At 36.2% G+C, this 288,358-nt stretch overlaps 2 protein-coding genes, 1 long non-coding RNA gene and 2 pseudogenes across 3 annotated transcripts in view; 1 reads left to right on the top strand and 4 right to left on the bottom strand.

Annotated features, from left to right (window-relative positions):
* Positions 1–2,451: 2,451 nt before the first annotated feature.
* Arp3 (Actin-related protein 3) lies at positions 2,452–84,263 on the bottom strand. The gene is made up of 9 exons (XM_089095483.1): positions 84,205–84,263; positions 66,522–66,699; positions 52,583–52,739; positions 47,115–47,272; positions 43,338–43,482; positions 36,504–36,676; positions 18,226–18,438; positions 10,939–11,022; positions 2,452–3,253 (listed from the first exon to the last, which is right to left on the bottom strand). Exons 1-9 carry the CDS (start codon positions 84,249–84,251, stop codon positions 3,158–3,160), a joined length of 1,251 nt encoding a protein of 416 aa, XP_088951609.1. The 5' UTR covers positions 84,252–84,263; the 3' UTR covers positions 2,452–3,157.
* On the bottom strand, positions 56,052–57,421 carry LOC148947841 (uncharacterized; annotated as a pseudogene).
* Positions 84,264–84,437: 174 nt separating the features above from the next.
* On the top strand, positions 84,438–188,548 carry Set1 (SET domain containing 1). The gene is made up of 18 exons (XM_089095482.1): positions 84,438–84,447; positions 103,215–103,360; positions 107,749–107,852; positions 121,615–121,707; positions 137,705–137,882; positions 140,524–141,015; positions 143,537–143,768; positions 153,941–154,128; positions 156,542–156,746; positions 159,175–159,481; positions 167,130–167,463; positions 170,161–170,399; positions 173,064–173,295; positions 175,447–175,677; positions 177,777–177,901; positions 183,702–183,911; positions 186,423–186,680; positions 188,288–188,548. The coding sequence occupies exons 2-18, from the start codon at positions 103,219–103,221 to the stop codon at positions 188,459–188,461; spliced, it is 3,744 nt and encodes a 1,247-aa protein (XP_088951608.1). The 5' UTR covers positions 84,438–84,447; positions 103,215–103,218; the 3' UTR covers positions 188,462–188,548.
* Positions 188,549–249,832: 61,284 nt separating this feature from the next.
* On the bottom strand, positions 249,833–251,227 carry LOC148947843 (uncharacterized; annotated as a pseudogene).
* Positions 251,228–271,718: 20,491 nt separating this feature from the next.
* LOC148947844 (uncharacterized) overlaps positions 271,719–288,358 on the bottom strand; it is an 83,375-nt gene continuing 66,735 nt past the window's right edge. The window contains exon 4 of the long non-coding RNA XR_016142314.1: positions 271,719–272,004. This is a non-coding gene — a long non-coding RNA (uncharacterized LOC148947844). The remainder of the gene's footprint in view (positions 272,005–288,358) is intronic.

The raw sequence follows: 288,358 nt of genomic DNA on the forward strand, positions 1-288,358 counted from the left end.
CGTAGTTTTATAAATATACATCCCATTAAGCAAAATAGCTGCACGTTTTCTTCCTCTTGCGATTCCATCTCCGCCCCTCTGTTAGGTACTTCACTATTTGCCTGCTCCAAGAAATTGTTAATTCCTCATGTTTATCAGTAGCATTACAACAGCAAAACAATCCTAAATACGCCACCCTAAAATTCTTCAAAACCAAGAGCGGATCCAGGATTTTTGTTCGGGGGGGGGGGTACCTGATTTTTTCCCGTTTTTCTGGAAAGGTTTTGTCTTTACAGGTATTTTTTAGACTAATTTTCGACTCGGTCAAAAATTTGGGGGGGGGGGGTCAAACCGGGTACCCCCCCCCCCTGGATACGGCCTTGCTCAAAACTAATATATTATGGATACTACTAACAACCCATCTAAACCCCAAGTCTTCAGAGGCCAACACCACTTTACGCGCCCCCTCTTCCACGATTCAGCCCCTCTCTATTTGATACTTTGCTATTTACCTGCTCCAGTAGATTCTTACTTCCTTATGTTTGCCGTCGATGACAATAAATCAACAAAAAAAATAATACATACTTCACCCCGAATTGATTAAAAACTAATATATTACAACTAATCCTGACGTCTCATCGAAGGACAAAGTCGCAGGAGGTCAACACTCATGATTCTATCCCACACTATTTTAATGTTTTAGTGTACTATTTACCTCCTCCAGCCTAGTTCTTAATTCCTTATATTTACTGTCAGTAGTATTAAAACAGCGAAAAATGAATCACACATACCTCGTCCTACATTGTTTCAAAACTAAAGTAACAAGACTGCTTTGTGACAACTCATTAAGGGGACCGAGCCACCCGAGGCCAACACTACTCATCCCATGATTCCTCCCCACTCTAGTTGATACTCCGCTGTTTACCTCCTCTCACCTAGTTCTTAATTCCTTATATTTATTGTCAGTAGTATTAAAACAACGAAAAATAAATCACACATAACTCGTCCTACATTGTTTCAAAACTAAAGTAACAAGACTGCTTTGTGACAACTCATTTAGGGGACCGAGCCTCCCGAGGCCAACACTACTCATCCCATGATTCCTCCCCACTCTAGTTGATACTCCACTGTTTACCTCCTCTCACCTAGTTCTTAATTCCTTATATTTATTGTCAGTAGTATTTAAACAACAAAAACAAATCACACATACCTCGTCCTACATTGTTTCAAAACTAAAGTATCAAGACTGCTTCTGACAACTCATTAAGAGAACCAAGCCACCAGAGGTCAACACTTTGCGTCCTATGATTCTATCACACTATTTAATACTTCCCTGTTTACCCCACCCCTCCCTCTACTAAGTTTTTAATTCCTTCCAATTCTTTCTTATGACCTGTTCTGATCCTATTTGTGAATTTCCAGCTTTTAGTGTGCTAAAAAAGCAAGATATAAGAAAATCAAGAAAAAACCTCTTTTTTCTACTATATCATTTCTTTATATTTTTGTTTGTTAATATTAGTTAATGCAATTTTTCCTTTTGTTGAACTGTCAAATATTAAAGTTGATTCTATATTTACATGTCTTATTGCATTATGAATTATTTCATCAATTTGAATTCTTGATATTCATTTGCATTTTGTCTATTTTTTATTCATTTGGCTTTTAACCGGGATTTTTATCTTTCGTCTCTCCTAAAGTTTTGCTGAAGAGAACTTACTATCATTTGACTTTATTACTCGATAAATGTTTCTCTTAAGATACATCCCATCATGGTTAGCAACAGTCACAGCCTAGTAAAGAATGAGCCACAGCCCATAGTAACCGAAAATTGAAAAACATTTTTATATGACACTGGTTAAAATTAAAGATAATGACGGAAATAGAAATAGAGATCGAAATAACAAATATCCCCATCTTAAAATTTTTCTTTCCAGATGCTTGCGTGGTACTGTAACATCGTAGAGGGTTGTTTACGGGCTTGTTTAAAAGCTAGTGCTCACATCTTTATTTTTTATTTATTTATGATAGTTAAGAAATTAAAATTCAATTTTAGCATAAAACTGTATTATTTTGTTTTATTTCCATATTAGCCCTCGAAAACAGTGGCAGATTGAAACATAAAATGCACGGTTGAAACTACTGTTTAATCGGGGAATCAGAGGCAATTTTAGGGGAGGGACAGATGGAGCACTTTTCCCGGAAGTATAAATTTTAGGGACGCAAAACTTCAAATAAATAATCTAACGATAATAATCATTTTGTAATTTTTGAAATTTTATTTCCATTAAAATAAAGTAGAGTTAGTAAATGAAAATAATTAATAAACTATTAATCGATCAATAAAATAAAAAGAAATTACTAATTAGTTAATAAACTGAAAATAGTTTTGTTGAAAATGGATTTTTTTTAAATTTTAGCATAAACATTTTGTGGGAGACAGGGGAAGGGCCTTAATCAAGATTTTGCACCGGGCGCAAGAGAGGGCAGAACCAAAACTGCGGGGTATATACCGTTTAATTACCCTTAATCGGTTGTTTTCAGCTTTCCATCTTGAAAAATGAAAGATAATCACATTTTAGCTCGAATAGCACTAATCCACTTATTTTCTGACCTAACGCAACTAACACTATTAAAATAAAAATTCTCAAAATTATATTTTTGAGCACCATTTTGACAAAAATACATTTGCAACGACACAAGCACAAATAAAACTAAACTTTACAACTAAGTCAATCCAACAATTAATTTTTATTAGAAGGGTCAAATTGTAAAAGCGGCTTTGATATACATAACATCATTACTGTAATGCATAACATTACTATTGTAATCCTATTGTCACCCCTTCATGCATATTAGATGAATTGAGGAGAGGGGGTGACTGGAGACTAACCCCCCACTCACATACATAACCCACCCACCATCTGTGGAAATCCCAATATTCGGGACAAAATCCGCGCGGGTATTATTTTCGATTTTTTTTTTATTTTGTATCCAATCTATTTTGGTTTCAAAAATTTCATGATTGACTTAGAAACAGTAATTTAGAAAAAAGAGAAAGGTTTTGGAAGGCTTCATCAGTATCATCACAAATGAAAGTTTCAACACTCTTATCGAACATCTCCTGAAATCAACAGTAGGAATGAAAAAGAGATAAACTATTGCTGAAATAGATTTAAAACTAGGACATCGCTCCAAAAACAGGATTGTGACGGCAAATACTGGGACCTCTTTCTTCATATTCGGCCTTTGTATGACACACCTTGTAGAAATCCGGCTAAGAAAATAAAAACATAAAAAATTATCGTCAAGGCTTCTTCAAATGGAGGGTTGATGAGAAAAAACATGTGAAGAAAGAAGATTATTGCAGTTCTAGAGTTAAAATTTTTTTTTTTCAAATTTTAGAGCCGAAAAAGCACTTAAAAAATGGAAACTACAAAAAGTCTAACAAAGAGGCGGATTTTATGTTCTCTAGACATTGAAAGTAAAAATTAAAAAAAAACAAAATATTATAAAATAAGAGGTGGTAACAGCTTTTTGAAGGGTTCATATATTGTAAGTGAAAATGGTATTTGAATTCATAGTATGAATAAGGATAACTTGTAAAATTTGGTTTTATACAATATTAAAAAAAAAACAACAGTTTTTCATTCAATTTTTCATGTAAATCTTTTCGTTTTTTATTTGTATTAAATGCCGGATGCTGGATGGTTTCAGTTTGAAATCATCCAGTCAGAAGTCTTCAACTTTATTTTTCTTGTCTAATGTCATAGAGGCCAGGCCCAGGAGATGAACTTGGATGTTTCCAGAATAATTACAGATCCTGAAGGAAAAAATATTGGATATATATATGCATATATATATATATATATATATATATATATATATATATTTATATATAGATAGAGATATAGAGAGAGAGAGAGAGGGAGAGAGAGAGAGAGAGAGAGAGAGATAGAAAGCGAGAAAGATAGAGAAAGAGAGAGAGAGAGAGTGAGAGAGAGAGAGAGAGAGAGAGAGAGAGAGAGAGAGAGAGAGAGAGAGAGAGAGAGAGAGAGAGGATAGAAAGAAAAAAAGAATATGAAAACAGCAAGATACGTTACACTAACGTATTACTTAACTATTACTTAACTGTAACTTACCCTAGTTACACTAATTCATACAATAAATCTGATGTTCTTATTAGCTTTCCATTTGATGATTGCAAGAATATGAAAACAGCAAGATACGTTACACTAACGTATTACTTAACTATTACTTAACTGTAACTTACCCTAGTTACACTAATTCATACAATAAATCTGATGTTCTTATTAGCTTTCCATTTGATGATTGCATCACAGTAATAAGCTTAAAGACAGGCTGTATGAAAAATCATTGTTTTTACAGCGAAATGAAGTGCTTGAAACTGTGATACAACATAGTGGTACAAGAGGCCCCAACAAATAAAACGAATCTTACCGTAGAAATACGTCTTATGATGGCACAGATGCCAACTATCCTTAGTTATAAATAAGCTAACAGGTAAAAGGAACCAAATGGTAGACAGAAGAAAAATAAATTAGGAGGAGGAAGTGATCCTATTACCCTACACTATCAATGTTCAAGCCGAGAAAGTAGTAAAGAGTCAAGGCATAGCTAAAAAAAAATCATCCATATAACATTTCCCCCCAGATGGTTATTGGTGTAAATCAAGAGGAATAGAGAGGATATATGCCATAGTTACCGACACTAAAATCCACTTAAATATGGGACAAAATACGAGGTAAAAGGTTCGATTCAACTTAAACGGACAAAAAAATAAATAAAATAAAAATGGTTGGAATAATCTAGTATTACCTAGCAAAATCATAGTTAATCATAAAAACATAAACAAAAATATTAGTTGTATTTATTTTTTGTCTTTTTTTTACATTTCCTTTATATTGTGCAAAAGATAGAAAACATAATTTTTCAAAAGGGCCAAACAGGCATATTTTTCTAAATATTCTTTATTACCTTCTACTGGGCTCTATTCTGCACACTATCCCAGTCCGTACTAATCACCAATAAAAATAGTTTAAAAAACAACAACATAACAATCCTCTCACTTTGCAAAATTCCAGGTTGGATCTAAACAAACTTAGAATCTTACTTGAAACCCAACGACCAGCTAAAATTAAGCTTTTATTAAAAAACTAAGCTAAAATAAAAATTAAGCTTATTTTAAATTTTCTAGCTCTGCCAAGTAACGCCACACTGGTGTAAGCATTTGCTAGTTTGTACTAAATCCGTTTTAAAGCACCAAAGATTCCCTACTTACTACTTTTTCGTATTCCCTTAGCTTAAGGTGAATAAAAGTATTTTACGATCAATGAAGTAAGGTATAAGTAGGCAAGTTTTATTCCAAACTTCCGGGCGAATTGCTTATTGCTTGGGCCAAGGAGAAAATATTGGTAAACTACGGCATATGACAGAAATGAGACAGAAAAAAAAAACCCAAAAAACAATTCGATTTCCCATTTAATTTTCTTTCCAAATATAATGATCGCTGTCTTGCAGTTGTGTCACAGCCTTCCCCCCTCATAATGGGACCAGATATAACTCTAGACTATAAACAGAAGCTCACTATTTTTTTTAAATAGGCTTTATTTGGTTATTTAGCCTTATGAGCTAAACGTTGATGAGAAACAAGCGGAAAGAAAATAGTAAAAACCTATAATATCCGTCAACTTTTCATACAACTTAGGGCTATATCTGGCCCCACTAAGAAGGGAGCATGGAAACTATGGCAAGGGTTATGATTAAGATATTTGTTCAAAGGATTTAATAGATAATCGTATGGCATATCTCTTTCTCTTTATTTTTCCAATTTCTATCCTATACTGTAAATTTACCAGAATATTTCATAGAACAAAGAATAATTTTAAAAAAAAAGCAAGCAAATATTCCTTTTGGGCACTTTTGGCCTAAGTAGTTTTTTAATATTTGGCCAAATGCAAAGTAAAACTAAAAAGAAGAGATAAAATTAAATAAAAAAAAATGAAATACAATATTATTTCGATATTTATTTTAAATAAGTTGTAATTAATTCTTTTCGTTGACCTGATATGTAGCTGCTGTCTCGGCAACTGGTATGACTCATTGAATCTTTCAGACAGGTCAGTTCTTTTTTTTTGCCAGTGTTGATCCTTACCTCAGAGACACTAGATGTCTTATTATAGTAACCTGTTTAAGTGAAATTACCAGTTATCATTCATCAGTATTTGCATTTAATATATTTAAGTGTTTATTTCTCACCGTTACTTAATAGTATAGTCGATTTTTATCAAATCGTTATATAGTTAACAATGAAACCGAGGTTAGTTATTCAAATACTAGTGGTTAACAGGGGCACCGATTGGAGGGGGTAACCGACCCTCTAGGTTTTGAAAAAAAAACTTTTTTTTTCATTGTAAAAAGGAAAAAAATTGACCCCCTCTATATTAAAAAAATATATATTTTGTTGTATCTTCATAAAAAAAAATTAAAAGAAAATCCTTGCCGCTCCCCTGTATATTTTATAGGGAGTCTATATTGTTAAATCGCTATACAACTAACTATAAAATTGTGAAGTTATATGGAATATACAAGGGAGACTGAAGGTTAATAGCTCTTTAAATAATCTCCCGCATTCCCCTCTAAAAATGGGGCAACTGTCCCCCATGAGTAAGAGCTAAAAAGACACCCTTGGGAAAGTCGCAGCCTACAAAAACACTTTTAGTCATTGCCGACGTTACCATCTCCCACTTATGGTACACCTCTCATGTCACTTCACAATGCCGAAATACTGTCAAGCTCAACATGGTCTTCTTTCCCCGCAGACGTAACTAGGCCCGTTCCCCTGGCAGTGGGTTCTCTATACAGTAGATAGGGACAGTGGGAATCACTTTATTTATCTGCAGCAAACTATCCCATAAAGAGCAATTCCATTTCAGTTACACATAACACTGAAGATTAAAGGGCATAGGACACAAAACAGCCATATACAACAGAATAGTCGCAAGGTTACCCAAAACACTGGTGAGTCAGTAGTAGTTTCAGGATTATCCTGCCATTATCAGAGGCAACGCTGTAGCGTTGCCTATAGTAAAGGCCATACGGCTCCAATGTTTTATTATTTATTTTTTTATTTTTTTTCCCAGAGGCAATTCATATGGAAGGGGTCGTCGTATAAACTTCAAAGGGGGATCATTCTATAGGAAATAGAGAGCTCTAGTTCCAATTTTAATAGTCAAAAATGATTGGAGGGCAACTAGCCCCCCCCCACGCCCATCATTCCCCTTAACACATCCAATCAAAATTTTGAGATAGCCATTTTGTTCAGAGTAGTTGATTTTCAGATTGAAAACATTTTTTTGAGGAGGACAATCCCCCACAACCCTCAGGGCAAGGGTTTTAAGTTATGCCCTGGGGGCATATAAGTGTTTTTTTTAGAAAGTGTTGTCATAGAAACTTCAAAAAAGACTCATTCGATTGGAAATTCAAAGGGATAGTGCACTTTTTCATTGTCAAAATTGATTGGTGGTTAACTAGCCCCCCCCCCTACACCCATCATTCCCCCAAACACATCCAGTCAGAATTTTGAGACAGCCATTTTTGTTCAGCGTAGTTGATTTCCAGATTAAAAAAATATTTTTGAGGAGGACACTCCCCCACAACCCTCAGGGCAAGGGTTTTAAGTTATGCCCTTGGGGCATATAAGGTTTTTATAGAAGGCGTTGTGGTAGAAACTTCAAAACAGGCACATTCAATTGGAAATTCAAAGGCCTAGTGCCCTTTTTAATAGTCGAAAGTGATTGAAGGGCAACTAGCCCCCCCCCACGCCCTTCATTCCCCCAAACACATCCAATCAAAATTTTGAGATAGCCATTTTGTTCAGCGTAGTTAATTTCCACATTGAAAATATTTTTTTGAGGAGGACACACCCCTACATCCCTCTTGACAAGGGTTTTAAGTTATGTCCTGGGGGCGCACAAGGTTTTTATAGAAGTCGCTGTCGTAAAAACTGCAAAAAAGGTTCATTTAAATGTAAATTCTGAGGCCTCGGGCTCTTTGTAATATTAGAAATCTATATGAAGGCAACTAACCCCCTCTCACGCCCACCTTTTCCCCAAACACATCCAATCAAAATTTTAAGACAGCCATTTTATTAAACGTAGTTTTAAGTTCTGGAAATTAGGTCTTTGAGGATTACAACTCCCCCAAAGCCCTCAGGGCAAGGGTTGTAATTTAAGGATTCGGAGAATCCTTCACACTATTTCTTATGGAAGGGATGCTCGTATAAACTTTAGAGAGGGCTCAGTTGATTGAAAATTGAAAGTTCTTTTTCACTTTTTAAGAGTCAAAAGAGATTGAAGGGCAACTAGCCCCTCTCCCTCCTCCACGCCCTAAATGCATCAGATAACATTTTTTAGATAGACATTTTGGTAAAATAGTTCAAAGTTCTGATAACAAAAAAATCCGGTGTCGACACAGCCCACCAGGGCCCAGGGGTAGGCGTTGTAAGTTTTGCCCTGGGGCATAACTTATTGAGGGGGGTTTATAACTTATGGGAAGGGGTTTTGTATGGGAAGAACACATAGGAAATCTATTATAATTATTCAATTATAAGGTTAAAATACGTACTCTGTGATAGATGCAAAATTGCTTTGGCAAACAAATTCTTATTAATGTCAATTCCAAACAGTCGTGATCGCTTTGTGTCAGCAAGTGAAATGGTCTAAACCCCCTTATTGGAGCTATTTTTTTCAATCCATTCATTGTTGTCAATCGCTGTCTACAAGTTATGCAAGCTGTCTATTGTTCATATATAAGGTTTTTATCATAGAGGTAGTCGTATAGACTTTGAAAAAAGCCTCATTCGATTTAAGTTCAAAGTTATAGATCCGTTTTTTAAAATCAATAATAACTGGACAGTAAGCCACCCATCCCCCCATTCCATGAAAACTTGAAACTTTTTGCAATCAAAAACGAACAAAAATTAATTACAAAAAACTTTCCAAACAATAATTATTTCAAGGAAAAGTAAAGTTCATTTTAAACTTAAGCTCAGCAGATACAAATACGTGTTTAAATTAAAACCCAAAACCATCAGAAAATTACTATTAAAGAATAAATGAAACCCAAAACGAACAGAAATTAAATAAACAATCATAGCAAAAGACATCCAACAAGTAATAACATAAATGAATAAATACATCTTAAAGCGAGTAATACTTAGATTGAAAATGAAAATCAATCTTAAAACGAAAACAAATATTTTGCTATTAAAGTATAAATGAAACTTAAAACGAACAGTAATTAAATAAACAATCAATGCGAACAAACATACAATATATATTAATGTAAATGAATAAATAAATCTTAAAACGAGTGAAACTTAAATTGAATATGCAAATCAAGTTTGAATCGAATAAAAATAACTACAAACAAGATTTTGGGTATTGTCTCACTGCAGAAGCCTAAAACCTACTATATCAAGCCTAAAACCTATCAATAAGTTTCACTCGTTTTAAGATTTATTTATTCATTTACATTAATATATATTGTACGTTTGTTCGCATTGATTGTTTATTTAATTTCTGTTCGTTTAAAGTTTCATTTATACTTTAATAGCAAAATATTTGTTTTCGTTTTAAGCTTGAGTTTCATATTTAATCTTAGCATTACTCGCTTTAAGATCTATTTATTCGTTTATATTATTACTTGTTGTGCTTTTTGCTATGAAGCTTTATTTAACCTCTTTTCGTTTTGGGTTTCATTTATTCATTAATATTAATTTCTGGTCGTGTTGTGTTTAATTTTTAAATGTATTTTTATCTACGGAGCATAAATTTAAAATGCCTTTAAATTTCTTTGAAAAACTTATTTTTCGGAAAGTTTTTTTTTAATTAACTGTTATAAAAATCTTTCACCAATTGCAATGATTTCGATGTAAAAGATGGAAAATATACAGCTTCGATACTGCCCAAATTAATTCCCTAAAAATGCCTAATTCATGCATAAGCATACTCAAACATAAGCATACTCAAACATAAGCATACTCAAACATAAGCATACTCAAGTTTGCGAGCTGATATCTAGCAACAGCGATATTAAACACGTCCTTGGATTGTAAAACTTAATAACAAATATTTGCGAAAGCTAAAGTTCAACGAAAAAAAAGTGAACATAACTAAAACACCATCATTCAAAGGTTTTTATTTCCCTTTACTACATTCCCCCTTTCTCTGCAATTCTACCTCTGCTAACCTGATACTGAAGAGCAACGATAGGTGAGACAATATTTTTGCTTCGAGTTCCATTTCACCTTACCATCTTATGGCTTATAATCAATTCCTGAAAATAGGTCAATCATTTTAGCTTTCAAGTTTTCCGAAATTTCCTCATTTCAGTTTTCTAGTTAAGGAATTTTTATTTCTACAGACGAAAAAAATTACGGAGACTTAGAAGTGGTTATTTTAGATATTGTTAACATCTAATGTATTTACTCGGCTGTTTCAAAAATATAAATATTGTATCTCGTTACGGTGTTATTGATGCTTGCGCGAGTCTGGACAGTGTGGCATCCAATATGATTGCGAAAACTAATTATGTCGTTTCTGGCGCTGACCCCCTGGTCTGCTTATACCACCCATTACAGTTTAAATTATTTTTGTTTTGTTAAAGAAAAAGTTCGCGATATTGAAGGAGTTGCTGCCCATGTAACACCTCGTTCTTTGCACAATAGCTCTAATTCATTCCTCGAAATAAAGAGAGGTTAAGGGGTAAACCACCCTTCTCCCTTTAATCTCGACGCCCACTAATGGAAGACAGGAAATTAATGGCACAATAGAGCATCTTTGACACTTCGCGCACTCCCCAAACACGATTTTGTGCCATTATGATCATCAAACTGTAGAACTTCTAAATAATCTATAAAAAAAACGAAAACAAACATACCGTAGAAGCTAAAAGACTTCCTCCAAACCAAACTGCATACCTTTGCATATGATGACTCACAACCTGAACTTCTATGGGCTTTGGCTACAAAACATAACAATGATCATATTTACATACTCTAGTCCGAGCACCAAGGTCACCTAATAATCTATTTATGTTTAAACGGATAAGAATTGTCAGAGAGCTAAAATTTAAAGACAGAAAGAAAGAGAGAAAAAAAAGACTTAAAGCTATACTCTGTATCTCTATTCGCGAACATTATACGTATTCTTATCTTATTAATTAAACTGGATAGACTACAAATCCTTTACATTCCCCTACAAAATGCAAAAGATTTTACCCAGTACCCCCCCCCACACTGGGAAAAGTGGGGACCATTTTGCTGCATAGTCTGACCCACACACTACTTTCTTTCCCAAGTGGTGACTCTTCCTCTCTAAGAATTATCATAAAACCCTTCATAGCCCACCACCTCTACCTTAATATAACCCTTTAACCTGAGCAAACAACTCTAGTGACCGGTTTTGCCACTTCCTTAACCCACTTCCCACTTCCTTTGCCACCCAAAATTTCCGATTCTCTTTATTTTACCATATCCATTGGGTAAAACCGAAGATTGTTCGGACTTTAGAAGAATGGAACAAAGCCTATCTGCCAATATGAACAGGAATTAATTAACTGGTTCCGTGAAAGGACCAGCTTTTACAACGTGCATGAACATGACAAAAGCTGTATAAGCCTTCTGATTCAAACTAGCCTATTTTTTGAAATTTGCTTATTCTTACTTATCTATTTTTTTTCCTTTTGTGTTATTTTTTAAGTCTTTTGGTTGGAATTGATTTTTTGAATTGAATTAAATTAAAGATTTTGAATTTGGCGGACAATCTCACCCTTATACTATCTACTGTCTATATGGATCTTTTGAAGTGTATTATCTCAAATAATTACTCTTGTATAAAAATAAAACTTAAGATAAATGTTTTTGGGGTCTACATAGAAATGTCTTACGTAGGTTTTTAAAATATTTACCTGATTTTGTGATATTTCATTTCACTTTCATTATTCTGTAGAGGCATTGCCCTTTACATTGTTTTTACTAATACTTTACTAACGTTATTACACTTTATAATAATACTTCATTAATATTATTATTACAAGTATTTTTTTCTGGAACTAAATACTTAACTGATAGCATATCTAAGGCTTTTTGGCCATCCAGTTGGGGAGAAGCGAAACACAAAAGGTCGAATGGAATAGAAAGAGATCCTAAGGAAGGATTAAAAAAAAAAATCAGGAACTCTATGTAAGTAGGACAATAGGTGAGGTAGGTTGTAGGCGTGGTAACTAAGGTGTCAGTCATGGCAGTAAGGCGTGAAGCAAGACAGAGAGTGAGCATTTGTTTTGGTCTTTCATATTTCAGTCTTCCAAGTTTTCTAAAATTTTCTCATTTCAGTTTTCTAGTTCATAAATTTTTATTTCTATAGAGGAAAAAAGATTTACGAAGACTTAGTCTTCGTAAGTGGTTATTTGAGCTCAAATAAGTGGTTATTTGAGCTTTAGTGTACGGGATTTTACAGATTCAAAATACGATGAAAATAGGCTGAAATTGCAATTTAATGGTAGTAAAACATGAAGAAAGACAGAAAGATAAACAAGACACGAGCATACGGTTAACTTCAAGGTACGAAGATAGCTGTGGAAAACTAGCTTTGTATTCAGCCACGTCCATGAGCAAACAATGTATTAATCTATTGTGTTTCCAGCCTAGAAAGCACAATTTAGAAAGCACAGGGAATAGAAGATTGAAAATACGCCAACATATCTAAATATCCAACGAGCACCGACTACTACTAATGAGTAGAGATTTTTGAGCTTTAGTGTACGGGATTTTACAGATTAAAAAGACGATGAAAATAGGTTGAAATTGACATTTGATGGTAGTAAAACATGAAGAAAGACAGAGAGTGAGCATCTGTGTCGGCCTTGGGGGGCTTGGTGCTGCAACCAGTTGTCAGTTATCGTTGAAAAAGGTCACATTTCCTATCTTTTTTAAGCAAGTTTAGTTCCTTCTCTAAGAAGAAGTAGAAGTAATATTAAAATTCTGGATCGGTGAATGGATAGACATGAGACCAATAAATCCAATGATATGAATATCTTGTCCTTTTGCTGTAAGTTACTGCTGCAGGCTTGTCGCAAAATTACTTCTTACAGAAGGAAGACATACTTTAATTCGTTAGCTAACAATTAAATTTATTTAATCAGCTAATTAATCTTGAATCCTCCCTCTATTCAAGTCCTGCATACAACCTGTTGACAAACATATCTGCATACTATTTTCTGGGGCTTCTAAAGCTCAAATACAGCTCCAAAGGACCCAGAACGTGGCTAGTAGGGTAGGCTGAGACCAACTGCTGCTTCTCAACACAAATTTTGATGTTGCATCTATGACAGTCTTTAAGAAGTACACCCACACCTTCCTCTCTTTGTGCCATCGTTTATCAAAGTGATAAGACCGAAACGTAAACACGACTTTTTTTCTCGTTTCCAGAGGGAGGAGTGCCTTGGCAACAAAGCTACAAACAACTTTGTTTGGCGCTGCTTATCCACCAGGAACCAACTACCAGACGGAGTTATCCCATCAACGTCACTTTTGCTTCAAACAGGCTACTTTCAAAGGTTAGTTTTTCCATATATTTTTATATTTTATATAAGATAGAAATGTTGAATTATATTTTATAGAAATGAAAGAATTATATCTTTATTATAGAACTAAAAATTATATCTTATATAATATATTTTACATAGTTTATATATTTTTTTGAGTACTGAAAATGGCTTTGCAGAGGCCTTCGCCAAAATATTTGCTTTGTTTTCATTATTCAATGGCTGATAATTACCCTCGGTTGTTCTTTTTCTTTTCTTCATTTTTTTTTCATTATTTTTTTTTTGTCCAAGGTTATGGCTGTTCTTTTGATCATCATTGTGCTCTGATCTTATATCTTTCCACAGAAAACGATTTTAAGGGAAACCTTAGGAGTAAGATCTTACTTTTTATGACGTTTGTATGCAAATGTTTTTCATTATTCTGCTCTGATCAGCGGTCCAAGAACAATGATGAGTATACCATATAAGTTCTCTCATCATTGTTCTATTTGGCAGAAAAATGACGTTCTTTGCACTTTTTGCTATCATCAGTGAGCTGTAAGATCTTAGAACAATAATGAACAAAAGAACGGTAATCTGTGCAGAAGGATGTAAGATCTTAGTGCTAAAGAACAGGGTTATTGTTTCAATTGAACACTCAACAGATGTACACAAACTAGTGATTGAAATGTACAAACGGCTAGTGAAATATCGATAACCGATATACCTAGAAATCGATATGTAGCATCGCTAAGCATGAACAAAACAAAACTTGATTTACTAAAGCTACATCATCTTAAAACATAGGCTATTATTTGAAATATATTGTCATTTCTTTAAAGTTAGTTCACATACATTTTTAGAGATATTGTGTAATTGTTAAGGCGTTTGTTGGGTGTAGACCCTTTGTTTGGATAAATCCAGGGGCATCCCGAAGGAGGGGGGGGGAGGGGCATCCCCCACTCCAGCTTTTTTGGAATTCGGTAAAATTTTCGCCAAATTTTGGCAAAATCAGCCAAATTTTAGCAAAATTCTTGATTTCTGCAGAAAATTTGGCATAAATCAGGTAGCAATTCGGTAAAATTTTGCAAAACTGGCCAAAATTTAGCAAATTCTTGATTTCTGTAGAAAATTCGGCATAAATCAGGTAGCAATTTGGTAAAATTTACGAAGATCGCCCCCCAATAAATAAGCCTCAGGACGCCCCTGGATAAATCAACGTCTCTTGTTCTTTATTCGGATAGTCAGGGACAACTTGACACTACAACACAAGGCAACGTATCATTGTAAAAAAAGGGGGTCAGGGTGGGAGATTCATAGAACCCCCCCCCCCCTTCTGTACACTCATGTGTAAACCCTTATCATGGTTTAGCGTTTAAAATAATGACAGTAAATGTGACTTCAAGTGACAAAAGTAATTAATTTTCATTGATTAATATTTCATAAAAGGATTAGAAATTTTGACAAATGTTAGTTTACCGCCATGCCTAATATGAAAATTAAACTAAAAAAATTACAAGTATCATTCCTACACATTGGTCTGAGTCATCTGAATATGCCTATTACCACTCTCGCTTCAAATAAAGTAAATAATCTCTGCTAATGTCGGGGCATCATAGAATATTCTAGAGGGGAGTGATTGTTAAAAATTTGCTGTATTCAGCCGTTACTTGCCTATATGTCAGTGGGGGGCGGGGGGTTTATCTGGTCCAGTATCAGCTGGGAAGAATTTATTCCCCTTCAAATTTACACTAGATATGGCTGAAAAGCAGATGCTTGAAAAAGCAAAAGGTTGAAAAAGCAATTGAAAAAAGGTAGATGGCTAAAAAAGCAGTTGATAAAAGGTAGATTAGATGATTGAAAAAGTTGGAAATAAACAGCCAAAATGACAGAACAAAAGTCAAACAAGAAGCAATTATCCATAATGCCTTGGAAGTATTTAGGTCTAATCTAAGAAGATTAATGCTGAAGCTTATTGATGATTTTTGGTGATATTGGTGCTGCCAAGTAGACAATTAAGGAATAGTAAAAATAAATTATTTGCAAATATTCTGAATAGTTCTTTGGGTATATTTCGCTCACAAGCAAATTTTGGGTTTAAATACAGCCCAAGGCAAGTTCTTCCTGTAATGTGGTCCAGAAAAATCCAAAAAGATCAAAAGACCCTCCTCCAGACGATTAAGCAATATCAATGCCGAAGGAGGATAAATAATTTATCTCAGACACGGCCGCCACCTGGAAACGCTTACAACCACTTCGGACGGCGACAAAAATTTATTTCACGGCAGCATTGGTAAAAATGATGCGCCACAATTTCAGACAATGGCACGCTTTATGGCGATTTAGTCCGAAATGGATGCCACATTATTTGTCAAGTTTAAACTGTTAAAAACATAAGAGGACAAAATCTTTTTAATTCTAGGGAGTATTGAAGGCTATAGCACTGAGAGACAGGGGGCGTAATTTGCTATGGGGAGAGGGGATAACTGCCCCTCACAGAAATCGGTTTGCCCCCCCTCCCTCCACTGAAATTTGGTTTCTCAAAAAATCTTGTCAAAACTAAGGTAAACCTGCCTAACTCAAGCATCTACAGAAACGGGTCAGTTTTCTTTAGTATATCTTTACCTTTATGGTACTATATGGCTCATTTCTCAGTTTTCACTGTCATGTTCACTTGATTTGAGGAAGTTGGCTCCAACTCCCCCCCCCCTGAATTTTGACAAAATTACGCCACTGCTGAGAGGTATATATATATATTTTAGTTTTATTTTCTTTTGGCTTAATATATGACTTTAATTAAACATAATTTGAACAATTTAACGCCAACACCATAGGAAAGAAACCGTAGACTATGCGCTAACTATTCTGATATTGCACGCAGTAGAAAACAAAGAACAAAAATGAAAAAACGACCTGACTTAATAAGAAATGAGGCATCCCCTTACAGAGGGAGAGATGTTCCCCCCAAGCCCCACCCTGAAAGCTCCAAATGATTGCTTTCCCTCAACCCCCCTCCGTCTGTGCATGGTTACCTTTCAGGACATTCTACGGTTTTTGTTAGCCTAAAAAGGAAAGCAAATACATTATATTTGTTTGACGAATTAGGACACGAGGATGGCCTGAATTACTTCGGTACATGCCTTTTATTCACTCTTTTTTTTCTTTCCAAGAAGCTTTTAGTATTATTCTCTAAATCGTTATATACCTCATATCTTTCATATTTGATTTTGTGTTCACCATTATTCTAAACAAGAGATTAATAATCAAAATAAAACTAAAGAATACTAAACGAATTATACATAATTATTATACCAGAAATTTTTTTTTATATAAATAAGGAAAACTGTTAAAGCTCAGAAAACAATTATATAAATAGGAGAAAACTGTTAAAGCTCAAAAAACTTTATATAAATAAGGGAAGACTGTTAAAGCTCAGAAATATTTTTATATAAATCAGAGAGAACTGTTAAAGCTCAGAAAATATTTATTTAAATAAGATAAAACTGTTAAAGCTCAGAAAAAATTATATAAATAAGGGAAAACTGTTAAAGCTCAGAAAAAATTTATATGAATAAGAGAAAACTGTTAAAGCTCAGAAAAAATTTATATAAATAGGAGAAATCTGTTAAAGCTCAGAAAAATTTATATAAATAACAGAAAACTGTTAAAGCTCAGAAAAAATTTATATAAATAAAAGAAAACTGTTAAACCCCTAAGGAGGCAAAAAGCGCCAAACCATAGCGATAATTCTGCATAACCCCTCAGCCACCTCTGAAGTGCTTTGACTATAAAGCTGAGCTGGCATCTTTCAAGTACGTCCTTGACGCCTTTTTTCTTTGAAACTTCGTCCGTGCACAAATTACCTCACCCGCACTTATTACCTTTGACAGACTGACATACTTAAGACAATACAAAAACAGGGCCATAAAAATGATATTTAAAAACCTATTGTAAGACAGAAAAAACATTTTTATGAAGAGAAAAAAATTATATTCAGTGAGAACAGCCCGAGATATGTAAGTAAAGTAAAAGTAAGTATGACAGCACTAGACCCTTAAAGTCCAAGCCGCTGGTGCGGATATCTGATTCAAGGCCCTTCAGCTAGGTAGTGCAATGAAGGGTTGGCGGCCAGCCATGCTGTGGTTTCGCACACCCTTCCTGCTTATATTCCCCACATTTTCTCCAGGTACCCATTTAGAGCTTGGTCAACTCTGGCTGAGCTTACAGAGTCAAGTCACTAACCCCCGTCCCAAATCAAATAACTGGCTACGACAGGGAATGAACTCGTGCCCCTTGGACAAAGAATTCTCAACCCAGAGCGCCAACCACTTAGCTCAAGATATGTTAACCCGCGAGCCCCAAATATTCCTTTCTACTAGCAACAAGAAAAGCTAGCTTGAAACGATACAAACAAGGGGCCATGAAAGTTCTGCTTGAGAACAAATGATTATTTTAGAACAAAAAATTATTAAAACGAGAAAATATTACACTCCACAACGGCCCGAGATTTGTTTATTTACGAGCCCCAAAATTCTATTCCACAACCAACAAGGGAAACTGGTTTGAGACGATACAAAAAAGTCGTAACAAATATAAAATAGATACAATTAAATCTTGGCAGTAATTCGGTCGGAAAACAATTACCGTTAAATGAGAAAATTGCTCGCTAAGACGAAGACGCCCATCCACAGTTCGCTTGATATCTCGTTGCAACCTCTTCCCAAAATCTTTAAACATTGTTGAGCCTCCAGAGAGAACAATATTCTTGTATAAAGGTCGCCTTACGTCAATTGGACAATTTTGAATAACTGTGTCAACAATCTCTGATATTGGAGTAGTGAATTCTGGATTTGCAAACTGCAAGAAATAATATATTATGCTTATTACAAAAGATGTCAGGCACATTATACATCACACATCGTAATGTTTGACGTACCGCCCGAATTGTCTTTTTTTAATAATAAGCCCAGGATCATAAATTATGGAAAACAGTTAGCCTATTACAAATAGCTAATGCACAAAAAAAAGAAAAAAAAATACAAAAAATGATAACACAAAACATGAAAAACTATATGGAAAAATCTCGTTAGGGTTTCCATAATGGTATAAAGGGATCCCGCAAAATAAATCATTTTCCGACGTAAAGGTCTTTTGTTTCTGCTGTTCCACGAAAGAAGAAAGTTGTAAACTTAAAAATAGCTAGAAGAAATACTTGCAAGGCCATATCCAGGGGGGGGGGGGTAGGGGTGTGATCCCCCCCCCCGAAATGTTTGTCTGGCTCGTAAAAACGTAACAAAAATGGACAAAACAAATTTTGTATGCGTTTTTTGAGTTTTTTTTGTATAACCCCCCCTTCCAATTTTTTTTAAAGTAAAACCCCATAAAAAAAATCCTGGGTACGGCCTTGAATACTTGCATTTGTTAAGGCAGATTATACCCTATATTCATACCGGCGAAAAAGGCAAAATTCTAAGGGAAACATTATGTAAAAAATGTCAAACTCTCAAGATTTCCATGGAGCACGGGTCTATATCACCCCCATACGTACAGTGGTGGACTCGAGGCCAATCACACCATTCTTGGCCTGGGACAGTTTACTCTTGCGATATTCTCACTAGTACGCAAGTTTGTCGACAGAAAATGCAATCAAAGTTAAAAAAACCACACTAGTATACATTTTCAGGCTGACAATTTCAAGTCCAAATTCTATCCGAGCCCATAAGCCTGCAGCAAAAAAAAACAACCAAAAAAACATAGAATCCGAAATCATCGGTCAACCAGTCCAAACACAAAAGCCTAGACCCCCTCTCCAAATTAAAGTCTTGGACATAGCCATGACTAAGCCCCTTCTAGGACTGATCATTATGAGAATGCTAGCAACCTAAAAAACTTGTTATTTCAAAACTTCATCCGTGTATTACTCTCACTCTCCAGCCAGAAAAAAAAGAAGAAAAAATACATTCAAGATGATTCAATTTCTAACCGCATTATCGAATTAGACTATTAGCCGACCTTATGAGGTTTATCACATTCCTTTCGATTGGACAACTTTTTTTTATAATTCGATCAAATTCAGCACGGATAAATTCCTTTAAACTTACTTAACCGGTGATCGAACTTATATTCTTGTAAAGAAGCTCTTGACTTCTGTTCTTCATTGTCCCTTAAATGAATTATACAACTCGAAAATGAGTTATTAAAGGTATTACACATTCGCATTGAGGTATTGGCAACATCTGCTAGGGTTTTTTCTTGAAGAATGAGAACAGTACTATGATAAATTCGAATTAAAAAAAAGGATTTTGATTAAACCAAGATCAATAAACAATTTCAACCTTGAAAAATCAAACTAAAAGAATTAATTTTCTGGTTAAATCTTGAGCATAAAAATTACTATATATTGAAATGAGGCAGAAGAGCTTTAAATTTCTTTAATTTTTTTCAGTGTATACATTCAGCGTAACATTTAATTTTCCCTTCAGAAGTTCTCTTTGAGATTTTCTATGTTTTCCTATTTGTTCATCACAAATCCTGTAAATCGTAAATAAATTTCTAACTAAATTAACCATATAATCCTCATAATTATCAAAATAATAAATTGAAGGCAATAACAGTTGAATATCCAAAAATGAAAGAGGCTGCCTACCAAAAATTATGTGATGTGGTGAATATTTAGTTGTGGAAGAAATAGTAGAATTTAATACATTCTGAAAGAGGGGCAAATAAGCATCCCAAGAATTGAGATGATCCAGACAATAAGCTTTCAATACGGATTTCCCAAGAAAGTGGAACCAAACTACATTTTTAGTAGCACCTAGTGTCTGATATACTGTCAGTCAAACGAGTGCCAAAACCTTTAGTATCGGAGGGTACCTACTTCATTCAAACATACATAAAAAGTAGTTATCAAAATCTAGGAAGGGAGGGGGGATTGTCTCTCGGTTCCCATCAATTGGCGCCCCTGGGTTTGACTCTCAGAAATATTATAAAGCCAGTCCCCCCCCCCCCAAAAAAAAATCTGCTAACATTGCAGTATACTAGCGTTTTGCGAACTCGAAAAATATTTAGTTTATGTACCCTCATCCTCTACACTGACTGTTCGTCAGCATTTCGACATTGAACGAATTGAGCATTACAGAATGGAACTTAATCTCAGTCTTTAACAGTTAGAAAGAAAAATCAATTTAAAAAAAAATTGATTTGAAACATTAAAAAAAGACTGAATATCCCCCTAAACTTTCGTGGATGAGCAGCCCCGGCCAAACTTATCCTTCAAACTCTTTCTTAAAGGTTGGATACCGTACTTGCTGATCACCCTTTGTCGTCAATTCACGTAAATTAGGGGGGAGGGAGAGAGGAGGCACAATTGTATTCTTCCAGATCTAAGGGAGAGATTTTTTCAATTTTACCAATGAAAGAACCAAAAAAGCCAGTTTCCAATGAAAGTACAAAAAAGAAATTATGTCCGAGTCTTAAAAACGTACCAAAAACTAATATAAATACATTTTGTATGCGTTTTTGGCCCCCCCCCCCCCGAAAAAATCCTGGATATGACTCGGGGGGGGGGGAGGAGCACACCTTACACCACTGTGAGCACCCAAGTTATCAATAAATAGAATATCATGGAACCTGAACAATCTCCTAGCTCATAGTTTCTTTAATTATGCGAATTAGATACTTTTACCTAACCAAGTCCTTATTAAAACGAAAATAATAGTGGAATCGTGGAACAGGATAATTTTCAAAACCTAAGGGAACAAATAGCTCAAGCGGATGTTTATATTATCTTTTCAGACATATTTCCCTGTTTTTGTGTACAAAGTCCAAGAGGAAATGGATATAAACGCTTGTACATTAATTCGAATTTAAACAAACGGAAAAACGTGAACAGAGCAAGATTAATATTATCTTGAAAAATCTTTGCGACAATAAGATATCAATATTTACTTCCCAAAGGTTGTCCTACTATAGGCTGAAAATTAAAGTTATTTCATGCCCAGTAAATCATTTATTTATAAACTGTCTGTATCACATGCAATACGTGCAAAAATCGGACACGAAGCTGAATATCCCAAAAATAACTTAAACGAAACAGAAAAATAAATGAAATGTACGAAAGTACAACAAATAAGGTATATCACAAAACCTAAAGATTTCGGAGGAGGGAGGGAGACACAGAACCAAATTCTCACAAATATAGCCTAACGCCACCCCAACCCGCTCGTATTGCTCCTCGTACAGGACAGAGAGAATATCCCCAAACAATGAAATTTGAGGCCTGCTAGGGTTATGGTAGTAAAAATCAGCATAAAAAGGCTTCCTGTATCAGAATCTCCCTGACTGTAAATGCCTACCTTTAAAATATCAAATGAATTCAGACATTTTAGTGTGGGAAGTAGATGGGACTCACTTTCGTGCGAAGGTCGGAGAAAAGGAATAAGCCGTGAAAATAATCTTTCTCGCACCACAATGGCCTAAGGTACTTGCCCCGTAAATTTTCAAGCCGATTAGTCAAAACTAGCTAAAATAGGGTGCCACCTACCTAACTTTCTAATAAGATTCGACAATAGGAGTTATTTACAAATTTTGGCACTTGAATCACCCTGATTCATCATCCTTCCACCATTCCAGCCCAATCAAGACACAAAAGCCCCTACCATTTGGGTAAAAAAAAAAAAAAAAAAATCGAGAGTGGATGCAGGGAAAGATTTTAGTGAAATAAGGGGAGTGCAGGCAAGGCCATTTCCAGGACTTTTTCGGGGGGGGGAGATTGTACAAAAAAATTTAAAAAACACATCAAAAATTCGTTTATATGCATTGTCGTTACTTTTTACGTATCGAACAATTTTTTTGGTTGGGTGGGGGGAGGGAGGGGTTTATACCCGGTACTCTCTTCCCCTGGGGGCGGCCTTGGGTACATGGAAAGGGGAAAGGTTTTGAAGGGAACAGAGATCCATTTTGTGCCTCCATTAATTAAGATTAAAAATCCTTTCGAGATTCCGCTTCAAGCAAGGAGCAACAGACCTGTCTTTCTGTAGGAAGGAGAGGAGTGCTGGATGGAATAGGCTATAGGCCACTTTATGCTTGCAATCAGCCTGATTTAAAATCAATGCATGGTTCTGGTTCCTTCCACTAAAAGTGGAGGGAGGGGTAGCCGAGGAAGTCATGAGCCTATTGTGATCCTCCAATCACACACGCAGAACAAACACCGCAATTTTGGTTCAAATAAGGTTTGTCATGCCCATCTTTCTACTGAAAAGTTGATGACCAGGTGGAGTGGAGGTTGTGTAGGCTTGGAACAGGGGTGTAGTTTCGTCAAGATGCTGAGGGGAGGGGGGGATCGAAAGAATTTTTTTCTAGGGGGCAGGTGATATATGGGATTTTTACCTGCCTTTTTAACACCAATTTACAATCCAAAGAAATATTTTTAGTTTTTAAGGACAAATTGTCTTTTCACCTATATTTTACGACTAACTTACGAACCAAGAAATATTTCGGAGGGGGAGGGAGGGTTCAAACCAGGTAAAACCCCAGATGCGCCCCTGGAAATTCAGTAATAGTACTTCTTGTATTGACTGACTCGCTGACGCAAACTACACAAGCACCTTGGTTGCCAAAAAAGAAAGTAAACTAAATAGTTATCTGTTCAGCACAAACAGAGCTAGCCGTGTTCTTGACTGAAAAGAAATCTTAAACTGAAAATTCATTGGTTTATTCATTCACAAGCAGCGATGTCATGTGAAATAAATTATTCGGTTAAACGTATTTAAATCTGAACACAAAAAATACCAAATCAATATGCCTATTACATTTAGAAAAGCTTTCTGTCAAACACTAGTCAAACTTTAGCGTAAAGAGCGGGGGGGGGGGGCTAGAGGCAATGACGATTTTTTTTGTTACAAAAAAAACTTCACAAAAAGGATAAGAAAATTGTTTATATGTATATTTTTTAATTCTTGGGGTATCACCGGGTATAAAATTTCGAGGGGGTATCACCCTGGATACGGCCTTGGCTAGGCGCGTGGCGATTCCCCTCAAATACAAGATAATTTCTGCTCATTTTATGGTCTAATTACACTCTTTATTTTCTTTTGGATAACCAGTTCAATTTCAAGGTCCGCAATTTTGGATAAATGAGCCTGATCAATTTTCATCCAAATCAAGAATAAAAATAACAAGGTTTTTGCACTTCATTAACCAAAACTTGCTTCGAACCGTCAATAAACGAAGTACCAATATTTATTGGTAAATGATACTATCTGATTTTTATCGTGAATAGTGAAATCTCACAATATATCAACTGGAAACACTACCGATATAGCCGACTTTAGCTAATATATATTGCATATTTACCGTCGCTTTTAGACTTATGGATCGCATTTGACACTTTTACACTTCTGGGATAATTGTTAAAATAGTTTACTAAGCTGTTATCAAAGGGAAGTGTGAAAATATCAGTTACGCGCTCTAGGCTTGAGCTGTGCAATGATTTTGTTTTGTGTTTATATTGTTGAAGCATGATGATTTTCTTTTCATCTACCTTTTGTTTATTTGGATAATCCACACAAAGAGTCTCTCAAGTAGTCCCCAAAGCCGCGCCACGCCGAAATGACGGCGGCGAATGTGTGATTCAGTATCGGCGGCGGCGCGCCGCCCGGCCCGCCCAAAATTTTTTGGCGGCGCGCCGATTTTTCTAATTAAAAATAATAATAAAAATTCCACTTCACCAAGCACGTTCAACCTCGATTTTAGTAAGGATGTTTAAATGACCAAGTAGAATTCTCATTTTTAGCCACTAGACCCAGGGAAACCTATGTTGTGTTTATATATAACATCGCATTGTTCCTATAAAATCTCGTGTTTAGTCATTTCCTTCTTGTTAATGATTTGGCCTAATGTGTGCATTACTTTCAAAGTTTGAAGTTCAAACATCTCTTGTTCGTCAAATACATACGAAAAGGAAGTGAAAAAAAAAAACAAATAACAACATCGAAAAAACACTGTATACAAATCAGATACCATGGCTTAACAACACCAACAATTTTAAATCAGCGGTTACAGCACTTCAGTTACAATTGATGTAACAAAAGTCAGTTTGTTCACTCTGCCTGGAGCCATTGATCTTCTTGCAGTCACTATCAGTCCTGTCATGCTAAAAAGTCATTTAGCTGGGGCACATGTGGCCGGTATAGCCAGAACTTGACGAGTGTAAACTGCCACTCGTGGGATCTAATACTAGTATTGGATCTTGGGGTCCGACAGAATGCCGCAAATGGGCTTCTTCTTTGTATCTGCTGAAATAAGTTGTTTTATAAGGGAGAACAAACCTGCACCTTCACCATAGGGCTCCTGCACACTACACTACAGGAGGAACCAAACTGCACCTTTACCGTCTTTTCTTATCAACACGGAATTACCCTCCGAAATTCTTTTCTGAAGGAAGTGGTCAATATATAACATTTCAAGTCAAAGTTTAAGGCTACTTCAACTTCAGTGTGCTCTGCTAACTGCGCAAGAAAATGTAATTCTTTCCTATAGATATATTTCTATACTAGCTCTAGATAATCTACCAAGCGGGAAACTACCGCAAATCAGCATCGATAAATAAATGAAACCCAAAACGAACAAAAATAACAATAAATAACTGAGTCAAACTCAAAACGAGCAGAAATTAACATAAGTTGGGCTCAAAACCCCTATGCCTTCCCAAGGCCAGAACATAATTTGCACTTTACTGGAAAAAATTTAAATGTTTTTACTTTGATAACTTTAATAAATCTATTAATATTAACATTTTGATTATTAAATATCAGTATATGTATATTAAACTGACAACGCATATTCATTTGTATTTTTTTCAGTAAAGTACAAATTATTTTCTGGCCTTGGGCAGGCATAGGGGTTTTGAGCCCAACTTATGTTAATTTCTGCTCGTTTTGAGTTTGACTCGGTTATTTATTGTAATTTCTGATCGTTTTGGGTTTGATTTATTTATCGATGCTGATTTGTGGTAGTTTCACGCTTTGTAGATTATTTGACTTTAATTTTGCTCATTTTTGGTTTAATGGAGTTCTTTACTTTTCTTTGAAAAAACTTATTTTTTGGAAACAGTTTTTTTTAATTAATATCTGTTCGTTTTATATTGACATAGTCTTTTCAGGGAAAAAGAATATCATACTTTAAATCTTTTTGTTTTTTTAAGAATTTATAGTTTGGCCTGCTGTTTGTATGCTGGAATACAATTTTCAGCAAAATTTAACAACATAGACCCTTATAAAAATCTTGACATAAATAATAGTCTTTAATTTAGTTTCATACCTCCTCTAGTTGACCTTAAATGGAAAACTGGATAACATTCACAAAAAAATTTGTTTACTTTCTTTGATAGCTTGGATAAACTTACGCTATTTTGATTTGGTCAAACTTTAAGAGCGGCAGAAGCCCCGAAAGTTTGAACATAATACCCTCAGTCGTTCTTGGGATACTGCTGAGATGCCTTATTGGGAATTAGCATAAATACAGTGCATTTTGATTTAATCTTAAGGCAACATCTAGTTCTTAAACATAAAGGCAAATGGGTGTGTGGCCTTGGGATTACTTGCCCTTCAATCCCTTCTGATTATTAAAAAGAAAATCGGCCCTTTTTATTTTCAATTGAATGAGCCCTCTTAGAGGTTCCTACTACAACTCCTTCGATGCGAAGTGTCCTAGTCTAAACAACAACAACAAAAAAATGATACTTTGTACCCACATCGATCTCTACTATAAAAATGTCAAGCCTTCCAATCACTTTCGATTATTAAAAAGGGCACTAGGATTTTCGATGTCCAAACTAATGATCCCTTTTTGAGTTTCTACGACAACGCTCTCTATAAACACCGTATTTGCCCCCAGGGCATAAATTACAGCCCTTACCCTAAGGGCTGTGAGGGTGGTTGTCATCCTCTAAGACCTAATTCCCAGAACTTTCAACTACTTTAAACAAAATGGCTATCTCAAAATTTTGATTGTATGTGTTTCGGGAAATGGTGGGCGTGGAAGGGGTGTTAGTTGACTTCCAATCATTTTCGACTATTAAAAAGGGCACAAGCCCCTCCAATCTCTAATTGAATGAGCCCTTTTCGAAGTTTCTACGACAACTTCTTCGATATGAAGTTCCCTGGTCTAAAGGAAAAAATAATAAATAATGCAATGTGCCAACATCGTTTTTATTTACCTCCAGGGCATAACTACAAAACCCTTGCCCTAGGGGTTGTTGGGGAGTAACCTCCTCAGAAAAAATATTTTCTCTCTGGAAATCAGTTACTCTGAACAAAATGGCTACCTTAAAATTTTGATTGGATGTGTTTGGGGAAAGGGTGGGCGTGGAAGGGGAGTTAGCTGCCTTCCAATCACTTTCGACTATTAAAAAGGACACTAGTTATTCCGATTTCCAATCGAATGAGCCCTTTTTTAAGTTTCAACGAAAACTCCTTCTATACTAATTGCCCTGGTATGAAAAAAAAAAAAAAAAAAAAAATAATACATTGTGCCAACATTGTTCTTTACTTAGACATCTCGATTGCGCTGCCTATGACAACATCCTGAATTACCTAATGCTCTTTTACCTACCTGTTTTCATGCGAAAAATTAGAAAGAAAAATGAACAGAATTTTAAAGTGGAAGGTAGAATTTTTGTTTCAAGAAAAATTTCTTCTTCTCCTTCCTATGAACCGATATACATGGCGAGCCCAAGATGACAGTATTTGTTTTTAAGAAACAGCTTAGCCGGGATGACAGTTGAAGCCCGGAGGTCGATATCTATAACCAAAGAATAGAAAAAAAAACGGCGGCAGATTAGTGACGCCGCCGCCGATAGAATCAGCGGCGGCGTCAGCGCGCTGATGCAAGTTCGGCGGCGCGCCGCCAATTTTCGGCGCGGCTTCGGGTCTACTCTCAAGAATGGATGACAACCCGAGCATATAATGAAGTTGACAAAAAAGAGCATAAAAGAGAAAAATTCCTATTCCCCTGAAGTGAACGCGTAGGATATGTTGTATTCTTTAGACCTATTCGCATTAAGGAGCGTTCATTCCAATTTATTGTTCGTCATTAATCATTAAAACATTTCTTGAATAAAGATAACTTTTTAAACCACAAAAAGAGAGGCGGACCTTAGTGGTTGTCCTCCAGAAATAGTCGCTTTGTTTTTCATTATTTTCGTTTGACCTTAAAAAAAAAACATTTTTGATAGTGTTTTCTTTATATTATTTTTTGAAGGAATAGTGTCAAGAGAGGCGGAAATATCATAAAAAATGAAGTTAATAAAAATATGACAAGCACAGAAAAAATTGCGAATCATAAGAATGTTTAAAAAGTTACAAGGACAAAGTTACGTGTTGTACAAGGACAGATAAAGATGTAAATAAGGCTTTTGAAGAGCAGACCCTATTCCCTGATATTTTTAAGACTAAGAGTAAAACTTACTTGTCTCTACCCACTAAAACTAAAATAAAATCCAGCCTAGCGCCGTTAACTCCGACTTCCGCAGCAGCATTAACTTTAAAGGAAATAATAAATGAAACTCAAGAGGAAATAAGGAACACTACGTCCAACTTAATGAATGACATTTCTCGTGTCGTATCAGACACAATGAAAGATCGCCGAGGTTCGGAAATTATCAGTGAAGATATTGTGAACGAAGTTTATAATTCTATTTCCCTTGAATATAATGCTAAATTTAAAAAAAGTTGAAACAACCCTTCAAAGACTTTATAATGCTGTGAACTTGCTTGAAAATAAAATTTCTAAAATAGAGGACAGGGTTGACCAGCTTGAGCAGAATAGCTTACTTGACACCCTAATTTTCTACGGTGTGAAACCAAAACCCAATGTGGAATTGATGGATAATCTTAATGAAGTGATAACACAAATAATGGGCTTGCTAGATTTAAAAAAAATGGACCTCTTAAAGGCTAATCGATTCCTTATTCCTGCTGCTCAAACCGAAAATTTGAAAATTTCCACCATCTTGGTAAAATTTTCAAACTTGGATATTGCTCGAAAAGTGTTTGCAGCAAAAAGTAAGTTGGTTAAGTCAGGTGTATTTGTGTCTGAAAGCCTAACTAAAAAGCGTCGCGATCTATTAAACGCGGCTCGCAGCACCTTTGGCCCAAGAAGTGTTTGGTCTGATCATGGACAAGTTCTAGCCAAAGTTCCGGGTGAAACTTGTATACGTAAAATAAACTATTTGTATGAATGCATTAGTATGTGCCTTGTTAGTATTTTTCTTAATTTGTAAATGCTTTCCACAGGTCACTGATTTTCATTTTTTACTTTATTTTTATTCATTTATTTTTTAATTTTTGTTTCTCTTTCCGTGCTAATGGTTCATTCCAATAATACATGCTGTGCAATTAGTTATTTGTGTGTTTGTAATCCTTTGACAGGTTTTTCTTTTGCAATTGATTTAAGTAAAGATTTCTTTTTGGTTCATCTGGTGACTTAAATGAACTCCAAGTAAAACCTGCTTTTGTGAATATTTTAAGCCATGAGAGTCGCCTTTGCGAGCTTGAAAATAATCCTTGCGATGTAATTATTATCGTAAATAATTCTTTGGGTCAGGCTAATCAGAATCCGATTAATATAAACCCTATTTGTAATAGTAAATATGTTTCCGATTTGGGGAGGGGGGAGGAGGTTACCAAAGGAATTAATTCTCTGACAGTACTTCAGCTTAACATTCAGGGTCTCTCCTCGTCAATAGATAATTTAAGACAAATTGTTTCGGATGGACAGCCTGATGTTGAGGGTTTATGTGAGACGTTTTTGAATTCTGGCAATGAAATGCTATTGGATATCCATGGTTACAAAATGGAACGTATAAACCGCTGCAAGATGGCCAAAGGAGGTCTTGCCATGTATATATCTTGCAATTTGCATTATTGCTTGCGTGATGAATTATCAAGGAATTTTGAAGGTATTTTCGAGTCACAATTTATCGAAATATAGATCTAATGGTATTGATCTAATCATAGGTAATATTTACGTTATCCTGGTGGGGCTGTTCCCTTGTTTCTTCGGAATCGTGAGGAAATGCTTGACATAATACTGAAACGTCCATGTCAGTTAATCATAATGGGTGACTTTAATATAAATTTGATGGATTCAAAGTCTTCGGCTTCAGTTGATTTTCTTTCAACCATGCTTGCCGCAGAAACTCTACGTTCTACATCCATCCTCACGCATGTAACTAATGTTACAACTTCTTTGATTGACATTATCTTCTCTATGCTTAGTTTGAAGGAAAATTCAATTTTAGTTAGTGATATCACTGATCAATTTCTAATATATTCTTCATTCAGCTTTAAACAGGGAAGAGTGACCGGGCTCAGGTATTTGATTCCTATACTATTAGGTTTGGCGAGAAAGAGTTATCTCTTCTTGGGTCTAAATTAGCGGAAAATTCGTGGAACTTGCTTGATAATGATAAGGATTTTTCTTGTTTATTTGAGTCCTTCTATGGAACCATAAAAGAGGCTATTATTAGCATTTTTAAAGTACCACCTTCTAATAATAGGTCTAAAAGGATTGTTCCTCTAAACCCATGGATGACATCCTGACTTCTCAAAAGCTGGAGAAGGAAAAATAGTCTCTGGGGAGCTTATAAATGTGCTACACTTTCAGCAAGTGCTATTCGTCTTTGTCAATTCCAGATCTACCGGAATATATATAATTCCTTGTGTAGGAAAGCCAAATCTTTCTATTATCTAAATAATTCTGGGTACCCGGTTCTGGGTACCCGGCTGACTGACCCTATTTCAAACAATAGGCTGTACGAAATATGTGGTTCGATACCGCTCTCTAGGGCTATAATGAAAGAAAGGTTGAGGTGGCTAGGGCACGTTGTGCGGATGAAGGATGACAGATTGCCGAAGATTGTCCTTTTCGGACAACCGTCTAAGGCTAAACGAAAAGCAGGTCGTCCCCATCTGGGGTGGGAGGACGTCATAAAGAAAGATTTCAAGGAAATGGGAACTTCGTGGGCGGGTATAAAAAGGGAGGCTTTGAATATATTGGGGTGGAGGAGGAGCGTGCGTAGCTGTGTTGGCCTCAGGCGGCTTGGGACTGCGGTGAGTTGTTAGTAGTAGTAGTAGTGTGGCAATGATATTCGTCAAAAACTTGGAAGATAATCAATTCTGTACTTAAACCTGATTCTCAATCTAGCTCTTTACCTATGAGTCTGGTCATTGGTGATAAAGCTGTGGAGGGTGAGCTTAATGTCCAAGAGGCATTCACTTCATTCTTCGCTAATATTGGTAAGAATATTACTTCTACAGTTACTTTGTCTCGGCCTAAGCCAGACTTTAGATCTTACCTCGGCCCGTCTTGTGTTAAGACTATGTTTCTAGAGCCAGTAACAGTAAGTCAAATTGCTAAAATTGTTAATGACTTGAAAAACTCGTCCTCATCTGGGCCAGACTCTATCCCTACTAGGGTAGTTAAATCTATTCTTCCTTCAATAATTTTGCCTCTAACAAAACTTGCTAATCTTTCATTTGAACATGGAGTTTTTCTGGATGCTCTAAAGCGTGCTCGGATTATTGTTCTGTATAAGGGTGGACCAAGAAATGATCCGGCAAATTATCGACCTATTTCAATTTTATCAGTATTCAGTAAAATATTTGAAAAGGCTATGCTTTCTGGTCTCCTTACTTTCCTAAAATCCAAAAAATTTTCTTCATGATTTTCAATTTGGTTTCCGAATGAAGCACTCCACTGAACATGCCTCTATGGCCCTTTTGAATTTTATTCATTCTGCGTTAGATTCGGGATTGATTACGGCAGCTATATTCCTGGATATTCGTAAGGATTTCGATTCCTTAACCCATGAAATTCTTCTATCGAAGATATCTCATTTTGGCATAAGGGGAAATTTATTTTCTTGGTTTCAGTCTTGTTTGAAATATAAGTTAATGTCTGTTGAAATACTAGTGTGGTAACCCTCGCAAGTGCATTTTGATGTTCCCCTGGGATCAGTTTTCGGGAATGTGCTAATTTTTATTTTTTTAAAGGATCTTCATTATGTTTTAAAAAAGCAGAAAATTATGAATTTTTGAATACTTTGTCATCCTAGGCCTTCCCTTGCCCATAGTGGCAACTATAGTTCACCTTCTTCTGATGTCCTTGTTTGTTTTGCTGATGACAGCACACTTGGCGCTTCAGGAAACTGAAAATCCGAGCTTAGAAAATTTGTTTGGGAGGGTAATTTTGTGGCTTAATGCTAATTATCTTACCCTAAATTTTTCTAAGTCCAGTTTTTTGATTTTTTAGCGTGTTTCTCAGGTTTATCCCCAGTTATCAGAAATTCACCAGCCAAATGGAATAATTCATAGATCTAAAGATCGATATGTTCATTTTTTGGGCATTCTTGTTGATGGAAACCTATCTTTCAAACGTCACATTGATTTTATTAAAATAAAGATATGCAGGAGTCTCGGTATTTTAAGGAAACTTAGACATACTTTTCCTGGATCAATTTTGAAAATCCTTTTTCACTGCTTGATCCAATCTTACGTTTCTTACTGTCCAATAGTATGAATGTCAACCTTTCCTTCACTGTTAGAACCACTTTCTAAGGTTTACAATAAAGCTAGACACCTCATTCAGGAAACTAATCGTTCATTAGTTATCCCATTGCATGATCTTGAGTCACTATACATTCTTTCATGCGCATGCTTTACTTTTTCTCAGCTTCATGGTCACCTCCCCCGGCCCCTAAGCGTTCCGCTATCTTTTAACTCTGATCATAATAATTATAATCTTCGCAATATGACAAATTATGTTCAAGTTCCATTTACTCCTTGCATAAGGTCAGATTTTAATCTTTTAATGGCGTGTCATATTGTTTGGAATAAGTTGCCTGAATCGGCTCGAAGGTGCCACTCATTTGGTTCGTTTAGAAAAATTGTTAAAAGTTCTTTGGCTTCGTAGAAGGTAATTTATCTTTTTTTTTTATTATTATTATAGTTTTTTTATTATTATTATTATCTTTAGTCTATTTAATCTACTTAATTAATTTAGTTTATTTATTCTATTTTTCCTATAGTTTTATTTTATCTATATTTTCTTTTCTTCTCCTTTTGCTCTTATGTCTGTGATCATTTTAAATTTTGTTTTGTTTTTCATCTCTGAGTAAGTAACTTATTTGTCTTCCCCCTTCTTTGCATGCCAATGAGTCTTTGGGGGAATAATATCATGTATCATTGTATGTGTATTTAATGAAGAATAAATCTTATCTTATCTTAAAGTTATGAATAATCAATAATTAAAGTTTACCATACCATTCCGTACATTTCGAAAAACTGCATATACAAGGTGTGTTTTTTAAGTAAGGTCCGTTTAAACATAAGTACACAACAAAAGATTATTTCAAAAAAGTAAATTTATTTTCAGAAATTAAATACGTTACTGAAAAGTCATAAAGTCTTTTCAGAAAAGTCATACCTCTCAACCTATTTTAGAGTAAACTCTTCATAAAAACTTGCCGCCGACTCCAATAACCAAGACTTCACTGCTGTTTTTACATCGTCGTCATCTTTTTGACGGTTGCCACTGAGGTGGCAACTGGTTGAACTAGAGACGAAACATGGGTTTCGCTTATCACGCCCAAATCAAGGCAACAGACCATGGAATGGAAACACACACTCTCCCTGAAAATTTGAAGGCCGAACATCCTCTCTCCGAGCGCAAAATCATGGTGTCGGTGTTTGGGAATAGGCATGGTCTTTTTTTGGTTGACTTCATACAACGAGGAACCACTATAAATGGAGAAGCCTATTGCCTAACCCTCAGAAAGCTCCGCAGAACTATAAAAAAAAAAAAAAAAAAAAAAAAAAAAAAAAAAAAAAAAAAAAATCGACATGCTGACAAAGGGAATTGTCCTTCTTCATGACAATACAAGACCTCACACTGCTTGATCGACCCGCAATTTGACAGTTTTGACTGGGAAGTTTTAGACCAGCCACCATGCAGTCCTGATCTTGCGCCGAGAGATTGCAATCCGTTTCTCCACCTCACACAGTACCTCAGTGGCAACCGTTACAATAATGATGACGACGTAAAAACGGAAGTGAATTCTTGGTTATCAGAACAGGTCGCAAGTTTTGAAAAAACAAGTTTTGAGAGGCATGATAAGTGTTTGAACAAACTTGGCAACTATGCTGTTAAATAGAGTAAAGTGTGTAGTTTCTGAAAATAAATTTACTTTTTTGAAATAATCTTTCGTTGTGTACTAATGTTCAAACGGACCTTACTTAAAAAACACGCCTCATAGAAGAAACCAGATAGCATGGTAGTGGCGGTTCTGGCCTCTGTTGCGCCCGGGGCTAAATCTTGATTAGCCCCTGTCTCCAACAAAATTTTCAGGCCAGATTTTTATAAAATGTTCATTCATTAACAAAATTATTTTCAAGTACTTGAACAATAATTTATTCCTTAATTGTATTAATTTAACTATTTTAATTATTATAATTATATAATTAATTTTTACTTATTTTTATTTTATTAATTAATTAGTATTTTAGCAATTATTTTCATTTATTAACTACGTCCTCTACTTTATTTTAATAAAAATAAAATTTCAAGAACTACAAAATGATTATAACCATTATATTATTAATATGAAATTTTGCCCCCCTAAAATAAATGCCCGGGGCAAGTGCCCCTTCTATCCCTCCCCTAAAACCACCTCTGTAGTATGGGGAACTGCTAAGAGTAAAAACTAATGCTAATGTTGAAAAAATAACTATTACACACCAATGAACAGCCTCAATAATTTACTGTGGATTCCAAAAATTAGGCAATTTGCAAGAATTGTTAGATTTTCTTTATCTTCTCTGATCAGCAGCAGCTTTTGAGCACAGAAACGAAATAGTGGATATTTGCGGAAGTGACAAATAAGAATAAAATATAACTCAAGAAGCGTACGATATTTATTGAAATTGATTATTCAAAACCCAAATTGCAATAGCGAGATTTCAAACTTCAATCATTCGCATATTAGTGTGAAAACTTTACTTTACATTCAAATGATATGGTCTCTTACTAACGAATCCATGATAGGTACGCTGGATAAAGGGGTGCAGCTAGAGCTTTAAGTTTGGATGAGGGATTTAAAATGTGGTGACAAAACAGTCCAGTATGCCAACAAATGCGGACACACAAGCTAAATTTTCAAGGTAAATTTTCAAAGGCGTTGACACACGGCGGAGACATTTTGAACCCCCCCTCCTTGGATCTTTCACCCATGCAAGTCAACATTCGTTAAACAGAAATGTAGGATTTATTGTATTCGTTTTATTTGTTTTGGTAGAGGATGAAGTCACCATATATTTTCAGAGGATGAAGTAGTTCTATTTACTGGAGTAGTTCTTCATTCAGAGGATGAAGTCACCACCATCACGTTCTTGAAGTCACCATATATTTGCTGCACCAGGTGTGTATTGACAACAAATATACTTTGACTTCATTTGACTCACCTCTGCTGCTCTCTCCACCATGGTCGACTTAGCTGGTGGCTCCACCTCCAAGAACTGGACAAGCAAAAAATACCTAAGGAAATGTGGTGCTCTCTTCTGGAGAAGTTGCGCATAAAAAAAAAAGATATCGGCTGATAGCCGATATTTTGTTTCCCATAACAGATAATGACACTGACATTCATATTGGCTCGATAATGTAAGTCGGACCCTACTCGAAAGTTTCATTTCCAAGCTCAACTACTTTCCAAGGTAGTCAAAAATCCTGCAATTTTAGCATCAAACGATTCTAGAGCATATCCAAAATAAAATTTTCTAGAGAGACAACACCTTTTAAATAAATAATTTCTCTAAATTACAGCAGACTTGTTTTTCCAGTCAGTTCCAAATCTGTTGAAAAAGGCAAAGAACCCCAAATTCTGACACCATTATCAGGTTCATATCAAATAGTATTCTTAGCAGGGCCGTATCCAAAATTTTTGCTTGGGGAGAGTGTATCCTTTTTGTTACTTTTTACGATTTGGACATTCATTTCAGGGGGGGGGGGGGGTCAAAACCCCTGAACCCCATATACGACCTTGCTTCTGAGTCTTCCAAGATCTCCTCAAGCTGGCATAGGCATACTTTACAGAGAGGAGATTTTGAGTAAAAGCAATTCTGATTAAATATTACTTTCAGGTAAATTTCAGCCTTAATCCAATAAAAAATGCAGATTAACAGTCTCAATTATCCAACTTTCTTTGAGATTTTCGCGGTATATGCTTTTATTACAAAAAAAAGAAAAAAAGAAAGGCCAGATGTTGCACACAGGGATGTATGGGCTGTTCATACACTCGTGTGTAAAACTACAAGTGCGCGTCAATCTATCAAAATCTGAAAATCCGTTTTTCTAATCCACCAGTATTTTGTATTTCAGGCTTGGTTGAAAATGATGCGTTACCCTAGTAACTCAAGCCCAATAATTTCATTCATACCAATAAAAGTTCAAATAGGGATAAGTAGTTTTAGTAGACAGTGAAACAGATACAAAAAGTTCGATATTTCGATCACATACAGGGTTCATTCTAAGTCTTAAGTTGTAAACTTTTCTCCCTGAAACTCAAGACTTGGAATGAACACTTTTGTCGAACCCTCTCAGCCAATGTACCGGAAACTATTTGTGGCCCGGAAATAATTCTTTTTTTTTTTCAGTATAGGTATCTTTCGTTTTAATTGTAACACTTTAGTTTATCTGCTGATCACGGTCACTGCATATGTGATCAAAACATCCAGAACTTTTTGTATTTGCTTATCTGCTTCAATGCCTAATATCCTATTTGAATTTTCCTAATATCCTATATCCTATTTGACCTATCCCTATTTGAATTTTATTTGTTTGTCATGGGAAGGCAGAAAATTCAGACATACCTCTGGATGGAAGAATATTTCAGGTCCCAGGAATCTCTCATATCCTACATCAAATGAAAACGGTTTTTTGGTAATTTGATTGATAGATTTGTGTAACTTAATCCACTTGGCCGGATCTGAATCATATTTTGCAAATTCTTTGGCTATGTCTGGACATATATAGCAATATTTCTCTGAAATAATAAAAACTAGAGAATTAAAAAAAAAAAAAAATTTTATAACAACTATCACAACCAAAATGCATCTTAAAAAACCTATAAAATCGCATCAAATTTTTTTTATAGACATTTTGTTACGTTTTTATGAGTCAAACAAAGATTCCATGGGAGGGTTAAATCCCCCCCCCCCAGATACGGCCTTGACCCTTACCCGTTCCTAAGATATTGCAGATGCACCTTTTTGATAACTTGAATGCATATGGTTTCTTTTGATTTAGCTCAACATACCACTCAACAACAATCACAACCAAAATGCGCCTTTTTTCTAGTGACAAACGTAAGAAGTAAACATACAACACTTTTTACGGGACTTGTGCTGTGTTTGAATCCTCAGGTCGGATTTAATTTAAAAACAACACATGAATTTTAATGAGGTCTGAGTCTGTTTGTATGGCGTTTTTTTTCCTCTTACAGTTTTATTTCTTAGCATGCGTGAACTGTTTAATCTAGTCTTTTTTTTCGTTTCCTCTTTATTGCGACTTTCCCCTTTTTTTACCGTTGACAAAGGGTTCGGAATATGAAGCCGAAATATTCAGCCTTAATTAGGAAGTTAGAAATATTCAGACTTTTTAGACTTTATTTTCTTCTTGTTCTTTGACAAGAAAAGATCGTCCTATTATTTTGCGTGGCGTTCGAATTACTTTGGATTAGCTGATTAAGGATGCCAGAGTATGGTGGTGAATAACAAAGCAGGTTCCGCGGACCACCGGGCCAGCCATCAATTGCTGATTGCCACTGCTGCCGTGGGCCTGCCCACTGACAGTTAAATTGATTTTTCTTCTCTTTTTTTTTTTGGTTTTTCTCGTAGTAGCGAAGTAATGTCAAAATTCCAACAGTTCCAGCTTGCGGTAGCGAATTTCAAAAGATTCCCGCTGTGGTCCGTAAGAATTATCCAAGTTTCAAAGGATAAAAAAGGAATCTTCAACTACTTAGTTTTTGCTTATGGAGATCACACAGAGTCACGCCTAACGGAGAATAGTCTCATCTCGTTTGAGGACAATTACTCCGAAGCATCTACAAAAACTGATAAAAATGTTGGAAGTGCGTTTAAAGAGGTTAACCAAAACCCGGACATTTATAAGACGGCTTCCAAAACTTTCGTGTCGCTGAAAGCAGTTTCTTCTGAACCATCTACCGCGGATTTGCTAGCTAAAATAGTCGCAACTGAGGAAGAAATCACTAAGACAAAAGAATCAATGATGAGCGCGATTACTAAGCAAGTTCAAGATAAATGCGGAAACGACCAAACTCTGAAAACTTCTGTTGAGACTTATACTCGTCAGTGTCGCTTGAGTTTAATCCGAAGCTAGAGCAATTGTTGGTATCAGTAAAGAATATCAAAGGACTGATTGAAAATTTAGAGAACCGAATTGCAAAATTAGAAGTGAAAATTGATGATTATGAGCAGGAAAAACAGCTTGGAACTCTAGTTTTTCACGGTATTAAGCAGCAGCCGGGTGTTGACTTGAAGTCGACCATTCTGAATATAGCCTCGCAAAAGCTGGGGCTTTCCGGTATCTCTTATTGTGATTTTGCTATGGTTTACAGGTCGAAATTGAATAATCCAGGGTCGGCAAACGATAAAGTTGCACCAGTGTTCGTGAGATTTTCTACCTGTGAGACGGCCCGTAAAGTGTTTGCGAGTAAATCAAAATTGGCTGGTTCGAAAATCTTTTTGTCTGAGTCTCTAACCAAGCACCGACGTGATATCCTGAGTGCCGCGAGAGACAAGTTTGGCGTGAAAAATGTATGGTCAGATCGTGGCCAGGTTCTCGCAATGTTTCCGGGTGAGCGAGCTGCTCGTCGAATAAACTCGCTTTCAGATTGCGTTTAGTTTGTTGTTTGTGAGTAGTTTGGTAGTGTTTATCTCGTTAAGATGTTCTATATTGCTCTTTATTTATATTTTTATTTTGTTGGTTATTTTTTGATTTCTTATGAGTATAAATATCGTCCCGTTTGAGCGCGGAAAAGGGATGAATTATAGGATTCTTTTTTGCGTAAGTTGATATGAGTAGTAGATTACGTGGAAGATTGAGTGATTTGCAAAATAATCCATTTAATGTTGATGATTATTTGTTGACGGATATTGGAAATGATGGGTCGCAAATTAGTTTTCGTCCATCTCTTGATAGTAAATATCGTCAGTTATCAGCTTTGGAGGAGTTAGACCGGTCTGGATTTTATGCATGTACATGGAATTGTCATTTAACGTCTTCTTACCATGAGATTTTTGATTTTATTTTCCGATCTAATAATTTACATATAATGGCATTATGTGAAACATTTTTGGGTCATGATACCCTTCTCTCGTCCTTTAACTTTCCAGGTTATGAACTGATTGCTCGAAGTCGATCATCAATGGGACGTGAAGGACTGGCTTTCATTGTCCGACAGGATTTGAATTGGAAAATTAGAAAGGATTTGGACATTTGGAAGGAGGGTAAGATAGAAACCTTTAGTACAGAAATTCAGTTTGAAAATCGAGCTTGTATTTTTACTGTTGTATATAAGCCACCAAGTGCATCATTTGAAGAGTTTGGTGAAGGATTTCAATGTCTTGCTGCAAAGGTAAATAGATCTAGTCAAGAGTTTATATGTATGGGTGACTTTAACTTTGATTTGTTAAATATGCGTGGACCAAATTTGGATTTTTTAAGCCTGATGATGTCAAATGATTTATACCCGACCATGAGCATTCCAACGAGAATCAAGGATCATTGGGAAACGCTCATCGAAAATGTGTTTGTGTCTAAGTAAAGCGTGCTGCTCTGTTATTATAAGCCCAGCCCCCGACTAATTTCCGGTTGTATTGCATTTGAAATCTGAAGTGAAGAAAAATAACAGAAAGAATAAAATACCAATGCGTGAACTGAAGCCAGTTACTCTGAAAAAATTTGAAGAACAAATTAGTGTTATTAACTGGGAAACAGTACTGAATGAAGATCATCCGTCGGAAGCATTTGAAAAGTTTAACCAAATAGTGTCGAATATTTATGATAGCACTTGTCTGCTTAAAGAAACAAACCCCAGAAAGAATAAACCGAGAAAACCGTGGTGTTATGATGAGCTGCTTAATCTGTTTAATATGAGAAATCAGGCGTGTGAGGAGCATCTGAATCATCCGCAGAATAATGAGCTCCATGTGATGTATAAAGAGCTAAGGAATAGGGCAAATGCCCTAAGAAGGAAAAAAAAGAAGGCATATTTTACAAATGTATTTGAAGAAAGTAAAGGTAACCCCAAAGCAACATGGCAAGTTGTGAATGATCTTCTAAAAGGCCCTATGAAGCCATCGGAGCCAAAAATCGTGCTAAACAATAGGACATTGTAATAAACTTAGGAAATCTGAAACGTATTTGGACAATATTGCTCTGAACTTGGATGCAAGATTCAAGAAGAAAAGAGGAACTCCCATGTTTCCGAATCAAGCAGTTTTGTGGATGAGTGGGGAAGAAATTCTGAAATGAGGCATAAAGGGTAGTGTTTTAAATTGGTTTGAATCGTATTTAAGTAAAAGGAAGCTACGAGTGACTTTGAGTAACAAATCTTCTCAGCCGTTTCCCATAAAGTGTGGTGTTCCAAAGGACTCAGTTCTTGGTTCTCTCCTGGACCTGATATTCGTAGATGGAATGAGATTCTACATTTCCAAGGCTTCAGTTACTTCGTTTGCTGACGACACGGCTTTAGTGATAACAGCAAAGTCGCTGCAAGAGCTCTTGTTCAAGGCGAATAAGGCGCTTGATGGCCTACACGAATCTGTTTGTGCTAGCCTACTTAGCGTCAATGCATCAAAAACTAATTTTATGATGTTTACGAGGACCGGTTCTGCTCCCACTCTCCTGGTGTCATTATTTACAATGGCCTACCGCTCTCACAAGTCGAAGAGATCCGATATCTAGGATTCATCCTGGATCAAAACTTCAGTTGAAGAAAACACTGCGACATCATAGTATGTACGCTGATTTGAGGCTTTATAGTTCTGAACTGTTTTCAAATTTTTTTACCTTGGAAAATTCTGCTTTTATTGTATTTTTGGTTAATAACACCTTATATAAATTATGGTGGTTTAATTTGGGCAACTAATTTTAGCTGCAATTGTAGAAGAGTTCGAGTTCTGCAGAATAAGGCTATAAGGTTGATTAGAAGGTATGATCGTGGTATTGATAGCACTGAATCACTTTTTAGAAAGTTTAAAATTTTAAAGGTTGGTTTAAAGGAAATTTTAAAGGAAAGTTTAAAATTTTAAAGGGATTATCAAATTGGAGTATTTGTATTTCAGTGTCTGAATGGTTTTTATGAATAGTTTTAAGCCTAATTCTTTTTATCACGATTATTCGACTAGGAGTGCGGATAGTCTTGCATCTGAGCCATGGAACACAACGAGAGCGAGTCAAGTGACCAGACACATGGGCCCGTCACTTTGGAATTCGTTCCCAGATTCTGTTCGTCAAGCTGAAAGTGTGCCGCAACTTAAAACCCGTATTAAAAATCATTGCTTTTCAGGAATTTGGTAGTGTTAAAGGTTCGAGAGAAGGCTTTTGTTTTGTTTTTATGTTTTTTGTTTTTTTTTGTAGATATTTTATTTTTATTTTTATATATTTTGTGCCATTATATATTTATCATTAATTTCAGTTATTATTATTGTTATCCCCTTTTTTCATTTTATTTGTTGTGTTGAATTAGCCTGCATGATATCCTCCCAGTCGCTTTTTAAATCATATTATTGCTTTATTGCGACATTTTTTAAAAATGAGTTGTTTTTTTGTTAATAAAAATGTATGAACCTGAAACCTGAAAAAAACGTTCCCACTTGGGATTTAAGGATCCCGTTTCAACAAAATAATATCAACACTCACTAACTTAATCAAAAATCTTACCCATTATTTTGTTTTCATTTCATTCTGATACTAGGGGGAAAGGCAGTATAGTCTGAGAAATTATTTGGGAGCTACTTTAGCATTGTGTGTAATTCATTATTCAGTTCTAAAACGTACCGCGTTAGTAACAGTAACAGATAAGTATTGCTAACAACATTTCTTGAAATCTCCAGTAATTTGAAACATTGTAGAAAAAAATTGTTGATGGATTTTGAGTAAAAATTTTAAGCTTAAATTACATTTTTAACTTTCATTTCTTCCTATGCTTCGAAAACCGATCCCATTGAGATTCAAGGATTCCGTTTGGGAATTCGTTTTGGATATTTGAGGATCTTGTTTTGAGTTTTCTTGCGCAATTATTACTTTTCTGTAAATCGTCAATAAACAATTTTTGATGGCTACCACTCTTCCATTCGCGAACTAAGAGAAAATTGTAGCAAAAATTAAACGCGGAAACATTCATTAAATTTCTCAAATTAGGGGCAACCATTTTCGATATTAATTTTAATTTTTTGTTTGGATTGGAGATGCTGCAACCTTGATTTTCCATGAGCAATTTTGGCACTAAATTTCATGAAGCTTCAATTTTTGTGTGCTAGACTCCCGCAATAAAGGTTTAGCTTTCTCTTATATTTTTTTGAAGTTTAAGTTTAGTCCCCTTCAAACCACTCCTAGGGTAGTAAATATGCTTGTCCAGGCTGCAAAAAAATAAAACCCCTTTTTGGGGTTAAACCTCAGAGAACCTGAAAGTATATTCTTTGATTTGCAATTCTGAGCGCCAACGATAAATTATTAGTTGTTATTATTCGTTATTCTTAAATGAGTGAAGGTAAATTCACATGGTTTCATAAGCATATCTATGATTACCAGCAAAAGAACGGGCTTCACCAACGCTCGCTTGAACCTTGGGCACCCCCTCCCTCCAATACTGGCTCAATAGCAGACTTGGGGCTTTGGTCCTCGTCCGAAATAGCGTCGTGTCACCTCCTCCACTTTTGATCTATTCTTTTTTCTCTCTTGTGTCAAAAATGCCAAATACACAAAAAAAGGTTAGCATTTTTAACTGTCAAAGGCCAATAAAAATACAAAAGCACACAACACCATCCCGATGAAAGCCACCAGAAGAACCAAGGGCAAAAAGCACATACCAGAAATGCTTCAAAGATTAAAAAAAGTGTGGACATGAATGGATTATGTCCAAGATGGAATACTTTGAAGGAGACAAAATAGATGCTGATTAATAAATAAATGAATAAATATTGTTCCAGAAAAAAAAAATCTTCTATTTGATCCTGATACCTTGCAATCAGTAGAATTAAGCCTTAGACCTCATGTTCTATAAGCCTAGATTCCCTTATTAAACTGTCACTAGGCTGTCTGTCATTATGAACTTGTCTCACTTCAATGTTTGGTTCACAATTCAAAATCAATGGGTAAAGCTGATAGAGATGCATGATAATAAGAAAAATCGATAGCAACCAACAACTGTTGAACCACTACAATAAATGGGAAAAATATCCTATTACAAGTGAAAATTTATGCAGAGTAATATTGGAATCATCAGAATAAACATTGCTTACACAAACCTCAAAACAACAACTAAAGAGTTAGAAAAAGAAGCCAAGAAAGTCGCATGTCAAACCAGGACCAAAATCCCAGGTGCAGTTTGAGAGGAAACTAGTTAAATATTCAACAGTTGCTCTTCTACAATAGTATGTTTGGTAAAAAAGTCACACTACCTTTGACAGCTTTGGCAGTTTCTAGTGATTGTTCTGGAGGTATGCCTGTCTCTCTTTCTCGCAACAAGCTTTGAATAAAAGAAGTAATATTTCTACCAGCAATTGGAATATGTTTTATACAGCTTCCTATGACATATCCATCAGCCTAAGGAAAAGAAGAAGAAAAAAAGAATTTTTACTAAATCAATTCAAATAAATCAAAGCGTACATTAGCAAAAATAGGACAAAAAATAGTAAAAAAAAAAACTAACTCTAGGTTCACATAGAAAGGAGTTGCTGAAAAATATTGCCCTGATATTTACCAGGGGAGTCAATTCACGAAAAGGTAAAGAAGGAAGAGGGTACAAAATGTATTTTTTAAAATTTAGGAGGGGGAGGTAACTTTGTTGTTTTCTCGTTTTTTTTTTAACGAAAATACGAAGAAAGGTATTTTTCAAAAAAAAATACTGAAAAATGGTGTTTTTTTTTAATCTAGGGGGGGGGGGGGGTAAGAAACCTAGGAAGTGATTACCCCTCTACAATTAACGCTCCTGATCCTTATAGCGATTAAATAAAAAAAACAAGTTTTTTCAACTGAAAGTAAGGAGCGACACTAAAACTTTAAACGAACAAAAATTATTACGTATATGAGGGGGTTCGCCCTCTAGTCAATACCTCGCTCTTTACGCTAAAGTTCGAATTTTGTTTGAATCACAAATTCCTGAATCACAATGGCCGTTTAATTAGAATAGGTAGGTCTTTTGAAAGTACTAAAAAACTTTAGCTTAAAGAGTGAGTTATTGACTAGGGGGCGAACCCCCTCATATACGTAATCATTTCTGTTCGTTTTAAGTTTTATTGTTGCTCCTTACTTTCAGTAGAAAAATCTTGTTTTTTTTATTTAATTTCTGATCGTTTTTTAAATAATGCTGGGAAATCTGGCACCCCCATCTTAGAAATGTCCCTTCCCCCAAGGAAACATCCTCCATGTAGATCCTCCCACGTAACCCCCTCCGCCGACCCCCCACCAGAAAAATCCCTCCTGAAAACGTAGGCATACTTCCCGATAACCAATACTATATGTAAACAATGGGCAAAGTTCAGAAGTTGCAGCCCTTCCCCCGGGAACTGTTGGGGACTAAGTTATCCTCAAAAACATATTTATTTGACGTTCGAGTATGCTGAACAAAATGGCTATCTCAAAATTTTGATTGGGTGAGTTTTGGAAAAAAATGAGCGTGGGAGGGAGCCAAGTTGCCGTCCAATTTTTTTGTCACTTAAAAATGGCACTAGAACTTTTAATTTCCGTTTGAATGAGCCCTCTCACGATATTCTAGGATTACTGGATCGATACGATCACCCCTCAAAAAAAAAAAAAAAAAAAAAAAAAAAAAAACAAAAAAAAAAAAAACGCATCCATGATCTTTCTAATGGCAAAAAATACAAATTCCACATTTTTGCAGATAGGAGCTTGATACATATACGGTAGGATTTTCTGCTACGCTGAATCTGATGGTTTGATTTTCATTAAGATTCTATCATTTTTAGGGGGGCGTTTCTCCCTTTTTCCGAAAATACGGTAAAATTTTCCCTTAACTTTTGATGGGTTAGACTAAATTTGATAAAACTTGTATGTTTGAAATAAGCATAAAAATCCGATTCTTTTAATGTATCTACTGGTATCAAAATTCAGTTTTTAGAGTTTTGGTTACTATTGAGCCGGGTCGCTCCTTACTTACAGTTCGTTACCACGAACTGTTTGATGACAACTTGTTAACTACATATTCACGCTTTTTTTCCATGGTTGGCGGTATTGATTAGCAAAATTGCCTTGTGTCCCCAAAAAATTGAACTTTTTTTTTACTCTAATGGTAATGGCTGAACAAAGCGAAAAAAGGGGGCTGAAGTTGCAATTAGATATTTATGGCAAGGAAATGTTACTCCCATGCGAACATGTTCTGGACTTGGGCAACAGGAGTCAAATTAGTATAAAGAAACAGGCAGACGTATGAATTGTTTTTTTTCTTTTGGAAGAAGGGAGTAAAAGGGGGGGGGGAGATGATAAATAAATAGAAAAAAAACCAGTGAAGTCCTTTTTAATGAAAATGCAGATACGGTAGTTTCTTCCCCCCCCCCTACAATTTGTGTTTGGCGATGATTTGTTGGATGTATGCACTATGATTTGGATGATTGAAACAAAGTTACTCATACTAGATTCGGCAAGGGCGTAACCAGGGGGGGGGGGTAGGGTGTTTAAATTCCCCCGAAATGTTTGTCTGACTCGTAAAAACGTAACAAAAATGGACATAAACAAATTTTGTATGCGTTTTTTCAAGTTTTTTGTGTACCTTCCCCCCCCCCCCCAATTTTTTTTTAGTAAAACCATCTCCGAAAAAAAAAATCCTGGGTACGGCCTTGTCATTCGGTAATAGACATGACAGTCCACGCAGCTTGTACAGCGTGGACTTAACTTAAATACTAACGTATCTTTATATTCATTATTCATGGAAAATTTCGGAGAGAGTAGAAAGAGTCCATAAGCAAAGAAACTCAAAGACTAACAAATATTTGTTCTTCAATATTACATTAGTCTATTAATTGAAAACTCGCGCCAACCAAAATTTAAGTCAGTATAATTTTACTGGCTTAAAATTTTACACAGGTACCAATCAGGTTATAAAAAGGCGGGGTTGTTGGCTTCCTTTTCTGTTATACACCTAAGAAATAATATACAAAAATACGTCAGACGTAAACCAATGAAATTAAAGCACACTTTTCAACAAGGATTTAGAGGAGAGTAATTTTCATTCAGTATAATTTCATTTAGTAATTTTCAGTCTAAGGCAATGCAATGAAAAAGAAAATATTTTAGCTTCATTTCAATAAACTGGAATTTCCTCCATTTAGTAACTTTAGGCCGGATTAAAGTTAAAACCGCTGATGATAATCCACCCCCCGCCCCCTAAAAAGAAATCTTATAAGGGTGCTATGGTGAACATTCAGAGCTCTCTAACCACTTTCATTTTGTATTCCATTAGAACTATTGGTTTTTAAGGAAAAATAGCCCGTATTAACACAACCTAGTTCAACAGTTGCATGAAATGTTAGCTGCATGTCTAATTGTCTCAACTGCATGAAATGCGGCACACTATTTTAAAGACTCAGTTTGAGGAAGTTGACGAGAGAAAACCCTAATTATGGAGGTTAGAGATGCATCTCTTATTTTATATATCAATTTGTTTTGCGTTAGTTCGGCCCCTTCGAAAGAAAGCATAAAAAATCTAAAAACAATACTGTATACTGTAACCTTATAGTTACACGCCACATGGGGGGGGGGGGGGGTAATAAGAGTTTATAATTTGCATTGCCTTTTTCTTACGTATAAAGTTTTTTATATTATTTATTTTGAGCATGTCGAAGGAAACTTATGGCATGCCGTGTTTCATTTTTTCTTATTTTATATATCACGTTTTATTACCAAAATAATAAGGGGTACCCACAAATCCTGATTCTATTCTCAACCAGAAGGTTCCCACCTTTTAGGACCCTTTTGATCATAAACTCTCTGGAATCAATGAAGCTAATCCAATGTAATACGAAAGTGTTGAACACGGGTACTGAGCCTGGTGTACAGAATGACAAAGCCAAGATCATTTTAAAATAGTGTTAATATATCTTTATAATACAGGAAACTGATGCCTATTCAGGTTCTTTTGAGCTTTGCACTTGCATAAGTTCGCCTCCCTTGTCTCCTTAATTTTTCTGGGTACCTTGACGACATTAAAAATAAGAACTTACCACAGGAATAACATGCGTGACACCATCTCCACTATCTATAACAACACCAGTTAAAGTTCGCTCACCCACTGGCCGAGAAGTCCAGGAGGCAGCTAAAGCTAAGACCGCTTGTACTGCTATATATAACCCAGGAACGTTGAAAGACTCAAACATAATCTCTATAAAATAACAGGAAGAACTGTAAGATTGATATAGTTCTTCATTGCGACGAATTATATCGACGAATCTTCATTCCGAATTTTGAGAGAGAAAAAAGAGAGAGAGGAAGAATACGCATCCAAAAAACTTTCAGTTTAAATTTGAATTCAAAGATTGTAAAAAAAAACAAAAAAAAGGAAAATTATTTTAGAGATTGTTTTGGAAATGGAATGATTTTGTTCAATTACATTCTTAATGAACGATTTTCATATCAAAACGTTTACAAACTATAAAACTGTAGAGAGAGGGAAAAGAGAGAGAGAGAGAGAGAGAGAGAGAGAGAGAGAGAGAGAGAGAGAGATAGAGAGAGAGAGAGAGAGAGAGAGTGAGAGAGAGAGAGAGAAAGAGATATATAAATTCCTATCCTAGTTTTCATGTTGGAGCTGTTCAAAATTATAATTCCACTTTTTAGTTATGCGCATTATAAACAAGAAATATGAGAATGCCAAAGGTGAAAAACTTAGAGGAGATCTGAGACTTGACGATGAAAATTCACAAGGAAAATTGGTAATAGTTTCAAGAGTCAATTTCCCTACAAAGAAAGCTGATGAACTGTATCGTCAAAGATTTTTTTATGTCCTGGCACCCCCCCCCCCCTATCGTTGTTTATAAGAATCATACATATCTTTTAGGCACTGGTGTGGTTAGCTCTAATCAGATAAACATCTGTTGGCTACCCTGCCTGCAGAGACTGAGCGTGGCAAGTTCTGTAAGCTACAGATCCTTCTCCTTTTTGGGTGAAAGAACATTGATTTTTTTATTAAAATCCAGTTGCCATCAAGCTATAGCTAATTGGAAATAAAGCCAAGACAGTTAGTCTGAGTGAGAAGCAAATCTGGCATAAGCCCTTTTTAGGATTGTATAAAAATGATGTCATTTTACTTGTTGATACCTAAGCCTAAAAGGCTTGGCCGCTTGTAGTCCCAGGTGGAATACCGTGTTATAGGATCTGACACATGACCGATAAGTCCCCTGGAAGTTGCCATCAATCCATGGCTAATTGGGGAAAAAGTCAAGACAGATAGTCTGAGTGAGAGGCACAGATGGTACAAGCCTTTTTCAGGAATTTTGAACCCAAATATTTTTGAGGAGACCTTGCTAAGCATAAGATTCATGTCCCAAAGTATGGCACTACGAACTTTGTCATGATATAAATCTAAGTGTCATTTGTACTATGTCTTGCCTGCAAAAAAAAGAATTTACAGTCCAAGAACGTTTAAAATTTTCTACTGAAAATAAATTACCTGCATCAGGCCAACTCTACGCTTGCCCTGCATGAAGTCCTTAAGCCAGTACCATAGATTACTTAAGTAACCAAATTGCAGCATTGCAAAAAAGAGCAATCAAACAATTCTGTGCAATGCTTATGCAGGCTATGGATCAGCATTTTACAACTATCACCCATTCGCTTTCGGTTCAGGCGTCGCTTTGGTTCAATCTGTAAATTTGGCCAATTTCTTCTCAGCAGTGATAACCATAGAAACATATCACCGCTACTTTCAAAAAAAGAAAGGGAATACAAGGTCTTAATATGTACTGAGAACGCATACCGTTCAAATCTCTCATTAATTTATGCTTTATTGTGATACTCAGCACCTCTCCATGATTGATACTGACCTCCAAGAAGCAGTTACGCATGACCGTTCTGACTGGAGACGAAGAGCCGCATCCCTCTCTAAGCTGAACCATCAGCAGGAGCAATAAGTCAAGTAAGTTATTGGGATTTAGGATTCAATAAGAGCTAATCCAGTTTTTTTTTTTTTTTTTTTTTTTTTTGTGTGCGAGCTATTTAGTTGGACTCCACTCTTGACTACAACAGCTTGTATGAACAAAAAAGTTCTGATTTCTATAGAGTTAATACATCGTATATAAAAGCATATATTAAACTATATGAAAATAAGCATAAAAATGGGTGCTTTCCAAAAGTTAATTAAATTGTCTTTAAGTCCAGAAAGAACTAAAATGTTAACTCATTTTGCCTATTATGAGCACATAAGGGATAGAATTTATAATTAACAGCCAATTTAGGATGAAGGTATAACAAATGTTCAATCATAATTAATGATAATTGACTTCTGAAATATGCACCTGTGTTCTGATTTTGGATGATCGACAAGCATTCAAATTTAACCCTAACACTAACAATCAAAGAAAAAAAAAGAAAAAAAAAGTGTTTTTACAGCAGACACATACAGAGGAAACTATATGTCTGTTCTAATATCATTATGTCTAGATAATGCATTATCAAGCCCAGTTAAGATCGGGTATGAGGTGAACTGGGTTGAACTTTTCCATTTCATTCCTAAAAGATGCTACAACTGTCATCAATCCGATGGACATTTGACGAAAGACTTTAGTAACGCTGAGGCTTGTTCCCATCGTGCTCAAGGAGGTCGTAGATCCTAACGTAAATAACCCTACCGTAATGAATTTTGTTCCGTCTCCTGTAAGTCGAAGAAGCACAATTGCTACTCGTATCGATGTCCCGAAAATCGTAAACTGATGCTAGAAAAGCCGTCCGGAAATAACTTCACTAACCATGGCTAGTTGTACCGATTTATACGTCATATCTTGGAACATTAATGGTGGAGTGAGCCCAAAGCTCCCACTTATTGAGACCCTCGTCCAGAATGACGGACCGATGTGTGCAATAACATTTCCTTTGGATCGAGCGACTTTCTTTATTAAAAATACAGAATGCGGCGTCAGCTGCCATCTCCAGTGCAATCTAATGCAAATCTCGTGGTCGTCTAAGCAGTGGCCTTGCTATACTTTGTCGGTTTCAAGTTCAAATCATTGAACTCAGTGTTCTCTTTATTGCAGCTGTCATCAGTGATTTAGCCATAATAAACGTATATCTACCGACTAAATACGGTGATCAAGAATATAACGCTTTTTTTCCTCTGCTTGTTGTAAATTGTCCAAGTGCGCTAAGAAGATACCTAGGTCATACCCGAGATGCCTGATCATCGGACACTTCATCTTACACGTATGAATTGCCCTTGTAGTAAATTAATTAGAGCTATGCTACCCTCTTCGTTCTCGGTACTAAGGAAAGATAAAGACTTTACGTTTATTTCTAATGCTAGTTCGATGTCTAACCTGGATCACGTGCTGTTTTCGGGAAGTTTTTTTTCCACCATGTAACTGTGCTTGATGACCATGGTACCTGTGATGACCATCTTCCTATACGTGTTTCTGTCCCATTGACCCGCAAATAGGACAATCCAGCCAAAAATAAATGGTATCAGCGGAAAATGTGGAGGGAAATGAATGTGCCGTTGTTTCAAGCCACGTGTTACCATTTCTTAAGTAAGTTTAAATTTCCATTTCATCTTCTTCAAACTAATACGGGTTTGAGTAATAGTGAGCTACGAGTACAAATTAGCATCTACTGTAAAGAAATTATTCATGCTCTTAAGCGTGCTGATAAAGTGGCAATCCCCGTGAAAAAAGTTAGAAGCAATACTGAAAAGTCTGGCAGGTCGAATAACACTTCTCTCGTAAATGCCTGATCAAGTGCTAAGTGGTGGTTGCATCTATCGATTAAATGCGGAAGGCCTAGGTCGGGTATACTGAACTTTGTACGACTATTTTCAAAGAAAGGTACCGTAAGGTCCTTGAAGAGTATCTAGCTGCTATCAAGACCGCTAACGCTGAAAAAGTCTTAAAGGACTTCCAGTCTCTTTGGAAATTCCGGTCTCGTACAACTGTGCATTCTGGTGACGGTTCCCAATGTATACCAGTTTCAGAATGGTATTCCCATTTTGAAAAACAGTTTAAAAAGCCGAATAGTAGAGTTGAAAGTGTTTTTGATGCACAGTTGTCCGAGCTTCTGGTTTCCAAAGCGAGACCTAATGGGGTAGTGGTTACACCGCCTGGTATTACGACGATAGTGCATCAACTTATGAAAAAAAAGTTTTCTGAAGGAGCGGACAGTATATGTGCACAGTACCTTACGGCCGGGAGTGATATATTATATAGTCATTTATCATTACTTTTTCAGATCATTTTTAATATTGGTATTGTTTCTGATTGTATGTGCCTTGGTATTGTAGTAAAACCCTGGTATGTAGAAAACCACATTCTTCTTGCCCGTCGTATAGACCCATTACGGTTTATAATGTTTTTGCGAAGATTTTACAGTTTCTGATCGTAGATTGCGTACATGACCTTTACACTATGCCCCCATTTAATCTGAGCTTAAGTTGGTTTTATATTGTTTCCATGCCTTACAAACTGTTTGTTACATTCTTCAACATACGGAGACATCAGGGAAGACGTTCATATTAGGTGCATAGGGTAAGACCAATACTTTTGGATCACTTCTCCATTCTCAAGCAATGTTTGAATTATATAACCGCGGTTTTAGCCTGGACGTTATAGTGACTCTTTACTACATGTGTCACCATCCGAAAGTCCGGTTGAAACTCGGTGACTCGTTCGCTGAAGAAGACATTTTAGTTCACGTTGGTATAAAATAAGGAGCAATAATCTCCCCGACCATTTATAATAATACCGCTCTCCCTGCCCCGGGTTGATCTTCCTACTAACTGCGTATCTAAAGGTGTTGATACATCTGTACTCTGTTATGCCGACGACCTGTTGAACCTGTGCCGTTCATTACCAACTTTCAATGTAATTTTGATGAGCTTGCAACTCGCTCTGATAACATAGTTCTATCTATTAATGCTGCTAAGTCGCAAGTGCTATTTTTTAATTGTCCTGATTCTTTAGTTCCAGAAAGCGTACGATTAGGTTCTTCAGATATTGTGCCTAATTCAGAGCTAGTTTACCTTGGCTTACCTTTAGGAATACAAGAAAGCTCCTTATGAAGCATGCTGAGAGAAAAATACGTGCAGCATATGCTAGTGTTGTTCATTGGCAAGTTAGCCTTAAACGTAAGCTACTGGCCAAGTTGTACAAATCTTACTTTAAGTTTGCGAAGTAACTTCTACAAATCCCTAGATCGTTTCGAAACGGTTATGTGGTTTGACATTTCGGTGTTACGGCGCCCCTCCTTGCAGAGGACTCTCAGTTCGAATATTTATCAAACCGGCCATCTTCACACCCCTAAAAATGACTCTAATGTAATTTTGTTTTGATGTTTATGTTATGTGTTCATAGTTCGTTCTTTTTCTTTTTTTTTTATTTTCATAATACTCCATCGCGTTTTGTTGTTTAACTGTATGATGGGAAATAAATATTCATTCATTCAATAACTCTTACCTGATTAAAAGGACAAAAAGGGAAGAAAAAGAAGAACTTACCGGCAGTGTACTCCCTATTTTCAGGGGTATTCAAAGGCGGCTCCGTTAATAGAAAATAGTGGTCCTCTGGCTCAGCCCGGAGGTATTTGAAAATACATTGGCTTAAAAATCTTTCCATCAAATCCCAGTCTTCAACAAGGCCATGACGGACGGGATACTAAAAATTTTAAACGATTACAAATTACACAGTTCAGAGATTTGAATCCACACAACCTTTTTGTTTATAATCAAAATAAAATGAAGATGTAATAACAGGTAAAACTTTTAATCAAGTCAATGAAATTCGGGAACAAAGAAATTGTTTAACAACGTGTAAACCCAAAATTGTCTGTAAAATCGGTAAGATTATAGTAAAATTGGTAGGACCGCAGGAAAAATACGGTGTTTTGCCCTGTAGTTTTAGCGTTTTAATTGCCTTAATGTTGACGAGCAAAACCCGTTGCAGAGGAGGAGAGAGAGCTTATATTTATATAATTATTTTATTTCTGGGAAACATGATCCCAGTCACTTCTTCATGTCTATTCTAATTTACTGTTATTCCTATTTAAGAATATGTACTTGCCAAGTGGTTGTAACCTAGGACGTACTTCTTTGATTTTCGATGTCTTCAATACATAGTATGTACTGCTTAAAAGACTAGAAGTGGCATTGATTAAAAAAAAGAAGCAAAAAACAAATGAACATAATACTCTCCAGAACACTATTTGGGCACAATCGGCACTGATAAGAAAATACTAATAAAAAATAGGGAAGAAAGAGCAGAAAAGATAAGGAAAATACAAAATTGCTTCCTGATTACAAGTACCTTAAAAAAGACAAAGAAAAAAAACGACAACTAGCCCTATGCTAAAAACAGAAAAATCCTCCAGCCCCAATAGTTATAAAAAAAAGGCCCCCCCCTCCGTGGAAAATAAGACTTTCCAAATTTGAGAATTCTATTTGAGTTTTTTTTCCGTAGGGGGAACGAATTTTGGTACTTGTGTATTATACGCCACTCACCCAAGTTTACGCTGTGTAAAATCGAGAACAAACCGATTTCTTCGTTCGTTTCTTTCAGCTTAGCGTGAGACAAGACAAGATAAAGACAAGTGACATAATAGATGGTAAATATATAATTTGTTTTATATATTTGCAAATAAGGGGGGGGGGGAGTAAAGTATTTGGACAGTTTGAAGTCAGAAAACAATTCTTAATTCATAATATGCAGAATAATTGTACCTAACACATTTTGCATGCAGACCCGCTATACTTTACCCTCCCCCTCCCAAAATGCAAATATATAACCCAAATTTGTTTGCAACATCTTAGTTCTCACTGTGACATATCTTTTAACCGTATATTTTTTCTTCCCTTTCATTTTTAATTCATTCTGCTCCTTGTTGTCGAATCTTGTAACCGCGTATTTCTTTGTTCTTCCCTTTTGTTTTTGGCTTGTTTTGATTCTCGCTGTTACTTATCGTCTAACCGGATATTTCTTTGCTTTTCACTTTCAATTTTGACTCGTTGTAATTGTAAATGTCGTAAGTATTCTAACCGTATATTTCTTTGTTTTTCATTTTCGTTTACATTACTTCAGATATTTTTGAATACCCTTTACTTTAGCTGCTCGGATTGGTTTTGTCAAATTTGATGGTCAAAGCTTTTCATTTCTCCTCTAAACATTACTCAACTGTTCAAAATACGTTTTGTAAATATACTCATAACACTAATTTTTATTCAGCTATGTTCCTTTTGTAATGTTGCATGCGGCATAGGTACTACAAACGATACGATCACTCCTGAGGGGAATGATGTAATTTATTCTCTTGAAATGTGCTCACAAATATATCGTCACTCACGAGATTTTTAAAATAAAATTATGTACTGCGATGTATAATCATGCATCAGCTAATATGAAGGAGGGCCGGTGGGTCATTATTTAGGCAGGGAAAGGGGAGGGGGGAGTTCCAGACACCTCAAATTGCACAATTTAATGCAAAAATTGTCTAACTCTCCAAGGGCCTCAGATAAACATAGGTCACGGGTCAAGGGGGGAGGGGTAAGGAATCAATCTCTCATCACCCTGCATTTAGACAAAGTCTACATGAGGTTGATGTAAATGATAGCTTCCTTCTTATTGCAAGAAATATTCCATTTTTTTAACATAAAAGATTTCATTCATATGCTTACGGACACAAAAGGTGCAAAACTCTAAAAAAGGAAGTTTTGACAACATTATATATACTAAAAGAATTTGCTTTTTATGGTGATTTCAAGACTAAATTCATCAAGTTTAAATTTACCCATCAGAACCTGAGGAAATGCCCCCAATTTTCGAAAGAGGAAAGCAACCCAAAAAGAGAAAGGGATTTTGATGAAAATTCCGCCTTCAAATCCAGCAGATAAGAGAAAATTACGGTAGGTCTTTCAAGCCCTTTACTAGAAAATGTGAATATTTGTATTTTCATGGATACGTGTTTGTTTGTTTTTCCCCTAAGTACTAACTTTGCTCTACGCCTTCAATATTGAAAATATTCGAGGGTATAATTTTTTCCAGGGATGAATATAATTCTCGAAGCATTTTTTTTACGCACATTAAACTTAAGCGCAAAAAACGAGTTACAGTAGAGACTATAAGCCCTCCTCCAGATTTAGGAGAACCTTAAGTCAAACAGCTCGTAGTAACGAACTGTCAGTAAACAGCAACCCTTGTCAATATAGTCAGGGCGCCAGATTCTGTATCGTGCACCTACCCATGCCGGAAGGTACAAAAATGCTGAGGACGGATCCTAAGGTAGTCGACCATGCTGAAAACGAATATCGTAGGGCGCATGTTCGCCGTTGGGGCGTTTCTGAGATATAGGCCAAAAACGCCAAATTTAGCCTATAACTAAGTGTGACGATTCAGAATTTTTTTGCGAGTTATTGGGTTGAGGAATCCGGCGTAATATTATATCAATCGAAAGAGGAGATCTAGATCTACAAGAATATGATTTTTAAATTGAAAAAAAAAACACAATTTTTTCTCTATTTACTACAGTTTCAAAATAAGTGCTGTAAAATTCGACTAATATTTCAAAGAAAGGCTAAAAACTCTAAATTTCTTCAAGGTAATAAACTTTTTTTTTCATATTAGAATAAAAAGTTCATTCAATTCCGTACAATTTGAGCTAAAAAAAATATAAATTATTATTATTTTTAAAAGGGCTGCGAATTTTTTTTTGTAGTGTCACTGAAATGATCACTAGCCGTATCGTGAATATCGTGAGAATGGACATAGTTTATTTTTTCTTCAAAGGGTAGGAATACTTTAAACTTTCTAACTGTTTAAAATTTTTAACTTTTAATTAACAATAAAAAAAGGCTTAAAAAAATGCTGACTAAAAAAAGTATTTTTTTTAGAACGGACGAATATGTTTTCTGGTGTACTAAGGGGTCTGCAATTACCTTTTTGGGACCTGATTTGCCACTGATACGACTAAGGTATTTACTACATGAAAGAATTCTGCTTCACAGATGGATTCAGTCGGAGCACAGGAGTTGTCTTACTAGGCCTGCCCGTAAAATTGGGTAATAGTAACTGATCAGGGAATTTTCGAAAATATTCCTCGTTTTCTTCTTCCGAGAATTCAGATGGGGCAAGGTCAGAATCCCTGCATGCCCTCCTCGTTCCACAGCAGGAGCATAAGGCGTAGCATCCTTTCATTTTTGAGCAGCTACAGTCTTTCCTACATCTTCCACTTTTGCATCTGCAGTAAGCTTCCAGGCTTGATGCTTCTTCGCAGCTCGAGATGACCGCATCTACTCCCTCTTCAGCTATCTTCCATTCACGGAGGAGTAGATCTGGTATGCTCGGCCGAGCCTGTACTGACGACAAGATTATCCATGTAGCGAACATGGCTCTTCGTATGCATGGCTCGAAGGTGTCGTCAGAAGGTGGCAGTCTTCTCACATCTTGTTTCTGGCACCAAATGTAAGCCCTTACACTAACCAGTGAATTGAATCCGGCCTGTTTACCGTACATTTCAATGACCAGGGATTTTGATAGGTCGGAAACTTCTCTAAACGCGTCGACTGAAAACTTCCCTTCTGCTTCCTTAATCCGCTCCGTCACACACACCATTTTTGAGGCAAAAGTTGGAGACGCCGCAGTGTTTAAGAAAGAAGCTTTCCCGACGCCAAAGAAAAAGTTCGTTGTGTCACACCCTGACAGACAGTGCACGAACGGTAACATAATCTGCTCCTCTTTGGACAAGTAGACTCTATCCGCCAGCTCGTGTACTGGGATAATGTAAGCCGGGAACTTCAAGGAAATTTCGTTCGGTCCCTGAGCTTGAAACTCTTCAAAAAAATAAACACAAGCTACTGCCACGTCTGCGCCTTTGGTATGCACAACGATGCTACAAGCGTAACGGCTAGCATACTTGGCATGTGTAATAAGGTGTTGGTCAGCCTTTTCGTGGGTGGAGGACAAGAATTCCTCATAGTCACAGTGTTCAGAAAAAGGTTGAGTGCGTTTGGAAGCTGATCACCCATCTGCTCCCAGGTTTCATACAAAATTTCGAGGAGCCGGCTTCTAGACCCTGAGCTTGCAAGTACGGCGTCCAATTCTTCAATTGTGCTAAGAGCGGAAATTTGGAGGTTTTTCCCTTTCCCTCGTCGGAGTCTGCATGCTGATTTCAAGGAGATCGACTCTCCGGTGTCCGTTAGCTTCCCAAACAGCCCGTCACACCGATCTGCGACAATGTGGACTTCAGGAATACCAACTGGAAGATCATTCAGCAACGATAGAAGCAATCTTTCCGCGAAGGATTCGACTGTTTCGAACCTGGCAGGCCAATATGACCTTATCTTGGACATTAGGTCAATGATGTGTACTGTAGCTGATGTTGTTTCTTTGGATTTCTAAGTCGCCGGCCAAGCTGCAAGTCCTCCTTTTTTCTTAGCCAGTTCAACAGCACAGCTTTGCTCCCCGTCCTCATTTTCCAACCAGAGGATGTCTTGGTTGATTGTTGCGGAAGATGTTCAAAATAGATGGAGGGAAAAGAAAAATCTCTTTTGTGAGGATCTTTGCAACTGCTTTCTCCTTTTCTTCGCCGAAGCTCAACTGAGCAGTAATGATTCTCTTCAAGGCTGTTACTTCAGAGCTCAGGAGATCGGTTCTAGGGACACGCTTCATTTGTAGATGACAGAATACAAAAATAGGTTCAAAAATACTGAATTTTACCACACTGTACCATAATTTAGTAAAATGTACCATATTTTGTGGGATTGTACTAAATTGTACCAGTAGAGGTGAAATGTACCAAAATGGTACAATTCTACCACGTTCGGCATCACTGCCAAGAGCCCGAAAACTATACCCTAGTCTGTGTTTTGAGCCATAGTTCTAACAAACCGATCATGTCCCATAAAATAACTGTTTATCTGCCTATAAAACATTAATTAGCTGGTGTTTACCTTTAATATGACAGTATTACATCATCACTTCAGGGTCAATGACTTTCTATCTGTCCAGGAATGATTAATTCTACCTACTGTCACGCGATGAAAAAAAAAAACACCCCCCTAGGTAGCAGGTTACTAAACAAAATTCCTATTATCGGGTAAACTCCAGGTTGATTTTCATTGAATGACTCGCATGTTTGGTGTCGCATGTCTTGTGTGCTTTTTCATTTTTGACTTGCTCACATGCTCAGCATCCCATGTCTTCTAACCGCGTGTCTTTGCTCTTCATTTTAATTTTTGACATACCGTCACTGTTCTTTTAACCGCGTGTGTATTTACTCTTCATTTTCAACTCGCTCACGTGCTCAGTGTCGCATGTCTTCTAACCGCGTGTGTCTTTGCTCTTCATTTTCATTTTTGATTCGCTCACTTATTCGGTGTCGCATGTCTTCTAACCGCATGTGTCTTTGCTCTTCATTCCGTTTTTGACACGCTCTAATTGTCGTTTCGTATACCTTCTAACCGCCCTTATCTTTGCTCTTCATTTTCATTTTTGACACTTCTTTGGATTTTGGATGCTTCAGACAAATTAGCAATGGCTTTTGCTTTAGCTGCCCGTATTGGTGTTCTCGCAATTGATGGTCCAGGTTGTCGATTTTCACATCTTATCACGTTTGATAGTTCAGGTGTTGGTTCGAAAGAATCATCATATAATAGCAAGTGATCCCAGGCTCACTATCGTTCAAAAAAAGGGAAGGGGTGGCTCACATCAGCTGCAGTTGGTTTGAAGATGTATTCTAGGGTAATCTGGGGCGCTTACAACGAATATAGGGGTGCACAAGTTCGCACGCATGTAGAACATGGTCTTTTTAGCCTATAAGTTCACATTTGGCCTATAGCGACGTCATACCGCTCTTGATTTTTTTTACATGGTAAAATAAACTTAAAACTTTATAAACGTGACATATTCTGAATCCCAAGAATAATTACTTTCATCTGGTATTTTTAGTTTTCCCCCACAACTTTTATTTTTTTAGTTATCCCCTATTTGATTTTGAAAACAAGGTTTTTAATATACTTTTTCTTAGTTTTTTTTTGGTTTTTCTGAAATGTTTGTTTACATAAGTATATTTTTTTTATGCTTTATTTGAATTCTGCTTGCCATTACGAGTCAACTTAGTGCCTCTTTTCCAAAAAATCTTAATTCTCGAGCAACTATTTATTTTTTCTAAATAACGTCATAGCTTTCAGAAATTAGCCTACGATGACCAGGTTTTTTTTAGCTATCAAAAAAAAAAAAAAAAAATGAAAACGAATCAAACTGCACATTATTGGAACTTTCAGAATGTCCTTTACACGTTGTTAATAAAAACAAATTCGAGACTTGAATCTGTAAGAATATATAAGCGTTTGAACAAGAAAATCCCCCCCCCAAAAGAAGATTTTCTGAATAGTGGCCTTTTAATATAAATATTTTCGACAAGACCTATAATTTTTATCTCACCAGACGATATATCGCTCTTTTCTGAATCAAATCATGTATTTACATTCTATACAACTGATATTTGTAACCAGGAAAAAAAAAAAAAAAAAAAAAAAAAAACAAGAGGCCTCGTTCTGCGATCGCATGTGCGAATTTGGTTTTCACAGCAATAAAAAAAGCCAAGCATCTTACATATCGGGTTTTAGTTGCATAAAGTACTTAGCCATAAAAGGCTAATTTCTCCTTTATAGGCTAAAATCATGATGTTTTACATTAGTACGAGCATGTGAACCCCGATATTTGTTTTAAGCACCTTAGATTACCCCGGAATACATACTCAAACCAACTGCAGCTGATATGAGCCACCCTCTCTATTTTTTTGAACGATAGCGAGCCTTGGATCACTGACTATCGCATAAAGTACCGAAAATTACGACATATAAGGAAAGGATTTAAGATATTTATCTGATCTAGCTAAAGGTAAGGATTCCGGCAACAACGATTTTAGCGGGTGTCAGTTGTCTTGCGTAAGATACACCATGCTGGTATGTGGCAATTTTGTTGTTAGAAAAATAACCATGCCGTTTTACAGCATTGCATGCGATCTGGCTTTAAAGTCGACCGTGAATCTGGACATCAAAGGTCATCTAGGAGTTTCTGGTATCGTTGGTGCGACAACGAATGAAAATGCCAGTGATCGATATCTGGCTACTCTCCCCTTTCGCACAGCAGTCACCAGAACGCTGAAAGCAAAACTGAATATAGATGACGAGGCAATGAAGCATCATAAAGATACCACTGCTTTTACGAATCTGACAATCATAGGCAGCGCGCTAGCGCTGCCTAAGTAAAGAACGATATGGGCACAATGTGTTTTTGGTTTTTTCTCCATACCCGGGCACTTCGTATCGAAGGAGTTGTCGTAGAAACTTCAAAAAGGGCTCATTCGATTGGAAATTGGAGTGGCTAGTGCCCTTTTTAGTAGTCGAAAGTGATTGGAGGGCATCTAGCCCCCCACGCCCATCATTTCTTCAAACACATCCAATCAAAATTTTGAGATAGCCATTTTGTTCAGCGTAGTTGATTTCCAGATAGAAAATATCTTTTTGAGGAGGACACTCCCCCACAGCCCTCGGGGCAAGGGGTTTAGGTTATGCCCTGAAGGCATACAAGATCAATGTTGACACAATGTACAGTTTATTATTATTTTTTCTTTAAAGCAGGTCACTTCATATAGAAGGGGTCGTCGTAGAGACTTCAAAAGGGGCTCATTCGATTAGAAATCGAGAGTTCTAGTGCCCTTTTCGATAGTCGAAAGTGATTGGAGGGCAGCTAGCCCCCCCCTCCCCCCCCCCTCACGCCAATCATTCCCCCAAACACATCCAATTAAAATTTTGAGATAGCCGTTTCCTTCATCGTAGCTGATTTCCAGATAGAAAATTTAATCTTGATGTGGAAACTCCCCCGCAACCCTCAGGGCAAGGGTTTTAAGTTATGCCTTGGGGGCATATAAGGTTTTTTATAGAAGGCATTGTCGTACAAATTTTAAAACAGGTTCATTCGATAGTAAATTCAAAGGGCTACGGCCCTTTTTAATAGTCGAAAGTTATTGGAGGGAAATTAGCCCCCCCCCCTACGCCTATCATTCCCCCAAACACATCCAATCAACATTGTGAGACAGCCGTTTTGTTCAGCGTTGTTGATTTCCAGATAGAAAATATGTTTTTGAGCAGGACACTCTCCCCACAACCCTCAGGGCAAGGGTTTTAAGTAATGCCCTGGGGGCATATAAGGTTTTTATTGAAGGCGTTCTCGTAGTAACTTCAAAACAGGCTCATTCGATTGGAAATTCAAAGGGCTAGTGCCCTTATTAATAGTCAAAAGTGATTGGAGGGCAACTAGCCCCCCCCCCCACACCCATCATTACCCAAAACATCCAATCGAAACTTGGAGATAGCCATTTTGTTCAGTGTAGTTGATTTCCAGATAGAAAATATGTTTTGAGGATGGTATTCCCCCACAGCCCTCAGGGAAATGGTTTAAGTTATGCCCTGTGGGCATCTATTGTTTTTAGAGAAGCCGTTGTCGTGGAAACTTTTAAAAAAGCTCATTCGATTGGAAATTCAAAGGGATAGTACCCTTTTTAATAGTCGAAAGTGATTTGAGGGCAACTAACCCCCCTCTCACGCCCACCTTTTCCCCAAACACATCCAATCCAAATTTGTAGATAGCCATTTTACTCAACGTAGTTGAAAGTTTTGGAAATTAGGTCTTTAAGGATGACAACCCCTCCCCCCACAGCCCTCAGGGCAAGGGTTGTAAAATATGCCCTGGGTCATATAAAGTTTTTATTGAAAGCGTTGTCGTAGAAACTTCAAAACGGATCATTCAATTGGAAATTGAAAGGGCTAGTGCCTTTTTTAATAGTTGAAAGCGATTGGATAGTGACAAAAGCCCCTCTAATGCCCATTCTTTACCAAAACACATCCAATCAAAATTTTGCAGACCAAACTATAAAGTCTTAAAAAAAGAAAAGATTTAAACTTTTATTTTCTTTTGCTTTGAAAAGATTTTCCAATATAAAACCGACAGAAATTAATTTAAAAAACTTCAAAGAAAAGTAAAGAACTCCATTAAACAAAAAAATAGCAAAAATAAAATCAAATAATCTACCAAGCGTGAAACTACCACAAATCAGCATCGATAAATAAATGAAACCCAAAACGAACAGAAATTACAATAATTAACCGAGTCAAACTCAAAACGAGCAGAAATTAACATAAGTTGGGTGCAAAACCCCTATGCCTTCCCAAGACCAGAACAAAATTTGCACTTTACTGAAAAAATACAAATGAATGTGCATTCTCAGTTTAATATACATATACTGATATTTAGTAATCAAAATTTTTATATTATTTGATTTATTAAAGTTATAAAAGTAAAGACATTTATATTTTTTCAGTAAAGTCCAAATTATGTTCTGGCCTTGGGAAGGCATAGGGATTTTGAGTTCTACTCATGTTAATTTCTGCTCGTTTTGGGTTTGATTCGGTTATTTATTGTAATTCCTGTTCGTTTTGGGTTTCATTTATTTATCGATGCTGATTTGTGGTAGTTTCGCGCTTGGTAGATTATTTGATTTAATTTTTGCTCATATTTTGTTTAATGGAGTTCTTTACTTTTCTTTGATAAACTTATTTTGTGGAAAGTTTTTTAAATTGATAAAACGTAGAAATCGGGTTATGGACTTGGTAGAGTTTCTCGGAAACCCGTTCAAGACGACGAGAACAGAGCTATACAACTTTATGACACCGTGTAGAACACCAAAAGCAGTAGCAAATAGTCTGCTAAACTTCCGAGATACTGGCTTCAAAGCCACGAGCTCATATGTCGACGGTACATCCACGAAAGTAAAAGTTGGCATAGTACAAACTTTCGCATCTGTTGCCGAAAAAGGAAAACAGAAAGAGCCACAAAAAATATTTTGGGGAAACTGAGCTGCTTAAACGAGCTCTGCGCTAACACAAACTTCGTCCCTCTCTGAGCTGCTGAACTACGAGCTACAGCCATATCCGGCCTCGCAGTATTATCATCAAGTCGTAGGGAGCCTCATCTACGTACTGGTACAAAGTCAACAGCCTTGAACTACATTCTGTTACAGTCTGGCTTGCAGTCATGACCAAAAATAATTCCACGTAAGGTTTTTGAAGACTCTCCTCGATCTGACTATATAGTTGATGTCATGAGTGTCATAAGGCGTTATCGACCAGAACAAAATGCGACGCTAGCAGACTTTGGAATAAGAGTTTACGATAAAATAAAAGTTCAAAATAGGGGTAAAATCCTTTTTAATAGACAGTGTATAGAAATTCACAAAAATACCAGATATTTCGGTCACATATACAGTGACCGTCATCAGTAGTAAAACTGGTTATCATCAGTAGTCTTACTACTGATGGCGATCACTGTATATGTGACCGAAATATCTGGTATTTTTTTGAATTTCTATACACTGTCTATTAAAAAGGATTTTATCCCTATTTTGAACTTTTATTTTATTGTCATGGAAAGGCAGTGTGGTCTCCAAAATTATCTAAGAGTTTACAATGAGATTCTTAGGAACATACCCGAAGCTTGTCAGTCTATCCATTTGGTTGGTGAAAGGTATAACGGTCTTAGTGACGATAGAACCCAAGATGAGTACTCGTTCAACCTCAAAGAAGCATCTGGCTGTCGAGAAAGAAGAGGAGATCCTAGAGGAAATATTTCCAGCCCATTCACTTCCTCCAAAAAAGTTGCAAAACTCTGGGACAGGATTCTCAGTAGTCGCACAGCCAAAGGTCGACTCTTGAAAGTTGTTTTCGAGGTCTGGGAGTACAAAATTTCGATCCGTCTTATGGTTCATCTCGCTGGAGGTTTCGAGAGTCGACATAGAGCTGTTTCTGTTACGCCCCATGGAAGCTCTGTTGATGACGATCTCTCGTCTTGCCATGAGGAAGCAGATACTCGGGTGTTCTACCCCACAGCAGTTGCCGCAAGACAAAAGAGCACACTTGTGATAATACAAACCAACGATACTGATATCGTCTTACTATCTGCATACTACTTCCAGTATCTTGCTAGTCTCGGCCTCAAGCAGCTCTGGGCTAAGTTTCCGTCCTACTGCATACCTATTCATACGGCAGCACAAAAACTAGGAGTAACATTTTGCAACGCCTTGCCGCTTGTCCATAGCTTGGATGGATGTAACACTGCAAGCTTTATGTATGGAACTGGAAAGGTCTGCTTTTTTTGAGCTGCCAAGGCTTCGGAAAATTTGTCGAAATTTGTAGGTGATGAATTTTGAGCCCTTGCAGAAAAGCCATCTTCAAGTGGTGGTTTAGTCAACGTCTGTAAGCAGCTTGTGGTTACAGTGTATGGCAGAAGTGCGACTAGCTTCAATAGTCTGAATGATCTTCAAGCACATTTGTACCCAAAATTAGAGGACTTACGGCGTTTACCACCAACTGATATCTCATTTCTGCTTCATCTGAAAAGGTGCATGTTCCAGTCACTGATTTTGAACCCAAGGCCACAAGCCCCGTATTGATTTACCTCAGGTTACCGATATGGGCTGGAGAATTGAAGATCATGAATTTAAGCCAGACCTAGTTTATGCAATGGCACATGGGCTAGCATCATTTTCTTTCTGTAACTTTGACAACACGAGGTGTGACTTACGCTGCAAATGCTCAAAATAGTTTTCTGTGACAGCGCATGCAAGTTTGGAGCTATCCCCCAAAAATGCCTACTTTCCGATGGGAATCAGAACGAGTCCGAAGACGAAGAGGAGGAAGAAAAATAGACCTGAGCCACCGTTTCATGTTCAGTTCTAAATATTCGATTTTTTATTTGTTTTGATATTCTTCTTTTGATAGTCGTCTAAACACTTTGTTGAAAATATTTCGAGTAAAACACCACTATTCAGAAAATTTTCTTTTTTTTTGGGGGGGGGGGATTTTCTTGTTCAAACGCTTATATATTCTTGCAGATTCAAGTCTCGACTTTGTTTTTATTAACAACGTATAAGGACATTCTGACGGTTTGAATGATGTGCACTTTGATTCGTTTTCATTTTTTTTTTAACAGCTAAATTTTTTTTTTTAAACTTGGTCATTACAGGCTAATTTCTGAAAGCTATGACGTTATTTAGAAAAAATAAATAGTTGCTCAAGAAGATTTATTTAAAAGTGGTACATGGTTTGACTCGTAATAACAAGCAGAATTCGAATAAAGCATAAAAAAATAAGAAAAAGTGTACTTAAAAACCTTGTTTTCAAAATTAAATAAGGTTTAACAAAAAATAAAGGTTGTGGGGAAAAACTAAAAATACCAGGAGAAAGTACTCGTTCTTAGGATTCAGAATATTCAGAATATGTCAAGTTTATAAAGTTTTCAGTTTATTTTACGGTGTAAAGAATCCAAAGCGGTATGACGTCGTTATAGGCCGAATTTGACTTTATAGTCTATAATGACCATGTTCTACACGCGTGTGATCTTGTGCATCCCGATATTCGTTATCAGCACCCCCGATTACCCTAGAATCCACCCTCAAACCAACTACGGCAAATATGAGCCACCCCTTGAAAGATAAAGGTCCCTGGATCACTGACTATAACAGCAACTGCAAATTTTAATTTCTGGGGCCTTCCAACAGACATTATATTATATAAATAATTGATGCGTTGGACACTCAACAATCTTATTTGTGCTATGCATAACATCATATAAGAAAACGCTTATATGATGTCATAACAAATGCTTATATGATGTACTATCATAGCACATGACATCATTGGCAAAAACGAATATCAAGGCTCCTAACGATTTTTTTCAGACTTCAGACCCATCTAGATTTTTTTTTTATGCGAGAATATCCCAAGATACCAGTTTTCCCGAAAAAACATGGAGCCGTTTTCGAGAACATACATACATAAATACACAATTATTGCTCACTTATAAAGATATTATATATATATATATCTTGCATTTCGGGTAACTAAACACGAGTTTTCGCAAATAAAATTTAACAGCAACATTAAAACTTAAAATGAACAGAAAATATTCCGTATATGAAGGAAAGCTGCCCCCGCTTCAACCCCCTCTTTATGCAGGAGTTTGACCTTTTGTCCCAGTTCTTTAAGAGCAACTGCTCAAACACAAGGGCCAATGAATATTGAATTGGAATACGAAGTATATTTAAAGCACTATCAAAAATTAGCATTAAGAGTGGGTGGTATAGGAGCGGGTGGCCCCCTCACATACGGAATAATTTATGTTTGTTTAAAGTTTTAATGCAGCTCTTTGCTTTCATGTGAGAAAAATAGTCTTTTCTTATTTAATGACTATAGGAGTGAATAAAATTCCCAAGGTTAAATAATGTAAAACTAAGTACTGTAAGCATTGAATATATACTGTAATACAGAGTACTGCAAATGTTGAATACCATAATACTGAATACTATAAATGTTCAATGCTAAAAAACTGTACCTTGACTGAATAGCCAGTTGCATCAATTGCTTCATCACCAATATAGAAATCCAAGTCTTCAACGCCTTTTGCAAGGCGTCTGGAGGCCTGATCCCCAACTTTGGCAGACTCTTTTATAGCTATGGCAGAAGGGATTATAAATTGTGGTTCTTTATTATCAGCAAAACCTATTTTCGTATAAATAAAAAAAAAAAAAAAAAAAAAAAATTAAGGTAAATTCAACGAAAAATTGACAAGAAATCAAAGCATAAGCATAACCAGAAAAGGTGGATGACCTCGCTCCTCACTCCACCAGGACTGATCTATTATGTTACCAAATATACAAAATAATAGTGCTACTGAAAATCAAACAAAGATAATGACCAATATACAAAAAAAAAAACAGACACAATGAATGACTAACACTGGATTCTTCATCTCCTTGCCTTATAACTTTAATGGTAAAATAAAAAAAATGTGCTAGATAAATATAATGTTAGCATTCCTTGCCAAAGCTTTTGCATGGTTTGATTGACTCAGATCACTTTACTGCATATCAAGAACTGGAAATATCTCAATAACTGTACTCCATTGTTACTATTCAGTATTGTACAAAGAGTATATGGAACTAAGAAGAGTGGGAACTGGCGCTAGTGTCGACGAAAACCCTCAACGCCATCTAGCGTTTGGCGATACTTGACATTTTTTTCTGTATGACAATAAGAATAATCAATTTAATTTGTAAAGTTGGTAAAATTAATATAGTAATAAGTGTCTGACCTTAGCCCCTGACATAAAAACGATTACAAAGCTTAAAAAACGCTAAGTGATGCCAAATGCTAGATGGCATTAATATTTTCTTTGCCAATACTAGTGCCATGCCATGCTATTTTCCATGCTACATTTACTGCACTTCTGATTTTTGAATCACTTTGTAAGACATTTAAAATTAAAGACAAGTTGTTATCCATGCAATTGATACTACAGTTTGCATACTTGTACTCAGACTAGAACCTCTTTCCTTCAACCTCTGTCTCCTTTTCTCAAGACAGAAAGATATTTGACTCCAAAAGTAACTTGCTATACATTCCAAAGTAGAGACAAGTAGATAGCTGTAGGCCTACCATGGATACTGTACAGTCTAGTTCTCAGAGGATTGGTTTTCCTGCTGTATTTGCGACTCTAAAAGTTGATTGTTTGGTTTTTACTTTTTTTAACATGTAGTTTACTGCTTCTTTGAATGCATTTATTTGTTAAAAATGAATTAAACAAAAGAAGGTTTTCATTCGGATTGATTTTTTTTTGTTATTTAATTCCTAAGAGCTATGCATGACAAAATGAAGCAAATTGCAAAGAAGAAAAACGAGGATATTTGTTTTTTAAAGCTACAAATGTTTGTCAAAATTATTCATAAAACAAGCTCTGTTTAATTGTCAATGCTCATAGACACCAAGATACGAATACGAGAGAAACTTTCCAGGAATAGTTAAACACTAAATTGGGGAGTTTAAAATTCGACAGTGTAGAAGATTGATGGAATAATTTCATAAAAATAGTTTGTGAAGTCGCTGATGGTGTCTTAGGTCTTAGGGAAGAAAGTTATACACGCAGCTAGGAGTATTAGTGAAAATACAACAGCAACACATTTTGAGCACATTTCTACAACAGCAACATTTTAAGAAATTTAAAAATAAGTTTCTTGTGAATTATTGTCTCGATTTATAGGTAGTTGTACCGAACCAATCGTGCTCAAAATCCTCCTCAGGGCCAAACTGTGGTGTTTTCTTTTGTGGATGGTTAAGTTTTCCCCACAGTAGAGTGCAGACGGTCTTGTATCATGTCACTATCATTTCCTGTTTATCTTAAAGCTCATTCCAATAGGCAATGCAAAGAACTCCTCCTAAAAAAAAGTCCCTCCGGATCCCACCCTAAATACTAATGAAATTGATCCATTTTTGCCCCATCCTGGCTGGTCAAGCTCTCTATCACAAAGCTCACATGAAAGCTAAAATTCTGAGAATAGGACAATGATCAATGTTGGAGCTAATGTCATCGTAGATGATAATGGATTTCAAGAGGTCCTTTCTATGAGCTCTAAAAAAAGGGACAAAACGTCCCCAATCAAAAGTATTTCCCCTCCCCCTGTTCAAATTTCTCCTTCCCAAAACTTAGGCATTTACCTCAAAATTACTCCTAATACCCCCTTTGAAATAACAAAGATTACTACAATGAGGGTTTCAATTTTCAAAATGTCAAAATTAATGTTTTCTCTTAACATTCACCGCGATAGGTCTTTGATAATAGCCGTCCAAGACAGAAGTCAGTAGATATAATACTTAATCTCAAATCTCTTCTGAATACACCATTTAACTCATCTAAATGGAACCCAAAACAATCCCCAACAAAAATAGTAGTATATAATGTTCCCCTAGAAATACCAATTCAGGAGTTAAAAGAAGGGCTCTCAGATAGGGCTGGCAACACAATCCCTGTAGAAGATGTCACTCAACTGGGTAAACCCAACTCTAATGGATTAAAAACATGTAGATCCTTACTATTTACACTTAAGAAAAAAATTAATATCCCAGAAAAGTTATTCTCACTTGGGCAAATCGAAACACACAAGGAATAGAAGCCGAAGCCTATCTAGTGTCAAAACTATCTCAAACTAGGACAAAAAACAATTAAATGTAATGGAATTCTCCTAGCCTGCAGTAGTTGTAAAGGGTCCCATCCTAAAGAGTTGACAACTTGCAACAACACTCAGCATACATGCATCAATTGTAAAGGCCCACATGAATCCACCAATAAATCACAATGCCCTGCATATAAGGAAAAGAGTACTAACACTTCAAACAGCAACAGAGAAGGCCATTCCCTACCCTTTTGCAGCTATGAATGCATATACTACCAAACCACACCAATTAAAACCCATACTGAAATTAAATAAAACCCCCAAGTCAAACACCCCTAATGCACCAAGAACCCCTTGCGAAACACCATCCATTAATCTCCCTAGCTCGGATATCTATCAGAAAGAGTCACCAAGCCAACAAGCCTCCTTGCCTAGTGAGATGAGGTCGGCCTGGCATCCCCTCCCAACAAGAAACAAACCAGAAACACTACCAGGAATTAATCCCTTAACTGACGAACTGGATGCACAGCCAAATATGCAAACCCCAAATATATGCTAATTCAATCTAAACTGCAATGCAGTTCAGGCCATAAATATACAACAACGACAGAAAACAAATATCATTGCTGAATTGGCAAAAATCTACATCCCTAATCATATGCCCATTCAAGCAAAAAAAGATCTTACTCTACTATCAACAAAGCTCAACATTGATACACAGTCATATGAAAAATAAATCAACAAAACAACGCATCAATACTCCAGTGGAACATCAGATCACTTACAGAAAATAGGTTAAATGAACTAATATCTTTTACGAATAATACTTCCATCAATATTGCTTGCCTCCAGGAAACTCATTTGACCCAATATGAACAAATTAAGTATCTGGGATACACTATCCTGAAAAAGGATAGATCATCAGAAAGAAAAGGAGGTGGAGTAGCTTTAATAGTTAAAAATAATATAAAATTCTGTGGCATCAACTCTCCAGATTTTGTAAATGATGTTGATGCAATTGGTATCAGTGTTTGGCTGAATAATACAAAAACTTACATATTAAGCTTTTATAACCCTAATGGCCAAACTACAGATGCCATGGATTTCTTCAGCTATATAAATAATTCTAATATGTTGAAAAATATCATTATTTGTGGAGACTTTAATGCCCACAGCCCTTTGTGGGGGAATAAACCAGCAAATAAAGCTGGTAAGTTCATTGGGCATATGACTTCAAACAACAATGAATTAGCTGTTGCTACCCCCTCTTCACTCAGGTCCTAGTTGCAACTTTCCTAGATTTTAAAGGGGCATATGACAATGTGAACCTTTATATCCTTTTTGCCAAACTTGCAAACCTTGGACTACTCCCCAAGCTAGCATCTTTTATAAAATCTTTCATAGAAGTGCAAAGTTTCATTGTTTGTGTTGGTTCAGCCTCTTCACCCCAAAAAACAACAACCAAAGGCCTACCTCAGGGAGCAGTCCTCAGTTGCCTCTTCTTTGCCCTATATCTCTGGGACATGAATGTCCCCCACACGAATCTACAATATGCTGACGATCTGGTGCTATGGTCATCTGGCAACACCTTTGAGATAGCACAGTCAAATCTGCAAAAGTCACTTTTCCAATTTGAAAAATTCTCTCAACATTCAGATTACCCATTGCACCTACCAAGTCAAAAATAATCCAATTTCAACGAAAGCGAAACCATGTTAATACAAAACTAACTCTTAATGGAACAAATATTCTAGAAGATAATCATATTAATTACCTAGGTCTCATGCTTGACCAAAAACTTAATTTCCACCTCCAGATTTCAAACACAAAAAAAAAATGCTATAGAAAAACAAATATACTAAAAAGACTTCTTTCCACATCCTGGGGATGAAGGAGAAAACCTTACTCCAGTTTTATAAATCACATATAAGACCCCATATTGAATATGTGCTCATCGTCTATGGTCCATGTGCAAAGACCCAGATGCAAAAAATTGAAACAACACAAAATGATATAATACGTTTCATATTTGGTCTTAGGAAACCCACAAGCACCAAGTTTCTACTTATGGAGAGTGGATTAACAACAATAAGGGAGAGACGTAGCTTTCTCTTGACAAAACATCTTACAAAAATTTAATCAAATAGCTCACACACCCTACATAATTGGTTAAGAAATCCAGCCATGTATAGAGGTATTGCAGATGAGTATGCCAATATTCAGAAGAAGTTCCCCGTACCAGCAAAGTCTATTGCACCTACTTTCCCCCAACCCCTCCATGGAATTGGTCATTTCCCATAATAAATACTGATTTCTCAAAGTCAAATTAAGATTTTACCCCCCATTACTTTTGTCTAGAAAAAATTAGCTGAATTTAAAACAGTTACTTATAAAAACCAATTCCAAATATTTGTTGATGTTTCAAAAATAAATGAGGAGGTAAAAAGTGCTGCTTTTCTTCCCCACTCGAAAATTGCAATGGGCGAGAGATTATATAATAATTTATCTATAATGTCTGCTGAGTTAAATGTCATAATCATGGCATTAGAACACCTTAAGGAAAACCAACCTTTGATTGCAAATTCAAATAATATTATTGTATTCCAACTATTTATCAAGCTTTGATCTGATGGCCTCAGCTCCTCAGTATAATCTGAATATTGACACTCATCAATGTCTCAGTGTTATAGATAATCTTGCTTCAAGTGGCATAAGAATTGATTTTCAGTATACTCAAAGCCACTCCAGTATAAGTGCTAATCATCAGGTTGATGAAATACCAAAATATGCTATAAGTATTGACCAGCCAAGTGGGAGACCAATCCCGATTAGAGATATTTATCAATGGAGACTATCAGATATTAATTTAATAAGATTAATCCTATCCTTTCCCCCTTTCCCAATAAGTATTTTTCTAAAATTTATCATAGAATTCGTTCTGGAACAAATGGACTAAATTTTCTTGCATTTTCATATAAGTTTTCTAATTCAAGTGGTTCAGTTCCCCTGTCCCCTCTTTGCAGGCATTGAAATGTGAATAATGAAACAATTGACCATTGCCTATTTCAATGTAATATGCTGACGTCTGCACAACATACCTTGCTTTGTAAACTGCTAAAATGCTTCAAACACCACAAAATCTCACTATCAGCCAAGAGCCTAGCCAACTATACCTGCACACAGAGCATAGAAATCGACATATATCATCTTATATTTGAACTCCTAGAGTCAAAAGATCTACTGAAAGATATCTGAAAATATCTAATAAATATGAAGCAATCAAACCAGTAGCTCTGTAGCCCACAGAGTGAATCAAAAGGAAAATGGCTAAATAGCATTACTGAAAAGCCCGCCAGCTGTTAAATAGAAGAAGAAGAGTAGGAGGGGCCTGTACAAGAAGGGGCCTGTACGACAACACAACAGCAACCTTATAAGAAAATCGAAACATATTTTCTTGTGATTATTATCGCTTCTAATCAGCAGTTGTACCAAACCTATCCTGCTCAAGTCATCCTCAGGGCTATACTGTGGTGTTTATCCTCCCCATAGTATAGTCCAGACGGTTTGATATCATCTATTTTACCTTCTTGTTTTAGTGTTATATTTGTGTTTAAAGCTTTTTCCAATAGGCAACGCTTAGAAGCCCTCCAAAAACAACGTCCCTCCAGATCCCAAATCAAATTCCATAGTGGAAGATCCCCATCCTGGCTGGTCAAGCACATTATCTGAAAGTTCTAATGATAGCTCAAATTCGGAGAATAGGACAATGATAACTGTAGATCCTAATGCAAACATAAATGATGATAATGGGTTTCAAGAGGTCCCTTCTAGAAGCTCTAAAAAAAATGAAAAAAATCTCCCCAATTAAAAGCATTTTCCCTCTCCCTGCCCAGGATCCTCCCTCCAAAAACTTAGGACTTTACCTTAAAAGTACTCCCACTACCCACTTTGAAATAAAAATGATCACTGCAATAAGAGTTGCAATTTTTAAATTGCTAAAATCAATGTTCTCTCTTAACATTAACCGTGATGGATCTCTGCTAATAGCTGTAGAAGATCAGAAATCAGCGGATACAGTAATTAACCTTAAATCCCTTCTGAATATCCCCATTATTGCATCTAATTGGAACCCAAAACAATCACCAACAAAATTTGTAGTTTATAATGTTCCCCCAGAGATATCTACTCAGGAGTTAAAAGAAGGCCTTTCAGATAGGGCTGGTAACACAATCCCAGTTGAGGATGTTACCCAACTTGGAAAACCTAACTCTACTGGCCTAAAAACTAGTAGATCCTTCTTATTCACACTAAAGGATAAAATTGATATCCCAGAAAAATTATTCCTATTTGGGCAAATCAAACCACACAAGGAATACAAACCTAAGCATATTCAGTATCAGAAGTGTTTCAAACTGGGACACACGACAAACAAATGCAATGAAATTCTCCAAGAGTGTAGTACTTGTAAATCGTTCCATCCTAAAGAGCTGACAGCTTGCAACAACACCCATCCTACATGCATCAATTGCAGCGGCCCAAATGAATCTACAAATAAATCATTATGCCATGCATACAAGAAAAGAGCTCTAACACTCCAACTATCAACAGAAAATGACATCCCATACCCCTTCGCAGCGATGGAAGCAAATGCTGCCCAACAATACCAAATAAAGCCTGTAATGAAACCAACCAAAACCCCCAATTCAAATGCCCCAAATGCAACAAACACCCCATATGAAACAATATCTTCTAAGCCGCCTAGCTCAAATCCCTATCAGAAAGAATCACCAAGCCAGCAAGCCTCGTTTTCCGGTGAGATGAGGCCAGCCTGGCCCTCCCTCCCAAGAAGAAACAAACCAGAAACACTACCAGGAATCAATCCCTTAACCAACAAACAGGATGCACTACCAAAAATGCAATCCCCAAATATATGCTTATTCATTCTAAACTCTAATGCAGTTCAGGCAATGAACATACATCAACTACAGAAAACAAAAATTATTGCAGAATTGGCAAAAATCTACATCCCAGATGATATGCTCATTCAAGCAAAAAAAGATCTTGCTTTACTTTTAACAAAGCTGAACATTGATACACAGTCATATGAAGAATAAATCAACAACACAACATTTATCAATACTCCAATGGAATGTAAGATCACTCACAGAAAATAAGCTAAATGAACTAATATCATTTATGAATAATAATTCCATTAATATTGCTTGCCTCCAGGAAACTCATTTAACCCAAAATCAACAAATTAAGTCTCTGGGATATACTATCATGAGAAAGGATAGATCTTCAGAGAGAAAAGGAGGTGGTGTAGCTTTATTAGTTAATAATAATATAAAATTTTGTGGCATCAATTTTCCAGATTTTGAAAATGATGTTGATGTAATTGGTATAAGTGTTTGGCTGAATAATTTAAAAACCTACATAATAAGCTTTTATAACCCTAATGGCCAAACTACAGATGCCAAGGATTTCTTTAATTACATAAATAATTCTAATATGTTAAAAAATATCATTATTTGTGGTGATTTCAATGCCCACAGCTTTTTGTGGGGGAATAAACCAGCAAATAAAGCTGGTAAATTTATTGAGGATATGACTTCAAATAATAATGAATTAGCTGTTGCTACCCCTCCAAACCTGAATACATATTTTAACCCCAAAAGTGGCAAATTCTCCACAATTGACCTACAAATTGTGTCTTTAAATTTTTGAACAAAAACTACATAAGTTGACCTGAGAGTCTATGTACAGACCAAATTGCTTAAGTGTGCTACCTAATTGAGCCTGCTGACACTTCAGCTCATACCACCAAATATATTAACACCATATCAAGTTGTGCTATGTCCCACAATAAAATTAATGGTGAAATTACAAGTTTCACCCAAAGTTCATGCATTTCTAACACAACAGTTGAAACACATGCTGAAGCCTTGACATCTTTACTAATAAATACTGCTAATCATGCTATCCCCAGGACAACACCTAAGAAAACATTCAATAAACAAATTACTAAAGCATTGTTTACAAATGAGTGCCTAAATAAATTGAGGATAAAAAAGTAAGCTAGGACAGAATTCACAAAAAAAACATCACATACTACATATTTAAAAAAAATTACAAGCAGAATCTAATCTAATAAGGACTATAATAGATGCTAAATATAAATACTGGAATAATTTTGCATATAATCTCTCCAGAGAAACGCATGAGCCAATTATACATAAAGTCATAAGCCACATCTGTGGGAAAAAGATTTCTCCCAACCCACTCCTGTATGAGCTTATACATAATAATACCCATTATGATAACGATATTGAAAAGGCTAACCTATTTGCAACTCTTTTTGTTAATAAGCTAACATCAAATAATCACAGCAAACTGTCCACAATTTCTATGAACCCTAGTTACTAACCACGCCCAGGATCCGAGTACATAACTAATCCATTTTCAATCCAGGAATTGAATAATGCAATGCATCATATTAGGTCCAAAACTAGCAGCAGCTGTGACAATATAAACCCTACATGGATAATGAATCTCACACCTTCATACAAACTCGAGCTGTTAAATTGTTATAATCACGCTTGGGCATCTTCTAGGTTCCCCAATATATGGAAATGTTCGTCCCTCCTACCACTCCTAAAGAAAAATAAACCAAAAGATAACCCTGAGTCTTATAGGCCCATAATGATTACACCTGTGATGGGGAAAATAATGGAGAAAATGATTTATCACAGACTCCTCTGGTTTGTTGAGAAAAATAACATGATCCCACACACTCAAACTGGATTCAGGAAATACCACTCCTCAACAGATGCTTTCATTTTGCTAACAAATGCAATAAATGAATCTTTCTCAAAAAATAATATCCTAGTGGCAGCATTCCTAGATTTTGAAGGAGCATATGACAATGTGAACCACCAAATCCTTTTAAATAAACTTGCAAACCTTGGAGTACCTCCTAAGCTAGTATCCTTTATTAAATCCTTCATAGAAGTGCGAAGTTTCATTGTCTGTGTTGGTTCAGCCTCTTCACCCCAAAAGACAATATCCAAAGGCCTACCTCAGGGAGCAGTCCTCAGTTGCCTCCTATTTGCCCTATATCTCTGGGACATGAACCTACCCCATACGAATCTACAATATGCTGATGATCTGGTGCTATGTTCATCTGGCAACACCTTTCAGATAACACAGTCAAATCTACAAAATTCCCTTTTCCAATTCGAAAAATTCTCTCAAAATTCAGATTTACCCATTGCACTCACCAAGTAAAAAATAATCCAATTTCACCGGTAGTGAAACAATCTTAATGTAAAACTAACTCTAAATAAAACAACTATTCCAGAAGATAATCATATTAATTACCTAGGTCTTATGCTTGACCAAAAACTTAATTTCTACCTCCACATTTCAAACACAATAAAAAAATGCTATAGAAAAGCAAATATGCTAAAAAGACTTCCTTCCACACCTTGGGGTTGTAAGGAGAAAACCTTACTCCAGTTTTATAAATCACATATAAGACCCCATATTGACTATGGGCTCATTGTCTATGGTGCATGTGCAAAGACCCAGATGCAAAAATTGAAACAACACAAAATGATATAATACGTCTCATATTTGGTCTTAGGAAACCCACAAGCACCAAGTTTCTGCTTATGGAGAGTGGATTAAACAACAATAAGGGAGAGACGTAGCTTTCTCTTGATAAAACATCTTACAAAAATTGAATCAAATAGCTCACACACATTACATAATTGGTTAAGAAATCCAGCCATGTATAGAGGTATTGCAGATGAGTATGCCAATATTCAAAAGAAGTTCCCTGTACCAGCAAAGTCTATTGCACCTACTTTCCCCCAATCCCCTCCATGGAATTGGTCATTTCCCATAATAAATACTGAATTTTCAAAATGGAATAAAGATTTAACCCCCATTGCTTTTGTTCAGAAAAAAATTGCAGAACTTAATACAATTACCTATAAAAATCACTTCCAAATATTTGTTGATGGGTCAAAAATGAATGAGAAGGGTGCAAGTGGTGTTTTCCGTCCTCACCTGAAAATTGCAATGGGCGAGAGATTATTTAATAATTTATCTATAATGTCTGCTGAGTTAAATGCCATAATCATGGCATTAGAACACCTTAAGCAACACCAATCTTTGATTGAAAATTCGAATAATATTATCATTTATTCCGACTCTTTATCAAGCCTTGAGTTGCTGGCCTCAGCTCCTCAATATAAGTTGGACATTGACACTTATCATTGTCTCAGTATTATTGATAATCTTGCTTCAAGTGGCATAAAAACTTACTTTCAGTACATTCCTAGCCACTCTGGTATAAGTGGTAATCATCAGGTTGATGAAATAGCAAAAAATGCTATAAATATTGACCAGCCAAGTGGGAGACCAATCCCAATTAGAGATATTTACCGATGGAGGCTATCAGATATTAATTTTAATAAGATTAATCCTATCCTTTCCCCCTTTCCCAATAAGTATCTTTCTAAAATTTATCATAGAATTCGTTCTGGAACAAATGGACTAAATTTCCTTGCATTCTCATATAAGCTTTCTAATTCAAGTGGTTCAATTCCCCTGTCCCCTCTTTGCAGGCATTGTAATATGAATAATGAAACAATTGACCATTGCCTATTTGAATGTAATATGCTGACGTCTGCACAACATACCTTGCTTTCTAAACTGTTAAAATACTTCAAACACCACAAAATCCCACTATCAGCCAAGAGCCTAGCCAACTATACCTGCACACAGAGTATAGAAATCGACATCTATCATCTTATATTTGAACTCCTAGAGTCGAAAGATCTGCTGAAAGATATCTGAATATATCTAATAAATATGAGGCAATCAAGCCAGTAGCTCTGTAGCCCACAGAGTGAAGCAAAAGGAAAAGGGCTAAATAGTGTTACTGAAAAGCCCGCCTGCTGTTAAATAGAAGAAGAAGAAGAAGACCAATCCCAATTAGAGATATTTACCGATGGAGAATATCAGATATTAATTTTAATAAGATTAATCCTATCCTTTCCCCCTTTCCCAATAAGTATCTTTCTAAAATTTATCATAGAATTCGTTCTGGAACAAATGGACTAAATTTCCTTGCATTCTCATATAAGCTTTCTAATTCAAGTGGTTCAATTCCCCTGTCCCCTCTTTGCAGGCATTGTAATATGAATAATGAAACAATTGACCATTGCCTATTTGAATGTAATATGCTGACGTCTGCACAACATACCTTGCTTTCTAAACTGTTAAAATACTTCAAACACCACAAAATCCCACTATCAGCCAAGAGCCTAGCCAACTATACCTGCACACAGAGTATAGAAATCGACATCTATCATCTTATATTTGAACTCCTAGAGTCGAAAGATCTGCTGAAAGATATCTGAATATATCTAATAAATATGAGGCAATCAAGCCAGTAGCTCTGTAGCCCACAGAGTGAAGCAAAAGGAAAAGGGCTAAATAGTGTTACTGAAAAGCCCGCCTGCTGTTAAATAGAAGAAGAAGAAGAAGACCAATCCCAATTAGAGATATTTACCGATGGAGATTATCAGATATTAATTTTAATAAGATTAATCCTATCCTTTCCCCCTTTCCCAATAAGCATCTTTCTAAAATTTATCATAGAATTCGTTCGGGAACAAATGGACTAAATTTCCTTGTATTCTCATATAAGCTTTCTAATTCAAGTGGCTCAATTCCCTTGTCCCCTCTTTGCAGGCATTGTAATATGAATAATGAAACAATTGACCATTGCCTATTTGAATGTAATATGCTGACGTCTGCACAACATACCTTGCTTTCTAAACTGTTAAAATACTTCAAACACCACAAAATCCCACTATCAGCCAAGAGCCTAGCCAACTATACCTGCACACAGAGTATAGAAATCGACATCTATCATCTTATATTTGAACTCCCAGAGTCGAAAGATCTGCTGAAAGATATCTGAATATATCTAATAAATATGAGGCAATCAAGCCAGTAGCTCTGTAGCCCACAGAGTGAAGCAAAAGGGCTAAATAGTGTTACTGAAAAGCCCGCCTGCTGTTAAATAGAAGAAGAGAAGAAGATGTGAGTGATAGAACATAAGAAAATAAGAGGAATGTAAAGAAAGTGAAAAAAACATTAAAATGTGAATTAAGGAGGTGTGAAGGGAGGCAAGGTATGGAAAAAGTTCCGAAGCTGCCAGTAGCGGAATTCAAAAAGCTGCTGCCACTTTAGCAGCACAACTTGTGTTTTGACAGCTTTGCTTTGAGCAAAAAGTATTTTTAAACATAAAATTTGCAAAAAGTCAGTTTAGAGATAGAAATACCAATAGTTTTCTGAACCACAATTAACAATGTAATCTAATTCAGTGGTAAGAAATATACTAGCCATAAATATCATGCCACATAATTTTATATGTACCATTTTATTGAAAGTACTGTATCATATTTACTCTAATCTGCTAGTGGAGCATAGTATTCAAAGTCTGAAGTATACTGTATATAGCTTACTGCTGTTACTTTATGGATCAAGTTGTACACTCCAATGCTATTGGGATCATAAAAATAATGCATACCCAACTGCATGCTTGATACTCATTGATTACTATAGTACAACTATAAAAAGCACCATTTGATTTTCTGGGAGAACAATATTGATTGGCAGCCTGGAAATCACATGCACTATGAAGCTGTGATATTAGTGTTGCCCTAATCTAATCCCCAAAATAAACAGAGAATTGCTGCTATATTGTAGTGTGACTGTTTTAGGCTACCCATCTTCCACATTCCAGCCTCCCTATTACTTACTTTAGCTATGTGTACGCCTTGATAGCTATCAGCCCTTTTTACATTCTTTCTACCTGACCATTAAACAGTTTTGATAGAATTTGGCTATTTGTGCAAGATTTGGACAAATATTCACTTCCAGTCAAAGAGAAGTGGAGTAAGTAAAAACTTATCCATAAGGATGCAGGATAACAACAACTTAAAAGTATATTTTCACATAGCAACATTGAAACTCAATGAGCTTTTAGTTTGAACAAGTTTTAAAAAGCAGCAGCTTGAGAAGAGATATTTCAGAAGAGATACATCACCTGGTAAAAAAAGAATATCAAAAACGAAAAGAGCTCTTTTTTGTTTTGTAGTTGCTCTTTTTAAGAGGTTTGGTTTCTGTTGAAGTCACGTTACTTACAGTTCATTGCCACAAACTGTTTGATAAACCTTCAAACACAGATATCATGTAGCAGAGCAAGAAATAAAGACCAATCATTTGTAAAAAAAAAAAAAAAAGTAAGTCTGAAAATAATATAAAACTTTACAAGAAAACAATCTGTAAATAATAACCAAATTTTTGCTTTTGGCTATAATATACAACTTTCTTATAAATCATGTTTTGAGGTTGCTTCCGTTCTAATCAACTATTCCCCAAATTTGAATATAATCTATAGCTTAGTTTTGTCTCACTAAGAGGGTCAGAGGGGAGGGGCTACAATTTTTACAGTAAGAAGATTATTTTTAGGAAACATTTTAACCTAAACTAACCTAACCCCACCCCCTAATATGCAAATAAATAGCCCAAATTGTATAATTCCCATGTATTCTGTCACCTGCCACTTGTTTTCCACCAAGTGCAAGCTAATTGTTCCTTCATACAGACAAACTAAAACTGGTTTGTTCTCGAGTTTTACGCAGCATAAACTTGAGTGTTGATGATATAATACATAAGTACCCTTTAATCTATCATGCATTCAATTATTATGTTTTTAAGTTTAGTATATTATGCCCAAAACCTAGAGTAAAACAAAATGAGACTCAAAATAAATAGCAGAAAAACAGAGAAAAAGGCATCATCTTAAAGGGTCCATTTAATTTCTGAGTAAAATAACAGTTATATTTTGAAAGAGCAAATAGAAAGTCTCAGGTGGTATGCTCATCTAATTTATAGCTCAATAATGAAAATATCTAAAAATTTATCACGAAATGCCAATTTTCCTGCGTTTTCTTCTTTTTGTGCCTTTTCCAGGCTCTGGCTTTCCTGTTGATTGTTGTCATTGCATCTTTTGTGAGGAATGGAAGAGTTTTTGGCTATTTTTTGTAAATTATGCAGGAATGCTTCTTCTCTTTTGAATGTTAAGGAGGGCTTCCTTAACATTTATCCATGATGTGTTGATATCAGAAATGATATCAGTTCTGACCAATTTATTGATGTACTGCTTGATAGTCAATAAAAGTTTGAGGACAAAGATTAGGTTGCAGACAACTATTCAAGGATGACTGAGTGGTTGCTGTTACCAACTGGAGGAAGAAACTTATTTCTGATTAGGGAATCAGGATTGTTCAAAATTACAAGATCCAACAAGGAAGGATTTGGGTTGCCATGATGCCTTGCTGATTCATCAACTGTTTAATGAAGGAAGTTATCAGATAGACAAGACACAAATGGTAAATCTCCATTGCTAGATGCTGATTGATCAAGACCATCAAACCACTTGATAGAGGGGAAGCTTTAATTACCAATAGTTATCAAATCAGATACAATCATTGGTGACACTAAAGATGTCATTTCATCAATGATTGTTTTGAGAGATATTTCACATTCATCAATACTGGGTGCACTGGGAGAGTCCTTAGTGACACCTTCCATAAAGAAACACTAGAAAATTCTGGTAGAATAGTCTGGTTGTCTGCAACCTAATCTTTGTCCTCAAACTTTTATTGACTATGTGTTAACAATGACAACAATCAACAGGAAAGCCAGAGCCTGGAAAAGGCACAAAAAGAAGAAAATACAGGAAAATTGGCAAAGGCTCAGAAACTTGCTTCTGATGCAGTTAGGAAACTGAAGTCTGAACAATAGGAGAAGATTGCCACAGATATCAAGGCTAAATATCCTAACCATCAAACCATTCCTGATTTCAAACATAACAGCATAACCCACTCATCACCAGTGGACAAGGCTAATGTTTTGAATGCCCAGTTTGCCTCTGCTTTCACCATCCAATCTTGTCCAACTATCCCTGCAGTAACCTCAAATTTAATATCTGACCCAAAGCCTGAATTGTCAGTTACTGAAGAAATGGTCTTAACTAATCTTGATAAACTTGATGTTAACACATCCAAAGGACCAGATGGGATATATCCATGGCTTCTCATGGAGTGCTGAAAATGTTCTCAGTTCTCCCCTGTACAGACTCTTCCAGCTGTCCCTACAAAATGCAGAACTACCATCAGATTAGAAAATATCCTATATCACACCAATCCAGAAAAAGCACCCCAAAGATCATGCAGAAAAATACCATCCCATCAGCATCACTTCTGCAGTTGTAAAGGTGCTCAAGAGATTTGTCAACAGAGCTCTAATTCAGCACTTTGAAACTAACAACATTCTCACTTCCACTCAACATGGCTTCAGATCTTTAAGATCCATTGATACTAATCTAATATAGACATTTGAGTAGGTCACATCATTGTTGGATAAAGTTTTCCCTGTCAACATGGTGCTGCTGGACTTCTCAAAAGCATTTAACAGGGTTTATCATGAATTCCTCATCACCAAACTAAAAGCAGCAAATGTTGATGACGTTATTGTCCAGTGGATACAGAGTTTCCTTTCAGAACAAACACAAGTCATAAGTGTTCATGACTCTCAATCCCTCATTTCTTCTCATTCATAATATTACTAGCAAGTGTAATTTAAGGTAATGAAAAACAGTAGAAAAAATACATTATTTAGAGTCCATCAAGGGTCACATCTTGGTCCATCAAGGGGGGAGGGGTACATAGTCAGAAACACAATGATATTTAGAAAGAGCATAAAATAAGGAATTCTATGGTAAGCCTATTATTTTTATTTTATTGACAGGTTTTTGTTAGAACTGGTCATGAACTAAAACTTGACCAGAGTCTCAAATAGGGTTGCCACCCCTAGTGATTTATCACTATTTCTAGTGATTTTTTATGTTGCCTAGTATTTTTTTTCTAGCTGGTGATTTATAGTAATTTTTGTTCTAAAACTAGTGATTTTTTTCTAAATCTAGTGATTTTTCACAATATAGGGCAAAGATTCTTGATTCACTTGAATAAATCATACAAGAAACTAACTAATACAAAAAAAAAAAAAAAAAAAAAAAAAAAAAACCAGCAAAATAGTGATTCACTACAGTTCTTGATAAGTTCCAGATTAGCATTTATGCAAATATACCACCTTTGAAACTTCCAATTTCCCACCATATGTTTATATCAGATATGACTTCAGAGTGTTATCATCAAGATAATAGGCATAATAGCCTAGTTAATTGCAAAAATGTTCTATACTTCCTATTTTACAACATCTGCTCAGGTCAAATTCTTGTCTTCTAATTTATGTTGTTTTTTTCCTCTGTAATCTATCAGTTCTAAATTTGATTTTCTTGAGTTAAAACTTTGAAAATGGAGTGAATGGTGGATATGAATACACCCTCTACATCTGCAAATAGAACAGAAAGGGAGTAATTGAAAAATAAGAAGGTAGGTATAAATTAAATGTAATTTTCTAAATAAAAAAACAACAAATCATTGACAAAGAAAATAGGACTTTTTATAACAGGATTTGTAATATAGGCTAACTAGATACATTAAATCAATTGTAGTTTGATGATTGGAGTCAGTTGGGAGTAATGGGGGTTATCTACTCTGGGAATGGTCTAATGATTTTAATTTCTACTTCTAATATCTAGGCCTAATCAAAACTACAATAATTCAACAAATTCTCTTATTTGTAACTGAAACAACTAATAAATGCAATTTTTTTTTAAAAATTAGCCTAAAGCATAGTCAGCCAAGGATGAACATCCTGCCTGCAACCCACCAAAATATTGCCACGCCCCACTAGTGGAGCCTGCATATCATACTTAAAATGACAGGTCTAGCCTACCACTAGGCCTATAATAAAGGCTCATTTACACCAAACCAAGAAGTAGAAGATAATTAATCTAATCAAACAAACATAAATGTGTGAAATAGCGGTGATTTAATACATAAAAATACGTTATTAGCTTACCCAGTTCCAACATCTATAACACAGGCTGGCAACCTCCCAGTCATTTTGAACACCAACGCCTGGATAATCTATTCTTCAAAATCTATAAAGCAATGTTGCCACAAGGAACTTTGCTTTTGGAACTATTTGCTCAATCAGGTGTTTTTTTATCAATAGTATTTTTCGGATTTCATTTAAAGCAATTCGTAGGCTAGCCGTAAATCATTTCAGAAAGAAAGGAAGAAATCGAATCTTAATTTGGTAAATTTATAAAAAATTTTATCTGGATTTTAAGTAGCTTATGTTAATGGTAATGAGAATATTATATTTATAATCGTTAGTAGGCTGTACCAGATTTGTTTGCTTGCTGAAAGGTTACCATTCAATATGCTTTTCATAGGCCATATATAACAATCTTTTTAAATATGCTTTATACATATTCATATTATTTGACTAGGGAGATGTTGAATACATAATTTGATGCCTATTTTATGTTCATTCCAAATTCAATAACCATTTGAAGCAAATTCTATTTTGAGTCCTTAAAAGGGCTCAAAACAGCCCATAGTAACCAAATGTTTTAAAAAGACCATTACCTTAATTACCTTAAATCACAGCTTGGAGTGAAATAAGGACTTTCGATCCTGTTGAATCACTCCTTATGATGACTATTGTAGTTGGTTAAGTTCTGGTGGAAGATTCTGGTGCTTCCCAGTCAAACTTCCATGGTGTATCTTTCCACTCAGCATCCAGATGGCGTTTGAAAGCATCTGTTGATTCAGCAGCCACCGTGTCCTCCTTGAGGTTATTCCAGAGGTTCTCAATCCGATTCGATAAGAAATTGCATCTTGCTCCAGTTGTAGCGTGATGTTTGCGGATTCGTCTAAGGTGTCCTCGTGTTTTGTGGGAGGTGTCGATCTCCAGGATCTCATTTTCTCGATTGGTTGAGAGGAGTTTGTGCGCCTGGATCATGTCTCCCCGTTTCCGTCTATATACTAAGGAGGGGAGGTTGAGTTCCTTCAGCCGTTCACTGTATGTCTTGTTTTCCATGCCGACAATCATCTTAGTGGCCCTTCGTTGGATTTGCTCAAGAACTGCCTTGTCCTTTTTGAATCGAGGGGTGGCCAGTATCATCCCCACCTCCAGTCTAGGTCTTACTAATCCTTTATAGAGTTTGGTGATTACGTGTTTACTCCTACTGGTGATGCTGTGTTTGATGATGCCTAGGGCTCTACTAGTATTGGCTGAGATTTTCTGTGAGTGGGAGCTGAATTTCAACTGGGAGTCAACGATGACGACAAGGTCACTCTCCTCCTGGACAGGCTCAATTGTGTGGTGACTTCCAGAATTTTGGGTCATGAGGTACTGATGTTTGGGGTTTTTGTGTCCGAAGTGTATGACCTTGCATTTTTCTGCGTTGAATTCCAGCAGCCATCTTTTGACCCAGGAGCACATGTGGTTGAGATCAGTTTGGAGGGATTGGATGGAAGAAGAGGTGTTGGCAGGACCTATGAGTTTCGAATCATCCGCATATAGGGTGGTTTTGTTGCTGGTGATGAGGGGAGCTCATTTATGTAGATGTTAAACAGGGTAGGGCCCAGGACGCTGCCCTGGGGAACCCCACTAGTGACTTTGATTTCGTCAGAAAGGACATGGCTGTTTGGTCCAGTTATCACTTTCACTTGCTGTGTTCTGTCCCTCAGAAAGTCCTCTGTCCAACTGACCACTTGTGGACTAACAGATAGAGTAAGTAGCCTGTGAATGAGGTATCGGTGACAAACCTTGTCAAATGCTTTGGCTAAGTCTAACAATATAATATCCACAGGTAATCCTCTCTCTAGTAGGTCAGTTACAAGACTATATGACTCAAGAAGGTTTGTGTCCACCGATCTCTTTGAGCGAAAACCATGCTGACTACTGCTGATAAGTGAGTTGGCCTCAAGATGATTAATGATACGCTTGTTTATGATTCTCTCCATGACCTTGCATGCCACACATGTAAGGCTGATAGGTCTGTAATTTGCTGCAGAAGTTTTGCTACCCTTCTTGTGAATTGGGATGACTATTCCCTTCTTCCAGTCCCCAGGAAGCTTTCCTTGTGCAAGCGACAGATTAAATAGTTTTACCAGTGGGGCTGATATTACAGGGCTTAATTCCTTCATCAGTCGTGGGCTGAGACCATCAGGTCCCGTCAATTTATTGGGATCGAGGTCCTTAAGCTGTTTGGTTACTTCTTTGATTGTGACTGGTGAGTGTACCATCGGGAAGGGAGTGTGAGCCTGTTCTGCTGGTGGGGGGGTTGATTGGGGGTCATCCATGGAGAACACTGAGGCAAACTGCTGATTAAGCAGGTTTGCTTTTTCAGAGGGGCAAGAGGATATAGAGTTGTTGTTTACCAGGTCTGGTACGGTGTGTCTGCCTGGCTTCTTATGAGAGATGTATTTCCAGAATAATTTTGGGTTTTCCTTGACGTTTTTGGCCAGTCGTTCTTCCTAGTTTGAGGTCAGTTTTCTAGTTCTGGTTTTCTAGTTCAGTTTTCTAACCCTCTTCTGGTTTCTAAGTCTTAGACAGGTCTACTTGACAGGTCTAGGCTATGACCTGTTAAAGTTTCCACAAAACAAGATTTTATCTTCATTTTCAATTATCAGTTTCTTTTACCTTACCTTACCTTACCTTCTACCATCTTACCATCTACCTTCTTACCATCTAGCAAGAAAAAAAAATTCATAGCACATTCAGGAATTGTAATTATTATTTTGGTGGAATTCTACTTTAGCTACTTCTTCCTATCTAGAAAGGGGTTAGGTTATGAAAAATAAAAGTTTCAGTAGGTTAGTGAATCCAGGGCCAAAAACATAGCCTAGCCCTAGGCTACTCTAAGAGAGTCCAAGCTTCTATAAAATAAAATTTCAAAATAAGGATAAAATCCTTTTTAATAGCCTAGACAGTGTATAATAAATTTCACAAAAAATACCAGATATTTTGGTCACATATACAGTGACCATCATCAGTAGTAAAACTAAAACAATTTAAAACAAAAGTTTATATACTAAATCAAATAAAACTACATATTGTTTAAATCTCTAATTCTTTTCAAAGCAAAGGCAGAAGCTAGCCTCTTTGACCTTCTTGGATTTGCTTCATTAGAATTCAATGATATAACATCTGGACAAAGGTCAACTACCTTGGCCTTTGTCCTACATTTTATTGTCATAGAAAGGCAGTGTGGTCTCTGAAATTATCTATGTCCAAGCTTCTATGCTAACCCTCTTCTGGTTTCTAAGTCTTAGACAGGTCTACTTGACAGGTCTAGGCTATGACCTGTTAAAGTTTCCACAAAACAAGATTTTATCTTCATTTTCAATTATCAGTTTCTTTTCTCTGGTTTTAGTTCTGAAAATACTATTCCTGTTATTTGAATAGAATTTTAGGCCATATACCTTAGGTTTTTTTTCTAAATTTAGGAAATTTATTTACAGATCTTTGAAACCTCAAAAATTGGGATTGAGCAAATCTGTGAAGCTGACAACACCTTTGTTGTGCCTCATTTAAGCAGACAATCTATTTTGCTAGGTTTCACTTTTATAAAAAAAAGATTTTTAAAGGTTTTCCCTCTAGAGAGAGAAGGAGTAGAGATATGTACTTCAGAATAACTTCCCAGGATATACTTCAGTCTATAGACCAATCTCTGAAAATTCTATTTTCCTAACCCAACTCCTTTCCAAGATAGCAAAAATTAGATAAACTAGAATTTTTCCATTATTTTAATTAGTCTTATCATTAGAATGCTATTTTGAAAATAATTTTGCAATATTTGAAAACAGCCTGAAACTGCTCAAAAATGATGTCATAGCAAAACTGACATTATTTTTGAAGGGTCTCTGGCTTTTTTAAAAAAATTCTGCATATTTGTTTTCATACTAACATTTTACTAGGTTGGTAAAAATAGTGAAATAATAATTACTATCTCTGAGTCAGCTACAAATGGCAGTTTTTTCTCACTAGCCAGTTTCCAGAAATATATTTTTAAACTTTTGGGTACTATAGGCTGTTTTGAGCCCTCCAAGGGTTCAAAACATAATTTCTCCATGAAGCAGTTATTGAATTATGAAAGAGCATAAAAAAAGCATCAAATGATATATTTACTTTCATCCTAGCTAAATTGTGTTGTCAACTACAAATTTACCCCTCAATCAGCTACAAATGACAATTTTTTCTCACTAGACAGTTTTTAAGAAATAATTTTTAAACTAGTGATTACTATGGGCTGTTTTGAGCCCTTTAGTTTCTCTAAGGGCTCAAAATAGAATTTACCCCAGGAGCAATTATTCCATTTGAAAAGAGCATAAAAAGCATCTAGTGATGCATTCACTTTCTTCTTAGCTGAATTTATGAATATGTGTATATTTACCACAGTCTCTAGGACTACTGGCATAATTGTATTCCAGCCCTCTCCCCTAATTCATGAATATAAGCTCTAGAATAATCTGCCATTGCAACAGCCAACATATAAGCAAAATATCAAGAACCAAACATTAGTTGTTATGAATTTTTTCCCATATTAGCCAAAAGTTTCAAAAAAAGACTGTCTAATAAGAAAAAAAGGTACAATCCCTATATGGGCCTCTAAAGAAGTCCAACAAGAGATGCTAAAGTCAAACAGGAGACATATGTTGAAAAACCAGTTTTTTTCAAGATGATTCAAGACACTGCTGTAGAGAAATACATTGTATAGTATGGTTTTAAGATATTTAAAGTGTTGTTTTTTGGAGTTTAAATGGGGAAAAAGGTACCTAGGTTAGGTTGTGTATTTAATATATGCAATGCTTTGCCCCCCCTAATGTGCAAATGTATAGCCCAAATTTGTTCCTAAACTATTATATAGTCATCCTATTTTATTTTATTTCATTAACATCAACCAAACAGCCCATATAAAGGGATTGTACCAAAAAAAGAAAAAATTGTGGCTGACTCAGGAATTGTAGTTATATCCTTTAGTGTTAACAGCAAAATGTTAATTTTTGTAACAAACTTGAAGGAATTTTTAAAAAGTGCCTAGAACTCCTCAATAAAACAACAGCAAATAAATAATATACCACTGGAATAATTATTGTTGAAAACCCTAGACAGGAATCTTACCACCCCCTCCCAAGAACAAAAAGGAAAAACACATTTTGCATAGCATTGATGCATTGATGTGTCATCTGTTTCTTTTTTTCTTTTCTTTTTTTTTAGTAATGCAGAATGGGGGTCTTGAGAAGGAAACATGTAAAGAAACAATCCTTACTTCATAATATCCAGAACAAATGTAGGTAACACATTATAAAGCTGCTTCCACTATATCCTCCTCCCCCTCCCCCCTAATGTGCAAATATATAACCCAAATTGTACATTTCTTATGTGTTTTTCTGTTTCTTGATTTAATCAGTGTTGAATCAATTTATATGGGTACTAAGTTGAAATAAGAATCATGTATGGCTCTATGCTTGGGAAATACATACATTGAGCCGTGTATTTACACATTAAGAGGGGTCATTGGCTCTAGTTTTAATAAGTAGAATTGTTATTGTTTCAACAGGATTATTGGCCACATCATGGCTTTTTTCACCTATGTATAAGAAATAGATTGTCAAATGTCCAGTACCTTGTAAGTTACAATTGAGCAAAGGGAGGCCTGTGGTACTTAAAACACTTTCCGTTACATCTATTTCTCAAGGTTTCACTTTTATAACACAAAGGTTATCAAAGGCCAGTGCCTTTTATAGGAGGAGAGGATGGAGGGTGGTACTTACTACTTAAGGCTCCTACCACATTGGGGGCAGCATAGAGAGTGTTGCAACTCTGCTCCTCCAGGCTGACCAGTCTGCTGCTATTAGTTGGGCCTCATTGACAGCAATGTTAGCTATCTCAAGGAATTCATTGAGGCTATCCTTCCACCTTGTCTGAGGTCTGCCCCTTGGGCAAGACCAGCCACGAGCTTTAGCGTCAAAATCATAGACTATTCAGGCTGGGGTTGTTGTTGGCATACGCAGGAGGTGTCCAAACTATCTGAGAGTACGGTGTGCTATTTGGATGGAGAATGGCACTTGGGAGGTGAGTGCAAGCAACCTTGTGTTGCTTACAAATTTGTCCCATTGAAGTCCCTCAATCCAATGGAGCTGTTTTGTCTGGCAGACGTCTATCATGCTGAGGATTGTTGATTTGAGAGGCCAGGTTTCTGCTGCATAGAGGAGGATTGAGCTTATGAATGCATTATAAATTTGCATCTTTGTGCGCCTAGATATATGCAACATTCTCCAGAGATTGTTGAGCCTTCTGATGATAGACAAGGCTTTTGATACTCGGCTGCACACCTCTTCCTCTATAGAGCCATCATTAGACAGCACAGAGCCAAGATAAGTGAAGTTCTTTACAACTTCAACAGGAGCTCTGCAAACAGTTATGTTCTCAGAGGTCAAGAGTGGGCTTGGGGGTGGTACTTGAAAATATATTTTCAGGTGATCTTTGAGGCTGAATTCATTCCTGAGAGTTTTATTCAGCTTCCTCAACTACTTTCCAAGATAGACCAAACCCCCCATCTAGAATATTTACTGAAAGATTCTGCTCTAGGCTGTATACAAAACTTTGTTGATTTTATAATGTTTTCTCTTAAAATGGCTTTATTTGGAATTATGAACCAACTGCTTATAAGAAATAAGAAGCATAAAAAACAATTCAAATTAAAAAAAAGCAGCACATTTTTATATGCAGCCCAAACCTGAATCTGACCAATTATAGGGGACCAGAATGCCTTTGCAAGTCTTATTATTTATATATTTGCAAAGAGCAAAAAAGATGTGCATAAAAAAAGATTAGCTAGCAAATTAATATACAAAGCCAACAATTTGCCCTTTACTATACAAAACTATATACATCCTTTGTTTTATTTTTTTTTCAAATTAGTTCTACCTTGGATTATGATCCAGCTGTTGGTGAGAAATAAGTACAATAAATAACATAAACTAAGAAAATTAGCAAAGTATTTTATACAGTCTAGTGCTATATCTTGCCTTGGTAAGGTTTTTAAGGTTTGGAACTATACAGTGATTTTAAAGAGGCTGTTTTAGAGTTAATCAGCATAGACATTGTTGGCACTTTTGCTTCATGTAATAGGGGTCCTCCAACTTCTTGGAGTGTCTTCTTGAGACACTTGAGAGAGACAGTGACAGAACTTGACTTGAGAGGTCATTTTCAAGCAGCTTAAATTTGTCCCTTTTTATGATATATTAATGTGGGGAGATTACTTGATTTTTATAACAATGAAGGATAAGCTTTGTTGCTCTTTTTTGGAAATCCTCAAGCATGTTCACATCTATCTTGTACTATTGTTTCCTTGGGCCATGTCAGATTCCAGCTGTGGATAGACTATGAGTCTTTGTTGTTTTAACTACACACAGCTGCCTGGTGGTGAATGTTTCATGGGCCCAATGGCTTGGATTGTTGTGCCCAAGATGCATAAATTTGTGTTTTGAAGCATTGAACTAGAGACACTAATCAATTAACCATCTTGATTGTGTGTTCAATTCTCCTTGCATGGTCAAGGAATTTTGACCTGTCCCAGGACCTTGCAGTCATCAGCATATACTTTCAGAGGTTCTATTTCATGCTGAATGATGTGAGCCCTAGGATGGAGGCCTTGTGAAATAAGGGTTCAGACTTGACAGTATGGCCATTGCAGTTGCAGCAGGACCCTCTGAGTCCTGCCAGTAGGAAAGGCTGCTGTGGAAGCTTCTATGCAATATCTTCATGGACACAACACATGTTTAATTTCAAGATTAGTAGTTTATGTTGTTTTCAAGTGCTTTAGCTTAATTGGAACTCTGCCTTCAAAGTAGAGCATGATCCCACATGGCTTTATTTTTGCTGTGCAGTCAGCAAGTCTTCCAATCTCCAAATTTTCCATCATTATTCTCTATGAATTTCAAGTCACTCCAGATATCTGCAAAACCTTGAGTGCTCTGTCATCAATCTTCCAAGAAGATTTCACATTTTTTTTTAACATTGTCATCTGTTTGGGCTGTTGAAGGATGTCTTAAGGGAGTTTGATTATCAATTGACATTTTGCAACTTTTGAAACAGGAAACCACTCAAGCACTTGAGTTTTCCCCATAAAATCATCATTGTAGGCTGTTTTTAGCATCTCAAAGGTTTCTGTGGCTGTTTTTCCAAGCAGGAAGTAAAACTCAGCCATGTGCAGTTCACAAAGTCAGGCATCACAAAATAATGATGAGCAAGCAAAAAATAATTGTATTAATTTTTACACAGACAGAACACATCCTTCTACAGTGATGGCATCTTTCTACAGTAAGTATGACTGATGAAAAGTAGTTCTACCTTCTCCTGCCAGCAAAAGCTTTACACTGCAGAAAATCCACCCTCTAAAACATCAGTCTGGTTTCTTTTGGGTGTTTTTGGTGCTTTTAAAATGAGACTCCTGTCAGGTTCTGTCCCATTGAAGGAATGAGCTAGATAATATAGCCTGTCCACAATTATGGTTGTACTGGTCTCTTGATTGTGCTGTTGCAGTTTAGAAAGAAGAAACAAAACAGTGGAAACTTTGTCTGTTGCCAAAGGTTCTATTAACTGTTTTAAGCATTGGCAGCTAATAACAGCACAAAAATTGCCTAAATGGTGGGTAGGATAGATGGGTCACTTTGTTGTATTGGTTAAGGAGAGAGAGTAACATTGGCCTATAGGGTGGTTGGGATGAATTGGTCATATCATGGTAATGTTCAAGGATAGATAATTTCCTGTAGCTTCTTGGAATAAAGCATACCAGTATGAATTTGTTTGAACTGACTTGCATTCCAATGGTACCATGACTTGAATATTCAGTTAGCAAAAACTTGTACTCAGTGTTTTTCCTTCTGTGTTTAAACCCACTTGTCTTTCAAGTCTCCCAAGTTTATTTAGGAAAGACCATGGTCAATTGCTAAGTTTCTTACTCCTGGTTTAACTAAAGGAGACACAACTGGCTGAAAGATAAAAGAATGGTGTAGGATTGGTGATAATGAGTTTTCTTTTTACTTCAAAATATACAGGGAAAACCTTAGCTGTTACAAAGGCTTTTACACCTGGAATCAGCATGCTTTGTTGGATGAGCACAAGAAACAGGTTGCAATCCATATCAATCTGTTACAGTTACAATTGTGTGGATTTGCTAGGCAACAGTCCCAATCAAAAGAGCCATCAGCTAGAAATGGAGGTAAAGCTCTTGAGATTTTTTACAAAAAAAGAGGCTGCATACAAAGCAGAAATCATATGAGTACTCATGTTCTTGCAAGCTTTTATGTCTGCAGCTTTGTGTGATGGAATCATTGAGGTCTTTGAAGCCTTGTTTCCTGGTAAGCTACCACCCAGGATGTTGATGAGTGTGAATAAAGCTATGTACTTAATAACTGATGCACTTCACCCAGACTGTAAACAGAATCTTATGAGGTACATGGGTGAAGCTCACTTAGTTCTTGAATATGACAAAATTACTAACATTGAATAAATGTATTGAAGAAGAAAAAGTCTGCAAAAGAGCTTGTGAATGTTGGAACATGTAACATTCACATTGTGCACAACACATTCATGAAAGGGCTCCTGGAATTTGGAGAGGAGTCATCCAATTTTGTTTTCATCTTGAGGCATTTTTCCCTTGGCTTGCCTGCAAGAGGCAAGGCTTTTTGAGAATGCCAGAAAAAGAAAGGTGTCCCATACAGTAGTTTCATTCAGCATGTCTCAACAAAGTGGCTGATGTTGGGTCCTGCTGTTTGCCAAGCAATTTATCAGTGGCTAGCACTCTTGAAGTATTTTTTGCATTACATGCCATCAAAGAAACATTTGAAGAATGTTGCATCATCAGCAAATTACCTCAAGATTGTAAGTAATTTAAAAAAAAAATATATGCTTGCAAAACTTGAATTCTTGTATTGACTGTCAGTTTTTTTTGTTTTTTTTTACAAAATTTACAGCAATATTTCAGAAGAACAAACCCCTTGTGCATGCTCTTTAGGCTGATCTGAAAAACTTGCTTCTCACTGTCTTTGGCAAGACTTCTGAAATCTGACATTCTCATGCCTGCTTATGAAATTTTCACCAGTTTGCTTCAGGACTTGGACAACTATTTACAGGACACTATTGTAGGTGAGCAGGTTGAGCTAGCATTAGATACTCAGAAACTCACCTTGTCAGAAAGACAAGTATTTGGTCAAAAGGTGCAAAGGCATTTCAAGGCAGCTGCCAAACACTTGATCAAGAGGTGCTCTGTTTCTTCTAATAGCCTTCTCAAAGTGTCTAGGTGCATGGATCCCAAGGAAAGGAAAGGAGCTAGAAGTCTATCAGATACAGTTGTGCTTACTTGAAAGATCCCATTAGGAGTAAGTGTTGATGGTGTTAGAAGGGAGTAGATATTTCTGCAAGCTAAGAACTCAGTAGAACTAATGCCATCACATGTCAACCATTACTGGCATCAAATCTATATGCTATGATGGATGCTTTTGGTGGGCATAAATATATGCTTTTGTCAAAGCTTGTAAAAACAGTATTGACATTGTTAATTGTTAATGCCTTTTTGAAAGAAGCCACTGATTGCTTGCATAGAGCACTGGCTTCAAAGGATATTGGGGACATTGCCTTGGCCAGTTACCTACAAGAGAGTGCCATGAAAACACAAGTAGGGGAGAACAGGGCAAACTTAGACACTTTAGTTTTCCAAGCATAACTAGGTACTGGATTGACATAAAACAACTTATTGTGGGTTGTTAGAAAGGGGAAAGTCTGGCAAATAATAGTAAATTTTTTCAGATTTTTTTTTTAGATAACACTGAAGCATGAGTACCTTGAAAGTAGGACCTTGTGTCCAGCTTCACCCCATACATGGGGTGAAATTGGACAGGCATGGGGCAACCTTGGACAAGACAGTTATAAGCAATTAAACTTTATTCAAATACAGAATATTCCTGTAGAATGATACATAATCACTCAAAATCATATGAAATCTCAAAATTGCATACAAAATCAGCCAGGAACATTGCATGGGCATCTGGGTTTCAACTAGAATTGTCATTTTAAAGTGTACATCAAAAGATCACAACCAAAGACAAGTCCCTGAACTGCACAACCGGTTCTGCCAGCTGAAGAGGGTCAGGAAGCCCAGTTCTATGTCATCAACATTGGGTATATTAGGAAACATGAATTTGTTCCCTTGTTTCTAAAAAAGTTAACCCTTGCAAACTGCTTTTCTACAACACCAACATAATACACATGGGCTTTTTTCTTTCCATACTCAAACTTGACAAGAACAAAGTCTCCAGCTTGAATGTCCTTGTCTATGTCATCCTTATCTGCCTTGTGGAGGTGTATAGAATTGCCAGATAAATTGTCATCAAGTTCAATGTCACCACCACTACTTTCCCCTGTAGATTCAACTTGTTTCTTGGCAGTGGGCTTCTTGGGCATAAGCCTTTTACTCTGCTTTTCCTTTCTCGCTCATGCTTCAGCTTCTAAAGCATCTTTTTTGGATGTATTGGTAAGGATACGAGTTTGACCTTGCTTTCTTGCATCCCTTCTGGGTATTGTCATATCTGCTCTCAGATATGGTCTTACCACTTCAGTAGTTTGATTTACTTACTTGGTTTCAAGACGAGAAGGTGGAGGAGAAGAGGGAGAGGGTATGGTTCCATATTGAGTAACAAATTGTCCAGGGGTGAATGATTTGGCACCTCAGCAGGTAGAAAGTCGAACTCAGAAAATACACTTCTGTTGAAGGGCCAAATTTCAGCTTTTGTGAAACCAACTGTTTTATTTTCCAGGTTGAACTTGCAAAGGAATGGTTCTTTGCAGAGCTGGGCAGTCTTGTGAATCGTAATTTGTTTACCTGGATGGATCTGCAGCCAGGTGTTCAGTGATTCTCTCATTGCAAACTTGAATGGTCTGTAGACAGAGACGTCCAATGGCTGTAAGCAATGGGAACAATGGGGAGGAAAGGTCAGGAGGTGGACCGAATTGTCTTTGCACAGCTGCACTAATTCCACCAAAACATGGCTATCATGGTTGTCAATTAGCAGTAGCACAGGGTCTTCTTTTGATGGTATCACCAGCTTGATGAAGGGCTCAGCAGAAGCTAGAAAATTGATGGAAGTCATCAAACCACTACGGTGAGAAAGCCTGAGGCATCCTGGGGGGCCTTCTCAAAAATGCTGGTTGTTTACCTTCACCCATGGGAATATAAAAACGGGGGGAAGAGCTTGACCAGTGGTTGAAATAAACCCAAGTATTGTAACATTTTCCCCTCTCTCTGCTGACATTGTCTGGGAAACTTGCTTCAATCCCTTCCTTGCAATTACTTTTGGAGCTGGCAATACAGTAGGAACCCCAGTCTCATCACAGTTCCAGATATGATTTGGTGGGAACTTGAATTTTTTGTAGAGTTTCTGCAGGTTGTCAAAGAACAGATTCACAACCACTGAATTAAAACCAGTGGCCCTTGCCTGGCTGGTATTTTCAGGCTTATAAATAGATAGCTCTGGGTTTCATTTCATAAAGCCTGAGATCCAGTCAACCCCAGCTATGTTGTCTTGCACCCAACTCTCTGGCATTTTGACGCCAAACAATTTGCCCCATTCAAAGGCAAGTTTCCTTGCTTCTTTCAGAGTGCAGCCATGACTCATCAGCTGACATTTTAGGAGATACTCTACAAGCTCTTTTTCTTGTTTGTCAGAGAAAACAGTTTTTCTCTTGGCAATGGGCTTGGGCGACCTGGGGGTGTAACTGGGTTTGCTCAAGGTTATTCAGCAATTCCTTGTTGATTTTTCAGAGCATAGCTGACACTTGGTTTCTTCAGTCCATAGGTTTTTGTGGCATTTCTAATAGCCTAGATAGTCTACACTCTAAGACTGCATTCACTGCCTTCTCCATGGGTTCAGCATCTGGTAGATCATGTTTCCTGATATAGTTGCAAACCATTGTCCAACTAGACAGAACAAACAGTAAATGCACAGGAAATAACCTGAAAATAGCTTTAAGAGGCTATGACATGTTCTGTGTCAAGGGTGACTCCTTTTATTTTATAGTAGGCAAAAAAGAATATGTTTTGTTGAAGTATAACTAAAAGTTAACTAAGAAATTTAGCAAAAAAAAAAGTAATTAATTAATATAAAAAACAGAAAGGTAAAGGTATGTAAGGTATTTGTTTGTGGCTGGTAAATATTAATTTTGAATTTTATAATTTATTGAAATCCATCATTTTGCACAAAAACTATTCCATCCAAGAAACATAGCCCATTCCCTATAAGGTAAAACAAATGGTAAAGAATGGGGCATTGAACTTTACAGTCCCTACTGGCAGTGCTGATCTCCATTTCTTGGCCCTTCAGCCAGAAAGTGCAATGGGGGGTTGGGGGCCAACCATCCTGTGCTTTTGCACACCCTTTCCTGTTTACCTTCCCCAGATTTCTCTATGTACCCATTTAAAGCTGTGTGGACTCTGGCTGAGCTTACAGAGTCACGCCACTGACCCCTGTCCCAAACCAAGTAATTGGATGCACCAGGATTCGAACCCTCGCCCTCTTGGACAAAGAATCCTATATCCAGCACACCAATCCACTCGGCTATAAGTTCATATTCCACTCCCAAAAAGAAAAATCAAGGAAAGAAATAGTCCCTTTTGCAGTTCAGACCAAAAATGTAAACATAAATTCACCACCTAACAAACCATGATCCTTATAGAAACCCAAAAGAAAAAAAGAAGAGAATATAAAAACCTAGTTTTGAATATATTTCTTTTTTTATTTTTTTCTTAAACTCAATCAAACCACAGGAATCTAAAAACTTTCTCACTATGGTTTTGTCAGAGAAATCCTATGATTCCTTATACACATAATACCATAGTTATTTATTGTACTTAATGCCATATAACATCAATTTAGAAATTATTTTAAAAATCAAAGAAGAATCATCTGATTTTCTATGTTGTAATGAAAACAGAACAGAAAATGACAAACAAAAATGGCTTGGGGTGAAGTTGGACACTTGGGGCAACCTTGGACAGTGTCCGAAGTCGCCTCCAAATTGCTGTCCAATCTCGCCCCTATCAAACCCAAGTTTAAAAAATGGCGTCCTGAAAAAAAGTACTTGGAATAGACAAATCAAACTCAGGGCATAGATAGAGGATATATCTAGCAACTGTACAGTATCAACAACAAAGAAAAATTACCACCTTTTGTTTTGTACCGCAAATCAAGCTGATCTTGTGACTCCCAGATTTTTTTAAGCATCAAAAAACTTTCTTACCTCTGATTTTGGAGCTAACAGTTCTGTTAGATTTCAAACTTACCGCCAACGTAGACATACATAAGCATCATCTCCTTTATTTTTTTTGTGGGTTGATAGAAGCAATAGGCTAGATATCAGGTTTGATGTCCAAGTTCACCCCTGTCCAATTTTGTCCCGTTCTCCCCTAGATGAAAAGAAAAACGAAACAGATGAAAAAGAGCAGGCAGATAAGGACATACAAAAGAGGAAGTTGGACCTGATAAACAAGTTCACCAATCTCTCAAAGAAGTGAATGAGTTAGCTTGCAAGCTGAAGTCTTATGGGTTGTTTTTATGTATTTACAGTCTTGAAGTTGCTTCTTTTGTTTTAAATAAACATAACTGAAAGTTTGAACAGAAAGAAAATGGAAAAACAAAGACAACTGAAACTCCATGGAAAATCAATTCTTCCAAGGCTCAGGAATATGATGATTCTTAGGATGATTTGGCAACCACTTCTGGATCATGAGCAAAGGAATTTTTTGACTATGAATTGCAATCAATATCCCTTCTCACTTTGGTCCCTTTTTTCATCCCCCAAAAGTCCCTTGACAGGTCGTCAAGTCCCTTTTCTAATGAGCAGGAATCACTCCCAGTCCTGGTCTACTAGAATAACTCTGATAAGCCCAACCCCTGTGAATTCTGTATCTTCCTCGGGAATACTCTAAAGGAGTTTCCAGATTGGTATTTTCAATTAATGGGTACATCTCCATTTGTTTAGTCCCTGCCATGAGAAATGTCACAGATTCCAAGAGAGCAAAGTATGCTATTCAACCCAATAAGTCAAGACAATCTTTGAAAATCAAATTAATAATTATTTTCAGAATTATACACATGTTTATGCTGACAGCTGTGTTAAAGACTGACAAGCTGGTGCAACTGCCTGTATCCTTGACATAAGTTTGAATGCCCCTTCCAAGTACTTCATCAATACTTGTCTGCAGAATTATTTGTTGTCAAATTATAATAGATGTTCCAATAGATTTTGAGACCTAAACATGGAATATCCTATTTTGATCAGATTTCCTCTCTTCTATTCATCTATTAAGCAATATAATATTCCATGCTGATGATTATGACCGGAAAGCTATATCACAAAAGATTCTTGCTTTAACTTCAACCAGAAATTCCAATAAATCTCTTCACATCCCAACCCTGAAGGAAATCAAATATAATTAAGCAGCAGATTCTCTAGCTATTAAGGTGTTATAAATCCGTCCTCCAAGAAATATCAGGACCTCAAATTTTAGAGATGTTATTAGGGCTAAAGCAAAAATGATGTATCATGATTTTGTTAATCCTCCATCAAATCTAATTATGTTAACATGCTCTATAATAAGCTGGACCTTTTATGCTTAATTCAGGTGTTTTAGATGGGACATCCACCATTCTCCCCTTTTCAGAATTTTAATCTGAATTGTATTCTGACTTCAAATTTTAGAGATGTTATTAGGGCTAAAGCAAAAATGATATATCAGAATTTTGTTAATGCTCCATCCAAATCTAATGATTTTAATATGCTCTATAATAAGCTGGAACATTTATACTTAATTCAGATATTTTTAAATGGGGTATCCACCATTCTCCCCTTTGCAGTATTGTTATCTGACTTCTGAAAACACTCAGCATATTTTCTTTGACTGTAATATGCCAATGCTGGTTGTCATACCCAACCAACTGGCATACTATATCAAAAGTTGACATTCTGTGGTGGTGTCTACTCTAAACCAAAGGAGAATGGTCCCCTTGATCATACCTATCTGTAGGCACTGTTAGCAAGTGGGCTTACATTGCATCTGTCATAGCACTCTCCTAGTCAGAAGGCATTTTGCTGGGCCATAAAAACTGTCACAACCCTATTTTTTTATATTTTGTGTGAAATGTTTTAACCGCCATCTTAACAACAGAGCTGAACAAATCCAACATTGAACCATATTTTGCTCTGAAGTGTGAATTAAGGTAATCTGGTGGATGAAAATTCTAAAAGACTGAAAAAATTTACTGTTGACTAAAAAATACTGTATCATTTGATACCCTAAGTAACCTTTCCCTATCCCTTGATTTGGGAGGAATGCTATATAGTTTAATGACAAAGATCCAAAGAAGCTTTGTTATCATTAGCATTATAGTCATAATGTTTGCAGATATCATCTAAACTCAAACTGGGACACCAAATAATCAGTGTAAGAATTTTAGAGAAAATAGAGGTGAATGATTCCGTGGCATGTACAGACCTCGAATATATGAAGAAGAAGAAAAAAAAATCCTTCCAATCTTTGTTGTTCCTGTTAAGGTCCCCTTGGTCCAGTCAACTTACTCTGAAAGTTCTGTGTTGATTGGAGAAAAGCAGTGTCATTTTAAGGTTTCACAAATTGATATAGTCCATTTTTTTCAAATTCTATTTTCTCTTAGGTTTTCATGGTTGAATATGCATGCCCAAGAAGTTGGGAAAGCTGAGAAGCTGATTAGGGACAACAAGTGTCAGCTTATTTTGGGCATCGTGAATTGATAGAATAAATCTTTTTAAGTAGCTTTTGTCTTCATTGTCTTGAGGCAGTTTTAAGTGTTATGTGTATAGAGTGTATATGTTATGTGTATAGTTATTTTGCAGAACTTAATACAATTACCTATAAAAATCACTTCCAAATATTTGTTGATGGGTCAAAAATGAATGAGAAGGTTGCAAGTGGTGTTTTCTTTCCTCACCTGAAAATTGCAATGGGCGAGAGATTATTTAATAATTTATCTATAATGTCTGCTGAGTTAAATGCCATAATCATGGCATTAGAACACCTTAAGCAAAACCAACCTTTGATTGAAAATTCGAATAATATTATCATCTATTCCGACTCTTTATCAAGCCTTGAGTTGCTAGCCTCAGCTCCTCAATATAAGTTGGACATTGACACTTATCATTGTCTCAGTATTATTGATAATCTTGCTTCAAGTGGCATAAAAACTTACTTTCAGTACATTCCTAGCCACTCTGGCATAAGTTGTAATCATCAGGTTGATGAAATATCAAAAAATGCTATAAATATTGACCAGCCAAGTGGGAGACCAATCCCAATTAGAGATATTTACCGATGGGGGCTATCAGATATTAATTTCAATAAGATTAATCCTATCCTTTCCTCCTTTCCCAATAAGTATCTTTCAAAAATTTATCATAGAATTCGTTCTGGAACAAATGGACTAAATTTTCTTGCATTCTCATATAAGCTTTGTAATTCAAGTGGTTCAATTCCCCTGTCCCCTCTTTGCAGGCATTGTAATATGAATAATGAAACAATTGACCATTGCCTATTTGAATGTAATATGCTGACGTCTGCACAACATACCTTGCTTTGTAAACTGTTAAAATACTTCAAACACCACAAAATCCCACTATCAGCCAAGAGCCTAGCCAACTATACCTGCACACAGAACATAGAAATTGACATCTATCATCTTATATTTGAACTCCTAGAGTCGAAAGATCTGCTGAAAGATATATGAATATATCTAACAAATATGAGGTAATCAAGCCAGTAGCTCTGTAGCCCACAGAGTGAAGCAAAAGGAAAAGGGCTAAATAGTTTTACTGAAAAGCCCGCCTGCTGTTAAATAGAAGAAGAAGAAGTGTTTTCTGGACATAAGGGCTCCATTGACCCAATAGATTAAAGAGACAAGTTTTCAAGCTGTCAAGAAAATTGTCAGACCTGTTTCAGGCAAACTAATATTTTCAGGAATGTTTACATAGAAGGCAATTCTGCTTTTTTTTGTGAGAAAGCTTTGGAATTTATGCGTCCTGCTTGCTATAACGAATGGAAACATTATGGGATTTGGCCTTGCACATGCATAGGTTCCAGGAATTGTGAACCTAAATGTCAAGTGTTCATAATAATACACACCTCGACTATGAACTTGTTCTTAAAGAATTTGATAATAATATATAATATACAGGTCAATATTGCATTTCTGTCAAGTATCCTTGTAAAGTCATCCTGGTGTCTGAGTTATTTGTGGTCTTTACTAATTGCATCTGGACATGGATTTGGAAAAGCTGGAAAGTATATTTTAAAACAAGCATAAAGAAATTACAAATAAGAGAATTGAAAAGAGTAAATATTTTAGGGAATTGAACTCTAATATCATGTCAAGTTCTAGCACAATCTTGCTTTCAAACCAGAGAAAACATTTTTCTTTTACTGTTGAGGACTGGCTCTATACTGCTGATTAGCAATCTTTCACCTGGAGATTCCAAGACTTCCCCCTTTGTTGCAGATGAATACTTTGCAAAGCTGTTGAAAATGCTCTATTTGATTGTAACGAAAATATAGCAAAAACAAAGGACCTGAAACATATATACCACATATCAAAAGACCCAGAAAGATTCACTGTCATCATTGAGATTTATACTTGTATTAATGATCAAGATGATGTTGCAAATGTCTACTGGTGTGTTTATGCCACCAGTTCAACTATAGCTCCAACCTGTGAAATGAATTCAGCATTATTTACCTGACAGACATTTCAGCTTAAGCAGTGAAAAGACAGTATCCAAAGGTTCAAATACCTGGTGTTTTCTAAGCAGAAGACAAAATAAAGAAAATATGTGGCCACATCTTGTCAAAGAGATACTTATATTATGTTAGAAGTATCTAGTGACTTTGTGTTTTCTGATCTAATAACAATATGTTTCATTTATAGTTTGATGGACTCAAGAAATGGTTCACACCATGGAAGGCCACGGTCACCCTCACATAGACCTTTCTCACATTCCTGGAAACTTCTAGTGGACCCACTCTTAATAAAAGGACAATCTAAGCTTGTGAGATATGATGGCATTGTTCCAGGTTAGTGTTGGTATTATTCAGCTCTTTAAATTTTAATGCCAAAATCAATGATTAAGTTTCCTTTATCTGCTGAGACTGTTGTCATTTATTTTCATGTCCAAATGGCAACAGTAAGCATTAGCTTGTTGTTGCACAAAAAAAAAGAAAAAAAAAGCAATACACATAATATAATAAAACACCCACATCTAAAATAACAATACTAATAATTAAAACAATAACAACAATAATAGAAATAAAAACCACAGGAATAAAAATAGTTAATGAAAACAGCAAGAAATTCAGCATAACACATATTGTACTGAGTTAATTATATTATCCCTGTTCTTTAGTTTAATACTGATGTTCAGGAAGTTTTTATTTTCCTAGTCAGCTCTGGAATGATGATTTGTTGCTCCAGGAAGTCCTGATTTTCTTTCTGGCACTTTCATATTGTGAATTGATTTATGTGACTTAGTTTGTAAATATATCCTTTCATGTCCCACTTTTTATCTGTTCCTTGATATCTTTTGTTCTCCACCTTCTCTGTTTCTTTAACTTCTTTCTCTTGTACTCATCCTCTCTTTGTGTATGTTTTCGTACTGTTTTTCTCCGCTCCTCACAAGTTAGATTCCAGGCAACTAATAGTTTTTGTATTAGTTAATTTGTAACTAGTACACTGTAATATTAAAGCAATTGGTTTATACCAGGGGTACAGTGTTGCATTTTCACACAAAAATTCATGTTTTTCGAGAATGCTTCAAAAATACTGTGATAAGTAGCATATCTTTCTTAGGCATTGACATACCTTAGATGCATCAACATAATGATATACTGCTGGTAAGACAATTTACAAATTTACCAAGCAAAATGACAACCAAATATGTTAAAAAAGAAAAGAGGAAATGGTAAACACTAGTGATATTCCTCATTACCAAAAGTTGCATCAATGTCCAAATATATATTTGTTCTGTAAAAACAAATTTAGCCTTTAATGCTTAATTTTTGTATATTTTTAGTGGGTAGTTAATAATTAGTTGGCTAGATGTGTAAGGGTAACAATTCTTTCTTATTAGGAATAATGCCAAATTTCGAGAAAATTTAGACTTAGCAGACTTAGACAATTATGCAATTTAGACTTTGTAATTAGATAATTTAGCATTTTTTCATTTCATGAAGAAATAGTACTAATATTAATATAAATTTTGCTTCAGTATCTTCTTCTTCTTCTACTGAAGAATTCAGTATGGCCATACAAAAACTATCCAAATAATATAGTTATCAATTGATTGCTGCCCGTATGTGTCCTCTTTCTGTCAAAATATAGTTGCAGTTCGAATGTAAACTTTAGACTTGAAAGTGAAAGCTATGTAATAGCTTTCAAACTAGTTACAACTTTTAGTCATAGGAGGGAGTATTTTTTAACTCATGTGTAACCAAAATATTTTACATATGTATCGAAGCTTTTTGTTTGATATTTCATAAAATCCTTGCAGACTATGTCCAATCATAATAACTATAGTAGCACCTAACAAAAGCTTTTACTTGCGTTTTTTTTGCACAAGCTGAATATCTTCCGAAAAACATCTTCATACGAAAAGAGTATAAAGAGGGACAAGAATACACTGCTAAATTTTGCACTTGTATTGACACTTGATAAAAAAAGATCATTAATAAATAACAGGTCCTTTTATACATAAGCGTTTAATTTTTTCAGAGTGACTGCGGCCCGTTGTCTCTTTGTCTATGGGGTCACAACCCCCATTGGGGGCTGTAACCCCCCAAGTTGAGAAACGATGCTTTAGAGTGATTATCAATCCAAGAGTAGGAAAAGTTCAAACATAAGGTTAGTGAAAATAAAAATGTTCAATCGCAATGTCTATAGATATTGAGAGTTTACAATCTGATTGTAAATTTACAATTTTTTGGCTCATTAAAATTTTATGTCTTAAAATCCACTACACTTTCTGAATTCCTACATTTTCCTGAATGCCTCCAAACCAGAAAGCCTCCCTTTTTCTGTATGGCCTTGCTGATAAGTTATTCTTGATCTTTGATTAAGACACCTAACAAAAAAAACATTTCAGATTTTATGTTGTTTAATTTAAAATTGCAGAAGAAACACGCTGTTCTGCCCATGATATTTTATGTAAACTTTTTTTTGTGTATGGTATTATCGACAAATTTTTTATTATGGGGTTACTATAAATCTTCTATCATATACTTTGCCTGTTTTTAGTGTGTTTTTTTCTAAATCGGTAATTGTTATGATCTTTTTACTCATGAAGGATCTTTTCTGTTGCGAGCAAATTTTCTGATCTATGCTGGGGTAACTTGAAAGGCGTTATGTTAACAAAACAATAAATTGACAGTAGATTGGAACAACCTGTCTACTGGTATTATAAAAAAAAATAATAAAAACAACTAAGCTTCTCAATAATGACTGACTCGAAAAAAAGAACCAAAAGAGTTTGTAAGGCCGCAATTGCGCTATGTTTTACAGCATCAATAAATTACAAGGTGAGTAAAATATGAAAGAATAGATCCATTGACAAATAAGGGATCAACAGAGTTCGTAAAAAGTTCTGCTTTATTTGACTCTCATTAAGGATAAACGCAAGGACATTGCATTACTTGACTCCAGATCTGCTGGGGTAACTCAAAAAGCCTTATGTTGCGCAACAAGGGTTTTACAGGAAAGTGGAACAATGTGTTTTGGGCTATTTGACTGTTGTTAAGGGCGGATCATCCCATGTTTTTGTATGACTTGTTTCAATATCTGCTGGGGTAAATCAAAAGGCGTTATGTTGTGCAACATGGGTTTTACAGGAGAACGGAACTAAGCGTTTTGAGCTATTTGACATTTTATTAAGGACGCCTAAGGGGCCGCTACAAAAGACCTTATATGACTTGATTCCAAACCTACTGGGGTAAATCAAATGATGTTGTCGCGTAACAAGGGTTTTATAGGAGAGCGGAACAATGTGTTCTGGGTTATTTGACTGTTAAGCTTGATTAAGGATCATCACAAAGACCTTATATGACTCGATTCCAAATCTGTTGGGGGATATCAAAACGCGTTATCTTGTGCGACAATGGTTTTACAGGAGAGCGGAACTATGAGTTTTGAGCTATTTGACATTTTATTAAGGACGACTAAGGGCCACTGCAAATAGCTTGTATTAAGACGACAAAATAGATAAAGATCCTCCTGACCCATTAACGTCGAATCGACGTTTCAGTTGCTGGGTCCTTTTTTTATAGGGACAAGTAGCAACTTTGTCACCAAACCTTGCTGCAGCGGGGATTGATCCCTGGTTCCCATAAAGCGGAACATTTCGTTCTGGGTTATTTGACTCTTATGAAGGGCCAACACAAAGACCTTATATTACCACTCCAAATCTGCTGGGATAACTCAAAAGTCGTTGTTATACAGAATGCATTTTAGAGGAGAGCGAAACAACGTGTTTTTGGGTTTTTTGTCCTTTTATTAATAACAATTAAGAACTACTACAAAGACCTTGTATTAAGATGATAAAAAACACATCCTTCAGAACCATTGCTGGCACATAGAGTGCCGAATCGACGTTTGAGTTGGTGGTCTTGCCCGGTGTTGCTAAGTAGAGCAGCAACCTACTATGCTATCCCAGGGTTAAAGACCTTAAATTACTTAAATTAAAGACCTTAAATAGCTATTTGACTGTTATTAAGGGTCACCCCAAATACCTTATATTGCTTAAGTCCAACTACGCTGGCCTCACTCACAAGGTGTTACGTTAACAAAACAGTGATTTTATACGAGAGTGGAACAATGCGTTTTAGGATATTTCACTGGTATTTAGGCCCAGATATTTGTGCAGAGAAGGCTTTTTGACCTCCGAGATATGATATAAACAGTCTCAATATCAAAAAGCGAAACAAAGGACTTATTGCAGTTGTGAGAAAAAAGGATATTGTTATTTGTATTCAAAATCAAATAAGAGAAAAATCGGTTGAACAAATTTCAAGAACTTATCACGGATTTTTTTCGAGGGGGGGGGGGTACAAAAAAACTTTAAAAACGTATCAAAAATATGTTTATGTTCATTTTTGTTGCGTACGAGTCGGACAAAGATTTTTGGAGGGAGGGGGAACATGACAGCTCAGGGACAAATAATGGGACTCAAGTTTCTGCAAAGGTCGTTTAAAATAAACAAGGGTAAATAATAGCTAACCAATTTCCAAATACTTTCCTTAAAATCCCTGATAATCTTAAAAAGTAAGTTTGTCTAGAAAACAGTAGTTTATCCTAAACTATTCTAATGTCTTTGGCTGTATTATTTCTAGGGTTTCTGATTCTTTATGCATAAATGGTTTTCAGGGATCAGTGAATATTGAATTTTAGCAATGTTTAATTTTTTGTCAAACTGCAGGTGATCCCACTTATTCGTCTGTTTATGTCAAAGATCCTAGATCTTCAATTGGTCGAAAATGGGGACGTCTGGAGCCAATGGATTTTCCTGTTCCAAAGTTTAAGGTAAACATTATACGAGGTATTTACAAAGATTATATAAAATAAGAAGACTTTGAAGGACAAAAAAATCCGAGAAAAAATGATGGCCTGCTAGTCTTTCAAAAACAAAAAGAACAATTGTTGCTCAGATCAATCTATGGGTTAAGCTTAGCAAGATCGGCCCTGATTAGCGGAAACGACATCATGTCATTTTCCTCGTTATCAAAATTATGTTCGTATTATTGACACATTTTACCCATGAAAAATAGATAAATGAATTAGAAAATCTTGAGGCCATTATCAGCCAGACAAATCGTCTGCTGAAAGTTGTTTCGCCGAGTCTGGTTTTCCAAAATTCTGAGAAAACGTGTTTGAAAATTTTGACATTTGTATCTCAGAATCGGATGTAGCTAGAGCGCAGACGTCTTACAGCAATGTCAATTAGACCATTCGAAATTTTTAACACAAGATAGCGTTTCTGAATCTGTTTTTCCAAAATTACGAGCAAAACGAGTTTGAAAATTTTGACATTTGTATCTCAGAATCAGCTGTATCTGGAGCGCTGACGCCTTACAGCAATGTCAATCAGACCATTCGAAAGAGATTTTTTTTTAAAAACAACATAGCGTTTGTAACTCAGTTTTGACAAAACTGTTATTTTTGGCAAAACTGCTCTCAGCAGAGGAAATGTCGTATGTCGAGAAAAAACTATCCCAACTTTTCTAGTTATTAGGTCAAGTATCAGCCATTGCAGGTCATTTTTATAAGCCTCAGACTTGGTCACTGCATATTCCAAGGGGATGCGTACAAATGGTTTAAGACTAGTGGAGTAGATGATCAAGAAAAGATGTGTTCAAAAGAAAAAAGGTGTTGTTAAAGTATAGACAAGTCGACCTTGGTCAACGGAAATAACATCTTGTCGACAATTGTCATTTTAATCATTTCCTATGTTCTTGGCTGACAGAGTAGGTCAATGTCATCTTTTAATTATTTTGAAGATCCTCTGTCTTGCCTATTTGTATAAAATGTTTTGCAGTAAATATGACCTTTATATAAGGTAAATATAAAATAGAAAACTTCCCATCTCGAAATTCTAAGTAAAAATTACTGACCTGAGCATCTCTTGGGATGGATATGATTTATATTTGTTTAAAAAAATGTATAGTTCTATGAATTGTAACGCGCTTACAATGCTTTTTTTGTTGAGCCAACGTGAATATTTCGGTGCTAGGTGCTAAATACATTCATATGAATATGAATATTTGCGGTGCTAACTTATGCTGCAATTTGGTTTGCCTCTCCGAATTCCCATGTAAATGTAGATATATGAATTTATTGAAATAGAATTTGTTTGGGGTCTAGGCCTTGCATAAAAACTGACCTGGCTAACTGATATCTTGACAAACCTTAAATTCTGTTTGCTTTATCAACTCGCTGAATGACCTAGGTTCAGATTTGGTGGTGAATCTTGGGTGCAGTATCGAAAAATTAACGTGTAAATTTTTTGGAAATTTCTTTTCTGAATATTTCTGTTTTTTATGCAAATTTGTTTATATATGTATAAAAGGCGTTACGTATTTGTATTTTGTATTCTATTATACCTTTCTGTACGGTTTAGAGTCTTTGGCTATATGTTATGGTTTCATTAAAATATTTGTTGCCAATTAATATGCTTTTTTCGCATTTTGACCAACAAAGTTTAGTCTATCTACCATTTTAGTTTTGATTATTCAACAAAAAAAGCTTACCAACACCTGTTAGCAGATCATAGAATCATTTAAAGAAGCCTATTTATTTGCTATCCTACTGTTATCTGCTTTGTTATTTAATTCTTCAATTTGTTTTTAACTCTTGATTTAAAAAAAAATATAAAATTAGATATGCAATTTTTATTGCTACTACTACTACTAACTATGGCCGTACCCAGGATTTTTTTTCGGGTGAGGGGAGGGGGGGGGGGGTGGTACTCAAAGGTTTTTTTTTCCAGGGGTGTTTTACACACACACAAAAACCTCAAAAAACGCAAAAAGATTAGTTTATATCCATTTTTGTTACGTTTTTACGAGTCAGACAAACATTTCAGGGGGGGGGGGGCCAAACCCCCCTACTTTGTGATTCAGGATTCACAAAGGTTTACTACTTTGTGGCCTTTGTGATTCAGGATTCTGATGTGATTCAGGATTGTGATTCTTAATGAATTGGAACAAAATTCAAACTTTACCGTAAAGAGCGAGGTATTAACGAGGGGGTGAACCCCCTCATATACGTAATAGCTTCTGTTCGTTTTAAGTTTTAATGTTGCTCTTTACTTTCAGTTAAAAAACTAGTTTTTTTTATTTATTAATAATAATAATATATTGCGAAAACAGGCTTGCGCCTCTACAAAAATTTAAATAATCAAATGCTTTATCACTGTAATGATTGTCAATCTTGTTCTTAAATGCATTGACTGAATCTGAGTTAACAGTGTCTGATGGTAGTGCGTTCCACTCGGAGAAAATGCAGTTGCTGAATGCCCATCTACCAACATCTCTTCTGAAACGTTTTTCAGTTAGCTGAAACTCGTGACCTCTCAGGTTATTATTCTTGAATGTTATTATCTCTTCTGGAGGGATGTTGTTGTAGTATCTGTTGCATATTTTGTATACTTCAATAAGATCTCCTCTCAAAAATCGATATGAGAGGCTTGGGAGCGACAGTTTTTTCAAACGGTCTTGGTATGATAAGTCTCTAAGTGATGGAACAAGTTTAGTAGCCTTCCTTTGGATTTTTTCTATTGCATTGCTGTCTTTTTGAAAAAAAATGGTCTGGTTGTTGTATGACCGTATTCGATCATTGGCCTCACTAACGATTTGAAGAGTATAGAAAACGGTGTTGAGTCAGTAAGAGAGAAATTTCTTCGAATAATTCCCAAGACTTGTGATGACTTAGAGATGATTGACTCGTAGTGCTTGGTGAAAGTCATGTCACTGTCTTCTTCTTCACTGTCTATTGTCACTCTCAAGCCTCGCGCTTCTTCTTGTATAGGTATCTGTTGTCCTTCAAAGCAGTAGTGCCGAGAAATATTATTTGGGCCTAGCCGAATGTGACAACTTTTTTCTGTATTCACTTCAATGCTCCATTTTTTCATCCATTCTGCTATTTTGTTTAAGTCTTGCTGTAGTATTTCTGTATCTTCAAGGCTTGTTATTGCGCGAAAGATTTTCGTGTTATCTGCATAAAGCAGTATCTCTGAATCTATGTTATTTGGGAGATCATTTATTATGTAAATATTGAATAGTAAAGGCCCCAGAACACTACCTTGAACCACTCCACTTGGGACTTTTGTCTCATTGCTGCTAAGATATCCCTCCAGTTTCACTCGCTGAGATCTTCCTTTCAGAAAGTTGAGTACCCACTTTAGAATAGTATCGCCAACACCGATAGACAGTAGTTTTCAAAAAAGTTGACTTTGTGAGACTTTATCAAAGGCTTTTCTGAGATCTAAGTATAAAATATCTACCTGCATCCCACTATCCATATATTTTTTCCAGGCGTTTCTAGCGGCAAGTAGCGGGCTTTCTGCTGATCTTTTCTTGAAAAATCCAAACTGTGCGGGTGAAATGAGGCTTCTTCGAGTAGGTACTGTAATATATTATCGTGGAGTAAAGATTCTAGTATTTTGCATGTGATACAGGTTAAACTGATAGGTCTGTAATTACTTGGATCTGATTTTCTTCCTTTTTTGAAGAGGGGAATCACTGCTGCTTGCTTCCATTTATCAGGCAGGTTCCCTGTTTGTAGCTACTTGACAAAAATGTAGTGCAATGGCGCTGCAATTTCTTGTATCAGCTCTTTGAGTATGGTACTCTAGGATGTAGGCCATCTGGACCTTCTGATTTGTAAGGGTTTAGATTTTTTAGTTTTTTGTAGACCATTTGTATTGTCAGTTCTATTTCTTCAAATTTGCCTGCGTCTAGTGGCTGACATTCCTCTTGACTTTCATCTTTGTCCCTCTCTGTTGTGAAAACTGTTGAAAACTGCTGATTTAGTAGGTTGGCTTTAGCTATTGGGTCACTGATTGTTAAATTTGTTGCTGAGTTTCTAAGATCGGGAATAACCGGCTGTTCTTTTCTTTTTTAGTTCACGAAGTTCCAAAACGTCTTGGGGTTGATCTTTGAGTTTTCGGCTACTTTCCTCTCCTTTTCGCTTGCTTCTTGTCTAGTGGCTTTCCTGACTTTGTTGGCGATTCTGCGATAATTTCTACAATTACTTTCGTTATCAGTCTGCTTGAGTGTCTGCCAGGCTTGTCGCTTGATTTTTATAGGGTCAATGACCTCCCATCTTAGTGGCGGTCGTTTAAGAATATTCAATAATTGCGCAAAATTCTTAGTGTGTTCTGTGTTTATCGATGCAGAAGTGATGTTAATGTCATCTAATAGATACCTGTTATTTAGTATTCCAGTCCAGTTGAACACTTCTAGCTCCGTTCGCATGGTATTGTAATCACCTTTTGAATACACCTACCTCTCTTTTTTTCTCATAATTTCGCGACTTATAATAACCTCTTAGTAAATTGTAGCGTGGTCCGATTTTCCAACGGGAGGACCTATAGTAAGTTCTTTTATTAGTTCCGTATCACTGCATAGGACTAGGTCCAGTAGTGTTGGATTGTCGCTTCCTCGGATTCTTGTTGGTTTTTTAATAAGCTGTTCTAGGTAATTATCGTTCACTATCTTCAGAAATCCCTCTGTGAGGGTGACCCGCTATGCTCTAGGAGGTGTGGAAGGTACCAATCTATGTTAGGGTAATTGAAATCTCCAATGATGAGAATTGGTTCTGTTAATCTTTGACATATAGCGTGAATATCTTTAAAGAGTACTTGTTCATTCACGGCTGTGCTATTTCGACTTCTATATACTACAGCCAAATTTAGAGTTGCTTGGTTTGTGTTTGATATCTGAAGCCAAATAATTTCCTGTCCAGTTGTTGTTGATGATACTTTCTGGACTGATAAATTGTCTAAGACGTAGCAAATAATTCCCCGACCTTCTTCTTGATCTTTGTTCAAGGTGTGGCTTTTGTAGCCATTGATGGCCAACTCTGGTAAAGTTGGGAGATATCGACAGGGTTTAGGCTTAGCTTCGACCACTGCTGCTATGTCTGGGTTCTTTGCTGCAATTTCTACTTTTAATTCTGATAATTTGTTTGGTAGTGAATCAGCATTTAAATATAGTATCTTTAGTGTTTTTACTTTAGTAGCATTTTTGCTAGGCTTGAAGGATGGTGGCATTTGTTTGGCTTTGGTTATTCTACTTCATATTTGCCGTTGCTCTTCGTTGGAGTCTTTACCTCGCCTCCAATGGCTCTGCCGATCTCCATTTGACGATCGCACTGAGTGCGGGCATTCCTCTTCTGTTGTCTCTTCACGGCAAGCATTTGTCTCTACATGGGCGTGAGATCTGGGTTTATATATACTTTGGTATGAGTTTCTTCATTTGATGATTTTCTTAGATTTGAAGCTGTCCTCAGGATTGTTTGCCTTTTCATCTCAAGCTCTTGTGATTTTTTTAGCTTAACTAACAAAGTGCGTTGACTACCAGCTTCTTTTGGTCTTCCAATCCGGGCAGTTTCTAGTATCTCCCCTTCAGTGATATTTGCCCCGAGCTCGTTTTCTTGAGTCAATTTGACAACCTTTGTAGTGTCATTGACAGCAGTAGATTCAGGTAGCCTCATGACTACAAAATTCATCTTTTTCTGTTCTCTGAATTCCTTTTCTACTTCTACCTGAATAATTGCATTTATTGTCGGCTGGATGCCGTGAGGTGAGGGTTTTTCACTATGATTAGAAGGTGTTGCCTCATGAGGTCTATGAGGTTGAGCTTATGTTAGCTGTCGCACTTGAAGCTGTAGAAGTGCTACTTTTCGCTTGGAGCAGGAGATGCATTCGTATTTAAACAGGAGACACTCGTTGTCTTCTCTCTTGATGACCAGCACGAGATCTGCATTTATACCTCGGCAAGAGGCATGTTCCCACTCGTTGCAGAAAAAGCAGAGGAAAGAGGTGGCAATGTCGACATCTTTGTGACAATAGCTGCATTCTGTGTTATCTGGGAAACTAGTGCTCAAAGGAATCTCTTTGGGCTTCGTAGGCTGGCTTACCGAGGGACCTTGGCTTTTGGTGGATTCTTCTCTCGGAGTCCCTCTAGTATTTTGTGCTTTTGGTGGATGAGTTGCTTTATATTGGTCGTTGCTAGAAGATTTGCAACTATAGCATTGCCATTGTCCTCGGAGTTTGTCAGCAGCTTCCTTATTATGCGCAAGACCTGCGCAACTAAAGTGGAGCCAATTTAGGCAGTCTCGGCACTGAATTCCTCCTTGAGCTCTTGTTACATTTTTCTTGCAACGTGGGCAGAGTTCTACCATATTTATGTTATTTATTTTGGCAAATATTTTGTCAGCTAACCTTCAGTTCAATTTGGCAACACTGGCGTTACAAGCTTTAAAGATTTAGCGGTAGATAGACCCGTGGGAAGTGCAACACACGAATCACCTTATCCCAGCAGTTTAAGGATAAAAAATCCCGCTAGTACTGTGCGGCCTTTTGAATGTTCGTTGTTGCTCACTTCTGCACAGGCTATCTCCGAAAAATGTAGCCCGAATTATATCGCCGAAAATACCAAAATATACTTTCTATATTTGGCAGCTATGCTGTATTTGGCATCTATGTGACTTCACTTATTCAGAAGAAACAGATACACAGTTGGCAACAAAGATGATGCTATATGAAAATAGCACAATAGATGGCGTGCCAGTCCATATGAAAAAAGAAGATGGTGCTGGTGAGAATACCCAGAGAGAAATACCTATACTAAGAATTATAGACGGTCCCTCAAATACTACTCAAGTAAAAATCTGTAATTAGAGTGTAGAAATCAATATGGAAATAACCTTAAAGTAATGCAGAAGCTTTATCCCATTAAGGGCAAAGATGCAAACTCAGCTACAATAACTCTGTATATAACATAGATGGCGGGGTATCTTTGAGAATATCTTAAAGAACGTAATAACTTAAGTAATATCTTAAAACGCGAGGGTCCTTAGGGTTTATATTCCCTGTGAAATTTTGGGTGTGTTATTTTTCCGCTCTCCTACGGTTTTGAGCTCAGAATGAAAGAAGAAATTTTGGCTATTACTCCATAGCTGAGATTCAGTTTCACTAAATTTTTGAAGTTAAGTGTACAATTTCTGGATTAAAAATACGTTGGAAATATGTTGAAAATCCATGAAAAAGGGAAATTTTTCCCATTTTGTAAGGAAGTTTAGATCCTTCTCTAAGAAAATGTTAAAGTAATATAATAATTCTGACTCGGGGAATGGGTTAATCTGAAACTAGTGAATCCAATGACATACATATCTTGTCCTTTTGGTGCAATATACAGCTGCAGCCTGGTCATAAAATCCCTTGTTTCAGAGGGAACATATACCTTGAGGGTTTCGAAACAGGCTGTCCAGACACAAAGAAGCTTTTATACACTATAAGATGGGTAGAACTAACAATTGGCTTACAGTATTGTTAAAACGAGGCTAAAGGCTTAAAGGACACAGTAATCTTGTTGCAAGATTCTTTTTCGAATTAAACACCGTAAAAACAAAGGGGTAGGCCTAGTACCATTCGGTTCCCTATTTAAAACTGTTTCCAAATTTAATGAGGCCTGATATATTCTAAGATAAAAACAACTTCTCTGATTTATGTATCATCTACTGTTAATGGTGACATTTACATGCATGTCTGGCTGAACTTCCGTACTAAGGCAAGTACGTGGCTAGACATGACCAGTCTTGCTGGACTTCTATGTGAACGCCCCTTTAGTCCAGCACTGCAACATAACTGGGACAATTGGCCCGTCATATAATAGTGGTAGCTCTTCATTCCGTTGGGCATTAAAACGTCTTTTGCCATCAACAATAAAAAATACACACACAGCGATACCCCGCTCCTTCCCCCCCCCCCTCCGTCCCACCTCCATTGGTCAATCTTGTATTTGGCATTTCTATACAGTAGATCGTCAATGTCATACAAGCAAGGATGATTTTGTACCAAAATAATCAAATAGATGTAGGGCAACTGCCTAATATTAGCCATAGGGCTCATTTTTTATTTTAAGCTGTTCATATGACACAGATGATTTCAAATTGTTTTTTTTTCTTGGCGGTTAATTTTGTTTAGAAATAGTTTTAAGGCTTTTGCCTATTAGTTGTAAGGATTCAGCTTTCAACTTAAAAAAAAGTTAAACGTAAAATTCTTTTAGCCTATAAGGAAAGCCTTTAAAATTTGTCTTAGCCAAAGAGAAAATTCTAAAGGATTTTGTGAAAATCCTATGGGTTTGAACTTGCCATAATTTAAAAATAAAAACGCATGCTTTAATCTGTATATAGTTAATAGTCTGGTTTGTTGGATTGCTGTTAATGTTAAAAACGAAAATTTAGGAACGCGGCATAGAAAAATCTTATTAATTTTAGAATAAAATTTTGAGGAAGGCTGTCATCGAGTATGGAGTCCGATTTTTTTTTTATTATGTCGTAAATGATTTACCAACGATTAAAAAGAATAAAATGAACATATTAATTCCACTAAGGTAATTTTGTTTACAAACAGTACTTATATAAACACGTTTATGTTAAATAAATTTGTTTATTTCTACTGAGATAACACCATGCGTCGAATTGACACACGAAAGTTGCAATCCACGCTAAACATGGACATTTCTTTGAAGTAATATCTTTTGGAGTACCACGTTGTCATAGTTCAGTCATATATCTACTTTGTAAGAGAATAGACGAAAGTGAGTAAAGCCATCTCTGCATCTAAATCTTCTTTTTTATTTTGTTTTTCTTGTCAAGTGTCTAGTCAAAAATTTGAAGTTAAAATGAATAACTTTGAACAGTTTAAAAAAAAAATGAGTTGCTTTCTTGAAATCTTAAGGGCCGGTTGACTGGAAAAATTAAAATTGACAGATCGGCTTCGCAATTTCTCCTGGTTGGAATTTATTGGTTCTGAGCCGATCAAATTCTGAGATTTTACATTCTGCCTAATTATTGACTATTTTTAGTGTTTAGCTGTAATTTTATGTTCTTTGGGAATTGTTGTTGTTTTTATTTTTGTAGGCATTTTTACCTATTCCAGTATATTTGTAAATACGTATTATATTCCGTTAGTATCTGTTAAATACAATTAAAATTGGCCAAATCGGATCCAAAAATATTGTTTGCATCAATGTTTCAGAAGTATTTCAGCGTAATTCTGAAGTATTGGGTGTACTTTATGTAATATAATTGTAATTTCGTATAATTTGTGCAAGTTGTAGTATGTTTTTTTTTTATCTGTAATCTTATCGTCAAATTTAGTATGCATTTTTAATTACTAAACTTGTCTATTCCAATTTCTTCGCGAACAGATTCATATTATTTGAGTGTTATTTGTTTATTCGTTAATAGTCGCCAATTTTACAAGTTATAATAAATTTACACGACCCGTAAACCCAAATACGTATTTTATAAAAATAAATTTATTCTATTCTATGAATTGTTCTAGTTTATTTTAGGTAAGCAATCCTTTATGCATTATTTACATCTGAATTTTTATTTAATGCAATTAAGGAAAAGAACAAATTTAGGGATTTTAGTTTGACCATGAAATTCAGGGTCAAAACCAGCCGTGTTCAGGGCCTGAATGCGGCTGGTTTTACTGACCGTAGTAACGGCTATTACGCTCTTCGTCGGGAACTGCATTGAGTTGAATTATGGTTACAACTATTCCTTGAGAAATTAATAAATGGTAAGAAAGGCCCCAGACTGTACATACCAAGAAAAAACATACTCATATGGCATGCTCTGTCTATCCTGGACACTACTCACATAACGTTCCTGGCTTGGTTGTTACTGTGGACAGGCATTCTTTATAGCTTCGAAAATAATGCGAAAGATGGGTGAATTTGGTGGGAAATATTCTTAAATTAGTTAAGACCTTGGGGTTTGTCGAATGTGCCTCTTCTGGACACTAAGACTAACGTTTAGGGGGAAAAGTAGTGAATTCTGCTATCGTAATTCGTAAGGCGTTATGTGACACATTCATTCTAAGCTATATTTATAACGCCCAAATATCATAATGCATCTAACCGATTGGTTTAAGCCGTTTTCCTGTATCATATGTAGATCCTGAGATAGTTACAGAAGTCAAATTCTGGTTTCTTGTCTTCGATTTAGCTTAACTATCAGTTTTGTTTTTTGTTTATTTTTTTTTGTCAGCCGAGCCTGACTTTCTTCTAATGAGTTTCCAGTACACTTTGGTCCATAAGATGCAGACCATCACCAACGCCATCTAAATTATTAAATATTTTTTTTTATGTAGATGGTGTTCCTATTACAATATTTTTTGAAGACAGAAAAGAAGGGAAGCTGTGTTTTAACATGGAAACAAAAAGAATGTAGAAGATGTTGTATGTTTTGCGTAGTTTTCTTCTTTTGTGGCAGAACTATTGAGAACTAGTTTAAAATTCACCTTTTTCTTCCATAGGGCGCCAGAATGGGACTTGTTGATGCTTTGTCAGACACTGACCTGAAAATAAAAGTCTTCTATTTCAGTCTTTCTTCGAAATTAGATTAAACAACACCATTTTTTTTAGCTTAGACTTTTTCATTTGTCACTGAGGTCTAAGTAGTGCATCTTGATTGGTAATAGTGAGGGCAACTGCGGTGTATATATGAAAGTGGGCTCAAGGGGGAAGGGCTTACAATGTATTTTTGAGACAGCAGGAATTTAGAAACTTGAATAAACCTAGATAGAAATTTTCTGGGTTTAGTAACCTGATTTTCTATGCAGTATGTGTATTTTTGCTCGTTTGAGAATCTCTTCTTTAAACTACGAGCAACAGCTGCTGCTTGACTGTTGTTGTGTTGTATGATCAAGGGTATCATCATCATTCGGTAAAATTTGCTGATCATTTTGAAGGGGAAGGGTAGGGGTCAATATGGCGGGAATCGCGGGTGCCAATTGAGGAGGGGGAAATACCTCACCCCTAGATTTTTAATTTATATTTTTTGTATCTTCATTAAATGGAATAGAAAAAAGATCCCCCCTCCCGCATTTAAATGAATGGGTACAACTGATGGGTGTTTGAGATCGATTACCCCCTTCTCACTCGGAGATTAAGGACGATTTCTGACCGTGTTTTCAAAGAGGCTAATGAATAGTTTGCTAAGATGCTGAGTATGCTTCCTAGTCTGAGTCGAAGAGTTGTTCCAATGGGGACGTGCTTGTAGCAGATATGAGGGAGGAAAAAGCACTTTTAATTGATTGTTGGTTTTTATTAATTGCTCATATATTGACCGATATTATTCGTTAAGTTTATTTTGATGTTCATCTGGACGTTTGGATTTATGTTATTGTATTTGAAGAGCCCGTCGTTTAGCGATGACTAGAGAAAAAATAATTTATTCCTTTTTCTCAAAATTTAAATATTTGCTTTTTTCTCCTAAATTCAAAGTTCCTTAGGACCCCCCCCCCTCCCTCCCTGTCTCTGAGAACAAATCCAGAAGTTCCAACTCTCCCCGAGCCCTGAGGTAAAACTGACTATACTAATTAAACTACGAATAAAATTCGTCATCTAATAATGAGACCTGCGTACTACATAGAATATGCAGTGAAATATGGCCGCTTGTTTAAAAAAAAATTAGGCAAAAAAAGAGAGAGAGAAAAAAAAAAAACTGATGCTGTCCTGTTGTATTTGAAAACTGATTGAATTTGATTGCCAAAGTCTCTGGATGCGGCACTAGATTTGAAGTCCGAATTGGCAGTGCTAAGAGTTGTTACTAGGTTTGGTGGTGCCTTGGGCAAAATTAACTACAGCGCCCCCTCCCGACTCAAATATAAGCTAAAAAAGCCGAATAAAAGTGTAAAATTGAATCAACGTTGGCAATTCCCCAGCCGTGCCCCCTCCCCCTCCCCAATCCACGGTGCCCGGAACAACTATCTTGGTTTAACTATCGATGGGTAGTAGGTTGCTTCGCTGGCCATAAAGAAAAAGTCGCCCTGGTACCGCTGAATCTAGGAGAGTTCTTTGGGATAAGGCAATTCCCTAGACCACGCTGATCATAGATGCTTGAAAATAAGGGTGAAACGCCAAAGAAAAAATTTGGAGAGAATACTTAATACTTCATTTCATCTCTGAGGACCCTCCTATGTAGGGACAAAGAAAACAAAATAATGAGTCAAATGAGATGAAAAAAACTATACAAATAGATAAATAATTCTTCAACAGGTCGATTGCAAGATAAAATGAAAGGGACAGGAAACTTTATAAATTGTTTTGAAATCGCTTTTGTGAGAAACAATGTAAATGTATTGAGTTTAAATTAGTAAACAATAAAATGTGTTTTGAAGTAAAAACAGAAATGAAAACAACTATTAACAACTATTAGTGATGTACAATTACTCTTCTCCTTTTTAAATTGTCAATCTCAACGTAAGCAGGTTAATTTGGAAGATGAAAAACCAACAAAAGCCCATTCGTTTCCTAGTTGTCTATGTATAATTTAGTATAAAAATGTTTAGTTTAAATTAATATGAAATACAAGTCCAAGGGATTTCAAAATAAAAAACGCAACGAAATAAACTAATTACAATAACGATGTAGTTGCTTTTGTCGTTTCTTCTTCTTTTTACAGTTATTGATGTTGCAATTGCAAACTGATCAGTTGAATAGTTTTTATCGCCTATTTCCTTAGTTTGATTAGGGAATTCTCTAATTCCCTAGTTTTCATCGCCTATTCCCTAGTTTAACTCTAGATTCTTCCCCTAGTTGTACTCTACTATGTATTTATAATACAAATTATTTTCTAATATGAATTATTATAAAATTCACATTTCTAATACGAATTATTATAAAGTTCCTATTTCGGTGTAAGTCTAGAATTGATCCACTACATAAGGAAACATGTTAAGACAATAAATCTTACTTCATAATATGCAGAATAACTCTAGTTAACATATTTTGCAGGGGGAGAACCTTTATCTTCATTTCTTTCCTCGTATTTCCCGTTTTTCTATCACATTTTCAATATTTATGTCTATTCTCTAAGTCCTGAAAATCGTTTATAAACAAACACCCAAGTCCCATCTAACTAACCTAACCGAACTTAACCTAATTTATCAGTATTTACCTATTAATGTTCTTGATAGATGGCGCTGATGGTGTTTAACTTTCACATATAGATTATTTGAAAACGGTTTAATGCAGTCGAATCCATGTTTATTGTTCAGAGCTTTGTTAGAAAAAATTGTACAACAGTGAAAGAAGTGAAGATAAAGGTTCTCCCCCAGCAAGATATGTTCATTAGGATTATTCTGCATATTATGAAGTAAGAATTGTTTTCTTAACATGTTTCTTTATGTAGTGGATCAACCCTAGTACACCACTATTTCTAATAGGAATTATTATAATAGACAATAAGAGCAATAGGAATTATCTAATAAGAATTCAATTAGAATTATTCTTTTCATTGCAGATACACGCTAATCGTGCGGGGAAACTGCCTCTATTTGAAGTAGCAATCACATCGTAGATATATATATATATATATATATATATATATATATATATATATATATATATATATATATATATATATATATATATATATATATATATATATATATATATATATATAATATTTAATATGAGATAGATATAGACAACATCGGTGTTCAGTAGCGAAATACATTATAGACCGAGTCTTTTCATTACAGATAGATGCTAATTACGTGGGGAAACCACCTCCGGTTGAAGTAGCAATTGAAAATCTCAACGACAACATTGATAAGGCATTCTTAACTGATATGGTGAGTTTATTTTTTATCATGATATTTAAAAAATTTGATTGAAAAGGAACACATATTTCTGAGAGATTAAACTTGAATTAAACATGAAAATAAAAATGTATATTAAAAACCCGGTTCCATTGTAACTGAACCTCAAGCAACTGAACCACTGTAACTGAACCTCCGTGCAACTGAACCACCGTGCAACTGAACCACCTTGCAATTGAACCACCATGCAACTGATCCCTCATGCAACTGAAAACCCCTGTAACTGAACCTTCGTGCAATTCAACCCCATTTAACTAAACCCCCGTGTAACTGAACCACCGTGCAACTGAATCACCGTGCAGCTGAACCCTCGTGCAACTCAACCACCGTACTTACATTGGGTACAACACAAGTTAGAATCTTTACATGTTCAACCTTGTTGGAATATTTTGCTTTTTTAAGTCTTTATATAAATTACTGTCAAGATTATTTATAAAAATGTTCTGTTTTGTTGTCACAGAAACAAAGAAAATTGGACGTCATAAACTCTTCAGTCCAGATTTATTTCTCTTTTTTATGTCTGTTAATGGGGGTTTCCTTCACCCTGTCACTTTCTACGGGTCTAAGCGTTTACCCCTCTCCCCCGTGGAAAACTTCTCCTCCTCCACCGACGGAAACCCCTCACCTGCAAAACACCCCTCTCGCAGAAATTATGGTTATCAAAATTTAAAAATCTTCTTTGAGTCGTGTTATTTTTAGTTAATTGAGATGTAATTGAGTTTAATAGTTTAATTGAGAAGTTCTAAGGGAAGTGGAAAAGAGGAATTTTATGTGTAAATCTTGCCCCCCCCCCTCCGTGCACATACTTTCTTCTCATGAAAAATCCTCCAGAAAAACCCCACGCAAAAAAAAAATCCGTATGTTTCCCAATGACAAATTCTATCTGTAAGCAATAGACAAATCAAAAACTTATAAAGGAATTGAAACTTCTGCAATGGGGTTATCTGATCGTTTTGTAGCTAGGAAGAGAGGGAGATACCTAAAAGGGTGCATTTTGATGACGAAACATCTCAGCTCTTATTGAGCCTTCAAATAAATACAGGATTAGCTCTAAGGGAGAGACGACAAGAGGATGGAGGAAGAAATTTGTTTGATAATCCCCAAGCATTTCTAGTCTTTTTTTATAAGCTGAAAGTGATTGGAGACTAACCAACCGCAAGAGGTATTTTTTTTTTGGGAGGGGGGGGGGGAGATTTCCACGGGTAAATATTTTCTGGGGAGGGGGCATTTTTCGTGAGGTGCTATTTTCCGCGGGGTATTTTCCTCAAGGGATGTTTTTCGCAGGGTGGGGGGGGGGGTTGGGTAAACGGCGGCTCTCACTGTACGTACTGTAATGTTTTTTTAACACTTTGCTTATTTTTTTTGTTTTCATTTGGTAGTATTTTCTACGCTCGTAGTTGGTTATCGTTTGGTTTGAAAAAGGTTAATTACCTGCTTCGGTGGAGCCGACACAAAAGCTTCTTTCTCTTTGTGTTTGGAAACTTTTGGTTTGATTTTTTTTTCTTAGATGAATCAGGTCTTTCCTGAACGTTGAGTAATAAAAATCTTTACTCAAAAATCGGAACTTTGAGAATTTAGATAAAAAAAAGTCGGGTTTTGTTGCGCTTTCTTTGAATTAATTAAAAAGATTCTTTCGAAAAACAATTTGTCAAAGAAAAGTAAAGAGCCATATTAAACCGAAGACTAGCATAAATAAATTTATATAATAACTCAAACCCAAAATGGCCAGAAACTACTACAAAAAAAAGAAACCCAAAACGAACATAAGTTAAAACATACGATCATTGAAAACATGGGGGTTTTGGGGAAAACAAAAAAAAGGCTATAGAGTTACATGCTGAACCCCCATTTAACTCTAGCCTTCTTTAACCCAACCCTCATTTAAATCAAACCCTGAACCTAAGTCAAGACCTAAAAATAAGTTTGAACTGAGGCTGATTAAAAACTCAAAATCTATTTCTTGCTTCATTTGCGGTTTCTAACTGATATTGCTCATCAGTGTATCTCCTAAACCCTCTAAATTGAATGAAACTTTCAGGATTGGGCCTTTCGCCAAAAGCATGGCCCGATAAAGTGTTTATTTTGGTTTTATTGCAAACTTTTGAACTTTTCATTATTTCGAAGTCCCCCTCCCACAACTTATCCTGAAAGGTCTAAATTATTAATGGAAGCCGTTCTTGAGATATTGCTGTGTAACCCTTTTGAAATTGTGCATAATCATAGTCAATTTGATTCAGTTCACTATCCGCCGAAATATTCCTTGACAGCTTCAAGGAATATTTCTAAGGGTAGCTACTAGTATTAGTAGCTACCCTTAGCTTGCGTAGTAGCAGTAGTAGAATTAGTAGCAGTATGTACATAGCATCTTTTGTATTTTTCAACATTTTTTCAACACACCACACTGTCCCTAGGATATTGCTGATGTGCTCTTTTGACAACCTGTATACAGATGGCGTTCTGTGATTCAGTTTACCTTCCACCCTCAATATTCCCTGAAAATTCCACCTTCATACCGTTCATTACCGTTAGGTACAGCTGTAATGGTAGTCCCAGTAATAGTATTAGTAGTAGTATTAATAGTAATAGCACTAGTGCTAGTAGCAGCAGTAGTATTAACATATTGCCTTTTGGTCAGCCGAAGATTCCTCAACTTAATACAAATTAGCTGTTGCAATGTCATTGTCGATATATCCTTTTGACAACCTATATGTTCATGTAGTTCCTTAATTTTCATCTTAATACTTTTAGCTTACAAATGGTTGCAATAGAAGTAGCAGTTGTACTAGTTGTAGTAGTAGTTGTTGTAGTAGCAGTAGTAGTAAATACTACTACTACTACTAACAACTCATCGCAGCACCAAGCCGCCTTAGGCCAACACAGCTAAGCACACTCCTCCTCCACCCCAATCTATTCAAAGTCTCCCTTTTTACACCCGCCGACGAAGTTCCCATTTCCTTGAAATCTTTCTTTATGACGTCCTCCCACCCCAGACGGGGACGACCTGCTTTCCGTTTATCCCTAGATGGTTGGCCGAAAAGACCAATCTTCGGCAATCTGTCATCCTTCATCCGCACAACATGCCCTAACCACCTCAACCTTTCTTTCATTATAGACCTAGAAAGCGGTATTGAACCACATTTTTCGTATAGCCTATTGTTTGAAATACGGTCAGTCAGCCGGGTACCCAGAACAATCCTTAAGCAATTTCTCTGGAAAACATCTAGCAAATCTTCATCCGCTTTTCTGAGCGTCCATGCTTCAGAGCCATATTTGACCACTGTCATCACTGTAGCTTCTAAGATTCTAATCTTGGTTTGCAGATTTATCTTCCTATTCTTCCAAACTTTTTTTTTAAGTGTGAAAAAACACCCTGAGCCGTGGCTGATCTACTTTTTATATCTTCACTGCTCCCACCATCATTAATAATAATACTACCAAAGTAAATGAAGCTGCCCACCAGATCAATCTTTTAATAAACTAACTTCACCTCTTCATCTTCAATTATTCCTAGCCTTAGTGACTTAGTCTTCTTAACATTAATTTTCAAACCTATACTAGCACCCTGAACTCACAAAACCTCTAAAACTTCATTCATTTTGCTCACACTCTCATCTAGGATGCTTAAATCATCAGCATAATCCAAGTCCAGGAGACTTTTTCCTCCCCATTTGATTCCGTGGTCTCCCATTACCTTTCCTGTGCTCCTTAAAACAAAGTCCATCAAAATAATCCATAGAAAGGGGGATAAAACACAACCCTGCATAACTCCTGAATTAATACAAAACGAGCTGATACCCTCATTTCCCACCTTAACCGCAGCAGTGTTATTCTCGTACACAGCACTAAGCACATTAATGTATTTGTCTGGTATAACATACAAGGACAAAACCTTTACCAAAGCTGCTCTATCAACAGAATCGAACGCTTGCTCATAATCTATAAAACTGAGGACCAAAGGTGTTTGAAAACTTAGGCACTTCTCAATTATTAACCTGAGAGTGAAAATTTGGTCAACACATCCTCTACCTTTTCTAAAACCGCACTGCTCTTCTCTTAAAACTTATTCTACGGCATCTCTCAGTCTAAAAAGTATCATATTACTAAGCAATTTGCTACCTACAGAGACCAGACTAATGCCTCGATAATTACCACACTCACTTTTATCACCTTTCTTATAAAGTGGCTTAATTAAGTTTTTCCTAAAATCGTTAGGTACTTCCCCTTTTTCAAAAATCATACTAATAATCTTCAATAACTTATTTCTAACCTCAGAGCCACCATATTTAAGAAACTCATTAACCACCCTATCAGCACCTGGAGCCTTATTATTCTTTAATCCTTTTAGTACTGTTGCTAATTCCTCCTCACAAAACAAATCTTCCTTCACATCCAAGGTATCACAAACTTTTTCATTTTCCTCTATATTTTTTCCTGCAAATCTATCTCGGTTTAGCAAGTTCTCAAAATGTTCGGCCAATCTTGCTTTAGCTTTTTCCTTATCGCTAATTGCCACCCCATTCCTATCTTTAACTGGGACAAGTCCGGATTGACTACTACATCTCAATTTGTTAACATGCCAGTACAATATTTTACTATTATGCCGTCTAGCTGCATCTTCTAAATCCTCGGCAATTTTATCCATGGCCTCCACTTCACACCTCCTTAGTTCATATTTCAATGCTCTCTCCACTTTCTTTACATTTCTTTTGTTTTCATGCGATCTATCACTCAGATAATTCTTGTACAATTCCTTTCTCCTTTCTATTAAACATAAAGCTTTTTCACTAATATTCTTAGCTGCAGTTCTAGCTTTCTTACCTAATATACCTTCAGCAACTTCACAAATTATTTTTCTAAAATTATTCCAACATTATCAAATTTTAAACTCTCAAGTTTAGTATTCAACTGTTCCTGGAAAGTTTCTCACAAATTCTCATCCTGGAGTCTACCAGCATCATAACTTCCTGGAAGGTAATTACCCTTCCGATATTTCAGCTTTAAATTAACCCTTGACACTACTAGATGGTGATCTTTACTTTTAACATCAATAACAGCACTCCTATATACCCTAGTATCTTGTATTGATCCTGCCAGTCTTCGGTTTACTATAACATAATCAATAAGGTTTGCTGTCCTACCATCACGTGAATACCATGTTAACTTATGAGCCATTTTATGACCAAACACCGTATAGGTTATAACTAGATTGTTATACCTACAAAATAGCAAAAGTCTGTATCCATTACTGTTTTCTTTTCCTACACCAAATTTACCTAAGCTGGGATACCATCTATTTCTACCAACATTTCTACCTTATTTTTACCAACCTGGGCGTTAAAATCTCCTAGTAAAAACATCATATTTCTACCTGGGACCTTGTCTATTTGCTCCTGTAACTGTAAGTAAAATTCATCTGAGTCACTAGTATCTCTGTCAGTTGGTTCTACATGGGCATATACTACTATAACTGATATCCGGAACTTTCTAATCATAAAATGAGCAATTAATATTCTATTATCAATACCTCCCCAGCCTAAACAAGGCTTAGCAGCTTCCTTATTCATCTTGAGAACTACCCCCTGTCTGTGTACCCCATCCTTTCTACCTGAGTAAAAAAATTCTATATCACCTAACTTCATGTTTCCTACCCCTGGGATATGAGTTTCTGAAACTCATAATAAATCCAGTTCGAATCGCCTGAATTCGTCAGTCAAAATGTCGATACGACAATCATTTTTTAAATGTCGTAACATTCCAAGTTCCAATTTTCATATTCTTTAAATCATTGAAATTATTTTCTCCTCAGGAAAAGCAATGATCCCGGATACCAGTGCAGGACGGGGATCACATATCTTCTCAAGTCTACGCCGAAGTGCTTAAGCCGGCTTAGAACATGGAGGCCTTGTGGAATCCTGGGCCCATCTTGGTAACAACTTGCTTTTCAGCACTTGGCGATGCTCTTCTATCGACGAGAGTCGAAATCCTGCACAGACAATCTCAAGCCTATTACCTCCGACTCATTATATATTCATGCCTACAAATATTATGCTACTACGGGGAGGCAACCCGTAATAGATAAATTAGCTAGGAAGAGGTTTTTCAGCCCAAAGACGCCCATCAAAACATACCAATCCCAGAAGAATTGTCCATTAGTCAGAATCCCGTGCGAATGCTGTGTCGTTTACTAGGCTATAATTTCCTCAAGGGGCGCCACTCCTCAAGTGCGAATAGAGTTGACCGCAAGGTCCCCAGTCTTGCAGGTTCCCCAAAAAGGTCGAGGAAGCCCTTTGCAGAGGCCGCTGTCCAGAAATCTGGATCTTACGCCCTACCATAGTTGTCTTCCTATAGAGGATCCTTCCGGGCTGGTGGTCTGCATCACCATGCAATTTAACCCATTTCTGGGAGAAGGTTTGCAACTCATGGAACTTGTGGAAAAACCAGTGGGCCCTTTTGAGTGTACATTTGAGGGGCCTTCTTCCCCCTCCGTCTGTATTTATGACCCCGGGAGAGCGCGCCCCAGATTTTATTATGGACCCCCAGGGACAAGGTCCCCCCTTTTTCCGTTCCTCCTATGGAGGTACCCTACATATCTGTAGAGCGTTCCCCTATCGCTACCTGGGGACACGCTGAATGGCCTGGGGGAGGCCAGATAAACGGATCACTTTTGTTTTGCAAAGACTATAACTCAGTGACATATTTAACCTACTACTTATAAATATACATAATTCACTGACTAAGCCTATATAAGTTATATACAGAAATATATAACTCAGTGACATTTTTAACCTACTACTTATAAATATGTGTAACTCACTGACTAGGCCTATATAAGTTATATACAGAAATATATAACTGAGTGGCATATTTAGCCTACTACTTATAAATATGTGTAACTCACTGAGTAGGCATATAAGTTATATACAGAAATATATAACTCAGTGACATATTTAGCCTACTACTTAAAATATGTGTAACTCACTGACTAGGCCTATCTAAGTTGTATACAGAAATATATAACTCAGTGACATATTTAGCCTACTACTTATAAATATGTGTAACTCACTGACTAGGCCTATCTAAGTTTTATACAGAAATATATAACTCAGTGACATATTTAGCCTACTACTTAAAATATGTGTAACTCACTGACTAGGCCTATATAAGTTATATACAGAAATATATAACTCAGTGACATATTTAGCCTACTACTTATAAATATGTGTAACTCACTGACTAGGCTTATCTAAGGTATATACAGAAATATATAACTGAGTGACATATTTAGCCTACTACTTATAAATATGTGTAACTCACTGACTAGGCCTATATAAGTTATATACAGAAATATATAACTGAGTGACATATTTAGCCTACTACTTATAAATATGTGTAACTCACTGACTAGGCATATAAGTTATATACAGAAATATATAACTCAGTGACATATTTAACCTACTACTTATATATATACATAACTCACTGGCAGGGCCTAGCGTGCACAGGACCGGATTTAAAGCTTTGACGCACAAGAACCAAGCGTTTTTGCTGCTCGTTTTTGCAGGATTTTCGGGGTTATTCCCAAAAATTCGGGGCTAATATGGAAGCAATTAACAGAACACGACTGATGAGCGAAAAGTGATGAAAGAGAGGGATAATACCGAACTCTCAGCTACCATTCTTGGGAGACATCTGACAGTTTATAAGTGACCATGGAATTCCTGTGTTGTTTTAAAGTCACTTTTCTGTGAATAGGCAGCGTGACGGCAGAGTGCACCTGGCGACGATAAATCACATCAGTCCAGTTTTTGTCAGGAAAAAATTATTCAGTGATAATTTATTGTTCCCCCTGGCATTATGCGCCCCTAGGTCCAGGCCTTGGGACCTAGTGGTAAATCCAGGCCTTAGCGCGCACATATTTTCTTTTGGTGAATTGACTTTTCCTTTAAGCACTCTCTGAAAATTCCAACTTAATACACAAATCCCTGTTTGAGATACGCCATTTTGAAAATCTGCATGCACATAGTGTCTTTTGATTTAGTTCAAGTTCTCCCTCAAATAGCCCATTCTGTCAAATTTTCAACTTGATATGCGCAGCCTTAACAGTGCTAGTTTAATAGTAGTAGAAGTCGTAGTAGGAGCAGTAGTAGTAATAATAGTGTTGAATTAGTAGCAGTAGCAACAGTAGTAGCAGCAGTATTAATAGCAGTAGTAGCAGGTAGATGCCCCAGACTTTTCATCTTGATACGCTAAGCCGTTCCAAAAAAAAATTGCTGATACACCTGTATCAGCAATCTGTATGCTATTGCAAGTTACCAATTGGTAAAATTTAAGGTTTTTATAGAAGGGATGGTCGTAAAAACATTGAAGAAGGCTCATTCAATTGGAAATCGAAAGTTGAATTTTGAAGAATCAAAGGTAATCAGAGGACAATCAGCCTTTCCCTCTTAACCGACATTTCCCTCTTCCACCCCCCCCCCCCCAAATACATCTGATCAAATGAAAATAAACATTTTGTTCAAAATTGTCTAAAGGTCAAATAACCATGCCTTTGGGGTTAGCAGCCCCACCAGCAGCATCTGGGGCAAGGGCTGTAAGTTAAGCTAGTTTCTCATTGCTAACACATACCGTTTTAGTAGAATTTTTTTTTACATGAACTTTGGGGGGGGGGGCTCATTCGATTGGAAATCAAAATTTCCAGTGCACTTGTTCAAAGTTAAAAGTGATCGGAGGGTTTCCACCCCACCCTATTTTTTCCCCAAATAAATCCGATCTAAATTTTGAGACAGTCATTTTATTTAAAACAATTCAAAGGTTGAAAAACTGCCATAGTTAAATAACTATGGTTCACAACCCTCAACCTCTGGTGCAAGGGCTGTAAGCTATACAATTTGCCTATTGTTAATATATAAGTTTTTATTATCAAGAGAAGATGGCATGTTTGATCCTAAACGGAATACCTGAAAATACCTGAAAAGGAATACCAGGGACATTTACAATAGCTGATGGGATCAGCCGTCACATTGTTCGGAAAATATTTAGGAGCATCTTCAACTAAATCAAGAGGTACTATGTGCATTTACTTTTAAAAGACGTTGTATCTGCAATGTGTCGAGAACAGCTAAGGGTATAAACCTGAGGGTATGAAGTTAAAACTTTCAGGGCAAGTTGAAGGAATGTTGGAAAAAAAAGAGGCTGGAGTGCAACCAGGCACTCCCCAATATTCTTTTTAGCTGCAATATCCTTAAAGACATCTGATCAAAATTCGTCATCTAGATTGACTAAGGTCAAATAATTTCAAAATATATGTTTACTATTTAAAGTCGAGAAAGGTCTGATTCATTTGAAAAAAAAGAGTAATAAATCAGCTTTAATGGTCAATTTCAACAAGGTTGAACATGTAAAAATTCGAACTTGTGTTTTACCCAATGATATTGCCTGATAATTTTAGAGAACTGAAAATCTGAGTTCAGTGGTTCAGTTATACGATGGTTCAGTTACACGAGGGTTCAGTTGAACGGTGGTTCAGTTGCACGATGGTTCAGTTACACGGTGTTTCAGTTGATATGTTGAATGATATTTTCAACACACATGTTTATTACTTAACGTCCAGAAAGGTCTGATCCATCTGAAAAAAAAAGAGTTATAAATCAGCTTTAATGGTCAATTTCAACAAGGTTGAACATGTAAAAATTCTAACTTGTGTTTTACCCAATGATATTGCCTAATAATTTTAGAGAACTGAAAATCTGAGTTCAGTGGTTCAGTTGTACGATGGTTCAGTTACATGAGGGTTCAGTTGAACGGTGGTTCAGTTGCACGATGGTTCAGTTACACGGTGGTTCAGTTGCATGGTGGTTCAATTGCACGGTGGTTCAGCTACACGATGGTTCAGTTGAACGGTGGTTCAGTTTCATGGTGGTTCAGTTGTACGGTAGCTCAGTTGCACGGCGGTTCAGTTACATGGGGGTTCAGTTATACCAAGGAATATGAGAAAGTGATGAGAAGGACTTCAAGTTCGCCCTTATGAAAAAAAAACAACAACAAAAAACCCAATCTAGTTCCCAACACCACTGAGAAAGTGGGGGTGGGGTACCATTCCTATCAAAGAGTATATAAAACTCGAGGGAACTTGACTTTGTCCCTGAGAAAAAGAAAAAACAACGAGACTTTGATTGTAAAACACTCGACTTAAGTCCCGTCCATCCTTGAAGGTTGTCTTAGGGCCTCTTTCTTCGCAATAGTGTGGATCTGCCTTCTGTTAGCCTCGTGGTGTACTTCTAGACGAAAAAAGCGTCCATGTTTCACATGAGTATATTGCGATTGGGATAATCAAAGTACCAAAAAGACTGAAAATGCGTGTTTATAGCCGTAGAGACTAATCCTTCCCCTATGCCTATAAGTAACGAACATAAGTTAAAACATACGATCATTGAAAACATGGGGGTTTTGTGGAAAACAAAAAAAGGGGCTATAGACTTACACGCTGAACCTCCATTTAACTCTAGCCTCCTTTAACCCAACCCTCATGTAAATCAAACCCTGAGCCTAAGTCAAGACCTAAAAATAAGTTTGAACTGAGGCTGATTAAAAACTCAAAATCTGTTTCTTGCTTCATTTGCGGTTTCTAACTTGTATTGCTCATCAGTGTATCTCCTAAACCCTCTAAATTGAATGAAACTTTCAGGATTGGGCCTTTCGCCAAAAGCATGGCCCGATAAAGTGTTTATTTTGGTTTTATTGCAAACTTTTGAACTTTTCATTATTTCGAAGTCCCCCTCCCACAACTTATCCTGAAAGGTCTAAATTATTAATGGAAGCCGTTCTTGAGATATTGCTGTGTAACCCTTTTGAAATTGTGCATAATCATAGTCAATTTGATTCAGTTCACTATCCGCCGAAATATTCCTTGACAGCTTCAAGGAATATTTCTAAGGGTAGCTACTAGTATTAGTAGCTACCCTTAGCTTGCGTAGTAGCAGTAGTAGAATTAGTAGCAGTATGCACATAGCACCTTTTATTTTCTTCAACATGTTTTTCAACACACCAAACTGTCCCTAGGATATTGCTGATGGGCCCTTTTGACAACCTGTATACAGATAGCGTGATGTGATTCAACTCCCCTTCCACCCTAAATATTCCCTGAAAATTCCACCTTTACACAGTTCATTACCGTTAGGTACAGCTGTATGGTAATCCCAGTAATAGTATTAGCAGTAGTATTAATAGTAATAGCACTAGTGTTAGAAGCAGCAGTAGCATTAACATATTGCCTTTTGGTCAGCTGAAGATTCCTCAACTTAATACAATTAGCTGTTGCAATGCCATTGTCGATATATCCTTTTGACAACCTATATGTTCATGTAGTTCCTTAATTTTCATCTTAATACTTTTAGCTAACAAATGGTTGCAATAGAAGTAGCAGTTGTACTAGTTGTAGTAGTAGTTGTTGTAGTAGCAGTAGTAGTAAATGTAATTAAAATAGTAATAGCATTAGCAGTAGCGTGCACAGGACCGGATTTAAAGCTTTGACGCACAAGAACCAAGCGTTTTTGCTGCTCGTTTTTGCAGGATTTTCGGGGTTATTCCCAAAAATTCGGGGCTAATGGAAGCAATTAACAGAACACGACTGATGAGCGAAAAGTGAAGAAAGAGAGGGATAATACCAAACTCTCAGCTACCATTCTTGGGAGACATCTGACAGTTTCTAAGTGACCATGAAAGTCCTGTGTTGTTTTAAATTCACTTTTCTGTGAATAGGCAGCGTGACGGCAGAGTGCACCTGGCGACGATAAATCACATCAGTCCAGTTTTTGTCAGGAAAAAATTATTCAGTGATAATTTATTGTTCCCCCTGGCATTATGCGCCCCTAGGTCCAGGCCTTGGGACCTAGTTACCTAGTGGTAAATCCAGGCCTTAGCGCGCACATATTTCCTTTTGGTGAATTGACTTTTCCTTTAAGCACTCTCTGAAAGTTCCAACTTAATACACAAATCCCTGTTTGAGATACGCCATTTTGAAAATCTGCATGAACATAGTGTCTTTTGATTTAGTTCAAGTTCCCCCTCAAATAGCCCATTCTGTCAAATTTTCAACTTGATATGCGCAGCCATAATAGTGCTAGTTTAATAGTAGTAGAGGTCGTAGTAGGAGCAGTAGTAGTAATAATAGTGTTGAATTAGTAGTAGTAGCAACAGTAGTAGCTGCAGTAGTAGCAGGTAGATGCCTCAGACTTTTCATCTTGATACGCTAAGCCGTTCCAAAAAAAAATTGCTGATACACCTGTATCAGCAATCTGTCTGTTATTGCAAGTTACCAATTGGTAAAATTTAAGGTTTTTATAGAAGGGAGGGTCTAAAAACTTTGAAGGAGGCTCATTCGATTGGAAATCGAAAGTTGAATTTTGAAGAATCAAAGGTAATCAGAGGACAATCAGCCTTTCCCTCTTAACCGACATTTCCCTCTTCCACCCCCCCCCCCCAAATACATCTGATCAAATAAAAATAAACATTTTGTTCAAAATTTTCTAAAGGTCAAATAACCCTGCCTTTGGGGTTAGCAACCCCACCAGCAGCATCTGGGGCAAGGGCTGTAAGTTAAGCTAGTTTCTCATTGCTAACACAACGTTTTAGTAGAAAATTTTTTGCAGAACTTTGGGGGGGAGGCTCATTCGATTGGAAATCAAAATTTCCAGTGCACTTGTTCAAAGTTAAAAGTGATCGGAGGGTTTCCACCCCATCCTATTTTTTCCCCAAATACATCCGATCTAAATTTTGAGACGGTCATTTTATTTAAAACAATTCAAAGGTTAAAAAACTGCCATAGTTAAATAACTATGGTTCACAACCCTTAGCCTCTGGTGCAAGGGCTGTAAGCTATACAATTTAATCAAGAGAAGATGGCATGTTTGATCCTAAACGGAATACCTGAAAATACCTGAAAAGGAATACCAGGGACATTTACAATAGCTGATGGGATCAGCCGTCACATTGTTCGGAAAATATTTAGGAGCATCTTCAACTAAATCAAGAGGTACTATGTGCATCCACTTTTAAAAGACGTTGTATCTGCAATGTGTCGAGAACAGCTAAGGGTATAAACCTGAGGGTATGAAGTTAAAACTTTCAGGACAAGTTGATGGAATGTTGAAAAAAAAAGAGGCTGGAGTGCAACCAGTCCCCCTCCCATATCCTTTTTAGCTGCAATATGCTCAAAGACATTTGATCAAAATTTGTCATCTAGATTCACAAAGGTCCAATAATTTTAACATATATGGTTATTACTTAACGTCCAGAAAGGTCTGACTCATATGAAAAAAAAGAGTTATAAATCAGCTTTAATGGTCAATTTCAACAAGGTTGAACATGTAAAAATTCTAACTTGTGTTTTACCCAATGATATTGCCTAATAATTTTAGAGAACTGAAAATCTGAGTTCAGTGGTTCAGTTGTACGATGGTTCAGTTACACGAGGGTTCAGTTGCACGGTGGTTCAGTTGCACGATGGTTCAGTTACACGGTGTATCATTTGATATGTTGAATGATATTTTCAACACACATGTTTATTACTTAACGTCCAGAAAGGTCTGATTCATCTGAAAAAAAAGAGTAATACATCAGCTTTAATGGTTAATTTCAACAAGGTTGAACATGTAAAAATTCTAACTTGTGTTTTACCCAATGATATTGCCTAATCATTTTAGAGAACTGAAAATCTGAGTTCAGTGGTTCAGTTGTACGATGGTTCAGTTACATGAGGGTTCAGTTGAACGGTGGTTCAGTTGCACGATGGTTCAGTTACACGGTGGTTCAGTTGCATGGTGGTTCAATTGCACGGTGGTTCAGCTACACGATGGTTCAGTTGAACGGTTGTTCAGTTTCATGGTGGTTCAGTTGTACGGTAGCTCAGTTGCACGGGGGTTCAGTTACACGGGGATTTAGTTACATGGGGGTTCAGTTATACCAAAGAATATGAGAAAGTGATGTGAAGGACTTCAAGTTTGCCCTTATGAAAAAAAACAACAAAAAACCCAATCTAGTTCCCAACACCACTGAGAAAGTGGGGGTGGGGTGCCATTCCTATCAAAGAGTATATAAAACTCAAGGGAACTTGACTTTGTCCCTGAGAAAAAGAAAAAACAACGAGACTTTGATTGTAAAACACTCGACTTAAGTCCCGTCCATCCTTGAAGGTTGTCTTAGGGCCTCTTTCTTTGCAATAGTGTGGATGTGCCTTCTGTTAGCCTCGTGGTGTACTACTAGACGAAAAAAGCGTCCATGTTTCACATGAGTATATTGCGATTGGGATAATCAAAGTACCGAAAAGACTGAAAATGCGTGTGTATAGCCGTAGACACTAATCCTTCCCCTATGCCTATAAGTGGATGAACAGAGTTGATCTGCAGCGGTTGAAGCCATATAGGCATAAGGGCTGATTGTAAAACAAGAGAAGCCAAAACTTGGAACTAACAAGTTTTCAACCCTTAATTCGCCCTATAAATTTATTTAACGCGTCTTTTGTTCATCCACCTCGTTCCATATTGGTCGGTTAGATTGGTTTTATTTGTATAGTTAGCATAATTTCAAGACACTGGTCATTCCCAGGTTTCAACTTTTTGCTTGTTTCAATGATTTCCTGGTGACATACTGAAGTCGTGTCAGAACAATGCTAACTCGTTATACATTCTTTTTGGTTCACTCTAATTGGTAGTTCCCATTGCCGCATTAAATTCCAAGTGTTGCAAGGATGTCTATTATTCTTAAGTATTTATTGGGCTGATTGTTCGTCGTGAATTTATTTTAATTTACATCAGATATTTTTTTTATATATCAGAGACGGCTTGGTATAGATCCTTGTCAAAATGTCTGCTTTTTCCACTGACAAAGAATTGACCAGTTGTTTTTTTTCCATCACTTTTTTTTCTATTATGTTTAGCTAGTGTATTCTTGGAACTTATTTCAATAATTGATATTTGTAATGAAATAAATTTAACGATTAAACCAATTACACTCCATTAAAGCAATTAAAGTAACATTAATAAGACATTCAAAGCCTTAGATGTCATTTCCAAAAGACTGAAATGGCTTGAACAAATTTATTTGACTCAAACATATTTTCTACAAATATCGCTAACTCTCTGTCTGAGCAGAAATGGTATTTCATATTCTGTTTTTGTGATAGTACTTCTGTTCAAAGCTAGAACGTATTCCCGCAAAAAAAAAGGAAAACGGACACTTTTGAGCTTAATGCCGAAACTTGTTTTTGCAAAGTTGTGTTTTATGTTTAGTGGCCAGATTGCTACGATGCATGTTAATTGATATTCAACCGAAGAAAACCAGCTTTCGAAAGATGTTTGCATATACTGGGTCGAACCCCCTCTAGAGTGATCAAAATACCCACCTCCCCCTGCTCAAAAATTGCGAACTGTTGGACAAATAACATTAAATGCATCTATGGCCATTCCTCCTTCCTTTGGGATTATTCCTCTCTCCTCCTTTGACATTAATGCGTTTGCGACTAAAAATATGTCTGGAAATCTGACATATACTCAGAGATTCAACGATGGACTTGGTCTTTTATTGTGATTAAAATAACCAAAAACTGCTTATTTTAGGTAATTATTCCCATTTAGGGGGTGGGGGATCTATTGTACAAATCGCAGAGGGAGGATTTCCTATTTGTGTGTTAATATCGCAATGATGCGTAATAATAACCAAAAGTAAGTGATTTGATTCCACTTTATACTGAACATCCAACTGAAAGAATCGCTCTTTATCTTTGTGATAATATTATTAAAAAACTACAGGTAGTAAGTGCAGTAATTAATGGTTTTTGAAGCCTATAAACAAGTGTGTTTTCAAGTCCATATTTATTTTTTTCGGGAGGAGTCTTTTAGGACATATCCTCCCCCCCCCCCTGCGTTTGCTCATGGTTATTGCTTTCCATTTAAATTGATGATATTTTCTTTTTAAGATAAGACGATTTGGACCTTTTGAAGATTTAATTGTCTATTACCATCCTCAAACAAATAAACATATGGGATTAGCGCGAATTGTATTCGACCATCCAAAGTATGCGAGAGCGTGCTTAGAAGCTTTAAACAATAAGTCTGTAATGGGAAAACGACTCTCAGTGTTTTTAGATCCTTTCGGTAAGTTGGTCTATTTTTTATTTTGTGGTCTACCCAATAGCATAGACTTAACAAAAAGTGCTGTCTCTTCATTTTTTGATTTGTAATTATTTAATTTGATTTGTTGTCTTCATTATATCGAAGGTATTGAGATGGAAGAAATCTCATTCTATCATTAATTCAGAAGAAGTGACATAGCGGACAGTGGGGGTAACAAACCGTCTTTTGTTGACCCCAAATGGTGTCTGATTCAATTTCTAAGATAACCACTTGCTCACTGTGATCAGAAAGCATATGAAAATGTACCTGTTTGAGTAGCATAATGTGTGCAACTCTCAGGGGCATAACCAAGGTGGCCTCGGGGCTTAGGCCGACCCGAAATCCAAAATTTTCTCGAATTTCTATGCAGTTGCTATTGAAAGTACAAAAAAAGATTGTGTATTATTAATCCCACCCCGAACAGTTTTTCTTATTACTGTGACCCTCTTCCAAAAACAAATTCTTCAGTACGTGCCTGGCTGGGACAAGAGTGCCAAATTATGCAAATAACTCATTTCAAAACCGAAGCTTCAGTTGAAAGGCTGGTATGTTAAATTTCGCCGAAATCAGGAATATACATTATTAAACTTTTTAAACTTGCTTAATTAGGACCTCCATTAACAAAGACCTCTATGTCCCACCCTTGTATATTCAAATCTGCTAGACTTAATTCAGGGTCATTTTATTTATTTTAAAATTGATCAAATGATTAGCTTTTCTCAATATGATTTAATAAGTGATTAAACTATTGTAAATATACCTCTAAATGAAAGTACTGAAAAGACTGTTTATAATATCCACAATCATACTCAAAGTGAAAAGTATCTTTTTATTTTATCGAAATTCTTAAAACGAAAAAGGGAAGCGTGGGGCGGTCGTGACATTTTCCGTAGCTATTTGAAGATTTTTTTTTATCGTGACCGATCGCATTTTTATTTTTAATCTTACAAATAAAGCGAAATGACAATAAAAATAAGGTGGAATAAACATCGTTTGATGCTACGGGGTTTTGGGGTTATTAATTAATATAATTAATATAGTTTAATATGATTAATTTATAATTTATAATATTTATAATAATTATATAATAATTTATAATAAGTTATAATAATTCTAATAGTTTAATATAAATTAATATATAATTAATATAATATATTATTATATATAATAATATAATTAATATAATATATTATTATATATAATAATATAATTAATATAATACAATACGGGGTTATTAATTAAAAAAAAAATTCCATAAACTAAGTTTTTCAAAGATAAGTAAAGAGCTCCTTTAAACCAAAATGAGCAGAAATAAAAGCCAAATAATCTTTAAAGCGTAAAACTACCACAAATCACCATCAATAAATAAATGGAACCCAAAACGAACAAAAATTACAATAAATAGTCGAGTCAAATTCAAAACGAGCAGAAATTAACATGAATAAAGCTGACAACCCCCATGCCATCTCAAGACCAGAACATAATTTGCACTTTACTGAAAAAACAAACAAAAAACAAATCAACGCGGATTATCAGTTTAATTTTCAATGTACTGATGCTTATTCCTTAAAGTGTTAACAATTTTTTATTTATTAAAGTAAAAAACTGAAAACATGTAAGATGTATTTTGTTGTGTTTTTGGTTTTGTGTTTTTTTAGTATATTTGGAGAAAGCTTCGTTTAGAAACTTTGGTTTGAAGGAAAGTTTGTTTTTAGGTGTTAAATTTCACTGTTTTCTTTTAGTGTATTTGGAGAAAGGCATGTTGAGAAACTTTGGTTTGAAGGAAAGTTTGTTTTTAGGTCTTTAATTTTATTGTTTTTTTAGTGTATTTGGAGAAAGGCATGTCTAGAAACTTTGGTTTGAAGGAAAATTTGTTTTTACTGTATTTGGAGAAAGGCATGTTTAGAAGCTTTGGTTTTAGGTCTTAAATTTTATTGCGTTTTTAGTGTGTTAGGAGAAAGTTTGGTTTTAGGTCTTAAATTTTATTGTTTTTGTTTTAGTATATTTGGAGAAATGCATGTTTAGAAACTTCGGTTTGAAGGAAAGTTTGTTTTTAGGTCTTAAATTTTTGTGTTTTTTTAGTGTCTTTGGAGAAAGGCATGTTTTGTAACTTTGGTTTGAAGAAAAGTTTGTGTTTACGTCTTAAATTTTCGGATAATTTATTGTTTCTAAGATGTCGAAGGACAGATCAACTTCCATTCATTTTCACTGATTCTTTTGATTTCTTCTAATTTGATTAGGAATATATGGTAAAACTTGGCATAATAATAATAATATTAATTATTATAGGAAGTTAGAAACCTTTCTAACTTCCTGCCTTGTTTTCGAAATTCCTGTAATATACGCGCTTTTTATTTTGCACAAGACGATATCTAGGCTACTAAACTTCGAACAGAATAATATATACCCGAATTAAATAGTGTAGTTTTCTTTATAACCATATATTACATTAGGTTAAGCTTACAAGTAGGAAAAGAAGCAAATCACAATATCTCTTGACTTTTTGTTCTTCTTCTTTCTTTACTCACTAAAAAACTTTTTTCTTCATCTTCTTGGAAACGAAAAAAAAAAAATTCAGAATGGATCTTGTCCAAAAATTTAGTTGATTTCTGTTTCTCCTCAGGTGTTGAATGTAAAAAGAGGTGGGATGAAGTTGTTCAGCCGAAAGAGAAGCCAAAACCTCCCGAGCCCCCTCCTCATGAAGGAAGTGATACAAGCAGTTCAAGTGAAGAGGCATCACCACCCAAAGCACCACCTCCCGAAAAACCAAAAACACCTGAGGCTCCTCCTCCGCCACCCGATGTTCCACCACCTCCAACAATTCCAAATGAATGGTATCCTCCACAACCTCCTGTCCCACCTCCTCCTCCAGTAATGCATGTGTCTCAACATCATCCAGCGTATCAGCCAGCGTTCCAGCCACAACCGTGGTACCCACAGCATGTTCCATCATGGCCAAATGAACAAATTAAAGAGGAGAAAAGGGAAGAAGTGATAAAAGGTGATAAAAAAGTGACAGAGAAAAAGAAAGAGCGAAAAGTGACTGAAAAATCCCCCTCTCCTGAACCTGTAGTTTCTATGGACTTGGATACTAGAATCAAAATGATGCTTCAAGGTACTTACTTCATTCGTTATTCTTGTGCTCACTTTTTTAAATCTACTTTTTTTCATTTCATGTATTTATTTCTTCAAATCCACTTCGGTCATTACTCTTGTGCTCACTTCTTAAAATCTATTTCATTCATTATTCTTGTATTTATTTCTTTAAATCCACTTCGTTCATTATTCTTGTGCTCACTTCTTAAAATCTACTTTATTCATTATTCTTGTATTTATTTCTTTAAATCTACATCATTCATTATTCTTGTGCTCACTTCTTAAAATCTAATTCATTCATTATTCTTGTGCTCACTTCTTAAGATCTACTTCGTTCATTAATTTTGTATTTTTTTCTTTAAATCTAATTCATTCATTATTTTTGTATTCATTTCTTAAAATCGACTCTGGGGAATAAAAACTGGACGTTGGTAAAAAAAAAAACAAAAACAAAAAAACAGTGTTGCAGGTAATTGGTGGAAAAATATCTTGTACAGACTTGAATCTAGACTATCCAGCCTTGTGCAGTATAACTTAGTTGACATATTAAAAGAAAGAACATTCACAAGGGATTATGGCTGTCGGGGTAAGTGACAAGATTAAAGGAGCATAGCTGCATGCTAGGAGGAACACGGTCAGTTTCTTTTTTAGTAATGCTGGATAGGGTGACCTCCTACCCTTGGAGAATTTACAACGAATAAACTGCTGAACGGTTTGCCTACCACGTTTTGCTTAGAAGTACAGATTTTCAAAATAATGAGGGAAATAAAAGAATCGAAAATACCAGGGGACCCTGACATAATAGAACTGGGTATAGGCCAAAATAACCAAACTTTATGGCAACCTAACTTCAATTAGAAAATGAACTAACGGATTGTCTAGTAAGTATTTTCTGGAGAAATTACCCCCCCCCCCCTCTTATTTGCATCTACAATTTTCGCAAACATAGAATAACCAAGCTACCTCGTCCTCCTCAGAACCTTCGATTGACTACAGCTTGAAACTCATTTTAGGGTACAGTATGGTCTCTAGAGAAGTGTCTGCTTTAGAGTTTGTCTTGATTTTCCATATCCATTGGTTAGATTTACACAATCCAACTCTTAAGAGGGAGGATATAAACATATTTTTTTTTTGGGGGGGGGGAGCGGTTGAGATCCATGTAATAGCACAATGTTAGGTCATTATTTTTCTAAAGGGGAGAGAAGGTATTTTAAATCAATTTTGTGAAGGGTCTCCCCAATCTGCTTTGAGCAGGGTTGTCGGTATCTATCTAAGTTTATTGAAAAGGCTTTTTGCCACCATGTCCAAAACCAATTCTAAGAGTAGTTCTCAAAGCTGTAGAAACGAGGATACGATCTCTCTTCAGTGATAAATGAAATTATTTTCCGCTCAGTCATTTTGAAAAGGTTGCAGTATTCTTAGGCCTATTGTAAGAGGGGGCAGGTGGGATAATAAGGAGACATGTTTTCTGCATTTGCAAGTGTCTCGTGCAAGACATGTGGGTTTCCCAGGGATTTTTAGATTTTGCATGTGTTTTGAATTCAATAATTTGAGCTGAAAAATCAGTTAAAGAAAGGTCAATTGGAACCATGAGAATCGGGGTTTTTGAGAATAAGAAAAGACTGGAGTCGCGTAAATTTTTCCTGGTATTTAATTAATCTATTCGTAAAAGAAAACGTTATGCGTTATTTTTTTTTATTTTTTAAAATAAAGCTAGTAATTGAACCTTTCGATACTGGATAGCCAAATTTTTTTGAAGCGATTTAGATGCAGCTACCTTAGTTAGCTGTCATATTTTGAAAAAGAAAATGATAAGGAATTGATTGACGTCACTTAATTTGTTGTTTTTTCTTAGTTTTACTCTTGGAAGTTGAGTTTGGAAAGTTCAGGAGTAAAAAGTGGTAGAACAAGCCAAATTATAAAGATCGCCCTATATATTTTTAGATAGAAGGCATTTTTAAACTCTCCCATTGAAATTTTCTTATCCCAGATCACACGATTTCGATTCCAATCCCAGATCACACGAATTCCATTCCATCCTCTCCTTTTGAAGTTTTGTTATTAATTATGTCACACAAAAGTAATTGCAATTTGGCTATTTGTCGTTCTGGGGCTTTACTAACTTTGAAACGTGTTCTGATATGTCAATGAAGCATCCAGGAGCTAGAGTCCAAATTAGGACCATGGTCGGCAGTTCCTACTACCCATTTCAAAGCCCCCTTCCCTCACCAATGTTGGGATCACTCATGGGAATTTAGTGAGTAAAAACGTCCTATCCTATGTAACAGGAGTAAAAAATATTTTTTACAAAACAAAGTCTAATTGGCTAAAACTTATCGATTTCAAGCCGTCAACAACAAGCTGAAACATGTCCATTTCGTGCCTGAAAGCGGGAATAAACTTAACACGTGCTTATATCGAATTCCCTGTCCATAGAGTCGAGAAGTTGTTGCCTGGACAGGAGAAATGTCCAGTTTTTATCCCTGCTTTTACGTCTACGACTGCATTTATTTCAGTAACACGTCTTATCTTAATTTTAGGAAAGCTCCCTGGTATTCCCGGTATCCCTGCGCTTGAGCGAGAGTCAGACTCAGAGAAGGAGGAAAAGAAACCTGAATCCAAAGTCTTGTCTGATGGAGACAAAAGTGGCTCTGATTACTCTGCACCTCCTAGTCCGTTTTTAAACAATGAGCATTTTATGAGACAATATAAGGAACGAAAAAAAGAAAGACAGAAAGAGAGAAGGGAAAAGAAATTGAGGGAGAAAAGAGGGTAAGTATATACTTGGTACCATACCTACAGAAAAGAGACGGTTTTAGGGGAGCGGCAGAACGGGCACTTGACCCGGGCTCAGAAATTTTAGGGGCGCAAGATTTCAAATAAATTATCTAACGTTTGTTACATTTTGTAATTTTTTGGATTTTATTTTTATTAAAATAAAGTAGAGGGCACAGATAATAAATGAAAATATTAAAAAAATTTTTAATTAATTAGTAAAATGAAAATAATGTCAAATAATAGTAATTAAATAATTAATAATAATTAAATCATTTAAATAATAAACTAAAAAATGATTAAAACATAAATGATAAACAGAATGAAAATTGGTTATTTTCCAGATCACTGGCTGACTAATTTCTCTTAGTTGCCCGTTCCTTACAATGATCACCTGTGATACAGCTTTTGCCACTAATTCACGTCACCGAATTCAAATTTTAATTGCAAAACATGGAAAAAGTTTGTCTTTTTTTAATGAAAATACATTTTTGTTTTCTTATCATTTGGTTTGAAATTCGATTTTAGATATTTAGGAGTTGCTAATATCAGTGACAAAATACAGGGACGTTTTCAAATACATCTGCTAGTGGTGCTGTTCTCGTCATAAGTATTTGAGAGTAAAGTGTGGAGTGTTACTTTTATTTGTTGTTTTTTTTAACGTTATTTGAACGTATTATTGAATATAATAATAATAATAATTTATCTTTGATCTACTAACATTATAATAAAGTGGCGTAATGAAAAAAATAAAAAGATAACATACAAAAGAAACATCTACAAAATATAAATAAAAAAAAACTTCAATGCAAATAGACCCCGGCGCCGCGCCGATAAGGGAAGACCGGTGGTGGCGGGACAAAAAACAGCACGTCGCGCCGTGCCGCCGGTAAGATGTCGGCGGCGCGCCGCCGGTGCCATCAATGTTGACCGCAAACATTAATGTTTTCATCAGTCTTTCTCAAATCACAGCTTCAATTTACAACAGATTTGAGCCTATTCATGAGTTCAAAAATTCACAAGTCGCTGGCTGAAAACTGGTGCTCTTCGTTATTCATCAAGAGAAGTAGAAATCTGGTAGAAACGAAATAGCCGTGGCGTTTCAGAACCCTTGCATAATACGAGTAGTAGAAGTATCTATTAGCTATGTATTCTTAACATAAATAATTGTCAAAATTAGTAGTTTTTTTCTTCGAGCATAACTGTATACAAAACTTTAAATACCATGTTGCAAAATTTGTCAGTTATCTGGTTAAAAATTTTGATAATAAGTTTGAACTTAGAAGCTTAATTTTTTCATAATGCCCTTTGTATGTATCTGTTTTGTCACATTTAAAACAGTTGAAATGGGCGACTTTTATATTGATTGTTTTTTTTTTTGCTCTTTTGGATTCCTAAGAAGCATTCTTTTATTAAAAACTGGTTTATAATTACAATTTTAAAAAAATGCATTTTAAAGATTTTTTTTGTGGCTTCTTTATAGAATATATGTCATGTAGACTAAGGCTGAACTGCTACTTTTTCAGCGGTTTTGGCTGCTATTCAGGATGTTATTCAATTTTCCTCTTGGGGATTCATTCAAAATTTCACAGTGATAATACATAATATATATCACATTATAAAGTGTGTGTAAAATAAGTACATCTATAAACCAGAAAAAATACAGGATGAGCACTTCACTTGTCAACACTTCAATAGTAGTGACACCAAAAACACTTAATAGTTTATTGGCTATGAAGAAAAATGAAGTGCCAGCTATTTTCTTAGATAAAAAATGAAAAGCTCATCCGTTTTAAGTGTAATTAAATGAAATAATGTGCAGACTGAAGTAGCTCCAGGAAGATGTTGAAATGTTCATCCTTGTTCGTCACTTTTAATCCACGCAAAATGTTAGGACACTTAGTACCAGTTATTGAGTTTAAGCTTTGATTTCCAAATGCTCACAAGAATTACCAAATTCAAGAAAGTCTCAACAATAAATCCCCTGTGGTCAAAATACTTAGACTCCTCTTTGATCCCCACCCAGGCTTAAAGCTTCTGATATGGTCATTTCCATGGAAATCTCCAAAGAGTTTCTTTTTAAAATAGCTTTTAAGCGTAGTTAGGGGTATTTAGCCTTTTTTGCTTTTCTTCGAAGCTTTGAAACAAGTGTTATAATATTCCAAATGTTACATTTGTGCATATTTTTTGTAATCATTTGTGGAATAATCGAATTTTCTAAACCACTGTAGATACGTAAGAGCGTTGCAACATCTAGTACCCTGAGGTCATAAAACTGTCAAAGACTCCTCCTTGAACCTCCCAAATTGAAAGCTTTTATTATGACCTGGCCTTTTAATGTAACCTGGGCACTGGACCAAGGGCGCCATTGTTACTCGAGCGCAACGTTAGGTGGGAATGTCGATATCGCTTTCGTCACACCAATTCGTTTTAGTGTGAATCTGTCTGGTACAAATGAATGAATGTTTTCAAAGTAAACCCGTTTCATCAATAGGAAAAAAAAACCGGATTGGACGCATATGTCCCTTTCCCTTTGGACAATAAAACCATGCAAGTGCCGTATCCAGTATAAGTCACAAAAGTCTTGTCAATTTTTGTCGACTTTTAAGCTTTTTGGCATCCCTGCTTCCAATAAAAAAATCAAGCCACTATCAATGAAGTGTTACCACCCCCTAGGCCCCCCTTCTGGATACCCGCTTGAGATGCCACCGTCTCAGCTTTATATTAAACAAATAAATAACTTATTTGCATCCATGCTTTAAAAAAAAAATCTAGTTATAATAATTTAAATATTATAGCTCAATACCCCCCCCCCCCCCTCTGGATACCACCTTGATAGGATGCCGTCTCTGCTTTAAATTAAAAAAAAAATGAACTTTTTGCGATCCCTGCTTTCAATAAATAACATTTCGAGCTATTACCATTTAAATATAATACCTCCCTACCCCCCCCCCTACCCCCTCCTCTGGATACCACCTTGATAGGATACCATCTCAGCTTTCATTAGAAAAATAATTTACTGAATAAATAACTAGGTCACTATATGGTTCAAACAAACACGCAAAATAACGTTGAACAGCTTAGTGTTCCTTGAAAAAAAATTGAGGGCATGAGTAAAGGGGTACAAAGACAACAATAAAAATGTCGAAATTTCAGATATACCTCAAACTATTGGAAAGATGAGTGATAGATTCGCCATGGCATTCCATAAGATCCAAAGAATCGAATTAAAAGCGAGCACATACAAAAGCCAAATAAGGCCAGTAGCCTATGAGAATTCGCAAAATACCCAAGTCAATGAACAAGTCCTAATGGGGGGTCCTGGGTATATCAATATATTTCAATGATTTCCTGGGGAATTTGATATCATTTTCTCCTTTATCCACTTTAAATGAAAAAAATAATTATCTTTTTGGCATCCCTGCTTTCAATAAAAAAAATTTAGGTATTATCATTTAGAAATGATAGCCCCCTATCCCCTCCCCTATAGGCAATAATTTACTTATGAATTTATTTATGATTCATATTTTTGGGTTAACTCCCGGTTCAATCATTAATGCCCTAACCTTGTAAATAGCTTAGTATCTAGCTAAATTTTGTCACACTCGACGGCTGTTTTTTTTTTTTGGGGGGGGGGGGGTAAAAATGTTCCAGAAAGAAGATTGTATTTTCTATCCGGTGTTCAATAATTGAGTATTAAACATTAAGAAAATCTTATCTAAAAGCAGCAAAAAAAAATCTGCAAACTTACAATTCAGCTGTAGAAACAATCTGTCGGCTGTCAATTTCAAAATCCAACAAAAGCCTGAAGCTGTATTGTAGTGAATGCGTTCTATAATTCTATTCAACTTGACAATAAAATTCTTGACTACGAAAGATATAAGAACTAGCAATTGAGAAACTTTATTCGAAATTACTTAAACTCATTTCATAGAGACAGTACTTTTTTTGTCAAGACATGAAGAACTGTTTACATTGCAATATAAGCAATTGACTATTTCCCCTGTTTGGTTTTTATACCTAGAACCATAAGAGCCAAAAATGACAGAAACAGAGAGTAGTGAACAATTAGGGTATGCAAAGTAATATTTGGCGGGGAGAGTCACTGGTGATAAATCGCTAGGGGTAGCACCGTGATTGTGTGATTTTTGGGGATTCGGGGAACCAAATTCTTTTTCGGGGTGACGCATAGATTTTCGGGGAAATACCCGAAAATTCGGGGATAGTGCTCTGCTTGATTTCTAATCAGGAAAATTTGAAATACTAAACCACACGAGAAGGAAAAGCTCCGACTTTACGGTTGACGCAATAAAGAATTGCCGTAAGAATAATTTAAAGTCGACCGAACGCCGCCACCTCTGCCGGCGGCGGCGTGCCGGCGGCGCTCCGGCGTCGTTACGACACTGTGGCGGCGTTCGACCGGGCCTCTCGTCGGCGGCGTTCGGTCGATCTGCCGGCGCGGCGCTGGGGTCTAAATGCAAACCAAATAATCGCACAAGACGATGAAAAGGACCCAACTGCAGGCAGGTGTCTTCTTTTAGCCTGTCATCCAACTTATTATAAGAAGCCAATATATTAGTGGCACTAAACATTCGAATAATCTTTCGGTTCCTATACCACCGAGGCAGATATAAAACAAACTTACAGTAACGTAAATACAATGCTTTAATGTCCTGCATAATCACTGGTATTAAAAATGGGTGTAAGCCCAACAGAAAAAGAATTGAATGGTCGAAATATGTTGACTAAAGTCTAGCCAAGGCCTTACGAGGATGTCGGCCACGATTTGGGAAAATTTTAGCCTAACTTGCTTTAAGTTTATTCTTAATGTCTAAAAATGACACAGAGGAGCAAATACTAATCCCAAGCCAACACAAAATAGGAAATAGCTTAACTGAAAAAGAACCACAACTTAGATCACTACTTTTGTGTTTGGGATTAAAAACTAAATATTCACACTTTCCGGCATAAGATCAATTTTTTCAAACAGCTTGTTAACAAAAGTGGGTTGACGAGGCTAGACTTTGAACCGACTTTGAACAAAAAAAAAAAAAAAAAAAAGAATACATTGTGCCAACATCGTTCTTTACTTAGGCCTTCCTTATAGTTCTTCCCATTTAAGTCCCCATATAAAATTCACGCCTTTAAGGTCTCCCCACATATCAAATTGAGAAGATATAGGAAAATGTACTAAATTCTACACCTTTAATTATTTCTAATTAATGTTTCCCAAACTCGTTACACCTCCTGGATAGGGCCTTGTATCCAAGCACCTTGAGACCAAAGGTTGAAAACCCAACTTCCAGAATCCTGCCGTTTTCACATCTATACAAGGGATAGTCACACCAAACCATACTTGATAAGTAATAGAAAATAGTGTCCAAGCTATGTATAGTGTCATAGCTAATTCAATATGCAATATAAGACAAATTAGTTAGTCCCGGGAAGCACCATGGGAAAATATTAGTTAACTCAGGATATAAACAAACATTAAAAAGATAAGGTGACCCCCCCCTTCTTTGTTAAGTCCAGAAGGGATGGGGATAATGCCTAACCGGAGTCAAACATGTGAATTAGCATACCAAAAATGAAGAACAAATATAACAGATGAATTCGCTCCAAGCTGGGAAAGAGAATACCACAATTGGCTATGACAAACCGGGTCAAAAGGCATCATATATATGATTTAAACCATGTTTGGAACATAATCAACTTTTGAAAGGATTTCAGGATGCAGGAAATATTCAAAAACTTTGCTCAATGAGCAAACCACCGTAATAGGTCTATATGACGCACAATTTGTAGTATCATTTATTATATTGAACAGTTTATGTTTAGTTGAATGTTTTTGCTCTTAGCTTTAGCATTGGAATCCCTAAGTTATTTGTTTGATGTAGTATTTGTGGTGTGTTTGATTACCAAACATTGGCAGCTGCCTAGTATGCCCGATAAATTCATTCTGTACCAGAGAAAAAAATTCATCAGAAAGCTGAGAGACATTATATTGCAAAAACCCTGGCTTCAGGTTTCTTGTTTCAGGTTTTCCATATGGTCCTGGGTTTGGCAAAAGTACTGACATTCACAAATGTGCGGAAAAAAGTGGATTTGCGCAAATTGGATCTACTAAAGTAAAAATAAATTTTGTCGGACTTTTTTTATATATAAAGCAACAAGATTTATTTGTGTTTTATTCTCCTTTCTTTGTACCTTTTTTTTATGGTTTTTAAAAACAAATTAATTTCTTTCTTAAGCTTGTGCATATCAAAGAATTGTAACCGTCGAGTCTTGTTATCAATAGTATAGTAATAATACAGTATACTTGACACAAAGAAACCCGCAGGGCCATGGCAACAAAAAACAACATACAAATACAATTAAATTATTTAATTTGACTTTTTTATAAAAACGATTAAAACAGTGAAAACCATTCAAAAACACTAATACAATGTCATCATTTAACATCCTCGGGGTGGGCTGTACCCACACGAATAAACCACGCCAGATTCTTAATACTAATTAAACACCCATTTCCCAGCATTTTTTCCATCCAAGGCTCATCCTTCTCATCCACTCCAAAAAAAATCCTTAAACCCTTTCCTTTCTCAAAAACCCTCAACCCTTCACGCTTCCCCTGATAATGCAATAAATTTTCCTCCCACTCTCCACACATCGGGCAACTGCATGGACCGCTCTTCATTCTAACCCTTCCCAAATATCTTCTTCTTTACCCAAGTGGCATTAAATTGCCTCTACGAGAAATTACCCACTTAATATCCTTAATATTTTTTTTCAATGTTTTTTTTCAATGTGGAAATGCCTCCCCATGCCTCTTTTACCCTAGAATACAAACCAGAGAGTCAAGAATATTTCGCCTGAAATTTTGCATACGCATTTATTTCTGGACAAGAATACATATTAATGGGCCCACGACTTCTTCAGCGTCTGTTTGGATCAAGGCTCTGATCTACAAAGAAAACACGTATAAAAATGCAATCAAACAGTTTATGTTAACGAGCTATAAGTATGGAGTGACCCGGCTCAATACTAATCAGAAAATGGAATTTTGATACCAATAGATATGTAAAAAGAATCGGCTTATTATGGTGATTTCAAATATATAAGTTTCAATAAGTTTAGTCTTACCCATTGACGGCTACGAGCCTGAGAAAATTTGCCTGTTTTCGAAAAAAGGGAAACAACCCCTAAAAGTCATAGAATCTTAATGAAAATCATACCGTCAGATTCAGTGTATCAGAAAACCCTACTGTAGAGGTGTCAAGCTTATATCTGCATAATTGTGGAATTTTGTATTTTTTGCCATTTTTTTTTTTTTTTTGGAGGGGTGTTCGTATTGACCCAGTGGTCCTAGAATTTCATGCGAGGCCTCATTCCAATGGAAATTAAAAGTTCTAGTACCCTTTTTAAATGACCAAAAAGATTAGAGGGTAACTAGGCCCCCTTCCACGACCCTTTTTCAAAATCGTCCGATCAAAATTTTGAGATAGCCATTTTGTTCATCATAATTTAAAGGCCCGATAACTATGTCTTTGGATGCAACATGACCACCCCACAGACCCAGGGGAAAGGTCTTTAAGCTATAAAATTTCCCCGTTCTTTACGCATAGTATTTGTTATTGCGAAAACTTTAATAAGTTTTAATGTTGCTCCTTACTTTCAGTTGAAAAAGCTTGTTCTTTGTTTTATTTAATACACGTTTGACACCGTTTCAATTTTTTATCATTTATATAATTTTTGGATTACGTTTTTGACTGATTTTGTCAACTTCAATAAATTAAAAAATTAAATTAATGAACTTACCAACTAGAGCTAATTAACTAATTTATGCACTTTTGATGTAGTATCAAAAATTTCTATGTGGATATTTTTTTATGTAATATCATTTTGGTATTGACTACCAGAAACAACGGACCCCGAAGCCAGTATGACATTTTTGGTGTTTTCTTCCGTTTAAGGCTAGAATCTTGATAAGTTTTCAGGTTTTTAGATTTATTGTTTAGAGTCTTAAAAGATTTTGAATAAGTGTAATATATGCATAAAAAATAGTAATTATGAGAGCGAAAATTTATAATAAAGTGTAACAAAGAGTATAATCAATTAAGCAAACTAAAAAAATATATATTCAGCTTTTATCCAAATATACTAAAAATTGAAAACAGTATTAATTTTGTTTTCTTGCTATCAGGGAAAATAGGATTTTTAGGGTATTTGTTAAAAAATGTCAACACATTCATTTTTGGTGTTAAAGAACTTCAATTTTTCCTGATAGCAGAAAATTCATTGAAGTCTTAAGATTGTTTGGAGATAATAGCTCACCAAAAATTTAGTATTATAAATAATAATTAACTTTGGATTCCATTAAGTAATTTTTTTATGTATTATCACTGTCTTTTTGACTACCAGAAACCGTGAACCTGAAACCAGTATGACATTTTTGATGTTTTCTTCCGTTTAAGGCTAGATTCTTGATAAGTTGTCAGGTTCGCAGTTTTTGCAGTTTAGAGTCTTGAAAGGTTTTGAATTGGTTTGATATTGGTTTTAGGCAGACAGGCCTTTTTAGCCTTTGGACACTTATTGCAATTGTAATTCCAGGCAACTTGTTGGTCAACTAATATTAAATTAATTTTTAGTTAGTGTAAATATCTGAGTTCATAAATTGGGTCACTTGCCTGCCTGACACTCTAAGTAGCTGGGGCCCTCACTATTAGGCTTTAAACGCTTGTTTGCCTGTCATTCCACACAAATTGACAGTCCTGTGCCAATTCTAAATTCTTCGTCAACCTGCCTAAGACCAGAGGCGGGCGTGCCTTGTTTGCCTCTAATTCCAGGCAATCTAAGGGTCCTATGTCAGTTTTAAATTCTTAGTCAACCTGCCTGAGACTCTAGGCAGGCGTGCCTTTCCAAAAACTAACACATAAGTATTTGTCCAATAAGAGAGTCATACTTACTCCCGCTGTTTACCCGTGCCATTTCATCAAACACTTGGAAAACTATAGGTTTTACCGCTCGCCTTCAAGTCAAGGGGACTTGTTGCTCATGTGTAAATCCTATTGACACGGTATTCCACCTTTAGACTACAAGCGGCCAAGCCGATTAGGCTTAGGTTTCACTTGTTCGCCGCCAGTGAGTCCAAGCGAATTCAGTCCCAGATTTTGGATACAAGTTCAGTGGACATTGTCAGTCAAGCGTCAACCAAAAATCAATCCAATCTTTCATCCCTTAATTCTATGACTATCTACCTTAGTTTTGCCCTAGGAATGACGTATGTACGGATGATTGATAGACTTAACTATCAACAAATGAAATGACATCATTTTTATACAATCCTCAAATGGTTTACCCCAGATTTGCCTCTCACTCACTTGGACTATCTGTCTTCGCTTTTTCTACAATTAGCCATGACTTGATGCCTTCAATTATTTAGCCGTCATAGGGCTAATCGCCTGCGAGTCCAGGGGACTTGTTGGAGACTGGATAAAAAAAGTAGTAATTATGAGAGCGAAAATTTATAATAAACGTTACCAAAGAGTAAAATCAATTAAGCTAATTAAAAGAAGCATTCAGCTTTTGTATACAGATGTATAAAAACTAAAAATAGTATTACTTTTGTTATTTTTGCTATCAGGAAAAAATAGGACTTTTAGTATATTTGTGGGGCAGTCATGACAAAATATTTGCAATTGCACAGTTATAAAATATGTCAAGGCATACCTTTTTGGTGTTAAAGCACGTCACTGTTGCATATAACAGGAAATTTTGTTTAAGTCTTAATATATTTGGAGATAAAAACGCACTAAACAAGTTATTATTATAAATAATAATTTACTTGGGATTCAATAAATATTTTTTTTATGTAATATCATTGGTGTTTTTTCTATAAAAAACAATGAACCCTAAAGCCAGTATGACATTTTGATGTTTTCTGTCACTTAAGACTAGAATCTTGATAAGTGGTCATGTGCCGAGCATACGGTGATAGATTTTAATAAAGAATGTACAGTTTGCAATAGACACGCGGATGCAAACACACAAAAAAGTAAACGTTCTGGTTTCAGGTGATCGGGGTCAGGTCTTCATTAGAAATCGCCAAAAAAAGAAGTAAAATCTATAAATTGAAAGATAGTATAATTTAGTGATTTTCTGTCCCCTAGGACCTCAACATTGAAATCAGACCTACCTCCATCGCCATTATTAGAGGTAAAGCCAGTTCACCCGCCGTTTATGCCTGATGCGTACAATGTGTACGGGGCAAGACCTCAGATGCCATATGGATATGAACCTCAAGTGCCTTACTTCCAAGCACAACCTGGCTTTCCGTCTCAGCAACCTCGAATGCCAGGTAACACTTTTAGAAAATATATGTTTTGTGTGCTAGCACAGCAGTGGTTTAGCCGGAAGGGGTAGATAGAAAGAAGGTCTGAGGAGTCTGAACCTTCACCTGAAGTTAAAAAAGTTTGTGGGTTTGGATGAGTCTGTAATTTTTCTTTTTTGGTTTTGCGATCCAAGAAAAAATCAAAGCATGAAAATTAATGGAGCCAATCTTATTTCCAGTGCCAGTTTTTGTTCCAGGTTGAACTGAAAGAGCCATAATCTCTGAATGTTATGACCTGTGTCAGGTCTTACAATGGGTTTAGGGATCAATTCTACTCCATATTCTGATTTCCTCGTTTTGTGGGGAAAAGGTGCATTTTTGTTGAATATTTCAATGCATGTGAGAAAAGAGAATCGTAAAAATAAAGTTTTCGTGTAAAAAATGGACATTGACAGATTAATTTTATGAACGAGCTAAGAGAAAGTGGTTGTGTTTTAAGGAAAGGATTTCCCCCTTTAATGCTATTAAATAAAAAAAAACAAATTTTTTTAACTGAAAGTAAGGAGCGACATTAAAACTTAAAACGAACAGCAATTATTCCGTATATGAAAGGGGCTGTCCCCTCCTCAACGCCTCGCTCTTTACGCTAAAGTTTTTTATTATTTTAAAAAATAAGTTGTAAGACAGAGTCAAACTTCAGCGTAAAGAACGAGGCGTTGAGGAGGGGACAGCCTCTTTCATATACGGAATAATTTCTGTTCGTTTTAAGTTTGTCGCTCCTTACTATCAGTTAAAAAAACTTGTTTTTTTTAATTTCATTTTTGAACGTTTTTGAATTAATGCAGGTTTTGATTTTGGTTCACCGTACATGAATAATTAAAAAAAAATTGAATATTAATTTTACTTTTATTTGGTTAAATGGCTTTCTCGAAACCTGTTTAATTTTATTTACGAACGTTTTTATTAGTAATAAATATACGTAACTTACGAATTAACTTACGTAACGGACCTCTATATTCATAGATTTCCAGTACACTAGTAAAAGTGTTTACTCCCTAATAAGTACTTTGCATTTTAGGCTGAGGCTCGAAATTTCTATTGGTGCATCAAGAATGGCCTCTGAATCACCGATTCCGTTGATTAGAATACATAGCTCTTACGAAAGTGTTGAGACTTCTTTGTATTAAAGAGCAAGGTATTGACTAGGGGATGAACCAAATCATATACGTAATGTTTTCTGTCGTTTTAAGCTTTGATGTTGCTCCTTATTTTTAGTTAAAAAACTTGTTCTTTTTTATATATAATTTCTGATCTTTTTTTAAATAATGCTGGGAAATCCGGCGCCCCCTTCATAGCAATGTCCCTTCTCCTATGAAAACTTCCTTCATGGTAAGATCCTCCCACATAACCCCCGACCCACTCCCCCCCCCCAACAACCAGAAAAAATCCCGTCTGAAAACGTCTGTATATTTCCCAATAACCAATACTATATGTTAACATTGGGTAAAGTTCATAACTTTCAGCCCTCCCCCCGGGGAGGGCTCAAAGACATAGTTATTATATTTTTCGACCATGCTGAACAAGATGGCTATCTCAAAATTTTGATCGGGTTACTTTCGGAAAAAATGAGCGTGGGAGGGGGCCTAGTTGCACTCCAGTTTTTCGGTCACTTTAAAAGGGCACTAGAACTTTTAATTTCCGTTCGAATGAGCCCTCCCACGATATTCTAGGACCACTGGGTCGATACGATCACCCCTGGGGAAGAAAAAACAAACAAACAAATCAACACGCATCTGTGATCTTTCTTCTGGCAAAAAAATGCAAAATTCACATTTTGTAGATAGGAGCTTGAAACCTCCGCAGTAGGGTTTCTGATACGCTATATATGGTAATGTGATTTTTATAGAATATTTATTATTCTTAGAAGTCCTTTCCCCTTTTTTGAAAAATTAACCAAGTGTTCTCAGGTGTGTAACTTTTGACTGGTAAAAGTAAACTTGATGAAGCTTAAATATTTGAAATCACAATCAATATCTAATTCTTTTAATGCATCTATTGGTATCAAAATTCCGTTTTCTACAGTTTCGGTTACCATTGAGCCGGGTCGCTCCTTACTTACAGTTCGTTACCACGAACTGTTTGACTCCTACCCATGGGAAATTCCAGAAATTTGGTCTGAGGGTCAAGACGGGAATTTGCTTGGGGTAACCTAATAGCAAATTCAACAGCTGTTAAAATTCCAAGTTTTTTTTTCGTATTTTGGACCTTTCTGTAAAGTGCCGTCCGAGGGTGGGGTTTTAGTCCCCATGCCCCTCATTGGGGGTATGTCCATTCTACTACAACATCCGAAAAGATATGCCCATTCTATTACAACATCCAAAAAGATATTTACATTCTACAGAAAGACACCATATATTTTAATTTTATTCTTTCATTTAAGGCGGATGGAATGGCGCACCTTGGTATGGTGCTAATGGATACCCTCCATATCAGACGGCACCTGGATACTCGCATGACAAGTTTTCTCATCCTCACTATGTTCCTCCTCATTATCAAAACGGATTCCCACCTCCTCCGCCTCCTGTTGGGCATGTTGTACCTAAGCCAGAACCTGTACAGGAAATAACTCATGAGAAAACAGTAGAGTTAGTATCTTTTTCTTCTTTTTATATATGATAGAGGAATTGGGTTTTGTCTTATCCCCTTCCCTTCCTATCTTTCTCTCTATCCCTCTCTTCCTCCCCCTCTCTCCCCTCCCTCTCCCTCCTCTCTCTCCCTCCCTCTCCCTCCTCTCTCTCCCTCCCTCCCTCCGCTCTCTCTCTCTCTCTCTCTCTCTCTCTCTCTTTCTCCCTCTCTCTCTTTTTCTCTCTCCTCTCTCTGAGCAGAAAGGTAAGAGATCGTACCTTGAATTCAGACAAACATCTTGCATCATAGCTTTTGTTGAATATAGTATCAACAGTTTGGTTTTTCTTGTTTTTTGTTGCTTAGGAAAAAAAAATGCAAAATACTAAATTGGAATTCCGATTCAGAGGCCTTAAACTCTACTTCGATAAATTAAAAATTTACAATCTAAACTATATATTGGTTTGCTCGTCATTGCAGCAGTATGTAGACACCTGGGGCTCGGTTTATGATTATTTTTTTTAGTTAATTTAAATTTAACTCTCTTACACGACATGTATAATTTATATTGTTTTTATTTAGCATTTTTAATTTTTATATTTAACGATATTTGTATTTCGTTATAATTTGTAACGATATATATAATTTATGCATATGAATGAATGAATGAATTACTTTGTTGAGAAACCGACGAGTTCGCAACAAAAACAATGACAGTAAATAAAAGAAACAAAAAGAAATGTTAAAAAAATGTCATTAAACAATGTCATTGTTCCTGACAATGTCAGAAACAAAATGAAAAAAGTGTCATTAAACAGTACACGACAAAAAAGAAGAGTTGACAAATAAACGATTATATATATTTTTTAGGAGTTTTTGTATCTACAGAGCAAGGGTTCACTTACTAATTAACCTTGATCATTCATTTTTAACAAACAGAAAAATAAACTTAATCCTAGCTCTTGATAAATGACAGTGTATATTTTCGGTCAAAAGTTTTATTAAGGTTTATGCTGCATGTGCTATTTCCGGTATGCTATTTTTCTGCCCTCCTATTGTTTTAATAAATCAACGAAACGGGAAAATTTTACTATTGATCCATAGCTGAGACTCTGTTATATCCATTTACCGAGTTGAATTTTTTAATTCGATATGCACGGTTTTTTGGATTAAAAATACGGAAAATTGGTTGTAATTCGTAGAAAAAAGGACAATTTCCCTAATTTTTTAGCAAGCTTGGATCATTCTCTAAGAAAAAGTCTAATAAATATTATAATTCTTACTCGGTAAATAAACAGATCTGAGACTAATGAATGCAATGATACAAATATCTTGTCTAGTTAGTACAAATTACGGCTACTGGTTTGTCGCAAAATTGCTTGTTACAGAGTAAACATATACCTTAAGTTAAAAAAATGGTTTTTAGTTTGGATATTTATAGAGCACATTCCTATATTAAGAAGAAAAATTTATCACTGATCAAGATCATCAAGAAGTAAATAGTATCTTTAGTTTTTCATTATTTTCCTGTCTTCCTCTTCTGTCTTCACTGCTAGTTTCATTTTTGGGTGTGTTAAGAAATGGTCAAGAACTCTCAGTAATTTATTCTTAATAATTTGTAGCCCACGTAAATTTGATTTGAAAGTTTGCATGGGAAACACTTTGGTAATGCTTAAAAACAATTAATATGAAATATAGTGGCCGAAGGGTGAAATGGTCTTTCCTATGATATGATAGTTTTTACCGAAAAATCCCTCAGAGCCATGGCAACAAAACAAAACAATAGCTAATAAATGAATATTTCAAGAGTGTAAACAAATTGCAAAGAAGATCTCAGCCTCAGGAGCGTTAATTAGGGGAAGGGGATTTATTTACCACCATCTCCTTCTGGCTACGTTCTTGTAAAATACTGTTTTGGGATATTTTCATTGAACAAATCGAAAAAACAACAAAATTGTTTTGCCTAGATTTTGATAAATACACCCCACCCCTCTTCAAATTTCATTTTCGAAAATTGACACCACTGCTGAGTCTACAATTCTGTACATACTTTATCTTGAAATATTCACGTCACCTAGAAATACCTGCAATTGATGTAGTTAACCTGAGGAATCATCTCTGTACCCTAATAACTACCTAACATTCACTCAAATTACAATTGACAGCCACCCTTAGTCATATTTTACATCCAAATACATTATCTGCTAAATCTTTTAATGTTTCACACTAGAAAAATGGAGCATGTTGCAATTTATGCTCCTATGCTTGTGTGGATGTATGCGCATTGCGTATGTATGTCATGTATGTGTACCCTCTTTTTTCCCAACCTTACCAATATACATTCATTCTTCACCAAGAGGTAAACAATCGATACTTAATTCGATTAATCGGCCACAAATTAATTTGTAGACATTTAAAATTAACAACAAATTAAAATTAATTTGTTTTTAGTTGTGTCCTCCTAAAAGTAATTGCCGAGTTAAAGCAAATATTGAAGCGGGACTTCAGCAAGAGAATGATAGAAAACACAGCTTTCCGTCATTTTGAAACTTGGTGGGACACTCAGCTGAAGAAGAGTAAAGAGGCCACGGTGGTTGTATCTGATCGGCCGACAAGTCCTGATACAGTGCCAATGGCTGAAAAACTATTACAGGCATTACTAGAAGGTACGAAAGACATAATGGATGGTGGTCTCTCTGGCCTTGGCGGTTTTGGATTTGGTATGAGAGCTGCCATGCCGAAAATGCCCTCATTTAGGGTAAGAATTTTCTTTTTAAGCTAGGCTTTAACAGGAATAAAAATTCGCTTTAAAACAGCCCGGTTTTTGCGTCACTGAAAAAATATCTGAATCAGATACTCGGTTTAATTTGCTACTTTTTATAATATAATCAAATATTGTATTATTTGATTATGCTTTATAATATAAACAAAAAATGTCTATGATGCAAATACTCGATTTGATTTGCTTCTTTTTATAATATAATATAATCACATGTTATATTGTTTGTTTATGTAATATAATAAAAAAATATCTATGATGCAAATACTCGGTTTTATTTACTTCTTTTTTCGCACCAGGCTTAGATACTCTTACTATACTTAGATACTCTTACTTATTTACTTATACTTAGATACTCTTCTTTTCGCAGCAGAATTGTGTTAAAACTAAATAAACTTTTTAGAATAAATACATTAAACTTTACAGGAGGCACCATCTGTACCTCCTGAGGTGCCCTGGTCATCAATGAGGAGTCGCCAATCATCCTCAGGTTTTCTGCTGCACTGATGTTGTCCCACTTTGTTTTAACGGTGGTTTGCATGTGGTTTAGATCTCCCTCGTAGGTCTGGTGCAGTTTATTTCTGGATCCTCGCTGGTCATGACTTCCTGGTGGCTGTCGAGTGGTTTTTGAGAGTGTGTGGTCATCCATACGGAGGAAGTGTCTAGGGCCGGATCGACTAGGAGCGAGGCCCGATTAGAATTTTTTTTTTGCGGGGCCCTCTATATAATAAATTTTAAGTGAAATTCAAATATCGCCTTGTGAAAGCAAGAATGTCGTAAGTGACACCCCTAAACAAAATTGAGTTACAAACCATCCCAGAGTTATTTTTACGAGCTTTCTAAGGATGTAGTTCGTTTTGTTGTACGATGCCTCCCGGCTGGGTAAATAAAAATTCAATTTTATCGTAAGTGCATGTTTTTCACTTTAGTGAAAGCGGAAATTGTCGTAATTGACCGGAAGATTAACCTTCGATCAGTTACGACATCAACTAAACAAATTTTGTTCATCAAATGAATAAAGTGCTAGATTTCCAGCAGGCCTTCAAGGTTTATAAATATTCAAACGATCCATTTTCCAAAGTTACGCAATTTCAATAAAAACAAGTATATTTAGAAAGAATCGGTTACAAACTGCTACTTTTTGACGAGTAAATTTCTGAAATAACCGTTGCTGTGTAGGGTGAACTTAAGGCCAAGTAAAGACACTTCTTCTACAAAACTAGTTGAGTTTCTTGTTTTTCCAAAGCTGTTGGATTTCAAACTTGTTATTCCTATTGAAAATATCAAAGATGTGCAACCAGTCTACAGGTTTATGTCTCCTCTAAATGTGGAGTACTACAAGTGTGTTTTTGCAAGTATGAATCAAGACAACAACCACCCACCCACTGGAGTTCAAGGAGCAATCCCAAAAGAAGGAGTTGCAACCCCCTCCCCCCCCCCATTAAAAATCTGAGAAAGGGGAAAGGTAGTCAGTAAAGAACCAATAAGTTAACTTGCTTTTTTTTACCAAGTAGTCGAAATTTCTGAAGTTGTATTATAATCACTTTGTATTAAATTCAGTTTCAACGACTAAAGTAGTGCAAAAAGGTAGAAACGCCACGTCTGAGCCTTAAGATAAGCCTTGGCTATTCCTGAGAAAATATTAATAAAAAATTGTCGTAACAAAATGGGAAAGGAACCCAAGCGCTGTCTTCACCTTTGTCGTAACTACTTTAGCAGCAAAAAAGGGAGGGCTTAAATGTCATATCCGTTTTTTGTTCTACCTTTTGACATATTAAATTTCATCCATCAGGATGAAAATTCTACCACCATATTTCCCTTCACTAGTGTCTTTAAATTGGCTTTTCATCTGTTCCTATGTCTACAACACAATCATCCCTACAAAATCTTTTTTTTTCAATTACCTTTTTCTCGGAATTTTTAAAAAATGTGGTTAGAAAATTCTTGCTCTCACAAGGCAATATATATATATATATATTAGACCCCGGTGCCGCACCGGCGGATCGACCAAACGCCGCCGCCGCGAGGCCCGGTCAAACGCCACCGAAGTGTCGTTACGCCGCCGGCCCCCCATCCCCCACAGAGGCGATGGCGTTTGGTCGACTTTAAATTAATTTAGCTGCGATTCTTTATTGCGTTAACCACAAAGTTGGAGCTTTTCCTTCTCGTGTGGTTTAGTATTTCGATTTTCCTGATTAGAAATCAAGCAAAGCTTGCACCATCCCTGAATTTTCGGGTATTTCCCCGAAATTCTATGCGTCACCCCGAAAAAAAATTCGGTTCCCCGAATCCCCGAAAATTACGCAATCACGGTGCTACCCTAGTGATTTATCACCAGTGACTTTCCCTGCCAAATATTACTTTGTATACCATAATTCTTCACTGCTCTCTTGTTCATTAATTTTCGTCTCTTTTGTTACTTTGCATAAAAACCAGACAGATGCAGTATGCAATTGCAAATATTGTGATATACACAGTTCTTCATATGTTGACAAAAAATGTATCGTCTTTATGAAATGAGTTTAAATCATTTCGAATGCAGTTCCCCAATTACTATTTCTTACATCATTCTTAGTCAAAATATTTATTTTCAAGTTGAATAGAATTATAGAATGCATTCACTACTATACAGCTTCAGCCTTTTGTTGGATTTTGAAATTGACAGCCGACAGATTGTTTCTACAGCTGAATTGTAAGTTTGCAGATTTTTTTTTGCTGTTTTTAGATAAGATTTTCTTAATGTTTAATACTCAATTATTGAACACCTGATAGAAAATACAATGTTCTTTCTGGAAGATTTTTACCCCCCCCCCCCAAAAAAAAAAACAGCCGTCGGTTGAGACAAAATTTAGCTATGGACTAAGCTATGTACAAGATTGGGTAATTAAAGATTGAACCGGAAGTTACCCCAAAAATATGATTCATAAATAAATTGTAAATTATTGCCTATAGGGGAGGGGGATAGGGGGCTATCATTTTTAAATGATATTACCTAATTTTTTTTTTATTGAAAGCAGGGATGCCAGAAAGATAATTATGTATTTCATTTAAAGTGGAGATAGAAGAAAATGATATCAAAGTCTCTGGAAAACCATTGAAATATTTTGATAGACCCAGGGCCCCCCATTAGGACTTGCTCATTGTCCTGGGTATTTTACGATTTCTCATAGGCTACTGGCCATATTTGGCTTTTGTTTGTGCTCTCTTGTAATTAGATTCTTTGGATCTTATGGAATGCCATGGCGTATCTATCACTCAGTTTTCCAATAATTTGAGGTATATCTGAATAATTTCGACATTTTTGTTGTTGTATTTGTACCCCTTTAATCATACCCTCAATTTTTTTTTCAAGTAACTCTGAGCTGTTTAACGTTATTTTGCGTGTTTTTTTTAACCTAGGATAGTTTTTTTTCAAACTAGGATGAACATTTCAACATTTTACTGGAGCTACTTCAGTCTGCATATTATTTCATTTAATTACACTTAAAACGGATGAGCTTTTCATTTTTTACCTAAGAAAATAGCTGGCATTTCATTTTTCTTCATTACAAATAAACTATTAAGTGTTTTTTGTGTCATTGTAATTGAAGTGTTCTCATGTGAAGTGTTCATCGTGTATTTTTCAATTTGATGAATTTACTCCTTTTAGATACAGTTAATAATTTGACTGATATTAGGTATTTATCAGTGTATAATTTGGAATGAATCCCCAAAAGAAAAAATGAATAATATCCAAAAGAGCAGCCAAAAGCGATAAAAAAGCAGCAGTTCAGCCTTAGCCTACATGACGTATATTCTATAAAGAAGCCAAAAAAAACTTTAAAATACATTTTTTTGAAATATATATATATATATATATATATATATATATATATATATATATATATATATATATATATATATATATATATATATATATATATATTTATATATAGTATTGGGGATATAGTATATATATTATAGTATATATATATATATATACACATATATATATATATATATATATATATATATATATATATATATATATATATATATATATATATATATATATATATATATATATATATATATATATATATATATATATATATATATATATATATATATATATATATATATATATATATATATAATGTGCATATGGTATTGGGGGTCCAACGGCTACGCGACAGGCTTTTAAATATTGATTCTAATTGTCACTTGTCTTCTATCCGAGGCTGTTGCCGCAGTGAAGCAGCAGGTTGATTTAAATCATCCTCGACTTGTCGTATTTTCTTGTAACCTTTAGCTTAGTTGTTTGTGTCTTGCAATATTTCTTCCAAGAGATCGATTGGGTTAGGAGAAACCCCCTGACTTAAAGGATATGCAAGGTGCTCTTTAGCAGCTTCATCGGAGTTTAAAAAGTACATTTGGCCTTATGAATGTGGTTCAAATTCACCTTCGGGGGTCTATGATGGATGTGCCACTAAATTGATTTTGTAATAAAATTACAAATGAGTTCATGTTTGAGCTATGAGTTCAAGTTTCTTACTTGATGTCGCAAGTGATGTCCTACAACAGGCCAAACCAATTCATTTCGGAATTGTGGAGGTAGCAGTGCAATTCGACCAAGCAGGCAGCAGCCTTCAAATAAATCACCCTAGTTGGCTACTTTGTCTGCGGGAAAATGGAGGACTCCAGACTGAATGCATACAACGTTGAAGGGTCTCAAGGACTTATAATTAACACTTGCGTACTTTATGGGATCTTTGTAGGTTTTTATTGGTTTTTGCTCCACAGTTTGTTGGTGTCAAAGATTGCAATGGCGTTGTTCTTCTAACGTAATATTTCTTTCTTCTTCACTTTCCTTTTTGACTCATTCTAATTCTCTCTGTCGCTTATCTTCTAACAGTACTGTTTTTTCGTCATTTTTTTATATGTTCTAATACTCGTTTTCGCGTTTCTACGAACCCTACAATTCTCTGTTCTTGACTTTCATTATTGACAAGTTCCAATTCCTGCTATTGTTTGTAATTCTCGCTGCCGCTTATCTTTTAACTGCACATTTCTTTGTTCTCACTGTCGTATATCTTCTAACCAAATATTTCTTTGTTCTTCGTTTTCATTTTTGATGTTGTAATTCTCGTTGTCACTCATCTTTTAGCAGCATATTTCTTTGTTCTTCAATTTTGTTGTTGACTAGTTGTAACTGTCGTTTTCGCAAGAATTCTAACCACACACTTATTTATTCTTCATTTTCCTTCATCATTGCTTCAGACATTTTTTTCATAGCTGCTCGGATTGGTCTTGTCACTTGATGATCTAGGACAAACGGGTGAAAACAGTCATTTTCACCCGTGCATTTACATCTGTCAGGTTTTTCTATCTATCTTGTCTTATTTGATGGTCCAGTTTGTTCGTTTTGAACTTACGTTTTTGTCTTCCTTTGTCCTTTTTTGTCCTCATTTTGAGCTTTCGTAAATTTACTTTTTTGCCCTCTAGATATTATGAAACTGCTGAAAATGTCTAAGTTTTGCTCTACAAATTCTTCTAAAACTGTTTGAAAATCCAATTCCCTTGCGTCTTCAATTACAATCGACATAATTACTGTATTTAATCTTACCTGATTCATTGTTGCTATCAGATAGTTTTTTATTGGTTTTAGCCTGGAAAATGATCTCTCTCCAGAACCAACGCTTGCTGGAATTGTAAAGGATATTTCACAATTTTGAAAAATAATTGTTCATTTTGATGGCAGCGTGGGGCCTTTCAAACGCGGGGCCCCATTGGGCTCAATAGTTCCAATCGCCCTTTATCCGGCCCGAAGTATTCCAAATATGTCCATCGTCAACCCTGATGATGATGGTCACTAGAGGTTATCATGTCATTTCACGAATGTTTTGGTTTGTCGTTTTCTGTTCCTAGTTCAACATTCTGCAGAGGCACGAGTTTTCAGCAGCCAGGACTCTCCTCTCTTGTTTCTGATTCAAAGGCCACGTTACAGCGGTGTAAAGTAGTATTGACGTAACATTGCTGTTAAAAAAGTTTAGCTTCAGGTGCAGAGTAGTTATAGTAGAACAGAAAAAAAATGTTCAAGACAAGGTTAATTATAAGTTCAGTGAAATGTATAAGTTTGTTTGAATCCAACTAGAAATTTTTCTGAAAAATTGCACTTTTTTGATGTTTAACCTATTTTTATTGATAATATAATCGTTAGAACCAGGTTAATATGCAGAGCCTGTGTAAAAGTGCATTCATATGTATATATATATTTCCCTCTGCTCTTTTGGCAAAAGTGGTTCTTTTTATCTTCGGGCCGATACAAAAGAAAAAAATTGCAACAGAATGTAATTATATTTGATTTTAGGTTTTTCTAATTTATTTTATGATAGTGTTCGGTAACTCTAGATGGTAGACCATATAGGATTTTTGAAAATTACCCATACCGAGAATCGAACCTGGACCAACTAGATCCTAACCACTAGACCTTATACGTATTAGTATTAGTATTAGATATATTAGTAGTAGTTGTTGTTTTTAACCAGAGGTGAACTTGACTTTCTTTTCTCATTAGTTTCCTCAGAAACCTCCCAAGAAGTACTTAAGGAGTAATGCAGCTGATTCCATGCGTTTTAAGGCTATAAGACTGTCGGTAAAGCCCTCAAATCTAAATAATCACTTCTCCGAAAAATAATTATTTTTCTTGTTTCCCCATGTTAGCTATCTGTATAAATTATTCCTGTTTTCGGCGTACGTCTACAATTCGGAAGCCTACGCAATAAAAAATTCTTCACGTCATCAATCATCTTGGACAAATCATATCCTACAATTATTGACACCCTCGTTGCAAAGACCAGATAGTGTATTTTTTTGTGGGGAGTGAGGGGAGGGGGCTAAATAATCTTTAAAAAACTGTTTTGCATATGGTTTGCAGAGTCACATAGTTTTACGGTTGTTGTTGTTTTTTTTAATTCAAATCTTAATTATTAGTTTTTTTTTATATTAATTTGTTGATGTTTTTCAGTACAGCTTTTATCATGTAGATGCGCCACCTAGTCTTTGCTATGATGATTGTTTTAAATAATCAAATAGTATTTTTGATTTGTTTTTTTCTTTACTTTATCTTATCAATTTAGATCAATTACATTGATCTGATTTAAGCTGATGTATTTGTTACTGTCATCTAAAAAAAATGGTTTTACCTTTAACTAAAGATAGTTTGCCTTAGTCTTAACACTGCTGCCCTCAACATAAGCCTGCTTTAATTTTGTTAGTTTTGATTGGAAAAGGAGGAAAAAGAGAATGACAAGTAAAGTATTTGCCACCAAATTTCTTCGAAGCCCGAAAAAGACTATTTTAGACTCCCAACTGCTGATTTTCAGAAGAAGTAGAACTCCACAAAGATTTAAGATCTATATTTCATTGTAAAGTACCCATAAGGAAATTTTGAAAATTTGTAATAACCGTGTTAAAATATCCACCAAGTAGATGTTAGAAGTAACCCCCCCCCCCCCCACACACAAAACTGATGAAAACTGAATGGTGGTTCTCTCTTATAAGATAGTTTTGGTCACATCTCGGTAATAGATACATTACTTTATGTATCAAATTATAGAAATATTGAATTATCGACTTAATTTTGCAGAAGAAAATGATGAAGCCGCTCACCCCTCCAGAATCAGACGAGGAAAAGCGGGAAGGTAGTCCTGAAAGTGATGTTGAAAAGGGAGAAGAAAAATCGAAACCGATTACGCCAGAGCCATCTCAGGTCACTGAGAAAAGGATATACTCATCGTCAAGTGAGAGCGAGGTTGAGATGAGCAGTAGTGAATCAGAATCAGAGGAAGAATCGGAAGAGGAGGAAGGTGAGGTTAAAGATGAGGAGGAGGAAGTAGAGGTAAAAGAGAAAGCGGCTGTAGGAAAACGGGTAGATAAGAGTAGAACGAAAGACAAAATTGAAAAGCGGCCTAAGTCCAAAGGTGAGTAACTATTCTCGTATTCTATTTGCTTGTCAATTTACTTTTTTTTTTTTTTTAGCATTCTGGAATCTTTTTTTTTATGAGCTAAGATATATATTTTGAAAAATTAACAAATCATCGCGCACATACACCGAATTTGGATTTCGTTGTAGAAAATAAATGTAAAGAAAAGAACTTGAGATGAAGAATTAGCACTGGTACTTGCTAGAGGGCAGCTCAAAAGATAGTAAGTGCTGTATTGTGTATAGCGTTTATTCATCAATAAGTTTGCTACAAAAACTCTTCAACATAGTCTCCCCAGTGAGGCTCCATGGCTAGGAAGAAAGAGGGGCGAAACAAAGAAAGAAAGAAAAAATAACCCAATAAAATATTTTCAACGCTATGCCATCACACCTTCCATAATCTCAACACAAGGAACAAAAAATAAAAGAAATGCACATAAAAAAAACTATCCAATCTCCTTTGTTTATTGCCTTTGACCTTTTATAGCCTCTATTTTGTCCTTTGGTTCTAGCCAAGAAAACATGGCTCAGTTGTGGACCAAAGCTTCAAAATGAATCTTGGACAACAGACCAAGGTGACGTATGCAAAATGTATTCCTCCTAAAAACAACTGAAGGTTTTTTATAACATGATTGGTTCTCTTGTCTGAAATTTCAAACCGTAATCTAGCACAAAGGACGAAAGTAAAACTCCATCTAGTTGGTTCCTCTGTGAAATTTTAAGCCAATCAATAGAATATTTTGTTTTAATTGCATGATTTTCTTTCTTTTAATCCCTGACTTTCCCTTGGACTGAATTTCTCCTTCTTTTACATTCTCTTTCTCTTTAATTTTCTCTTTTTTTTCGGTTATTTCTCTTGTTACTTAAATGAAACACAGTCGAGAGGTTTGCTGATGTAAGATTTGACAAAACCAGTGTTATAGCCACAAAGACAAATGACGGGTGACAAAATGCAGTGGACTTATATAGTCTGGGCTATATATTTGCACATTAGGGTGGGGGTAAGGTTAGGGGTGCTGTCCAAATACTCCCCCCCCCCTAATGTGCAAATATATAGCTCAAATTATATTATTATATAAAATAAAGTTTATATGAAGGTTATATTTCTTTAGGATTAACCTAACTGCATTTCTTGGGCGTGTTTCGTTTAATTAACAAGTACCTTTCTCTTTTTTTGGTTGTTTTATCTTTTTCTATATGTCTCTTTCTTTTTGGTTAATAGTCCGTAACTTTCGCTTTGGTTGATTTTATCCCTTCCTCTTTGATTATTTTACTTTCTTTTCGGTTGGTAGTCCGTAACTTTCGTTTTTGTTGAATTTATTTAATGATATTTTGTATAGTGTGACAAAAATTACACATGTTTCAAAATTTAGACAAGTCTGAAAATAATTTCGACGTAAGTGATAATTATTTTATTAGGATGCAGTGATTAAGTCTCAAAAACTGTTAAGTAACGATAAGATTAAATTGGCAATTGGCCCCATAGAACTATTTCAAGCAATAACGGTCAAAAGGCTAATCTAGTGTTTTCGCTTTATTCACAATTCGTCTCTTCTTCTTCAATTTAATCCTCGTCCCAGGTTGGTGCTGGAAGTGTCGTCAACCTTCTTCACAAGGGCCGGTCAGCAGCAAGGGTCCCTGAACCTGATGGCAAAATTCCAGCCTGGTCCAGGAATTTCCCAAGATTGTCATTCTACCAGAACTTCGGTCTTCCTCTTGGACGTTTCCCCCCACTACTGATTGTTTCAATGTCGTAAAGAATCTGAGCGGGAGTGTCGGCAGGCAGTCGCAAAAGATGTCTGAATCAACGAAGTGTCTGCTGAGTAACTTGGAGTGACAAGTGGACTGGGAAGTCATACTTCGTAGGCGGTCATTGCTGACAAAGTTTGTCCATCGGATTCCCTTAAATGTCCTATGCCACTTGGATTGAAGATTATCGAGACGGCGCTGAAGAGACGCTGTGTAGGCCAAGTTTCAGCTATGTACAGCAGGATCGAACAGGCTGACGCTCCAATGACTTTAATGTGGTGACTCGTTTGATCCTTATTCACAAGTACTAGGAATTAATGAATCAAGACAAGGTGACGGGATAAGCCCTAATTGAAGACTGATATTCCAGTATATTATCTTGACATCGATGGTGCTGTACCTGAACTGAGAGATTTATTAATGTTTGTTTTGTGTTTCAGACATTTTGTTTTATATATGCTTCTAGTATTTTAGAAACAAACAGCCATAAATAAATAGGTAGGGATTAAAATCTGCATCTACGTGATTCCTGATTGTTTTTTGTGTGGAATACGCAGTTTCCTGACTAAGGTCTGTCGAAATAGTCTATTCTTAAGGGTGGAGGGGAAGGGTGAGTCCACTATTCCGCTGTCTCTATTGAGCTATTTTTGCTTTTGTAATGTTTGTAAACTTTTTTTTAATTTTACTTCGGATTATTAAATATCTCTAATTCGTCAATCGCAATGTTGTATATCGTGTCCTTGGTATGTTGTTAAACTCTTTCGTTTTGTATAACAAAATTCTTACTGGCGCGTATCGTTTATTGTAGGGAAGCTAATTGAGGTTGGTTCAAACCATAAAGAACTCACGCTTAGCGTTTTTTCGCAACAGTGTTGAAAATTGCAAGTTTAATGTTTTCTTCTGTTTAATATTTGCTTGTACTTAAAGAGGATTTTATTTTTACTAGTATATCTATCTGATACTGAGAGCGAAGAAGAAGATCTAGACGTAGTTATGAAAAAAAAATCATTAGCAGTTTCAATCTCTGATGGGGAAACGAGAAGTCCTGTTGTGACATCGGCGAACAAGAAGACGATTAAAAAAAATCGTGTCTCGGTGTCTCCTCCTCCTCGTTCAAAAGAGGATAAAGAGCGCCCAGTCCAAGTTGCTGATATTTCAGTGGACAAAACTACAGATGTCCAGACGGTATGAGTCCATTTCTACAATTTCGCTTTCTTTTTTAGTTAGCACCTCATGGTTGACACCCTTATAGAATTGAAGAAAAAAATATCTTGGGTTTTATTTACTTACTAGCCCCATTCGTCCTGGTTTTTAATCATTAATGCTCTTTTCTAAAATTATTTAGAGCGAAATACTCCTCATTTTCCACTCTCCTGGGTGTCTTCATTAGTTCTAATAATGACCCTGCAGGGCTCTTTGTTTCGGATCTCTGAGATCCCATGATTTATATAGTTTCAACATTTCAACTCCCCCTCCCCCCCCCCAAAAAAAAAAGAAAACTGTCCTGTGTACATCTATGAATTGTTTCGTAGCTTTTATTGTAGACTTGAATGACAAGAAATTAAATTTGTAGGATAAATAAGGGTTGTAATTCTTCTGTTATGTAATTTTATATATATATATATATAACTTGTTGTTATCATTTTCAATCAAACTTTATCAAACGGTTGTTATATGGCTTCCTTTTAGCTGTGAAGAAAAGACGTGTGAATAAAACAACAAATGATTTTATTAGCAAAAGTAATGTAGAATCAGGGTTACTTCTCTACAAACATCTTGGCCATTGGCGCATTTTTCATATCTGCGAACAAGCTTTGTAATAATTTCTCCATAAAATGTCATTGCCAGTATTTGAACTGTTGTGTGACAATTTCTTTGAGACTATTGTCACTTTGGAAGCATTGCTCGACAAGGTACTTCTTCTATCTTGGGAAAATGTAGAAGACATGTTGCTCTAAATCCTGACTATATGGAAGACGGTTAAGCAAACTTTCTTTTTGTTCTTATTTATGAAGACTATTTACCATAGTCTTCATGTCTTTGCATCTGCCGAAAAATCTTTTGGAAGGAATCAATAGATGGCTCTGAATAGATAAATTCCTCTAAGAGACGATTTTAAATGGATCTAAGGTGTCTAGTGTCTCTTTCTCTCTTTAGTATTTTTTTTCTTTTGGCAATCAGTGCAAGCCTGTTTGTCTAATTAATTAAAAATCTTTTTACATATAAACCAATCTTTTTTCTTTTTTTTTGGTTGGTTTTTAAGATCTCCCAACATATTCATCCCATGTATAGATATATACCTAATTACGGCTAAAACGCAGGTTTATTTTTAGCATACAAAACTGTAGGCAACAGTGGAAAAAGAAAAACAATATGAAAAGCCCTCTTGTTATTTATTTGAAAAACGTTTTAAATATAAATTTTCAAAATATATAGTTTTTCCTATAAATTCGATAGAGGTTGCGGGTGATAGCGGTTGATTCTATAGAGGTTGTGAGTTAAGTAATATAATTCCTCCTGGACCCTGTTTTAAAGAAGTTTGACCCCATGTTTCGCCGCATCAATCTAGAATGAAATCATGCTTTGCCACTAGAACCAAAAGATCTTAAAAAAATAAACTTGGCCAGATTGGCTTCTGAAAAGCTAGACTGTCATGAATAGGAAGCTACCTAAAAGGCCTGTGGATGTACACTTTATAGTTTTTTTTTTCAATAATGTTCCCTTGAATCAAAATTGTTCAATAATCAAGTTAATTCAGTTCTAAGATGTATGGAGCATCTAACAGATCATGATGGATCTTAATTTTTTCCAAAGTGCAAATTAAGGTTATAGAATTAAAAGAAAATATTACAACTTCACCAATAAAATACTGGTATGATACTGCATTCACTAGATAATTCACGACATGACATTTTCCCTGATTAATAGTCATTGAATTTAAATTACACCAATTAACTCAGCTAGAAGGTTGCACTTGTTTGTTCCTTTGAATGAAGAATAAGAAGAATAGCCAAGGCTCAGGGTGTTTTTTCACAGTTGAAAAAACTTTTGAAGAATAGGAGCACAAGTCTGCGAACCAAGACTAGAATATTGGAAGCTACAGTGATGACAGTGGTCAAGTATATAGTTCTAAAGCTTGGGCGTTCCGAAAAATGGAGGAAAATTTGCTAGGTTTTCAACAGAAATTGTCTACGGACTGTTTTGGGTACCCGATCGACTGGCCGTACTTCAAACAGTAGACTGTAGGAAAAGTGTCGTTTAATCCCGCTTTCTATGTCTATAATGAGAGAAAAGTTGAAATGGCTAGGGCACTTTCTGCGGATAAAGAATAACAGATTTCTAGAATTATGTCACCTGTAGGTCTAGCGCTTTAATTTAACTGCGGTGGCCAAATTATCCTTACAAGATCTTTCCAAGTTAACCTAGGCCTATTTTGGGCAGACTAGATTTTGATTAAAATGATTTTTGAAAACAAAAAATTCTGATTAATTATCAGCTTAAGAGAAATTTCAACTTTAATCCTAAAATAATGCAGATAAATTGTATCAAGTATCTAATTTTCTTTGAAACTTTTCGTTTGTTTGCGCTGTTCTTTCATCCGTTCTGCAGATGAAGAATGACAGACTGCCAAAGACTCAGCTAGGAGGTTGCACTTGTTTGGTTCTTTAAAAAAAGGCTCCTCTTTTGTCTCTTTTTTATGATGTATTTTTTGTCCAGGATTCGAGCCTTTTTGGGGAATTAGTGCCATGTATTTACTCTTCTGCTTAATTATCTATGAATAAAATCTTAGTTTATAATAATTCAATATACTAGTTCGGAACATCATTAACATCATTTAAAAATTTTTAGGTAGGGAAAGATGAGTCCGCTGTTGAAGCTCTTCTGTCATTGGCTGAGGGTATACCAAGGGAAGAAAAGATTGTGGGGTCTCCGGATTCTGGATCTGGAAAATCAACTACCAGCTCAATTTACTTGGATCATCCCTACTGTTTGCCCCCTGAACAAGAGCCGGGTGTTAGTAGGGTTGCGTTCAAAGAAATTGATCGAATATCGCAAGTTGATGAGTTTAGGGATAAAAAAGGTAAGTTGCATATATATTTCAGGATATGTCACCTATGAAAATATCTTGTCTAACCTTATATACAGGAGGGGATTGATTTCACTCCCCCTTCCCAAGTACCGAGATTAATGCATTTGTTCCTGTTGTTTCACATATTCCTCATTCAAATCACCTATTTTTGGACTTATTTTGAAGCTCTTCCTAAAATTAAAAGGCTATTTAAATTTCTTCTATATTTTCTTGTATTTCCGATTAAAACTATCCAAATTTTTTTTTCAATGTATGATGCTGACTCCTAAGTCTTAAGTGTTCATAAATTTAATCTACTCGAGTGATGTTTCGTCGCTACAGGTCTAAGTATCCTCTTTTTTATCAATTCCAAAAGGCACATTCATACTGAGATTTACACATTGAAATTTACCTAGGGCTAATTTGAGCCAATCAGGTTTTTCAGATAATTTTCAGATTGGCTGAAAAAATTATAAGAAAATTTCTGAGTGGTTCAAATTAACGCTAGTTAAATCTTATTAATAATGTTTCTTTGTGAATGGTTCTTAAGTGTGCCAAATACTTTAACTTCTACCTCGAATCAGTGCAATAGAATAGTCAGTAATAGAAAAAATTTTCCGAGTCATACGGTTTTTTGCACGTAAGCACGTAACCTCGAATCAATGCAATAGAATAGTCAGTAATAGAAAAAATTTTCCGAGTCATACGGTTTTTTGCACGTAAGCTCTCTTGAATGCTATTTGTGAATGCAATAAAAATAATTTAATTTAAAATTAAATTTTTGATTGTTTTTATTAGAAAATCAGTTTGAATTATTATTTATTATCAAATTAAATTAAAAACTGAACTTGATAATATAATTTAAATAATTCAATTAATAATAAGATTTAATAATTTGAAGTTCTAATTGCCTAATTGCCATAGAATTTTGGATGTGTGTACCTATTCCTATATGACAAAGACAACTTTATTGAGTGGGAGCATCGCGAAACTTTGTGTTATGTTTGTAAATGAAACGTAGAAACGGTATGATATTCGCAACTTATGTGATTTATGCGAAACTTTAAATTTGCAATGGAATAATTGCAAATTAAAATTTGACAGGGAATCCTCTTTTTCTGATAGAAAATGTATCAAACTGAGAAATCAGATAAAATCATATATCGACGAGCAGCGAAAAATTAGGCCTTTTCCTTCTAACTAATGTAACAAAAATAAAATCTAGAAAAATAATTTTAATAAAAATTCACCATATCGAAGTCCGTGCGAGAAGACTTGCGTTATTACTAATTTTAAATATTTCAAGTTTGGATTTTTTTTTTTTTTGGGCGCAAAGCAAATAAAATAGCACCTTTTTTTACAATACCGCTTTAAGATATTCAAACTTATGAAAATCCAGAAAATCTGTCATAATTGCACTATTTAGAATGTTATTGGATTTGACTGGAAAATCAGTAAACATTTCTGCGAAACGAAAACATTTAAAGCTAATTTCTCATATCACTTTATTCTTTAAAATATGGAAAGCACAATAAGCGTAGTTCAAATCCCATCTTGATTGTAAATCTTGATCTGCCTTTAGGCTGATTAGCCTTTCATAAATCTTCGCTGCCATTGTCATGCCAATCATGACAACCGAAATTATTTGTTCACAGTCCAGACTATTTGGCGATACGAGGCCTGGGGTTCGATCCCCGCCGCAGCAAGTTTGTCCTTGTAAAAAAACACCCAGCCACTCAAACGTCGATTCGATGCCCTGTGCGCGGCTTTATCCTTTATCCCTTTTAGTCCGGACTGTTGGTACAATTCTCGTTCCTAGCTTTAATAATTTTGGCTGTTTTAAGTGCATAGCTATTTTTTCTTTTAAAGCTCAAACCCAACGTATGGGGGTTTAGACTATTATCTTTCGTAAAAATAGTTAGTATATTCTTTTGTTTTTATAAAGTTAACAGAATCAGATTAAATCTATTCTGCTAGATCTGAATAACACAATTTTCGTAAGTTTTTATTTTGAGTTTTTTATTTTTGTTGATTTGTGTTTCTTCTTTTCTTTTTCAAGGTGCATGGCAATTTTTTGATTTGGTAAACTATTTTACTGTGTATGTCTACATGCTAGTCAACTATTCTGCTTTTGGTGGAATTTACTGTTTTGTTATATTACAGTCTCGAAGACATACGAGCGACAAGAGACATCTACCGTACCTTATAGATCACGTGAAGCTATTCGCTTTGAAAAGCGGGATGTAATGGAAGAGATGAATACGCTCTATGCCTTCCTTGCCAAGGGTATTGATGCTGAAGATATTCGGTACTTTAAAAGATCATACGAAGCCATGTTGGCTGCTGATTCACAAGGGTATTGGCTGAACGACACCCACTGGGTCGATCATTCGGGTAAGTTATTGCTATCAAAAAAGAGTTGCACACTTTTCAAAATCATGTACATCAGATGTCGTGCACTACTTGTGGCATGGGGAAGTGTGGCAGAAGTGTGCCAAGTGTGGTGGAAAAGATAGCGCTCTGATATGTACAGTAGATGATGAAGAGTGTGTATCCCCTCGACTATTATTCGGTTATCGAAGTTTGGTATAACCAATAACAAAGTATACTTATACCTAGTATAAGTATCCTAGATACGGGCTCTAATAGGCAACCCTGGTTTTCGTGCTCCTAATGGTCGTATAAATTATTTTTATACCACACTGCTAAATTAAAGTTGGTAGTGTTAGCAAATTAAAGAGCGAGCTGAGACATCTACAGCACCTTATAGATCACGTGAAGCTATTCGCTTTGAAAAGTGGGATGTAATGGAAGAATTGAATACGTTCTATGCCTTCATTGCCAAGGGTATTGATGCTGAAGATATTCGGTACTTTAAAAGATCATACGAAGCCATGTTGACTGCTGATTCACAAGGCTACTGGCTGAACGACACCCACTGGGTCGATTATTCGGGTAAGTTATTGCCATCAACAAAGGGTTGCGTACTTTCAAAATCGTGTACACCAGGTACCGCGCACCATTTATAGCAAGCTTGGTATAAGTGTGCCAAGCGTGGCGGGAAAGATAGCGCTCCGATATTTACAGTAGGTGATGAAGAATGAATATCCCCTCGACAATTATTCAGTTATCGAAGTTATTTTATAAGTATCCTAGATTTCTCGTAAGTGCTAGGTTCGAATAGGCAACGCTGGTCTTTGTACTCGTCTTGGTCGAATAAATTGTTTTTGGACCACACTGCCTTTTCATTTACAAATACACCGTAAAAATGGATAGAAATATGAATTATGAAAAATGGCCGTGAATTTTCTCACTTTTATCCGTTGTTTATATGTTTTCAATTCAATGTATTTATTTTGTTTTAATAATTTTTTCCAAGTAACAGTAATTATCTAATTATTTAATCTAATATGTAATTATCTAATATATTTTCTAACTGCTATTATATTATAGAGCTAAGGTGCCTTAAAAAAAATCTTTAATGTCTATTTTATTTTACGTTCAGAATCCAGCAGTAAGTTATTACCTGATCAACTCAAATATACCGAGGGCAAAATTAAGTAATATTCAGCTCAGGTACGAGGAAAAAAAACGGCTCCCAGTATGTTTAAACAGGTTGCCAACCCTAGAGTTTATCAAGTTATCACTGAAATGCTTTTAAGTATTTCTGTTTTTCAAGTGTTCCTTTCTTTTAATTTTTTTCTTTTTTTTTTCTCGTTAAGTATTTCAGTATTCAAATATGTCAATTTTTCAAATTTTCTTTCTCTATTTTTTTTTTTAAGTTTTTATTTCCATTTTTTTACGCTAAATTAGTATACAATTTAGAGGTACAAACTTCACTTGTATGTCATTCATACTTGTGCCATTTCCAAGTATTCGATATTACATAATAAACATTACATTGTTTTTATACGGACTGAATGATTTCTGTTTTACGAAGTTTTCTAAACTCATAGTGAGGGGCAAATTGATTTAAAGTAGCCACGGTCCATAAAATAGAAGAACAAAGGTACAGGATAGTTGTTTCACATCAATACCCTTCCTTTAAAATGTCGTTAATTTCAGATGTCATCAGGCAAAGTACTGCAACCATTACTTAATCAGAGCGGCAGGTGGGTTGAAAACGAGAGAAAATATTGGATGTTTATTGCATTTCATAATTAATTTATTGCAAAACTAGTCTGTCGGACGATTAAGCTTTAAAAAGACACAAATATCGAAATATGAAAAACCATTTATTGAAAAAAAAAAAGAATTTCAAATACAAAGAGTGGGAGAAAAAGGTTCCTTCGCCCCCAACAAAGAATTTCCAATACTCTCTGTCTCCCCCCTCCTAACAAAAATTTTCAAATTTGTCCCCTATCCCTTCGACAAAACAGGGTAGACTTATCAAAACTGCGTACAAAATTCGTCTGAATTTTAATGAAATCTACTTACTGTATAAGGTGAAAGGCTTGCTTAATAGGTAGCTTAATTTAGTTTCTTTTCTTTAGTGACAGATATACCTTATAATCCATCAAAGAAAAGAAGGCGCGAAGAACCTCGCGTTCATAAAACGGGATGTGCTCGATCTGAAGGGTTTTATAAACTTGATCCCGAAGAAAAGGCTAAGTACAAGGTGAGTGCCTTTTACTATGATTGCAAGTGTCTTTCTTTCTCTCAATTGTATTCTAACTATGCCATTCATTTTCTACAATACGAACGAGAAAATGTAATTGTTGTAATAAAATTATAGTAATCATAATAATTATTATCGATCAAAACATAAATAAAGAGAATATTGGGGATTCTTTATTGGCGGAAATAAAAATAATTGCAAATTAAATTAATATTATTTGTGGTTCGGTTTCGTTTTGTAAATCCATTGACTTTAAGGACTAAATTGGATCCATTGACCTCTAAAGACTAAATTAGGAGGTTGACCAAAGCCAGAAAGCCACATGTGTAACATCTAGGCACTATATAAATAACATGACAGTAAGATCAATGCATATTGATTTTTGGCACTACATCCTCGGCGCATACAAACAGATCCTCCCATTTACTCTGTCATTTGCGGGTCAGTGTAAATTTGTCAGTCACTGAATAATGGTACTCTCTTTTGAACTGCCATCCAATTACCCTGGAACACGTATTTTGGCCGAAACTTTCTCAAAATGCTTTTGAAACCAATTCAAGACTTTGCAACCTACTTGTAATTCCTAAAAACATATAATAATAACATTGTACTACTGATTTCCGATTTATATATATATATATATATATATATATATATATATATATATATATATATATATATATATATATTGTAATAAATTAATTTAAGATTAGATTCTTTAAAATTTAGTGTTACAACGTTGAAGCCAAGTTTCACGTTCAAGAGAAATCTGACTTGTCTACTAGTGAAAAAATTGAATGTTGTTTATGTTTATAGTTGTTTAAATGTTCTCCGGAGCACGTGCATCTCGGTCCGGGTTTTTATACTGGTTGAGATAGGGAATGATCATACTGTCTTATATTTATATACAGTGCATCTAGGTTAGCCACAGCGTTGAGTACTGTTTGGATGCTGAGTGATAAGCGTTTATGTTATAGCATTGATGATGCTGAGTGGCAAATCTTGGAACAATAATTATCTCCAGGGACGTGCGGAAGGAGACCTCGACCCCCCCCCTCCCCCTTTTTAAAAACATTGCAAGGACAGGAAATCTCGTAAACTCGCTGTATAAACAAAACTAATCAGCATGAAATGATTATCCCCCCCCCCCTCTTTTTGTACGTGCATGATAGATATGGTCAAATTGTATTGACAAAATACACAATAATTAGAGGTAATGAGTAACTTCAGCTGGCGAGGATGTGACGTCTATCATTTTGTAATATCAACTGACATTGGTGAAAAAAGAAAGCGCACTACCAATATATCGGAACTGGGCTGTGAATGATGACGAAAACGAACTCAGTTATGTTTATTGGTTGAAAAGAGGACTAGATTTTAGATTCAGATCCTCCTGCTATTTTAAGGTCATTAAATGATCCCCCTGGTTGTATAAATATTAGATTTTGCATACCAATTCTAAGGCACTTTTCAATGTAAAAGTTTTCACTAAAGTATTCGCGATGATTTTGCTCAAAAGGTTCGAGAGCGCAAGAGATCAGCGGACGCGTGAAAATCAGTGTGGATTTCGCAGAGGGAGAGGGTGCACTGACTGGATCTTCACCCATCGTCTTATTCTACAACAGTGCGAAGGCTACAACCTCCCTATAATTAACATGTCTTTGTATTTCGTCACTGCTTTTGACTATGTAACCCGTGAAAACCTTTGGTATGCCGGTTGAATTTACGGAGCTGCTGAAGGTCTACTATGAGCATTGCAAATCGACTATAAGAGTTTTGGGTGAAGAAACTGAGGCCTTCAATGTGGATAGCGGTGAAAAACATGGGTGCTTATTGTCCCCAGTTTTGTTTAACTACTGTATAGATTGGGTTCTATAAAGAGCACTCTTGATTTTTGATGGTGTCATTATGGGATTGGGCATTGGGGTGTGTGACCTTGCCTACGCGGATGACATCGGTGCTCTTGCTGCTGATCCAGCAACTGCCCAAGAAATGCTAAGTGAAATAGCTTATTTCTCTTAACTACTGGGTATGGAGATCAATACGGTCAAAATTAAAGTCATCGACCTAAATATACAGTCGGATTATCAGCTAGTGCTTTACGGACAGGAACTGGAAAAAGTCGATAGCTTCACTTATCTTGGCTCGCTAATAGACTCTAATGGAGGCTGTGACCTTGACGTACAGAACAGAATCAACAAAGCCCAAGCCCTATTCTCTCAACTTTGCCGCGATTTATGGAACCAACGAGAGATCAGTTTGAATAAAAAAAATTGTGTCTAGAAAGCGGAAGTTAGGTTTGTTCTATTCTATGCAGTTGAGACCTGGCCACTGAGGGCACTTCATCTCCATGGAAGTCTTTGACCACCGCTGTTTACGAAAAATCCTGAGGATTCGATACTCCGACAGAATCTCAAATGCTGAAGTACGTCACGGCTGCTGTAGCATCCAGCCCACAGCCACGATTGTCAAACAGAGAAGACTGCGTTGGCTTGGCCATGTCCTGAGAACGCCCAATGACCGCATCATCAAGCAAGTGCTTCTAGCTGCTTTTCTGTCAGATTGGCGTAGATGCCCGGGCGGTCAATTGAAAAATTGGTGGGCAACTGTCAAACGACAAATCCATCTCGATACCATTGGAGGAGTTCGGAATTTTGGCAGAAAGTGGGAGAACTGTTGGCTCTGGTTTGCTAAAGAGCTGGCGCAAGATCTTGACAAGTGGGAGTCAACCATAAGGAGTCTTCTAGATGTCGGGTGAGACGTTCGCGTCTGGTCCCACAGCAAGTACAAGTAAGAACACTTCAATCGCAAAAGGAAATTCAAACGCAGATAAAACTTAGAAAAACGAATATAATCAAGCAATAAAACAATTGCAAACTTGTATTATAAATAAATTTACGGTCGTTAATAAAAAAAAACAAAAAAACATCACTTCGGTAAACCTACAAGTAAAATACCAATACCAATGTAGCAGTTTTTTGCGGGAAGGAGAGGGAAATTAATGATTCTGCAACTCCAATATTGGCAATAAACACTTTTTGTCATTATTAATTACGCCACCCTAGATTGAAGCTCATGATTAACGCCCCTTCCCCCTCTGTCTCCCACAAAATTTTCGGGCCAAATTATAAAAAAATGTATTTATTAACAAAATTATTTTAAATTTATTAATCATTTGTTATTTAAGCTATTTAATTATTATTAATTATTTTAATTGTATTATTTTAATTATTCCTTAATTGTTTTTTAATTTATTTTTATTTTCATTTATTAACTGCACCCTTTATTTTATTTTAATAAAAATACAATTTCAGAAATTACAAAACGATTATAACCGTTAGATTATTTATTTGAAATTTTGCGCCCGTAAAATTTCTGCGCCCTGGGTAAGTGCCTCCTCTGCCCTCCTCCTAAAACTGCCTCTGGATTTTTTTTTATTCATCTTTACTCATACATTGGACCTGAAACTGGATGTCAGGTTATTTCATCCTGAATTATCAGTTCTCTGGAAAAATGGAAATGGATAAATTTTAGATGAATTATTAGGTCAAGCTTATTATAGAAATACAATGGGGTATTAGGTGTTGAATTAACATACAAAGTTGGTTCCCCAGGTACATATTGAGGACCATACTTAAAAAAGTGAAGATTGGGAGTATGGGGAGAAATCTCCCATTACAAAAACCCCTTCCCCTTCTCCAGAAAAGGTGTGAGAGAACCATGATAATGAAACGAATTTGAAATATTTGAATCGAAGATTATATTAGACTATTGCAAATGTGATACCATTACTAGCGACTCACTGCAGCAACAAGCCATCTGAGGCCAACACAACTACGCACGCTCCTCCTCTATTCGGGGACGACCTGCTTTCCGTTTGGCCCTAGACGACCTTACCTTAGACCTGAGATCCTCCAGAGCCAGGAATGACTGATAGAGCGTCCACGAAGCCTCGCCAGACGTCTTAGAATTGAGCTGCAGCTTTGGCATCCTCCCATTTTGGTTGAAGAGATAGCTCGGCACTTTTCAGGTCTCAGTCGTACTGCCGTCGTAGGGTTTGTCTTTATCGACCTCTTTTCCGCCTCCCCTCGGGGCGCCACTCATATATTGTTTTTGGAGTCGATCCTCTGGCATACGAAGGAAATGACCAAGATACAATCATCTTCAACGCATCAAGAGGTTAGTAACTAATGGCTGACCGGTTCGCCGACGGACTTCTATGTTGGTGACCTTTTCTTGCCACGATATGTAAGATCCTTCTAAGGCACATGTTTTCAAAAGCTAGGACACGTTTCTCCAGTTGGACGTTTAATTTCCAGCATTCGCAAGCATAGAGGAGGATGCACATCACATTGCTATTTAGGAGTCTTAGCTTTAAGTGCAGAGAGTATTTACTACTGCGCCAAACTGGTTTTAATTTATTAAAAGCCAATGTCGCCTGTCCAATTCTCCTCTCAATTTCATTAGCTATTTCACCATCATATTCAATCCAGCTCCCAAGATACTTAAATTCTTTAACCTCGTCAATTGCTTTACCTTTGCATTTTAGTATCAGCGGGGAGTCAGATGTGGCCATGCTCTTTGTCTTAGTGACATTCACCGCAAGCCCCACTTTATCGGCCTTTTCATCTATGGCATCGAGTAGCAGCTGCAGTCGCAAAACCCTAGACGGCTAGGCGACAAGGACAATCTTGAATAAAGGTCATCGTTTATTCGGAGAACGTGTCCTAGTTATCTCTAGTACACCCTTAATATAGATATAAATCCTTATTTTTTTCCCTGTGTTAAGTTGTTTTATATTCATGAGGGACTGAGTCTTGGCAACACTAACTATTACTTCTGATTGGTTTGAGGTAATTTCATTTTCGGAGCTTTTATTTTAAAATTTTGTGTTGTATGTTTTAGAAAGCTTTTCTTCTTTTCTTAATATCAGAGAGGCTTATGAAATATTCTATCTCAGTAGACTTTAATTATGTTACCTTGCTTAGCAGATTTTTTTCAGTTCAAGTATTTGTTTTTCAGATAAAGATAGGTTTGTGAAATATTCTATCTCAGTAGGCTTTTATTGCGTTACTTTGCATAGCAATTTTTTTTAGTTCAAATATTTGTTTTTTAGATCAAATAAAAAAAATCTATTTTTTCAGAAATAATATGATTAAGGTTTAAGATCAAGATGCAGAAGTTTAAGATTAAAAAAAAAACATCATTAGAATCTATTAAGCTTTTGGTTAACGTTTTCCCTCCATGGGCAAGACGGCTTCGAAAGTGACCACATTCTTCAAAATAATAGGATAATATCAAAGGAGCAAAAAGGTGCAAGCAATAAATCTAGCGTATTCGAATATATAGATGCATATAATATGCAGCTCAGGATACACAAATAATGAGCTGCTATTGACCCCATAGATAATATTCATATAGTAATTTCTAAGGAATCGTTGAAGGCCCGTACCTGATGAGACTTAACAATACCGATATTTAGCTAACTCTAATTTGAGCAAATCAGGATTTTTCATAGAATTTTCAGCCAATCACAAAAGTCTATGAAGAACCTGATTGGCTCAAAATTGCGCTAACTAAATCTCGGTTTTACTAAAATCTCATTAAAAATGTGGGCAAAATGTTAATAATTTGTTAGAAAGCAGTTTTTACTACTTTATTTTCTCACTATTTTGAGAGCCAATCTGTCTTATGTGTTTAAGCTGCCTTAAAAAAAGTGAAAAGTAATAAAGTAGAACGCCATTTTGATCACCTTGCTGCTAATGGTAATTAGTATATTAATTTGGTGTTCCTTTTTCAGTCACACTTTGCCCGAAGTGTTGCAGAATCTCAGGGGAGAACATGGGACAGTAGTCAAGCTGGCAACCCTGCTGCCATAGCTGGTTCTGAAAAGCAAGTAGTGAAAAATCAAACTTTATCAAGGGAAGCTAGGTCGAATCAGCGTCGGCTTCTAACTGCCTTCGGAGCGATCGCAACTGATAGTGATTTACTGAAGTTTAATCAACTTAAGGTGAGCTTTTTTTTCTTTTCTCTTATATGTTTGACAGTGCATAATAAACGAGGACTATTGCTCGAAACAGAACTTGTGAATGAAAAATAGAAAAGGGAACTGAATATCTTTCATTTCTAGTTTTCAGTCAATCTTTTACGGTCAACTCTATGTCTCTTTGCTGAATTTTCTTCGGGACAAGAGACTTTTTGGGTGCTTTTTTTTTTTGGGGGGGGGGGGGTAACCTTAGCAGAGGTTTGACATCTTTTAGTTTATGTGAGGCTATTTGGCTATGGACTTCAGTCTCTTCTTTTGTGACGTAAACTTATTATAAACCCTAATTGAAGACCGCCTTTCTTTCGAGTCTGCTTTTTACGACTATTGTACGTCTTTTGTGAAAGAAGTCTTGAACCGAACCCTCTTGGAATGTCAGTGCTAAGAAGTGCTCCTTGGAATTTCCCATAAATTAGGAAAAAATAAGATTATGGGGTAGGCTTGGAGGCCTCCTTTACCCCTCCTCTCCATTCGTAGATGCCAACTCCAAAGTACTCGTGCTGGCTGCCTGATAGTCGAAAAAACTGTTATGTGTCATCTGAATGAGAACGTAGAAAATGAGTTTTCTTGTCTTGAGTAATATTCTAAAGACGCCATCCGTCAGACATCTGTCAGACTTCTAATGACGTCAATATTCTGACTTCATCATCAAACTGCATCTGTTGCTTCCAGAAACTATTCTAAGCGATACTATGTGTTGTAGCTACTTTCTGGATGGATGAGCATCCCGGCTCACAAGATTTTACTCTTGCTATTCTAGCTTTGGGGTATTGGCATTGTAAATATTACATAGCATAACTGATGATGTCGTATCGGTTTTGGCTTTCACGTCAGTCATACCAATTAGTAATATAGATGATATCTGAGTAGGTATTTAAGACTTTTGAATGCATAGCAGCGGTACATTTAAATTGTCTCTGTTAGCATCATGCTCGGTCTCTATTTTTGTTTTCTTTTTTAATATGCCTTGTACCTTTTCTTGGATTCTTTAGTCAACCTGAATGCCATTTTTGTCACGATTAAGTTTTTTGGTAATTGTCAGGCTGGTCAGTCATCGACACATGAGAGTTCAAACATGTTCGTGATTGAGCACATCGCTATACTTGAATTTAGATGGTTTTATCGCTATAGTGATTGAGATAGCTATACTTCAACGTTATGATTAGAACAATGTTATACATTGTTCAATCTTCTGCATAATTTTCGCAGTTAATCTCGAACTTTTTTGTATTTGTAAATACTTCTTTGTCTTTGAGTTCGAGTAAATCTCCCTTATTTGAGGAGCTTCCGTTTCTATTTAGCCCTGTAGTAGTCCAGGGCTAAAGTACTTCATGGGGAAGAGGGTTCTACACTTCCCTTTTTGCAGGTATGCTTGGATATACAAAGACATATTTTGTTATCATAATATACTGGCGAAAATATGCTGATTGGCACTCTATTATATTGACATTCAAAGGAATCTTTTCATGAAAACTTTTCTTGGAGAGTTTAAAATTTCGTTTCAATTAGATATACCTTTATGTCTATTGACGGTGGTCGTCTACGGCGGTAATTTCTGCTGAAATTGTCTTAGACCATACCTTAGTTTTAGTTCTGTAAGAAACGATCCAGATTTTGAAACTCTTTCAGATTTTATTTCGTAACGCGTTGAAGTTGTATGTTTGCCTTATCCGCTGCCCTCTCGAAAACTCTGGCTGAAGTGAGAATATGTGGGATAGGCTTTTGGGTGAGCGTGTTATCTACAAGCTGTCTTTTCTAAATAGGTCACTTCTCAACTGCTACAAACTATCCTCGTCTTTTATATCAGACAAAGTTTTTGGAAAAAAAAGCTAATTCGGGTTAGACTGTGTTTAATTTTTTTTTTCAACTCAACATTTATTGTATTTATGCATGTTCGGGTTATTTCCGGTATTTTGTCTCTAGGGTTTCCCAAGCTATTCTAGACTGAAAACTTGAACTTTTTGAATATACTATCGGGTGTCGGTGATAGAGCTATCTATGAGTTACTTTTCTTACAGACGTTATTTTTTTATTATTATTATTATTTTAGTCCTGTAAACTTACCTCTTCATTTGCCTTTTTCAAGCGAAGTTCCCTTGGTCACCCTAGAGCCAATGATAAATTAATGTGTCCCTTGGTGGGCTGCGGCCATCACCTACCTAACTGGGTGATTTATTATTCTTGTTGACTTTTTTCAATCGAATTCACCAGAAAAATACAAATGAATACATGGCTTCACAAACGACTCCGATTTGGAAAGTATGCCAAATCTTATCCTGCGTGAAATGTTTTATTTTGTGCTCAAACATTATTCTTTTCTTCTGAAAGACTCTGGCTGAAACGAATATACGTGGGATAGGTTATTGATGGATGTGCAATATGTAGCCTTGTTTTTCTATAATATATATTATATTTTTTATTTTTTCTATAATATATAATGTGCAGGTATATTTTCCTAATTACTTTCTTTCTTTTTAGTTCCGTAAAAAACGACTCAAATTTGGAAAGTCGTCTATCCACGATTGGGGTTTATTTGCGATGGAGCCGATTGCTGCAGATGAAATGGTGATTGAATATGTGGGTCAACGAGTACGACCCCTAATGGCGGATCTTCGGGAGCAGCACTATGAAGAGACGGGCATTGGGTCGAGTTATCTCTTTAGGATTGACCTTGAATCTATTATTGATGCAACAAAGTGTGGCAATTTAGCTAGGTTTATTAATCATAGTTGTAATGTAAGTTTTCAATTCATTTTATTTATTTGTCTTTTAATCGAACTTTTGATGAACTTTGTTGTAGCTTAAATAACATTGTATACGAAGAGTTGTTTAATATGATCTATGATATATCAATTTAATTTCAGTAAGATAGTTAAATCAAAACTTGCCAATATATGTTTTTTTTTTTTTTTTTTTTTTGCTGATCAGTTGAGATGAGATCTGTATTTTTTTATGTTTTTTTTTTTATTTAGTGAGACATGCTACTGAAAGAGATATGTATTTCACTGGCCAATTGTGAGTCACAGTGTTAAAAATTGAATTTTAACTGATTGTGAAAATTTACAATTCCCACAAAAAAATAAGTTCGTAAATTGGGTCGAAAGACTACTGTTCAGTTCGATAATAGCATTGCTTTTGCGAATTGTGACACCATAGGATAAATTCTGCTTTGATCTGGCCGGATTTGTCGAAAATTTCTGAATTTTGAATTTTTAAATTCAACGGGGTAAAATTTTATTAAGATAAATGAAAATTCGCCTAAATCGTTCCCATTTTAGATATCTGCTCCATCTAATCATTGTAGTTGGGTGAAAAAAGCTCTTACTAAGCTGCTAGTCTTACTGACTCGAGGTTCAAGGCAAAACAGATCATTAAATTTAAAAAATGACCAATCTGAAAAAGAAAAACGGGTGTTTCCAAGCGTGCTGAAATGGAGACATTACTGGATTGACAAATAAAATTTAATGGAAGTTAGTATGCTGATAAATAGTTCATCATTTAGGACTTTTGGTATTTGATCAAAAATCTAGGTTGTTTTTTTTTGTTTTTTTTTTATGAAAACCCGCTGGTGGACAGAATATAAAACCTATTGAAATTTAAATTGAAAACTTAATTGATTAACAAATTAAATTTACTTGTTTTAAATTGATATAAAAAGTGTAATCGTTAGACGTTGATTAGGACGGACCTAATTCGGGCTGTATATTGTCATTCGCCCTATAGCTTGGAGCAAATAACGGGTCATGCTATTGCCACATATACATGGTAAAAGAACTTTTTTTCTAAAGAAGTTGGTAAGAAACCTATTTAAATTTTTGCTTTCGAAATAAATAGGCATTCAAACTAAGAAGAGAATAGAATAATTCATTTCACAAATAATCATAGAATAATAAAAAATTCAACTTGACCAAAGGGAGAGACAGGCTTGAATGCTCAGCAATGAAGCAAGTTAGGGCTTGAAGCTTGAAGTAAAATAACATTGGAATCGAACAAATGTGAATTTTGCAAGCCAAAATCTGGGTGAGCGTGAGATAAGCAAAAAAATATATTTGAAATCTTTGGTAAAAGTATATATATATATATATATATATATATATATATATATATATATATATATATATATATATATATATATATATATATATATATATATATATATATATATATATATATATATATATATATATATATATATATATATATATATATATATATATATATATATATATATATATATATATATATATATATATATATATATATATATATATATATATATATATATATATATATATATATATATATATATATATATATATGTATAATTTGTCTTTCTTTTATAGCCAAATTGTTACGCCCGTATTATTACAATTGACAACATAAAGAAGATTGTGATTTATTCCAAACAGCAGATTGCAGTCAATGAAGAAATAACCTATGATTATAAGTTTCCTTATGAAGAAAATAAGATTAGATGTCTCTGTGGTGCACCTAATTGTCGTGGTACTTTAAATTAGGCCAGTTTAAATTGTTTCTCTAATTTTTTAGCTATGCTTATCTTTTATATTTGAAAAATGTCAAGAGTAATAAAATTCATTTTTGTACTTCTTTTTTATATATATTTTTATTGATGAAAATGAATATTTTGTAGATAGCGCTAGCGGTTTGAAGGACCAACATGCTTGAATATCCGCCATCGCTATCCAGTACGATCCTTATAAATATATTGTAAAAAGACTATAAATCAATCTGTGTTTCTTCCGTCTGAAAAGGCACAACAAATTTAAAAAAAGTATTCAAAAAAGTAAAAAAGAATTTCAAAATTTAGTAGATGGGTAAAAAAGAATTTCACCTATCGATTAATAGCAAAACTATCGTCTTGCGTTCAAACATTGAAATCGCAAAAAAAGTGCAAAAAAAACGTAACAAAAACTGGCACAGAGGCTATAAACCTTAAGCGGCAAGAGGAAATCAAGAAATGGTATTGTTTGCATGTTTGTCGGATCAATCGTATCTGATTAGAATCTTAATATGTAGTACACATCCATAAAAGAATTTCTCAAGCAGTTAAGTAATATCTTGAAGGAAAACGATAATTTTTGAAAGCCCTGTTTTGACATCAGACAAATAAAAAGAAAATTAAGTGCAGTACTAACAACAAGGCATCCTTCTGGCAAATATAAAAATTGTCAGCCAATTCATTTTTTTTAACAAACAAGAGAATACATATTTTTTTGTTCTGCTTTTATTGTTGGTAGTGAATTTCTTTTTATTGTTTTTCTTACATTAAAAAAAAAATTTGTTGATAAGGAATGTACATGCATAGACATGTGTGTCAGTGGGTGGGCATGGAATGCTAATCAACATTTATGTAATATTCGGAACAAATATGGCTTTTCCATGGTCCTTTTAGAAAATATTAACAGCCTGCCCCCCTCTCCTCTCACGTGGAAAGCTCTTGCGATCACCCTTGTGCAACGTTGATGATTATTAGTTATACTGGTCGTTGTTTCCTTCCCAAAAAGACAACATTTTCGTGACATAAATTCCTGCTGCTCATTCGCATTGCTTGTTTGTCATCAACAAAGGATATTCCTTTCTGCTTGTTTTTCACTTAATCAATTTGGCTTCTGAAAAGGTTAGAGAAGTATTGAATTTTGTTGGTTAAAAACGGTCGAAGTACCAACGCTTTTAAGATAAAAACATTTTTTTTGCCCTGTTGAACCCTCTTAGATCTATTGACGCAAAAAACTACGATTATCTGAGATTTTTCTTGTGATTATTTCAAAACGATGATATTTTTAGGATTTTGCAATAACGGAAATTTGTCACCGTTGACAAAATTTTCGTTATTATTGAATACCTGATTATAGAGAACATTATGTTTAGGATGAAGAGAAGAGAGAGAAGGATTTATTGAAAAAAAGACATCAACAAAAAATTATTGCTACTTCCCCTAAAAAGCAAAGCTTGTCCGTGGGAAAGGTATAATAGAAAATAAAAAGAACACTTGGCCACCGACACCACTAATACCACCACACTAAACAATAAATACAAAATAATATCATATATTATACTTCCTCCGGGAACATCATTTCAACTAAACAACACAAAAAATCAATCAATCAATCAAAACTCATATTCAGCAAAAAGCAGTTCCTTAATGTTTTTTCTAAATATATTGGGGCCTCCAATAATCTTAATATGACTATTTAAACTATTCCATTTCCTCGTACCTCTATAAAAAAAAAAACAGAAAAACATGAACGGGAAGAAATACCTCTAGGTACATAGAAGTTCGCACCATCCCTTGTATCGTGAGAATGAACAGTAGACCTAATGGACAATAAATCACCAAAACAGCGATGCTGAATATCCTGCTGCAGTGATGTGAACATGAACGGGTGTGTTTTAGGCCACTATGCATCTAGGTAGGATCATCCCTGCCCATATTACTCCCTCTATATAGATGTGGATTGTAGTTGTTTTACATTACTTACTGATCTTTAGATGCACCGTAATGCGTATAGAATTGGTTTGTGTCTGGTGTGAACTTGTAAAATACAAATAAATTAGAAACGAAAATTTGGGCTTAGTTTAATAATTTTGTTGAGTCAAAAAATTATTCCAGTAGAATAAAAATACTAAATTTTCTGGCTGAGGAACTTTAAAAATGTGTAGATGGATATTAAGAAGGGGTCCTTTGACAGGAAGATAAAGTTACCTGATGTAGGACTTTTTTCCGGGACACGGGTTTGGAGACTCGTAACGGGTAACGACTCGCAATCAGATCAACTTTCATAATTCAACATGAGTTGGGTTGTATGACGTATTTTTCAGGAGTGGTGAAAAACTTAAAAATTTGTTTGGGCTTTTTTACTCTTGCTAATAACTAGTTATTTGTGCAACGGAGATCTTCTTAATTATCCAAAATTTGCTGAAAATAATTTAGGTGCCAACACCTTAAACTTCCAACAATTACACAAGTGAGATAAGAACATTACACTAGAAAGAAAAACGAAGAATGAAAAGATTCGTTTGTAGAGAAGACCAATTTACCAAATAAAAAAGAAACAGCGAGTCCGTTTCCTCGGTATCTCAAAATTTTAGTGATCTAACCAGTAATTTCCTGTAATATTATGCAGTAGGCCTATTTTTGCATCTCTTTTTTTGAAATTGCTCACATCTACCGAAATGAATCCCTCTGCACGTGCCTTTGATCAAAACTATTGCTTTCGTAGTTTTTCTGTTTTTGTTGTTTTTTATTCGGCCGACTAGCGATCTGTCACTCAGCAAGGGTAAAATAGGGAAATCCACAAGATCCTGGTATAGGGTCGTAGAACGGAGAAGAAAATTTCCCTTTAAAGTATGTAATATTTACTGTAATTTTCCTGGGAAATGCCTACTAGCCTACCAAATAGGATAAATGAGAGCAATATAGAATTATAATAGTTCTAGAAGTAACATTCTTAGGGATCATACAATATCAGATGCATGCTGAACACGGAATTCTCTCTTAGTAATTGAAACTCGAAAACAATGCACATTTGCTTACTTTCTAGGAAATAGTCCTGGAAGTCTCAAATTTAAAGTTTTTTCGTTATATGAAATTTTCGATTCTCATGGAATTTTCGTAAATTCCGTATGTATATAAAGCTACAAGAAGCGGACTTTTCAAGTCTACTTATATCTGAACTTATATTCTGGTGAGGGGATAAGGGAGATTCTCCAAAATCTCGTCATTTGAACATCTACCAGAAGGGGCTGTCTGATCTCAATATATGTTCGTTGGATACAGGAGCCAGTGTACTAGTTTTGATTTTGGGGGTGTCTCAACACAGCACCACTTTTTTTCATTGAGAGGGGGGGGGGGTCTGAATTCAAACCAATCATTGCGAGGGATGTAAAGGAGTAGTGTTTGTAGAATAACATGGGAAGGGGGGACAGTCGGGTCATAACCTATAGGAAAGTTCATATCCGGTCTAACTTCTGTGAGGGAGGGGGTGGATTTTCAAGTTCTTGTCTTCAGAACATCTAGGAAGAAGCGTTTGTTTGATTTTCACTATAATTTTTGGAAATAATGGCATTTTCCTTAATTGCACCTTTTGGGCGTCAAGACGGAATTTATTATTTGAAGGAGGGAAGGGTAGGTTCTAGGTTGATAAATGACATCTGATAGAAAAGATAGTCAAATCTCTACCAAACTGTGTGGAGAATTATTGCTCTATTTAGGTCGTTTGGGGATTTGAACATATGCGACCTTTTTTAGGGAGAAACTTGAAAGCCCACAAAGATTAGTCAGTAGTAGAAGACTTGTAGAAAATTTCAATTAAACCACTCACAAATAAGTATGTCCATATATAACAGCGTACGCTTGTTTAAATATTTTTCTTGGTAAAAGATTAAGGGTTAGACAAAAAATATTTTCTTCTAAGTACTACTTATTAAAAGGGTAAAAATACTTAAAAAGATGGTTTTCTCAGCTCCACGTCTGATTAATCAAGTTATTTGGCCATTAAAAATTTCTTTAAAGTAAAAAAAATGAAATTCTTGCGTGAGTTTGACAAACTTTATGGTTTGCAATTTCATGATTAACTTTATTGATGCCGTGGGAGTCACGCATCAGAAGAAACAGAAATAATAGCCTCTGTGGATACTTTTAAACGATTGCGCGGACGATTCCGGGTGAAAAATTTTCTTAGATCTTTCATTTGAAAAGACTTTTATTTCTGATTGTTTTTAGAATCATGCCAGAAAAGCTCCACTCCATGGAAAAGCTTTCTTACAAAAGTTTTTGTTTTTAGCTTCTTTGGGACCTTAAAATTCCATTAAAATGTCATTAAATTCCACTTGAGGAAAAATGGTGCATCTTTTGCCTGTCCACTACAGTGATTCTACTTATTTTGGCACTAGAATACTTATTTTTTGGACTTTTCTACTTCCAAATATTAAATCTACTTATGTACTTATTTTTGGGGGCTTAAGTTTACGTGCCAGCTAATTATTTTGGTTTTGATTCTGTTGAATCATGATTATGTGTTTCATAGAATGGAAGGGTGGAACTATTTTTAGCAATGGCATCTCTGGCAGGAGTGGAATCTTCTTGTATCTCAGAGGTAGCCTATTATAATTTTGAAGGAAGTGAGCTGGATACAATTTTGTTTATTTTGGTTACTTTGTTTATTTGGTTATTACGACCTTAATTAGACCATTCAGGTTAAAGTTGCTTGAGCTAGTGACGTATTATTTACTAGCTTATTAACTACTCTCAGCAGTTAAAGAGCCGATGAAATAGTGAAACATGGAATCCCAGGGACCTTTTGCTTCCTCTCATATCGAGAGAATGGTAAATATGTTCTGTTTTTAGTATTTTATACAAATGAATAACTTCAGATCATCGCGTGGGCATTGGTATCCTCTTTTAAGGTGTTTTATTTTTTTATTTCTTTAGTCAATTTAACAGAACGTTTTTTGCTTGTTCAAAACTCATAAAAGCACGTCTGGACACGCCACTAAATGGAATAGTGGAAAAGTGAAAGCGGGAAAATGGGCTGTTGCTACCGGCTTTTCCACTTCCATTTTTTCACTTTTGCAATTCCATTTTCTGGGGGTTCAGAGGTCCCAGCCGTGACTTCCATTGTCTGTTTTGTTTATTTTTGTCATAGCATTCCTCACCATCCCCACTTTGACTTTTCTGCTTTTATGGTTGCTGCAGCAGCTTCAGCCTAGTACAGAGCAAACCACAGCCCATAGTAACCAAAAGTTAAAAACGTGTTTAAAAAAAACTACTTAGTGAAAAATACCGATTTAGGAATGATAACTATTATTTCGGTTCGTGTTAAAAGTAAAAATTCATTGCGAAAAGAAATTTATGGTGATTTCGAAAAACAGAACATGAAATCCCTCAAAAATGGTGTCAGATCAAACCAAAAGAAATGCCATTGGAATCAGCATGGTCGATAACCTTATACAAAGATATTACAGTCCCCCACCTTGAACAATAAGGAAAATCACTTTTTTGCATGGGTAGGACTGACCTGTCTCCCGTTTTTTTTTCTTTTTACAAGGGCTAGCGGGTTACCAGAACATCATACAGAGATTCTTAATGACTCATTCAAAAGCTATTTCGCCTATCTATGTGCTGTTTATAAATTTCACCGTGTGCTAGTGTCATATGGCTCTAAAACCGACACTTTTTTGCCATTTCTCAAGGGGTGAGGCCTTGAGAAACAAGAGCCGTGTTTCTGTTAGTAGAGCGTTGGACTTCAAATCAGAGTGTCTTTCGTTTGATTCCTGTTTCGATATTTTTTTTTTCAATCACGGCTCTGTCCCATTTATGTGACTATTTTTCAGACAATTCACTATTTTTGTAAAACAGATGCTCGTACATTTATTTTTCAAACTTGTCAAGCGTTTTGATTCAAAAGGGAATAGAGTTAATCCAGCTCATGGTTTGCAACTACATCCTTGGAAGATCACTAGATCCGTACCCCAACGAGTGGTTTTATTTCGTCATAATCCTGGGGGGGGGGGGTGGCAAAGTTGGAGTCAACCTTCCCAAATCAAGTGAAAATAGCAGAGAAAACTGAACCATACAGTAATTAAAAAAGGTTAAGATGTACTAAAAAAAACTGACCCGTTTCTGTGGATGTTTAAATTATTAAGACTTATTTTAGTTTTTACAATATTTCTGGAGAAGGTAAACTTCTGCTGGGAGGAGAGGTGAAGGCACACTGTAATTGCTGCAAGAAAAATTGCTCCTTACCTTCAGCTGAAAAAACTTGTTTTTTTTATTATTTATTTGTTATAGGGCCAGCCTATTTTGATGCAGCATATACAAGTTTATTACAATAGTTACAGAGTGTGTAGTTATGAGCCACCCAGCCCTTCTCTAGTACCACACCTATTGGAATCTCACAGAGCGATTTCACACTCCATTTTGCTGAAATAACAGCAGCGTCAAGGGGGGGGGGACTCATCTCCCAAATTTCCCCCCCCCCCCCAAGATTTTGAAAATAAACGCTTTTTTGGTATTTTTGTTGGAAAGTGACCTTTTTTCATAATTTTCATTGCAAAAAATAAAAATTGCCCTCCCTCTCGTAGATTAAAAAAAAGCCTTTCGTTTAACTCCCCTTAACATTTTATAAACATTTTAGTGAATTGAAATCACAGCAAACCACTTCTTTATCTATGTAAAATATTAGCTAATTGCACAACATCATTATTATTGCCCATCCCAAACCCTTTCTCATACTTTAAGGATGGATGTACTCCTGAGTGGGAGCCCCCAGATCTAGAAAAACGCATCTTTTAAAGTGGCAAATTATTTTCTTCGAGACGGACACTATTTATAAACAGAAAACGAGAAATTTTACATACTTTAAAAAGTGTTTCATAAAATTTTCTAAATAGGGGAGGGGATCAAACAGCTCTTATGAGAAATCATCCTTTCTTCGGCGTGTTCAGAAATCCGTATTTGTTTTTCTTAAAAAAGATTAAATTCTCTATCTTCCGGAAGAGCCTTATGCCTCACTTTGTTTACTCTCGTCTCAATCCGTTCACGTTCCTGTCACTCAAGTGTCGATTTATTTGACAGTTCAGTCGTGCTAATAGCGTTGAATTTATTCCTGTCAATAGGATGGTTTTAGACGAGAGAGAATTCAAACAATTTCTAATGCGAATAGTATGATACAACTTCATTCATTTCAAGACATAGTTGTCAAGGACGGGGACTCAAAGGATTCACTATCTCATAGCTTCAACGCTAATAACTAGGGGCTATCCACATTGAGAAATCGTGTACTCACTGTGGCGAGTACCACGTCTCGCAGCAGGGTACCATGCATGGTGCCAGAAAGCAAGGAGTGTACATGGGCGAGGCGATAAATGTGTCGTGTGGTATTTTTAGATATATATCAGGTGGAGGAGAGGACAATCCCACGCCTATTTAAAAAAAATATGGCATAATTTGTGTAAAAAATATAAATGTAGGAACGTCATCTATCAAACAGATGATCAAAATTGACCATAAATAGTTTTGAGTAATACGCTTTGAATTGAAATAGTATCCAATCAGAACTATCAAGAGCCGAATGAAGGTTGTTCCGCTCCCAGGAGCAATACTGCACCAGCAGTAGAATGCCATATATTTAAAATACAAGATTCTTTCCTTCTAAAGCTGATTCGGGTAGAAATTAAACGTCCCCTAATTGAGTTCAAAAACCGCTTCCAAGAATCTAAATTCTTAATCAGCAAAAAGAGAAATCACATTTCTATCTTCAGTCAAACACCGACGCTTGTCTGCCGAATTTCAATAATATAACTGGAGCAAAAAAATGCAATGCACAACATTTATAAGGAACTTTAAAATGCAAAAAAACTGTGTGAAAACCTGAATCATCTGGAAAATATCAAATAGATTATTGGAAGAAGATTTGCGACCTTGGGTCACTTGGTCCAATGGCAGGCAGTCCCTACAGCGCTGGACGAAAGAACTGTTTTTGGGAGTGGGGTAAATGTGTTTTTTAATTTGAGTGTTAAGTTAGATCTAAAACGGTTCGTACCGCAAATAATCTCGGTCACCATTATTGTCATTGAAGTGACCCGTTGCAGTACAACTAAGCATGTAAGTTCAATAAATCTATTGTCTTTTTATATGTATTTGTTTCTCTTATATGTCTGAGTCTAGTCCGATAATAGGTAATTAGTTTGCCAGTCTCCAAGGTAAATGCTCCCAAAGGAATCTGATCTCTAGATAGTCCGAGAAGAAGAGGACACACTTTTTCATTCCTACAAGCACCAAAAGTTGTCATCGCCACAGCTTAAAAAGAGCTTCTAACCCCTGCTAACCTCTAAGAATTCGTATCTCTTAAGCAAGATTTAATTGCGCCGCGGAAACAAAGCTCTGAGACGTCAAAACATATAGTTCAATAAATCATAATTACTACTAAAAACTTTACATAGCAAATGGCGCGTGTCGGAAATTGGAGGAAAACTGCGAACTAGTTAGGCTATTTAAACTTTGTAATTCAAATTTGATTTTTGGAAAGATACAGAAATATAATTAAATTTTTTAGGCCTAGAACCGCTAGGCTACGATAGTAAAACCATTATATCTAATAGTATATAACAGCCTACCCCGAAATAGGTTAATTAAAATTTAAAGTTGATATAAATGCAAAAAAAAAAAATATGGACGATCTCACTGAATTACTAATAGTGCAAAAGTTAGCCGCAAAAAATATAGAGATTGCAAAATCTATCCCGGAATACAATGGTCAATCAGATATTGACGAATTTAATATCCAATTGACCCAGTTTGTACAATTAACAAAAACAGACGTTGGAGCATTAAAAGACATGCTGCTTCTACGATTACGAGGCCAGGCCTTAACCTTTCTAAAACAGGTCGAACATACCATAGGCAATAACGCCAACTTGCCAATAAATACGGTTGATGACTTGTTAAAAGCATTCAAAGAGAGATTTATAGAAACCAGTTCAATAAATAAATTAAAACATGGAGTAGTGAACTTTGATTTTTCAAAAAATATAATTGAATATCTGTATAATATACGAATTTCTGTATAAGAAAAATACGGAAGTGTTTCTGGGCAACTGTATTAAAAAATCATACTAAATACCTTTTTTCAAGTGCTACCCCCAAAACTATATAGAGTAGTAATATCCAATAAGATTCAGACGTTGGATCTTGCAGTCCAAGAGGTAGAGAGACTAAGTTAAGTTGGTAAAATGGTTGAAAATCATATTAATACACAAATAAACAGCATATGCGACTCAAACGCGAACCAAATCTTCAAGGGCGATCAGACATCCCCCAATTTCTTTTCAAGGGATAACTCCCCAGTATCACAAAGAAACAAAACGCCAGAACCCGCTAGGGAGAAAACAATACGTTTTCAGCCCATTAACCCTACAATAATAAGGTGCTATAACTGCAATCGTGTTGGCCACATAGCAAGAGAGTGCCACTACGTCACCAATCCCATACCAAGAAATACTGTCAGTAATACGCACAATTACGGTAACCATTTGTTCAGAAGAACAAATTTTAGTACCGGTCGTGCAATAGGCTATAGCCAGGGGGGATTGCGCCAATCAGTACCTTATAATGCGTACCAACCAAATTTGTATAGCCCTTTCCCCAACAGGCAAATTGATTACCGGATTGAAAACCCAAATACTCGCCAAGGCCAATATAATGCAATAATGCAATACAAATATCATGACAATTTGCTGATGAGAAATGAAAATTCTACAAGCCACCGGCACTGGCAATCAGCGCCAGCAAACGGCACTGACACGAGACATCCACGTCACCACAATAATACAAAGCGAAGACAGGTAGATCTGAGTAATTTAGATAGGCCTACGGAACCTAGTACGTCTGAATATCTATTACAGGCACCGACAAATGAAATAAATTCTCAGGGAAACGCTTCAGGCCTCTCAGAAACATCAGTTGGACTCAGAGGGTGTCAGGGATATTTAATAGTTCCAAAACAATACTAGTGCCTTCTTGTAGTGATATTATTAACAAGTTACCTATATTTAATGATTTTTGTGTAGAAAACGTTTACTTTACGGCCTTGGTTGACAGTGGAGCTAACGTAAATATCATAAACTCTTGCGTATTTAATACGTTGCTTCTGCACATTAGGCGACAAGATAACCCTAATAATCCCAATTTAACAAGCATTACAGGTAGTAAATCAAATACAAAAGGATCAACGTGCTTAAATATGAAAAAAGACCATATAGCCTTTACGAAAAACTTTATTGTATGCGATAATCTCCCATATGAAGCCCACATAATGACAAATTTCCTAAGTTATAATAGAATACTATTAGACGTAGCCAATGACAAGCTTGTATACCCAGCTAAGGTGGGTGAAAAAATTTCTACCTTAAGAAATCGTAACAGAGGTTACGAATATAACATAACAGTAAAAAAAATTTCTAATGGTATAATATCGAAGTATATTGAGCCCCATGTCTCTCAAAGACATGGCTGAATTGAGAATTTGTTCAATTATCCTAAGATATATATCAGAAAGGAAGTAAATTTAAATAATAACAATATTGAATCTACGAAAATAAAAATAGGAGATATGCGACAGTACAGATCAAATGAAATTAAGAAAATAGTGGAATTGTGGAAAAACATAGTACAACCCAACTTGACGCCACAAGATGCCGCAATGGCGCAGCATAGCGCCAGTATGAATCTAATAAACAATGAAAATGAAGAGAAATATTACGGATTTGCGATAAGGGAAAAAACACTCCCTCCCAACCCTATTCAAAAAATCCAAAGATCCACGCGAATCGAGCCAATTATTAGAGAGTCAGAAATGTATTTTGCGACAACGTCTGAAAGACCTTAAAATCTGACATACGACGACCAGAGCATACATTCTGACAAAGGGGAAGGTTTTATTTGGGTAACAAATAACAAATGCAATGATACAGAGAAAATTAAATAGGGGAATTGTTTTGTCCAAATTCAGATTTTAACGGAAAATGATTTAAACGAATGGGGCAATTCAAAACGAAAACTTGTTAGCAGCATTAAAACTTCAAATAACGAATACCCCTTAACTAAATCGCAGTTTTTAAACAAATTTAAAATGGATCATATTACGGATATGGAACTTAAGAAAAAATTATGCGAATTATTATGGAAATTTAAGGATGTATTTTCTGCATCTTAAAATTATATGGGGCTAATTCCTTTTTATTAGAATTAAATTTTAACGACTGGTAATCCCGTAGCAAAACAGCCATATCGTGTGCCATACAAGCACAAAGAGTGGTTAAAAAATGAAATCCACGAATTAGAAAGAAATGAAATTATACGCACAAATATAAGTCCGTATAGTGCACCAGTAATCTTAGTACCAAAAAAGAATGGAGATCTCAGACTCGTAGTAAATTATAGGGCTCTCAACAAACAAGCAGTTAGCGATAAAGTTCCTTTACCAAGAATAGACGAAATTCTGGACTCAATTTCAAGCAAAAACAAAATTTTTACTTCTTTGGACCTTACCCAAGGCTACCACCAAGTGAAAATAGCCGAAAAGGATGTCCATAAAACTTCATTTTAAGCATCCGAATGTGGATCTTACGAATACTTAAGGGTACCATTTGGGCTTAAAACAAGTTCAAGCGCGCTATGCATACCCCTATTGAACCTGTTGAGAGGATTAAGGAATATAATTCATTTTGTTGATGATATTATATGCGTGGGGGAAAACACTGAGCAACACTTGGCAACTTTAGCTAAGGTGTTCGAGAAGTTCAGGCAAGGAAATTTAAAATGCCAGCCTGAGAAAGTAAATTTATTTCAATCCAAAATTAAATTTTTAGGAGTAGTAGTAACCCAGGGAAAGATATCCCCAGGCCCTGATAAAATGAAATGTGTTGAAAACCTCAAACCCCCCAGAACTATGAAAATATTAAGGGAAGTTTTAGGACTTACTGGCTACTGTAGAAAATTCGTACGGAATTACTCCCAAATGGTGAAGCCCCTCACGGAATTAACCAAAGGGAACTCCCATAACGTTACCTGGTCCCAGGAAGCTCAAACTTCCCTAGACCAACTCAAAAAGGCACTCACTTCTGAACCAATTTTATCACTCCCCAATTTCGAAAACGGAAAATTCATCGTTACCACTGATGCTAGCTCAAAGGGCATAGGCGCTATCCTTTCGCAAACAATCCCAGTAGAAAACCCTAACCCTCTACAGGGAACGCCTAAACAAATAGAAAAAGTTATATGCTATTCAAGTAAAACTTTATCAAAGGGCGAAAGCAGTTATTCCGCCACAAACTTAGAATTGTTATCTATTATCTACCACTTGGACAAATTTAGGCATTATTTAATTGGTAGAAAACTTATATTACGATCAGACCATAAAAGCTTGCAGTACCTGTGCACATTTAAAAACCCCACGGGAATTCTATCTAGATGGATTATGAAAATCCAAGACCTAGATTATGAATTTGAACATTTAAAGGGAAAACAAAACACAGCTTGTGACTTTTTGAGTAGATATCCAGAAAATGGTCCATCTGACACTGAAGAAAATGAAGTTAATGCTATCAATGCTAAAAGCAAACATGGATGTAAGAAAAACAAAGTCAAAGACGCAGTAAAAGAAAATAAAAAGATTAACTATTGTCCCTTGTCTTTGGAAAATATAAAAAGAAAGCAAAAAAAGGACGAAATGTGTGTAGCACTAATTGAATATTTTGTGAATGATAAGGTGTTACCGGATAAATTCAAAACTCTTAGAAAAGAGATAGATAATTTTTACTACGACCTTGATGAAGAAATACTGTGTAGAATTGTGACTGCTGAGACAAATAGAAACCAAACGTCGATAATGCCTGTGTTAACTAAGCACTTATTATTTCCTTCATTTGTATCGTGTCTTGCGGATAGGGTCTGAATTTCAGGTGCTGTGGAGACAGTCCTTATATTGCATCAATACTTGGACGTACACTCTGCAAGGTCTATGCATCAAGACTTTGCATTCAAATGCAAAGCATTCCACTTAAGAAAAATCCAAAAATTTTACCCGAAGCTCCAACCGGACCTGGTTACGTCATTGAAGTCTCCAGTTTAGATGATTTGAGGCGACCTGTTCGAGACAAATGGAGACTTACCTGTTTCTAGCAGAGGCCATACTTGTATTCTTTCGGTTGTAGATCATTTTTCCGGATTTACTTTTGCAAAAGCTTTACAAAATCAAGGTGCTTATGCCACAAGTAAGGCATTAGCAAAATTATTTTTACAATTTGGCTTTCCTAATAGAATTTTGAGTGACAACGGGAGCAATTTTGTTGCAAAAGTAAAAAAAGATTTAATGTGTTTCCTTAATATAGATAAATTGGTGACAGCGCCGTACCATCCACAAGCTAATGGAAAAATATAAAACATACATAAAATATTTTCTAACGTTCTATGTATTTATACGAAATACAATAGGAGCGACTGGGATAAATTCTTACCTTATTTAACCAACGTAATCAACACTGCTTATTCCGAAACAACCAGAGACAATCCATTTTATTTACTTTTTGGTCGAGATTTTATAATCCCGTATGATGATATTATTGAATCTCGGCAATATTATAACGACTCAGAAGATTATAAACAAGAATTCATAAATAGGATGAGGAAAACTTATAAAATAGTTAGGAAAGAGTTGGAAAAATGTAAAATTAACCAAGAGCTAAGAAACCAACCCAAAGTTAAGGGGAATATAGATTTCAAAGTAGGAGACTTCGTTTACCTAAAGAACGAGGCAAAAACGGAAGAAAAAAAACTTTCCAACAAACATTCTGGGCCGTACAGAATAGTCAAAAAGTACGATAATGAATATACCTTTAAAATGGAGAACCCCGATAGTGGAACAACTTACAAGGCGCATGTTAGCCGAATAAAAACAGCCAAATATCCAGAGAGATGGTTATCCCATCCCTCTTCGACTGATTCGTCAGATTCGGAGAATGAGCTCCCTAGGTCAAGATTGGCAGAGCTGAAACCTTTCAATTTCAAAAAAGATTATTTTGAAAACGAAAGTGATGAACAAAACTTCGAAGAATTTTTGGTTATGGAAAATCTAGTTATCCTAGAGATAAAATCCCTAATACCAGTAAGAAAAAAAACGCCAAAAACCTCAAAAAAGTATTAATTGGCGAGCGTGGGAGATTTAGATTATACAATATCTCCAAAAAACCAATTCTTCCCAGACAGAAACTTGACCCTATGTCTCCCCATTGTATTTCCCGACGATATGGTTTCCGTTAAAACACCAATAGAAAGGCCCCTATCTTTAAAAGAAGAATTAAACCGAGCTGTAGAAACCCCCGGTATTACTGTAAAGAAAACTCCTCCCAAATATTTAACTAAAAAAAACCAGCAAGAAGCTATGGATTTAATAAATTTTCCCATAAAAACGAGTCAAAGTACATTGCCCGGGAATAAAACTCCAACGAATGACCAGCACGGTAAATATCATGATATAACTGTGTCCAAGGTCAAACCTAAACACGACTGGACGTGGACCTCACGGAGGGAATCCCTATTGCAAAGAATGCCCCATCCCCCTGAGGACTTGGCCTTCAAACAATGGAGGAACCCCTCGAAAACTCTTGATTCCTCCCAAAGCTCTCAAGAATCTTTCAAATCCCCTGAGTTGAGAACTCAAGGCGAGGACTTAGAGAATAAACCTTCTACTTCCAGAGGAGTAGAAATTTACGAAGGAAGGGCAGGTGACACCTCAAAAAGTGCCACCTCTAAAAGTTCTAATCCGGATTCGTCGGAAACCAGTTCAGAAGAGTCTGATGGTGAATCAGACCAAATAGTAGCTAAAGAAATAGGGAAATCAAGGCCGACCTCAGCAGCCGCACACGGGAAACAAACGAAATTAAAAGGGCAAGAATTTTTGAAAAAAAAATACAAAAAGTTCTACCCTATTTCGATACACAAACCTAAAAAGAAAAAACCGCAATAAACATAGGATAAAATCGCGAAACAGTCAGGTAGAACGGTTAAAAAACCTGACAGATGGAAATATCCATAATGAATGTAAAGACAAATTTCAAATCCCTTATGAAAATCAACTGTGCCCCTATAGATATAAATTAATCAGTGGGACTACCTATAATGCACCCAGTTGTTGAGATCAATAACGGAACTTATGTCATGAGGAGGGGAGGTCGTGTTCTCGAAGTCTATATCATCAATTCTAATGTGAAGTGGTGATGTTCATACTTCAAATTCATACTCCTTTGTGGAATTCAACCTCTATTCTACAAATGAACTATGGAAATGATCCCCTACTCAGTGTTAGGTTATGTAGTCAAATATAAATCGACGGACCAAGTTTTGTGGGAAGCCTGGGGAGAAACTCAAAGCAAATTTAGCTTTTAACTGTTGGTTTTTGGCGGTCCCCTCGGATTTTACATGAAAAATCGACCAAAGTCCAAACAAGAAGAAGGTTCCGTCCCCCCTACTGACCGCGTTATCAACGACAAAATCATGGATCCTAAGCGTGTTGTTTTTATACTTGGTCATTGGACACCAGGTATAAGGACAACACGTAGGGACTCATATGGAATTCAACTTATTTAGCTAGAACATGATATAAATCGTGTTTAGCTCTATTTTTAAGTTTTTAGTGTTTAGTCTTCCCTTTTTTACTTGCAGTTTTGTTAATTTTTCTTGCGTAAAATATCAGTCAAATTCTTATTTAATTATTCTAATAATCAATTCGTACTCAATTTTTACTTTAATTATTTATTAAAATATAATCTCTCAATAAGTTATTAATTAAAATTCAATTATCTCAAATAAACTAATTAGAACCTGATAATTTATTTAGGTTAGACTAAGGTTTATGTTTAACTTGAAAAGACTGTGCTTCATTTAGCGAAAAACGTTTATTTTTGTAAAAAAAAATTTTCCTGTTTCCCCCTTTTTTAGTTCATGCGAAATCTATCTGAGCAACATGTACATTAAATTATCCAATTCTGATATAGTGACTACCAAAAAAAGATTTCCTCTTGAAACCTATATTTCTTCACCCCCATTATACCCGTACAAATTTCCGCCAGTTTTCAGTATATTTTGATAGAGCGAATTTGTTTTTATTAGCTGAAGTAAACACGACTAGTTCGGAGCGTCGGGTATTTTGAAAAGAAGTTTAGTTTTTAAACTATGCAATTCAGTAGGATATACCCTTATATCTGACAGCTTTATAAAAATCAAAAAAAAACAACTACCAGTACAGAAGCGTCTAATTATATGAAATATTTTATCTTAGTGCAGATTATAATTATTTTAGGCCTACACATTTCTCATTCATGTGTTTCTTACTCGAGTAATATATGTACTAATAGCAAACTATCGGTAACTATAACCAAACAACCTATTGGTACGTTTATATGTAGAATTTCACGGTGGATGTGAAATTATATCTCAATAATAATATGTAAAATTTTAAAACATTTAATCAGTTAAGATATATAGATTGAAACCCTGTGAATGTCCAATGGCGACTAAGTAAAACCCACAAGGAATTCCCTATTAATGTGAAGGTGTTTCTCGCTTAACGGATTCTAATAAGACTTTAATATAATATTTATTTATTTAGTGCTGAAGGATTTGCTCAAACAATAGCCTTCTAAAAAAAAAAAGATATTGATGTCAGTTCTTCATTATGCTTATATTCTTTGCCAAGCATTAACTGGAATCTACGGAGGCAAGCTTGGAAATCCTGCGTCTAATGACCTTATTCGAAAGGCGAATATGAGGCACCAATGTTGACTTGTAATTACGGAAAAATTCAGAGACTAAGAACCTCTGCATTTCAGTAGCTAAACCTGGAACCCCATGAGAACGTCTAAGCCTAGAAACAGGGAGGATATTAGAAGACGAGTGGGTAGAGAGGTCTCCACTAGTCCTTGTTATGTCTTGCTCCCTCATTGTAATATCGTTTGCGTAAAACCGGGTGGTTATGACGCTGCAACATGCGTTTCTTAAACAGCACGGACGTGCGTAAACAATGCAGGCATGAAACATATTGTAAAAGTAGACCTCAAACTCAATAATGTAGGGTAAATTATGTTTATTTAATATCAATGTTTTCGTCATCAAAACAGATTTGAAGACATGTCTGTTTTAGATTTTCATTGTGAGTACTAATATTAGTGTATTTATTTAATTCTGTCCCATAGCTAAAAAATTATAACCCAATTAATGCGTGAATTATTGTATGTGTATTTACTTCAAAGAACATGTGATTCTGCCGCGTTGTTTTTATTACAGGAAAGTAAATGGACAATTTGGTCATTGAGTATTACAATAAGCTGCCCAGTACAGATACGACCCAGTAACATCTATTTTATCATATCTCAACCAACGAAGAGTACTCACCATAACTCCAAACAAGTTTCATCCCAACTTCGTCTACGAAAACAACAGTTACCTTCGATCGTCGTTTCTTCGACCATGAACCATATTACGTATCAGGTAACACTATATTTGAACCCCAGTATCAGGTATTTTAACGAACTATATAATCACATAAATGCTGAGAGCCCTATCGATCAGAACAAGATAAACGATATTTAACTATATTTGAAGTTAAAAGATACTTAAAGACATTTGAAGATATTTGGAGCCGAAGTTAAAGATAACTTGAAGTTTAATTCTGAGAACTCCATCGATCAGCACACGATAAACGATATTTGAAGTTAAATGACACTTAAAGACATTTGAAGATATTTGAAGACGAAATTAAAGACAATTTGAAGTTTAATTCTGAGAACTCCATCGATCAGCACACGATAAACGATATTTGAAGTTAAATGACACTTAAAGACATTTGAAGATATTTGAAGCAGAAATTAAAGACAATTTGAACTTTAACTCTGAGAACAACATCGAGCAGTACAAGATAAACGATATTTAACGATATTTGAAGTTAAATGATAGTTGAAGATATTTGAAACTGAAGTTAAAGACAATATATTAAGAGAGTCACTATAGTATGACGATAACCCGTTTCAAAAGGCACAAATGAACAATTTTACGCGAGAATACATTCTCTATGTGACTCAAAAATCCAAAAAATGATATGCTGAGAAGAAAAACACCAACACCTCTAGTGGGAAGAATCATTTCCCAGTTGACTATTAGAACGATATTTAACGGTCATTCCCCAGTTGACTATTAGGGAAAACTTACCGTGTGAAGACAACTAGACTCGAACTGTTCAATGAAGAAACCATACCGTAAGTGCTTCGAAATTTTTGCCAGGACAAAAGGAGTGAAGGACAGTAATTTACAACAGAAGGGTGTAGTACGCTAAGGACACGAAAGGTGATGAATAGATGTGAAGCTACATGTGTTACTTCCTAATAACGTTGACAATTCAAAAATGTCAATAGTGAAAGTGTTTAATGTCATCAGTGAATATGATGAGCCAAATATTGTATATTATAAATCATTTATGTATGTACCACAAGTGGAATTAGGTGTAATATTATTATGTTATTCATTTAACGCTGTTTATATAGTATGTAGTACGTCATATAGACAGCAAAATAAAAAAAAAAAAATAAAATGTAAAACTAGAATAGTCCCAAACTTATTGGAAATGTAAAAGTAATCAGTATAAGATATAGAAAAAAAAATCTTTAATATAGTAGCTAACCTAGAACCAAAATTACTTTTAGTACGGTAGATGAATTTTAAATAGGGATGTAGAAAAAAATAATAAAAATAATTGAAAAATTTTCAGCACTCCTAATGAGCATTTACTAATGACCGGACGTCATTACTTAATGGGAAGGGTAATGTGCACCAGCAGTAGAATACCATGTATTTATAATACAAGATTCTTTTCTTCTAAAGATGATTAGGGCAGAAATTAAACGGACCCTAATTGAGTTCAAATACCGCTTCCAAGAGTCTAAATTCATAATCAGCGAAAAGAGAAATTGCATTTCTAGCTTCAATCAGACAACAGCACTAGTCGTTCGAATTTCGATAAGATAATTTTAGCAAAAAAAAAATGCAATGCACAACATTTCTAAGGAAGTTTAAAAGGCAAAAAAAACTGTGTGACCTCCTGAATCATCAGAAAAATCTCAAAGACATTATTGGACGAAGATTAGCGTCCTCGGGTCACTTGGTTCCATGGCAGGCAGTCCCTACAGCGCTGGACAAAAGAACTGCGTTTGGGAGTGGGGTAAATGTGTTTTTTAATTTGAATGTTAAGTTAGATCTAAAACGGTTCGTACCGCAAATAATCTCGGTCACCATTATTGTCATTGAAGTGACCCGTTGCTGTACAACTAAGCATGTAAGTTCAATAAATCTATTGTCTTTTTACATGTGTTTATTTCTCTTATATGTCTGAGTCTAGTCCGATAATAGGTAATTAGTTCGCCAGTCTCCAAGGTAAATGCTCCCAAAGGAATCTGATCTCCAGATAGCCCGAGAAGAAGAGGCCACGCTTTTTCATCCCTACAAGCATCAAAAGTTGTCATCGCCACAGCTTAGAAAGAGTTTCTAACCCCTGCTAGCCTATAAGAATTCGTATCTCTTAAGCAAGATCTAATTGCGCCGTGGAAACAAAGCTCTGAGACGTCAAAATTTATAGTTTAATAATCCTTAATTACTAAAAAAACTTTACATAACAATACCAGTGTCTCCCCCACTCCCCCTAATAGCCCAAATGAGTTTATGTGTCATGAAATATTATATCAGACAGAGTTATCAAGAAAAAGTTTCACCCTTCCCCCTCCCTTTTAATTTAGCAACTGGAACTACCTGTTCATGGCAATTCTTTTGAAGTTGGTATGATTTTTTTTGTCTGTGTCTTCTTCAGCAGCTATTTTCGGTCACCACTTGAATTAGTTAAAACCATATTGTTCCGACACTAGCTGAAATTCCTCGTTAACATTGCAGCTAAAAGTTGAAGATAACACTCTTACAAAATTTATTGACTGCAAATAGAGGGTGTTGAACAATAGGCGTTAATGAAAAAAAAATGTGAAGGCCGGGTATTTCGCCCTCTTTTCCTCGGCACAAAATCCTACTGCACCTCCCCCCACCCCACCTAAAAAAACTGAAAGTTACGACTCGATCACCCAGCCGTAAACAAAACGGGTGGATTTATCAAAACCATGCATAAAATTCATCATTTTTTAAATGAAATCCACTAATTCCATAATGAGAAAAACTCACTAGGCTCAGGCTTCATGCACTCGTTATAGGCCCACACGACTGTTATTGAATCAGTCGAATAAGCGGTTCGTTAGAAAGTTCTTCGATCATAAAATTTATCCTGGGAAATCTGGAACAGTTCGTGGCATCGTTCCCTGTGTTGGTCAGCATCTAATTCATCCGTGTTAGCGAATAATGTCTGAATAGTAAGTCTATTATAGTGGCGGATCCAAGAGGGCGAGGGGGTACGCCAGAAAGGTATTTTTCAAAACTTAGTGGGGCGGGGGGGGCAATTTTGTAGTTTTGACTTTTCAAGAATAAGAATACCATAAAAGGTGATTCTCAAAAACAGGGGGAGGGGGGGGGGAATCTAGGGAGGAAATTGCGGACCAGGACATAATGGAGCGCCATTTAATAATTTTGAACTTCAGATTTGAAATGTTTGGATATTACCTTTTCATGAATGTAACGAATTTAAATCACTATTAAAGGAAAATTTCCTTTTAAGTTTCCTCGGTATCTCAAAATTTTAGTGATCTAACCAGTAATTTCCTGTAATATTATGCAGTAGGCCTATTTTTGCATCTCTTTTTTTGAAATTGCTCACATCTACCGAAATGAATCCCTCTGCACGTGCCTTTGATCAAAACTATTGCTTTCGTAGTTTTTCTGTTTTTGTTGTTTTTTATTCGGCCGACTAGCGATCTGTCACTCAGCAAGGGTAAAATAGGGAAATCCACAAGATCCTGGTATAGGGTCGTAGAAAGGAGAAGAAAATTTCCTTTAAAGTATGTAATATTTACAGTAATTTTCCTGGGAAAGACCTACTAGCCTACCGAATAGGATAAATGAGAGCAATATAGAATTATAATAGTTCTAGAAGTAACATTCTTAGGGATCATACAATATCAGATGCATGCTGAACATGGAATTATCTCTTAGTAACTGAAACTCGAAAATAATGCACATTTGCTTACTTTCTAGGGAATAGTCCTGGAAGTCTCAAATTTAAATTTTTTTTGTTGTATGAAATTTTCGATTCTCGTGGAATTTTCGTAAATTCCGTATGTATATAAAGCTACAAGAAGCGGACTTTTCAAGTCTACTTATATCTGAACTTATATTCTGGTGAGGGGGATAAGGGAGATTGTCCAAAAATCTCGTCATTTGCACATCTACCAGAAGGGGCCGTCTGATCTCAATATATGTTCATTGGATACAGGAGCCAGTGTACTAGTTTTGCTTTTGGGGGTGTCTCAACGCAGCACCACTTTTTTTCATTGAGAGGAGGGGGGGGGGGGTTTGAATTCAAACCAACAATTGCGAGGGATGTAAAGGAGTAGTGTTTGTAGAATAACATGGGAAGGGGGGACAGTCGGGTCATAACCTATAGGAAAGTTCATATCCGGTCTAACTTCTGTGAGGGCGGGGGTGGATTTTCAAGTTCTTGTCTTCAGAACATCTAGGAAGAAGCGTTTGTTTGATTTTCACTATAATTTTTGGAAATAATGGCATTTTCCTTAATTGCACCTTTTGGGCATCAAGACGGAATTTATTATTTGAAGGAGGGAAGGGTAGGTTCTAGGTTGATAAATGACATCTGATAGAAAAGATAGTCAAATCTCTACCAAACTGTGTGGAGAATTATTGCTCTATTTAGGTCGTTTGGGGATTTGAACATATGCGACCTTTTTGAGGGAGAAACTTGAAAGCCCACAAAGATTAGTCAGTAGTAGAAGACTTGTAGAAAATTTCAATTAAACCACTCACAAATAAGTATGTCCATATATAATAGCGTACGCTTGTTTAAATATTTTTCTTGGTAAAAGATTAAGGGTTAGACAAAAAATACTTTCATCTAAGTACTACTTATTAAAAGGGTAAAAATACTTAAAAAGATGGTTTTCTCAGCTCCACGTCTGATTAATCAAGTTATTTGACCATGAAAAATTGCTTTAAAGTAAAAAAAATTAAATTCTTGTGTGAGTGGGACAAACTTTATGGTTTGCAATTTCATGATTAACTTTATTGATGCCGTGGGAGTCACGCATCAGAAGAAATAGAAATAGTAGCCTCTGTAGATACTTTTAAACGATTGCGCGGACGATTCCGGGTGAAAAATTTTCTTAGATCTTTCATTTGAAAAGACTTTTATTTCTGATTGTTTTTAGAATCATGCCAGAAAAGCTCCACTCCATGGAAAAGCTTTCTTACAAAAGTTTTTGTTTTTAGCTTCTTTGGGACCTTAAAATTCCATTAATATGTCATTAAATTCCACTTGAGGAAAAATGGTGCATCTTTTGCCTGTCCACTACAGTGATTCTACTTATTTTGGCACTAGAATACTTATTTTTTGGACTTTTCTACTTTCAAATATTATATCTACTTATGTACTTATTTTTGGGGGCTTAAGTTTACGTGCCAGCTAATTATTTTGGTTTTGATTCTGTTGAATTATAATGCTATGTTTTATAGAATGGAAGAGTGCAATTGTTTTTAGCAGTGGCATCTCCGTCACGAGTGGAATCTTCTTGTATCTCAAAGGTAGACTATTACAATTTCGAAGGGACTTACCTGGACGCAATTTTGTTTATTTTGGTTACTTTGTTTATTTGGTTATTACGGTCTTAATTAGGCCATTCAGGTTAAAACTGCTAGAGTTAGTGACGTATTATTTGCTAGCTTAGTAACTACTGTCAGTAGTTAAAGAGTCATTGAGATAGTGAAACATGGAATTTCAGGGACCTTTTGCTTCCTCTCATATCGAGAGAATGGTAAATATGTCATTTTTTGTTATTTTATACAAATAAATAACTTCAAAATAAGATACAATGTGCCACATCATCGCGTGGGCATTGGTATCCTCTTTTAAGGTGTTTATTTCTGTAGTCAATTTAACAGAACGTTTTTTTGCTTGTTCAAAACTTATAAAAGCACGTCCGGACACGCCAATAAATGGAATAGAGGAAAAGTAAAAGCGGGAAAATGGGCTGTTGCTACTGGCTTTTTCACTTCCATTTTTTCCCTTTTGCAATTCCATTTTCTGGGGGTTCAGAGGTCCCAACCATGACTTACATTGTCTGTTTTGTTTATTTTTGTCATAGCATTCCTCACCCATCCCCACTTTGACTTTTCTGCTTTTATGGTTGCAGCAGCAGCTGCAGCCTAGTGAAGAGCAAACCACAGCCCATAGTAACCAAAAGTTAAAAACGTGTTTAAAAAAAACTACTTAGTGAAAAATACCGATTTAGGAATGATAACTATTATTTCGGTTCGTGTTAAAAGTAAAAATTTATTGCAAAAAGAAATTTATGGTGAATAAAAAAAAAGAACATGAAATCCCTCAAATATGGTGTCAGATCAAACCAAAAGATATACCATTGGAATCAGCATGGTCGATAACCTTATACAAAGATATTACAGTCCCTCACCTTGAACAACAAGGAAAATCACTTTTTTGCATGGGTAGGACTGACCTGTCTCACGTTTTTTTTCTTTTTTACAAGGGCTAGCGGGGTACCAGAACATCATACAGAGGTTCTTAATGACTCATTCAAAAGGTATTTCTCCTATCTATGTGCTGTTTATAAATTTCACCATGTGCAAGTGCCATATGGCTCTAAAACCGACACTTTTTTGCCATTTCTCAAGGGGTGAGGCCTTGAGAAACAAGAGCCTTGTTTCTGTTAGTAGAGCATTGGATTTCAAATCAGAGTGTCATGCGTTTGATTCCTGTTTCGATATTATTTTTTCAATCACAGTTTTGTCCCATTTATGTGACTATTTTTTAGATAATTCACTATTTTTGCAAAAGAGATGCACATGCACTTATTTTTTAAACTTGTCAAGTGTTTTGATTCAAAAGGGAATAGAGTTAATCCAGCTCGTGGTTTGCAACTACATCCTTGGTAGATCACTAGATCCATACCCAAACAGTGGTTTAATGTCGTCAAAATCCTGGGGGGGGGGGGGTGCAAAGTTGGAGTCAACCTTCCCAAATCAAGTAAAAATGGCAGAGAAAACTGAAAAATGAACTATATAGTATTAAAAAAGGTAAAGATGTATAAAGAAAACTGACCCGTTTCTGTGGATGTTCAAATTATGTAAAATTTATTTTAGTTTTGACAATATTTTTGGAGAAACTAAATTTCAGCTGGGAGGAGAGATGAAGGCACACTGTAATTGCTGCAAGAAAGACTAAAGCTGCTCTCAGGGTCAGGCAGCCTTGTGGAAGCATGCCACAACATCAGCATGCCTTACTAGTGAGAAAGCCTGGATCTAAGCACGGACTGTGTTATCAATAAGATCTCACTTCCAGGACAAATCAGTTGAAAATCGTTTTTTGGAGATTGAAAGTAAAATTGCCTGCTTCCTAGTGGAGCATGATTTGCCTTACACCCTATACAACAACCTCACAAAGTTAGAAAAGTCATTACCAGGGTAAGAACTACTGAGCAGGCTTTGCTCTGGGCAAACAGAAAGGGAAAAACGTGGTGCGTCAGGCACTTGAGCCACATTTCAGTGAAGAACTAGTTGGAATGTTGAAACAGTGCTACTTTTCTATAATTGTGGATGAAAGCACTCACGTGTCTGCTGATAAAAAGATGACAATTTGCTTCGCTTTTGCTTATGGTGGTTCAGAGACAAAAGTTGATATGCTTGATAAATTCTCTTGTCCAGATTGTACTGCAGACGGGGTATTTGAAAAATAAAGCCAATATTTGCAAGCTCTGGAAATGGAAGGTGTTGACTTAAGGAACTGGGTTTGTTTTTGTAAAGACACTACTATCTATATAATGGGCTGTTGCCATAGTCTGTCAACGCTCATCACAACCGAGTATCATTGGGTTATCATAGTGAAGTTTCCGTGCCATCTTTTCCATTGGTGTGCTCAGTATACCTAGAAAAAGCTGTCTAAAGGACTTGAGGGTCTTTGTTGACCTGTAACTTCAAATTTTAGGCATAGTCGCAAGCGAATATATGCATACAAGCACCTTTAAATATTCACCCAAGTTCCAGAGAGAACGTTTGTTGCTCTTTCTCCTACACGATGGCTTTCTTTTTAACAAACTGTAAGAGGCCTGTTGGAGCAATGAGACACTGTGATACTTTACTAGACAAACTTAGCAGTAGAAGACCTGTCGCATGACAATGACCAGGTTTTATTGACGCTAAGAAACCCCTATCAGTAGGTACTGATGGAGTTTGTAAAATATGCTTTTATAATATTCAACGAATTCAATATGCTTTTCTAGAGTGAGGTGCTCATTTTTTTCAGGGTGGAATAGGAAGTAGAATCTGTAGTGAAGACATTCTGCATGCATTTCTTTGCTGTTTCCTACCTCCAGAACCACAAGAATGCAAGGATGTGCACTTGGTTAACGAAGACAATTACCTTAAGCTTGACCAAGTGTATCTTGTTTTGAATGGCGAATGCTGCCTTTTGGATTTGATGTCTGATCCCCAATTCGCCGAAAGCGGCAAAAAAGTCGAGAGTATGACCAGAGAACTCTACAAAGAAGCATAAACAAAAATTCAGAAAATATTCCTATTTGAAGGTGAAATATACGAGTTTGTTGAGCTTGTGAATCCGTCTTTCGCTATTTCAGGAGAAGCTAGACCCTGTAATTTTTTTCGCATCCTCTGGACTTCCATCATGGAACAAAACAAGCACTGAAAGGGAGTGCCCAGAATTGGCTTTAATTTGCTCCCAGATGACATCGACTGTGAAAGTGTTGACCAAGTTTTGTTCTGGAAATGTGTCGCAAGCGTAAAAATGCCTACTGGACGTAAGAAGTTTGAAAACGTCTTGAAAGTAGGCAAATTTCTCTTCAGTTTGCAACTTTCAAATGTTGCAGTAGAAAGACTGTTTAGTTTCTTAAAATCGATCAAGACTGAAAGGACAATCAGCTAGTCGGTGTAACCCTTTTCACTACTCTTCAAATGAAGCGCTGACTAAAACGAAAAGGTGGCCAGCCATATGGTAATTGACGATTCGCTTAAGGGGCGACCATACTTGAAGCGACCTTCCTATCTCTCCCATAGTAAGCGTTTTGAATTTATCTGGCATTAATAGTTGAGGCAGTTAGGCGGTCTCAATCTTTTCTAATAGAATAGAATTAGGTGAACATTTTGATTTAGCAAAATGCTAAAGCCGACACCTATTTTTCCTGAAATCCCAAAAAAACTCAAAAACCTATTTTGGGTTGGCCCGCAAGATCGCTGCAGTCAATATTGTCGTAATTGGTACTTAAAAATGCAGCGAAAAATATTCCATTGAAGCAGTTGCAGCATATTTTTATAAAAAACACTTTCTGGCTGCAGTCCCTTCGAATACTTTACATACCAACGTTTCAAATTGCTTATCACCCGACAAAGAGCCTAAAATACTTGGAATCAAACGGATAGGGGCGCATAGATTATGCTGAGGGGGTTAACGCTTCCTTTTGTTCAAAAGCGGTCAGTTGGACTTTGATTTAGTGAAGCTTAAACTCTTGAAATGATTTATAAGATAAGATAAGATTTATTGCTGAAAAATGGCTATCACAAGCCCAAAAGGGCCGAATTCGCACTTTAGCGTCAAATACAGCGAAAAAAGAACAACAAAAACAAACAATCAAACAACAACAGAAAATTATAAAAGGGTCAATTTCAAATACATAAAAACGTTAAAAACAAAAAAAAAGTAAAAATTAAACTCATAAAATTATAATTCCAATGTCGTCAGAAAAAATATAACAACCTCAAACTTCAGCAAAAAAAAAAACATAAGTTAGATGGTGACTAACAAACAAAAATATAAAACCTCCAAATTTGAAAAATGGGCATTAAATTAATAACTATGAGGTAAAGAGCGAGTGAGGGGGGGGGGGCAGCGGAGATTAAGTGGTTGAAAATGTCAACTATTTAAGGGAGAAAAGTTCTTCTATATATGTCCAGGCAAACTCTGAGTGGGGCGAGAAGGAGGATTTTTGTTGACACACAAAGCGGGAGGCGGGGTCAAAGGGGTGAATATTGACCAGGGAAAAGGGGAGTTGTTCGAGAGTTATGAAGGGCATTGTTATCAAAACGCAAGGTAATTTTTGCTCTCCTTTCCTTAAGGGTGACAAGATTAGCTCTCCTAAGAAGGGAAATATAAGGTACTTTACCCTCATTGAAGATAATTCATAGGCACCTTTTTTGGACTGCCTCTATTCTGTCCGACAATTCAATTGAAATGCCAGGACGCCAAACATGACAGGCGTACTTAAGGGTTGGGCGTACAAATGACAAGAAAATCCTCAAACAGTGCGATTTAGAGCATTTAAATTTTTTAAGGAGTTTAAGGAGGGAAAATGCAGCATTTGCACGTTTTAAGATGTCATTAATATGACAATCCCATTTTAAGTCACTTGAGATGGTAACGCCCAGTAATTTTAAAGTGGTAAGGGACATTTCAGGGGAAATTGGAAAGGAGAAAGAAGGGGGAGTTTTAAGGAAATTAATAGTAAGAACAGTTGACTTTAAAGGGTTGACTTTCATATCATCAGTGAGAGCTTCGGCTGATATTGATTCCATGATGTATATTGGGTTGCTTTAGGAATATTTGGAACATGTCTCTAAGACAGTTAGATCATCAACGAATTTCCATCTATCCGGGAAATAAACACCAAGGTTGTTTATCATTGTAAGAAACAAAATAGGACCTAATAGGGTTCCTTGGGGCACACCATTATAAATTGGGAGGGATCAGAATATACATTCAGGTATTTCACGACTTGCGTTCTGTTAGAGAGGAAAGACGCAATTACTCTAATTAAATAAGGGTCAACTTGAAAGTCATTAGGTAGCTTTTCTAATAGTATATTGTGGTTAATTAAATCATGGGCTTTTTGCAAGTCAACAGCGATAACATTGAGCCAGGTATTGGATTTTTCGAGTGTTTTGCATATTGTGTCCATAAGGTGAACAAGATAGTGGGTAGTAGATGTAGAGCGTAGGTTTCCGAATTGTCTTTGGTCAACATTTGGGATTATTTTTACTTTCAACCACTCAGCTAAAAAGCTTTCATATAACTTCGAAAAAACTGGAGTAAGAGTAATGGGACGGACACCATCAAAATCTTGATTTTTACCTTTCATGTTTTCTGGAGTAATAAAACCTAATTTCCAACAATTTAAAAACTCACCGGTAGATGTAATTTCATTAAAAAATCAGGACAGATGCTCTGAGAGGTTGTCGGCAAAGGCTTTAATTAGTACAATCAGAATATCTATTGGACATGTACTACACTTTTTAATGTTATTAATTTTTGCCTCGACATCCGAGGGCAAAATAACGGAAAAATTGAGAGAGCGCAAATCATAAGGAGTGTCAAAAGAAAGGGAAGGGAGGTTCTGAATTATTAAAGAAAGAAACCTGTTCAGATCATTGGCTGTAACTGAAGGGTCTTCTTGGAAATGGAAATATATATTATTATGTGTTTTCTCACTAATTTTCTTTATTCTATTATACCATTGTTTTGGATGTATAGAAAATAAATCCTGGAATTTATATTTGTAATTTGAAGAAGCTGAACTGATTGTTTATTTTTCTATATGCATATCCAGTGAGTTCGCTTTAGGTAGTTTGCAATCCTTTCATAGTATCTTTTTAACTCCGATTAGGTTTTTCAGACTATTAGTGATCTATGCTTTGTCATTAGAACATATTTTTACTCTTTTCACAGGGAAGGAATTTATTCATTTCGTTTCAATCAGATTTTTAAATTCAGAGACTTTAAAATTAATTTCGATTTTTCATTTGAGGGACAGACAGTTTTAATTGGTAATCCAAGATCCAAATGTGTAAAGGCCATCATTGGAAATTTGGCGATAAGAGAACTCAGTAACAGAAAAATTATGATTAAAGCTATTGAGAGGCTTCGTTAATAAACAAAAATGGTAACTTCCTCCTAACGGGGGCAAGGGAACAGGAGGGGCATAGAAAGCCTGCAAATTGGTGCAAATCAAATCAAGAGTTGAATTTTCTTTTGTTGTTTGTATTTCTAGTATTTGTTTTAAGGTTAGGGAACTACAAAGGAAATTCAACTTTAAATCGTTATCATCACCCACTAAGAAAATACCAGTATTCGGGAATTTTTATATGATGAAGTCGGCACTGCTATACAGTTGTTGGTAGAATCGCTGTCTCTGTGCAGCGTTTTGGGTTGGGGAATAATAGAAGCAGGAAAACACAATCAAATTAAAGGGGCGTGGTAAAACTTTGGGCCTTACACTTAACCAAATGATTTCATCGTTATCTGAAAGGTTGGGAGTATGAATTAATTTAGGAAAGAGATAATTATTTACAAATAATAGTATTCCACCTCCCTTTTTACCTAGGGGGTGATCATGAGGACGAAGTTTTATGAATTGGGAGTAGTTATTAATTTTCAACAAATCAGGGCTCTGTGCTTGGACCTCAGTTATGGCAATTTCGTCAATTTTGTGTATCTGACAGAGGGTCTGTAGATTGATCAATTTGTGGAAACTCAGGCTTTCGACGTTCGTAACAAGAAACTTTGGGAAGGTAAAACGGTTACTAACGAGAACATTTTTTTGTTTGTTATTTTTGGGCGGCAGTGGGGGGTGGGAGGAACGTGGATCTGGGAGGGGAGAGGCATCTTTTTCGGGGCGAGGGCTGGGAGTTATTTGGGGTTGAAGTTTATGAGAAGGATGCTGTGGGTAAGGGGGTAGTTTTGGTGCATTATTAGAAGGCGGGACTGGACAAAGCTTGAGAGACAAGGAGGACAACAAACAAATTATGGGAATATTATTAAGTTGGGCTGGAACTACAGTGTAATTTATCTCACTATTTAAAGTTTTAGAAACTCTGCATGGATCTATTCCCTGTGGATCGTTCTGCCTGCTTACTCTTAAGCCAGAGTCATACTGGTAGGGTAGCCAGGGGGGGGGGTAAAGTGCAAGGGAAGGGAGAAAGGTTTCCTGGTGATCTGGGAATAAGTCAAATTGGGAGTGTTCTTTATATGGGAGTTAGGGGGGGGGGCAAGATGATGCTGAGGGAGGGAAGTACGGTGGGGGGGTGTCTGAGAGGGGAGGGGTTGGGTTTGTTTCTGAAAATAACGGGTGGAGTCCAGAACCGGTCGGTAACTTCTTGGACGCACGGAGAAGAACAGAGTTGAAAGGAAGTGGATTTTTGGGAGGAAAATGAGTGAGGGGGGTTTGGGGATAGTCCGAATTGAATAAAGTGATTGTGGGGGTTGGACTGACTGGGCAGGCGTAAGTACATGGGGCGGGGAATTGTTTCGAGGGATGGATTCCTGAGGTATACTGCGCTGTATCGGTTATGCAGGGGGATAAGACTGAAAGTCGAATGGAACACGAACTAGGGGAGGGGGGGGGGGTCGTGAATACTTTCGGCGTCGCCCTAAAAAAGTTGGGTTACCTTGTTACCTTGACTGGTAACAGCTGGGACTGTCCAAGTTTGTGCACTTGTTATTAGTTTGCAGCTTGAGTTATTTTGTAAAAAAGAAGGTGGGACATAAATATGCAAGCTATCACACCCAAAACAATTCCAACTTGATGCTAACTTACATAAAGGAACGTGGTCAAAATTACACTTTGTTTTAGTACACTTGCCAGTGAGGTAAAAACGACATAATAGTACAGGCAAATGGAGGTTTGACCCGAAACAAATTGCAACAGAAATGATTCTTACACCATCTTGTAGATAAAAAAAAACTGAACAACATATCCATTTTCGCATATTCTGAGTCGACGCAAAATAACGGTTTTTTGGCTTTTAATGCGATTTTTTTTACGTTTTCCGGAAAAAAATATAATTTTAGTATCCGACCGTTTTTCTTGAAATGAAGTATGATTCTGATGCAGAATGACAAGCTGAGACAGAAAATGAAGTCCGATTGGGTGTCTGGTGCAAAACAAAAAAGTTTCACTATCATCAATATGCGTTGCGGTAATTTTTGTAAAGACAATCAATCGGCACTTGTTATTCAACAAATGATCGGTTGTTCGTAAAAATACCTGAACTAGGCACTAGTATAAGACACTTCGAAGGCTACGTAATGCAATAAAAATGAAAATCGTCACATTCATCACTCAGTGTTTTAAAGATTTCAAAGTTTATTCCCAAGATTTGACTGAGAAATCAATTAGACGAAGACCTCAAGTAATGCCAGAAAGTCGAGTAGAAAAATAGTTCCGGTCAGTGACAGTCATAACCTTTATTTAAATTCGCCATCTACCCCGATAAAAAATTTTATTCGAAATTCCGCCATCTAACAGTCGAGTAATACTTTCCGGTGAATCTGCTAGTGTTCTGATGAATGATTAGCGCAGGTAAGAAGTCGGTTTTTATAATGGTGGTTCGGAACTGAATACTTTAAAAGTTTAAAGGATAAATTATTGTACTTTACTGCTTTGCGTCAAATTCTTTGATGTTTCATGTCAGTTGAAGTTTTTTTTTTTTTTTTTTTTTTTTTACAGCGACATCTATTGAGAAGACAATCGTCCCCTGAAATACACCTTGTACCAACAGGTGACCTCATCATCACGACAGGTTAACTTTAAAAGTAGTTGCAATAGAAGTAGTAGTAGTAAATGTTGCACTAACAGTAGCGTTAGCAGTAGTGTGCGCATATTGCCTTTTGATGAGACGATATTTCCCCTTTAAGCATTCTCTGAAAGTTCCAACTTAATACCCCAATTAATTCTTGAGCTAGGCTAGTTTGACGCTGTGCATGCACACAGCGTCTTTGGATTTAGTTCAACTTTCCCCTCAGTATTGTAAATGGAGAAGTATGATAGTAGTAGCTCAAGTAGTATTGGTAGCATGCAAATATTGTCTTTTGATCATATCCCTTATCATTCCCTGAATTTTCCCAATTAATATACTTACTTATTCCTGTGTTTCACCCTTTTGACAATCTGTGTAAACATAACGTGTTTTCATTTAGTTCAACACTTTCCTCAACATTCTCTGTAAGGCTCATTTGAATATCCCTCGTCTTCTTGGAAAGTAAAGTTCAAACAAACATAGCCCTCTCAATAACGTATCCATGTGCAACAATGAAGTAATTGCCTTGCCTATAGCCGTTGTCTTGAAGACTTTGGGGACGTTGACATCCCTAGAGACATTATTACTGGAACTTTCAACAAGGCTGAACAAAAGAAATCTATTAAAATTTCGTTCAGATATGTTTTGCTTAATAACTCTTTTTTTTTTTTATATCGATATGTATAATCAGTTGGAGCACTGCAGAATCTGCAAAAGAAATGTCGAAGACGACTCACATTACACGATTATTACACAGAAAGGAGCTGCCGGAATTAACCAAACTAGTCAGATGCGAAGGGATACCGTTGTGGTCACTGCCGGACAGAAGGTCCATGAGTTATGCAGAAAAAATTATACACACAGGCGTAACATTGACAATGACACTCAAAGGCGAAAGGATGAGTGGCTAGCTAAAATTTCCACTGCCAAGTGCGAGTTGCGGTCGAGTACTTCACAGTTCAGGTTTAACGAGTGTTGCTTGTTTTGTGGCTGCCCTGTTGACCTCTCAGCTTCACACCGGAAAGGCTCAGATGTTTTCTGCGTTCGGACCATAGACTTTGACAAAACAATTAAAGAAACATGCGAACTGAGAAATGATGACTGGGCAGTCAGTGTTTACCGAAGGATATGCACCGTCCCAGACCTTCATGCCGCTGATGCCGTGTACCATCAGCTTTGCAGCAATAACTTTCGGACAAGCCGAGGGATTCCATTCAAATACGAGAACATCAACTGTGAGCCTGAGAAAAAGAGAAGAAGGTCAGGCAGACCAGAGGACGAGGTGAAAACGGATGCTTTCATAAAAGCGATGCAGTTTCTTGAAAGGAATGACGAAGAACAGACAACAGTCAGTGATGTAGTTCAAAAGATGCGTGACGCTCTTGAAGTGGATGTTGAACCTTACAGCAATGTTTATATGAAGAAAAAGATTCTCGAGCACTTCGGTACTAGAATTCTCATCTCGACTGTCGACGGAAAGTCGAATGTAGTGACTTTCACGGATACTGCGTCATCAATCTTAAATCAGTATCATGTGGAAGCAAGATCTGCAGATCCCGAGAAGGAAAAAGCACAGTTGCTTTGCGCTGCAGCGAAACTGTTGAAAAACGACATAAAAGGCCTACAGACAAACAAAGACGACTACGACGTTTTAGAAAAACTGTCAACCACTTCAGAAGCTGTGAACTTTGTACCTGACAGCCTCAGACTTTTTCTTCGGGAAATATTTGTTGGGAAGACCTTCTGCCACTATCGTTTTCGACGGCTACGATGGTGGGGCTTCCATAAAAGATATGGCTCACTCGTTGAGGAGTCGTACAGTTGGCCGTGAGATCTTCTTCACAGCAGATATGCAGCTCAAGCTGAAGAAAGAAGAGTTCTTATCTTGCAAGAAAAACAAAGCCAGGTTTATCTGCGCTTTGGCTGATCATCTCCGTGCAAATGGTGTCTCTGTCTCCCAGGCATCAGGTGACGCAGATGTCCCGATTGTGGAAGCTGTTGTTGCCTCTTCACGGTATCACGACACTGCCGTAGTTGGGGACGATACCGATCTATTGGTTCTCTTATGCTACCACTGTGACTTGTCAAGCAAGAAACTATTCTTCGCACTTGAGCCAAAGTCGAATAAAGCTCCCCGAATATGGGACATACACACCCTGAAAGAGAAGCTGGGACAAGATACTTGTCATCTGATCCTTTTTGCTCACGCCCTGTTAGGCTGTGACTCTACTTCTCGAATCCACGGTGTGGGAAAAGGTCTTGCACTGAAGAGGCTGATAGAAGACAATGATTTCCGAACATCAGCTGCAGTGTTCATGCAGAAGTCCGCTTCGAAGGAGGAAATCAAGACCGCTGGTGAAGACACCCTGCTGATCATATACGGTTCGTCGAAAGGAGGGAACTTGAACAAACTCCGCAGATAAGTTTTTGAAAAGAAAGTGACAACGGCAAACTCTTTTGTTCACCCAGAACATCTGCCACCAACGTCTGATGCAGCCAAGTTTCATAGCTATAGAGTTTTTTATCAAGTTCAGGTATGGACCGGGGAGCCTGATCCGGAACTGAAAGCCGAGGAATGGGGATGGAAGAATAAAGATGACTTCTTGTACCCATTAACAACTGACCTCCCACCAGCCCCGCGTATGCTCCTAAAGATCGTGAAGTGCTCCTGTCGTGTACAGTGTAGTTCAGCGAGGTGTAGCTGCTTTAAAAACGGCTTAATTTGTACTTCAGCATGCAGAACCTGCAAGGGAACAATGTGTTCCAACTCCCCGAAAATCGACAGCAACAATGATGAAGAGAACCTAGAACCCTAGTCGTTAATCCAATCCAAATGAAAAAGTTGTGAAACTAGTCGGAATCTGATTCTCTATTTTGTATTTTTTATAAGATTGATTCTATTTAATAGACTGTGAAGATTAGACACTATGGGTTGACCCTAAATTGTATACGAAGAGTGTTTTAAGTGTGATTTACGATACTGACCACTGAAAACCAGTTCGGTTTGTAATTCACTTTCCCTAATTATTTTCTAAAAAAATGTAGATCATTCATTAATGATTACGATTTTTTTTTCTGGTTCAGTGAACAACCTATTTGATTCTATTTTCGATCTCAGCTCGTGATTCTAAGTCAGAACCACACTTTCATTCAAGAAAATCGGGCTACAACGAAAATTGTATTTTTTAGGCGAAAAAAGTCGAAAAAATACAGTTACTTTTTTATGGTGCTTCTTACGCTAAATCCGACTTCGTTTTCGGTCTCGCCATGTTATTTTGGGTTAGAATCATACTTCCGTTCAAGAAAAACCGATGTCCACGAAAATTGCGATATTTATTCGAATAACGAAAAAAATAGCATTAAAAGCCAAAAAACCGTTATTTTGCGTCGACTCAGAATATGCGAAAATGGATATGTTGTTCAGTTTTTTTTTCTCTACAAGATGGTGTAAGAATCATTTCTGTTGCAATTTGTTTCGGGTCGACCTCTTTTTGGAGCTCATTTTCCTGTACTATAAGTGCAATAACAAGCACTTCTTTTGGTCGCACTTGTTATATAAAAATTAAGAACAAACTCTTGGACTAGCTTCATTTTGTTTTTTGAAGTTATGGGTAATAGATCCATGATTAAAGAGGCACTTTGGACCTCATTTACAATTTCCTTGTTTAAAAAACTTGCAATTTTTTATAACACTATTATCAGGAATACTTTTTTCTTGCAGCGTGAGTGGACCCCAACCAAGTCCAAAATGAAATTTATCCCCTAATTTGCATAGACCTGCCAAAATTATGTTAGCCCATTTGGGATTATTTGCAGAGAAGCCCTTATTATTAGTCACTTCATTACTTTTAATATAAATTTGTGCATGTCTGATTAAGTTCTCAAGGAGAGGTTTATAATTAGGTTGAAGAGAGGTGATACTGGGGTTAGGTACAGTATCTAAACTTAGGTTTATGTCACTGTCAGTGGCTAAAGTGGTTGCACTTAATCCTCTGCTTCCTTCATTAATATTCATTGAACTTGGGGACAATGCTAAAGTTGATGAACTTAATCCTCTGCTTCCTTCATTAATATTCATTGAGCTTGGGGACAAAGCACTGTTTTGATGATGAAAATCTAAGGTGTTATTTACCTTGTTTGTGATGGAATAATTTGTAAGTTGACTTCTTGAATCATTTTCATAAATTGACAAAAAATCTCTAATTAGCATTAACACATCCGTTAGCTTTTCTTTCAAAGTCTGCATTTTGGCATGATACATGCGTTGGACCCTCGGGAAGGACTTCAAGAAATTGGCACTGGGGTGGGGCAAGTAAAATTGTAGGACCAACTGAACTAGCCTCCTGGGGCTTGTTTGAGTTTTCTGTTGAAACAGAAAGCTGGCTGTGTGGAGGGTCAGGATAAGGAGTAGGACTGCTTAGGTCACTTAGGATGCTAAGAATTCTTTTTCTTTCAACTGGGGTACGAGGCGTTCGAGGGAAGCCAGAACGGGGTACAGAAAGACCCGGAGAAGAAGTAAGGTTTACCTTGGATTTAGTGGAGCAGTCAAGGCACATCCAGGAGTTACTCCAATTAGTAATGTCTATCCTGGCACACTTTTCGGCCCCTGCGTGGAACCAAGAGTCACAATTTGCACATTTGATTGAGTTAGAAGTAACTCGTAATCTGCATTCTGGACAGTATTGTTTTTGTTTTGCCATTTGGACAAAGGTCACAATCACTGTAGCTTTGAACTTAGAGAAATGTTGACAGGTTGAACTCTGACAAAGAAATCCAAAACATCTTTGTCAAACATCTGACAAAGAAATGATTTATTTGGTGTGCATAATTTGAAAGCGTTAGCTTGAGAGTTGGACATTCGACAAATTTTGTGAATAAGTTGGATGTACTGGGAAATTGTGAATTCAACAATCAAGTTTGACAACTATGGGGAAAAAGAGAAATAAGCGTGGGTTTTGTTTGCCAAATGTTCAGGCCCATCGAGAAAAATTGAAATTAGCCTACCGTGCAAGAGGTAGGGCAAGTTTGCCTAAGTATTTGTTCCAGCATTTGGTGTTAGACCCAATTCTAAAAGAGTCAAGTTTTGGAAAGGGATCAAGTTCAAGTTCTGCAAACCCCCCTACCGAACTAATTGAGCCGATGAAAACTATCATTTCTGGACGAAAACTACAATCGGAACTGCTCAAAGGTTCGCGCTGGATTGTTTACCTGCCGTATTTTCTTGAAAACTACGAGAAGCTCGTGCTTGGCCACATGTGAGTTTCTTTGTTTATTTTAGGTCCTCTAATGAATTCTAGTAGCCTACAAGGAACTGCCATAGCTTATGTAGTAGGTCCTTGAATAATATTGAACCAGTTATATTGTAACTAGTCCCCAGTTCTATTATAAGTTCCATATCTATTGTATCAATTATAACTAGTCAATAATATTTGATAGTTCCAGGCCCGTCATTTCAGCTTTTTCAGGGGGGGGGGGCGAGCCACTTCGGTAAAAATCATGGAAATATTTTCGGCCCGCAGGGCCTAAACTTTCACCAAAATTTAGTATTTTAGCTGGATTTCTCGAGCTACATACGACCAGGCGCCTAATATTAGGTTTTGGGGGAGGGGATGGGCGAGGGCCTATGTACATTACACGGTTAATGGGCTTTAGATCAGTGGCATTTATTTCGAATATTTATGATTTGGTTAAGAAAGATATACAAATTACCTGGATAGGCTACCCCAGCTCTCATCATGCGAGAATCATGATTCATTATTTGCTATTTTTATATCTTTTCTATCAAGAAGTGCCAGAAGAGTTCGTCACATTAAAAAGTATATTTTCCTTATATTTGCTTTCAGGACACCCATTTTACAGTCATAAATAAAACTTAATATTATAGCATTTGATTCAATTTGATTTTGCCGCGGAGCGGCAAAATTTTCTGAAATCCGCATTATGAACTGTCATTTTTCTTGCATTTTTCTCTATTATCAAAGCACTTTCGAGCCCGAGAAGGGTTGAAAATACGACTACTCTGGCTAAATCCCTGGGTGGAAGAGCAATTTGTTCATACATATGTAATTACTATGAGAAAAGATGAAAAAAGAAATCGACAAAATCCTATGCACCAAATCATCCTTTTTGTTGCCTGAATTGCATGGCCTTTTCAAAAGAAGAATTTACAAAATAAAAACAACAGAAAAAAGAAAATATTTTCGATGTGTCCTACACAGAGCATTACAAGAAACTGACAGCAGTCTGAAAAGAAACCAAACAAACCAAGGATCGAGAGATAGAAATATTACCAAAGATGAATGGAAATTGCAAGATTCTTGCAGCGTTACTTTAAGGATGTTTTGCGTTAAAATAAATCGAAAGACTCAGGGCTGAACCCATTGCTATTGCAGCTTTCGAGAGAAAAATGGGTTGCAAAGTGAACCCTACCGGGCTATATATCCGTAGGAAATATGTTTTTCTAGGAGCCAGTCGGGTCGGAATAGCAATTTTTCCTTCAGGTAAGAGGGCTCTGTTGTAGGCAAAATTTCCATTGACTGCCAAAGGACGAACGATAACATAGTGGAGGGCACGTCAAAAATATATTTGCATTGAAAAGAATGGTGAAAGCAAAATCAAGCTTAAAAAAACGCATGACTATTACTATCAAATTCAAATGCAGTTGGAGTGTTGTGACGTAGATTTTGTATATTTCGTAGTTTCTTTTTTTTGGGGGGGGGGGATGTACACTGAGAAGATTGGCCGTGACAAGGAATTCTGGAAAAATAAGATGCTGCCGAAGTTGCAAAAATTTTATTTTGAAGCGTTATTGCCAGAAATAGTTAATGGAAGGTTGCCGAGAAGCATGGAAATTCGGGAACCGTTTTTCCAGTGTAAGAATACAAATTTAGTTGATTTTTCAAATATAGGCATAATAGAGACGGGATATACTGGTTTTAATCAAAAAGAGGAGAATTCCTAAGTCATCTATGCCAGGTACAAATTCAGATAAACTGATAAACTTAAGGCAGACAGGATTAGAAGACATGTGTAGGATCATAGATGTATACATTTAGTAATTCATTTGTCGTTTTCCAAAGCCATTTTATTCCATAATTAATCACCTAACTTAATCGACTAACCATTCAATCACCTAACTCAATCGCCTACCTATTACGCTCCGTGAAAGTATCTATCATAAAATGTAACTAATATTGAAAGCGTAAGGAACCCCTGGAAGTCGCCCTCTTCGAGTTTGTTTACTCAAGTCTGTGTGAAATCTGATACCTTTGTGTTTGAGCCTTTTTGCCGACCAGGAAAAGGGCTCAAATCGGCCTAAACGGCTTTGGACTGGTGCCCCCCCTTAAAAGTGTTTGAAGCAGGTCACATCTAACGTGACAGCTTCAGAACGTTAGAGCAGATATTTCCTCTTAAGATTTGAAATGTGAAACAATGTTTTGAAGTGAATTCCACCTTTATAGTGGGAAACGTCTGAAATGTTATTTGGCCTGATCACATTTGGTTAAGCTAGCCAGTATTTTATCTGATATAGTCCCTTTTTATTTTTGTTCTGGTTTTACAGTTAACGTCATTTATCAAAGAAAAGCCTTATGTGAGGCATGATAAATCTAATTTCTTATCCAAATGCGTCAGATAATTTATGTGTAAACTACTTATTTTCTACTTATATTTGAAAAAGCCAATCTCCATTTGGCAGATTCTGCAAATCTGCACGGGCAATCTGCAAATTTTATTTCAATGGAGACTTCTCTTCCGGCTCCGTATTGGCAGCTTGCAGATACTGCAACCTTCGATGTTGCTTTTCTGCAAGATGACAGATTTGCAGAATCTGCCAAATGGAGACTGGCCTAAACCGTTTCTACTTCCAATCTACTTATTTTTTGGGCTCACCTACTTCTTTCTGGACCATGCCAAGTGAAAACACTGGTCCACTAGAGCATTGGCAAAATATTAAAAATGGATAAGACTTGTGTCGTTTTACTTGCTTGAAGGCTCAGAAGAAACAGAAATAGTAGCTTCTGTGGATTCTTAGACGTGCTGAAGTAATTAGAGCTTGTCTTAGGTTCACAGAATAAAGATCTCAGCATAGGAATTTTTTCAGATTAAAAGAAAAAGTTAAAATAGGCTATTGGTGTTCTGTCAAACTGAATTTTAAGCAATTTTGTTTGAGCCTAGAAATGAGTTTACCTGTAAATTATCGTAAAAGTATTCATTGTCTGTCAAAAGAGCATAGGATAATGGGTAAATTTTTACCAAATCATATTATTGACTTACAAATAAAGTGAATATACCTCACAATGCCTTTTTTTATGCTCTTTCCAAATATAATAATCATTTTTGTCAGAAATGAATTTTATCCCCAGCCCTATATATACCAATTCGAATTGCAAAACTCCCCCTAATGTGCAAATATATACCCTAAATTGCCATATAGGGGTGAGGGTAAAATCCATTTCTGACAAAAATGATTAGCCTATTACATTTGGAAAAAGCATAAACTCTACTTTAGTTACTTTTGGCTATCTTGGAAATGGGTTGGGCTAGGAAAATGAAACTTTCAGGGATGGATGTACATGCTAAGGTATATCCCGGGAAGGTACTTTGAAGTACCTACCTCCACTCATTCCCCCCTCTATATAATGGTAAATTACTGCACATTACTAGTTGTTTTAGCTCATATTTCATCCTATATTACTATCATAATTATAAATCACTGCTTACCTTACACAACTTCTGCTTTTAACCTTGTTCATTAAAATATATTCCAAAATCCTATTTAAATCATAAGCCATTTAATTTTCTACCCATGCTGACTTTTGTTATGGTATAATGAAACCCAGTTTGTTGTGATGTCACAACTTTGCGTATCATAATCCCTTACCCTTAAGGGTAGCAGGCAGGTGCCAAACAACTCTGTGTTGATAAGACCATTTAAACTGTATTAATTAGGGAACGGATTTGACAAGAGAGACCAGTAAAAATAACCTAATTGTTTTTAGAGGACAAATTATGTCATGGGAAGATGTTTTTGAAATCCCCCTTCCACCTAAACTCAAAATCTTCAAAAATTCTACTTTAGAAGATTTTAAAATATTTATAAAGCAATAAAAGATAGTCTACTCTTAATATCAGACTCAATTTATGAGGACGTTTTATGTCATGATCAGAGGATTTTCAAACCCCCCTTCCCCCCAAACTAAAAATTTTCCATAATTCTAATTCAGATTCTTTTTTAAAAATTTCTAAAGTACTGAGACATAGAGCACTAAAAAGATCAGAATCGACTTTAGAGGACAATTTATGTCATGAGAAGATGTTTTTGAAATCCCCCTCCCCCCCAAACTCAAAATTTTACTTTAGAAGTTTTTTAAATATTTCTAAAGCGCTAAGACATAGAGTGCTACAAACATCAGAATCAACTTTAGAGGACAATTTATGTCTTGGGAAGATGTTTTTGAAATCCCCTTCCCCCCAAACTCAAAATTTTCCAAAATTTTACTTTAGAAGCTTTTTTAATTATTTCTAAAGCGCTAAGACATAGAGCACTACAAACATCAGAATTGACTTTAGAGGACAATTTATGTCATGGGAAGATGTTTTTAAAATCCCCCTTCCCCCTAAACTCAAAATTTTCTAAAATTCTACTTTAGAAGATTATTTAAATATTTCTAAAGCGCTAAGACATATAGCGCTACAAACATCAGAATCAACTTTAGAGGACAATTTATGTCATGGGAAGATGTTTTTGAAATCCCCCTTCCCCCCAAACTCAAAATTTTCTAAAATTATACTTTAGAAGCCTTTAAAATATTTCTAAAGCATTAAAAGATACAGTGCTAAAAACATCAGAATTGACTTCAGAGGACACGTTATATCACAGTAAGGGGATTTTCAAATACCCCTTCCCCCCACCCACAAAATTGTCAATGATTCTACTTTAGAAACTTTTTTAAATTATTTCTAAATCACTAAGGCACAGAGCGCTATAAACATCAGAATCGACTTTAGAGGACAATTTATGTCATGGGAAGATGTTTTTGAAATCCCCCTTCCCCCCAAACTCAAAATTTTCCAAAATTTTACTTTAGAAGCTTTTTAAATATTTCTAAAGCACTAATAGATAGAGTGCCACAAATATCAAAATCGACTTCAGAGGACAAATTCTATTTTGGGAAGATGTTTTTGAAACCCCCCTTTGCTCCAAACTCATAATTTTCGAAAATTTTACTTTAGTAGCTTTTTTAAATATTTGTAAAGCGCTAAGACATAGAGCGCTACAAACATCAGAATCAACTTTAGAGGAAAATTTATGTCATGGGAAGATGTTTTTGAAATCCCCCTTCCCACCAAACTCAAAATTTTCTAAAATTCTACTTTAGAAGCTTTTAAAATATTTCTAAAGCACTGATAGATAGAGTGCTAAAAACATCAGAATCGACTTCAGAGGACACGTTATATCACGGGAAGATGTTTTTGAAATCCTCCTTCCCCCCAAACTCAAAATTTTCCAAAATTCTACTTCAGAAGCTTTTTAAATATTTGTAAAGCGCTAAGACATAGAGTACTATAATCATCAGAATCGCTTTAGAGGACAATTTATGTCATGAGAAGATGTGTTTGAAATCCCCCTTCCCCCCAAACTCAAAATTTTCTAAAATTCTACTTTAGCAGCTTTTAAAATATTTCTAAAGAACTAATAGATAGAGTGCTAAAAACATCAGAATCGACTTCAGAGGACACCTTATATCACGGGAAGAGGTTTTTGAAATCCCCCTTCCCCCCAAACTCAAAATATTCTAAAATTCTACTTTAGAAGCTTTTAAAATATTTCTAAAGTACTAAAAGATAGAGTGTTAAAAACATCAGAATCGACTTCAGAGGACACGTTATATCACGGGAAGATGTTTTTGAAATCCCCCTTCCCCCAAACTCAAAATTTTCTAAAATTCTACTTTAGAAGCTTTTAAAATATTTCTAAAGCAGTAATAGATAGAGTGCTAAAAACATCAGAATCGACTTCAGAGGACACGTTATATCACGAGAAGATGTTTTTGAAATCCCCCTTCCCCCCAAACTCAAAATTTTCTAAAATTCTACTTTAGAAGCTTTTAAAATATTTCTAAATCACTAATAGATAGAGTGCTCAAAACATCAGAATCGACTTCAGAGGACACGTTATATCACGGGAAGAGGTTTTTGAAATCCCCCTTCCCCCCAAAGTGAAAATTTTCCAAAATTCTACTTCAGAAGCTTATTTAAATATTTGTAAAGCGCTAAGACATAGAGCGCTATAAACATCAGAATCAACTTTAGTGGACAATTTATGTTATGGATAGATGTTTTTGAAATCCCTCTTCCCCAAAAACTCTAAAATTTTTAAAAATTTTACTTTAAAAGCTTTTAAAAAATTTATAAAGCACTTATAGATAGTGCTAAAAACATCAGAATCAGCTTCAGAGGACACGTTATATCACGGGAAGATGTTCTTGAAATCCCCCTTCCCCCCAAACTCAAAATCTTACAAAATTCTACTTCAGAAGTTTTTTTAAATATTTGTAAAGCGCTAAGACATAGAGTGCTATATACATTAGAATCGCTTTAGAGGACAATTTATGTCATGGGGAAGATGTGTTTGAAATCCCCCTTCCCCCCAAACTGCAAATTTTCCAAAATTCTACTTTAGAAGCTTTTAAAATATTTCTAAAGCACTAATAGATAGAGTGCTAAAAGCATCAGAACCAACTTCAAAGGACATTTTTTATCTCGGGAAAATGTTCTTGAAATCACCCTTCCCCCCAAACTCAAATTTTTCAAAATTCTACTTAATATACCTTTTTAAATATTTGTAAAGTGCCAAGACATAGAGCGCTACAAATATCAGAATCAACTTTAGAGGACAGTTTATGTTACAGGAAGATGTTTTTTATGTCATGGGAAGATGTTTTTGCAATGCCCATTACCCATTGAAATTTTGACAAACAACATTTTACCTTAATTTTCAGTTATCAGTTTCTTTTTCTCTGGCTTTAGTTCTGAAAATGCAATTTCAGTTATTTGAGCAGAATTTTAAGCCATATCAATGTTTTATTTCCAAAATTTAGGAAATGTAATTGCATATATTTAAAACCTTATAAGTTGGGATTGAGCAAAGTTTTGAAGCTGAAAACAAATTTGTTGTACTTTTAAACAGAAGATCTATTTTGCAAGGTTCCGTTGCTATAACTCACAAATTTTTAAAGGTCATTCAAAGTTTTTGAAATCCCCCATTACCATTCATCCCATTCCCCCTTCATACTCTAAAATCTGGTTGATAATTTGAAATTTGAAAAGCCTTATTTTCCACGGGGGTATTTTTATTTGGGGGAGGGGGGATTTCCCGTGAGGGTATTTCCTGTGGGGGGGGGGGATTTTCCGGCGAGTATTTGCCAAGAACCACAAATTTGATGGTATGAGTTTTATTAAAATCTTTGACTTTCAGGGGTTGTTTCCCCCTTTCACGAAACTCAGACAAATTTTTTAGACAGGCAATTTATCAACCAGATTTTAGAGTATTATTCTGGTGCAACACGTTGCAACGAAATGGTCAGCTTAGATTAGTATAAGCAGGGGCACTGCAAGCAGGTTGCTGACCACTGCCCCGCCCTCCCCCTGCTATCAAATCCCCTTGCAGCTAACCTTTGCACCCTCGAAAGAAAATTTTTATATAAGTTCCAGCATTTTTTACATATTTTAAATAATGGATGTAAAAAAGAAAAGCAAAATTTTTCAACATTATAGGATTAAGCTATTTGAATATGTTTTATGTGGTTACCCAACTCAAAATGTTAAGGGGTTTCAAAAAAAAATAATCAAAACGAATATAGATTATTCGGTACTTGTGCATTATAAATAACCCATCGCTATAGACTGTACAAGGAAACCAGACAAACTGTTTTTTGTTAGACAAATGGATCGCAAAGAATGATTTCTTATTTCGTTTAAAAGATTATGACTGGGGTTTTTTTGGGTTTAGTGAGGAGAAAAGGTACCTAGGTTAGGCTATATATTTAATATATGCAATGCTATACCCCCCACCCCCTAATGTAAACATATATAGAAACCCTAAGTTTCAAATAACGAAAAATTTAATACTCTAATATTTCATTTCATTAGAAGTAACCAAACTTAACTTCTTTAGTGTATAGTGGCGGGTTATTTATAATGCACAAGTACTAATTATTCTATAGCCAAATATTTACTTCTGCCCCCTCTTTCCCCCTCCCTATTTACACTTTAATAACGTCTCTTAGCTTCAAGAATGAAGATTGCTACACTAAACTATTTGGAAAAAAACACTTGAATTGCTTTAAGAACAAATGGGGTTAGATACCGTAATTGCCAGATTTTTTGTTACAACGTTTTAAAAATTAATTAGCAAATAATACCCATAAAAAACAAATTAGTTGGGGTTATAAAGCTCCGATATATGTTTCATGAAATGGTGCATTCTCGAGGAGACTGAATATTTTTTTCTTGAAATAGTGCTCTGCCAGATATCCTTCCATATGTTCTTCTCTTCTGCCATATTTGGGTATATTGTCTCGAACGTCACGCCAGTGTCTTTCGATGTTTTGTGTGTGAGCACCTGTTGCAGGGTCAACAAAACTTAAGCTGTGGTTGACGCGTAAATGCTGATAACCCTGGCTAGCCAGGCAATCGTAGGCCCTCCGACAGTCACTGATAATTGTTGTCCCTGGTAGGATTCGGTTTTTGGATAATTCCCGACAACGTGGCACTACTTCTATCCGGCACAGAAACCATGAATTAATTACCCGTCCCTCGCTCTATTCCACCAAATACCCAAGCACCCGCGACAATCCGACCACGATTATATTTACGCTTCCCAAATTTGGCTTCATCTATCTCAACAATGACTCCTTCTCCCAAAGGAGCGGAGTTTGAATGACATATGTACATACAAACCTCTTTGCAGAACTGGCTCCAATCCACAAAGGTGTTTTTACAACAAGTAACATTGTTGATCATGAAATCCTCCCTTGGAGGCGGTATTTGAAGCCAAATCATCAAAAAACGGGACTTTAGTAGCAGAGAAAGGCGTGAACGATCCATCCATGTTTTGTCATGATAGATTTCGAAAAATTACACTTTACCTGAGAATATTCTCGGCCACCTCGGATAGGTATAAGCCTAGACTTCTGGCAACGGAACGAATTTCTATATTTTACGCAAATCTGGCCACAGTTATCACAATTCCTGCTTCTCAATAACATGCCATGGTTATAATTATCACAATTCCTGCTTCTCAATAACATGCCATGGTTATAATACAACTCTAAGACTGCCTCAACAGTAGAAAATTGAATGATACCACCACAGAAATTTATTTCACAAAAATTGCAAGACATATCTCAATAATTGTCATTTACAGACTGAAGCTGTAACTTGTATAGTCGTAATATCAATTGCGGCTTTCATAATTGTTTCATTGTTAAACGGCGGGAATAGTCGAACAAAGATAACAGTGAACTGGGTTATGAATATATTGGAAAGATAGGTCAACTTAGTATGTGTTTTTCCTGCATCTGAAATAGTCGCTTCTTAACAGATGCAAATATCCTAGTGTTGAGCCTACATGGTTGACCCAACGATTGGGCTTGTTTAGTCACAGGTTGCATAAATTTAACTTTGGCAGAAACCGTAATGCTTTCGGTTCGGCACTGATGTTTGTTAAAAAAAACTTAAATGAAAGATTACATTTACTTTATATAAGGATATTTTTTTTTTTTTTTTTTTTTAGTTAACAACATTTACATATACCTTGCTATTCTTATGTAATTTTTTAGTGGCCCTATTACCTAGAAATAATTATTTTCTTACTTCAAACTGTCCAAATACTTTACACCCCGGGAAAAATACCCCCCCCCCATGGAAAAGAAGGCTAGAATTTTATAAAATTTTGAGTTTGGGGGGAAGGGGGATTTCAAAAACATCTTCCCGTGATATAACTTGTCCTCTAAAGTTGATTCTGATATTTGTAGCGCTCTATCTATTAGTGCCTTAGAAATATTTAAAAAGCTTCTATAGCAGAATTTTTGAAAATTTTGAGTTTGGGGGGAAGGGGGATTTCAAGACCATCTTCCCATGAAATTAATTGTCCTCTAAAGTTGATTCTGATATTTGTAGCGCTCTATGTCTTAGCGCTTTACAAATATTTAAATAAGCTTCTAAAATAAATTTTTAGACAATTTTTTGTTTGGAGGAAAGGGTCAATTTCATAACCTCTTCCCTTGATATAACGTGTCCTCTGAAGACAATTCTAAAACTTGTATCACTCTATCTATTGGTGCTTTAGAAATATTTAAAAAGCTTCTAATATAAAATTTTAAAAAATTTTGAGTTTGGGTAGAAGCGGGATTCCAAAAACATCTTCCCATGACATAAATTGTCCTCTAAAGTCGATTAGGTTATTTTTACTGGTCTCTCTTGTCAAATCCTTTCCCTAATTAATACAGTTTAAATGGTCTTATCAACACAGAGTTGTTTGGCACCTGCCTGCTACCCTTAAGGGTAAGGGATTATGATAAGCAAAGTTGTGACATCACAACAAACTCGGTTTCATTATACCATAACGAAAGTCAGCATGGGTAGATAATTAAATGTCTTATAATGTAAAAAGGATTTCGGAATTCATTTTAATGAACAAGATTAAAAGCTGAAATTGTGTAAGTTAAGCAGTGATTTATAATTATGATAGTAATATAGGATCAAATGTGAGCTAAAACAACTAGTAATGTGCAGTAATTTACCATTAAATAGAGGGGAGGGATGAGTGGAGGTAGGTACTTCAAAGTACCTTCCTGAGACATACCTTAGCATGTATATCCATCCCTGAAAGTTTCATTTTCCTAACCCAACCCCTTTCCAAGATAGCCAAAAGTAACTAAAGTAGAATTTTATCCTGTTTTTTTTCTGGCTCTACCAGGTACCTATCCTATAGGGGTAGCTAACCTTGATAATCTGCACCATTATAAAAACAACTGTATATTATTCAGTTTATCAAGCTGGGCAAACATGCAGAACTGCTAACCATGCAGTAAAGGTGAAGAGTTGCTATGCAATGGACTAATTAATGCATAATTTGTCTTGCATCCTGCTTCTATTGAGCTGCACCACTGCATTTTTACTGCATGGGGAGTGCCTCTGCACCTTTACCGTAGTATCATAATACTGTTTCAAAGGCTGGTTATAACCGAGAATGCTCCACCAAGACAAACATTTTTTTAAAATAATGCTCTGATATCCTTCTATTGGCTGATTTGTGACCCCCCATATCTGCTCTACTTTTCTTATAATTTCTAATATCAACAATGATTCTTTCTATAATTAATCTGTATTCTAATACTAAATATCATCAAGAAATGATTAAGGTGGCTTTAGAAGATCGGGGGGAGGGGTCCAGTTTTAGATTACCCCATTACAAACTGGTAATTTCATAGTCTCTTGTAGTGAAAGAAACTTTGAAAAAAGAACTGAAAAAAGTTAAGGGGGAGTGCCTTCGGCCAGTTGGCTATGACACTGGCTTTGGTAAAGGTACAGTTTAGTTCTCCCTGTAGTGTAGGGTGCAGAGGTCCTACCAATAGAACTGGGATATACAGTAAAAAGTTTGTTGTAAACTTTACCCTGGTTTCAACCATACTCTATTTAGTTTTATGACAGATAGGTTTTGTCTGGCATCTTTTCAGTACTGATCTTTCTATATCTGTCTTTTCATTGACTTTTCATAAGATACAGTTGGGAACATTTTATTTCTTGACTCTCATTTCACGCAAAAAGTATTTTCCTCTAACATTTGCGTTTATCCGTATTTCTTTACCATCTGAGTTAGCAAAACGTGCATGCATTATCTGGTATTCTCATGTATAATTAGTAGTTTTAAATTTCAACCTCTTTCTTATGCATAGGAATTTTTTTTTTCATTTCCATGACTGGCAGCCTGCAACTAGTGAAACATATTGATATGCCTTATTGTACCTCATTTTTGGCTTATTATGTATTTTTCAGAAGATCAGTACTTTAGCTAAATAGAGCCAGAACTTATCAGCACTCTAGCTAAAGTGTGCCACAAAGAATGACTTGTTTCAGTATCAAGTTAGACTTCAAATTTAAGGTATTGTTGTGATAACCTGCTTTTCATTGTCAAGATGCAACCCTTTAATCTAAAGGGTCTGGCAGCTAGACCTGCTGGCAGTAGTGGTGCCATTTCACGAAAGTATTGGGGGGGCAAGGATTTCTTTTTCTATAATGAAGCTGAAAAAAAACGATCAACATTGAGCAAATATACCTAAAACAGGGAACAAAATGGCTATCTCAAAATTTTGATTGGATGTGTTTCGGCAAATGGTGGGCGTAGAAGGGGTCCTAGTCGCCTTCCAATCACTTCCGAATATTAAATAGGGCACAAGCCACTCCAATTTCCAATTGAATGAGCGCTTTTCGAAGTTTCTACGACAACTTCTTCGATACAAAGTGCCCTGCTCTAAAGGAAAAAATTAATAAATAATACATTGTGCCAACACCGTTGTTATATGCCCCCACGGCATAACTTAAAACCCTTGCTCTGAGAGTTGTGGGGGAGTGTCCTCCTCTTTACTTAGTCCCCGTTCCTTGTCTCGTTCTCGAGTGTCTCCGTTCTTTACTTAGGCAGCGCGATTGCGCTGCCTAAGCTGCCGGTATATTTTACAACCCTTGCACTGAGGGCGTTGAGGGGGTTATCTTCCTAAAAGACCTAATTTCCAGAACGTTCAACTTCGTTGAACAAAATGGATATCTTAAAATTTTGATTGGATTTGTTTTGGAAAATGGTGGGCGTGAGAGTCGCTATCCAATCACTTTCAACTATTAAAAAAGGCACTAGACCTTTCAATTTCCAATTGAATGAGCCCTTTTGAAGTTTTTACGACAACGCTTTCAATAAAAAATTTATATGCCCAGGGCATAACTTACAACCCTTGCACTGAGGGGGTTATCATCCTAAAGGACAAAATTTCCAGAACTTTCAACTACGTTGAACAAAATGGAAATCTCAAAATTTTAATTCGATGTGTTTGGGAAAATGGTGGGCATGAGAGGGTGTTAGTCGCTATCCAATCACTTTCAACTATTAAAAGGCACTAGCCCTTTCAATCTCCAATTGAATGAGCCCTTTTGAAGTTTCTACGACAACGCTTTCAATAGAAACTTTATATGCCCCCAGGGCAAAACTTATAACCCTTGTCTTGAGGGCTGTGGGGGGAGGGGTTGTCATCTTTAAAGACTTAATTTCAAAAACTTTCAACTACGTTGAATAAAATGGCTATCTTTTGATTGGATGTGTTTGGGGGAATGATGGGCATGGGTTGGGAGGGGGGCTACTTTCCCTCCAATCACTTTTTACTATTGAAAAGGGCACTAGCCGTTTGAATTTCCAATCAAATGAGTCGCTTTTGAAGTTTCTACGACAACGCCTTCTATAAAAACCTTTTATGCCCCCAGGACATAACTTAAAACCCTTGGCCTGAGGGCTGTGGGGGAGTGTCCTCCCCAAAAATATATTTTCTATCTGGAAATCAACTACGCTGAACAAAATGGCTATCTCAAAATTTTTATTGGATGTGTTTGGGGAATGATGGGCGTGGGGAGGGGGGCTAGTTGCCCTCCAATCACTTTTGAATATTAGAAAGGGCACAAGCCCTTTGAATTTCCAGTCGAATGAGCCTGTTTTGAAGTTTCTACGACAACGCCTTCTATAAAAAACCTTATTATCCCCCAGGGCATAACTTAAAATCCTTGCCCCGAGGGCTCTGGGGGAGTGTCAATCTCAAAACATATTTTCTATCTGGAAATCAACTACGCTGAACAAAATGGCTATCTCAAAATTTTGATTGGATGTGTTTGGGGAAATGATGGACATGAAGGGGAGGGCTAGTTGGCCTCCAATCACTTGTGACTATTAAAAACGGCACTAGCCCTTTGAATTTCCAATCGAATGAGCCTTTTTTGAAGTTTCTACGACAACCCCTTCTGTAAAAAACCTTATATGCCCCCGGGCATAACTTAAAACCCTCGCACTGAGGGTTGTGGGGGAGTCTCCTCCTCAAAAACATATTTTCTATCTGGAAATCAACTACGCTGAACAAAATGGATATCTCAAAATTTTTATTGGATGTGTTTGGGGGACTGATGGGCGTTGGGAGAGGGGGGGTTGCTAGTTGCCCTCCATTCACTTTCGACTATTAAAAAGGTTACTAGCCCTTCAAATTTCCAATCGAATGAGCGTGTTTTGAATTTTCTACGACAACGCCTTCTATAAAAACCTTATATGCCCCCAGGACATAACTTAAAACCCTTGCCCTGAGGGTTGTGGGGGAGAGTCCTCGTCAAAAACATATTTTCTATCTGGAAATCAACTACGCTTAACAAAATGGCTTTCTCAAAATTTTGATTGGATGTGTTTGGGGGGACGATAGGTGTGGGAGGGGGGTTAGTTGCCCCCCAATCACTTTCGTCTATTAAAAAGGGCACTAGAGCTCTCAATTTCCAATCGAATGAGCCCCTTTTGAAGTTTCTACGACGACCCTTTCCATATGAAATGCCCTGCTTTAAAGGAAAAAATAATAAATAGTACATTGTGCCAACATCGTTCTTATATGCCCTTAGGACATAACTTAAAACCCTTGCCCCGAGGGTTGTGGGGAGTGTCCTCCTCAAAACAAATTTTCTATCTTAAAATCAACTACGCTGAACAAAAGGGCTATCTCAAAGTTTTTATTGGATGTGTTTGGGGGAATGATGGGCGTGGGGGGGGGCTGGTTTCCCTCCAATCACTTTCGACTATTAAAAAGGGCACTAGCCACTCCAATCGAATGAGCCCTTTTCGAAGTTTCTACGACAACTCCTTCGATACGAAGTGCCCGGGCATGGAGAAAAAAAAACACATTGTGCCCACATCGTTCTTTACTTAGGCAGCGCTATGCGCTGCCTATGATAAGGTGATAGCACCCAACCCTGTCGTACTCCAGATTGAACTGGTATATTACTGCAGTACCCTGTACCAGATTTTAAACGAAGAAACGAATTACTATACCAAAATTTAAGTACATGTATGACAGAAGGGTTCACTCCAAACTCTGACAAAGAGTGCCACATTTGGGCATGGCAAGTACTATCTAAGGCTTTAGATAAATCCAAAGCGCAAATATGTAATTCATAACCTTTAGACTGGGCATCATAAAGAGTTGAAGCTATTAAGCATCATAAAGAGTTGAAACCTTATGCGCATGTTGACACCCAATGTGAGGATGAAATCCAAATTGGTTTGGGTCTTTCGCAGTTCGTATATGGGAGCAGAACATATTCAAAAACCTTACTAATATTGCAAGTAACAGTGTTGGGCCTATATGAACTGCAACCAAAAGGGTCTCTTCCGCGTTTAAGAATCAAAGTTACCGATCCCCAAAGGAAGGAATCAGGCACCATAGACAAACATAAACAGAACAGAAAAAGTAACTGGAACTGAGCGACTAGTGCCGGGCAATCACAACGTAAATGGTGAGCGCTAATCCCATCAAGATGACTCGATTTAGACTTAAGTTTAAGCATACAATTAACAATACTTTTAGTTGAGACGGGAATAACATGACGTTGCAAAAATTTAGAAACTAAGCACTGAAAATGACAATGAACACTATACTCAATCTTACAAAAAATATTTTTATAACGCCCAAGCCAAGGCGAATCTGAGATAACCTCACTGGTCCCTAATGAATCACATTTAGACGTAGTAATGACTTCTTTCCATTGTACTGCACTTTTAGGGAACTCAGCACCATTATATCGAACCAGATGAAGATACCATTTAAACTTCACTTTTGTCTTACTCTTTATATCAAACACTTGGCCTCGTAAGGGCCGCCCACACGCAATCCAGATGCGAAGCCAGAGTTTAGCACGACTCTTGACGGCTTTAAGACCCGGGTCTTCTTTCCAAATTGGACTTCAAGTTTTGAATTTAACCCGGACAAGGGGACAACCACATTCTCAGCTTGTTTCGTGCACTCAACAAAGCGAAGGTAATAAACATAGTTACACTCTGGCTTGTTGCGAAAAAACACTCGTGCACAGTAGATTAAAAAGGATATTGACGCAGGACAACAGAGCTGTTAGGGCAGAAATATATAAAAGCCAATTGGCTTTGCTCCACTCTCGTTTCATACACCATTTTTTATTAGCAGCACAAGGTTGATTAGATGGATCAGCGGTTAATGTCACCGTAAGGGAAAGGGGAAGGTGGTCAAAATCACGTTTGTCTTTGTCAACATTAACGACAAAACAGGGAACATCGGTAGGGAAAATACAATGATCAATATTGGTCACAGTACCACTATTATGAATATGATTATTATTAAGAGCTTTGGGTACTATGTGGTAACCAATAGGCAACGAATCTAAAACTAAGTTGGTACGAGTAGAGGAGCTATGAACATCACAATTGAAGTCACCTATCATTAGGCAACAATACCCATGCTTTTCAATATTGCATAACAGAGTCTTAAGGGATGAGCAGGCATTAGAAAACTTAGTAAGTGAAGCTAGACGTTTCTGATCGCAGGGAAGATATACATTTATAAATACAAGGTGACCAAGTCGTATTGCCTTAATAATATCAGAGGAATGAAATAAGAGAGGTGACAAAGGAGTAGCTAATAGTTCGATAACACATGTAAGGTCCCCGGAAGGTCGGCCTTTTGTTTTTCGGGCATTGGTGGTAAAGACAATATGGTGGCTACTTCTTCGTAGAGAGATAACGAAGATGGAGGGAAGTAAATGTTTTTGCAAGAACAAAATGTCAAAATCATTCATTTTTTAATTTAATTAGCCATCTTTATCTTTCATGCCATTGATATTAAAAGAGCAGATTGAGACGGACAATTCGACAGTCATTTCTGAAGCACACTTTTGCTCAGGACATCACGCAGAATACGACATTTTAGGCTATACGATGCGTGATTACCCTCACAATTCGCGCATTTTGTATCAAAAACACAAAGGGAATCACGGGATGACCTATGAGAGCCGGCATAGCGGCTTCATTTTGTTGGCTTATCGTATTTGGTTTTCATGTGGTTGGGAGACTGAAAATTATGACAGGGGCGGGCGCAGGAATTCAGAGACCCGGAAGGATTCATAACTCACCTTGAGCCCGAGTCGTAGGCTAGCAAAGGTAATTTTCACAACCAGGGATTTTCCCAAACGTTCAGTATCGATGACACCTTCACATTCCTTAAAAATTATCGCCTCATAATTAGCAGGCACCCCCTTAACAATGCCATGAAATTTTTTTTCTTGCATCGTGACATCACAGCTATTCATTACGGTTGGAACCGCTTCGCCGAAAATATTAGCAGTAGATTGACAAATCTGAACAAATAGTTTTTCACCAAAAGGCTTTATGATTTAAAAAGCTTCATGACCTGGAACTTTGTTAATAGCATGAGCCCATTTTGGAGGGCCATCGTTTGCTAGGCATTTTTGAAATGATAACGGTGGCAGTGCTTTCAATATGAGGACTAGCATATGGAATGGGAAGTGACGGAAAATTTAAATCATAAGCTAATACCTTTTCTTTGATGAAGTTCAGGGTACTATCCAGATCACAAATTTTGGAAGCAAGTTTATGATAAGCAACAGCAGGAATTACTGGCACTTCAATGGGTGAAATAATTACGTATGTTGGCACTGTTAGCCCTTCATTTTCGCACTTCCGAAGCAAATCAATCATATCTTTCACATAGCGAGTGGAGGCATTATCACCTTGTCTCCTTGGCGCTGTTTTGCTACTAGGATATATTTCTGCCCATAAGTCAACTTTAGCATCTTTGAGAATATTTTCAGGAAAAAACTCCACTGCATGACTAATAATAACTTCATCATCAATACCCGATAGAATGTTTGATTGGATAAAATTAAGAATAGCTGAATGTGAAAACATTATCATTTTGCTTAGCTCAGCCAAAAACAGTCTTGGTCCAAAACATAGCCGATATTAATCTATTATCCATGTAAAAAAAAAGTCCATCAAGATTTCATATGCAATCATTAAAACCAGCTTTAAAGTCCATATATATCTACACTCTCAATGTTATAAAATATTCCAAAGTTAATCCGGCTTAAATTTGAACTATTGTACACCGGTCAGATGCCGAATGACGATATACATTTAGTCTCTAATTGATTCTGAATATAATCCTTTTTCAACACTTGTTCAAAACTGGGATTTTATCCTTCTAAAAGAACAAATAGGTCTTAACAGGTCAGAGACTGAATAGCAATTTTGCATTTACTGTTGTATCTTTTACACTCACTGTTTCAGCGAGTGATTCCGCTGCACTTTTGTTTAAAAAAAAACATCCATTCAGTTTATCTTGCTTTTAATTCGACAATATTTGAACTATTATCTCCACATATACTGTCTAAATATGCTTTTCGCGCTTATGGTTTGGTAGATCTTTGGGGGGATTCTTTAAGACTATAGCATATGACGATTTCGCTGCAGTAGAATGAGGCTCAGCAACACACAGACAGGAGGAGCAGGAATATGAGAAGAGGGACTAGACTCAACAAAGTTGTTAAACTTGACGCACAATTCATGTACCTTTCTGGTAAGAGTAGCAGTGATGTCGCCTATGATTATTGGAACTTCGTCGGGCTCGAAAATTACAAAACGTGGCAAACAAGTCTTTTTATCTTCACACGCATGAAATACTTTTATTTATCCAAAACATTGTCTATAATTTTTGTTCACACAGTAACACGAGTAGAAATTCCTGCCAGAGGCCACAACAATTCTTTAGCATTAACAATCAATCCTCTGAAAAAAATTCCACTGCTTTTTGGGCTATATCGTCAGAGCGATTCCCGGCTTTAATTGCCCGACAAATGTAATTCAGAATAGAATTCCATATAAGATTGTCGTCACTCATTATTGTAATAGCAGAAACACAGTTCACAATAGATTTACCACAGTCCTATATAAGCTTATGTTTTCAATCTTATAGCTTAAACGTAATAATTTCTCCAATAAAAAATCGGGGATTTTAGAGTGATTCAATTAGAGAAGTCCAAAAACAAGCCTAGGTCATGAGTCAATACGAAAAAAAACTGGCTCAGCAGGTAGATCTAATTATCCAATAAATAATCGAACGACTTGTTATCACCTCGAATGTACAAATTATATTCAAATTATGGCAGGCCAATGTGGTTTAACAAATTATTTTATGTTAAAACAAACACTAATACTTAAACAATTATACCTAGATTGATTAATTATATTGCTTTTTTTTCTCAGTTTTAATTCTACAAACTCGTCAATTAATTTGTCATAATTTATATAGTTATTTAATAGCTCTTTCTTTTATATAAAGTAATAATAGCTATTTAATTTTTGGTGGCCTTATGTGGATCCTACTTTTTCTTTTTTATTTTGACCATTATTGAGAATTATCTCTTACTATTTGCGTTGCTTATTGGAAAGGTTAAATAAATTCTCCAAATTATGTTTAAATTAGGGAACACTGCAATGGTATTATTGTCCTGAAGAAATGACCACATGAATACTGGCTTTACTTATAAAAGGCTTATATTTTTCAGTTCTACTAGGTTTAAATCTTGTTCATAGCATTTTAATTTCTCTATTGAAGAGTCACTAACATCACTATCATGACAAATTATTTTTAATGGTTTTACATCCCTTAGATCTTTTTTTAATGTTACTAATTAAAGAATCGCATACAATTACAAAAATATTAACTTTAAAATGTTCTTTGCCACTGAGTCTTATTTGATTTTTATGATTTCATCATGCAATAGTTTTCGTATTTTCTGGCAGCTTGTTCCAAAGCTGTGTTATGGTCAATTAGTAGCCTGCCATATGATGCCTATGTGTAGACTTTGTAAAGAATCTAAACTTACAACCCCTTCTATTAAATATTATGATGAGTAGCATATACTTTTGATAGAGCAGGCACAAAGAGTACCAGACTTTGAAAAAAAACGTATAACAATAGTTTAGTTAACCTCTGTACAGAATGCGAAAAGGTGAATATATAAGAAAAACGAAATGGAAATTCCAAAGAAATATATTTCGTTTCATCACGACAGATGGCAATCCTGCCAATAAATTTACAATTTGTTCAAAGAAAGTATATACCATAGGTACTTATATCTTCGAGGAATAAAATGAAAGATCTTACAACTCTTCTTTTTCCTATTTACTCAGAATAAGAATTTTTTTTATATTAATTAAGAATTCCCCTCTCATTTTATGAACTTCTGCCTAATTTGTTTTCAGCCGAGTTTCAAGAAACCCTGAATTCTGGCTATATTTCTCCTTAACAGATAAATGTGACCCTTGCTAGCCTTCATTCTAAGGACCCTGTAGCCGTGGGGTTATTATTTTCGTACCAGGAGGACTCAAAGGGGTTGAAAATCTAAGTCAGGTATGTTACATTTATAGAGTGTATGGTTGGTTTAACTTGGTTAAATTTGCCATTGAGGTAAGTCTGTCCCCAAAAAGTAATTTTTCCTGGGTTTGCTTTGCTAGAGTTCTCAGTTCAGCACTTTTGTTATGGGCACCATCTGTGTATTATGGACACCATCACCATCTAACGTTGGGATGAAGAGGCATACTTAACTGAAATTACTTGTTTTCACCAGTCATTTTCAGGATGCAGTGCTTGACAGAATTCTGGACTGGTACTTTTGATTGAAACCTGATTAACCCTTTCCGACTGATTATTTGCAGTCTACGGTTTATATTGATTTTGATTGTCAACATTTCTTATCTTTTTCTAGCAAAAAAAAAAAAAAAAAAAAAAATAAAAAAGGAATTTGAACATGAAAACATAGTTTTTTATGCAAGTAAAAGCTATTGGAAGAAAAAGTTAACCTTAAGAAATAAAACCTGTTATAATATACTACCATGGCTCAAAAGTAATCTTACCAAAGGACTTTTTAATAATAAATAAAATGACAATTTGTATATCAGGGAAGCAAAATAAATGGGCTAACAATAACTGTCAACTTAGTTTAGAAACTATCTTCAGCCCAGCGTACCTAGCAGTGTAAATTCAAAACTTTTACTTCTTGATAAACATCTTATTTAGCTACTAATGGAACATTTTCTTTTCATGAAATGCCCCCTCCCCCCATCTCTCTTTCTTTCTTGAGAAGCTGCAAGGATAAACGTATGAGCAGTGGAACGGAATGCAGACAAAGTGATGTCTGGTGTTGGAGAATGGCAAAGAATAAGCATTACGATGACAGCTAACACTTAACAAAAGCAGCAAAGTGCCGAATTTGGAAAAATTGTTGGTTAAAAATGAAGGACCCCACCGGTTATCTTGAGTAATTTAAAATGCCCAGAGGTTCAGTTTTGTTTTAATTGAAAGAGAAGTTTTTCTTGGAGAAAATTAGGAAGAGACAATTTCCTTGCTTTTCTGGGTTCATAAAGATCTTACTTTACTTACCAATAACTATATACCTTTTGCAAGTAAAATAGTGTTACACTTTACTAAAACTGTTTTTTTAACAGTCCTAAGGATGCAAGGCTGCTGAAAAACCACGAGAAGAGGGGATCTATAATCTTTGTTATCTGTGCTGGTGAGTTCATCTATCCTTTCATTGCTACTTTATATACTTGGATTCGAATTACATGGAGGTCTGTAGGTGTATCCTTTTTCTTTACGGCTCCACATTTCAGATCGAGTTTACAATAGGGTAGTGCCCCTCTTCGTTATACACATATAAGCCTAATGTTTAAGCACTTGTCAAAATTTCCTTGTTTAAATACATAAAGTCTTGGGACGGGCATAGGGGGTAGCAATACTTTTTAAATAAAGCAGTCACATTATAAAGCTGAAACACTGTACCGGCTGTTGGGGGAGAGATGAGAGGGTGGTGGTGGTTCAAGATCTAAATGTAGTTGAAGGCAACAAAGGCGTCGCTTGGGGCTCGATTAAGCCCAGACCCTTGTTGCCTAGGTTTCAGTTTTTTTGTCACCTTCGTTGTTATTACAGCAGGATCCCCTGCAGTAGCATATCGCCTTTGACCCTTATTGGCTCGATTTGGAACCACATGCTTAGGTACACTTGCCCAGCTTGACCCTCGTCTCTAGAACAGTTCTTGCTGTAGTACCGTACAAATATGTTTAACGATGACCATGTGATCACCATTTTTTCATTCGATTTTCTTTTCAAAATCATTGATAGGGCAGTGTAATATATAATTATTTGAACTTTTTTTTTGTCATTTTGATCTGCTTTTCAAGAAAAGAAATATTTTGGCATGGTGGTCGTTATGAGGGCAGATTCATGCACGATCAGGATCCCTTTTATCCTTCCTCCTGAATGCAGTGGTCATCTAATGAAAACCTTTCAAAATGACAGGTAAATTGTTTACGCTCTAAGAGACACCTATGGTGATGCCTACCTGGAAGTGAATAAACATCTGTTTTTAAGATCGCCCTTAAAACTTTTTTCTTTTGTCAATACTATATGGGACTTCGGGCAACGCCACATCTTAAGATTAGTTTATGATTGGGTGCCAACTATCAGCAACATGCTCCTTCCTCACTCTTGACAAGTGCTGCATGCGGTGCAAAACTTATCTAACTTTGATATAAAGTTCTTACGTTACTATAGAGCAGTTTCGAATATCTTAGAGATAGTTTATCTCTAATTTAAATATTGTTGTTTTAGGTCCATTGTGTCTAATAACCCATAGCATTGGCCTTGGCAAGAAGGTCTCATCCCACCCAAGTGTTCAAGACAAACTGGTGGCCAGTGTTGCCAGATCGTGAACAAAAAAGTAAGCCGCAGCCTTTGAAAAACAAGCCAAAAATAAGCCAGACAATTTTTTGCCCAAAATCTAACTTTACTTTTAAAGGTGTCCAAGTTTTGACGGCCGTTTTATAGAAATACTCACCACTATTCAGGTCCTTTGATCCTACTGGCGTTATCCACCTTTCAATTCGTTCCCTGGCTTGAGGAAGTTCAGTTCCAGTGTAGAGATTATTTTGAGGCTGCATTTAGTAGAATTGCGATAAACCGCTACCCCATGTGGAACCCTAGGGACTTTACAGAAATTCCCGCGCGCTATGTTCAGAAAATGCTCAACCGTGCTTACTTTCCTGTCCAACAGTTCGGGGAAAATTATTGACGAGGACGCCCACCGGCTCGATTTCTCCTGTGTTAGTTCGAGCACTGTCCGTGTGTGCGCCGCAATTTCTGTTATCCATAATTTCACTGAGTCGGACCTCCGATTACTATAATGATACTTTGTGACCCAAGGCGTTTTAATGTCAACATTTCGATTCAGTCAGAGGTTCTTTTTGACGCAATAGAGTTATTTCCAGAACAAATTCTTAAAATTGTGTCCCAGCCCTTATGTATTGGTTGGACATAATCATGCATTACTTGATAACAACCGTAACCCGCAGACAAAAACAAAAAATATCATTAGATCATTGGTTTATTATCACATAGATACACAAACAAAAATCAGATCATTGGGATATCATCACATATATATTCATAAAATTATGGAAATCACTTTGTGTAAAGTCAAAGCTTTGGAATAAAATCCTTTTCCCAATGTTAAAACGCCCTTAAAGGGCTACGAAAGATACACAAGGAACACAATCGTACTTTTGTCTTTATCACAAGTCCATTCCAGGGTCATAATTGGCTATCACGAACCACAATACGTCCCTGGGACCAAGAACAAATAAGATTGAGTAGAACCCCCGTCTTTGGTCCATGCACCGACTATTGGATAACCCGTAAAATCTGAGCGGAGGTGGAGCCAATTTGAGAACTAGCTGAGCACTGAGTTGACGGCCGTCTACTTTCCCTCATCGCCGCCGCGCATTTGCGAGGAAAAGACCGTACCAGGCCTCCAGGCGTGTATGATTAGTCTAATCAAACACTTTCACTTGTTCTCACTCAATTTTTCTTCTCCGGGGCTGTACTGCGATGAACTAGTTGTAGAGGTAACGAATGGTAATGTTCCGCGCCATCTCCACCTCCACTCAAATTCGCCTGGTATCAGCCGTATTTTATTCGACTCCGCATGGTTGTAGTATCGAGATAGGGAGACGAAGGTTCTTAGTCTTTATTTGTTCTTGCTGGGATGGATCTCCAGTTTCCTGTTTGATGAGCCACATTTTAACGAAGTCCGAACATTCCACCACTTTAAACATGGATGGGAAGCATCGTGTGCCAGATTGGGAATGACACGCGTTATAAATTTCGATACTTTTACGTAAGACAAACTAAGAATTGAATTTTGTTGCTGTGCTGCGAGAGCCAACTCACTCATCGATTTCTGAAGTTTACAACTCATTATAATTATATTGACCTTGAGTGCATGATAACTCTCTGAACTCTGGCTGCCAGTTGTTGAGTAAGTGCGTACCTTTTAAGGCACTTTATGACGGGAAAACTAAAAAAAGTGGCAGTTTGGAAAAAAATGCTCCAGGGTGGAATTTTCGGTGATTAAGAATATCCGTCTTTCATAGCCCTTTAAGATTGACCAAATGCCTCTAAGATGTCACTGAGTTCATCTTCTTCGCCGTCAGCGTCAGGCGCATCAGCTCTGCCGCATCGTCCACTGTCAGACGCATTTTCAGCTCCATTTTTCGAATATATGGAACTGTTGAACGAAGTCATTTTGGCCGATGGTACGAATGACGAACAGCAGTGGCCACTGACTGACATCCACAGTCGAAAAATCAAAATTGCGTTTAGCATTGGTAAAAGCATTCTATTCCGAAGCTTTGACTTTACACAGTTCATCATTGAAAACGCTCTGTCAACGACTGCGTTGCTGATAGGCAAACTCAGCAACGACAATGCCCACTTTGCCAAATGCTGAAAGACTGGCTCTCCAATAGGGTCGCGAAACTGAAGCACGTGGACCCAGAACTCAGAGGATTCTTTTGGAAGTTCTCCGCCACAATGTTCATTCCAGTCAACCTCGAGCAGGCGTCTCCACTGGTTTTCCATGTCTCCAAATTCTGTCACTGGAATCACACTAAGAGGTAGGTCGGCGAATCTGGGTCTAGTCGGAGATAAACATATTGTCGGAGAGAGAATTCTCAATTTCAGAAGGGAATCAATGGCAAGAGGTAAACGTTTCAGAACTGACCTTGCAGCCGTCTTGAGAAACCCGTGACAGCGAAGTTTTATTTCCTCTTTCATCTCGCTTGGAAGATCAGCTTCGCTGAGTTCAGAAAGAAACAAATGCCCAAAGTCTACCTGGTCGACAGGAAGGTTGTAAATTAGAAACTCAAGGTTGACGTTAAGGACACTGCAGACGGCCGAAGGATCCTGCGCAGGATGCACATGACCAAATCTTTCAGCTCTTGAAACAGACGAAATTGGTCTGCATTCGAATGTTGAAATAGCATGTTCACCCTCTGAAAGTCGGCCAATAGCGGTTTCAGAAAGACAATGTATAGACGGTTGCGCTTATCACTGTACATTTCGCGTAAAGTTCTTGCAGTATAGCACCGCTCTTTTTCCTTGGCGATGCGGAAATGTGTTGTCAGTTCGAGGTATTGCTCATCAACTCTACACACTGCGGTGTATCGCGACAACCAGCGTGTACTTGAAGGGGCAACAATTTTAAGGGGCAAATTTCCATGATTTATCAGCCTATATATCTGGGCGTACACTTCCCTTCGCAACGGGCTTACGCTAAACCACTTGTACGTTTCCGAGAGCATAAATTCTAGGTTGCTCGGCAACTCTTCCACCGCCTCGGAAGCGCACAAGTGCAGAGAATAGCAAACACATTTGAAAAGCTGAAGGTGGGGTAACCCATCTGCTTTCAGCAATGTAAATAGAGAGTGATTTGCGCCACACATGTTATTTGCCCCATCAGTACCAATACCAATCTGGTTTTTGAGAGGTACTTTGCACTCTGCAAGAAATTTTGTGAGTTCTGCGTGGAGTATAATAGCTGTAGTTGATGGTACTTCAACCATTCCTAACGCAGTACACACTATCTTTTTCAACTTCGGGCTTTAATATCGAATGCAAATACACATGAACTTCATTGTAGAGACATCAGTTGACTCATCCAGTATTAGAGAGTACTTAACATCTCCAATGTCAGCCACTATCTCCTTCAGGGTTTCAGGTCCAAGCACATTCTTAATGAGAGTAGAACTTTTAGTTTCTTTGAGCCTCATCGAGTCACCATTAAGCCCCGGAAATAAGTCTTTGATGATAGTAGAAAGATGGTCGATTGTTCTCACTGACCAGTGACAGGCTATCTGAGCAGCTAACACGAGCTCCGCTTTCAGCGAAGCCAAGTTCGCCGACGTGACTCCTAGAAAATTAGCGTTAATTATTCGTGATTATTTCGGCTATGTTTCATAACCGATTATTTCTGCTATGTTTCATAGCTTTACTCTGAAAGGGGATGTGGTTGGGGGGGGGGGCAACTTCCGTCCGGATTTTCCACATGAAGGAAAAGTCAGAAGGGGATGAAATGTTGCATGTTTCTTGGTTAGGACATGGCCTACAAAACGCGGCCCTCCCCACCTCTCTGGGACCGAAGATGGCTTAACACTGTTGTGATATGCCTCTTTATAGAAGCACAAGTGTGCTTCCTTGGTTGATTTGAATGACTGGTCCCCGAACTCCGATTGGGTCCCCCATACGCAAAATAACGGGCCACTGGCTATTAATCGTTATCAAATTCTGTTGAGATCTAAATGGAAGATATTCTTGGTTGAGTGACGTATTTGAGGGTCTCTCTAAAATACACACAGAACTCAAGATGGGGTTAAGACTTCCCAACAAAACACACACTGGACATTGGGCCTTATTGCTACGAAGTTTCGGAGTAGTGCTACAAAGACCACTCATTCTGGTAGGTTTCTTGATGACAAGAACGTAGGGACCCCCCTATTGTTAAGCCATGTTAAAAAGAAAAGTACTCACCGCATTCAGTGACTGGTTTCTGTATTTTGAGACTTGCTGCCTTCTTCTCATGCTTTTTCGATATCATGTGCTGCTCCAGATCATGTTTGTGAGCCCTAAGCTCTGTACCATTGCAGATTTTACACGATGCTTTTGTGTCATCACCTTGAACAGGCTGAAGCCAGCCTTGGAATTTTGTATCTTTCTCCCACACAGACTGATATAGTCTTTCATAACTCTTTTTCACAACTTTTGTCATACTGGCTCTTGGTGTAACATTTCTTCCTTCTTCAGGTTCCTTGCTGCTTCCTTCATTTTGGCTTCTGGACACCATTTCTCCTGTTTCACTTTCAACACAATTCTGATTGTTTGTTTCAGTCTTTTTGTTAGGATTCTGCATATTACTAGTAATTTTGGACGGGACAGGCTTAACTACGTTAGTAGACCCTGAGGTAGCAATCTGGTTGGCTGAGGTAACAATCTGCTTGGCAGTAGATGCTTGAGGTATACGAAGTTTAGAAAGAGAGGTTTGAACCACCCTTTCTGGGACTAGGACAGGCTTAAGTACTTTAGTAGAGACTGAGGTAACAATCTGCTTGGCAGTAGATGCTTGAGGTACACCAAGTTTAAAAAGAGAGGTTTTAACCACCCTTTCTGGGACTAGTTTTGGTGTTGGACTGCCAGTATCGGAGTGACTGTTCACCACTTCGGAGGTAGAGCCCGCTACGTCTGGTTCCACCAGTTCTTGGACTAATTTTGATTCTTTTAACAGCTCTGCCACTGTCTTAGACTTTGGTAGAACAGCTCGTTTTCGCCTGTAGTGGCTGGTGATACTGCTATCACTGTCCATGCTGTCAGTCTCAGAGTCACTGTCATCTGACTCATCAGGTTCCACCCAATCTTGGGCTGATGAATCATTACACAAATTTGCCACTATTTTAACTTTTGATGGAACAACTCGTCTGTATTTGGTGATGGCACTGCTATATCTCGTCCCTATACTAATTTCAGGTGCTGATTTGTCTATTAAACCTCGTTTTGGCTCGGATCCACCACCATCAACACCATCTGTTCCAGCACTGTCGTGTTCAGTTGAGTTGGAAGGCCTAGTAACAGTGAAAAAATTTGAAATTTTTTTCTGCCCGTTTCCATCATATCCAGTTCAACGTTTCATTTTTATTTTTACTCGGGGTGAATGACATTCAATCTAAAAAGAGTATGGAAAAATAAACTGAATCTGTATGTTCATTATGGAGTAAAAATTGACAATAAGGTCCAAGCTAAGCTTGTACTTGTAACAATATTTGAATAATATATCCTGCCTATTCTGACGACTTCTGATTACTAAAATATGATTTTTTAAACATCTTGCAACATAGCTGGGTTATAGATTTACATTACAATACTGACTTAAAGAAGTTTAATTTTTGATTTCAGAAGTTTAATTTCAGAAAAAACTCAGCCCAGGGTCAAATTTGTGCGAGCAAAATCTCAGCCAACAGCTCTCACAAAACCAATAGAAGAGGAATTTCTGAGCTGAGCTCGGCCAAAAGGTTGCACAAACACAAATGAAATAAAAATTGTGAGAAAGGCTGAACTGAGCTCAGAAAAATCGAGCAATGGAAAACGGCCTCAATGTTGAGTTTTCTCATATACTTCCACAAAATAAAGGTTGTAAAATGGCTATATTGACAGTTCTAGAAAAATCTTTCAGTACTGAGATATCAAGAACTATTAAACATGGGACTCTCAACAGAGAAAGGGATGCAAACAAATAGCATTTGGCAGAGCAGAATCTCAACTTTCTTTTCATTCCCAACAACTATGTTTATACAAGGTTTAAGTACTGATATCAGTCAGAGAAATTAAAGCGAAAATTAAATATGGGCAGTGGCAATTACAAAGGCTCAGGCTCCTGTATTCATATATCTCTTTCTGATATTTCCATTATTATTATATGGTACTTTATTACATATTAGCTATTAGCCTATATTATGTATAACTACTTTCTCTAGTATTTAACTATAGGCTAATACATTGGGAAAAATGAATAAAAGTGAGTCTGAAACAAGATTGATTGCTTCAGGTTTGCTTATGTCACAAACTGATGCTCATCACCGCTAAAAATGGGGGTGCAAACCAGTTATGTACACCAGCTATTTTTCTGTGGCATGTACCCAATTTGCTGGTAGCCAATGCATTGAGGTACACACCTCAATGCATTGGATACCCCCCCATACCAGTTAGGGATTAATTTTTTTTATGTACAATCATCAACATATAATGTACTCCTTCACCACTGTAGTAGTATACCACAGGATCTGTACCTCAGAATTTGATACCTACATCTAACCAAGTGTACTACTCCATATATAGCATAGCAGGACCTACTCCATATATAGCGTAGTAGGACCTATGCCATGTTTAATGTAGTACTGATTGTGGGGTGTAGCACTCAAATTCTTAGGTACAGATCCTGTCGTGTACTACTGCAGGGGTGAAGTAGTTCATTATGTTGATGGTAGCACATAAAACAATTAATATTCCTAACTTCCCCATACCGATTTTCACGTTTGCAAGTATTCTGAGAAAATCCATGACCAGTTTGCTTCTTCCTTTGAGCATATTTAAACTGAAGTGATGCAAAGAAAATCTCAAATATAAATAAATGTATTTTCTCAGAATAGGCCTAGACCAAAAGTGAAAACAGGTATGGGGGTACCCAATATATTGGGGCCAGTACCCAATGCATTGGGGTGTGTACCCAGTGGGCTAGGCTGTATACCCAATCTGTTTGTACAGAGATTCAAACCACAGAAAATAGCTAGAGTGTACATGACGACTCCTGGACAACTCACATGAACTAAACAGCTAAACAGGATCTGTAGATGTTATAGAAATATCTGTTATGAGGTTGACTCCTGGCGATATTCTATACTAACAAGTAACAGCTAAAATACTGTACCTTTAGCTGTAGTTCAGCCCCAAGACTTTATGGCTAATACTTTTTATGTTGTTGTTGCGAAACTACGTGTCTCTTAGGATTTGAAAACTTCACCGCAGTGCCGCGGTTAGATTCGTATTTTGACCATAGAGTTAAAACGTGATTTTGACCTTTCGTGAGCATTCGTTCGTTCGTTCGTTCGAGAATCGGATGAATTGCCAAAAAATATAAATTCTTTCCGAAAAAGTAAATCACGCCAAGAAATAAGCCAGCTCAAAATAAAGGTAGCCAAGTTTTAAGCCACAAGCCAGTTGCAAAAATTTTCACGCCAGTCGCCAACAAAATAAGCCAGTTTGGCGTAAAATAAGCCAATCTGGCAACACTGCTGGTGGCTATCAGTATTCAGAACAAATGGCGTGCACAGATGGTGTGTTTTTACTACTTTCTATGTTTTTTTTTGTCTTTACTGTTAGCGTGGTCACCTATTGAAAATTTGTGGGGAGAACGGGGAGGGATGGTGGTGTTAAGTATGTACGCATTTTCTTGCGGGGGGGGGGGGATAAACAAGAAAAGTAAATTTGTTTTAATGTGCTATTTCAAAGAAGGGTTATAGGAGAAAATGGTGTGAAGTAGGATAATAAAGCTCTTAGATTTCAATAATACAGATGGTTTTAGTGTCCTTAATGAAAGTGTTAGCGAAGTGATTTGATTTTTAGAGGTGTTAGGAGTTGAGAGGACAAGAACAGGTTTGAGAATTAATGCTAAGAAGCTTTGTGTGTTAACTAAAAGGCTTGTATTTGGAATAAATAAGGATAAACACTTCATTCTAGGTACTAAGAAAATAGGCCGAGTGAACAGCTTCAAATACCTAGGCATAGGCTCACAAACCATCATTAGTAAGGATGGTTGTTGCAGTAAAGATGTAAAAAGTAGAATAGCCAAAGCGTATTCAGTCTTTTGCGCAGTTTAAAAACGCATTGAAAAGTAAAAGGATAAGTCTTAGACAAGGCCGTATCCGGGGGGTAGGGGGTTTGAACCCCTCCCCCCCATGAAATGTTTGTCCGACTCGTAAAAACGTAACAAAAATGAATATAAGCAAATTTTTGATGCGTTTTTCAAAGTAAGTTTTTGTACCCCTCCCCCTCCCCCTCGAAAAAATCCTTTTCGCGATTTTTAACACCATTGTCTGATCTGATCTAAAAATATTCAGTTTTATCTTGAACATCTTTCTGTGTTCAGTAATAATTCTAAAGTCAAAACTTATTATGAAGAGGGGGGAGGGTATTTTTAAGCTGGATAGCTATCCTTGTCGTAAATGTGGTAAATATTGTGGTAAAGTTTTTAAAAATTCCTTATTTCAAAATCAAAGTTAAAAAAATAAATCAAATATTCATCCAAGTATCAAAACTGGTATCAAAGTAACAATATCACAGTGGGAAAATGGGTTTGTGTCAACCTATCTCAAAATTATTATCGGATGGGTTTGGGGAAAAAGGGCATGTGGGGACTAATTAAGCTTCGGTCTCTTTTGACTCTTTAAAAGCGATCTAGAATTTTTTACTTTCAATCAAATGAGCCCTCTCTGAAGTTTATACGAGCGTACCTTCTATAAGAACCATATATATTCCCTAAGTATAACTTACAACGCCTATCCCTGGGCCCTGGGGGGTTGAATCGACTCCCGAGTTTTAATATCTGATGTTTGAACTATTTTTAACAAAATGGTCACCTCAAATTTTTATCGGATGGGTTTATCCATACGATACACCAAAGGCGTGGAGGGCGGGAGGGGCTAGCTGCACTCTGAAAGATGAAGCTACAGCTTTTGATTTCCATTCAAATGGGACCATTCTTAAACGCACGCGAGCTTTCTTTTCTTTCGGATCCCGTGTGGCCCCGGGAAATAGTGTGAAGTGTTAGCCCCCCGGGCCCTTTGAATTTGTAGCGGAATCAGAGTTTTTGTTATCTGACCTTTAAACTATTTTGAAAAAATGGCTCTCCCAAACTTCTTATCGGATGGGTTTGAGGAAAATAGGGCGTGGAGAAGGGGGATAGTTGCCCTCTGATTTCTTTTGACTCTTAAAAAGTGAACGAGAACTTTCAATTTTCAATCATATGAGCCCTCCGAAGTTTATACGAGCATTCCTTAAATAAGAACCATATATGACCCCACAGCAACACTTACAATGTCTTCCCCGGGCCCTGGGGGGGGGGGTTGTGTTGACACAGGAGTTTTTCTTATCTGGTCTTTGAACTATTTTTAACGAAATGGCCATACGTAAAGGAGTTTTTGTTATATTATCTTTTAACTATTTTTTAACAAAATGGTTACCTCAAATTTTTTATCAGATGTATTTGAGGAAAAAGGACTTTGGGGCCCAGTTGCCCTCCGATCACTTTTGACTCCTAAAAAGGGCACTAGAACTCTCGATTTTCAATTGAACGAGCCCCCTTCGAAGTTTATATAAGGACCCCTTTTATATGAAGTGTCTCTGGGAAAAAAATAAATGGAGTGTGGGGGGAGGCTAGCTGCCCTCAAATCGCTTTTGACTCTTAAAAAGTAAATTACAACTTTCAGTTTCCAATCAAATGAGCCCTCTAGGAAGTTTATGCGAGTATCTCTTCCATAACAACCATATTTGCACTCAGGGCATAACCTACAACGCCTACCCCCGGGCACTGGGGGCTATGTCGACACCGGAGTTTTTGTTATCAGAACTTTGAACTACTTTGAACAAAACGTCTATCTCAAAATTTTTATCTGATGCATTTAGGGCGTGGAGGAAGGGGGAGGGGCTAGTTGCCCTCTGATCTCTTTTGACTCTTAAAAAGTGAACAAGAACTTTAAATTTCCAATAAAATGAGCCCTCTCTGAAGTTTATACGAGCATCCCTTCCATAAGAACTATATATACCCAGGAATTTTTCTTATCTGACCTTTGAACTATTTTTAATGAAATGGCTCATATAAAACTTTTATCGGATGGGCTTGGGGAAAAAAGGGTTTGTGTGTGTGTGGGGGGGGGCTAGTTGCCCTCGGATATCTTTTGACTCGTAAAAAGTGAACTAGATCTGGTAGTATCCAATCAAACGAGCCATTTCTTAAGTTTATACAAGCATCCCTTGCATTACAATCATATACACCCACAGGAAAAAACTTACAATGCCTACCCCCCGGGCCCTGCTGGGAGTTTTTGTTATCTTGTTTTTTAACAATTTCCGAAAGACTGGCTATCTAAAAATTTGTAGCGGAGGGGCTTGGGGAAAAAAGGGCGAGGGGGGGGGCTAGTTACCCTTAACTCTCTTGACTCTTAAAAAGTGAACTAGAACTTCCAATTTCCAATGAAATGAGCCCTCTATGAAGTTTATATGAGCATCCCTTTTATAAGAACCATACATGCCTTTAGGACATAACTTAGAACATCTTCCCCTGGGCCCTGGGGGGTTGTATTGACACCAGATTTTTTCTTATTCGACCTTTGAACTATTTTTAACGAAATTTCTAAGTGAGCTCGAACTTTCAATTTCCGAACAAATGAGCCCTCTCTGAAGTTTATAGGAGCATCTCTTTCATACGATCCATATATGCCCCAGGGCATATCTTACAACGCCTGCCCCCGGGCCCTGGGGGGTTTTGACGACACCTGAATTTCTTATATCTGAGTTTTGAGCAATTTTTAACTTAATGGCTATCTCAAAATTTTTATTGGATGCATTTGGGGGAAAAGGGGCATGGGAAGGGGGGCTAGTTGTCCTCCAATCTCTTTTGACTCTCAAAAATTGAACTAGAACTTTCAATTTCCAGTCAAATGAACCCTCTTTGAAGTTTTTACGTGCATCACTTACATAAGGACTATATATTCCCCAACGGCATAACTTACAGCACCTGCCCTCGGGCCCTAGGGGCTGCGTCGACCCCGGAGTTTTCGTTATATGGTCTTTGAACTGTTTTTAAAGAAAGATTTCTTAAAGTTCTTATCGGACGGGTTTGAGGAAAATAGGGTGTGGAGGGTGGAGGGCTTTGTGCCCTCCAATATCTTTTGACTCTGAAAAGTGAACTAGAACTTTCAATTTCCAATCAAATGACCCCTCTTTGAAGTTAATACGAGTATCCCTTCATTAAAACCCATATATGTCCCCAGGGCATAACTTACAACACCTGCCCCCGGGTCCTGGGGGGTTGTGTCTAGACCCCGGCGCCGCGCCGATGAGGGAAGACCGGCGGCGGTGGGGTAAAAAACAGCACGCCGCGCCGCCGGTAAGACACCAGCGGCGCGCCGCCGGTAAGATGTCGGTGGCGCGCCGTCAGCGGGATCAATGTTGACCGCAAATATTAATGTTTTCATCAGTCTTTCTCAATTAACAGCTTAAATTTACCACAGATTCGAGCCTATTCGTGAGTTCAAAAATTCTCAAGTCGCTGGCAGGAAACTGGTCTTCTTTTTTATTCATCAAGAGGAGTAGAAATCTGGTAGAAACGAAATGGCTTTGGCGCTTCAGAACCCTTGCATAATACGAGTAGTTGAAGTGTCTATTAGCTATGTATTCTTAACATTAATAATTATCAAAATTAGAAGTTTTTTTCATCGAGCATTACTGCATATAAAACTTCAAAACACAATGTCGAAAAATTCGTAAGTTATCTGGGTAAAAACTTTAAATATAACTTTGAACTTAGAAGCTTAATTTTTTAATAATGCCCTTTGCCTATATCTGTTTTGCCACATTTAAAAAAGTTGAAATGGGTGACTTTGATATTGATTGTTTTTTTTTGCTCTTTTGGATTCCTAAGAAACCTTCTTGTATTATAAACTGGTTTTTAATCGCAATTAAAAAAAAAATGCATTTCTTGGCTTTTTTTTCAAGCCAAAAAAATGCATTTTTTTTGGCTTGCAAAGTTTTTTTTGGCTTCTTTATAGAATATATGTCATGTAGGCTAAGGCTGAACTGCTGCTTTTTTTTATCGTTTTGGCTGCTCTTTTGGATGTTATTCATTTTTTCTTTTGGGGATTCATTCCAAATTATACACTGATAAATACCTAATATCAGTCAAATTATAAACTGTATCTAAAAGGAGTAAATTTATCAAATTGAAAAATACACGATGAACACTTCACATGAGAACACTTCAATTACAATGACACAAAAACACTTAATAGTTTATTTGCTATGAAGAAAAATGAAGTGCCAGCTATTTTCTTAGGTAAAAAAATGAAAAACTCATCCGTTTTAAGTGTATTTAAACGAAATAATGTGCAGACTGAAGTAGCTCCAGGAAGATGTTGGAAATGTTCATCCTAGTTCGTCACCTACCCCCCTCCCCCCTCTATAATACCTCCTTACCCCAACCCCCCCTCTGGATACCACCTTGATAGGATACCGTCTAAGCATTCATTAGAAAAATAATTTACTGAATAATTAACAAGGTCACTATATGGTTCAAAAAAACACCCAAAATAACGTTAAACAGCTTAGTGTTCCTTGAAAAAAATTTGATGGTATGAGTAAAGGGGCACAAAGACAACAACAAAAAATTAGAAATTATTTAGAAATACCTCAAATTATTGGAAAACTGAGTGACAGATACGCCATGGCATTCCATAAGATCCAAAGAATCGAATTAAAAGGGACCATACACAAAAGCCAAATAAGGCCAGTAGCCTATGAGAAATCGCAAAATACCCAAGACAATGAACAAGTCCTAATGGAGGGCCCTGGGTCTATCAAAATATTTCAATAGTTTCCCAGGGACTTTGATATCATTTTCTTCTATCTCCACTTTAAATGAAAAAAATAATTATCTTTTAGGCATCCCTGCTTTCAATAAAAAAAGAGGTATTATCATTTAAAAATGATAGCCCCCTTTCCCCCTCCCCTATAGGCAATAATTTACAATTTATTTATGAATCATATTTTTGGGGTAACTTCCGGTTCAATCTTTAATTCCCCAACCTTGTACATAGCTTAGTCTATAGCTAAATTGTGTCTAAACCGAAGGCTGTTTTTTTTTTGGAGGGGAGGGGGGGGGGGGTAAAAATGTTCCGGAAAGAAGATTGTATTTTCTATCAGGTGTTCAATAATTGAGTATTAAACATTAAGAAACTATAACCTAAAAACAGCAAAAACATAATCTACAAACTTACAATTCAGCTTTAGAAACAATCTGTTGGCTGTCAATTTCAAAATCCAACAAAAGGCTGAAGCTGTATAGTAGTGAATGCGTTCTTTAATTCTATTCAACTTGAAAATAAAATTCTTAACTACGAATGATGTAAGAAATAGCGATTGGGAAACTGCATCCGAAATTATTTAAACTCATTTCATAAAGACGATACTTTTTTTGTCAACATATGAAGAACTATGTATATTGCAATATTTGCAATAGCATATTGCATCTGTCTGGTTTTTATGCAAAGTAAAAAAAGAGACTAACATTAATGAATATGAGAGCAGTGATGAATTATAGTATACAAAGTAATATTTGGCAGGGAAAGTAACTGGTGATAAATCAATAGGGGTGGCACCGTGATTGCATGATTTTCGGGGAACCAAATTTTTTTGGGCGTGACGCATAGATTTTCGGGGAAATACCCTAAAATTCGGGGATAGTGCAAGCCCTGCTTGATTTCTAATCAGGAAAATCGAAATACTAAACCACACGAGAAGGAAAAGCTCCGACTTTGTGGTTGACGCAATAAAGAATTGCCGCAAAATTAATTTAAACTCGACCGAATGCCGCCGCCTCTGCCGGCAGCGGCGCGCCTACGGCACGCCGGCAGCGTTACGACACTTCGGCGGCGCTCGACCGGGCCTCTCATCGACGATGTTCGGTCGATCCACCGGTGCGGCGCCGGGGTCTAGTTGTGTCGACACCGAAATTGTTGTTACATAATCTTTGAACTATTTTTAACAAAATAGCTTTCTTAAAATTTTTATTGGATGTATTTGGGAAAAAGAAGTTTAGGGGGGGGGGGAGCTGGCTAACCGCCAATATTTTTTGACGCTTAAAAAGTAAACTAGAACTTTAAATTTCCAATCAAATGAGCCCTCTCAGAAGTTTATATGAGCATTATTTCCATAAGAACCATATATGCCCCCAGGGCATAACTTATAATCCTTAACCCGAAGACTGTGGGGGAGTGTCCTGCTCAAACATATAATTTCCTGAACTTTCAGCTACGTTGAACAAAATGGCTATATCAAAATTTTGATTGGATGTGTTCGGGAAATGGTGGGCGCGAAAGATGTGTTAGTTGCCGTAGAATCACTTTCGATTATTGAAAAAGAGAACTAGCCATTTAAATTTCCAATCGAATGAGCTCTTTCTGAAGTTTCTACGACAACGCTGTCTATACAAAACTTTATATGCCCCCAGGGCATAACTTACAACCCTTGCCCTGAGGGCGGTGGGGGAGTTGTCATCCTCAAAGACCTAATTTCTAGAACATAAAAATACTTTGAATAAAATGGCTATATCAAAATTTTTATTGGATATGTTTGGGGAAAAGATGGGCGTGAGAGGGGGTTAGTTGCCCTCCAATCACTTTCGACTATTAAAAAGGGCACTAGCTCTTTGAATTTCCAATAAAATCAGCCTTTTTTGAAGTTTCTATGACAACGCCGTCTATAAAAATCTTATATGGCCCCAGGGCATAACCTACAACCCTTGCCCTGAAGGCTGTGGGGGATTGTCCTCCTCTAAAACATAATTTCTATCTAGAAATCAACTACGCTGAACAAAATGACTATCTCAAAATTTTGTTTGGATGTGTTTCGGGAAACGGTGGGCGTGGAAGGGGTGTTAGTTGCCTTCCAATCACTTTCGAATATTAAAGAGGGCACAAGCCCCTCGTATCCCCAATTGAATGAGCCCTTTTCGAAGTTTCTACGACAATGTCTTCGATACGAAGTGCCCTGCTCTAAAGGAAAAAAAAAATAATACATTGTGCCAACATCGTTCTTATATGGCCCCCGGGCATAACTTAAAACCCTTGCGGGTTGTGGGGCAGTGTCCTCTTCAAAAACATATTTTCTTTCTGGAAATCAACCACGCTGAACAAAATGGCTATCTCAAAATTTTGATTTGATGTGTTTGGGGGAATAATGGGCGTGGGGGGCTAGTTGCCCTCCAGTCTCTTTTGAACCTTAAAAAGGGCACTAGAACTCTCGATTTCCATTCGAATGAGCCCCCTTTGAAGTTTCTACGACGACCCCTTCCATATGAAGTGCCTCTGGGACAAAAAATAAATAATAATAATAATAAAACATTGGAGCCGTATGGACTTTACTATAGGCAACGCTATAGCGTTGCCTCTAATTTCAAGTAAACATATATATTTATTGAATCTCCATTAAGAGAAGTCCATAAATGCCTTTGAAGGGATAGTCTTCCTGAGTGAGGTAATTGGGGGGAATGTTCCCTCAGTACAGAGTCTATTTCTTGAATAGTAAATCCTACACATTTTCTTCTGGTTGAGTTTATAGTAAGTTTTGTGCCTACTTGTCAGTCTTGTCGCCTGGACAAACATAATCACAAGAAGACCAAGTCACTCAGGAGGAGAGAGATGATTTATTTGTAGAACATTGGCATTAATGCTGTAAGGACCTGTCTTTCAAAGGGAGCATCCGGTCTTTGCCAGTGCTGTAGTTTGCCTTACTTCTACCGTTTTGAATCTTCTAGAGTAGCTTCACAAAAGCTTTTTGAGTCTCAATGTGGGATGCGGACAGCCACAGTTGTCAAAATGAGCTGTTCCACAGACTAGTATGAACAGACTACCGAAGAAGCTCAACTTTACAGGGACGTGAGTGGGAAGATTGAGAGAAGAATAAATGCAAAATTAAATAAGTATCATGTTCTAAATCTGGTTGTGTTGTCTATGGGATAGAACAAATTTGAGTACCCTTTTTTATTGTGAGTTTTAATAGGGAATGATTAAACTGTCCAGTTATTTCGATTTTATTAAGTATTTTAATCATTTTATATGGCTATTGTTTATTTATTCGGACCTGCCATTTTATCAGTGATGTTTGTATCGATAGATACAAGCATCGTTAATATCGACAGATGGGTATGAATAAATATGGTCAGTATCGATATCTATTGATATAACGATAGATATCGTTAGTATCGGTAGATGAGTAGTGATGTTAGTATCGGTAGACACGGTTTTCATTTGATCTTAAAATTAAATTTTTTTTTTCCTTGACGTGCTTGTGCTCTTTGTGCTATTTTTATCGAAAATATAACATTTAATTTTTTTATAGGTTAAATAGTATTTTATTCGTTAGTCTTAATGTCACTGATAAAATGTTTCTTTTTTCAGGCCTACCTCCGTTACTCCTTTGGCTTAGAAACTTATATCTGATCTAATTGAAGAAATCAAGTACTTTTTTCCTGTATTATCTGTCGCTATTAAATTGAATTGGAATTTAACTTCTTCTGAGAAAAGTAAGGCATCTATCAAATATTGATCATATAATCACGTAACTGAAAACATATAGATGGTGCTGCTAAACTCTAGTTTAGCTTGTTTGTGTGGAGTTCTCAACTGTTTTTGATGGTGCATTCTTTCAAAGAATTGGCCTCCCTAGCTTTACTAAGTGCAATCATAATGACTTTTACCTATCAAAAAGAATATTTAAGAAGACTTAATTCATTTCACCTGACTATAGCGCCATTTACATTTGTCAGTATGTGGCTTTTTGGATTACTCAAACGGCCACCAGAGGACTCCCTGCTTGTGCTTAAAAAAAAGCGTAGACGGCGTGGAAAGAGAGGCGGGTGGCGAAACAGACAGACGGCCATACCCGTTCATGTTTCTGAGGAACGTCTTTCTGACCGGAGGACGGCTGTATGTGAACCAAGGACTCTTGTGAAAATAAGATGTTTGCAAAGATACGAAATTCCTCCCACTCTTTCTCCATCACAGCTGCAGTCAATCTCACCGTGTTTCTCTGATGAATTTCCCCCGCTATTACGTCCTGAACAGTTATCAGCTCAGGCAAAGCTTCCGAATTTCATTCTGTGTAATGCCCGATCCTTAACAAATAAAGTTGACGAGATGGAGATACTGCTGAGAGGAGTGAGTGTTCCTATTGCCGCAGTTACCGAATGCTGGGATATCACTGATGAAATGGGTCGAATAAAAGGCTAAACTAGCCTATTTCAACACTCGCCGTGATAGAGGCTTGAGTAGAAAAGGTGGTGGCGTTGGTATCTATATTCGTAATGACATTTCATCTAAGCTGTTAAATATACCAACCGATTCGTGTCACGAAGTTGTCTGGGTAGAGTGCAAGCCATTCAAACTATCAAAAAAGTTCTCATGTTTGATAATTGCATCTGTGTATTACCCAGAGAGTGCAAAAAATAGGAAAGAGCTTATCAGCTACTTACAGACCTACATCGATAAACTTCGTCGTGCCCATGCCTATCCCGGCTTCATAATAGCTGGCGATTTTAACCAGACGAACAGACAATGGGTATCTATTGTCCTTCATCTGAAGCAGGTAGTTACCATTGCTACGCACCAGAGTGGCGGTACTCTACACATAATTTTTACAAGCATGAGAGACAATTATTACTCCCCCTCGGTCGTTGGGTCCTCTCCAGAGTTCAGATCATTATGTAAATCTCTGGCAAACCAAAAATAACCAACCGAAGCCCAAGAGAAACAAAGTGACTATTAGTCCGCTTAACTCTCAATCAATCTGCGATTTCGGTCGGTGGATCGGGACTTACAGCTTCGACGACCTGTGTTCTATAGTAAACCTGAATAGCAAAGTTCAGCAGTTTAACTCTCTTCTGTTAGAGATGTTTCACAAGTTTTTTCCCACTAAAGTTGTAGTGGTAAGTGAGTCCGATAAGCCATGGATCACAAGCGATCTCTAACAAATGATCAAGATGAGGTGCAAGCTGCACAGTTCCGGACAAATAGCCGCGGCGGCGAAACTTAGAAATCGAATCGTCGCCGTCAATCGTTTCAAGCGAAGAAATTATGTTCGGGAAAAGATAGTACCCCTTCTCCAAAGTAGCAGTCGGAAGTGGCATTCCACAGTGAAACAAATGACTGGCAAGTCAGTTAACAGTGAGCTAAAAATACCCAAGCCTGACGGATCTCAAATGAGCTCTTCAGACGTAAACGAGTTCTGTGCTGGCATTTGTACCACCTACTCCTCAATTACAGAGGCCGAACTGGTTGATCTCTTAGTCCATTGTGAAACTGACGAAATAAAACAGTTTACCGAATTTGCTGTTTTTAAAGAACTTAAAAAACTAAAACCGAATTGATCTTCCTACCCTGGTGAGTTGCCGGTCAAACTTATTCGCGAATATGCCTTGTTTTTAGCCAAACCATTGGCATCGATCATCAATCAGGGCTTCAGTGAACAAACCTTTCCCGATGCTTGGAAGCGAGTCTATGTTCGCGTAATACCCAAAGTTAAAGGACCTAAGACATGTGATCAGTTAAGACCTATTTCGATCGCACCGAACTTTGCTAAAGTTGCAGAATTTTTCGTGTATCGTGAACTTCTCATGGACATTTCACCGTAACTTGACCCCTTCCAGTATTGTTGCTTGAAGGGATGCAGCACGTCTGTTTATTTAGTACGGCTTTATCACATAGTAGTTGAATGGTTGGAGTTTGGAAGCTCGTTTGTAGATTTACTTCTGGTAGACTACCGAAAGGCATTTGATTTGATTAAGCACCCTCTTGCCGCCCAGAATCTCAAGTCAATGGGTGCCCGTAAGCACATCCTCCAATTAGCAGTTGATTTCTTTCGTCACAGGTATCAAAAAGTGTACGCCCTTTTTCCCGGTGATATTGAATCGGAATGGGTGGAAATTACATGTGGCGCCCCACAAGGTACCAAATTAGCAGCTCTTCTTTTCCTGGCTGTTATCAACTATGTAGTTTCTGACTTTGACGATCGTTTTAAATTCGTCGATGATTTGTCTGCGCTTCTTAAATACCACGTAAAGGATTCGCAAGCTGTAGCTCAGTTCGACCCAAATTTTTTCGATCAGTTTAAATCAGAGTGTACTGCGAACAGTCTTCAAATTAATGAGAATAAATCAAAGGTTTTGAGGTTCAACCCACTTAAACGCGATTTTACCTACCCCGCGACTTTGTTCCCTTCTGCTTCGTGTGCGACTATCTTGGGCGTCACCTTTAGTGTGGACTGTTCGTTCTCTATTCATGTACAAGAGCTGGTTTAGAAGGGACATTATGCTATGCGGACACTGGTGGCGATGCGCCGCCTAGGTTTTCCAGTATATCAGGTGAAAACAGCGTACCTCACTTTTATTTGACCAATCCTTGAATATGCGTGTCCTGTCTGGGGCCTATAAATTCATCACATAGATTACTTAACTGATGATTTGGAGGGGATCCAGAAAAGGGCAGTAAAGATGCTTTTTTGCAACTAATATGTAGATTATAGTTCCACTCTGAAGTCACTTGAAATACCAAGCCTTTATGATCGCCGTTTTCAGCTGATGATTCGTTTTGGCCAGTTTTTATTGTCTAGTCCTGTACATAGGACAATATTACCACCTAAAATGCCTGTCCACGCAAATACCAGAAGCAAAAGCAAACTTATGCCCGTCTCGTGCCGCACAAACAGACTTAGTAACTCCTTTGTTCCTTTTTTTACAAGTGCTTTTAATAAAATGTAGAGAAGTGTTTTCATGTAAAAATGTTTTCATGTAAAAAACAGCACCTTTTATTGCATTTTTTTTAATGTGTCTATGACAGCTGTTTTCATTAAAATGATTCTGATTCTGATTTGAAATTGTTTATAATAAAATAGAAAATAATGAAAAAATTTCCAACAATTTGAAAACGCAGGAGAACTTTTGTCAAAAGAAGGAGTTAGAGACGGCACCAAAAGAAACTAAAATTAATTAGGCTTCAGATGCTATTAGTATGGTAATGTGTTTTTGAAGTATTGTGATAAAAAAGCAAGGTATAATTACGAACCGAAAATTATGAATAAGATTTGCGAAAAGGGGGAAGTACCTAGCCATTTTTGGAAACTTTCAGTTATATCCTTTTGCAAGAATGGTGATGCAGTAATTATATTAGGTAATTAGGTGACTGTTGTAATTATAGAGTCTTCAACTTGTCTTCAACTTACATAAGTAGTGTGAAGATACTTATTAAACTTTGAGATATAGGAACATTGCAGATAAAGTTTCAAGAAAAAAACATTATGGTTTTAAAAAAAGGAGAGAATGCATTAACCAAAATTTTCCACTTAGATTAATAATCGAGAAGCGTCTAAATCAAGTTTTATAAATTACTAACAGATATTTGATTCAGCTCATAGAAAAGCTTTAGTGAAGGTTTCATTCTTTTATCGTAAAATAAAAAAGTTTATTCTAGGGATTAGTGCTATTTACGAGAATAGTATTACTGCAGTTAAGGTGGGAATTCAGGCTAGTAGTTAGTTTAGTATGAGATCAGGAGTTCACCAGGGTTGTATCTTATCCATCTTTAGATGGATTAGTTTAATGGTCTTTGTTCTAAGGAACACAACAAAGGCTATTAGAGAACATAGCAACAAATGGAAAGGTGAAACTCTTTAACTAGAGGCTTTCAGATGATTCAAGTATCATAGATAAAAAAAAGCTTTCGAACCTAACAGTGGTCAAGCATGGCCGTGAAACGTTAGCGCTTCAAAAGTTGGAGGAAGATGTGCTACATATTTTCCAGAAAATTTCCTAAGGATTGAACTATTTGCTAGATTAATATTAAGTAATAAGCTGCGCGAGAAGCGTTGTTTCATCTTACGTTCTAAGGCTATAAAGAACGATATGCTATGTTTGTTAGATCACGTGTTACGATGATTGGCTGCTAAAAATTGTGCTTAATGGCATTCTATCTGGGGCCAATCCTGAAGCAGGATGCCTTCAAACGGGCAGAAATAGGTCATCAGAAAGAATTTGAAGGAAACTGCAAGCCAGGGCTTCCACTTCTAGAGAGATTACCCTATTTTAGGGAGAAATCACTTCTTTTAGGGAGACTTATTTTGAATCTTGGGACAAAGGGAAATCTGGGCTAAATTAAGGATTTTGAGGGAAATCTGGGGTAAAGTAGGGATTTTTTCAAACAAAAGGCCGAAAAATTCTCAAAGATTGCATATGCTCAGTTTTTAAAAAGCTTATGTATCAACAGTGGCATTTGTTGTTGTAGTTGCCGAAATTTCAAAAAGTCGAACCCTGGAATATTGTTTAGGTAGCCTAGGCCTAGTATTTATTTTTAAGCAATAGGGTCGTTTTTTTGCTCTTCAATGTGCTAAGATCTTACATCTTTTGTCAGAAAACGCTTAAAAGTGAAATCTTTGAAATAAGATCTTACATCTTTTGTCGTTTTTATGCAAACGTCTTTCATCATTCTGCTCTGATCAGTGGTCTGAGAACAGTGATGAGTATATCATCAAAGTTCTCTCGTCATTGTTCTATATGGCAGAAAGATGGTGTCTTTCACGCTTTTTGCTAACATATGTGAGCTGTAAGATCTTAGAACAAAGATGAGTTGAAAAAACGATAATCTTTGCAGAAAGATGAAAGATCTTAGATGTAAGATCTTAGTGCTAAAAAACGGCCCTAATGGCTTTGACTGGTGTAAACTTACCGACATAAGGGAGTATTGGTCAGGCTACGCAGTAATTGTAGAATGGAAGTAAGTGACCTACGCTTTGCTTGCCTTAAGACTGTGGAAAAAAATCTTATCCGTAATCTATACACAGTAGGGATCATAGGTATTCTAGTTTAGCTACTTTTCGCTGTCTTAGAAAAGGGTAAGGTTAGGAAAATGAAACTTTCAGGTATGAGTCTACAGTCTAAATTTTGCCCCTGGAAGGTATTATGAAGTACCTACCTCCACTCTTTCTCCCTCTAGAGGGCAATGACTTTGGGTGACCTTTAAAAATCTTTGTGTTACAAAACTGAAACCTTGCAAAATAGATCTTCTGCTTAAATGAAGTACAAGAAAACTTTTTTTTAGCTTCACAACTTTGCTCAATTCCAATTTATAAGGTTTCAAACATGTGCAGACACATATTTTAAATTTTGAAAAAAAAACATTGATATGGCTTAAAATTATACTCAAATAACAGGAATTGCATTTTTCAAAACTAAAACCAGAGAAAAAGAAATTAATAACTGAAAATTAAGGTGTAATGTTGTTTTGTCAAAATTGCAATAGGCATAGACCTGTCAAGTAGGCAAATTTCCATGACGTAGAAATCAGAAGAAGATTAACATAGAAGGTCGGCAATACCTTTGCAGAGTATATTTTTGGCCCTGGTATCATTACTGAAAGTTTCATTTTCCTAACCGAAAGCTACAAGTATTTTGCGACAAAATTTCTCTTTGGTACTACACAACCAGTTAGCTGAGTGGCTCAAAACTACTTTTTTCTCTCTGATAATTGATGAAACCACTGATTGTACTACTGATAAGCAACTAGCTATCATTGTAATATTTTTTAATGAGAAAGATCTAACACTTCATGTTGAATTATTAGACATGGTTAAGTGTAATGATGGATCAGCTGAGGGTCTGACTAACTGTATCAAACAAGTCATTGAAAAAAACTCGATTCCTGGCAAAATATTGTTGGATTTTGTGCAGATACTATTAACGTCATTTTCAGAGCCAATAGATCTGCTTCAACGCTAATAAAAGCCATGGTGCCCCGTATCTTGAATGTGAAATGCTTGTGCAATCTTATTAACATATGTTCATCCTATGCATGTTTGTCATTTCCCAAGACACTAGAATACTTGGCATGAAATATCTATGCCCACTTTTCCAGGAGTGCTTCCAGGCGAGATAAGTATGCCAAATTTCAGGAGTTCTTTCAATGCAAAGCACTACCAATTCTTGCACCAGGAAAGACCCATTGGTTGTCCCTTCAGGCCTGCATAAAGAGGCTTATTGAGCATTGGGTTGCTTTTACTAATTTTTTCATAGAAACCACTCATTTTTTCACATTTGACAGCCCAACTGCAACCAATGACCTTATCTTGTCAACATTACAAAGCAAGTTGACAAAGCCATACCTTGAATTCATGGACTACTCTCTCGGCCTCTCTAATGAATTCAACACGGTTTTCATTCTGGCTTCCACTTCTTTACTCCCTAAAGGCAAGCTTCAGCAAACTTGTGAATGATTTTGCGTCTAACTTCATGGCATTGGACTATATTCGCAGTGTTGATTTGTTTACCAAACTGAATCCTTACCTTTCAAGTGAGTACCTACCTTTAAACCAGACATATGTGGGAATAGGTGCAACCGATTCAATAAAAGAACTTGTAGATGTTCAAGAGCCAAGTGATAATATTGATCTCTTTTACCACTCTTGTCGAAACTACTATATAGTCCTAATCAAGCAGATCCAAGACCATTTCACGTTTGAAGACGAAAGTTTTGACATTTTGGCTTTGGTTGAACCAAGGAATGCAAGAATTGTGAAGCCAAAATCTCTAAAACCACTATTTGCAAGATTTCCTGTTCTAACAGCAAACTGTTGCATCCAAAAAACGGACTTAGAATGGAGATCTCAGGCAATGACCGATGTCGCTGAGCTTCATTTGGGAGATGCCCAAGCTGAAGACCTGTCAGTTGAGCAGTACTGGATGAAGATGTTTAGTCTGAAGACTTGCAGTGGCGAAATCAAGTACCCGGAATTGCGGAAGTGCATATCACTGATCTTTTCGTTACCCTTTAGTAATGTGCCAGCTGAGCGTTTGTTTAGTCTCCTGAAATGAATAAAAACAGACATCCAAAATAGGTTCGAGAATGTCACATTAGTCTCACTTATTCTAGTCAATTACTGGTTGAAAAACAAAGGTAAAACTGCATCAACTGTCAGCATTCCAAAAGCTGTCGCTGGCTTCAAGACGAAAGCAAACGCTACGTGCGATGAAGTGCTGGAGATGAGACTTGATTGAAATTTTTAAACTTTTTTTTTAATTGAACTTTTTTTGCACTTAATCAGTAGTGTAAAAGATTTTATGTCAATTATTATCTGAAGTAAAATATAACACTTTGATGCTGCGCTATGTTTTTCGTGTAGGTTGTATAGAAATTTATGGCAAAACATTTCTGTTTTCTAGGGAGAAAAATAGGGAAAAATCAGACTTAAAGACAAGGCATTTTAGGGAAAATTGATATAAAAATAGGGAAAATTGAAATTGAAATGTGGGAACCCTGCTGCAAGCTCATGGAATTGAGTTAATGGTGAACCTTAGAACAGATTGGACTGGAGGAGGGGTGTGAGCTGTGGTTTTGGCCTCAAGTGGCTTTCGATTGTGATGAGTTGTCAGTTGTAGTAGTAGATCTAGGTCTAGCACCATTGAGTACACAAATTTGATATAAGGAAATCAGACTATTTAATCTTTTACATGGACCATTAATCTTTTACATACACAGATACACATTCTCCCAAAAGGCGGTTTTACGGGAAGGACTGAGGGGACACTTGCCTCCGGTGCAGAAATTTTAGGGGCGCAAAATTTCAAATAAATAATCCAACGGTTATAATCATTTTCTGATTTTTGGGGTTGTATTTTTTTTATTGAAATAAAGTACAGAGGGCACTTAATAAATGAAAATAATTAGTAAATTATTAATCGATTAAAAAATGAAAATAAAAAAAGTTAAATAATAATAATTAAAATAATTAATGTAATTGAATACTAAATTATTAACTAATTGATAAATTGAAAATTATTTTGTTAAATTTTGGCTTGAAAATTCTGTGAGAGACAGGGGGAGGGTGCCAATCGAGGTTTTGCCCTGGGCGCAAGAGTGGTCAGAACCGCCACTGGTTCTCCCTTTAAAGCAAAATTATCATACTCGGAAAAAGCGATTTTGAGATGATCATCTTTTAAATTTTGAATGCTCCTAGTTCTTATTTTACGACACTGTACCGAAAAATGATGTTTAGCAAGTTATTGTGAGTAGTATGCGCCTTCTGGATTCTATCGCGCCCCTAGCAATCTCCATGTTATTTGCTTGCCTTGTGTTCCTTCCTGTGTTATTTGCTTGCCTTATGTTCCTTGGTACCTTTCCAGAGCATGTACTTATGGATTTGAGTGGATTATGTTCCCTCCCATGCTATTTTAAGGGCTTATGTTCCCTCCCATGCTATTCTAGGAGCTTATGTTCCTTCCTATGCTATTACAAGGCTTATGTTCCTTCCTGTGCTATTACAAGGGCTTATGTTCCCTCCCATGCTATTTTAAGGGCTTATGTTCCCTCCCATGCTTATCTAGGGGCTTATGTTCCCTCCCAAGCTATTCTAGGAGCTTATGTTCCTTCCTATGCTATTTCAAGGCTTATGTTCCCTCCGATGCTATTCTTGGTCCTTTTGTTCCGTCCCATGGTATTATGAGGCTTATGCTCCCTCCCATGATATTTTAAGGGTTTATGTTCCCTCCCAAGCTATTATAGGAGCTTATGTTCCTTCATATTCTATTATAAGGCTAATGTTCCCTCCCATTATATTTTAAGGGGTTATGTTCCCTCCCATGCTATTCTATGTTCCCTCCCATGTTATTCTAAGGGCTTATGTTCCCTTCCATGCTATTCTATGTTCCCTCCCATGTTATTCTAAGGGCTTATGTTCCCTCCCATGCTATTCTAAGGGTTTATGTTCCCTCCCATTTTATTCTAAGGGTTTATTTTCCCTCCCATGTTATTCTAAGGGCTTATGTTCCCTCCCATGTTATTCTAAGGGCTTATGTTCCCTCCCATGTTGGGTTCTTCCTCAAGGGGAAGACTCAGAGGTCCTTCGTTCCCCCATTTCTGAGGGCAGGGGAGGGGGGGAGGGGTTTGAGGGACTCTGCTGTTTTATTCCATGTGATTTTTTCTTTACTTGATGATCATTCAAAAAGCGAGGATTTCTGTTAAATAAATAATTCTTAATCCTCTCACATAATGGAATTTGAGGGTCGATAAAGTGAAATTATGTCACTATTCTAGTTTTTCTAAACCAGTATTGCCTATAACTTAATATATTCAAATATTTTTTGATAACTTGATAGGTGATTTGAATAAAGCCCAGTATCGCATACACTATTAGAGATATCAAAATGATATCTCATTTGCATTAAGCTAACTCAATTTGCGAAAAGTAATTTCATTTACACAACTCTGCTCTGATTGAATTGTCGCCAGCAATGGGATCGAAAATGAGATGTAATCACTGCTAAGTCTTTTGTTATTGCCAGAGGATTACCCAATTCACTTCTTTGTGTTAACTGACAGTTCCAAAATACGAACATTTTGAAAAGCAGACAGGTTTTTTTTTGTTATTAAAAAATTGGACACTATAATCAGAATTATTTGATTGACATTTAAAAAAGAGTAATGAGATTTGCAAATTGGAGTGTAGGATTTGTCAATTTAGGAGGGAAAACCACAAATACTCAGAATCTAAAATAAATTAGATCTACATCAGGCGAAAGACTCTGAGTCCCTTCGTTCCCACATTTCCTAGGACAGGGGAGGGGGAGTCAATTTCAGAGGGAAAACCAAAAATACTCAGACTCGAAAATAAACGGGATCTGTCTCATGGCCAAAGCTCAGAGGCCCGTCGGTACTCCATGTCTGTGTGACAGGTTAGGAAGGGGGAAAAGTTTTGCTGGAACTTTAAAATTAATCGGAATCAAAAATAAACAGAAATGTGCATAAAGGGGGAAGGCTCAGGGACACTTTGTTCCCACATTTCTGTGGGGCGGGGAGGGAGGGGGGTTTAATTTTGGAATGTCTAAAGTGCCTGTCTTTCTCTGTTTACATGTCTGATTCTTTTTGTTTGCAAGTCCGGGTTGGTATTTGCAAGTCCAAGTTGGGTTTTCAGACCTACGTTTTTTAGAATTTCGTGGGTGTTTGGTTCCCGGGGTTTATTATTTGAGAAGTTAACTTTAGTATTTCGTGATTTGACGTGCCTGAAATCATGAATTAGAATAGTTAATTAACTGTTTGGGTTTTCAGACCTATTTTTTTAGATTTTCGTGGGTGTTAGGTTCCTGGGATTTATTATTTGAGAAGTTAACTTTAGTATTTCATAGTTTAACTTGCCTGAAATCATGAATTAGAATATTTAATTGGCTGTTTGGGGATTTTCAGACCTAGGTTTTTTTTTATTTACGTGTGTGTTTGACTCCTGGGGTTTATTATTTGAGAAGTTAACTTTAGTATTTTGTGGTTTTACGTGCCTGAAATCATGAATTAGAATAGTTAATTAGCTGTTTGGGTTTTCATACCTAGTTTTTTATATTTTTGTGAGCATTAGTTTCCGGGGATTTATTATTTGAGAAGTTATCTTTATTATTTAGCATTTGACGTGCCTGAAATCATGAATTAGTATATTTAATTTGCTGTTTGGGGATTTTCAGACCTAGGTTTTGTAGTTTTTCTTGTGTGTTTGACTCCTGGGGTTTATTATTTGAGAGGTTAACTTTAGTATTTTGTGGTTTTACGTGCCTGAAATCATAAATTAGAATATTTAATTAGATGTTTAGGGTTTTCAGACCTAGGATTTTTAGATTTTCGTGGATGTTTGACTCCTGGGGTTTATTAATTGAGAAGTTAAATTTTGTAATTTTTGTTTTTACGTGCCTGAAATAATTAATTATAATATTTAATTTGCTCTTTGTGGATTTTCAGACATAGTTTTTTTATTTTTTCGTGTGTGTTTGAATCTGGGGGTTTATTATTTGAGAAGTTAAATTTAGTATTTTGTGGTTTTACGTGCCTGAAATCATAAATTAGAATATTTAATTAGCTGTTTAGGGTTTTCAGACCTAGGTTTTTTAGATTTTCGTGGATGTTTGACTCCTGGGGTTTATTATTTGAGAAGTTAACTTTAGTATTTTGTTGTTTTACGTGCCTGATATCATGAATTAGAATAGTTAATTACCTGTTTAGGGTTTTCATACCTATGTTTTTAGATTTTCGTTGGTGTTTGTTTACTGGAGTTTATTATTTGAGAAGTTAATTTTAGTATTTCATGGTTTGACGTGCCTGAAATCATGAATTAGAATAGTTAATTAGGTGTTTGGGTTTTTAGACATATTTTTTTTAGATTTTCGTGGGTGTTAGGTTCGGGGTGTGTATGATTTGAGAAGTTAACTTTAGTATTTCGTGATTTGACGTGCCTGAAATCATGAAATAGAATAGTTAATTAGCTGTTTGGGTTTTCAGACAGAGTTTTTTAGATTTTCATGGGTGTTAGGTTCCTGGGATTTATTATTTGAGAAGTTAACTTTAGTATTTTATGGTTTGATGTGCCTGTAATCATGAATTAGAATATTTAATTGGCTGTTTGGGGATTTTCAGACCTAGGTTTTTTAGGTTTTCTTGGGTGTTTGGGTCCCGGGGTTTATTATTTGAGAAGTTAACTTTAGTATTTCGTCATTTGACGTGCCTGAAATCATGAATTAGAATAGTTAATTAGCTGTTTTGGTTTTCAGACCTAGTTTTTTTTTTAGATTTTCGTGGGGGTTAGGTTCCTGGGATTCATTATTTGAGAAGTTAACTTTAGTATTTCATAATTTGACTTGCCTGAAATCATGAATTAGAATATTTAATTGACTGTTTGGGGATTTTCAGAGCTAGGTTTTTTAGATTTTCCTGTGGGTTTGACTCCTGGAGTTTATTATTTGAGAAGTTAACTTTAGCATTTTGTGGTTTTACGTGCCTTAAATCATGAATTAGAATAGTTAATTAGCTGTTTAGGGTTTTCAGACCTAGGTTTTGTAGATTTTCGTGGTTGTTTGACTCCTGGGGTTTATTATTTGAGAAGTTAACTTTCGTATTTTGTGTTTTTACATGCCAGAAATCATGAATTATAATAGTTAATTGACTGTTTAGGGTTTTCAGACCTAGGTTTTTTAGATTTTCGTTGGTGTTTGTTTCCTGGAGTTTATTATTTGAGAAGTTAAATTTAGTATTTCATGGTTGGACGTGCCTGAAATCATGAATTAGAATAGTTAATTAGCTGTTTGGGTTTTCAGACCTAGTTTTTTAGATTTTCGTGGGTGTTAGGTTCCTGGGGTTTATTAATTGAGAAGTTAACTTTAGTATTTCGTGGTTTGACATGCCTAAAATCATGAATTAGAATAGTTAATTAGCTGTTTGAGTTTTCAGACATAGTTTTTTAGATTTTCATGGGTGTTAGGTTCCTGAGATTTATTATTTGAGAAGTTAAATTTAGTATTTCATGGTTTGACTTGCCTGAAATCATGAATTAGAATATTTAATTGGCTGTTAGGGGATTTTCAGAACTAGGTTTTTTAGGTTTTCGTGGGTGTTTTTTTCCTGGAGTTTATTATTTGAGAAGTTAACTTTAGTATTTTGTGGTTTTACGTGCCTGAAATCATAAATTAAAGTAGTTAATTAGCTGTTTGGGTTTTCAGACCTAGTTTTTTAGATTTTCGTGGGTGTTAGGTTCCTGGGATTTATTATTTGAGAAGTTAACTTTAGTATTTCATAGTTTGACTTGCCTGAAATCATGAAGTAGAATATTTAATTGGCTGTTAGGGGATTTTCAGACCTAGGTTTTTTAGGTTTTCGTGTGTGTTTGACTCCTGGGGTTTATTATTTGAGAAGTTAACTTTAGTATTTTGTGGTTTTACGTGCCTGAAATCATGAATTGGAATAGTTAATTAGCAGTTTAGGGTTCTCAGACCTAAGTTTTTTAGATTTTCGTGGGTGTTTGTTTCCTGGAGTTTATTATTTGAGAAGTTAACTTTAGTATTTCATGGTTTGACGTGACGGAAATCATGAATTAGAATAGTTAATTAGCTGTTTGGGTTTTCAGACCTAGTTTTTTAGATTTTCGTGGGTGTTAGGTTCCTGGGGTTTATTATTTGAGAAGTTAACTTTAGTATTTCATAGTTTGACTCGGCTGAAATCATGAATTAGAATATTTAATTGGCTGTTTGGGGATTTTCAGACCTAGGTTTTTTAGGTTTTTCGTGTATGTTTGACTCCTGGCGGTTTATTATTGGAGAAGTCAACTTTAGTATTTTGTGGTTTTACGTGCCTGAAATCATGAGTTAGAATAGTTAATTAGCTGTTTAGGGTTTTCAGACCTAGGTTTTTTAGATTTTCGTGGGTGTTTGTTTCCTGGGGTTTATTATTTGAGAAGTTAACTTTAGTATTTCGTGGTTTGACGTGCCTGAAATCATGAATTAGAATAGTTAATTAACTGTTTGGGTTTTCAGACCTACGTTTTTTATATTTTAGTGTGCGTATCTGATGAAATAATTTAGGTCGTATGATCAATTTAATTTATTTTTTAATGCAGTAGTTTTTCAGTAAGGACATTCGATATCCTAAAAGGGTTTAATTCAAACTTTTACCTTGACCATCGATGCTGTTAGCAGAATTTAAAAAGGATCATTTATGGAGTGCTGGCATATCTGATGAAATAATTTAGATCGTATGATCAATTTAATTTATTTTTTAATGCAGTAGTTTTTCAGTAAGGACACTCGATATCCTAAAAGTGTTTTATTCAAACTTTTACCTTGAACATCGGTGTTTTTAGCATAATTTCAAAAGGATCATTTATGAGTGCTGATGTATCTGATGAAATAATTTAAGTTGTATGATAAATTTAATTTTTTTTTTTTAATACAGAAGTTTTTAAGTAAGGAAAATAGATAACCTAAAAGCATTTGATTAAAACTTTCACCTTGACAATCGATATTGTTGGAATAATTTCAAAAGGATTGTTTATGAGTGCTGGCGTATCTGATGAAATAATTTAGGTTGTATGATCAATTTAATTTTTTTTTAATGTAGTAGTTTTTCAGTAAGGACACTCGATAACCTAAAAGCGTTTTATTCAAAATTTTACCTTGAGCATCGATCTTGCTAGCAGAATTTCAAAAGGATCGTTTGTGAGTGCTGGCGTATCTGATGAAATAATTTAGGTATGATCAATTTAATTTTTTTTTTAATGCATTATTTTTTAAGTAAGGACACTCGATATCCTAAAAGTCTTCGACTCAACCTTTTATCTTGAGAATCGAAGTTGTTAGAAGAGTTTTAAGAAAACCGTTTATGAGTGCTGGTGCAGTTGATGAAATAATCTAGGTCATATGATACTAGTTATAGTTTTTTTTTTAAGTAAACTCGATGTTTATCTATAACTCAATCACAATGCCCTCCTGCTCTGAGTGTTGAAAATGATTTCACGACATTATTTTAGTTTTTTTTCTTGCCCCAAACTATTTTTTTTATCATGAACCCTTTTGAGATCAATTTGATCAACTACTTGGTGCCCATTAAAAACGAAATTTTTGAGTTAAATAAGTAGTTTTTGTATCTTTTAAAAGAGCTTTAAGGAGTTTGAGAGATTTTTTTTTGTTCGGCATAGATGAAAGGTCCATTGAAATACGCATTTACATACGCATATACGCATTTACGCGCGCGTACATAGGCTAAAGTAACCTATGATTTTGGTATTTCCGTGCAATAATGTGGAATTTGGTAACATGTGTGTATGTTTGTGTGTGTGTCTGTGTGTGTTTGTGTGTGTGTGTTCCGACTCTTGCATAAGAAAACCTTAAAATTTAGTAAATTGTCAAACGATGTCAAAATATAACCTCTTAGTTTAACTGAGGTATTGAACCTTTCATCTATGTCGAACAAAAAAAAAAACTAGTTGAAGTTGTGTTTAAATTCTTCATCAAAATTAAATCAAAAACATGAAAATTAAAATGTAAATGCGAATTTCAATGAAATAATAGCCTTCTTAACAACTTAATTTCGATAAACAGTGGAAATCGGTTTTCTTCAGTATTGTTTGTGAATCATTAAAGATGGTGACTGACAAAAACATTTTGAAACTAAAGAAAACCTTAAAATTTAGTAAATTGTCAAACAATATCAAAATGTAACATCTTAGTTTAACTGAGGTATTGGACCTTTCATCTATGCCGAACAAAAAAATAACTATTTGAAGTTGTGTCAAAATTCTTCATCAGTATAAAATCAAAAACATGAAAATTAAAAATGAAATAATAGCCTTCTTAACAATTTAATGTCTATAAACAGTGGAAATTGGTTTTCTTCAGTATTGTTTGTTAATGATTAAAGATGGTGACTGACAAAAAACATTTTGAAACTAAGGAAAAACTTAAAATTTAGTAAATTATCAAACAATATCAAAATGTCATCTCGTAGTTTAACTGAGGTATTGGACCTTTCATCTATGCCGAACAAAAAAAATCTCTCAAACTCCTTAAAGCTCTTTTAAAATATAAAGAAACTAATTATTTAAATTGAAAATTTCGTTTTTTAATGGGTACAATGTAGCTTATAAAATTGATTTCAAAATGTTTAATTATAAAAAAAAAAATAGTTTTGGGCAAGAAAAAAAAAACTAAAATAATGTTGTTAAATCATTTTAGAAGAAAAAAACCGGAAAGCATTGGGATTGAGTTATAGAGAAACATCGAGTTTACTTAAAGAAAAACTATCACTAATATCCTACGACCTAGATTATTTCATCAACTGCACCGGCACTCATAAACGATCCTTTTGAAATTCTTCTAACAAAATCGATTCTCAAGGTAAAAGTTTGAATCAAACACTTTTAGGTTATCGATTGTCCTTAATTATATAATACTGAATTAAAAAAAAAAATTAAATTGATCAGATGGCTTAAATTATTTCATCAGATACACCAACACTAACAAACAACCCTTTGAAATTTTGGTAGCAATATTGATTCTCAAGGTAAAAGTTTGAATCAAACCCGTTTAGGTTATCAAGTGTCCTTACTGAAAAACTACAGCATTAAAAAATAAATTAACTTGCTCATAATATCTAAATCATTTAATCAGATACGCCAGCACTCATAAATAATCCTTTTGAAATTCTGCCAACAACATCGATGCTCAATGTAAAAGTTTAAATAAAACACTTTTAGAATAGCAAGTGCCCTTAATGAAAAACTACTGTATTAAAAAAAAATAAATTAAATTTATCATACGACCTAAATTATTTCATAAGATACGCTAGCACTCATAAACAATCCTTTTGAAATTCTGCTAACAACATCGATGGTCATATGTAAAAGTTTGAATCAAACACTTTTAGGATATCGAGTGTCCTTACTGAAAAACTACTGCATTAAAAAATAAATTAAATTGATCATACGATCTAAATTATTTCATCAGATATGCCAGCACTCCATAAATGATCCTTTTTAAATTCTGCTAACAACATCGATGGTCAAGGTAAAAGTTTGAATTAAACACTTTTAGGATATCGAATGTCCTTACTGAAAAACTACTACATTAAAAAATAAATTAAATTGATCATACGACCTAAATTATTTCATCAGATACGCCCACGAAAATATAAAAAACGTAGGTCTGAAAACCCGAACAGTTAATTAACTATTCTAATTCATGATTTCAGGCACGTCAAACCACGAAATACTAAAGTTAACTTCTCAAATAATAAACACCAGGAAACAAACACCCACGAAAATCTAAAAAACCTAGGTCTGAAAACCCTAAACAGCTAATTAACTATTCTAACTCATGATTTCAGGCACGTAAAACCACAAAATACTAAAGTTGACTTCTCAAATAATAAACCCCCAGGAGTCAAACATACACGAAAAACCTAAAAAACCTAGGTCTGAAAATCCCCAAACAACCAATTAAATATTCTAATTCATGATTTCAGCCGAGTCAAACCACGAAATACTAAAATTAACTTCTCAAATAATAAACCCCAGGAGCCTAACACCCGCGAAAATATAAAAAAATAGGTCTGAAAACCCAAACGGCTAATTAACTATTCTAATTCATGATTTCAGTCACGTCAAACCATAAAATACTAAAGTTAACTTCTCAAATAATAAACTCCAGGAAACAAACACCCACAAAAATCTAAAAAACTTAGGTCTGAGAACCCTAAACTGCTAATTAACTATTCTAATTCATGATTTCAGGCACGTAAAACCTAAAAATACTAAAGTTAACTTCTCAAATAATAAACCCCAGGAGTCAAACACACACGAAAACCTAAAAAACCTAGGTCTGAAAATCCCCTAACAGCCAATTAAATATTCTAATTCATGATTTCAGGCAAGTCCAACTATGAAATACTAAAGTTAACTTCTCAAATAATAAATCCCAGGAACCTAACACCCACGAAAATCTAAAAAACTAGGTCTGAAAACCCAAACAACTAATTAACTATTCTAATTCATGATTTCAGGCACGTAAAACCACAAAATACTAAAGTTAACTTCTCAAATAATAAACTCCAGGAAACAAACACCCACGAAAACCTAAAAAACCTAGGTCTGAAAATCCCCAAACAGCCAATTAAATATTCTAATTCATGATTTCAGGCAAGTCAAACAATTAAATACTAAAGTTAACTTCTCAAATAATAAATCCCAGGAACCTAACACCCATGAAAATCTAAAAAACTAGGTCTGAAAACCCAAACATCTAATAAACTATTCTAATTCATGATTTTAGGCACGAAAAAATACGAAATACTAAAGTTAACTTCTCAAATAATAAACCCCGGGAACCAAACACCCAAGAAAACCCAAAAAACCTAGGTCTGAAAATCCCCAAACAGCCAATTAAATATTCTAATTCATGAATTCAGGCACGTCAAACCATGAAATACTAAAGTTAACTTCTCAAATAATAAATCCCAGGAACCTAACACCCATGAAAATCTAAAAAACTATGTCTGAAAACCCAAACAGCTAATTAACTATTCTAATTCATGATTTTAGGCACGTCAAATCACGATATACTAAAGTTAACTTCTCAAATAATAAAGCCCAGGAACCTAACACCCATGAAAATCTAAAAAACTAGGTCTAAAAACCCAAACAGATAATTAACTATTCTAATTCCTGATTTCAGGCAAGTCAAACCATGAAATACTAAAGTTAACTTCTCAAATAATAAATTCCAGGAAACAAATACCAACGAAAATCTAAAAAACCTAGGTCTGAAAACCTTAAACAGGTAATTAACTATTCTTATTCATGATTTAAGACACGTAAAGCCACAAAATACTAAAGCTAACTTCTCAAATAATGAACCCCAGGAGTCAAACATCCACGGAAATCTAAAAAACCTAGGTCTGAAAATCCCCAAACAGCTGATTAAATATTCTTACTCAGGATTTAAGGCACATAAAGCCACAAAACACTAAAGCTAACTTTTCAAATAATAAATGCTAGGAGTAAAACATCCACGAAAATCTAAAAAGGCTAGGTCTGAAAACCCTAAACAGCTAATTAAATATTTTAATTTCTGATTTAAGGCACGTAAAACTAAAAAATACGAAATTTAACTTCTCAAATAATAAACCCCAGGAGTCAAACACACACGAAAACCTAAAAAACATAGGTCTGAAAATCCCCAATCAGCCAATTAACTATTCTAATTCATGATTTTAGGCACGTCACATACGAAATACTAAAGTTACCTTCTCAAATAATAAATCCCAGGAACCTAACGCCCACGAAAATCTAAAAAACTAGGTCTGAAAACCCAAACAGCTAATTACCTATTCTAATTCATGATTTCAGGCACGTAAAACCACAAAATACTAAAGTTAACTTCTCAAATAATACACCCCAGGAGTCAAACACACACGAAAATCTAAAAAACTTGGTCTTAAAACCTAAACAGCTAATTAACCATTCTAGTTCATGATTTCAGGAATGTCAAATCACGAACTACTAAAGTTCACTTCTCAAATAATAAACACCGGGACCAAACATCCACGAAAATCTACAAAACGTAGGTCTGAAAACCCAACTTGGACTTGTAAACACCAACCCGGACATACAAACAAAAAGAATCAGACATGTAAACAGAGAAAGACAGGCAATTTAGACATTCAAACCAACAAAGACAAATTCTTCGACTTGCAAACATCAGCCCAGGCTTTCCCCTTGAGGTAGATCCCGTTTATTTTAGATTCTGATTATTTTTGGTTTTCCCTCCCAAATTAACGCCCTCTCCCCGCCCTCCCCGGCCCTCAGAAATGGGGGAACGAAGGGCCTCTGAGCCTTCCCCTCGAGGCAGATTCCCGTTTATTTTCGATTCTGAGTATTTTTGGTTTTCCCTCTGAAATTGACTCCCCCTCCCTCTCCCCTGTCCTCAGAAATGTGGGAACGAAGGGCCTCTGAGCCTTCCCCTTGAGGCAGATCCAATTTATTTTCGATTCTGAGTATTTTTGGTTTTCCCTCCAAAATTGACAAATCCTACACTCCAATTTGCAAATCTCATTACCCCTTTTTAAATGTCGATCAAATAAATCTGATTATGGCTTCCAATTTTGCAATAACGAAAAAAAAACATGTCTGCTTTTCAAAATGTTTGTATTTGGAACTCTGTCAGTTAACACAAAGAAGTGTATTGGGTAATCCCCTGGCAACAACAAAAGACTTAGCAGTGATTACGTGTAATTTTCGACCCATTGATGGAGCCAACTCAATCAGAGTCGAGTTTTGTAAATGAAATTTCTTTTCGCAAATTCAGTTAGCTTAATGTAAATGAGATATCATTTTGATATTTCTAATAGTTTATGCGATACTGGGCTTTATTCAAATCACCTATCAAGTTATCAAAAAATATTTGAATTTATTAAGTTATAGGCAATACTGGTTTAGAAAAACTAGAATAGTGACATAATTTCACTTTATCGACCCTCAAATTCCATTATGTGAGAGGATTAAGAATTATTTATTTAACAGAAATCCTCGCTTTTTGAATGATCATCAAGTAAAGAAAAAATCACATGGAATAAAACAGCAGAGTCCCTCAAACCCCTCCCCCTCCCCTGCCCTCAGAAATGGAGTAACGAAGGACCTCTGAGTCTTCCCCTTGAGGCAGATCCCAACATGGGAGGGAACATAAGCCCTTAGAATAACATGGGAGGGAACATAATCCCTTAGAATAGCATGGGAGGGAACATAAACCCTTAGAATAACATGGGAGGGAACATAAACCCTTAGAATAACATGGGAGGGAACATAAGCCCTTAGAATAACATGGGAGGGATCATAGAATAGCATGGAAGAGAATATAAGCCCTTAGAATAACATGGGAGTGAACATAGAATAGCATGGGAGGGAACATTAGCCCTTAAAATATCATGGGAGGGAACATAAGCCCTTGTAATAGCATAGGAAGGAACATAAGGACATATAATCGCTTGGTAGGGAACATAAGCCTTGTAATAGCATAGGAAGGAACATAAGCACCTATAATAGCATGGGGGGGAACATAAGCCCTTAAAATAGAATGGAAGGGAACATAAGCCCTTGTAATAGCATATGAAGGAACATAAGCTCCTAGAATAGCATGGGAGGGAACATAAGCCCTTAAAATAGCATGGGAGGGAACATAAGCCTTGTAATAGCATAGGAAGGAACATAAGCTCCTAGAATAACATGGGAGGGAACATAAGCCTTTAAAATAGCATGGGAGGGAACATAAGCCTTGTAATAGCACAGGAAGGAACATAAGCCTTGTAATAGCATAGGAAGGAACATCAGCTCCTAGAATAGCATGGGAGGGAACATAAGCCCTTAAAATAGCATGGGAGGGAACATAATCCACCCAAATCCATAAGTACATGCTCTGGAAAGGTACCAAGGAACATAAGGCAAGCAAATAACACAGGAAGGAACATAAGGCAAGCAAATAACATTCAGATTGCTAGGGGCGCGATAGAATCCAGAAGGCGCATACTACTATTGTGCCATAGTGTGTTTTGCGTCACCGTAGTGTAAAATATGTTCTTTGTAGTCTATAAAGCCAGATTTCAGTGCCAAACAAAACTTAGCTACGACAATTCAAAATGCGATAATTCTAAAGCTGTTAGGTGGCATTTTTGGCAAAATTAAGAATTTTAGCCTGTTTCCTTAAATCAACGTGTTTTGGCCATTTCAATTCAATTCTCTTCCGTTTCAATTTGTCCATTTTGTTTCCCATATCTGGTGTGGTTTTCAAGATGCTGAGCAATTTTTACGTTTTCCATAATATACAGCGTCTCATTCTAATTTATACAAATATTAGCAAAGTGTATATTTTGACATGAAAATTGTTTTCCCGCATTTTGTATCCCTGATTTATCCCGTTGAACAGAAAATGCGTCATTGATAATAGTCAAGAAACTGAAAATCTATTTTCAAGTTTTTGGTTCTCCATTAAAACTTGTGTTATGTAGCATACCTCTTTTCGAATTAACGCTTTTCAAAAAATATTTCAACGTCATAGTGGCCAGCACGGTTGTTTCAACGCACAGCTTCCCCTAAGCTAAGGAGGTTTAACAAATTTGCACAAAGCTATGGTAAGACAGGAGTTTAGTTCCGAAACAGCTGCTTGATTTCACGAGCACCTGCTGAAATCAATATCGCAGCACAGATGTAAAAGAGATGTCTTGAAAACAGTTTAACCGGTTTTAGAAAGTGGGACTGTTTTCTCTCCAGGAATAACTAGTAATGTGACTTGCTTGCGAAAATATTTCACAGAAATAAAGCAGTGGAACTAAAGTACAGTTTTTAACGTAGATACAATGGGGAATAAGCCCTCTTTGAAAATGTCTTCATGTGGATGAATATTTGTTTCATTTCTATTTTCGGATCACAGTTGAAATTTTTTTTCCGGTCAGAAAATCGGGAGGAATAAATTTGAAAAAACTAGAATTTTTCAGACCGGTCAATTTGATCGAAAAGATTATAGCGCTTATAATTTCTTCAAAATCTCAATTTTTAGGCCTCAGACCAACAAAATGTTACTGAAAAAGAAAAGCTGCTTAGGTATATTTTTGATTTTTTTTTCAATTTCTAGAAAAAAGTCAAGAGATCCAGACTGGCAGAATTTTAAGGTCGTTTTTCAGATATCAGTTGCGAAACTAAATCTTTTTCTAACATTTTGGCACGGCCGTCAATAGGGTGAGGGGCGATTGGGGCAAGCTGCCCCGGGAGCCGATACTGGGGGGTCGCGGCTGGGGGCACAGCGGTCGGGGCCACTGGGGCTTTTCTTATTCACATTTGAGTGAGGAGGGAGAGGGGCGTCGCAATTAATTTTGCCCCGGGTGCCACCATCCCTTGGATACTTTGCACCTTTTTTCGGAAACGTATTTAAATTAAAACAACTCATTGTTTTAGACTGGGATATCATTCGGAAGATCTCAGAAAGCTCTGTTGTTAAACATTATAACCGTAATACTAAAATAGCATGTAAAAGTTGAAGCTTCTAAAAAATTACAAAAATCGAGTTTTTTCAACTGAAAGTAAGGAGCAACATTAAAACTCAAAACGAAGAGAAATTATTCCATATATGAAGGGGATATCCTTCTTCTCAATACCTTGGACTGTACTCTAAATGAAGAGAAATTATTCCGTGTATGAAGGGGATATCCTTCTTCTCAATACCTTGGACTTCACTCTAAAGTTTTTAGCTCTTTAAAAGAAGCTTCCTATTCTAATTAAACGGCCCCTGTATTTCAGGAGTCATTCTTTTAAAAATTGGGTCACACAGTCAAACTTTAGCGTAAAGAGAAAGGTATTGACGAGGGGGCAACCCTTTGTATAGGGAGTAATTTCTGTTCGTTTTGAGTTTTAATGTTGCTCCTTACTTTCAGTAAAAAAAACTTGTTTTTTTTATGTAATTTATTATCGTCTTTCCAATAATGCCGGTAAATCTGGCTCACCCTGCATAAAAATTCCATCTCCTCGCAGGAAAATCCCCCTTGGAACGTTCCTCCCTCGTAAAATACACCCTCCCTCCGTAAAATTTCCTTCGGCTAATTCCATCCTCGCTAAAATTCCCTCCACCCTTTCCATGAAATTTCTTGCTGACGATTCAGCATGAAAAATTCCCCTAAGTATACTTTCATTTGAAAAAGACTTTAATTTCTAATCGGTTTTCCGAGTATTCCGAAAATCCCCCTTCCGTGGAATTTTTTTCCCCTGGAATCCAAACCTTCTAAAAATTTCCCCCAAAGCATCTCCACGTGCAAAATTGAGCTGGCAAAGAGAATTCTTTCGAATACCCCAGTGTAAATTTTTCCCTGGAAAATTCACCC

This window comes from Artemia sp. Qi Xiang Cuo, chromosome 10, assembly GCF_049724085.1.
Source record: "Artemia sp. Qi Xiang Cuo chromosome 10, ASM4972408v1, whole genome shotgun sequence".
Classification (NCBI taxonomy): Eukaryota; Metazoa; Arthropoda; class Branchiopoda; order Anostraca; family Artemiidae; genus Artemia; species Artemia sp. Qi Xiang Cuo.

Excerpts from the sequence above, each read along its gene's own strand:
- Set1 (XM_089095482.1), top strand. The coding sequence starts at position 103,219 with ATGGACTCAAGAAATGGTTCACACCATGGAAGGCCACGGTCACCCTCA. Across the intron at positions 156,747-159,174 it reads ACTCATGAGAAAACAGTAGA|TTGTGTCCTCCTAAAAGTAA; the intron begins GTTAGTATCTTT and ends ATTTGTTTTTAG. Across the intron at positions 183,912-186,422 it reads TGAAGTTTAATCAACTTAAG|TTCCGTAAAAAACGACTCAA; the intron begins GTGAGCTTTTTT and ends CTTTCTTTTTAG.
- Arp3 (XM_089095483.1), bottom strand. The coding sequence starts at position 84,251 with ATGACTGGGAGGTTGCCAGCCTGTGTTATAGATGTTGGAACTGGGTA. Across the intron at positions 52,740-66,521 it reads CAACTGGCTATTCAGTCAAG|TATCCCGTCCGTCATGGCCT; the intron begins GTACAGTTTTTT and ends TAAAATTTTTAG. Across the intron at positions 36,677-43,337 it reads AACTGCCAAAGCTGTCAAAG|AGAAATATTGCTATATATGT; the intron begins GTAGTGTGACTT and ends TTATTATTTCAG.